Raw genomic sequence first — 257,508 nt, forward strand, 5'->3', positions numbered from 1 at the left:
TACTCACTGGGGCATTGCAAGGATAAAATCCACTAATGAGCGTGTGGTGCTCAGACACTATGAGGGCCACGCAAGCGCCTAGACAGTAAAGGGCACATTATCATATTGCTCAGCACACAAGAAGAGTACACCTGCTAATTTCAGAAGAAACCACATAGCCTGCAAAACTAGAACCAGTATGCTTGGGACTTGAATCTTCACAAAACTCAAGGTAAGGAACTCCTTTGCTGTGACATGAGGTCACCTCTTTCAAACTGTGGCGTAGCTCATATTTCATCTGCATGTAATATACTCTTCCCCCGATGCACCAGTGCTTACTAGACTGCACCGCAAGGTTTTTGCAAAGAATTTATTTTTAAAAAAGGAGCGTATAAATGCTGTGTCCAAGGTCTTTCACAAAACTTGATGTAGTGATCAAAGAATTCAATGAACAGGGGGTTTGAAGGTTCACCTTTGTGTGTTCCATTTAAAACCCATCGCTATTTGGTCTCACCTGCCACTCTATCCAGTAAAGATCCCTTCCCACCCACACCTATACCACCAGAGGCCTGGAAATGAAGGCTCTTACTCATCACATTTTGATTAAGATGGCTTAAAACTGGAGCTTTAATTGAAATGGGAAACACATTCCAAGAGGATTTTTTGTTTTTTAGATTTAACCAAGCTATCAATTTTGTTTTCATTGGACATCATTATTGCTAACATTAAACTGTACACCCCCGAATAGAGAGAATTCATAAAAAAGAGAATACATTCAAACCATATCTGAATGGATCTGATCAAATCCTGGTGTAGGCAGCTACATTCATGTCTGCATGGTGGACCAGCATGTCAGCTCACCGAAAGTAAAAAAAAAAAAAAAAAAAAAAAAAAAAAAAAAAAAGTCTCTGGATTGGTCTGAAAGATTCTCATTTTCCAAGGCTTGATTATACCAGTGCTTTCCTGTCAAATGTCTTCCCAGCCAGCAACAAACCTCAACTCAATACACATGTCTAAATGCAGATACATTACAATATTTTTAATAGTATTAAGTTATCTTAAATTATTTGAACAAAATTTTAAATTCCACATTTGATATCAATCTAAAAGGGACCAACATAAATCAAGAGAGAGAAAGAACACCACTGCAATATCAATTCCAAATTGTTACTTTTTTTTTTTTTTAAACAGATCTGTACAGCAAAGGAGTCAGTGATCACAAATCATACCATACAGCAATCTAGAGCAATGCTAATCCTGTACACAGCAGAGCAGAAACACTCCCACATTCGGATGCACCAAGTACGTCAGCTGTACTGACTGATTCCAAACCGTTTCTACTTACAGAGGACATTTTGGTGTGGAAAAAAATTCTTTTTAAGTTCCCTTTGTGATTTCCAGTGTTTCTCTTTTACAAAATATTACAATGATTTTATATATATTTACATAGACTTGCACAGCTAGAAAATGGTTACAAATTACAATCGGGTTTGGCAATCTTTTTTTTTTTTTTAAAAAATACATGATCTATAGTTGTAGTGGTAATTCATCCTACGTTTCAAAGGTCTGCACAGATGAAGTTTTCTTCCCATGCAGCTCAAGCCTAAAACATTTCTACCAGGAGACATGTGCCAGGGTAAGTGCCATGAATGCAATTCATTTGTCTCCCAGCATCAGTAACGGATCAGACGAACAAAGCTTGTGCAAGTTGGTGGCACAACATGGAAAAGTCAATAGACAACTGAACTTTAAATCCCTTACGTATTTGATGTTGGCTTTCTAGGCAGCAAACCTATTTCTAAGAAACAGCCAACATCACTTTCAGAAAAAGCAGCCACTGAACCTCTGGGGCATCTGTGCAATAGACCTGCAGCCACAGTAAACACATGGTAGGGGTGTTTTGTTAGCTTCAAGCAAACCCCACTTTTTTTTTTTAAATAACTCTTAGAACTAGGCCAGGGACAGGTTTTGTTTTAAAGCTACAGTATCTTTTTTATGGCTTTTAGGAACTCCCTGCCTTTCACTGAAATGAGGTATGTATTTCAAGTGAAATGGTAACAGTCAAGCAAACAAGTCTCAATGGACCACAGGGTTTTGCGCAGTGGTGTAAACAGACACGTTTTCCCTACAGGATTGCCAAACCCAATTCTAATACAGTGCAAAAAAAGGATTTTATTTTATTTTAATTTTTTTTTTTTTTAGAAAAAAAAGGGTCGCTTGGGGCCTCTCAGAGAGTTTACTAGTAACTGTCAATCCACTGAGCAAATCCTCTTTCCACCAAAGCTCTGTTTATTGACACCACCTAAGGAAAAATGAGAGAGAGACAGATGAAGGAAATACCAGCCTAAAAGCAACAGTAAAAGAAATCCCCATAACTCAAAGCAGAGGTTTTTAAACCCACGTCTGGAGTCTATAGAAACCAGAGCACTACATTTCTGCAAGTGTACGCACCTCATCTCCCATCATACTCCACAGCTGGATAAGAGGCAGGCCCGTTGCACTGTCATAGTTTGTGACCTGGAAACAGACATATGTGTTAGTATATAGCACAGCAGACAAGCTGGTGCGTCAGTGAGCTGAGACACAGCTTTGCTGCTGTTAAGCTCTCACTTCTTGGGGCTGAAAAGGAGAACAGTGGCACAGTCTCCCCATCTATAAAATAAAGATAGTTGCCTCTCCTTTGACCATTGCTTTAAGAACTACAGATCAAGAGCAGCATGAGAGAGCTCGGTGTTATTACTCAAGAGAACACTTGGTCCGTGCTTGGGAGATAAGATTTCACTAGCATCAGTCCTAGTAGCAGGTAAGAGCTGAGTGTTTCCCATCTCCAGAGCGTTTCACTTAACTTTTGATTTATCATAGTACTATGGAAGTACTGTTACTTTAGGATAAGAGAATCCTGCCCAAGCATAAGCAGCACTGACCGTTTTCTAGACATTTCATATATTCCAGCATTATAATCTATGAAATACAAGAAAGGCTATTGTGATCATCTGGTTGGTCCTCATGTATATCACAGAGCCTAGAACTTCCCTGAATTCATTCCAATTTGAACCAGAGCATATCTTTTAGAAAAACGGCCAATCCTGATCTAACAATTGCCAGTGATGGAGAATCTACCACAACCATTAGTAAACTGGTTCAATGCTTTACTACCCTCACCATTAAAAAAAAAAAGGAGTACTTGTGGCACCTTAGAGACTAACCAATTTATTTGAGCATAAGCTTTCGTGAGCTACAGCTCACTTCATCGGATGCATAGCATATCGTGGAAACTGCAGAAGACATTATATACACACAGAGACCATGAAACAAAACTTCCTCCAAAACTTCAAATCCAGACTCCAGCGAGAAACTGCTGAATTGGAATTCATTTGCAAATTGGATACTATTAATTTGGGCTTGAATAGAGACTGGGAGTGGCTAAGTCATTATGCAAGGTAGCCTATCTCCCCTTGTTTTTTTTCCTACAAACCCCCCCCCCCCCCCCAAGACGTTCTGGTTAAACTTGGATTATTGCTGTGCACATTGTAAGATGAGCTATTGCCAGCAGGAGAGTGAGTTTGTGTGTGTGGTTTTTGGAGGGGGGTGTGTGTGTGTGTGGGGGGGGGGGGTGGTGAGAAAACCTGGATTAGTGCTGGAAATGACCCACCTTGATTATCATGCGCATTATAAAGAGAGGTTTCAAAGAGGGATGGGCTATTACCAGCAGGAGAGTGAGTTTATATGTGTGTCTGTGTGTGTGGGGGGGGGGGGGGGGGGGAAGAGTGAGAAAACCTTGATTTGTGCTGGAAATGGCCTTCCTTGATGATCACTTTAGATAAGCTGTTAGCAGCAGGACAGTGGGGTGGGAGGAAGTTTTGTTTCATGGTCTCTGTGTGTATATAATGTCTTCTGCAGTTTCCACGATATGCTATGCATCCGATGAAGTGAGCTGTAGCTCACGAAAGCTCATGCTCAAATAAACTGGTTAGTCTCTAAGGTGCCACAAGTACTCCTTTTCTTTACTCTGAAACCTGTCATTAAAAAAAAGTAAGCCTTATTTCTAGGCTGAATTTGTCTAGCTTCAACTTCCAGCCATTGGATCTTGTTATACCTTTGTCTGCTAGATCAAAGAGCCTGCTATCAAATCTCTGTTCCCCCATCTAGGTACTTACAGACCATGATCAAGTCACCCCTTACCCATCTCTTTGATGGGCAAAATAGATTGAGTTCCTTGAGTCTGTCACTTTAAGGCATGGTTTCCAATCCTTTAATTATTCTCATGGCTCGTCTCTGAGCCCTCTCTGATTTATCAACATCCTTCTTGAATTACTGACACCAGCACTGGACACACTATTCCAGCAGCCATTGCACTAGTGCCAAATGAAGAATAATATACAAACCTGTGCAAGCAGAGGTGTACCTCTGGTCATTTCACTAACGGATGAGTCCGCTTCTGATGAAAAGTGATCCTCATCTTTGGAAAGAAAAGGAGAAAACAAGTCAGACATTCACAGGCTCATAGGTTTTAAGGCCAGAAGAGACTATTACAATAATCTAGGCTGACCTCCTGCATAACACAGACCAAAGAACCTCTCACTCACTCATCATTGCTTCGGGCATCTACAGTATATGAAGCCGAACGAGATCACACTGAAATGCGTATTACAGAGGGGAGATGATGAACACTTCTCTTTTTAAAAGGATCCTAGCTCAGTAGCCACATGTGCATAAATGGATTCAAAGTAATTGCTAAGGACATTTGGTGTCTTCACATGTGGTAGTTTACATTAACGTTTCAGTTTCCAATGTGGCACTCTTGAGCCAAGGAAGCTCAGGACCTCCCTTGTCCTGCAGGGAGTTTAGTGAACAGGAACTCGGCACTATTCAATGGAATTTAATCAACAGGATAAGAAGTCCCTTGCAGGATGGGTGGAATTTTAACATTGCAAGCTGCACTCTTCGTTAATACTGTCTGCGTACTCTTCAATGACACTCCCTATGCTGCTGCAGATGTTGCAAGAGGTGCCTTATTGCAGAGCGCATGCCAACAGTGAACTCTGCTGCTGGTAGCTTGGGATGGAATGACTTTCGACCTTAGCCATCCATCCACAGCCTCGCCAGAGGCAAACCCTGTGCCTACCGCCCGTGCAGGATTTCCTCTCCTGATACTCAGAGTCCTGACATCAAAGGGTGCTATCAGTGGGTCGGGCTAACATCCTTCAATATTGAGAACTGAAAAGCCTTTTAGGCACCTGCAAAACATGGCTGGATTTCTATCGGCAACAACATAGGAAACGTTCGTAGACACCATGAATTTCCCCTCCTCTTTGAGCACTGAGGCAGTTTTTAAGAACACTCAGAATGGTACATACCATCAATTTCAGTACGGGAATGTCAGAGGTTTGTCTAGTAGATCTGGGAATTAATCTGCATGTGTTTATTTAGTTACCTTAAAGGGACAATACACTTGCTATCTATCTAGTCCATTGGCAAAGAGGGGTTTAAAGAGTAGTTCTAGGTCCTCCAGCTGCCCTCTGCTAGTTCTGCCAATTTATGGTTTTAAGTTATATTCTTATTTTTCCCCTAACTCTCTTTCTCTTTCCATCCACAGCCGTGTGAAAAACCTGCACACTGAATAGACAGGAAAGATAATGGAACTAGTTCCACAGTGCTGGCAAAGGCAAAAACCAAGCAAGAAAAAAATAATTTTCTCATCCACTTTCTAGTCACCTCAGATATTGTACACAAAATGGTATGGAGAAAGTCTAGACAACTCTGGCTTCTAAACGGATGCCATCCTGTTTAACCAAGCACCATGAGCACCTATCATTAGTTTCTCTCCAGTGATTTATGTTACCTGAAAGCGGCACCACATTGTCTAATAAAACTTCTGCTCCTTGGAAGGGTAGTGTTACAAAATCAGACCTTAAAAAAAAGAGAAGAGAATCAACTTGAATAAAAGAACACACCTCTGCCCTAATTCCTTATTACTCTTTAAACTGATGATGGCTGATATAGCAGGAATTCATTTGCTTCAGATTAGTTACAGCTAAAATAGACACAGTACGCATAACAAAGGTTTGAGCAAAATTCATACGACGACAGGAGTGATCATCTTGTGGCTAAGACATGGGAATGAGAGATTTAGGTTCAAGCTCTGGGCTCTTCCACCTAGTCTCAGTTCTCCACGTGCAAAATGAAGATGGAGTACTCCTTTTCTCCCGTCCTTCGTCAACTCTGATGAAGGGACATCGCTTACTATGTGCTTGTTACACAGAGTGCCTAGCACACTGGGGCCCTGACCTCACCCGGGTCCTCCAGGCACCACTACAATCATGAGATTGCTTCCTCATCTCGCCCACCACTCCATCTGTACAACGCCAGAGCTTCCTCATACTTCCCACCACTCATTCAAGCTTCTCCACTGGGAGCAGGCGTACAGACCAGGCCAGCGGCAGGCACCCATGTTTCAAGCACTGTAAGTGTTAACAGTCTCTGGTACCGTGTCTACCAGCAGCAAAGCAATGGCAGGAAATTTTAGAAGAACCTACAGCATGCCGAGGTAGAAAGCTGGAAGTTAGACCCACGTGCAGGGATTACGAGTACTTCTCCATTTGTTCTCCTCCCAAGTTGTCTTCCCCTGCCCTGGCTCTGCACAATCTCATTATTCCATACCACAACGCAGCCGTGCAAATGGTGCACCACTGGGACTGGGGGAACCCGCTCTGAAAGGGCAACATCTCTCCCTGGTCCAGCTGGGCACGTGCTACGTATGCAGTGCCTCATCGCTTCCCACCAGGAAGAGAACAAGTGCGTCATTCCCCAAACACACCCAGCACGTCACTACACAGGGACACAGTTTTCGTGACGCAGCCCAGCCCAGCGGATGGGGTATTGGATGCAGCACGTAGGCCGAAGGTCTATTCCTGGTTTTGCTGCTGGGTGCCCTTAGGTACGTCACTTTTTTGTTCCTCAGTTTACCCACTACTTAAATGAGGATTACATTTGCCCTCCTCTGTGGAGCGCTTAGACATCTATGGATGAAAGCACAATGTAAGAGGCAGGGGAGTCGGTGAGGAAGCCAGGTGTCCAACATGGTTGTACGTTACTGAGAGAACCACTCCCCCCAATGCTTTCATCATACTGCACCTATCAAGCCATTACACTCAGTTATGAAAGTTCTTTTTTTTTTTTCCAGTCAAGGGAGGAAAAACATAGTTCCTGACCTGATTTGCCTGAGTGTGTTGATTTTAACTCTCTCGTATCCTCCGTAGTCCACATATCTGATCTCCACTTCATTGTTATCTTTGAAGTAGTCGACAACCTGAGCCCGCCACCAAGCGCCATCCAAGCCTGGAGCAGCACAGATCACACCAACTGCAAAGCAAAATAGGGCGGAGCAGGAAGATTCAGCATTAGTGCCTGTTTATAGAAGTCCCATTGGAACAGGCTCCTGTGTCTGCTGAGGAAGAAGAGCAGCGTAGGGGAGGACACGCGGCTACCTACCCACGCTGCTTTCAGACGAGACACCTAGCGCCCTGCAGCAGGAAGCCAGCAGGATCCAGCAGACACAGCACTGGATCAGGATTTAGGACTCCCGGGTTCTATTGCTGACTCTGCCAATGACCTCCTGGATGACCTTGGGCAAGTCAATGCGCCTCTTTGTGCCTCAGTTTCCCCTCCCACCTTTTGTCTTGATTATTCTGATCACAAGCTCTTCAGGGAAGGGCTGTTTCTTGCTGTATGAACGTACAGCGCCAAGCACAAGTATGGTCGGCGCCACTAGCAGCTGCAGTAACAGTACACTTTTATCTCTGCCTTGCCCTGTACAGTGATATTAAGTCGATGTAGGACTAACCCCACCTGAAGTAATAAGAGGCTTTTAAACTCTCTAAACGTACTTAGCATGTTCAATTTTGCACTTTTGTTTGTTTTAAAGTAGCAGCTCAACATGAGTAACTTGAGCAAGGGAAGTATTCAGAGCGTTCGCGACCAACTGAATAGTCCTCTACGGGGGCATGGTGAGTCTGAGTGACGCTGTATAAAGTGAACAAATATCTGTTCTCCGGAAGGTACCTTGAAAAGAAAAGATTCAGTTGAGCTGCGACCTTTCTGAACCACCAAGGAACAGCCACACACAGACCCACCCCCTGCTCAATTAAACACCCCCTTGTTTAAAAATGGGTACATCATGCTGGCCCCATACACCATGCTCAACTGCTTTAGTGAGAGAGACACACATACAGCAGAAACAGCCATGTCGGGAACGCTTCTCCCCCACCCTACAGTGCACACCAGCAATCTGGAGGCATTGCCAGAAATTATACCTCTATAAAGGAGAAAATGACAGTGTTTGATAGCAAAGAAAATAATCCTGATGTTATAATTAGGGTGCTGGCAGCAAACATCTTCAGGAATGCGCAGCAATGCTGCTCCCTGACTGACAAGGCTAGAGAGATAGATGAAAACACCAGCTATGGGAAAGGCAAATAAAAAACGCCCCTCCGCCCCCACCGAGAAACTGGTAACACATGCTTCTTGTAGCAATACTGCTCATAAGAACAGCCATACTAGGTAAGACCAAAGGTCCATCTAGCCCAGTATCCTGTCTTCCGACAGTGCCAGGTCCCTCAGAGGGAATGAACAGAACAGGTAGGTAATCATGAAGTGATCCATCCTGTTGCCCATTCCCAGCTTCTGGCAAACAGAGGCTAGGGACACCATCCCTGCCCATCTTGACTAATAGCCATTGATGGACCTATCTTCCATCAGTTTATCTAGTTCTTTTTTGAACCCTGTTATAGTCTTGGCCTGCACAACATCCTCTGGCAAGGAGTTCCATAGGTTGACTGTGCGTTGTATGAAAAAAAAATACTCAAGTTCATGCTTATATTCATGCTAGCTCATGCTGTGGCAAGATTTACATTCAAAGCTTTTGGAGTAGTTTATAACTGGCCAGAGTAGATCTCGTTTGAATTTACCTTGGTAGGAAGATAGGAATTGCCAGACTGGATCAGAACCAAGCCCCGTCTAGTTCAATATCCCATCTCTGACACTGGCCTGCAGCAGAGGCTTCAAAGGAAAATGGAAGAACTCTGCAATAGCCAGACGTGGAGTAGTCTGCCGCCCACATTAGGGCTCATCCTGACCTCTAATGCTTTGACCTTTGCTGAAGACCTGAAGCGTGAGCTTTAATACCCCTTCCACAAAGTCTATTACAGGGGGCTTGCTAGTAGTTTTAAACACAGCTTTTACATTCATCTTCCACAGCGCCCTGCCCAATGTTTAGGAGCTACAAACACCCATTTATTTTACACGTTATTTTCCCAAGTTAAGTCTCCTTAGAGGAAACTCACATAGCTTAATTAATTTATAAATAATGTTATGTGAAGAATGATTGCGTCTCATTTTTACATAGGTTTTCTATGGTCTGACCCATGACAAATTCTGTCAGAGCCTCATCTCTGGAGGGCAGGGCAAACTTGAGAACATGGAAAGCTTGTAGTTTGATTTCTCAGGGAGTGCAGGGGAAAGACACTGAAAAAATACCTTTCAGTGAACTCTAGACTCAAGTTACTCTGAAGAGCAGAGGAGAAAGTCTGCTAGATGCTACTAGGACAGACCAGGGACAGATCCCAGGAGGAGACTTTCTGCTTGACAATTCACGAGGAACAAAATGACTTGCCTTCTACTGGAGTTGGCAGAGTTGGAATTCCAGGCTGAGAATAGCAGACATACATCTGCTGGTCCAGACTGCGCAGCACATGGAACGTGGGGTGCGTGTGCTGCTGTACAAACATGTGTCCTGCGTCGATTTGGTTAACAACAATTACTTCTACGGTGACTCCATCCGGTAGCATGAGCTGCCACAGAGAGAGTTAGCATTACGTTTCCATTAATGTACTATTGCAACGTGAGCTTCACTCATTCCAAAGGTTAGTAATAAACTCAGTTTCACTGATACCTTATCTACTCTACTACAAAAAAAAAAAAAAAAAAAAAAAAGGGCCTAAGTGATTCAGGAATTTAGAAGTGGGCTCTTTAGATCTTCACCTCTAGGAGACTAGTTTGAACCTAGGACTAGCTGACGGAGTGTGACTGTTCACATATGGTCTCATGAAGGGGGATCAGATTAGTGTAAATTCTTTGGGGAAGCAATTGTGTGTGCTGTGCAGCAGCACACACAATGACAACACTAAAGGATGCTATTTATCAGTAGGGCAGGGAGACTATAGGCAACAACATTGCAGGCTCATTTTGTGCCATCGTGCCAAAATTCCCCAACTCTGATCTGGTAGAATCACTTGTTGGAGAAAGTAGTTTAAATCCATGCTCATCTGAGCTCCTGGCCTCTCTCCTGAGACTGCCAAATAAGTAGTAGTTTGTGATGGTGGTTTCGGAGATGAAGACACTTTCACAGATTTCCCTACCAAGTCATTTCACATAGGCCATTGCGCAGCCATCAGACTTTTGATGGTATGCTGTAACTTAGCAGAACCTAAAGGCACCTACCACAACCTGAGCTGTATTGGAGTTTCCCTTTAAGGTTATAAACAGAAACCTAAAGGAGAAGGCTCAAAGAATTAGAAACATGCAGCCCCCTTTCTGCCTGTGGATGCAGATATAGGTATATATTCCTAAGCTATATTCAGCTATTTAACAGGTATTGGAGTCCATGGTGTAACCAGTAGGATCTGTTACCAAATGGACTGTCAGTTATAGACAACATCTGGAAAGGGAAACATGTGAAATATTGTGTGGACAGAGCGGAGGTTGATTACAATGCCAGATCTGAATAAGACGCTTAAAGGGAATGTGATGCTACTGGAAAGTAACAATTCAGTATGATTCTACCAGTCATATGACAACCAATATATACAGAAACTGATTGTCTCAGTCTTTGACCATGTGGCAAATGGACTGTAAGAACGGAACCAGAATATCTCCTCACTCACAAACCAAAAACCCAAAGAGTTATTTCCTTGAGCAAACATGTCTAGACTGTAGGCAAAAGCCCATTATGTCAGACGTGTAACTGCCAGAGATTAAGCATGTTTGGGTTGAAGGTTTGGGTACATTTTCTGAGTGCATTCCGGGAAATTAAACACAGGGCAGCATGACGACAGATGGAAACAGTCTGACATGTAACAACCGCATCTGTGCTGATCAAGAAAAGCAAAAGGACATTCTTGAAGGAATCTTTGTGGGGCGGCTTGCTTGTACAGTGGCTGCTATGGAACAAGAAGTGGTCTTTGTTCTCAGGCAAGGAGCACGTTTACTCCGTACATGCCCGGTCTTTCCAGCACACCCATCTATGGAACTGATGATGCCTAGTCATTGTACGATAGGCCTACTCAATAAGGCCATCCTTGATATTGGACAGTCAAAATGAAGGGAGAATGCAATGTGGCTTTATGGATACATCTCCTACGCATGTCCATGGAGTCTGTCTATATAAACACAGCTGGCATGCTGCCTTGGGGCTTACCCAGGAAGTCATAGGGAGGGAATGAAGCATCAGTGATGGGGCTGGAGGAGCGTAAATGTTGGTGAGGCTCAGTTCCTTGAACTTCTTACCAATCAGACTCAGCGCTTTGTCCACATGATGCTGAGAGCCTGGAAGACAAAAAGACCGAGTCAAATCGCATGGATATGTTGGGCACACACTTGCGCCCCAGGTGCTGGAACGAGGGGTGCTGCCACTCTCCCCCTGGCTTGAAGTGCTTTCTATCATATACACAGGGTTTACGGTTTGGTTCAAGGACTCTCAGCACCTCCTGCGACTGTACAAATTGTCCCAGCGCCCCTGACCGGCAGTACCTTTTAACTCCTCCTGAGTGATACGATTACATACAGATCTTTCCTGTCTATACCAGCACAGCTGTAAATAAAACTGGGCCAAGATATCTCCTGCCATGCAATCACTGTGTGCTGGTTTCTGCTTCACCGAAGAGGGCTATTCAATGAGTGCTAAACCCCACATTAGATAGCTAAAACAAAATCCCCAGTGTGGCGGCGTTGTGTGTGTGTTTAAGTTTCAGTGACAGAGTCTTGACAGCTGATATTTTCAAAGCCATGCAGAAGATCCAGCTACGTCCCTGCTATTAACTTTAGTGAAAGATGCATGGTTATATCCTGCTTTGAAAGTCTCAACCACACTCCGTGACCCAAAACGGTCTTGTTTTAGTGCAAGGAACATCCCTTAAACTGAGGAAACAACCAACCAGCACAGCATCTGTCCATGATGAGCCAAGCACAGAGATTAATATAAGAATGGCCATACTGGGTCAGACCAAATGTCCATCTAGCCCAGTATTTTGTCTTCCGACAGTGGCCAATGACAGGTGCCCCAGAGGGAATGAACAGAACAGATAATCATCAAGTGATCCATCCTATTGCCCATTCCCAGCTTCTGGCAAACAGAGGCTAGGGACACATCCCTGCCCATCCTGGCTAATAGCCATTGATGGACCTATCCTCCATCAATTTATCTAGTTCTTTTTTGAACCCTGTTATGTTCTTGGCCTTCACAACGTCCTCTGGCAAGGAGTTCCACAGGTTGGCTGTGCATTATGTGAAGCATAAATGGCAACACGTACCTTTAAAACAATTCAGTTTTAATACAGTGTCTATAGTGTCTGAGTAACCAAGATAAAGATTTTTTTTAAGTGATATTTCTTTGTACAGTGGCTCTTTAAAGATTCTGGCAAATGGAATATTTTCCCAGCTCCCCACCTCATTTACAAAAATATTTTAGCACAAGTTTATTTTCAGTGATTTCTCTTATCAAAATCTACAGCAACTTATTTATGTTGATTACAGCGGTGACGAGGTTACAGCCAAGAATGGGTTCCATTGTGCTGGAACAGGCACAGCATAAGGGTATGCCTCCACTACAGAGACTATGCCAGCACAGCGGGGCCCTGGAGAGTAGACACAGGAACACCACATCCCTGAACAAATTAACTATGGGCATGTCTACACTTACCGGGGATCAACGCTGCGGCAACTGATGCACTGGAGGGTCAATTTAGCAGGTATAGTGAAGACCCACTAAATCGACCGCAGATCGCTCTCCCACCAACACCTACACTGGGGTTTTTTGTCAGCATGAATGTGTCCTTCAGGGGCGTGGTGGTTTTTGTTTTTAAATACATGCCTGACTGACGCAGCTTTGCCAGTATAACCCTCCAGCGTAGGCCAAGCCTGAGAGAGTCCCTGCCCTATAGAGCTTACAGTTTAAGCCTACGAGGCAAAAGGGATCTAAAATCCAATGGCTGCAAACATGTTAGTTCCACTTTTCTTTGTTTTTGTTTTTACCTAAATCCGATCAGCGGGGTTGTTAGCAGGGGATTAGCTAGAGGCTACCACATTATAGGCTACATACCTGCGCTAGCCACGCTCTAGCTAGCTTGCTGAAAACAGCAGTGAGCCCATGGTGCCATGGCACGCAGCACAAGACGGTATGTATCCGGGGGGCGGGGGGAGTCAGGCAGGCTCATGCAGCCGGCGCTGAAGCCCGCACCTTGGTGTCCTCGCTGCTATTTCTTAGCGAACTAGCTAGCGTACAGCTAGCACGGGTATGCCTACGTGCACTGCAAATCACAACCCCAGCTGCAGTGTAGACGTAGCCTCAGAGGAACTCTTGGTGTCTCCATATCACTGTATGTGCAGACATATGGTTAGGGAAACAGATACAGAACAACCTCTCTCTCACATCTCTGTAAGGCGAGTTTGGGAAAATGGTACCCCATAAACCTCGTCCAAACTAGGGAAATATGGACATTTTAAAATCCTAGTGTGGACAAGACAGTTGTGTGTTAACACCCATGAGCTGGTTGAGGTAAGCCATAAACTCGATAAGTTTATGGAGGAGATGGTATGATGGGATAACATGGTTTTGGTAATTAAATATTCATGGTAAATAGGCCCAATGGCCTGTGATGGGCTATTAGATGGGGTGAGATCCGAGTTACCCAGGAAAGAATTTTCTGTAGTATCTGGCTGATGAATCTTGCCCATATGCTCAGGGTTTAGCTGATCGCCATATTTGGGGTCGGGAAGGAATTTTCCTCCAGGGCAGACTGGAAGAGGCCCTGGAGGTTTTTCGCCTTCCTCTGTAGTACGGGGCACGGGTAACTTGCTGGAGGATTCTCTGCTCCTTGAAGTCTTTAAACTACAATTTGAGGACTTCAATAGCACAGATATAGGTGTGAGGTTTTTTTTTTTGTAGGAGTGGTGGGTGAAATTCTGTGGCCTGCGTTGTGCAGGAGGTCAGACTAGATGATCATAATGGTCCCTTCTGACCTAAATATCTATTAATCTATGAATCATATGCTCTCCCCCACGATTTTACTGCAATAAAAAAATCACCTGCCTTCCTAGCATAGACATGGCCTACCACTGATGCTATCTGAAGCACCCGTGGTAGCATTTTGAGCACAGGACTCCAAGTTAAGTATCCAAACTGCAGTCAGGTCTTCATCCCTTTATCTAAGCACCCAGAGATTAGATTTCAGACAACACAGACTAAAAAAACTCCACAACTGGGAATCATCTCACTCACCTTCTATGTGACAAATCTGGACATCTTGGGTGTAAGGTAGCGTTGAAATATAAATTTTGGCACCAGAAGTTTGCTTCAGAAAACTCACATACCTCCCCTGCTTGCCAATCAGCCGGCCAACCAAGTGCTTGATGGAAAGATGGAGAAGTCACAGTTAGGAGCGAGAACAGCACCTTGGATCTTTAATTTTTAAATGATTAATTTCACCTACAAGAAATGCCACAGGGTCTGACTGGGCGCTGGGGACCAATCGGAACTCAGCACAGACTGGGCTTCTACCAAACGTAAACTGACACCGGCCCAGCAGAGTTTAGGGAGATTCTGTTTAGAAGCCCAAGGCAGTTTCTGATTTACTCACATTTTGTTAAGTCCATCTTTCTAGTCTGCAGAAACAGCAAGTGCAGCACAGACATGAAGGCCTGATGTAGGTTAGCGTGATTTCTGAAATCAACGGAATTGCCCCATCTCTGAATCTGGCCCCATTTCTTTTTATGCTATTGTGCTTTTCACTGAAAAGAACCCTATGTTCTAGCTCTTTAATTACAAGTTTCTCTGGAGAAATACTAATAGCCTGTCCTCATTGGCCAGTGATATGGATTCTTCTACCGCAGGGCTGATTCCCTGTGCCTAGGTTACACTATCCCAGAAAAAGAAGCTTCTCACGTAGTTTAATGGGGCCCCACCGCATGGCATTGTGCGGTGGAAGTTTATCACTTAAAACCAAAAATTGGCAGCCCTACAAGGATTCTTTGCATTTGGAGTCCTTCAGCGAATATTTCAAGGAGTGTTAAGCCCCAACACCCTGAAGGGGTAGGAAAGCATAGCACCCCTTTTATAGACAGAGGGAGATACAGAAGGGCCATGTGCAGAGCCCGGACTAGAACCCAGAAGTTGACTCCCAGTCCCCCTTTAACCATTAACCAACACTCCCCAAGGTCAATGCAGGGAATTACGGATGCCGAGTATTTGGCTCATTACCTTTGGCACCTCTATCTCCCAGATAGTGAGCTCAGACTTATTGGATTCTACTCCTGGCTTGGAGTTCTGGCAACTCTCCGTCTTCCCAAGGGCACAGCCGCTGTCCACAGAATCCATGCTATTTACATCTGAACCTACAAAAAAAAAAAAAAAAAACCCACACCACCACCACACCACGACATTCAGACAGTCCACATAATCCAAGCTCTTAGACACCGCATGAAGGCTGACAAAACTCCCATTTCACATACATCCTTGATTGTAGGCCCTACTGTACATTCCCACTTTAGGCTCTAGATTGTGAGTCTGCTATTCAATTCTCAGCTCCTCTAGGAAAAACGTGTGTCAAGGGCTGCTCTGTGGTACTTATGGGAACAGGCCACTCGAAACAGACTTCTGTCCCCTAAAACCTCCTGAAGAATTCCACACCCGTGATATAAATCTGAACCTAATTAGGAACTGCTGTGTTCACAAGCATAATGTGTAATGCAATGGGCAGCATGTAAGACACCCAGAGTTTGTGCAGGGTTAAACACAGAAGCCAGGTGCTATTACTAGTGGAATGCAAACTCCGTACAGTCACAGGATCAGAATTATGTCCCCTTGGATTAAATAGGACTGGCAGTGAAATACTAGCCGTGAGAAGGCTTCTTCATACTTGAGACTCCAAACCTAGCTATGGGTTATTGGGGAAAAGGGAGATGGAGTCTTTTCCATTGGAAGCCTCCTGTCATCAGATTACTGCTGCCCTGGACCAAGGTAGAAGCAGTGGGAGGGATAAGCCACCGCCAAAGATCTATGGCTTTGCAGCAGACCACGTGCCATATTGAGAAGCACCCACACATCACTGGCCCCTCCGTTCAGCAGGAGGGGCCCAGCTACTTCAATGAGAGAGGCCCTGCAAACATCAATAGAAGATAGATTGAAAGCTCTTTATGGAAGGTTGTGGCTGCTTCAGTGCAAAGCACAGACCCTTCCCACAATTTGAATGGGAAGTGCCATTGTTGTGATGCTCCTGACTCCTCCCACCCGTGGCTGGAAGGGGGAGGAAATCTTTGGAGCAATTGAAGGGACCTCCTTCAAAGACTCATGGAACATTCCAGCTGCAAAAAACCCCCACCTTAAAAGGACTTCAGGATACTACGAACCAGACATCTCCCAAGCAACTCAACGAGGCAGAGTCCTGCTGAGGCTAACGTACGCTGTTCCCCATTCCAGTTATTAGGCTTGAAGAAGCCTCTGAGGGGCAAGGTGATATTAAAGATCTTAGTCATTTTGGGATGGGATGTGGGAAAGCCCAAGGAACTTAGAGACACATGGCGAGCCAAAGATCACACGCCCGGGCTCTTGGCAAGAGATGCATCTTGACACATGTGATTTGATAAAAGCAAGTTTCCAAGTGTGAAAAACAGGGGCCCTTTGTTAAGGAATTCTGTTTAGTTTCACTGAAAACTGGAAGGGATCACTTCAAGCTGAAGTTCAGAGGAGCTGTTCCTTTCATGGGAATCAGATTCATACCACTGGAGTGTGAGTAAGCAGATCTTTCCCTATTACTCCTCAGTTGAGCACACAACACAGCATTTAGGGAGATTCTGTTTAGTAGCCCAAGGCAGTTTCTGATTTACTCACTCACTTACTTAGAATGCAAACTCTCTGGGCCAGGGACTTAGTGTCTAGCACAAAAGGGCCCCTGACCTTTGAATGGGGAATCCAGATGTATCCGATGCTTAACACCCAATAATTAAGCCCAAATACTTCTCAAAAGCTGCTTGTGGTAGGGGGGTTGAGATTTGGGGTTATGATTCCCCATGGTTAGCTAGCTTTGGGTCTCTGGGAAGCAAGGCTAAGACAACATCTTCTGCTTGGGAAGGGTATGAGAGATACAAGGTATATCAAGTAGTAATGTAAGAAACCTACAGGCCCAAGCCTCTAAGATATTAGCTTAAGCACTTTGCATGAGCTATGCGGCCTACAAGCCTTTGCGTAAGTGAGGTCACTGCTGTCTAACTTAAGTCACAAGATATCATAAGACTTTGTTCTGGTGAAAAATATACCGACACCTAACCACAAGAACGCAGTTGATGTCAGTCTGGATATTTTAGGATAGGAACATCAGCAGATGTTCAACCGCATGATTGTTACTGCAGCCAACTAATGTATATGTTTACAAGTCTGAGAGAATTAGTATACCTAACCTATAGCATAAGGACACCCCAACGTTATTAGGGTGAGGAATTTCGTTTTGGACAAAGGAGGCCGAACATTCTTATGAATATTTACAACAGCCACGAGACCCTATAGCAGGGCTAACCACAGCCTAGACTGTTGAGACCTCGACCATTGGACCGTTTTGGTGCGCTAGAGATCACCCTCCTGAATCACAGCCTGTCTCGTCAGCCCTAGGTCTCCACAAGGATGGTGTGACTGTACGTACGACAGGACTCCGGACATGAAGTTAATACTGTATTATTGCTGCCTACCTGGTTGGGTTGGATTGTTTGTGTTTATTAACCATGTTAGCAAAACCACTGCAAATTCAGAAGCTTTTTCCTCAAGTATGAGTGTTGCGACCCTGCACATGGGAGTTCCCAAATTAACAGTACCGCTAATGACTCTGGGCCTAATCTGAGGACCAGAATTTACCAAACCTCAGAATGTTAACTGGGAATACATATCAATAGATCAGGCAATGGAAGGGTGAGAATCTGTTCGTCCCAGTTATGGGAAGCCACCGATTTCTTAAATAGCATCTCAACACTTCAAATATGGTTGGGGAACGGTGTGAGGGAGAGGCCCAGGAGATCATTAAAAGGATGAGAAAGGTGATAAGCTTCCAGCAATCTGCCTGTTAGCACATTACTGGGATGTGGATCCAACAGTCCTCGCTTGCTCTTCTGTATTCTGGCCACCTGGCTCCACTACACCAAAAACTCAAGGGACCCTAGCAGCTGCTTTGTTTCTGCCACTTCCTGAGTCGGGCCAGAGCTCTGATACAATTGGGTCCGCTGTCTGCCTGGCGGGTCTCGATTTAGACTTTCTGATCAAGATGCAGCTGTGACACGTGGGGATTTCAGCGAGGTGACAAGGATGCAGGAGGTGGCTTTTCCTGCTACACCCCCTTTCTTCCCTTTCAGCATTCAACTCGCACATGCCAAGTAACCTACATCACCCTCTACACCAGTGGTTCTCCACCAGGGGTCCGGGGTCCAAGGCCCCCGGGGGCGGGGGGGGGGGGGGGGCGCCGCAAGCAGGTTTTGAGGGGGCCACCGAGCAGGGCCAGCATTAGACTTCGTGCAGCCCGGGGCAGAAAGCAGAAGCACTGCTGCATGGGGTTGAAGCCCGGGGCCCTGAGCCCTACCACCTGGGACAGAAGCCGAAGCCGGAGCAATGTAGCTGTGGGGGGGGGGCCTGTGCCATAAGGCCCCAGGCAGTTCCCCTGCTTGCTACCCCCTAACACCTGCCCCTGGCTTGTATATGCAGAAAGCCAGTTATTGTGGCACTGGTGGGCAGTGGAGTTTTTACAGCATGTTGGGGGGCCTCGGAAAGAAAAAGGTTCAGAATCCCTGCTCTACATCACCTCAGAGTTCATCCTGGCGCGAGAGTTTTGTCGCTTTCCTGTGTGGTCTCGGTCCAGCCCCTGCATTAGAGCTTTTGTTCTTTCCGCTAGTCATTCCGAGAAGCGTATGCGGCAGGGTAAGAGCAATTCCTTCCTTTAGTAAGGAGCGTTTCTTACAGAGGGGACATCTAGAAAATGGTTAATCCAGGTCTCCTATTAAAAGCTGCAGAGCCTGCTAGCTAGCAGCAGGCAGCTCTCCTGTTACTCTGTAGTGACTCTAGAGTGCAGCCTGTCTTTAGGAGCTGTTTGCACTGGAGGGTTGTATGAAGAATGTTTACATACAGCTTTTAAGGCTGAAGTTTGTGTTTAGCCTAATATAAAGCCGCTAGGGAAACAATCCCCGGCTTTCACACTACCCACCCGCTAGAGAGAGGCTACAGCAAAGAAATGGAGGAACTCTCACAAGCCAAACACATTACACGTGGGCACAGGCTGCTGAGATCTCTCGTCATGCACCCACATCGTGTTAGTGCCGACACGGATGACGCTGTCTTAGGACCTCAAGCAATGGCCCTGCTCCATCTGTCCGCACATCCATGCGTCTCAGAAACCGGCATGAGCGCAGCCCTTCGGTGAATGGTCCACACCGAAGGCAAGAGCCTAATGTTTACAGCCGAACAGATGCCGCCTGAACTCAAGCGGGAACAAGCTTGCGCTTTTGGGGCTCATGCTTGAAAGGTGCTGAGCTTCCTGGCCCCGATCCAACAAACACTGATTCCAATGGGACGGCTCACGTGATTTAAGTTAATCATGCACTTAAATGCTTTGCTGGATGGGGGCCAGCATGCTGAGTTTCCTGGACACCATGTAGCTAGCTACGGTTTTTCCTAGAGCTCCCATCACTGTGGGATGCAGGAGCTGGCAGCCTAGGGTGGGATCATTCTGTCCATCTGAGCATAAGACACATCTACTAACAACTTGGGTAGGATTTTTACCCATGAGCAGGCCCTCTGAATTGTGATGAGGGTTGGGGTTATGTCTGCTGAGCAGGACTTTTCAGTGCTGTACTAATGTACCTTCCCCCATGTGTCTCGTGTGCGGCTCTCAAAGAGATGTGAACCCTTACCTCCTGAGTGATCTGCATCTGTCTCCGCTGTCCAGTGCTTCTCATGTCTCAGATCTGCACCATCCCCTTTCAGCACCCCATTGCTGTATGGCACTTTGTCTTCCCCTAATATAGGGGTCTGAGGTTTCTCACTCTGTGCCACGTTCTGCTCTGCAGAAGTGTCCTGGATCACAGACATGCTCAGCAAGTCTGAATGCTGGCCTGATAGGAGAGAGAGTGACGTGCTTTGCAAGGGATCCTCAACATTTGTCCCATCTTCAGACGTACATGCGCTGCACCCAGAATCCTCTGTTACCGCATGAGATTCTTCCAATGATTCTCCATTGTTCGTAACCAGAGTCCGGTTATCTCCTTGGGTTTCACTCTGCACAGGTTTCTTTGGCCGATGGTCTTTTGGGTCCACCTGCACTGGGTTAGATAAGCGCCCGTATTTCAAACAGCTGGAATACGACATGTAACGATGGAGTTTCTCTTCCGATAGGGGAACAGGTATTGTTGCAACATTCTCTGTGGTAACTGCTTCATTCCCCCTGCTAGATTCCACTGCAAGCATCTCATCGGATGAAATGCTCACTCTCTCCAGCGGTCTATCAACCCGGCTGACCGCAACTTGACAGATCCTACTGGACACATCACTTACTGAACTAGACAGCACTTCCTCAGTAGCTGCCAAGATGACTTTGGAAATAATCTGTATGGCTGCTTGCTCAATTTTCTCAACTTCATCTTTGTCCAAACTCACTCCTCCAATTCTCTCTCTTTCCAAACCATCTCCTTTTGACTGCATATCCCTGTAGCACTTCTCTTCCCTTCCATGACATTTAGGCACAGTACTGACGGTCATCTCAGACACCTCCTCTTCCCCGGACAGGTCTGACCCAGCAGACTCTACACAATTATTCAGTAGCTTCCCAACTACAGACTCTCTCTTCCAAGGGACAGTGCTCTCAACTTCCTTACCATCATCTTCATCTATAATGGCAGACTGGGCAGTGGCTGAATCCTCTGGTTCAGAGCCAAGGGCCGGCAGGCAGCCAGTGTTTGAGGACGTAGCCACTGGGCACTGGATTTCCTTAGATGGATTCTCCAACGAATCATGTGTCATATCTGCTTTACCACTTTCCCCAATCTTTCCCAAAGACTCTTGTACTGACACTACCCCGGAACACGCCAATGGCTGCTGGTCTGGGGTTCCACCGAAAGCTGACTCCTGCTTGGTAACAAGCACAGCATTGTCACAGCACTCTGCACTCCTCGGGGCTGAAGGGGGAGACACTTGTGCAAGGGACCCGGTTTCATCGCGAGACGCTGCTCTTTCCAGTTTTTCACTGTCGTCCTCAAACGTGCCCAATGCGACGGTCGTTATTGTGGTGGCAGGATGGTCCCTGGAGGAATCTAATCTCTGTTGAGCGTCACATGCCAGAGAGGGTGTCATTAACCCTACAGACAGCTGGGAAGTTAAGGTTTCATTCTCTGGGCAGTCCTCTTCAGAGGGCACAGGCAGTTCTTTAGTAGCATTTACTGCTTCTCTGGACAGAGGTTCCTTTATGGGAGGTCCAATCCTCTGATCTTCCACGCCAGCTAATGCTTGCCAGTCGCAATTGCTTGTACGCTCCTTTTTACGAGAAAAAAACCACCACCAACCAATAAGTGCCAGCACTCCAGGTAAGGCGTACGGGAAGAAAGTGCGGAAGCGTAAAGCCATTTTAATGAGCCTCAGCAATTATACCTAGAGAGGGGAAAGAGAGAGAGATGTAACTAGCATTAAAAAAATAATATGATTCCTAAGAAAAAGAGAGAAGTTATATAGCGGAATTGTAATGGGATGGGAAAGGATAAGGGAGGGGTCAAGGTTCTGCAGATTCCTTGAATATTTATTTTGGGACAAATCTAGCTAGTTGTACTGACTGCTTTCAGTGTAGCTTAAACCTCTCTCTCTTCCCAAATCACTGGCTACTTTGATTAAAAGCAAAGCACTTCTGTCTAGCTAAAGGAACACCTCTGCTATGTCAGCACGGTCCAGCGCAGAGGGCCCTAGACTTGCAGTCAAGAGATCTGGACTCTATTTCAGCTTCTGCCACTGTGGGGCTTCATTACCTTGAACAAATCACTTCACCCCTTTGGGCCTGTGCCTCCCCTCCCACGCTTCACCTGTCTTGTCTATTTAAACCACAAGCCCGGCAGGGCAGGGACTGTCTTACTATGAGCATCCACTGCACTTAGCACAACGAGGTCTAATCTCAGACTGGGCCCCAGGAACAGCTGTAATGCAAATAAAAACAAGAAGGTAGGACAGCTCAAGTGGGTGCCAGCTATTTAATACCAAAAGCCAGTATGTACTAGATTCTGCCCTTGCCTCGTCCAGTATGTTTTCCCACTCTGCCTTCCCTTGGCTCCATTTCCCGCTCCCCCCCAAGCACATCTCGGGTTTCCATCTGCTTAGGAGCTGCTGTCAAAAAGGAGCAGAGTGCTGAAATTTTGAAGCCACAATGTCTGAGTTGTTTCACAATGAATATGCCCATCCATAAACATACCACTGAAATGTTAACTCAAGGAACCATGGGTACACAGGTGAATATTCTCATTTGTACCATCGAAACACCCAGCTGCTTTGACACACAAGATTTAGTTCTGCAGTTCAGCAAGAAGAAAGAACGGGACATTTAAGAAAACTGTTTCTCTCTCAATTAAAAATGGCAGAAAGAGTGTCTGTGCTTAACAGATCCCAAGTGCGCGGCCCAATCAGAAGTCACATCTAGATATTCCTCTGAAAAGCTTGTTCTCTGAAGTGAAAGCCAGCTGGCCTAAAAAACACAACACAGCTATTAAGAGCAGGCAACCCAGCCCCTCACCTAGGACCTTACTGCCATTACTTATGACACAGTTAGATTCATTGGAGGTGGAAGTACTACGCTTGCTCACATACCCGAATCTACAAATGCTTTAAGACCCAACTCCCTAACAGGTCACAGTATGCAGGATATCACAACACATGGGATAGGGACACCTGGCATTCCGCACACCGAGCATTTCCAGAAACTTATGAGTCCTTCTACCCCTTGTGCTAATCAGCTGATTTGCAAGTTAAGCAAGACATATGTTGACACCCCTCCTTCCCTACTCTTCTCGGTCTATAGCTGGGTCTTTGCCTGAAGGATGCAGCTACATAATGCAAGAACTGAAACAAGTCAATCAGCTCACCGTTTTAATCATGGCAAATTGGTTTTAGAGAAACCAACCCACAAGAGAATGAGTAGGACCTACAATATTAGATGAGCATGACTATGGGAGGATGGTTGAGTGGTCTACATGGCCAGGGCACGTTACACTGCCTTGTAGCTGAAGGATGTCAGAGATATCATTAGTCATGGGCTGCAGGGGATTGGCTCCAAACATGCAAGAGTCATTTGGGCTTAGAAATCCAACCTTAATGTTTGACTGGCTTAGACAGAAGGAAGGAACAGGTTTAAGTTTTGCAGATATGTGCACTAGAGGATTACAGCCTGCAGATAACCCCCCCCCCCCCCCCCAGAGATTTGTGTTACAGAGACTACAGCATGCCCTGGGGGAGGGGGAGGAATACTGGAGATAGTTTTACTGGTTCTAGAAACCAGTTTCCAGAATGCCATTCAATTAAAGTGATTGGTATTCAGGCAGCCCACTGGAAGCAAAGAGTTTCAGGAATATTGGGCTTCTTGAAGGAGATGGAGTCATACAGATTCCCCGGCTGGTTAATTTAACACTGCCATATTGTAGATATTCAGTCAACAAGCCTTTCTAAACCACTGGATTTCAAAATGTGGAAGCAAAGGCTGCTAACAAAGTCCATGCTGTCAGAGGAGAAGCCCTGCTTTATCACTGAGGCCAAGAGCTGGGTCCTACCAGAAGATCAGCATGGCTAACAGGAACCTCTAGAGGTCTGGTAGCAAGGGTTAAAGCCACAGTTTAAAACAAAACAAGAGTTCCACAAAGGATATAAACTCTCATGCTTTAAGACTTGAGCCAATCTCTAATGGAGTTCAGGGTTTCCTAAGGGCAGGTTATTTCCTAACCTGGGTTTCACGCACCTTTGTCTAGAGCGTCGGGTACTGGGCACTGTCAGAGACAGGATAGCTAAGTAGAGCATTGGTCTGATCCAGCATGGAAATTCTTAAGTATTTTCCCCAGGAAGTGAACATCTACTTAACATTTTCAGACTGGTAGTTCACTGACATTCGAACACAAAGCAGGTTATTTAACTGGAGAAGGGAAAAAACCCTTACACCCTCGAATAGCTTTATTTTAGTTATACGTATCTTTCCTCCCATCTCCCATCAGACTGTAGGAATAAATCCCTTTAGGAATAAATGTAGAGCAGGAATCCGAATCTCTCTGACTGGGTTCTCCTTGCTGACATCTTAAAAAAAACCCCAAACACAATGCCCTAGGGCTCCTGTGAGGCTGGCCTGCTTGGTGATGAGTCAGCGCTCAGATAAGACTGAAAAAGCCAAAGGAGATTTCCTTTGTGTCACAAGGAAACGCTCCTCTGGAAGTCTGGTTACAGCTTGGTTTATGAATAAATTAGCAGGAAATATAGTATCACTCCATGCCCCTGAAGGAGAATTGATGCTTTGGAGGTTAACATTTGAAGACAGTGTTTTGGGTGGAGGGAGGAGCATAAAAGTTTCATTATCCTGTCTCAACAGGGACTGAGATTAGGCTGGGGACAGTACAGCTTTTTCTTTTTTTAAAATTACCTGCTATATTTAGTTACATTAGTGACATGAGACTGATTTAAAGGGACAAAAATCAAGGCAACTCCAAGCATCCCTAATTCACCTCCTGAGCCTAAGAGCAGGCATAAGCCACCTACACCTCCTGGAAGCATGGATTTCTTGCCACAGCCAAGTGGACTGAGGCCAAAGCAATAATAAGCTCTCCGTGCATCCTGACTTTTATCTAAGTTACAGCCTTTCTATCATTAAGAAGGGGGTCAGGAAGGAGAAACAAATTTAGTTGGGATGTCACCAGCAAGAGACACGCCTCCTCAAGACCTCCACTCTGCAAACTGGCTGGCTCCGAGTTTTGGCAATGGGATACAGAGTCTCTTGCCTCTGGGTCACTGGTTTAAACCAGTAGCAGCCAAGAGCTGTTGCTAGCTGATAGCCGTTCGGTGGCTCCAAGTGTCATGCATTGGTGGCCTCAGCCTGCTTCCAGAAGACAAGCGTCCGCCCCACCAACAAAGACACCCCGGTCACTGAAGCGTCAGTGACAAGGCCAGTATGCGGGAAAGCAGCTCCCCTCTAGCCTTAGAGGTAGTGCCTCCAGGTCAAGTTTAAAGCACCATGTGGGCAGGAGGGAAAGTCACTCTGCTCTTTCTGAGGAGGGACCCGGGACATCAGCCTCCTGGGCTACAGACCATCTTTTACTAGCACTGCATTCAGCTATTTCCGTAGCGCATTGTTTGGATGTTGTGCGCACACCCCATGGCAGGAATCCAGGAAACGTTTTCTGCTGAGCTAGATACAGCATCGGTTAATTACAGTATTTTTTTATTTTTTTTAAAGGGTTACTTTTGAGAGTAGGAGAGGCTTAGGAGTGTGCTTTCATGTCTATAAAGAGAAACCGGTAAGCAAGAAGGCATGGGGAGGGTTGCCTCCTATTCCCCGCATCAGAATGCTACTTGGAGAAAGGCAGACTCCGCTCTGGATTCATTTCAGCACATTAACAAATTTCAAGGTCATGGCGTTTCCCCCGCCCCTGCTTGCTGTTAAGGCAGAGAGGCTACTGAGCTGGGATCACAACATGGGTATCTAGGGAGACGCTGAATGGCCCTTTCAGCCAGTCAGTCCCTCAGCTGTGGTGCTGCAAAGCCCTGCCAGATATTCTCGCTAAAGGAGTGCCCTTCCTTGGAAGTTCTACGCTGAACCACTCCCTCCAGCACCATGATTTACCTTAATCCGTGCAGCAAATTTAAGTTGACATAAACAGCTTTGACATTCCAAGCAACTCACCACCTCAGGCCTGCAAAAAAAACCAAAACCCCCACAAGTCCCTGCCCTCTCCCTACAGGTTGCTCAGTTATAAAAGGATACTACAGAGATTAGGGCAATTCTTCCTGGCCTGAGCAGGATGCAGTTTGTTTTTTGTTTTTTACCATCCCTTCTCTCTTCAATTCCTTTAGCAGCTTGGACAGGGAGCCAGCTTCCTCCCACTGTAATACTGCGGGGTGGCCTGCCAACCAGGGACACTGGACAACGATTCAGACAATGTGCTCCCTTTCTAGCTACTTTACACTGCCAGGGTCTGGTGAGCCAGACCTGGACTTGAACTTAAGTCCCCAGGGGGAAGCCTGTGATGCTTCCTAACTCCTCCTTCCAAACACCCCTCTGTAATGCACCTATATTACTTGAGGTGTGTGCTTAACTCAAGTAAATGAAGACAAGGTGGCTTGTAGTTTTCACACAAGTTAGCACATCAAGTTAAAGACCGCAGGGGAGCCAAGGGTTTGCTAATTCAAGTGAAAGTTACCAACTGCCTTTTCTTAGCTAACAGGATAAAACCCTAGGGAACCCCTTTCCCCCATCCCCAGTGAAGACAAGGCTTTAGGGTTTCAAACTGGACAGCAGTCTTGCTATAAAACTATCTTAACTTTCCCTAAGAAGATCTCTTTAAAAAGCTTTCAGCCCATGGCGATCCTGCTGCTTTGGGTGTAGCCAAGTAGTGCCTCTTATTCTTCTGACTTCTTGCAGAGCTGAGCCGCCGCTTTCTCCTTTGCTCCACTTTCTGATTCGAGGCCTCGTGACTTCATGCCAGACACTTACAGTCCAAAGAGAGACTCATGCCACATGCTTCGACTGTCACACTGTTCCTTTGCCAATGTTGTTTGAGTTATAAAAAGGCAGGGCGGACATGCCTTTCCTTAACAGACAAAAAATCTACACAGCTGGAAGGTGGGGCTGGCTAAATCATTGTCCATTACAACAATACTGCCTAGCTGCAGAGCGTTCTCACACTGTACCCTTGCATGGAGCAGGATTTAAAGCGTGACAAGGTCTCTTTGGCTACATTAAGAACTTTTATCTAGACAGACCCCAGAAGTCTCTGCCAATGAAAGACAGAAGTAAACACTTTTTACAGGGACTGTAAAGTTCATTACAGTGGGAATGGCTCGCGTTGCTTAATAACTGGCGTTTTACCTCCTTTTTAGAAGCACATACTTTCTTGAACTAGAGAAGAGGAAAACACCATGGCAGTCTCTACTGGCCATGTTCATTCTCACTCTGAACTGGAAAAGAGTTGGGTGTTAATGTAAGCACAAGGAACAGATTATTCAAAAGCGACTAGTGATTTGGGGAGTTAGACGCTTTAAAGGGGCCCGGTTTTTAAAAAACACAGAGCACCTCACAGTGATGCTAAGAAGGTAAATACATTAAAGTTGTAAGGTCCTCAGATACTCTGATAATCAGGCCCTTTTGAAGTAGCAAGTTAGACAAAATCACCAGCCACTTCAAAAAAAAAAAAAAAAAAAAATCCGGTCCAGGATTTCCAAGGCACTTTCCATGCCATGAAGTTATACTGAGAACTTCTTTATCCAAGCTCACAACTGGAGACTGGTTAGGATTTCAGTTGGATTTTCCTACTGTAAAATCCCTGCCTTTGCCTCCGCAGTTAGGACACTATTATCATCACGAAGTGACACTCAGGAGACCGAGACAATGAACCCTACAATGCCTTTTTTTTTATTCCAAACCACTGAAGCACAAGTGACTACAGACATCAATTAAGCAGCACAGTAACATCTCCACTATGTCGAGCCGCTGTGGTAAGTGCTTCCTTCAGTTACATAAGAGATTCTTTTGTAGAACTAGCTGCACGCATTGTACCTGCCTGATTTAAGCTACAAACCTCATGGGCGGGGGGAGAAAGAGAAACCACAGTGGCTCCCGGGTTGCCCAGCACAGCTTGATTAGCAGGACTTACTCTGCTGAAGATAAGATGTTCCAGCTAACCAGCCAACATCACATCTTTTCAAGGCTGTAGATTCACATTCTGCAGGCTCAAATATTTTTTTAATGATTTTTTTTTTTAAAAAAAAGGTTAAGTTTCAGGCTTTTAGTTTTTCCATGCACTTTTTAAGTGGAAAGGATAAAGACTCCATACTCTTCGGAAGAAAAGTTCAAGCTTCCACTGTACAGCACAATAGTGCATGGTCATCAGTCCGTGAAATTCATTTGCTGTGTGCTTAAGTTATGTATCATAATTAAATGTAGAACCACCACACAAGCTGCCTCTGGGGTGCACCACAAGCCTAAATTAAAGCGCTGTTACATATTCTTGCATAAGTACGTCCCCAGTGAGCCTTCCTGATTAAACCGACTGCCCTATTAGCCCGTTCCCTATGAAGTGGGCCCAACTGCACAAGCACAAAACAGTGCCCTGCAATTCTGCACTGCTTTGTGACAGCAGCAACAGCTGCAGGGAAAACATCCTGCGCACAAGGCCTCGTAAATCAGACTCCTAAAAATACAAGTGTTGTGGTAGAGCACGTTGATATTTTCGTCATTTCAGTGACTCGGAAGCTTAACTGGTCAGTGATTTTTCATTCACAGTGGGACTACTGCTTTAGCAAACGTTCCCTGCGAAGATGTGCACTTTCATTGTCATGCCGTTAGTTTCAGTGAGAGCCGTCTGCTGGCCCTCGGGTTAAACCAGAGTAACGAGGGACCCAAGTTTTCCTAGTCTAGAGAATTCTATAAAAGACACTGGCTCCACACAAAATAGAAACAGGCATTTAAACACCGAGTTGGCCAGGTGACAGTAACACCAACAGATGTCACCTTAAATAGACAGTGAAGGAAGAATTTGGTGCCCTGAGTCTTGTTTGCCAGCTGTGATGCACAAGCAATCCACTTTTAACTCCTCAGCAGAAGAGTGGGTTTGCTGGACCATGGGGGCTGGGCATGGCATTTGTAAACAAACATTGTCCTATCTTAAAGAATAAGTCGAGGACCAAAAACTCATTCCACTTGCTTATGTCAGGGTCTCAGACATGATTAATGTTTTAAGTTGCGCTGCTCCCTAGCCAGAACAAACAATCTTTCGTATACACATCCTTATATGGCTTGAAATGTTAACAGTACAAGGTTTACGGGCAGGCCAGAGAATTCAGTCTTAAGGTTTGAGAAGGAGAAACCCAGCAAAAGTTTACTCCAGCTGATTTTCAAAGCTTCCCTTAACCAGCCTCCTTCAAACTTTACAAATCGTTTGTTTTCAAATGGGTCACCCAAGAGACTCAATAGCTGCAGACTTCAGAATAAGGTTCTGGAGAACTGCTACTGTGTTCATTCTCTGCCTCGCAACACTTAGTACTCAGAGCTCTTTCCATCACAGCATTTTATGGACATTAATGTTCCATAACGCGGGGGCAAGGAAACTGAGGCACAGACAGATTAAGCGACTGGCCTCGGTCACAAAGCAAGTTAGCCACAGGGGTGGAAACAGAACCCAGATCTCCTGAATGAGTCCCATGCTTCATTGGCAAGGTGACACGCCTCCCTATAAAATGAATAATTAATTATTGCCTAGTGCTGCAGTGTTGGAGATGCGGAATACACCACTGAAGAAATAGTATTGTCCGGGTGAAGGAGTGCTGGACAGGACTGGCACAGTTACACTAAACTGGCTCACATGGGCTCTTGAAATTTTCCACACTAAAAATAGCCAATAGCACATGCTCTGCCTTATAAGCCACACAGGAACAGCAGATGACAAAATCTGATGGAGGGGCCTTCAGTCCTCACAGTTGCTAAGAGTAAATTAAGACAACAAGATTGACTAATACAAAGAAGTAGCCATCAGAAAAACTTCAGCCCAGCCCCACTTCAGTGTCAGGGAGTCATAGTTCCCCTAGAAGATCAAAGCATGAGATGGATCTAGGCATTTGTACCAACCCTTTCTCTGGGTACCCAGGATAGATGTATGGCTTACAGCAGGGGTAATCAATAGGCGGATCCCAGGCCAAATCCGGACCGCCAGATGCTTCTGAACGGACTGTGAAGTCTTTTTATTTACTTATTATCATTACTGTTATTATTTGTGTATTATTTTTTCCGGAGTATGGACCTTGACCAAAAATAACTTATTACTCCTGGCTTACAGGGACCATCTGTATATTCAGATTCTCACAGGAAGTACTGCCTAACCTCTGCTTTCAGAGGCACATAACCACAACATTGCTAAGCAGGCTAAACACTGAGGGGCAAGCAATCCCATGCAGGCAGGCATCACAAGAAACTGGCCAGAGGACAATCAAGGGAAGGACGAGGTGCTAACACAGGCATCTGTAGCATCCCTGGATTCAGGTTGCAACATCACCTTGAATTATGCCTTCCCTCTGAACCCCAAACTACAGAGTCAGTTGAGAATGCCCACCCTCTTCAGGACTCGTCTCCCGATCCCGCCTGCCCCTATTGTTCTAGTACGTCCTCCTACATACAGTTAAAGCGAAAAGACATCCCGAGTTGTCAGCTCATAAAACACGAGTTGACAATCTAACAAAATTCAGGGGGAGGAAAGGCCAGGGCAGATAAGACCTCAGACTAGGGGATTTAAAAAAGAAAATAAATTGCACTCAGATGAACCTCTCAATTTTACCTGAATGTAAAAGAGTTAGAATCAGAATTCAAATCTCTGTGGAGCACCAAAGATTGCTGCTTCACATACACTTTAATCCCCAAATCTTAGTACAAGCAGAACAGGGCCGCAAGAGACATTCCCTCACCACTCCTTTGCCAAAACCTTGTTAACATGAAGTGTGTGGCAAAGCCAACAAGAGTGTTCAGATTGTGAAGAACAATCAACACATCACAGCACCTTCCATCCAACAATCAGCATGCTCTGTGAAGGAGAAACCTCCAAACCCTTGAAGTAGGCAAGAATTATCAAACCTATTTTTCAGAGGAAGAAACTGAGGCACAGAGAAGTGAAGGGACTTGGCCTAGTGTAACACACTAAACCAGCATCTCGGAGCTGGAATTGGACCCTACAGGTACCAGCGCAGTCCTGTATTTAGCAATAAAGCTGGTCCACCTAAAAGCCCTTCTTATCTCATTCGATGCCGCATGCCCCAGGGGCTGAGCATATTACATCCCGCGCCCTTCATCTGCATTTAAATCTGCTACACTGGTATATATGGCTGTATTAAAATGCAATTTCACAGTCGTAGTCATGTTTCAGGAGGATCTCTCCCCATTTGGGAGTTCAGCCTGGTCTACACGTAAGTTAGATCAACATCGGTAGGTGCTCAGGAATGTGAAAAATTCACACCACTGAGAGCCACAGTTACGCCAACCTAACCCGCAGCGTAGACACAGGTGTGTTGATGGGAGAATGCTTCTGTCGACCTAGCTACCGCCGCACAGAGAGGTGGATTAACCGCAGTGATGGGAAAACCCTTTCCATCACTGTAGGCAGTGTCTACGCTACAGCGGCATAGCTGCCAGACAGTAGCAGGGGTGCTGTAGCACCCATAGTGTAGACATGGCCCCAGCTGTCAGAGCATCAGCACTTCTGAATTAGGACTGTGCGCACCACTTTCAGGCCAGAGCAGAGGGGCTCAGAGCAGTTTCTTTAAAGACATCTGAAAAAAGTGAGGGTTTAAAGCAGGGGAGGGCAAACTTTTTGGGCCGAGGGCCACATCTGGGCGGGGAAATTGTATGCAGGGCCGGGGCACGGGGTTGGAGTGCGGGAGGGAGTGTGTGTGTGTGTGGGGGGGTGCGGTGTGGAGGAACGGGCTCAGGGCAAGGGACTGGGGCAGAGGAGGGGTGCAGGGTGTAGGAGGGGGCTCAGGGCAAGGAGTTGGGGTGCAGGAGAGGTGCGAGGTGGAGGCAGGGGGCTCAGGGCAGGGAGTTGGGGGGCGGGGTGCAGGAGGGGTTCGTGCTCCAGCCCAGTGCTGCTTACCTAAAGTGGCTCCGGGGTGGCAACAGCGTGCACCAGGGCCAGAGCAGGCTCCCTGCATGCCTGCCCTGGCCCCACGCTGTGCCGCACCAGGAAGCGGCCAGCACCACGTCCCTGCGCGGCCCCTGGAGGCTGGGCTGGGGGGTGGGGGGGAGGGCAGGAGAGGCTCCGCACACTGCCCTTGCCACACCTCCAGGTACCTCCCCCAAAGTTCCCATTGGCTGCGGTTCCCCATTCCCAGCCAATGGGAGCTGCGGTGGCGGTGCCTAGAGGCAAGGGCAATGCAGAGAGCCCTCTGTCCCCCCCTTTCTCTCCCTCCCCCCCCCCCGGGCCGCAGGGACGTGGTGCCGGCCGCTTCTGAGAGTGGCGTGGGGCCCGCGGCACCATGGGGGACAGTCCTGCAGGCCGGATCCAAAGCCCTGAGGGGCTGGATCCGGCCCGTAGTTTGCCCACCCCGGTTTAAAGTGAAGTGTCAGCATAGCCCAAATGCAGCTTTGCGGCAAGTGTCTTTACCAGCCACAAAGCTTACACATATGCAAATGGCACCCCATGAACATTAACCCTTTCACCACTTACTTGCTACAGCATGCCCTGCTCGCGTGTGGATGCAACCACATCAGTGAGTGGACTCCTCCAACTATGCAATAACTTCATAATTCACACACTCGTTAACATTAACCCCATCATAGCACCAGGCTCCCTCCTGCTCTACCGATTGTATTACCTTCCTACCCCTTTATCGAGGTCCCTATTTCATCCGATCTCATCAGATTGCTTCATTATTTACAACTCCCTCATTCGCTCAACTCAGCTGGTGACTCAGAGCCACTCTGGTCGTTACATGAAAGGGCAATATAGATAATTCCTCAGTGCTTTAGCCAGAGCTATTGTGGCAGGTGTTTTTAGGATCACGAGCTCCTTTAACAGGAGTGAATCTGAAAGACACACACCCCTCCATGACTCCCAACATGTGTGGCCATTAATTTCCCAGCTACTTTGTTTAGAACCTATGTGGAACACACCTAAAACAAAAGCGCTGCAGTGGGTCAGCCGGAATTTTCTCCAGTTTCCAGGTGACGAAGCCCAGGTCTACTCTACACACTTGCTTTGATATAAGGACGTCGCTCAGGGGTGTGAAAAATCCACACCCCTAGACGACGGTTATACTGATCTTAAACCCCGTGTAGACAGCGCTATGTCTGCAGGAGAACTTCTCCCGTTAATATAGCTACCGCCTCTCAGAGGTGGAGTAACTAAGCCAATGGGTCCGTCAGCTGAGAGCGTCTTCATCAAAGCACTACAGCCGGGAAGATGCTGCATTTGTAGGGTAGACTTGCCCTAAGCAAGCTGAGCCCAGACATACGCAAACCATTTTATCTTTGGAGTTCTGCATTCTCTGTAACTTCATTAGGGGGAAAACCTCGAAGAAACTGCTTGATTCCAGAGTACTCCAGTTTTAGGCAGGTGCCTTAACTGGGGAATGAAAGTCCCCCCTCAGACTGGAGGGGGCTAGCCTAGCACTGCACCCTCCAACGGCCTTACTTAGCCTGTGAGCTGGTGCCACCCCTCTGCACAGATTCTTGACCAGCGGATCCAAGTCCAAAGGGCTTCCTCCCTCTTCTATACCAGCTTAGCTTTGGAACAAAGCCATTGCAGAGGCTCCAGACATGGCTGTTCCACCTATGTCCCTACTCAAGACTACTGCGGGCCTTCTGCTGCCTGAAGGGCCTCGGGCTTCTTTAGGAGGATGAACACCAGACTACATCACAGCAGTGACAGCTAGCTACAGTTTGGTAAGAGATCCCTGCTTGGGACTGGACGCCATGACCACCGCAATCAATGACCGACGAAGAGAGACATTAGATCACTCGGGTTAGCAAGATGTCCCATATTTGGGGGCACAGGCCTAACTGTTAAAGCCAAGTGGACATTGCAGAGGATTTGAGCAAAGCTAGCTCCTGATGCTGGGCTGGGGTGAGGGCAATGAGAAAGACCAAGATTGTTGGAGTGACATTAAATACACATTTCCATACTTTACAAGTTTAAAAAAACCACCACCAAATCACAGCAAGACAGAATTTCCTGGCGAGTATGTTTTGTAACCGCAGTCTCCATCCCACAGCCTCTAACAGATAAGGCTGTAATCAGGAACTTGTCTTCACATACAGTGCTTCTCCGGTCGGCATAGTTAATCCATCTCCCCAAGAGGCAGTACTTGTGTCCTGTCAACATAGCGCGGTCTACACAGATTTTCCACACTCCTGAGCCACGTAGTTATACCGATATAAGTCTCTAGCGTAGACATGACCTACAGATCACAATTTAACTCCATGTTAAAGTGCTTTGCAAGAGATTAAGGCGATGGCATTGTGCTTGGCACCTAGCAGCTTACACAGGTTAAAAACCATTGCTTTACCAGTACTGCTAACAACTCTTTAAGACAAACTATTTCTAAAACCCACCACTCACGCCGTTTCTTTTGGTGCTTCCATTCCGCCTGGAGAAGAGTAGTCAGTTTCCAGTACTGATGCACTTGGCTTGCTCCTTGCCCCACCTAAGCTCTGCCATTGACTTTGATGGATGTTGGTTCAGGCAGGCACTCAAGGTACTACAATGTTTGGTTTACAAACAGGAGAATGGTTTAAACAAATAACTTCTCAAGGAAGTCAAACACCTGTCTATTGTATCAGCTTCCACATCCAATGAAGTGAGCTGTAGCTCACGAAAGCTTATGCTCAAATAAATTGGTTAGTCTCTAAGGTGCCACAAGTCCTCCTTTTCTTTTTGCGAATACAGACCAACACGGCTGTTACTCTGCAACCTGTCACAAACAGAATGTGGGTCTGCATGGGTACGTACACACTACACCCAACTTTGGAGAGCATTCTGTCTCTGCAGTGCACTTTGCCCCTACTGTGCAAATAAAGCCTGAAGAATAAAAGCAAAATAGGAAGAGGAAAGCATACTGCACAACATTCAGGGAGCAGAACACCAGCACAAGATGCTCCCTCACCCCGCACTCAAATGTTGGGAAGGGATGCCGCAGGAGGCCTTGATCACAAGTGGCAGCCTTGCTAGGCAAACAGGTATCTGCAAAGAGCAACATCAACGTCAAGAGCTACTTAGCATACGCACTGCACAGCAACAAGTCCTTGACAAACAGCTATGTGAAAAAACACTCAACTAAGCCCCTTCAGAAGAGAAAAGGCTAAAAGCGGCACTTTGCTCTCTGAAAGCTGCACTGCAGGAAAGTGGGAAGAGGACATCAACGATGTCAAGTGCTTGTGGAAACGCAAGCGTGCTGTATTCGTGCAGGCTATGAAGAGGAAGCAAACGTCACAGTATCTAACAAAGAGACTGAACAATGGAGAGGATGACAACTTGTAGAGAGAACAGGTTCCTTGCAAGAAGTAACATTCCACGCTTCAGAGATCTAATTAGCAAGGGATGGGCTCTGCTGTTATTACTTGTATTATGGTAGCACTACAGGCCTCACCCCAGACTGGGGTCCCGCTGTACTAGGTGCTGTACAGACACATAGTAAGACACTGCCTACCCTGAGATGCTTGCAATCTACATGAGTAAGATGAAGGCAAGGAGAAAAAGTATTATCACACCCATTTTACAGACAGGGAAGTTGAGGCACGAAGCAATTACGCAACTGCCTACAGTCACACAGGAAGTCTGTGGAAGCGCCAGATCTCTTGAATCCCAGGCCCACATGTTAGCCATAAGGCCATCCTTTCACCCTGCAGAGTGCTGGACACCCTCACCTCCTGCGAAAGATTACTAGTTATGTTCCAACAAAAAACCAACATCTCAGTGGACAAAGTGCTAGGGAGGGTTGAAAGCCGCAGTGAAGTCCATAGCACAACTCCCATTTACTTCAATGGGGTCCAGAATTCCAAAGCAAGTATATCACATTTAAAAATGTTGTCCCTTTAAGAGAAGGTTTCACAGACACAGTACTGATGGGAATACATTTTCAACTCTTTTTAAGAGGTTCCGGGGACATACCAAGTTGCTAATTCACAAACAGCACCTATGGAACACAAGGGACACGCATAAGCAACCCATGTGGATCACAAGACTACTGCTATTTAGCAACTGGAAATCACATTCATTTCTACTAGATGTTACGTTTCTCAGCTGTACAGCCAGGAAGGGCAGCTCAGCACTGGTGGTAGCAGAGGTTAAAGGTAGTCTCATGTCCCACCTGTTCAGATCTGTTCTTTGAGGAACGGTTTGGATCAGTCACCAAAAGGCAAGTTCAAACCTTGCTAATGGTGACGCATGGCCCCCTAAAGGAGTACCCATCTTCTGTGCACAGCAGGAAATTTTGCTGTGGCAGTGAAAAATTAAACAGAACCAATATAATGGAACGTAATAAGGCCTAGGGTTTTGGTTTGGTTTTTTTAAATCATTGTCAAAAAACACATATGAAAAATAGCATAAGTTTTCAGAAGCAACTAGTGATTTCGGGCATCTCAATTTCCAGGCTCCCTGCATGAGACAAGTTAAAAGGGCCTCATTCGTGGTAAGTGCTGAGCACCCACACTGAAAATCTGGATCCTGTCTCAAGATGGGCACCTCACATCACTAGTCACTTTTGAAATTTTAATTGGCTGTATTACTGAGAAGTGTCATAGAATGATTACAGGTAGACCAGCAGTTATTAATAGAAGGTCTAGAAGGTAGTGTTTCAAGTCTAATTATTTCATTACTAGTGGCAATTGTTAAGAGTCCTTCAGGATACACACTACAAACCTGTTTATCTGTTTTAGAGATGTCAAAAATACCTTGATAAGTAAATTGTCTCAAGTAAATAGGATGAAATTCCATAAAGACAAATGCAAATTACTCCACTTAGGAAAGAACAATCAGTTGCACACATCCAAAATGGGAAATGATTGCCTAGGAAGGAGTACTGCGGAAAGAGGTCTGGGGGTCATAGTGGACCACAAGCTAAATATGAGTCAACAGTGTAACACTCTTGGAAAAAAAAAAAAAAGAGAACATCATTCTGGGATGTATTGGCAGAAGTGTTGTAAGCAAGACACAAGAAGTAATTTTTCCGCTCTACTCCGCGCCAATTAGGTCTCAACCCGAGTATTGTGTCCAGTTCTGGGCGCCACATTTCAGGAAAGATGTGGACAAACTGGAGAAAGTCCAGAGAAGAGCAACAAAAATTATTAAAGGTCTAGAAAACATGACCTATGAGGGAAGACTGAAAAAACTGGGTTTTAGTCTGGAGAAGAGAAGACTGAGAAGAGACATGATAACAGTTTTCAAGTACATGAAAGGTTGCTACAAGGAGGAGGGAGAAAAATTGTTCTCCTTAACATCCGAGGATAGGACAAGAAGCAATGGGCTTACATTGCAGCAAGAGAGATTTAAGTTGGACATTAGTAGAAACTTCCTAACTGTCAGGGTGGTTAAGCACTGGAATAAATTGCCTAGGTAGGTTGCAGAATCTCCATCATTGGAGATTTTTAAGAACAGGTTAGACAAACATCTGTCAGGCATGGTCTAGAAGATCAGTGGTTCTCAACCTACTTATCATTGTGGGCCGCAGTGTCTCGCTAAACCCCGTGACAAACCTCTGTGTCCAGCAACCCCTGCCCAGAGACCCCTCCAAAGAGTGGGGCCAGGAGCAGAACCCCAAGCACGGGACCAGGATCCTGCCACGCACAGGGCTGGGCAGCCAGGACCCAGACATTTTTTTTTTTTTTTTTTAAAAGCTGGGCCGCATCTGTGTGCTAATTGGGCCACATGTGGCCCACGGGTTGAGAAGCACTGGTCTAGATCATCCTGCCTTGAGTGCAGGGGGCTGGACTAGAAGACCTCTCGAGGTCCCGTCCAGTCCTATGATTCCATAAGAAGAAACCATTACAGAGTTGAAATCTTTGTGATGCACCAAATACCTACAGAATCAAAATGTTAAAGGGAAAAAGGGTGTCCAGAAAGGCTTGGGACTGACTCTTTTATATCTTTGCTCAGAACCCAGCACAATGGAGCTCTGGGTTTTCATTGGGACAATAGCTATATTGTAGTAGAGCCAACAGGCCAAGGTCTTATTGTGCCACATGCTGTACAAACACAGTAAATAGTCCCAGCCCCCAGAAGCTTATCCAATCAAACTGGCCACCTGGAGCCAACACCAGAAACAGAACGGACATGGAGTCCGAGATCTCCTTCAACTCATCAAAGCCAAGAGAGAGGCATAGCCCTGGCAATAGTGATTGGTTGGGAGGAAGCCTGCCCCGATGCTGCCTGTGCTAAGATTACAGATGTCAGTCTCCAGGGCTGCCGTCTTGACCCATTCATGAGCTTCAGAACCATGTGAGAGTTTTTAAAAGCATGACAAAGAAATGCATCAATAGTGCTCAACAACACAACACAGGAAATGAAAACTGTTCTTCACCTATCTGGAGACCGAGAGGGTTGGTGCCGGGATAGGAAGTGGTATCTTGAAATCTGTAGACTCGAGTAGATGATAGTGAGGAGATGCAGCAATTTCCTGCAATATCTTTGGGAGATCTTGCTGTGATACGGTTAGGCATCATTGTGGGCCAGGGCCTCTATGGAATTCCCTGGGGGAGGGTGACCAGAACCCTCCAGGAACTAAGAACAGAGCGGGGTGATTAGGCAAATTCACTCAGGTTGTAACACCTCCAGAGAAGCACCACCCACTGGAAAGGCTCACATACGCTAGGGTCAAACTAGATTCTCCAGAGACAGGACTTTTGGATAAAGAGCCTAAATTTAATCTGCTTCAGGGCCTCTCTCCTGATCCAGCCAACAAGCAGAACCTTCTGCAGGGTGGCCCCCCCCAATCCGTAGGGAAGGGGTGGAAGGACCAATGCCTGCCAGAGGTTGGAACTGGGGTGACAAGGATCATAGTAACCTAGTCGCAGAACCATGGACAGAACTAAGTGCTGGTCTACACTTAAAAGTTAAGTCAACACAGCAACGGCACTCAGGGGTGTGAAAAATTCACAATCCTGAGTGCTGTAGCTATGCCAACCTCACCCCAGATGATGCAGACCAATGGTTCTCAAACTGTGGGCCAGGACCCCAAAGTGGGTTGCGACCCTGTTTTAATGGGGTCACCAGGGCTGACAAACTGCTGGGGCCCGGGGCCAGAACCAATGTCTGAGCCCCACCGCCCAGGGCCAAAACCCAAGCCCTGCCATTCCAGGTCAAAGCCAAGGCCCAAGGGCTTCAGCCCTGGGTTACAGGCCCCCCGCCTGGGGCAGAAGCCATTGGGCTTCAGTTCTGGCCCTACCAGGCTTTGGAATAACCCCCCACCGCCATCCCCGAGGCAGCAGGGCTTGGGTAGGCTCAGGCTTCAGTCCCCCCTCCTGGGGTCGTGTAGTAATTTTTGTTGTCAGAAGGGGGTCGCGGTGCAATAAAGTTTGAAAACCCCTGAAGCAGATGCAGCTAGGTCGATTCCATAGCCACTCGGAGAGGTGGATTACCTGCAGCGCTGGAAAACCCCTTTCTGTTGCAATAGGAAACATACATTACGGGCACTACAGAGACATAGCTGCAGCATCCATCATGTAGACATGTCCTTGGAACTCCCAGCTCTTAATCCCTTGCTTTAACTGCCCAAACGCATTCTCTACTGAGGAAAAGGCAGACTGTCCTCCTGGAGCAACCCTGCCATGCCCCAGCAGGTCATATGCTTTCTTTCCCATTTCACTCTGCAAGCTTGCATGGCTGTAACTCTGTAGATCATTCACAGACGCAAAACAAACAGGAGAAATGTGAAGTTAGCATCTTTGCTACCACCTTCCTCAGCAACAAGTCCTTTCCTTTCTCCGAGACAAAGTTCACAGCATTCTGATAACACCTAGCAGGTGTTAGAACGGCAGCATAAAGTCAGCCGAGCCCAAGAAACATTGAAAGTCAAAGCATGTAAGTTACTTTCATTTGGCTGTCCTTGACTCTTCCTTAACAATATGGCCTATGGTGCAGCACACCTATCCTTTGCGATTTCATATCACTATGGATTGGTTGGTGTGAAGATTTCCTGTGGAGGGAAGGGTGGGAAGAGACTCCCCAATTACACATGCTACAGATAACGTGTCTTCTCTACTGAGAAGGGCAGCGGCTTCCGACACTTTGCAAAACTGCCATGAACGTTTACCATTCCAGGCACAAGTCTACTTGTTCAAAGCTCATGACGACACTGGAAAAAACTCCAGTTCATATTTTTACTTGTGAGTTGAAGGAAACATGCCAAGCAGGCTAATAAAATAGTCTGCTTGACTGTGCTACAATATAATTCCTCTCTTTCTCACTGCATCCTCTAGCTACATATTGGCCTTATAAGCAGGTAAAGGTTGTACCAGTGTGAGAAGAGTTAGGTAATTATAGTTCGTTTACCCTCTGGTAGTGCCTAGAGGGCCCCATTATGCTGGGTGCTGTACAAACAAATGAGACAGGCTAGTCTGCACTAGTAAATCCACACCTAACACTTCTGTCAACCCTCACTTTCATTTTCAAGTTGTTGCAACAGGGCTCCCAACCGACATGAAATCACATCCAGCCCTGACTCTCACAGGACTCTTGGTCTGTACAACAATGTGTTTCTGAGAGTCTACAGCTAGTATTTCCTCAACAAAACATAAAGAGCTAGGACTTCAGTGGAATTAACTACTGTCTTTAACTGGCTTAACACGCAGACACTGAGAAATTAAAGATTCCCTCTGTATATTACAGAAATAGATCTACACAGTGGCAGAAAACTCTGAATCCAGCATCTAAGACAGCTATGGCATGTTGCAGCTCAACTGATTTTCATCTACCTACCCACCAGTTTTACAGATCAGAGACTAATGTAGTTTACACCACAGCATTCCAGCTGCCTTTTAACAAATTACTGTAGCTCTGCAATGATTTAAAACAAAAACCCACACTATTATTTAGTCACATATGAATCAGTTCTCAAGGAGACCAGAGGGTAAATCCTGACTAATGAATCCAATGGGAATTTTACCACTGACTTCAATGGGGTCAGGATTTCACCCCCGATTTCTTTTGGCCATGCTCAGTTTAAAGGAGGTTGTTTTTTGGCTTTCAGTGGGAAGTATCTCCATGTGCTCTGGCCTAGTGCACGTCTCATTTCATTTGTGCACACTGCAAGTCTGAGCAGGGAAGACTTGCTTCTTTTTCTTAAAAATAAAAGGAGTGCTTGTGGCACTTTAGAAACTAGCCAATTTGAGCATAAGCTTTCGTGAGCTACAGCTCACTTCATCGGATGCACCGATGAAGTGAGCTGTAGCTCACGACAGCTTATGCTCAAATAAATTGGCTAGTCTCTAAGGTGCCACAAGTACTCCTTTTCTTTTTGCGAATACAGACTAACACGGCTGTTACTCTGAAACCTTCTTTTTCTTAAAGGAGCAAACCCAAAAACTGTTGGTCAACAGCCATCGATGAAGCCACGCTAAGCAAGACCTCACTGGAATTGCACACTGATTCCTTCGCCTAATTTAAGCATCAACAAGCCAGACGGCGGCGTGGGTTAGAAAGCTGGGTCACATCTACAAGAGCAGCAGGTACATGCCTGCCCAGTCACTCATCCTGCCTAAATAAGGCTGCACCAGGAGACCCAGAAGCACTCCTTTTCAGGTTGAAACAAGTACAGGGAGCTGATCTGGCACCAAAGGAGCCCGAGCCAAGTGCACAGACTTGGCAAGGAGAAGACGAGTGACGTTCCTAAAGTTACCATTTAACACCAGCCCCTGCTCAGGAGCAGGAGAAGGGTGACCTACAGCAGTTGTTCAGAACAAGGGAACAAACTACTAAGCCGTCTGCTAGCTAGGCCTGCTGTGGCGCTCAGGTTGCTTGCAGCGCACTACCTGGTCCAGTCTGGGTATACATGACCTTTGAAAGAGTAAATCTATAGGAGGGTGAGTGACCTTGGGAAAAAGGAGTTCAGGCCATTTCTCTGCAAATCCCAACAGGTGAGGGGTCAAGAAAGCATCTTGATGCCCTCTAGCTCCCAGAGATCAAGGCAGGGACTGTAAGGGGAGGCTCTCTCATCCTAACCTTTTAAAGAGGCATTGCCAGCCCCTTTCATGGTCACAGGTATGTGATCCCACATAGAAGGCGCATAAATAGCCAGGTTCAGGGGGTCACTATACACACAGCCTGTTAGGGGGTGGGGGTTTCAAACCTGACACCAACCTCACCCTCTTAGAGTGAAATAAAGACAGTTAATAATACACCCTCGGTATAACAATGCCAGACTCACTGACAACCCAGCTGCCTGGGTGGGAAACTTGCACCATGCAATTAACTCTCAGCACCAGTACACCATGCAATCATGCTACCTCCTGCCCCATTTACAGTGGAAAAGCCAAACCTGCTGCAAATAGTCCAGAAAAGGAAAAGCCAAGCAACCCCCACACGGACAGAGGGGAATGGGAACAACCAGGCATCACCCATTCCCCTCCCTGTCAATATGTATGTGGGGGAGATTAGGAACAGGGGTGCCATGGGGAAAAAGAGCTATTTAATGCCCCTTATAGGCACCATGCTGGCCAGTAAGGGCTGATCAGCTGGGGGAAAAGTTGCCAAAACCAACAGGGGACACATTAGCAACAAGCCAGAGACCCTGGAGCTCTAGGGGGCTGCACTCCCAAGAGTGGGGAGACATACAGCAGAATCGGACGGTATATCAGGGGGAGAGGTCCCAAGTCGGCAGTGGGGAAGGGGTGACCCTGGGCGGGGTGGAGGGGACTGACTGGCAGCACACGGAGCAGCAGGGAAGGGGTGACCCCGGGCAGGGGGGACTGACTGGCAGCACATGGGGAAGGGGTGACCCCAGGCCTTGGGGGGGGGGAACTGACTGGCAGCACACGGGGAAGGGGTGACCCCAGGCCTGGGGGAGAGGGGGGCTGACTCGCAGCACACGGAGCAGCAGGGAAGGGGTGACCCCAGGCAGGGGGGACTGACTGGCAGCACACGGGGCAGTGGGGAAGGGGTGACCCCGGGGGGGGTGGAACTGACTGGCAGCACATGGGGAAGGGGTGACCCCAGGCCTGGGGGGGGGGGGGGAACTGACTCGCAGCACACGGGGCAGTGGGGAAGGAGTGACCCCAGGGGGGGCTCCCTCTCGAGAGCTGACAGCTGCCCTCCCACGCCGGCGTCTGCCCATCACCGCTCGGCGGCTGAGCCCCCGCAGCTCCCAGCCCGGCCCGCTGCACGGACGGGGAACCCGGCCCGGCCCGGCCCGGCCCGGCCCGGCCCGGCCCACTCCCCCCCACCATCGCCCGGAGAACGCGGCGGCGCGGCCCGGCCCGGCCCGGCCCGATACTCACGATCCGTCCGGTGCTCGCCGCCCCCGGTGCAGAGCCCTAGTGCGCACCGTGCCCAGCCCCCCCCCGGCCGCTCCCCGCGCGCCGCGCTGTCCCCACGTGCTGCCCGACCGGGCCCCCTGCGAACACTGAGACATTCAACCGATACACGACGGCCCGCACGCCCCGCCCCCTGCGCGAGAGAGCCACAGCTCGCGAGACCTGCCCGCCGGCGATCGCCTCGCCTGCCCCGACGCCACGGGCCGGGGAGGCAGCGGCGCATGCGCCTTTCGAACCCACCTCGCCCGCCCCAAGGGTACAGCGGAGAGGAGAGAGAGAGAGCACGTGGAGGAAGCCTAAGATCCTGCCCCTCCGGCCCCCCCCCGGCCCCGATCCTGCCCCCTCGTCCCCCCCCGGCCCCGGATCCTGCCCCCCGGCCCCGATCCTGCCCAGGATCCTGCCCCTCCGCCCCCCCCACCAGCCCCGGATCCTGCCCCCTCGTCCCCCCACCAGCCCGGGATCCTGCCCCTCCTCCCCCCCGGCCCCGATCCTGCCCCCTCTTCCCAGCCCCGGATCCTGCCCCCTCCGTCCCCCCACCAGCCCCGGATCCTGCCCCTCCTCCCCCCCGGCCCCGATCCTGTCCCTCCGCCCCTCCCCAGCCCTGGATCCTGCCCCCCCTTTCCCCCCAGCCCCGGATCCTGCCCCCTCTTACGCCCCCCAGCCCCGGATCCCGCCCCCCCCAGCCCCGATCCTGTCCCCTCTTCCACCCCCCAGATCCTGCCCCTCCGCCCCCCCCAGCCCCGGATTCTGCGACCCAGATCCTGCTCCTCCACCCCCCCCAGGCCCGATCCTGCCCCCCTTCCCGCTCCGCCCTCCCAGCCCCGGATCCTTCCCGCTCCGCCCCCCCAGCCCCAGATCCTGCCCCTCTGCCCCCCCCCCCAGCCCTGGATTCTGCTACCCAGATCCTGCCCCTCCGCCCCCCCAGCCCCGATCTGCCCCCCCAGCCCCGGATCCTGCCCCTCCGCCCCCCCCCCAGCCCCGGATTCTGCGACCCAGATCCTGCCCCTCCGCCCCCCTTCCCCCCCCAGATCCTTCCCGCTCCACCCCCCCCAGCCCCGGATCCTGCCCCCTCTTCCCCCCCAGCCCCAGATCCTGCCCCTCCACCGGCCCCAGCCCGATTCTGTCCATCAGCTCCCTCTGCCCCTCCACAGCCCCTGCTCCTGCCCCCCATCGCCCCTCCCTAGCCCTGATCACCCCCTGCCCCCCACCCCAGGGGTGATGGAATAATTTGTACAGTGGGGGTGCTGAGAGCCATTGAACCAAACTGTAAACCCTGGATACGCTGGAAACCAAGCCAGGGGTGCAACAGCACCCTGAGTTCCATTATCTATGACCCACCCCTGGCACCCAATCCTGGCCCTGTACACTGGCCCACCCCCACCCTAAACTCCCAATCCTGGGCCTGTGCGCGCGCGCACACACACACACACACACACTGCGTCGCTCACCCTGGGCCCCTGGGCTGAGCTCCTGAGTCTGCCTCACACATGGGCCCATTGGAGACCCAACCCGTCCCACAGCTCATGCTGCCAAGGGCAAGGCTACCTTCTATTTTTAGTGCATTAGCTGGATGACAACACCACTGTGTCTCCTTGAGCTGGGAATTACACCCCCAGCTTGAAGTCTAGACACACACAGAGTGTGCGCTCTGACACTGCGGAGTTGGAGAGGTTACTGTAATAACTCACTTCACCCTATTGCATTTGACACCCTGGATAACGGGGGTATTCAAAGAAAGAAGCTCCCATCTCCTCTCCCTGGCTCGGGGGGAATGCTCCCCTGCATGTCCTCTTTGTGGCTGGTGCATGGGCTGTTTCAATCTGCTTTTAACAACTGGGCATATGCTGCTTGTTCTAGATCTTTATGCCAGAGGCACCTCGTAATAGTAGAAATTTCTGTGCAAGCCCCAATGTCACCTTCTTTAACAGCCACTGGTATCTGAATCACTTCCTTGGAGGAGCTAAAAATGGCTCTGTCGTTGTGTTTCCCTTCATGTTAATTTATTTGTTTGTTTATCTGTAGTCTGTATTCTAACTAAATACACTAATCTACATAGACTACACGACTCAATCACCTACAGAACTCAAACAATGACTGTGCTCTTCAAACAAGCCATCGCTGGCAACTCGAGGCTGTTCTACAAAACTTTCAACAAGCACTGTAAAAGTAAAGAAACTTGAACAGACAAATATGTTAGCCAACAACTACAGCCACTGAAGCTGGGCAAGTCACTTCACCTGTCCGTACTTCAGTTTCCTTAATTGTAAAAGAGGGAAAGGGATCCCACTCTGAGATCTATGGCTGAAAAGTGCTACATATGAATTATTATTAATGTTGTCACGTGTTTATTTGGTAAATCTGACAGTAAGTTTCCATTGGTTCATATCAGTGACAAATATAAAAGAAAAAGAGGACTTGTGGCACCATAGAGACTAACAAATTTATTTGAGCATAAGCTTTTGTGAGCTACAGCTCACTTCATCAGCTGCATGCAGTGGAAAATACAATGGGGAGATTTATATACACAGAAAACAATGGGTGTTACCATACACACTGTAACCACAGTGATCACTTAAGGTGAGCTATTACCAGTGGGGGGGGGGAAGGAGTGAGGGAACCTTTTGTAGTGATAATCAAGGTGGCCCATTTCCAGCAGTTGACAAGAACGTGTGAGGAACGCTGTGGGGGGAGGGGGGAATAAACATGGGGAAATAGTTTTACTTTGTGTAATGACACATCCACTCCCAGTCTTTATTCAAGACTCATTTAATGGTGTCCAGTTTGCAAATTAATTCCAATTCAGCAGTCTCTCGGAGTCCGTTTTTGAAGTTTTTTTGTTGAAGAATTGCCACTTTTAGGTCTGTAATCGAGTGACCAGAAAGACTGAAGTGTTCTCCAACTGGTTTTTGAATGTTATAATTCTTGACGTCTGATTTGTGTCCATTTATTCTTTTATGTAGAGACTGTCCGGTTTGGCCAATGTACATGGCAGAGGGGCATTGCTGGCACATATAACAATGGTAGATGTGCAAGTGAACGAGCCTCTGATAGTGTGGCTGATGTGATTAGGCCCTATGATGGTGTCCCCTGAATAGATACGTGGACACAGTTGGCAACAGGCTTTGTTGCACGGATAGGTTCCTGGGTTAGTGGTTCTGTTGTGTGGTTGCTGGTGAGTATTTGCTTCAGGTTGGGGGGCTGTCCGTAAGCAGGGTCTGGCCTGTCTCCCAAGATCTGTGAGAGTGATGGGTCATCCTTCAGGATAGGTTGTAGATCCTTGATGATGCGTTGGAGAGGTTTTAGTTGGGGGCTGAAGGTGACGGCTAGTGGCGTTCTGTTATTATCTTTGTTGGGCCTGTCCTGTAGTAGGTGACTTCTGGGTACTCCCCTGGCTCTGTCAATCTGTTTCTTCACTTCAGCAGGTGGGTATTGTAGTTGTAAGAATGCTTGATAGAGATCTTGTAGGTTTTTGTCTCTGTCTGAGGGGTTGGAGCAAATGCGGTTGTATCGTAGAGCTTGACTGTAGACAATGGATCGTATGATGTGGTCTGGATGAAAGCTGGAGGCATGTAGGTAGGAATAGGGGTCAGTAGGTTTCCGGTATAGGATGGTGTTTATGTGACCATCGCTTATTAGCACTGTAGTGTCCAGGAAGTGGATCTCTTGTGTGGACTGGTCCAGGCTGAGGTTGATGGTGGGATGGAACTGTATGAACTGTATGTTGGATTGCTGTTTATTCCTCTATTCATAAAACTGTATACGAGGCCGGGGACGAGTTTGCACTCAACCCAGTGCGTGGCCTGTGTTTGAGGAGCGGGTTGGGAATGACATGTGCTCATACACCTCTCCAGATAATACAGGAAGTGGGAATGGGAACAGCAATGACCGTCACTCTTTCAGAGGCAAGCAGTTTAAGGTGCAGCCTCGCAGTCTAGTCTCCGCTACTGCACACGAGCACAGGTCTGGGAGCCAGGAAGAACAGTGACAGGGGGGAATGGGAGTTAATTGAGCGATGGGAACGACGGTAAAGTCAAATGGAATCATTCTATGACACAGAGGGTCGGTCTCCAGCTGGGAACGAACAGCACTGGGCTTGTCAACACGAGCATTTTTTTCTCACGTTTCCCAGCATTGCACAAACATCGATGATGTGGAAGAACTAGTGTAAGGTGCCCACTTGGCAACCAATGGCATTTTAACTGCCATGTTCCCTCTCTACAGGCTCTGAACAGGGAGAGAGGACTTGGTAGCTAGTCCTCGCTCAGCTCCCGATGCCGACACAGCAACTGTGTTTGCCGTGAGACTTTTCCTGCTTTGCTTTCTCTGTTTCAACATTCGCTGCTACCTTGTGAGCAATGGACGGGGAAATACTTGTAGCCTGTCATTGGGCCTCTCTGCCCGATCAAAGAGATTGGCTGCAGACTTTCAAAGAAAGCTACTTAGACAACTCCCGGCTTGTTCTGGTGCCCAGAGGGAGGAAAGAAATAGGAAGGGCAGGGTGGGGCAATGTTGCAGTTGAGGGCAGAGTTTAATGGGGAGGAAAATGGGAGAGAGTGCATGGATAGCACATGAGGCTCAGCAGGACTGAGCTGCCTAGAGAGAGAAATGAAACCTGAAACTTTCAGATGGAGCAGGGGAGCTTCACAGCTAAAGTAGATGAGCAGTGTCAGGATCAGGTTTGACAGGCTTAGGTAGCCTGGGGCTACAGGTCTGAATTCCAGCATGGTTGCTTTATCCTGCCAAGGTAGAGAAGCATCAGTTCAGTGCATTTTTCCCGGTGTGGCTCTTTCAGCCGAGACCTGAACAACCTTGATCTTGTCTGCTGGATGTTACAGAGGCTGAAGCACTTTTTAATAAGATTAGGGGCTTGTGCTGGTATCTTGGTCAAAATGTCCACGGCCTTTCACTTCTCATGCAACAGGTTGTGTGCTGATTACCACTCTCTAGCCACGAGGTAGCAGAATTGCAAGAGGTAATTAGGGTAAAGTACTTTAAGACAAAGAGTACCATGAAGGAAGAGAATATGGACTCCAGAGCCTAAGGACTCATGGGATACTAAACCAAGTGCCAGATTTTCAATACTATTTAGGCATCTAAAAATGCAGATAGACAAGTAGTGGGATTAACAAAATCCAGGCGGGTTAGATACCTAACTCCCACTAAGAGTTCAGCATTCTGTAAATCACACAAGGCCCCTATCTGCAGCTTTAGGCATCCAAATACCTTTAAAAATCTGGCCCAAATCTCCATTAATTAGCAACCAGGATCTCCCAACTGAGCTCCCTTACTCAAACTTAAAAACTGTGTTGTTAAGCTACAGGGTTGACATAAAACATAGGGTGAAACCAGCTGTAGTTCATCACCAGGCTAGACCCCTGAATCCTTTATTCTATGTGCAAGTTATAAAGTTATATACTAACGGGTCTTTCATTCGCCACTAGACTTCCTTCCAATTGACAATTCTTTTATACCTGCAGTGTTTCTTAAATGCAGCCACCGTGGCCACATGGGGCCGCCAGGGGCTTTTCTTGCAGTCACAGCCTCCTGGGTGGTTATTGATGTGAGGGAGGGGGGAAACAGTGGCCCCTCTCTGGAGTAACAAAAGCTGGAGGAGCAGGCAGCCAGTGAGTTCCCCACCTTCCCAGGGGTGGTGGGGTTGGGCGTCAGCCCTGGGGTAGCAGGTGGCAGGCTCCAGCCACAGGGCTTTGGGCTCTGTTTCCTGAGCTCACCACCCTTCCCATTACCTCTGGCCCCCGCTGCCTCTCCTAGTAGCCCATTGCCCCCGGGTCCCCCTGCCTCCCTACCCACCACCCCATCCAGAGCTCAGTATGTCCCAGGATTGACAGGGCTGAGTAAGTCTGCTGTGAAAAGTGATAGTTGTTTGTTTGTTAGTATCACTTTTCACTGCAGACTTAGTAGCTAGCAAGTCTAAAAAAAAAAAAAAAAGGCAAAAGAAACACTAAGAAAAAAGACAAGAATGTGCAAAGCACCTTCTTTGTGTTTCTATTTTGTTTAGGTCCAGTAAAGAATAGACAACTGTACATTATTTTTATGATTGAGTCTGCAAAAAAAAATCCTACATAAATAAAGTACTATGATTTGGACATGCATATGTGCATATTCATTTGGTTTTCCTAAAGTTAATTAAGTATTTTAGGAAAAATTGTCAGAGCGGCCACCAAGAGCTGGTGGCCGCACTCTGAGGCCACCAAAAAATTTGTGAGAAACCCTACCTTAGAGGTTTCAGAATAACAGCCGTGTTAGTCTGTATTCGCAAAAAGAAAAGGAGTACTTGTGGCACCTTAGAGACTAACCAATTTATTTGAGCATGAGCTTTCGTGAGCTACAGCGCACTTCCGATGAAGTGAGCTGTAGCTCATGAAAGCTCCTACCTTAGAGAGAATTCCCAGTCTGCCTAGCTCTTAAAGGCATAGCACCCGAGAACAAGTCCTATTCAAAGGGTGTAAGACATGTTTCGTTGTAAAGGCAATACCACACGTTAGATCTAATTCAAGATTTGGTTCTTGCAGTTTTTCACTATGCAACTATTTTTTAAGTAACACATTTCTACGGCTGTAACACAGCCAACATGAATTGTGTTGGTCAGTGTAAATGAGTAGTATGGAAGATGCACAGTACCGTGTCTGAGTAGGATTGCTTGTCCTGATCTCACACATATTGGGAGGGTGGAAGACTACGCTCTTGTTAGGTCAGCCAGACTGAATTTATTTTGCCCGCTTGCTTAAGTGTTTTTCTATTTTTTGTTAATGTGAGTAAAAAAGGGGCAGGATTCAAAATGCACAGTTTTGTCTCAGTCCTGGTGTTTTGCCCACAGTACCTAGAGAGGCATCGTGAGAATTCAGGCAACTGGATCACATTTCTTTAATATTTTAAGGCTACAAAACACATAATACATTTATGCTGCATATACTGGAAAATACAACAATGCTAATACTTTCCCGTTCCAGCATCTTTCACCTGAAGATCTCAGAGAGCTTTAAAAAGCATTAAGCAAACCTGACAATACTCCAGATGTAACATCTCATGTTCTTTGAAACCTCCAGTGACCGGGATTCCCACAACCTCCCTTGGAAGCCCTTTATAGTACTTAACTATCCTTATAGTTAGAAAGTTCCTAATATCTAACCTAAATCTCCCTTGCTGCAGATTAAGTCAATTACTTCCTGTCCTACCTTCGGTGGACATGGAGAACAATTGATCACTGTCCTCTTTACAACAGCCCTTTGAAAACTGTTGTCAGGTTTCCCCTCAGTCTTTTCTCAAGACTAAACATGCCCCGTTTTTTTAACCTTTCCTCACAGGTCAGGTTTTCTAAACCTTATATCATTGTTGTTCTCCTCAAATCAAATAATGCTAATAAAATGAATAACTGCATCCCTGCCTGGCAAATGACATTTTTCTCACAGAACAAATGCATGCCTCTGAGATCTTGCGAGAGTGAGGGAAAAGGGCCTCTGATTGCTAGTTCAATTATAGTAATGATTTACAAAGCAAGCACAGATTCCTGGGTAAAACAAGCCAGCATGGTACTAAAGAACTGGATAATCAAAAACAAACAGTGATAGATTAACTCCTGTCAGTACCCTGAGACCAATTAATTATTGATTTCACATGCCTTTGTGAAAAAGCACAGATTTCTCTATTAACATCTCAAAAAAAAAAAAAAGCATCAGATCAATAATTTCTGGAGTTGCCTTGCAGAGCACATGATTCAAATCTGGAGCTGACACAGTAAATTCCCTTCTTTCAGTGTGAGATTGGTTTCATCTGCCTGCAGGTACTGCTCTCTGCAGCTCTTCAGATGGGTCTGGGCAGGTCATTACTCAGAATGCTGAAGGATATCTTCTAACTTCAGCAAGGGCTCCTGTCTCAGAATACTTAATGGTACCTAGGGAATAGCCATGGCTGGAATGAGATCAGATGGGACGATTGTGTCACTTCCAACAGCTGTATCTGCAGCTGGGAGGATTTTCTTTATAGCTGCACAGTTCTTTGTGTGCTACGGTTGCAGGAGAGCCAGCAGATCACATGGTGCTGGCTCTCCTTGTTTCAGGAAGCTAAGGAGACCATGTGGCTGGCAGACACGTGCTGCAGGCCAGAGAGAGGGGAAGGGAAGGTAGAGCAAAGACACAGCGTCAGATGGTGGCCCCTTTACTCATATTGGTGGGCAGTTGCTCACATGAGCAATCCCATTGACTTACTTGTACGAGTAACCGCTCAGTAGCGTGAATAAGGAGTCCACAATTTGGCCGAGACGTTAAATACACTTCACTGAAGCTGAGGTTGGCCCAGGGATGTGAGTGACATCAAATGGCTAGGGAGATGACCCATGAGATGAGCCGTCTGCTAAGATGCGGCACCCACGACCAAAGAGTCTGAGAACTGGTGCTTTTTAGAATATGAGAGAACCCGGGGGCAGCTGCGCTAACCCTTAGAACATACGTACTGAGCGTACCTACATGCTGCACTGGACAGCTAGCACCTGGCAGCAGGGATCATAGCTCTGTTTGCACATATTGGGCAAACAAATACTCCTGTGCAGAGCAGAGCTGGTCACAAATCTGCATCCAACACGATACTGAAAAAAAGAGACAGCCTTCTGTGAACATTGCTTGCACCTTTTCCAAGGAGATCTGCTCTCGAGTCCTTTATTTATGGCTTTCCACAGGGCACTTGGCATAGAACAATTCAACCTCCCTCTACAGAGGCAATACTTCCCCTCTTTGAGAGAGAGAGAGAGAGAGAGAGAGAGAGAGCGCACCACTGATGCACCAAAGCACTAGGGCCCACATTTTTCAGTGTGATCTCTAATTTGGCCATCTCCCAAGTGGCTGTTTTGCAGAGGGTTCGAGTGCCCCCCCTGGGGCTTCAGATGGAGTCACAGCTGCTCAGCACCTCCGAAAAGCAACATCTAGCCGTCTCAAATCACACACTCAAAGTTAGTGGATACTTTTGAAAATGTCGCCCATGTGGGTCCCGCTGGTGGCAAAGCTAAGTATTGATCCTAACAGTCCTAGCGCCCAGTGCCCTCCTTGCTCATCCTACTTAATCCTTCTTTCCTGCAATTGCTCTCTCCCCACTGCCAAGCATGCTTCTCTTCTTCCCAATGTTGGGGTGAACATGCAACCCCTAGGATGGCCTCTATTGTGTGAATATGGCTAAATAGGGACCACGTTACCTGATTGGGCCTTGATTCTGCAGTGTGTTTTCTGTGGTTGCAGGGGTCCAACCAGGCAGGTGCACTTGCAGAATTGGAGTCTTAGAAATTAAGTTTCTCCAGGTCAATCCAATACATGTGTTTTAATTTTCTGTCCCAGTTTTGCTGATCTACTCCTACTGCCTTCAGGGGCCTAGCTCTATGTAGACAGCATTTTGGCTACCCTCTGTACAGAGATGACTTTGGGGGCCGTTAGTATTTTTTTATTGCTACAGAACACTGAACTAGTGTCCTCTTTTGATACAATGCTGCTGCTCCTGACCCATCTTCTTTCCGTGTGCCATCGTAGACGCTTATCTAAGGGTGGGTGGGTCTCTCTTACATGTACAACCAAGAGCTCTTCACACAGGCTTTCCTTGCACACACATCCCTATGTGAGAACTTAAAAACCCCTCCCCTTGCTGTCTACTGCTGCATGAAGCTCTGCATCTTCCTATCCATGCCTCAGCAGACCTGTTACTTAGCACAGCGAGCTTCACAATGGGGAGTCCCACTGGCTTTAAGAGGACAGGCAAGGGAATGCTAGTGCAGAGCTCATTGCAGGATTGGGTCACGGCTCGAGTTATCATCCTCTATCGTCCTTTTGTTATTTGTATTGCAGCAGCACCCAAAGACTCCTGGGCAGAGGTAGACACGGTCCCCGCTCAGAGGAGCTTACAAGCTTAAATACACAAGGGAGAAGGGGTTGGCAAAAACAGAGAGGAGGATGAAGACTTGATGGCTTTTTAGTGTCCTTTATTTAACTTATGTGGGCAGCCATTGGCTCAGGAATGGCAGGAGGCAGCAAGTAACAAGGGGGGTGAGCAGGGGAGCAGCACAGAAAAGGGGAAGGGGGATGAGGGAAACACATGGATGGGAGCAAGAAAGGCTGCAAGAGGGAGACAGGTCACAGCAAACAGCCAGCCCACAGGCAGAGGACGATGCCCATCGTTAAATGGGACAAGGCAGTCCTACTCCCGTCTCTAGCATCTGGAGCTGTTACTGTTGCCATTACTGGGATTACCTAGGTTTCTGGTACCCCTCAAAGATGAGGGTCCTTGAGAGAGGGTTATGCCCCAGACATATCCTGGGAGAGGGAGCCCCAGCTGAGCCTTGCCCTGCCTTGCCTCTTCTGCACTTGGCTGTTATACTGATATGGGGTTTCCGAAGCCCTCGAGGGGATTGGGATGCTCAATTCCTATTAATTTGAATCAGTCAGTTATAGTGGGCATCCACATTCCTTAGACAGACTTAACCCTCTGCAGACTGTAAAGCACTTTAACAAAGGGGGTGAAGTAGCACCCTTCCTCATTTTATAGATGAGGAAACTGAGACCCAGCAAAGTTAAATGACTTGAGCTCATGCAGCGATCGATGGAACCAAGGTCCCCGGGGAGCCAGCCTGGGGAGAACATTCACAGGCGTTAGTTAGGGCGATAGGAGGAAAAGGTGGACATTAAGGAGAACTACTGACTCTAGAGCTCAGGAAAAGAACACGCTGCTCAGGAGCTCACTTACACTCATGGCCTGTGGCAAGGACAATTGTTTGAGACATTTAAAACCAGGCTGCACAAAGCCAGAAGGAAGCACTTAGTATTGGCCTAACTGTGCTCCCACTGAAGTTGGTGGCAAAGTTAGACTAACCGTGAGTGATTATGAAAATCTCACCCTTATTGTTATACGGAAAAAATTTTCCAGTGGCTCTTCCCCCAACCTGACCAGTCTCCCTTGTTTCTCTGATGCTTTTTTTTTGGACTGTATCTAAGACAGCTACTTAAAATGCAATTTTATATTTCAGATGAGGTGCACACAGAGTTACTCTTGGCCATTTATTGCCCATTCCATTTCAATATCCCTAAGGTTGCAGTCGTGAGACGTCTTTCTCCCTTACAGCTTTGAAGCACAAACCTTTATTTGTTCTAACAAGTCTCATAAAAAGAAACACTATTCTAAACTCTCCAAACCGCCCGGTTTCCCTGGGCTTTATTTTCATTGGTGAGCCTCTGAAACGTACTGACAGCCAGCTGAAGAAACAAATCTTGCAACACTTATGGGACGCACCACCTATAAATCAGGAACTTTAGCTGGGGAAAGAAACACAATTGCTTTGAAATAGAGCTGTCACTACCACTCCCCATAGTATCAGAGTACTGATGGGCTGTAGCTTTTCTGAAAGCCTAATTGTGAATAAAAACACACACTATATTCCTATCTATGTACTTTACGGCTCTCATCACGGTAGTATCTGAGCAACTCAGAACCATTAATGGATTTATCCTCAGCACACCTGCGTGCTGGGGAAGTATAACCCCCCACTCTTCAGATGGAGACTATGACAGTGCAGATTAGGTGACTTGGCCTCGGTCTCACAGAGTCTGTGGCTGAGGCAGGATTTGAACCCAGGTGTCCTGAATCCATTACACCAGTGGTTTCCAAATTTTGGTGGTTCACATAACACCTTCTTACAAAAATGATGTTTGATGTTCCACATACAAATGTCTCCTTTTCGTGCACATTTCAGGCCTTAATAGGCTTGATTTAAGTATTGCCAGATGCTCTAGTAATATAAATGCCTAAGGAAACCTAAGATGTCGATTATAACGCACATATTTAAACACAGCAGGTTTTTAGACAGCACATCAAAAAGAAACCCGGTGAAGCAGCCATTAGTATGATTGTCTTTCAAACTGTGTGTACACAAGGGCAAGGGGCTGCGGTGGTGGGGAGCTGTGTGTACAGGGGCGGGGGGGGCTCCATGTACAGGGAAAGAGGGTGTGTGTGTGTATATACACACAGGGGAAGGGAGTCTCCAGTGATGGGGTGCATATGTACAGGTCCCGGGGGGCTCTGGTGATGGGAGACGTGTACACGGAAAGGGATGCATGTGTAAGGGGGCTCCCACGATGGGGGATCGTGTACAGGAGCAGGGGGCTCCGGTGAGGCAACTGTACACAGAAAGGGAGGCTCTGGTAAGGGAGACGTGTACACGGGGCGGGGGGGCCCTTGTTGGGGGGCTGGGCAGGGGGCGCTGGTGGAGGAGTGCTGTGTGTGCAGGGGCAGGGGGTGCTGGTAAAGGGGCTGTACCAGGGCAGGGGTGCTAGTAGGGTGGGCTGTACAGGGGGAAGTGTGTGTATAGGGGCAGGGTTCTCTGGTGTGGGAGCTGTGTTCACAGGGGGGCTGTGGTGGGCAGGAGCTGTGTTCACAGGGGCAGGGGGGCTGTGTGTATGGGGCATGGCAGGGGGCTGAGGTCAGGGAGGGCTGGGCACAGGGGCAGTGAGGAGCTATGTGTATAGAGGCAGGGCGGGGAGCTGCAGTAGGGGGGCTGGGCAGGGGCTCAGGTCAGGGGGGCTGGGCACAGGGGGGCTGTGTGTATAGGGGCAGGGAGAGGGGCTGAGGTCGGGGAGGGCTATATGTATAGGGGCAGGGCGGGGGGCTGGGCACAGGGGCAGGGAGGAGCTGTGTGTATAGGGGCAGGGCGGGGGTCTGCAGTGGGGGGGCTGAGCACAGGGGCAGGGAGGAGCTGTGTGTATAGAGGCAGGGCGGGGGGCTGCAATGGGGGGGCTGGGCACAGGGGCAGGGGGGCTGTGTGTATAGGGGCAGGGCGGGGGGCTGCAAGGGGGGGGCTGGGCACAGGGGCAGGGGGGCTGTGTGTATAGGGGCAGGGCGGGGGGCTGAGGTCAGGGAGGGCTATGTATATAGGGGCAGGGAGGAGCTGTGTGTATAGGGGCAGGGGGCCTGTGGTGGGGGGGTCTGGGCACAGGGGCAGGGTCCCAGAGGCGAGGGACAGACACAGGGGAGCCTTGCCTGGCAGTGGGGACTTTACCTGGGCACCAAGCTGCTCCAAGAGGCCCCTTTTGCTCCTCAGCAGCTCCAGACCCTCCTCAGCAGGGCCCTGAGATGCTGGATAAACTGCTCAGGGTCTCCCCCTGCTGGGGAAAGCTCAGGTCGCAGCCAGCCAGCCGCTCCGAGGCCGAAGAGCCCGGCGGTACCATCCAAGCCGACCCGTCACCCCCACGTGGCCCTGGCGCTGCAGAGGCAGGAGGGAATTGCCCCTGCACGCCAGAGCCAGGCCGCAGCCTGGGCAGCACCGGGGGCCCCTGCTTTGCAGCGGCTTCCTTGCGGGAGGTTTGGATCTGGCAGCTCCGAGCGGCTGGAGCTTTTGCAGCAGCTGTGACCCAGGCACGGCGGCTCTTTGGGATGAGAGCTCTGGTGCTGCTAGATGGGGCCCCCACATTCCCCTCCAGCTGCATGGCTCGGCGACGCCCGTGCGGAGGGCTCGGCCTAGCAGAAAGGCAGGCACAGCTGCGTGCCCCATGTCCAGCTGCATAGCCCCAGCACCCGCCCGCCCACTGAATAAAACCACTCTGCCGGCATGCCCGGCAACTCTCCTTCGCCACTCTGACTGAACGAGCCCAAGAGGGCATTGTGCGTCTCACCGATTTCCTAGCGGGCCGCGGCTTTGAAACTGGGGTGGGGGAGAACCCCTCCTCCTCCCAAACCTAAGTGTCTTTGACCTACCACTTCCAAGAAGCTTGTCTTCCACCACCGGCACCTGTACCACCGTTTGGGGCCCCTTTCCCTAGAGCCTACTGGCTGCGATGCATGGATAGCTAGACAGAGAACATGAAAGCGATTTAAGTGCAAGGAAACCAAGCTAGCACGACATCCGCAAGTGTGAACTAAAGTAGCAGCTACAAAAGAACAGGAATTCCTGGTGTGGTGCCTTTGTACAAAGTAATTGGTGAGCAGTTCATTCTGGGACTGAATATAAAATCCTATCTTTAAAAAAATGGGGCTTGAGCGTCCCCAGCTCTTTGACTTTCTCGTCTTTAATGACGGCTTCGCAACGAGCCCATTCTAGAGCGCCTTTGAATGGCTTGAACGGCGGAAATTCACATTTCACCAGGGATAGTCTTTCAGTGCTTTGAAGAATACGGACCAAAAAATGGCTGCTGAGCTGAATTAATAGCCTGAGTGAAGCTGAGGAGTTGGAGGTTTTTCCAAAGCAGTTTCTTGCAGGTAAAGAGGGGACTATTTTACAGCAAATCATAAGAAAAAATTCTGCCCCATGAGGGTCTGAAGGCATTGCTGCTTCCTCCAACTTCCCAGGGACATCACCTGAAGGGACATGGCTAGGATTGATCCATGAGCATGGAAAGGGAGCCAAAAAAGGACTATAGTCATTGCACATGGATGGGTCTTAAGTGGAAAAGGAATGCAACTGGACACAGCAGGTTGAATTCTCCCGTACAATGTGCATATCCCCACACACACTCCAGGGGGAGTTGTGCGCACACACATCTGAAGGCAGAATTTAATCCAGTGCCAAAGGCTCCAGGACAAATTTGGAGAGGTGGAAGGTTAAATATTAGACTGAGCCTGTGACTGGCAGAGATGCTTCTGTTGCATGAGGATTTTTATACCGGACTTCACTAACTAGAGGGAAAGTTATCCATACGTTTCTGAACAGCTCATCCCAGCAATTGAATCTGTACCTGGGAAGAGCTCCAGACAAGACCAAGGCAACAGAGATTTGTTTGTCCAAATATTTCTACCTTGTGGAGTGTAGGCTGATGCTTTGAATCTGAATATGCCCACTGAGAAGTTTATATTGGGTCCATGATAACATTGGGCACATTTACAAGATGTTTAAAAATCAATCACAATTGCCAGCCAACTGCTACAAGAAACGGATCATTCTCCCTTATTATCATGTAGTAACACAAATGACTTTGAAAAGCCTCACTTCCCTGCACAGACAGGATTCTTCCCTTGTCACCTGAAATATTTCCCTTGTTATCCAGTCACTTAGTGTGGTGAAGTAGTTGGAGATAAGTCTAGTCTTAGCTGTGACAATGACAGCCTCTGGTTTTGAATGAGTCACAATTTGTTTCCACTATTTGTGGAGTGACGATATTTACCCAGCTCAGAGGGACTGTGTGAATTTTAATGTGGGTGTTTATGGAGCACTTTGAAGATACAAAGAACTATCAACATGTTAGATCTTATTACAGTCATCAATGGTATCTGCAGGTTTAACATGCAATACCTGGAATGGCTGAGGCTGTATGAAAAGAAGAGTTATTTAGAGATGTGGCAATTTGGATACGTTTATACAAACACGTCTGAGGGTTTCAGAATAATCAATTTCACATTATGGGCTTCTGTGGATTAAAGGAGTACCGCAGGAATTGTGTTCAGCTCCCATTCGTGGTCTTGATAAAACTTCCTGCTCAGAGCATCTGCTGTGTTGTTCTGGAAGCAAGGTAGGTACGAAGATATAACATGCACATTGGCGATGGTGCAACACAAAGACTCATGGCTTCCATACATAGGGAGCGTGACCAGGCTTTTCCTTGCGTGTTTATGTAGAACATGGTGGCTACATTGTCTGTCAGGATCTGTACCATTTTGTTTTGGATTAGTAGTAGGAAATGAAAACAAGCATTTCAAAATGCTCACAGTTCCAGCAGGTTGATATGAAGCTGGGACTCTGCTGGAGGCCAGCGGGCCCGTACAGAATGTGCCTGGAGATGCACCCCCCAGCCTAGGAAGGATGCATCCGTGGTGATGGTGAGCACTGATGGATACTGCAGAAACGGCACGCCCCTGCAGACGTCGTCCATATTGGTCCACCATAGCAGGGAGTCCTTGACTGCATTCGGCATTGTGAGGAGTTTGTTTATGCTGTGCTTGTGGGGAGCATAATTTGTTCGTAACCAGGCTTGAAGGCACCACATGTGTAGCCTTGCATGTTGGATGGTGAAGGGTGTGGCGGCCATGTGGCTTGGAGTTGTAGGTAAGTTCGGGCAGATGCATGCGGGCTGTTGCGCACTGTTAAGATTAAGGCGGTTAGAGTCAGAAAGCGTTTTGTTGGGAGGGAGGCAGTTGCTTGGAGGGAATTGAGGTCCGCTCCAATGAATTCCAGGAGTTGGACAGGTGTTAAGGTGGACTTTTGTAAGTTTATTTGAAGTCCTAAGGATTTGAAGAGATATATCATATATTGGGTGGAATCTATGGCTGCCTGCAGTGTTGCTGCTTTCAGCAGGCAGTCGTCCAAGTATGGGACTATCATTATTCCCTCTCTGCATAGGTAGGCCGCTACCATGGCGAGTACTTTGGAAAATATCTGCAGTGCAGTGGAAAGGCCAAAGGGCAGAACTTTGTCCTGAAAGTGGTCCTGTGCTATTGTGAAGTGCAGGAATTTCCGATGTGAAGGATGGATAGATATATGAAAATATGCGTCCTGTAGGTTGAAGGCTTAGAACCAGTCCACCCTCTCTAATGCTGGGATTATGGTGCCTAGTGAAACCATTTTGAATCTTTGTGTTTTTACAAACTTGTTGAGTTGCTGTAGATCAAGAATAGGTCTCCAATGTCCTTTTTTTTCTGGGTGAGAAATTAGTGGGAATAGAACCCCCTCCCTCTGTACATGATTGGTACAGGTTCTGCTGCTCCCAGGGATAGGAGATGGTTCAACTCTTCCCGCAGTAGATGGTTGTGAGTGGGGTCCCTGAAGAGGGTGGGACAAGGGGCGGGTGGGTAAGGAGTTTGCAGGTAAGGGGGATGGAGTAACCGGTTTTGATGATTTCTGATACCCATCTGTCCATGTTGATGGACTGCCAGATGGGGTAGAATAGAAGTAGGCAATCTCCAAAAATTTTGCCATTGACAGATGGTGCCAGCAGTGAGAGAGATGGGATTCTCAAACCCTCGACCAGGGCTTCAAATCCGTTGTCTAGAGGTTGACGACTGAGCGGTAGTAGTCGAGGGAGCAGATTGTCTTCTCCTTGAAGTTTTCTGTTTCTGCCCCTGCTGTCGTAATACCTATTCCGTTGAGTATACGGAGGAGGTTGGAACGATTGAGGAGTTTGGTAAGTGGTATGTCATCTCTTGTTCCTAGGCGTGTGGCTGCCCAGAGACTGCAAGGTGGCCCTCGAGTCTTTCAGGGTATGCAATGACTCGTCTGTCTTGTCCGCTAAGAGTTTGGCACCTTTGAATCATAGAATAAACAGAGCTGGAAGGGACCTCTGGAGGCCATCTAGTCCAACCCCCTGCCCAGAGCAGGACCAATCCCAACTAAATCATCCCAGCCAGGGCTTTGTCAAGCCTGACCTTAAAAACTTCTAAGGAAGGAGATTCCACCACCTCCCTAGGTAACGCATTCCAGTGTTTCACCACCCTCCTAGTGAAAAAGTTTTTCCTAATATCCAACCTAAACCTCCCCCACTGCAACTTGGGACCATTACTCCTTGTCCTGTCATCTGCTATCACTGAGAATAGTCTAGATCCATCCTCTTTGGATCCACCTTTCAGGTAGTTAAAAGCAGCTATCAAATCCCCCCTCATTCTTCTCTTCCATAGACTAAACAATCCCAGTTCCCTCAGCCTCTCCTCATAACTCATGTGTTCCAGTCCCCTAATCATTTTTGTTGCCCTCCGCTGGACGTTTTCCAATTTTTTCACATCCTTCTTGTAGTGTGGGGCCCAAAACTGGACACAGTACTCCAGATGAGGCCTCACCAATGTCGAATAGAGGGGAACGATCACGTCCCTCGATCTGCTGGCAATGCCCCTACCATTGGCCTTCTTGGCAACTGCCATTGGCCTTCTTGGCAACAAGGGCACACTGTTGACTCATATCCAGCTTCTCGTCCAGTGTCACCCCTAGGTCCTTCTCTGCAGAACTGCTGCCTAGCCATTCGGTCCCTAGTCTGTAGCGGTGCACTGGATTCTTCCATCCTAAGTGCAGGACTCTGCACTTGTCCTTGTTGAACCTCATCAGATTTCTTTTGGCCCAATCCTCCAATTTGTCTAGGTCCCTCTGTATCCTATCCCTACCCTCCAGCGTATCTACCACTCCTCCCAGTTTAGTGTCATCCGCAAACTTGCTGAGGGTGCAATCCACACCATCCTCCAGATCATTAATGAAGATATTGAACAAAACCGGCCCCAGGACTGACCCTTGGGGCACTCCGCTAGATACCGGCTGCCAACTAGACATGGAGCCATTGATCACTACCCGTTGAGCCCGACAATCTAGCCAACTTTCTACCCACCTTGTAGTGCATCCATCCAGCCCATACTACTTTAACTTGCTGACAAGAATACTGTGGGAGACCATGTCAAAAGCTTTGCTAAAGTCGAGGAATAACAAGTCCACTGCTTTCCCTTCATCCACAGAACCAGTTATCTCATCATAGAAGGCGACTAGATTAGTCAGGCATGACTTTCCCTTGGTGAATCCATGCTGACTGTTCCTGATCACTTTCCTCTCGTCTAAGTGCTTCAGAGTTGATTCCTTGAGGACATGCTCCATGATTTTTCTGGGGACTGAGGTGAGGCTGACCGGCCTGTAGTTCCCAGGATCATCCTTCTTCCCTTTTTTAAAGATGGGCACTACATTAGCCTTTTTCCAATCTTCCGGGACTTCCCCCGATCGCCATGAGTTTTCAAAGATAATGGCCAATGGCTCTGCAAGCACATCCACCAATTCCTTTAGCACTCTCAGATGCAACACATCCGGCCCCATGGACTTGTGCACGTCCAGTTTTTCTAAATAGTCCTGAACCACTTCTTCCTTCAGAGAGGGCTGGCCACCTCCTCGCCATGCTGTGCTGCCCAGTGCAGTAGTCTGGGAGCTGACCTTGTTCGTGAAGACAGAGGCAAAAAAAGCATTGAGTACGTTAGCTTTTTCCACATCCTCTGTCACTAGGTTGCCTCCCTCATTTAGTAAGGGGCCCACACTTTCCTTGGCTTTCTTCTTATTGCCAACATACCTGAAGAAACCTTTCTTGTTACTCTTAACATCCCTTGCTAGCTGCAACTCCAGGTGTGATTTAGCCTTCCTGATTCCATTCCTACATGCCCAAGCAATATTTATATACTCATCCCTGGTCATTTGTCCAATCTTCCACTTCTTGTAAGCCTCTTTTTTGTGCTTAAGATCAGCAAGGATTTCACTGTTAAGCCAAGCTGGTCGCCTGCCATATTTACTATTCTTTCTACACATCGGGATGGTTTGTCCCTGTAACCTCAATAAGGATTCTTTAAAATACAGCCAGCTCTCCTGGACTCCTTTCCCCCTCATGTTATTCTCCCAGGGGATCTTGCCCATCAGTTCCCTGAGGGAGTCAAAGTCTGCTTTTCTGAAGTCCAGGGTCCGTATTCTGCTGCTTTCCTTTCTTCCTTGCGTCAGGATCCTGAACTCGACCATCTCATGGTCACTGCCTCCCAGGTTCCCATCCACTTTTGCTTCCCCTACTAATTCTTCCCAGTTTGTGAGCAGCAGGTCAAGAAGAGCGCCACCCCTAGTTGGTTCCTCCAGCACTTGCACCAGGAAATTGTCCCCTACAGTTTCCAAAAACTTCCTGGATTGTCTGTGCACCGCTGTATTGCTCTCCCAGCAGATATCAGGATGTTGAAGTCGCCCATGAGAACCAGGGCGTGCGATCTAGTAGCTTCTGCGACTTGCCGGAAGAAAGCCTCGTCCACCTCATCCCCCTGGTCCGGTGGTCTATAGCAGACTCCCACCACGATATCACCCTTGTTGCTCAGGCTTCTAAACTTAATTCAGAGACTCTCAGGTTTTTCTGGAGTTTCATACTTGAGCTCTGAGCAGTCATACTGCTCCCTTACATACAGTGCAACTCCCCCACCTTTTCTGGCCTCCCTGTCCTTCCTGAACAGTTTATACCCATCCATGACAGTACTCCAATCATGCGAGTTATCCCACCAAGTCTTTGAAATGTAAGTCTTCTATGGTGGACTGCACTGGCTTTGGGAAACCGGACAGATGAAGCCAGGAGGCTCTCCTCATAACAACTGCTGTTGCCATGGATCTTCCTGTGGAATCAGCAGAGTCAAGGGCAGCTTGGAGAGCTGTTCTGGTGATAGGTTGGTCCTCTGTGATGAATGCTTTGTATTGATCATTTTTGTCATCTGGAATAAAGTTTATAAATTCCAAGAGACTTGTGTAATTATTGTGATCGTATTCTGGCATATTAGGGCTTCATAGCTGGCAATTCTCAATTGTAATGTCACAGCAAAGTATGCTTTACAGCTCAATAGGTCGAGACGTTTCCAGTCTTTATCATACAGGGTGTTTCTATAGTATTGTTGTTTACCCTGTTCATTCAACGCGTCGATAACGAGTGAGTTCAGCATTGGAAGTGAGAAAAGGAATTCAGTGTCCTTGGCTGGCACGTAACACTTCTTATCAGACCTTTTACAGGTAGGTGGAATCGAATCAACTTCACAGGGTCCATAATTGCATCATTCATGGGAAGGGCGATTTTGGATGAAGTGGACGTGTTTAGTATGTCCACTAGCTTGTGGCGAGATTCCTGGACCTCTTCCAGAGAGATGTCTAGGGAAGTGGCCACTCTCTTGTAAAGTTCCTGAAACTGCTTGATATCATCTGCAGTGGTGGGAGGTGGAGGCATAATCGTGTCATCTGGTGAGGAAGATGACAATTGAATGTCAGCTGGGTTGTCGGGGTCCGAGAATTGCTCCTGTTCTTCAGCCCTATGTTCTGAGACAGCAGAAGATGCCTTTGATGGCCATATGGGTGGTTGAGGTGCCCCAGTTGTGGGCAGAGTGGTGGGTACTCCCTGTTGTGGGTATGGAGCTCATGGCTGCCAGAATGGCCATTGCAGTTGGAAGGGCATGGTGGGCATCCAGGGTTGGCCATACCAGGGTTGATTTGTAAAGTTTACAGGGAAGCCCATGCTTGGTAGGGCCTGTGTAGTGGGTGTAGACACAGGAGAGGAAAGGTGGGGCGAGTGCCGTATATCCTCCTCTGCATCGTCCTCCCCCCTAAAGAACTACAGTGAAAGCTGTGGAGAGCTGGGCTGGCTAAGTACTGCGGTACCGTCGGTGCAGAGGAGAGGAGACTGCAGTACCGATGAGACAGGTAAGTCTGTATGACAGAGGAACTGCTGTGACGTGCCCGGTCTCAGTGCCGGTGGAGCTCAGTACAGTGTGCTGGAGTGAGCTGATCGGCACAGGTGTGTGGCTGGCGTGCATAGTACCAGCAGAAGTTGGCAGCATTAGCACAGGTATGCTTGCTACCGATGGCCTTTGCTGTTGTCAGTGCCGCAGCATGGGGTTTCACTTTCCCCTTAGCACCTGTGACAGAGCTCAACTGCTTAGGAGCTCTGGGTTTCTCAGTACCGTCGGTACCAGAGGGATCTGGTCTGTTGATATGGCCGGTGTGGTTAGGGTGACCAGACAGCAAGTGTGAAAAATTGGGATAGGGTGGGGGGTAATAGGCACCTATACAAGTATCAAATATCCCCCCAAATATCAGGACTGTCCCTATAGAATCGGGACATCTGGTCAACCTAGGTGTGGTCGATACTGGGAGCATTTGGCCTCTATCGGAGTGCTTTTTCTTGGTTGACTCCAAAGCCGGGGACATGGTGCCGTTTCTTTGCTACCTTCTTGGCAGGCTGTTCAGGATCTTTTCCCCTGAAAGAGGAGCCTTTCTCTGAGGCAGGAGTCAGCGATTTCTGGGCAAGAGAGGTTCGTACCTCAGGCTCAGATGCTGGGCAAAGAGATTTCTCCATGAGAAGTTTTACTTGTAAATCCCTTGCCTTTCTCGTGCGGGCTTTCCAGTTTTGACAGTACGAGCACTTTCGCAGTATATGTCTCTCACTGAGACAGTGGACGCACTGAATGTCCATCTGAGAGGGGTATTGAAAGCTGGCAGTTAGTCTAGCGTTTAAAGCCTGGGGAGCCAGGCATGCCCCTGGGGGAGCTTATTCTCTCAGTGATGTGGCAAGATAGAAGAGGAAAGTGCCACTGCGATCAGGAAAAACTCAAAAACTTACGGTCCTATGAGGAATTTTTAATTTTTTTTTAAGACAGGGATAAGGTAGGAAGGGAAAATAGTCTATCGTATTCTAACTAAGAACTAAGAACTACTGCTAAAGGGACAGGAAAAAGATTATTTCTAGCTGTGAGGCGCTGCAGAGTGCTCCGAGTCAAGCCAATGGTGGTAGAGAAGGAACTGGGGGCAAGAGAGAGGGTGCGAAGTGTTGGTCGCACAGCGCTAGTTAACCGCCTGAAGCAGTGCGAGACGGAGACTGCTCATGTGCGGCCCAACCGGGGCACTGCTAACTTAAATCTCTGGCTACGAGCACAGGGGTGCAACGACACCAAAAGTGGAGCACCCACAGAGACACCACTCAAAGAAGAACTTGCTCCTATCTTTTGGCCCCTGAAGAGCACAATTTTCACTATCACTAGCCAGAGGTAGCTTGCTTTGCCCTGCACCATAGCAGTTTTACATGGGGGGGGGAAGAGGGGGAAAATACAGCAAGTACACGTCTATAATTAACCAGACTAATAACGATGCTAGTTTAAAAAGGGACTGGAAAATATGGCATTACTGCTCTCTCATTTTGGATACCAAATTAGGGAAACCCAACCCCCTACAAAAACATCTTCAGAAACTGCTACTCTTACTTTCACGCAGTCCCACCTGTTGGCGAGGGCAGCACTCTGCATTACAAAAATCAGTAGATCTATATTGTGTGCGCACATGCATGTACGTGTGGTAGAGTGTATAAATATATTTTTCACTGATCTAGGGTCAAATGACGTAATGTTTAGTTTGCAGCAACTATGAAGTGTGTGAATATGTTCTCTGACATCTTTTACCAATTCAGAAAAAAGGCCGAATATAAGCATTTATACATTTTAAACAGGAAAGTAATATTTTCACATGGAAGAAAACAGACTCAATTATAATTAAGCTGCTGCCATAAAAGTTGCCTTTAATTGATACTTAATTCATAGTTGAAATTCCAGGCTTCTAAAATAAGCTTGAATAGACAGACTATACTGTAAGATTTTTTTTTAGAAAGACTAAGCAGCCACCTTTAGTTATTAAAAAACTAAATTTACATTTAAAAATGAATGGGTTTGAAATACTGAGCTATTTAAATGATGATAAACTGATTTTGACTGATGTGAGGTGACATGAAATTGCTCTGCTACTAGATATTAGCCATCTTTTAAGTCAATAGGAGTTGCCCACGCTTAACAGAGGGCAGAATTTAGAACAATTTGTTTAACCATGATCTAGAAATAAACAATTATGGAGAAAAGCATTCAGCAATATTCACAGCCACAAATCCACATCACCAGCTTTAAACACGATTGTGGACTACCCCACTGAAGTCAGCAGAAGAATCCTTCTGACCTTGATGAGCTTTGGATTAGGTTCTTGGTTCACACCCACCTCTAGCTTCCAAAAGAATAAAACAAATCCCAGTACCCTGAGGGACAAGAAAATGATGAGAGAATAAAAAGGTCAGCCGTGAACCCTAGCAGCCAATGACCCCCAAACAACTCAAAGCAGGTTGAATTTACATTTTACTTCAAAAAAAGGGAAGTACATACATGAGGGGAAAATAGGGTGAACAACAATTATTTGAAACCATGATTTCTACAGTTTTTACCTACAAGTTACCAACTGTGTTCGAGTCAGCAGGATTCTCACTGGCTGCTGCACGCTTGCTTACAATAGTAACAGGATTGTAAATCAAGGAAACATTTTCGAAGTTGAGGCCCAAATGGAAATAGTAAGTTATCGTACACCGTGTACGTTTATCGTACACAGCATTTTTTCTTCTTTAAATGACAACGCACCAGCAGGAAGGAGAAGTAGTAGTTAACAATTACTAACACTAGAATAATCAAATTTGTATGTTATACATATACAGCAACTAACTGCTTTACAAAAAAGCAAAATAATACAATATATTGTCACATGTATTTACAGTGTAGTAAATATACTTTGTCAAATTTTACACAAAATCTATTTACAGGTGAATATACTGCATTAAAAAAAAGTGTGGCCAACACTAAAAGTGACTGTCTGTGGTAAGTCTGTTGCATAACATTAAGACGTGCTTCATTACATCTGAAAAATATTAACCTTAGAATGAAACAGAAAAAGCCCTAAAAGCTACAAACCAATTAGGAATAGAGCACTGGCACTTTCCCAAATGCTCAGTCCACAAAATACTTATTTGAAATGTTTCCTTTTCATGGAAAATAAATTGCATGCACATTAAAGCAGAAGCGTTGGTATAATTAACAGGTAGGTTATGCACTATTAAAATACTACCAAGTTAACTTTAAGTCAGGGAAAATACAAACACAAACAATAAAATGTCAATCGTCTTTACAGTACTTAATGTGGTTAATGCATAATGGATAAACATGCTCTAAAACAGGGGTGTCAAACGTACGGTCCCCGTGATGTATTTATGTGGTCTGCATGTCAGATTCAGAGTCTCCAAAATCTAAGCTTTCCCGTAAATCAAAGTGTCTAGGCCCCATGGCTACAGAGATCACCTTAAAATGTGAACAGAGTGTAACCAACGCAGTGATGGCTGATGAGTCTGCAGCTGTCTGAAACAATGACTCAGAGGTGTGAACTCCTCTGTTCCCTGTTAATCAGACTGGAATATCAAAGGCCCAGTGATTATACTTCAGGCTCATCATTAACAATTTAATCACTAAAAGAAAAGGAGGAGTACTTGTGGCACCTTCAGACTAACCAATTTATTTGAGCATAAGCTTTCGTGAGCTACAGCTCACTTCATCACTGACCATTTTAGTAAAAGGAATGGGTGCCAGGGGGAAGGAATGAAGCACGCTGTGTTAGGAAGTGGCAGTTGCCCCAAGGAACGAAATGCAGAGAGAAGGGCAGAAGACCAAAGACGGGGGGGGGGAGGGGGAAGAGAAAGAAAGGAGAATAAGGAATTAAGAAAGAACATGAGAAAGAAAAAGACAAATAGCAGTGGGGAGCAGATTTTACTGGGGAGCAGATTTTCTGAGTGAAGAATGTGACAATAAGGCACTGAACAAATAACTTATCACTAGATAGTCACTATATAAAGACCATGTTCTTCCCTTGATCTCTTTGCAACCCTCCGACCAACATTGGTGGCTGTTCCACTGTACAATGTGGGGGAGTATATGGTCCTGAATGTATACGCTGGCCCACAAACTAGAATAAACCATAGAATACAGCTTTCTCCTCCAAATGAGTTTGGCACCCCTGCTCTAGAAGGTTCAGATCTTCTGACCCAACTCAATGGTAGAAATGGTAGAAAGACAATCCCTCCCACCCAATGACATTTACTAAGGTGAGTTACTTATTGCCTATCTTACATGAAATCAGTTTTGGTCAAGTGGGTACTGAGACACTCCTGCGGTTCTCACATGAAAGATAATTTTGATCACTGTATTTTGATTTCACAACATACACATTTGAAATGCACAGTTTTTATGAATTCCAATTTTGTCAGGCAATCTCAAAACATTGGAAAAGGTAGTTTTAAATACACTCAACCCAATCCAAACTGATTTGGTAATAAACACGAAAAATGCAGTATTTTTGAAAATTAGCTCACCAGGGAAACTGAAAGAGCAAAAAGCTTCTATTTTGTAACAGCATATTACCTTTAAAAGATTTCCCAACCTTATGGTGAGAAAAAATATATTAGTGAGTTTTCTTTAGGATTCATAATCTTTAACAAAACTGAACACTTAGAAAACTGACAGGGCTAGAATGAGCTTGATTCAATATGATCAAGGTTTTAAACGGACAGAGATTTTGAAACTGACTACTACACAATTGGATGTACTAGATGGAAGAGATTTTATCTGTGATATCCAAGGTTATGAATGCATAGCAGCTTAGTACCTGGCATTGGTCATTGCTCTATTCCTAAATTCAGTTCTATCCTCATAATCCATTTCATACATAGCTTTTGTAGAATTTTAATAATTAAGTTTCTACTGCAGCTCCTACATGATCAAGAATAAAAAAAGTTTGGTTAATTGCACAAGTCTTCAATATTTTCCAACATATCTAGTTCAAGATAACTACTAATTCTAAGTTTTCCTCTTATTTTGGCAAACTATTTGCATATTAAGTTTGTGTTCATAGTTTTTCCAGGACTGTAAACAAATTAAAAAAATTAAATTGTTATTTTCTGAATCAATACAATAAAGGCAAATTTTTATTTACATAAACATGTTACACTGTTACTGTGTGAATAAATGTGAATAATGTGCTATATCAATAAAATCTGAACACTTAATTGTACCATTCTCTATTAATTTAGCTGTGGAGTTTGATTTACTGAAAGCCACTATTGAAATCGCACTATGGGAGGTGTTTTTGTTTTTTAATATGATATACTTTTTTCTTTAAAGCCATTCATAAATTGCTAAATCCTAACATACAACAGGGACCACCTGGCATTAACAGTACATATATTTAGCCCTAAAATGAGCACCCAGATGACATGCCCTCCTTTGTCAGAATTTATATTTACCTCTGAGATCAAAATGTTCCGCACGTTTTTAGTCCATAAAGATAGTATTTGTAGCACTTTGTGCTGCTTCATTACATATCATTCAACATAGCAGCATATTATCACAGTCATCCATTGTTAATATACTACTGTAAGTTGATGAATCTTTCACAGTGATAGAAAGCAATTTCAGGTTACTTCTTATAAACCCCAAACATAATTTTTGCAAATTAAAAAAAAAAATTGAAAATTCTTCTAGAAAAATTTGAGAGAAATGTCTATGCTGATAGCAGAAATTGCATTGCAAACATTCATACAAAACCTGTCTGACAAAGATGTCAGTTATTTTTAAATTCATGTACCATTTTGCACTGAAGTGAACATTAATGATTTTGTATCATTGCTTGGGCAGCACACAAGCAGCTTTGCCAAACACAATTCTGAGGGAGTTGAAAGTTACTTCAGACAACTTTCCCAAATAGTTATTCTGCCAGGAATTTCTTGAAGGTGCATAAAATTGGTGGAAAGGGCAAAAGTAACATATAGGATATGTGGTAACATAAAAAGTAATACATTTTCCAAGCAGCTACTAAGAGAGCATAATTAATAGTCAGTTCTTGTTGATTTGCTTTTCTCTATACATCCATTTCTTTTAGTGCAGTCAAAGTTCAGCAAAAAATAAATGTACTTTGGAAAAAGTCAGTTTGTCCAGTCTGGTCCATATACAGTCCTAAATATATGAAGCTACGTTCTGGCAAATGAAGAGACACAAGTGGCCTCCTCGTCCTCTTAAATTTATTGCTAATTACTAAAGATTTAATTTATCAACCACCTCTGGTTAGGTTTACTGCACTGTGGCTAATTTCAAGGTTACTTTTAAGTATGGTAAAAAAAAGTCCACAGCTAAAAATCTGAAGGGTTTGAATTAACAAGGATTATAGTACTTCCCCGGCTCATGAAGCCATTAACTTGAAAAGTGTGCAAAACAGGATTAAACATTAACACTTTTCTTTAAAGAAGAAACTAACAAGGCATATAACAAAAGCAAGGTAAAACGGTCTATGAGAAATGGCTTTCATATTTGGACAGCGACTGTACTGCACTGTAAAGAATTCCATACTTCATTCATCTACGAAGTTCTTCAGGATCTACAAATGGTTCCGTTGAATGGTTCTGAAATACTGGCTTAAACCAAAAAAAAAAAGAAGAAAAGAAGGCATTAAAATTCAGGCAATGTTTTAAGAGTTGATCATCTGGCAACATGGCTGGTGGGATGGGAACGTTAAGAATTAAGTGCAGCATCACAACTGGTGGAGGGCCACTAGTGAAGCCCAGGTACATAAGTCAGTTAAAAAAAAAAAAGCTTCACACTATCTTTTTAGAGCTGTGACGTTTGAAACTGCCAGCGCTTCGCTGCTTTTGCACTTGACTTGCGGACCCATGGCGTGTCCTCCCGCTGTTGGAGTGTCCTGTGGTGGGGGAGAGTTCGACGTTCTCCTTGTCAATTCCTGATGGGAAATAAAGGGGACACAACATTACTTTCCTGAGGCTACGATTCTCAGTTCCATTTATCTTGTAATTTAATATTTTAAAGGCAGGTTTGTCCTCAGTTAAATTGGTCACCAAGAAGTCATTTAAGAATTTTAATGGCAGAAAAAATGAGATTCTGTATACTTGAAATAACAAAGTTGCAGAAAAAGAAGATAAGAGAAATAAGAATTACTGCAGGTGAAGCTAGAAGCAGGCAGGCCTTAACTGAATGGTAATTACCACAGAAGAGAGCATCTTCAACACAAACCTTACCATAACTCTCCAGCAGAGGTCACCTTCCATCATCTACAATTGCTCACATCTCTCCATACACTCTAATCACGCTGAACTGAGCAAAATTAACATTGCAAATACCAAGCCAATAAAATTGCACTAGCAGGGCCACAGGCTTGTTAGATATATGAGACAGTCAAGAGGAGTCTACTATTTCAATCTTAGCTCCATTTCATAACAGCCTCCTTCTCTCCACTTCTGGTTTTCTGTGTAAAATGCCAAACACTTCAACAGAAAGCAAAGCACTATTTACATTACAGTCTTTTAGTATTGCCATCATATAATGAGTTCATTTGTATTCCACCTGCACAGCTGAGTCATATCTCCCAGTCAAAAGCCCCTTAATATAAATATTATAAGGGGGAGAAGGAGGATGGGAATCAAAGAGTTCTAAAAAGCTTAATTAAGCAGTAAAAACAGAAAAAAATTAATGGCAATTTTACATGTATACAGTTCTGGCAACTTAAAATTCCATATGACCTGCAGGGTGAACTCTAATGAATAACACTGCGTTAGTTTATAAAAAAAACCCTGCAGGAGAGGTGAAATTCTGAACTTCCAAGACAGATTATAGGGGCGTTTTAACACTTATTATAGGTAGCGTTCAGAAATACAGCATCTCACAGAACCACCATCTTTAGCTGTGAGTATTCTGCAGTAAAAGTTTAAACACTTCATTTCTAGTAAGGAATCTGCAGGAAATTACTTATTTAAAAAATATTGATAACATTCGCAAAAAGAAAAGGAGTACTTGTGGCACCTTAGAGACTAACCAATTTATCTGAGCATAAGCTTTCGTGAGCTACAGCTCACTTCATCGGATGCATACTGTATGCATACTGTAAAGCTTATGCTCAAATAAACTGGTTAGTCTCTAAGGTGCCACAAGTACTCCTTTTCTTTTTGCGAATACAGACTAACACGGCTGTTACTCTGAAACCTACCGTTGATAACATTGCTTTCGTAAAAGATGTATATAAATCTTACTGTTCTCAGATGTCTCAAACTCTAGATAGACGACTATCTAGAGATAGACGACTATCTAGATAGACTTGATACAGTTGTATGAAATATGAAAAAAAATGACAGGATCAGCATCTGATCTTTTCATTAAGAACCGAGAAGAGGATGCATAAAGAATGTATCCAGGTACTGCACTGTCATGCTGTACTATATATATGTAAAAACATACACAAACTGCATATACTAAATTACCAAAATCAAATACAAAAATTGTGACTTGTGAAACTATTGTTTAACACAAAAATAATTCCCTGTATTTGGTGTGTGTTTGTTAACTTACTCCAATCTTAAAAGAGAAGAAATCAGCTAATCAGGCCTCTGGAAACTTGCTGGAATGTTTTATTCTATTATGCTTTCACCACACCCTAAAGGTGATATGTAGGCATATAAACCATTCACAGAATCCAATAAATCCTTGTTTTCTAAACAGGAAGATGTTTTTGAATACAGATGTAGGAATGCACATCTGCACTTGTTATCTTAAGTATCCACAGATTTTCAATTAAAAAATAAAAACTGTATGGCCAGTGTGATCTAAACAGTGCACACACAAGTAAGTATCCTAATCCCTGCATGTGAGGCTCACGTCTTATGAATTTTGGAGAGGAATGCAAATATCTAAGTGCTGTTTCAGATCTATCTATATTAGTGAGTATGTATTCAGAGCTATCAATATCCATGCATGGTAGTACCATGCTCTTCTGCCCTTAGCTGAAGCCATATCCAGCCTCTTGTCGTTCAATCATTTAAAGTTACTTCCTCTTTCAAACTTCCCTGGTGTATGAACTGAATCACAATGCCTTAAAAACTGTTTGCCCCTGAATCAGCCTCTACATTTTGATGGGTTACAGTGGAAACGTAATTTCACTGTAGTACGAAATGAACATTTTTTGGGTTGGGTTTTAATAAAAGGATATTTTAGTGGAATAAGGACGGTCTTCAGGTTAAGCCACTGGACTAACACTCAGAAGATCTGGGTTCAGTGTCTGGCTTTGCTGGGAAAGTCAATCAATTTGTTTGTGCCTCAGTTCCCCATCTGTCAAATGGGGACAGTACTTCATAGAATCATAGAATCATAGAATATCAGGGTTGGAAGGGACCCCAGAAGGTCATCTAGTCCAACCCCCTGCTCGAAGCAGGACCAATTCCCAGTTAAATCATCCCAGCCAGGGCTTTGTCAAGCCTGACCTTAAAAACCTCTAAGGAAGGAGATTCTACCACCTCCCTAGGTAACGCATTCCAGTGTTTCACCACCCTCTTAGTGAAAAAGTTTTTCCTAATATCCAATCTAAACCTCCCCCATTGCAACTTGAGACCATTACTCCTCGTTCTGTCATCTGCTACCATTGAGAACAGTCTAGAGCCATCCTCTTTGGAACCCCCTTTCAGGTAGTTGAAAGCAGCTATCAAATCCCCCCTCATTCTTCTCTTCTGCAGACTAAACAATCCCAGCTCCCTCAGCCTCTCCTCATAAGTCATGTGCTCTAGACCCCTAATCATTTTTGTTGCCCTTCGCTGGACTCTCTCCAATTTATCCACATCCTTCTTGTAGTGTGGGGCCCAAAACTGGACACAGTACTCCAGATGAGGCCTCACCAGTGTCGAATAGAGGGGAACGATCACATCCCTCGATCTGCTGGCTATGCCCCTACTTATACATCCCAAAATGCCATTGGCCTTCTTGGCAACAAGGGCACACTGTTGACTCATATCCAGCTTCTCGTCCACTGTCACCCCTAGGTCCTTTTCCGCAGAACTGCTGCCTAGCCATTCGGTCCCTAGTCTGTAGCGGTGCATTGGATTCTTCCATCCTAAGTGCAGGACCCTGCACTTATCCTTATTGAACCTCATCAGATTTCTTTTTAACTCTGTCTAGTCCATTTCGATTGTAAACTTTTCAGGAACTGTCTCCTTCCATGTGAAGGTAGCACACTGGAGCTTCTAGATGGTACTGGAATATACATAGAGGTCTTTTGAACACAAAACAGGTTTTATTTAGGCCGAAGGTCTGTCATACTTTGAGAAATACCATCCTCCCCTTAATTACACTATTTCTTTCTCTAATTCAGCCTTCAGAATACTCGTTGTTTTTAGTAATTTTACTGATACCAGGAGTATGACAGAGATTGGCTGTAGAACTGTGGAATGTTGCTCAGTTTTAGTGCCCTGGCTAGAAAATGGGGTTTGGACAGTAAGACTAGGACCATTAGGCATATAGGTGGGTGCTACATAGGACAGTGAACAACTGGTGCAAATTGAAGTTTAATCAAATGATTCAGTCATGATTTGATATGGAAACTAAGGATTACACTCTCCTGTCATGGGCCAGAAATTTTCCTGGAAAAGAAGAACAGGTGTGTATGTGTACAAATTCTAAGTCTGAGCAGTAGGTCTGGGGTATGAGAGACACTAGGCTGTATTAAGTCTTTCTTACAGTGCTAGTCAGATAGTATTGCCCAAGTTAAGGGATTTCTGATATTTTTATTATAGACATCATACAGGGAGCCAAAGCTTGGCAGCTTTAAATCACGTTGTACTGAGATTTGGCCTACAACTTGGCAGCAGAAACAGAAAATACTTTTCAAAATTTTCAGATGCTTCTGATCTGAACTTTGCTGAAGAATGTTGAGTTGACTGATTCATATGGTTTATTTAGCGTACTAATCATGTCAATTAAAAAAACAGCTGAATTATTTAAAAAATACCTGCTAACCACAGGTAGACTTACTTTTTATAACGTGTCATCTGCATCATGTTACCTATCATGTACTGGGTAGTAAAAACAGTATGCAAACCCACAGAAAATTCAACTGTGTGATTAGATATGAACTTTAATAGTCTTGTTTACTGCCAACAGGATATACCTGTTGTATATTCATATAATTTGTAGTATTAAATGTACATCTACTACACATCTAGTAGAAATGGTAATGAAAATTCCCTTGGATAAAAATGAGGTTTGCATAGTAACACTAGGATCATGGGGGTTCAAGGGATTGGTAATGGAAGAGAGCTTTTTCAGTGCTTTTTCAGGTTGCTGGCTTGACTCCTGCGCCCTGGTTGGTAGCCAATGTGAAATGACTGGCTTCAGTCCAATTCCCTGTGGACAGATATCCCCTTCACACACACTACATGCACTGAAGGGCTTGTTGCAGTGTCAGCAGAGACCACGGGTCTTGGCGGGGAAGTACTTCCTTACCCCTGAAAGTTGGCCCTCCAGGTTAGGAATAAGGCACCATGGTAGTGTAACTGGAATGTAACTTGCATTGCCACTGGCTACATTGCACTGTTGAACAGCCATACGATTTCACCCTAGGGCAGCCAATTCAGCACCTTTCACGAATTCTAATTTCCCCACAAAAGACAAACAAAAATATTGGACTCAAAAAAACGGTTCTATCTATTGGGCAGAAATAACCTCAGACTTTATACATAGTTATTAGAGGTGTGTCAAATAGTAACAAGTGTACTGAAATAGTTTTAACACTATCAAGTCCGTATGACAGAGAAGCAGAAGGATGTAAACAGATGCTGCTACTTTACAAAATGAAAGCGCCCCTTACGTTTAAATGGCTATAAACCAGATAGCAACACTACAAAAGCAGTTCAAATGTAATTCAATCAAGGAATATTTTTTCAATTTTTAAAAAGCTGGTATAAAATTCAAACAAATATCAATGGATGAGTGCCACTAGGAGGTAAATTCAGAATGATGGTGGCAGTGGTTTGCCGCACTATACTCCCATTGTACAGCTCCTACAATCACAGACCTCTGCTATAAATGGGAACAATTATTTCTAATGCTCCATTTTTTGCTTCTCTGTTGATGCACGCCATTTAATCATACACTGTCAGTGTAATATAAAAACAACTCGTTTTACCCTCCTTTCAAACCTCAGGGTTTAACTCAACTTGAATCAGAGTTGTTAGGAAACTGGATACAATTAAAAAACCCAGTTACTTATCTTACTGTAACTGTGGCTCTGCAAGATGTATTGTCCACATGGATTCCCCTTCTTGTGCACGTGTCCATGCACGCAAGATTGGATTCTTTTAGCCAGAAGTGCCAGTTCGGCTGTGCCTGTGCCCTGGATGACCTATGCTCTGACACTCAAGGACCTAACAGGCAGAGACAGCTCAGCTGTCCGTCAGCTCCTTTGCCAATACACTATCCAGGTGGCATAGGGCTCCAGGGAAGCAGGGAGGGTCATGAAACCCATGTAGCCAACACATTTTAAAGTAACTGATCTTTGATTGATTGTCCACAAATTCCACTTGCTGGTGGCCACCAAGCAGTGACATCTGATGTTTGTGGGTGAGCCTGCAGCTGACTCTCGAGATCTATTAAGGTCTTGAAACTCTCCTGTGGCAGATAAGCTCTTGATGTGGAATCTAGCACTGCCCTAATGAACACTATTCTCTGTGTTGGTAATAGCAATGACTTTTCTTTGTTGATCCTGAGACCCAGTGTGGTGAAAAGTTGCAGGATTAGGGAATGGAATTGTTCACCTGCTACCGTGATCAGCCTTGAATGAGCCAACTGTCAAGGTATGGCTATACCTGGATCCCTTGTCTCCTTAGGTAAGCTGCTATGACTGCCAAACAATACTCTTGGTGCTGTTCAAAGACTAAAGGCCAAGACTCTGTACTGGTAGTGAGATGCTCCCACCTGGAATCTGAACGATTTTCTGTGCGCTAGCTGAACTGATATGTGAAAGTAATTGGACCGAGGTACCACGGTTTACTGAGAAACTCCCTAGCAGAGACCCACAAATGACTCTCAAGAGATGAGGATCTGGAAAAAAAAAATCAGATTTATTATGCAGGAAAATTATTAATCAAGTCTGCAAATGTTGGTCTCCCTGAGGTCCCAAAGGTTTATACATACAGTGATGGCTCCCTGTCAAGCAAGTAGGAGTCACATGAATGGGACCAAATTGATTGGGTGGGTGATACCTCCTGACTGTGCTCAGAAGGGGAGCTGAAGGGGAGACTAGTACTGTAATAGAATCATAGAATATCAGGGTTGGAAGGGACCTCAGGACATCATCTAGTCCAACCCCCTGCTCAAAGGAGGACCAATCCCCAATTTTTTTGCCCCAGATCCCTAAATGGCCCCCTCAAGGACTGAACTCACAACACTGGGTTTAGCAGGCCAATGCTCAAACCACTGAGCTATCCCTCCCCCATAGTACTAGTAGGTGATACTGTACTGGGCATTCTCACAAGCTGAGGATAGTAATGACGTCTTAAGCTGTGTGGTCAGCACAAGATAAGCTGGTACTGAAAATAACTTCAGTACTAAAGAAATCTGTGCTGGGAGTTTCTGTACTGCAGGGGTTGGCACCAGGGTCACCAGCACCACATGCACAAATATCCGTACCGGGCGAGGCACAGACTGTTGCTGTATGTGCTGGGAGACCAGAAGGACCTGATTTAGGCTGTGAACCACCATAGGCTAAGTTGTTTTAGGACAGCTATGCCTCCTTTAACTTAGGTCCCCTAAGAGGGGCTTTTCTCACCTTCTGCATCCTCTTGCGGAACGAGTGAGACTGAGGATTTACCAGGGATACTTATGCTCAAATAAATTGTTAGTCTCTAAGGTGCCACAAGTACTCCTTTTCTTTTTGCGAATACAGACTAACACGGCTACTACTCTGAAACCAGGGATACATATGGCTCTCCAAGACAAAAAAGGCGTCTTGAGTGCCAGTCATTAACAAAGTGGAATATCTATGTTAAAGCAGGGATGGTTGGAACCTCAGGGACTTTGTTTCAGTCATGCAAGCTAAATCCCAGTACCGGGGAAGTCCTTAACACTAGTAATTTTTTTCTTAAATATATATAGCCAAGGTGGTAAAAAATTACTATACTAATGTTTTAACGTATATGTATATGTGTGTATATACATATACACACACACACACACAGAGCAGATCAGTAAAGTAGCACAGTGTGCAGAGATCTGAACACTGCAGGGGTTCTGTCCTTGCAGCTATGGTTGATAAGAAGGAGCTGACAGATGGTTGGGCTCACTCTGCCCTTTATGCCCTCAGTGGGGATATGTGGCAGGGAATCGAAGGTTCAGGTACGACCCCAATGGCACGGCTGGCCAAAAGAATCCGATCTTGTGCACGTGGAGCACACATGCATTAGAAGTGGACCATGTGGACAATCACCTGAAGAGCTCTTTAAGTGATGAAAGACACCAGTTGAAGTGTTATTTAAATATTTGCAAACCAGGCATTTTTTGAGCACCAATATATTTTCCACAGCGAGCACCACAGAAGATAGAGGTCATAAAATGGGCCTAACAGGAAACTTCACTCTGTGTCAAATGGCTGTGCTGACTACCTGCTGACAGGAAACCTTTATCAGAACTGTGGCTAAACTACTGCACCTCTATATGGTAAAGGTTGAATGAAGCTTACAGTACAGAATATCAGGATGAAAGCACTAAATGGGATTTATGTTCAAATGCACAGACATTTCTAAACAGCTTTAACCCTTATTCTCTCAATGTTGGACTAGTTATAATAAGTTAATTGTAAATAACTTAGTGTGTAAAAGATTCATGTCAGAACAAAGCAAACAGAAGTTCTAACTATTTTAGTCTGAACTTCACACAAAACTTACTACACTGCAAATGTGAAAAGTCACTCCACACAGGAGGGACTCTGGGTCCAGAGCAATCGTCACTAACATCCTAAAACAGAATAATTAATTTGAGGCAATGAAGCTGAAACCTCACTTTAATCCAAACCTGCTTCCAAATAACAGTTATCAATTTTATACTGCAATTGTGTATTGAGTGAAAATTATTCCTGCACTAATACACTGGTGCACCTAAGGCCTTTGTCTCATTATTTCTGCAGCAAAATGAATGTGTTGGGTGTGTTATGTTCAGAAATATTCAAGAGCAATTGTGTTAATGTTCAGCAATAGAATGAGCACTGTACACAGAAAATTATTTTAATGGTAGCAGTTAAAATGCAGCGTAGAGCAAAAATCAGTGACAGTGAAAAAAATGTTAATGGAATTTCAGATAATTTTTACCCTAATTATGGAAGGAGGAAGCAAGTGACGGTTTATTGAATGAATAAACTTTCCATGCCATTTTAATAAACTGCCTCCAACGGTCTTCTGTCTCATATAGATGAGAATCAGCCTCTCATTTGGTCAGTCACTAGATTCTCCTTTCATTTACACTACTGAGTGTGGAGAATCGGGCCCACTATTTTACAGGCATAAGGATTATTTTCTAAATTAAAAACACAATTACATTCTGACTCCTGCTGTCAGTGGTGGCTAATTTCATCCTTTCGCTCCCCACACACAGGTGCAGACAACCTGGAGCTCAGGCCAACTACAGGATAAAGGAAAACAGGAAGCAGTCTATAAGGGTGAGCACATAACACATTCTCTGCAACTCTTTCTGTATCTTCCTACATGAACCGAAACCTCAAAATGACATTGTCTCAATAAAAGCAGCATGTGCCCTTCAATAATTAATCCAGCAAAGTTGGTTCCAAACAACTCCTCTTGTGCATAAGTGCTGGTGGTATACAACTGATGTTTAAGCTGATTTCCTATTAATCAAAAGAACTCAAATGAAACATTTTGGCCTCTCTCTTATTCTTTGCTAATATTTGCAGTAGATTATCTTCATTGGGTGCCCATCACTGGAGTATCTAGGTGCCAATTCTCTTCTCAAACCTGCCTTATTCCTGTGGATGGGGCTTGCATTCCCACCTGCTGTGTTTTAAGTATCAAGTAAGGAGCTAAGGATAATACAAGAAATGCAACAGCTTTGTGCTTACTTACAAGTACTGTGTCTGGAGTCATTCCTGTGTTTAAAGAGCTTAGTAAATTACTTCTCATGCCTTAAGCCCAACTCTAATGCAGATCAAGCAGTATCTCGTGCAAATATGATGAAAATAGAGGGTACCTTGATGAGGAAGCGGCATGAAAACTGCTGATTTAGAGCAAGGCAGAGAAGCTTCACGGACACAGAATGAAAGAAAAAACATAAGTGAATAATGTCCATGATAAGAAAAAAGAATAAGACACAAAACATTTATAGACAATGATTTTGCCTAGTTCTCTTGTTTCCAAAGGCAGGAAATGGAAAAACGTTAATATTTGCAAATCTCTTAATAGATTTAATTAAAATAATAATAACCTGTTTGTATAAATCAATGGCTCTCTCTAAATTAATTCGATGTGATAAGATGGACATCATCAAAACAGCTGATTCTTTTGGTTGAATGGTTCTCAGTCCACGGGTATGCGGATCACTATGAAATTCTTGAGCATCCTAGAGCTTCCGTGGCTACCTCACCTCTTTCTAGAGACCATGTGTAGTGGTCAGCTCTATCTCCGACCCTGGTGTGCTTGGGTTACTGATTTCATTCTGGGGAGAACATTTCTTTCACCTCTTGCTTCCTTTCACCTCTCGTGAGAGGACAGCAGATGGGGAGAGAGATACATAGCAATGATCTGACTTCCCCAACAAGCTGAGCCTCTAATACGGCACAGTTAATTTGAACGCAAGACTTAGGCTACATCCACACTTGCATATAGACGTGGTAGGGTGGGCGGATTAATTGGTCAACAGGACTGAACAGTTTGAAAACCAAGGTCTGATCTATGTACAAAGTTGTACCAGTTTAACATCACACCTTTAGCTAAACGGGTACGAATCTGTGCAGCTCAGGCCCAAGCAGTGGAAGATTTGGGGGTTGAGGTACAACATGAAGGGCTCGGACTTACAAACTGGTCCACAGAATGAGAAAGTTGGAGAACCACTGCTCGAATTCTAAGTCTCCCTTCCACCCAATTGCCAGAATGGGGTGAGTACATTCAGGTACAGGCAAAACACTAATAAGAAATAAAGGTGAAGAGAAGAGACAAAGTAACATTTCAGTTAAGAGTTGGGGTAAGATATTCTTAGTTATTAGGGTTTTCAGGTGCTTTAGTTTTTAAGTGACAAACTTGAAATATCTTTAAGGGGTGATTTTCAGAGGTTTTGAGCATCTCTGAACACCAGCCATTCAAGATATCTGAAAAATTGGGTACCCAAAATTCAATCACTGGTAAATTACTAAAGTATTGGCTTATATTAAGTTGTAATGTATATCTATGTTCTGAATAGATGACTTGATGTGTCCTTCTGTATTCCTCTCATTTACTGTGTATATTTGAAAAGTTCTGAAAATAAGTTTAAAAAAATTAAAATGCATCATAGAATCTTAGGACTGAAAGGGATCTTGAGAGGTCATCCAATCCAGTCCCCTCCCCTGCACTCATGGCAGGACTAAGTATTATCTAGACCATCCCTGATCATCCTCTGAATTGAGCAACACCTGCAAAAAAAAAAGCTTAAAGTTACCACTGAGCTTTCAGAGGAATGAGTTCTCCATGTGATAAATTTAAAGGAATAGCTTAGTTTCTTGGAGGAGCGAGGTCTAGTATTCACTTAAAATACTAGCCCACAATACAAAATAAAGCCAAGAAATAAAAATCAGTTTTGTAAATTTTAAAGAAATTTAAGAATCAGATATAGAATAGCTTATAGGCTGAAACTTCTCTCATTTGCTTTCTTCAACACTAGCAGAAAAATCTAAATGCTTAAACTGATAAAAAGCCAATAAGACCATTGAGAAAAATCTGCTCTCAATAGCAGTAACTCCAGGTATATCATATCTTTTAGCTCCTACAGCACTAAACCACTCTTGATAGCTAAGCTATTGGATGAAGCAGTCTTGTGACCACAAACCATGCTCTGACTCATCTCTAGCTCTACATTTTACGTAGTCTAATTTATTATTACAAAAAAATATAATGTAATACATTTACACATTGAACAGACACTGCCAACCCCCCCCCCCCTTTTTTTTTTTTAAAGTTAATGGGATTTTTAAAAAAATAGTTTTCTCCTAAATGGTCTCCCATTGACCAGTGTGGTTTGCAGAACACTTTCTAGTGGTTTACAGGGAACTGACTTGTTCCTTGTTTCTAATTGAGAGAAACAGAACAGATGGGAAGTAATGAAATGAAGAGCAAAAGCTTACACGGCAAACTTTTTTTTTTTTTTTCCTGAAAAGACCACAACACACAATGCAGTACAGAAGCTAAGTATACACAAATGCTTTCCCAACATCACTTTACTATGAGCAAACAACTGCTGGAGTTGTCACAGAGATGTTACATAATTGTAGGATGAAAGGTAGCCATCAGACAGGTCTTTCTATTAAGACGTTGACCAAACTTTGAAAAAGTTCGGGAACCCGTGATTTACAGAGCATGTTCTGAATTTTATTTTTAAAATGCCTTTAATTTTTTTCCTACTCCCATTTGTCTGTCAGTTTCCATCTTCCTAACTGACCATAGAGGAAAACAGTGAATTTACTAAACCTGTGTTGGCAAATACATAAATTAACCTGACAAAATTTTCCTTTAACTTTTTTTCTGTAATAGGAGCCTTATGTGCTATTTGTACCTATAGTCAGCTCAAAATTTTCAGAAAGCAATTGATTTTTAACTTAACTGTGTCCCTTTAAATACTCACAGTAATACCATTGAGACACCATCTAAGATTTTCATGTAGTTTTCTGTTTTAAAAAAAGTCAACCAACTTGACACTTTTGACTATTCATTGCTTTATAATACTTCTGCCAAAAATTTCTGTATGTTTATAAACAAAGCTAAAGCCACCTTCTTATTTAAGAAATTAAGACAGGAACATAAATTCTTGCAATGTAAAAAAATGATTTTTCCAAGGACTTCTAAAACTAACATCTACCGTAACCATTTATAACAGAAAAATAGTGTTGATAATTTTAACACCTCGTGATCATAAACCTGATTGCATCCCAATTCTTCTGTTTCTCACTGCCCAAGTCTCCTTACTTGTCCTCAGAATGAACATCTATAACAAGGACACAGCAACAAGACTGCAATGACAATAAAAGCCTCCCTAGGGCTGAGCTGTGCTATTGATAAAACAGCACAGACAGGTACAACTCTGAAAAACGAATACTCTTCTCCCATTCAGGACAAAGCTAGTTAGTGAAATAAATCACGTAGGCTTAGCCAGAACTTGGGAAATGAGCCAGTTTCTCCAGATTTTTCTACTTGCACTGGCTCAGTTTTCTCAAGACACAATCCTAGCACTCTCTCTTCAATGATTAAATCAACTAGAGTGTTTCACCTGTTCTAAAAAATTGGAGTCCACTTCTTCAAAGACACTGGACAGACTCTGCATTGAGGTCACAACTAAGTGATGAAGTGGTAGGATTTTAAATACACTTCAGTGTTACTCATTTGGTAACCAGCATTGCCTCATCTTTTGCAAACCAAATATTTATCATCATATAGACAAAGAAACATGGACAACAGCTGTGAGCGAAAAGGAGAACTGGAAGGCTTGATTTCTTGAGTGCAACTGACTCCTGGTTTTGGGCCAACAGAAGCCAGACAGAAAACAGGCAATGAACACAGCCTATTACAAGTACTGGCCCGAAAGGCAAGGAAGAGACTACCTTGCATCCAGAACAGAAAAATAAGCATGGAACCAAAACGATGATTTTTAAAAGTGTCAGAGCTGTAGTAATTTGAACACAACAGGGCAAAATTATACACCTATATTGGTATCACTAACAGAGGCAGAAAAGACATGACTCGATGTGTAAGTTAGCAATTCAAAACTACTGCCTAATGTATCAAGAAATTTTCCCCAACATCCACCCTGTGTTTTCTTTGAACACTTCATCCTACTGCCCCTCACTCATATCCTCATGTACTGCATTTAATAGTTCCTCACCTTGCTCACTGTTTATCCCCCTGCATGCAAACATCGGCAGCTTTATTTCCTCCCATTTAGTTGTCACATAGCAAAGCTATACATATTAAAGTCTTCCATTCCTCCATCATTTACTCTTTCCTAATACTTGGTTGTAGTTCTTTTTGGAACTTCTATTTACCAGTATCTTTTTAGTAATGTGGTCAGAAGTGAAACAGTATTTCAGGTGTGGGAGCACCAGTTCTTTTATTCAGTAGGACTACCACCTCTGCTCTGTGACATCATGCTGGTGCCTGTACAGTCTTATACTACACTGGTTTGGGCTTTTTTTTTTTTTTTTTAAACTATATTACATTACCAACTCATATCTATTTACCCCACTACAACCCCCAGGTCTCCTTCAGCATTACTACTTTCCAGGGCTTGCCTCCCACTGAATAATGATGTTTTGGATTTTTTTTTCCCCTGGGGCGTTAATTTGCATGTTCCTACCTTGACTTTCATACTGTTATTTCCATGATGAACTACGAAGATATCTCAACACAAATGTAAACGTTTACTTTTTAGCATCCACTGCTCTAATATTACAGACACACACTAAAACGTAGCTCTTTCTGCATGCTGCTGCACCTTGCCGTTATTCCGCAGCATGTATCACCAACAACAGGAAAATCCTGAATCCCTATGCATTTTGCAAGTTTTCCTCATTAACAAATTTAACGTCGATACTGAGATACAAGTAACATATGACAATGTTGAGAGTCCCACTCCCAGGGCCAGAAGACAATTTTCACGACAGACAAAATCAACATCAAGCCCTGCTTCAGAATGTAATGTCGCTTAATATAGTAACATCTCTGGAGTATTACTGAAAATTTTTGTTTGTGGGGCTACACAGATGTTAGTTTTAATATGTTCCCTTTATATAGGTAATATAAAAATATTTACTGACCTGGGGAATGCTGGGAAGTTGCGAGTGAGGTCATAGAATTAGAAAGGTTAAGGTTTGCAGTAATACTAAGCTGGCTCTGCACTGCAGGAGGATAAGGAGACGTAGGTGTCAGTAGGGATTCCTCACTGGTTTCCTCGTCAATTCCAGGCAAATATGTGTCAATCAAGGCATCAAGAAACTTCACTATAAGCTCAGCGTAGTCTGGGATTTGTGTTTGCTGTGGAAATAAAAATTAGATCTGTTCCTATTTCACTTCCACCAATATCAACATAAATTTTACCTCGAACTTTTACTTTGGTGTTCACTTGTTTTGTCTAGGTCTTTAAGCATTTTATGTGGGCATCTGCAATCTAGGCTCATATTCAGATTAATTTTAATATACACTAAAGGCAATCTGTAGTTATAATATGCACATATCACTTGATAGCAGCAGCATCAAGTAATGAAGTGGTAGCACCAATGCTGAAATTTCCTTTAGAAGGTGAACTGCCGGGTCTAGCTCTGAACGTGGCGATTTATAAACATCATTATCTGTGCTCCTTTAAATCTAATATCCAACCACTGCCCATCTCTGCCCATTTGGTCCTTGTTACATCAGTTTGACAGAACAAATTGCAGTACAGATGGTCAATACTTAAGATGACATTAGGTTCAGTGTAAAATGTGAAATTTATCATTGTGAATTTACTCCTGTATTGATTTCCACATTTCTGTAAGCTACAAAATACATTTAATAAAGACCTAAAGATGTGCTGAATGACAACGTATGTCAAGTGCCTCTTAACAATGACAATGGGAGCATTGCAAAGGGTTATTTACCAACTTGATTGCTCTTACCTGATAGCTTAACAGTAGGTACCATTATCTGTTTTTATACCCGCTTATCAAATCTATCAAGATTTGTGAGGTCTGCCAGAGAGCTAGTTACTGCCTTACACATAAAAAGTTTGCCTGTTTTATCAATGTTGTTTTTTAATATTTATATATAGTGCCATAAGGGCATCCTGGTGCTCCATATAGGCAATAAAGACAAGATTCTGAAGAACTTACATTTTTCATACTATTCTTACCTTAGAGAATGGCCCAGCAAACCTCCACAATCCATTAAATCCAAAACCTATAACAACAAATTGAATATTACCACCCTATAACAAACAATTTTCTCATACAATTTTGATAGGAAACCAAACTAATTAGAAGGTATACAAGATGCATCACTTGGATTTGCTTACATATTGAAAAAAATGTTATGTAAGGATCTCACAGTGACAAACTGTGAAATTTTTTGATGCCTAAAAATAGGCTCAATTGTGTTTAACATGTAAAAAGTACAATTACTGAGATTTGTTTTTTATATATAATATACATCTTAAGCATAATAAATGAATTCAAAAGCCCAAAATTGAAAAGGGATGCTGTCAGGTTAAGCATTTAAGTATGGGTAAAATTTCCAAAAGGGCAAATGACTTAGGAGCCCTAAGTCACATTTTCAAAAGTGACTTAGGAGCCTAAATTGCATGGACTTTCAGTCACTTTGAAAACCAGATTTAGGTGCTTTTAAAATTTTACCTCGTGCAATTTATTTACCAGCTAGACACTTGATTGTTAAATCTAAGAGAATTTTACAAATCTAATTTATTATTTGCAACTTTTGACCAATATTTTCATTTTGTACTTCACATGCTGTTGTCAGTGGAAACATCACTGAGTTTTCATTTCTAGCCTATTTCACTTACTGTTTTCTTACGTAGCTGGCAATCTGCAGTCACAGCAAGGAATTTTACATTAACATTAAAACAGGTAATTTATTACAAATGAATACATTCTTACATTAAGATTTGTGAAATTAAGAAAAAACCCACACAACAAATTCTGGGCAGCAGCAATCTTGATGGAAACATTTTTATTTATTTATTTTTACAGTAGAACAGTTTAAAAAAAGCAGAAAGATATTTACTTTGTAGGTAAGAAGTTTGGTACTGGGGTGGAGATTCTTCATGGTAGACAACACTCTGAACAATCCCATGAATTGGATTCAACAAATTTGGGTCTTGGCACAGTGACAAAAGGGTATTGATCTTGGAATCCAATAAATTGTGCCTAAACAATACAAAAGTAAGTGTCGTCTTTTTGTTCATATAGTTACTTAAAGTTAGATATGAACTGCAGGTTCATTTATCAAACAAAACTATTGGGATGGGATTTTCAGAAGTGTCCAAGTGATTTAGGAGCACAAACCCTATTCCCTTTCAATGGGACATGTGCCCTTAAGTTACCTCAGTGCTTTTGAAAACCCCAGACACAGAAAATGTAACGTATCAACACTTTTCTTTAATTAGCAATTAACAAAATACTCAAACATGCACAATCAAATATTTTAATTATTTACAAGGAAATAATTAACTGGTAAAATGAATCTCTGGATTTACTCAATCCTCGGTATTACTCCTTATACTGTCATAAAGGATGCCAATTACTGCCAGTTTGATTTCAGTGATGTGTGAAATTCCTTTGAATCTGACCATCATTTTATAACAGGAGGATGTGATATTCTTTCTACAACATGCACAACTGAAAAGTTAAACTACAATAGCTGGATTTTCCTGAACTGTATTGATTGCACATAGACAATAATACAGTGATAAACTAAGCAAACAAGTTGTATGCGGAATCATATTGAAGGACTATGCTTGGGCTACACTTTAAATAACTTGTTTTGACAGGTCACTTGGACACCAGTAAAAAAACAACCCTGTTTATTTGCTGGAGGAAAAAAAAAAAAATCTAAAAGGTAACATGTATCCCCTTGTTTTGCAACAACACACTAATGCACTGTAAACAAACTCTTAAGTTTTTATTTTTATTTCAACTCTTTTTTATAGTGTCAAACACTGATAAACCATGACTGAACTGCTGGACTAATGGCTGCAATGAGCATGGGAAGGTTTTGCTGTTAAGTTTGGAAGCAGCACAGCATGGGTAACAGCAGTGCAAGATTCTCCAGAGCCAGGCGAAAGCACCCAAACTCTGACTTGGAAGGATTATGGCAGAGCATAATTCAGTCTCCATGGCCTTTGGCCTCTCTGTGGAAACTGTCAATAAGGGTACTTATTAGCACCAATTGTGGGAGTGGTTTCTGTATTGAGGATACCGCTACCACCAAAAACACCAAACGCATTTCACATAGGCCACTAGATAGCCTCCAATGGGAACAGCCTTCAGTCCTTACAAGTCTAAGTTAAATTTGAACTAGCAACCTAGGGGCAAAAAAAGTCTTGTAACCCCCTGCCATCCAGTTCCCGAAGTCATTTTATGCAAGTGTAAAGCAGCAAGCTTAATACAAAAAATATTATATAAACTGAGTTTTAATTACTTACACAACAGGAAAGACCTTTGGGAAGACAACGCTGGCTTCTGCTAAATATTCATAAAGAATTCGTTGGTCAAACTCATCTGTAGTGTACTTTACTAATGTTGCCTGGCATAATGCAAACAAAAAAAATCAGTATCTCTCTGATTTGGGAGGTGAATATTTGTGCTTCATTTTTTTTTTTTTTTTTAACAACAGGGATCTCAAACATTGAGGCATAACACTAGTTCATCACAAACAGCACCTGATTGCCCAAAACAGAGCACTAGCAAGATAGATAATCACATTAAGGGACTTTTTAAGGACACAGTTTTTATTTCAAGTATTTCATGTGTACACAGGAGACTGACAATGAACGGAGTTGGTCAAAATTTAAAAAATTGGCAAAAATGTTGGTCAATAGATTTCTTTTGGTGAGAAATGTTTTCAACAAAGATTGCCCCACCGGTTTTCAAAAAATGAAAGTTTAGAAACATATTCAAACTTCAAAGAGTTTCAGAAAGAACAAAGAAATTCAGATTAAACATTCTTGAATGTCTTTTCAGAGGATGGCACTGATGGGAACTGCATTGGAGCAGGCTGGGAGAACAAGTAATTTATACTGTAACCCTCCACTACTGGGCTCAGATAAGTTTAAAACTCAAAGTAATCTAGTTCCAGCAATTTAAGATTTTCTTTTTTTAAAAATGTAATGCACACATTGTAGCATCATTTGTTTTGTGATTCTCATCACCCGTGAAAAAGTGAGATAGTAATTTGATGTACTCTGCAAAAAGGTGCATAAATGTGAACATTAAACATTTGCCCATTTATGGATATTAAATATGCATTTTAAAAAGGAATTCTCTTGGACATCCTAGACATTAGTGGGCAAAACAGAATGCCTTTTACACAAGAGGGACAGACCAATCAAGCCCTATTAGCATTGCACTGAAACATACATGCTGGTTTTAAAGATATAGTGCATTAAAAAATACGGCATAATATGGGGAAAGTGTGCTTACAAGGACAGTAAGCAGCAGGGCTTGAATTTTTGGATCAGTAAGGACCTCTTCATCCAGGAGGACATTAGACTCAGACACAGAAACTTTCCGAAGGTGTGGGTGTTGTTGGGGTGATATTCTCTGGGTTTCTGCCAGAAAAAAAAAAAAAAAAAAAAGTACTCAGCCAGAGCACAATAATTAAAAAACAAAGAATTATATACCATCCCATCAAATTCAGCCACCTACAATTCCCATGAAACAGCTTTGTGTTATCCACAATTCAATGACTTGTATGTTATGAAAAAGCATGTTTATTGTAATAATAATAATACCACCAAGCTCATGTGTAATACTTTTCATCAGCAGATAAACAATATCCCATTTCACAGAAGGGGAAACTGAGGGACAGGGAGGTGAAGTGACTTGCTCAAGGTCACCCAACAGACAAGTGGCAGAGCCAGGAACAGAACCCAGGCGTTCTGAGTGCCAGCCCAGTGCTCTATCCATAAGGCTACTGGTTCCTTTTTAAAAACCCTGCATTCAGTGCTCATAAACATATAAAGGGCATAATCTGGTTCATCTGATTTCATTCTGCAATGCAATGTTTTTTTTGGCTGTCTTTTACTGTAGGTCTCCATATTAACTTTGTTCAACTGTAGTGATTTGAGATTCAATTGCCAGTGTTACAAAATGTTGGAGACTTTCTAGGTGGCTTGTTTTGTTAAGACAAATGCATATCTATTGCCTTGTTGTACCCTAAACAAATGAACACTGAATTTAGTAATAAATCTTTTCATGTGCATGCACTGCATTTAACACTAGGAATAGTCTAAAAGTGTTAGTCTTTCTTCTCACCCATGTCATAGTCATTTTCAGCTACTCTCCTCATTTTGGGGGGTGTGGTAATCCCAGATTCGATTTCCTGCCTTTTAGGAGCCTTTGTGTCTGATATCAAGTGGTCAAAACTTTTCCTTGTACCTAAAAAAAAACCCATCAAGAAATTAAATCAGTAAACCACAGTGGATATTCTGTGTATCTGAATAGTAAGGTACTGAATGTTTTTTTGCTGTGAAGGTACTACACTACCGAGGACATATGGACAAGAACACTGGGAGAGGTGGTCTCACCATCCTCTGTGATACGGACATCTTTTGTATGCAACAGCAAAGCACATCCCTACAAGAGCAGGACCTCTGTCGGTCTTTGTCCTGCTGGTGTTCTAGAACAATCTTCACTTGTGGCTACAGTAGCTCTAGATATGGTCACACAAGTACCTGGGATATTAAGGTCACATCTTTTGAAACGCTTGGCTAACACAATATACATCAGTTTAGCAGCCAATTTTAAAAAATGTTATTTAAGGCTCAGGTGCCAAGTGTGTGCTGCTCCTTTCCCAAAATCTACTGCAGTGGGAAACCACAGGGAAATGGTCAGCATACTACAGGGTCTCCCATTTAGTAAATATTCTAATGCCTTATTACTGGAAAGTGAGTCACTATCAGGGTCACGACTCCTCCTCACTTAGTGTGTATATTTTAGCGCTTATGAAAGGTGAGAGGTTGAACAGCACTGGGTTTGAGATAAACAAGGTGTGAGTGGGTATTGTGCAGACCCCCATAAAGCTCTAAAAAGCAATATAATCCTAAGTGACATGGTCAGTATGGTTATTCCAAGTCCTTGATCCACTCTTGAGAAGGAAACAGAAGCAAGCAGCTCACTGTAGTCGTCTAGCTGGCCAAGGCAGGAAGCTTGGACCACAGCAGGTCCTCTCCAATACTCTGATATCATCATTAAGGCTACAATTTTGTCATGGATATTTTTAGTAAAAATCATGGACTCGTTATGGGCACTAAACAAAAAAATCTTAGAAGCTGTGACCTGTCCCTGACTTTTACTAAAAATATCCTTGACAAAATGGGGAAGGAGAGTCCAGCACCCTGGCCCTCCCTCCCTCATCCCCCCAGCAGCCACCTGGGAGCTGCAGGGACCCCATTGCCCAGGGGCTGGGAGGGGTCCCCCGCTGTTCTGCAGGGCTGGGAGATGCGGGGAGGGCCCTGCCAATGGTGGAGTCTGGGGAGCTGCGGGGGGGGGGGGGAGAGAAGAGGGGCCCTGTCCCCAGCCACTGAGCAACTTTGGGGTGTCTCTGCTGCTGCCGGTGGCTGGGGGGCGGGGGGATGGAGGGTGCGGCTGCTTGCAGCAACCGAGCAGCTGCGGGGGGGGGGGGGGGGCCCTACCAGCAGTGGCTGGGGAGATGAGGGGGGCCCCCAACACCTGTGGCCGCTAAGAACTCTGGGATTCCTCTGCTGCTGCTGGTAGTTAGGAGCTGCGGGGAGGCCCCGGCTGCTCGTGGCAGCTAAGCCACTGCAGGGGGGGGGATCCCTGCCACAAGCGGCGGCTGGGCAGCTCTGGGGCCCCATGGAGACTGGGCTGTTGCAGGGTCTTCAGTGTCACAGAGGTCGCTGGAAAAGGGACAGGTAGCAGCCCTACACAATCTCAGAATACAGGAAGGGTAAAGATGGCTTAAAGAACTGCTCAGGTGAGAGGTAATAGGCTATGGACTTGTAGATTGCCAATTCAAATCCAACATTCGTTGGCAGTAATTGAAAGTTGTTACTATCTGATGATTGCTTGGTGGCCTTTATATTAAATGAGTCTTGCGGTCTCAAATAAGTTTCCACTGGTGCTGTGCTCACACTACCAACTGCTTAACCACTGCTACTAACTGGAGCCCTTATCAGAAGGTTCAAAGGGGAGACCAAAGATTTAGTGGCCCTGGTCACTGAGCTATCCTCTCTCCCCTTGGGGCTGAGAGCCTCTAGGTCAGGGTTGAAGCATTGTGGGGCAAGGCACCAAACAAGCCCTGCTCAGATACCCCAGTTTCACCCTCCAAGGAAATTAAGAGGCAACTTTTGCTGCAAAGCAAGGAGAGGCAGATATAAGTCATGTAACGTAAGAGGACTGATGCAATATGCCGGGAAACTTTTTTCATTCTTGTTTATTCCTGTGCAGTTAAGACTTCTCCACCCATAAACCTAATAAGTTAAGGAGCTGTAAATGTAACATGCAGCTGGCAACGAACCAAAATTTTTCATCTTCTCTCACTAGGAGGGTAATTCTTACACATTTTAATTATGTCCTGAAGATCTGCCTTTTCCCAAGCAAATACTAGTAAGTATTCCTTCTGAAATGTAAAGAGGACATGGACAAAATCAGCAAGATTGAAAACTGCTTTTTCTTCCATTTGTTTTCAAAGGCAATGAAATTTGTAATATATGTTTCAGTACTTCAATAAAAAAATAAGCAACAACTGCCAAAAGCTCTTAATGTTTTGGGACTGCCTCGTTTCTGGTGTTAACCACAGACACGGAGATCAGGAGAAGTGGTGAAGTTAGTAGCCTCTAAGTTTTGATGGAGAGGGCTGGAAGCAGCAAGTGATTCTTAAGTCTGGAATACGCTTTCTTTTTGGCCCTGCATTGCTTGAATTTGATGACCATTATGTTTCACTGCAAAGCTTTATTTTTTTTTAAAAAGACTTCCTATTGGGAGGGTGGATGCAGGGAAGGGGCGAGAGCCTTAGTTTGGAGGGACTTTAATTGTGGAGGTTGGTCCAATTTGTACTGAGTAGGTGTTATGTATGTTACTAGAAGAAAGGATGGGCACATTTTAAAAACATCAAATAAATAGGTTATATTCACCCAAAAACATTCGCTGCTTTAGCTTTTTAAAGACTGATGTAACAAACTAGTAAAACCTCGTTTTTTACTTACCTAGTAGCTTTTTAGTGTTGGCTTGTGAAGGCTGTCCCATATCCAAGCTCATGGATTTTCGTGTTCGTGGGCTAATCTGTCCCACTGTGGGGTAACTGGCAGCAAGATGTCTGTCTGACCCCTTTGGAGAGGACCACGGTTGGTTTTCCTTTAGTGTCCTGAAAGTGTGGAGGAATTTAATTTTTACAAACCAAAAATGCACATATTTGGTTATAATCCTCCAACTATTTGAACTTTCCCCTTTGTAACAGTAATAGTTAAAGCTGTCAGCTGGAATTGTTTATGTAGTAACCACTTCGGTTGCAAAATTGTGTAAAATTATCAGTGAAATGCAGACCCCTGTGTGATTATATTACTGAAACGGTAAAAACAAATAAGAAAATTACCCAATGTAAGGAAGCCAACTTATAAGGAAAGGGGAAGGCCCTAATTAATAATCAGCTGATCTATAAGGTTTTTAGATCTTGTTTTTATAAACAAACATTCTAATAATTCTAGAAATATACTCAGGATTTCATAAAACCAGGCTTGCTCTTCCACTTACATGCAGACCTCCTATACTATGATTTCACTGCCCATAAGCAATACTGATGTTACCAGCTTCTGCGTGCTGGAATCTCAGCTAAAGAAGGAAGTAGGGGATCACTAGGTAGCAATTTTACGGCGCTACTAAAGGAGAAAAATAAAGATGATTATGTTTTTAAAATTGTTGAAACAAGATTTAGGGTAAACTTCAGCCCTATGCAGAGAGGCTAGTATAAGCCCAAGACACCACTTATGTCTCACTTAAGCACATAGTGCTTAAGTAGTGCATAAGCCTTGAACCCTTAACGCACAGTTGATCTTTAAGCAGCCCTTCTTAATGCTGGTTCTAGTTTTTAACACATTATAGGTTACCTTTAAATAACCTGCAAAAGGTACAGCTTTCCTCCCAAAATAGTCACTGAGGTTTACACAACTGCTGTAGTTTAAATAAAGTGAGAGACACACTGACCTACAGCTGGTGTCACTGTGATGCATGGGATATGTATCCATAGGAACATTTTCCATTGAAACCTCTGTCAGCAAGAGAGACTTCCTATGTTTTAGGCTGCAGCGACTTCGAACTTCCTCAGACACGGTCAGCAAAGCTAAAAATCCAAAGGAAGCGAACGAGTTTTCAAAGACATCAACATTTTCAGAAGCCTACGCGGTACTCCATGGATTTTAATTTTTTTCTCAGCACACGCACACATCCTTTGGAAGCTGCAATTATTTCTCACTAAAATGCCTGAAGTCAATTCAAGGACAAGGAAGGTTTTTGAAATAATTTTCAAGTAGTTGAATTATTTTTCATAACCGTCCCCTATAAGTTTACAACTAAAATTTTATTTAAATATTTTCCCTCCACACTGTTCACTCTTGCTAGGCTGCTAGAACTCTTGATTGCTTTATTTTTTTTAACATAAGCATTTAATATTTACATTTTAGAAACTCTCTCCAACCCCTGGGAGAATTTTGAAACAGATACCCCACATGCTGAGTTTATCAACTTTTGTTAGCATTTCCTTCACTGATTTAACCTTTGACTGATTTTCTGAACAGCCCCATCATTCTCTGACAAAGTTTTCTTTAAATAGCTTTTTAATATTTTATCTACCTAAGGTCAAGAATGGCCACACCCTGTTCCTTTTGATTAGGCAGAAGGTTAGGAGTTCTTTTTTACCTGCCAGATAAGCCACGCTCTGGGTATTCACCTCGAACTTATCACAATTCCTATGTTTGTTAACCAGAGCTAGTAGTGTGTGTAAAATCCTTACTGTCCTTGCTACGATGGTAGGAGAGGGATGCCTATATCCTAGGAAACAAGGTTATGAAGAAATCAAGGATTGAACATTCAGTTTTTAATGCATATTTATTATAATGCTTTTACCAATATTTTTCTGATACATTTCTCAGAACTCTTCATATATACAGAGTGAGAAAGCACAAAATTAGTGAATGATGAACACATACTAAAACTATTATTTTTTCTGCCCTTTCCCAAAGACCAGAACACTGCAAGTGTCTAGGCAGATATTCTACATTTTTAAATTCTTGTCCCATTATGATCACCTATATAATATGCAGTAAGCCTGAAGTGAAGTCAAGCCTAACTCATAAAGAGAAAGCACTTTTACAGAAAGTACCACAAAGGAAGAAAGAGAAATAAAGCCACACCTCCAGTGACAGTTCACACCGCACAACATGAAATCTGGATTCCATTTAAGTGAATGAGCGTTTTGCTTATGCTTCTAAACTAAACTTAGAATATGACATGAAAAGCAAGCACAACAAATTTTCTATTCCTACCTTTTAGAAGATGTCCTACTAATGCAAAATTAAAGTTAGAGTTAAAGTTGAGTCCAACAAAATGATCCATCTGTTTGCAGTGCCATTCCAAAGGTCTCCTGATTTCCATAAATACTTCTTCTGGGCTCTGTTAACGAAAAACAGTGTCTGCTGCAGATTATTCATGCTTATTATTCATACCACTAATGTTTTGGTAAAAAATTACAGAAGTCAAAATAAGTTGGAAACTTGCAATAAAATACGTAAATAAAATCCTTAAGTGTAATTTTGACATGTCTGTGCTCTGTGTCAGTCTGGGTAGATTCCAAGCTATATTACAGGTTACAAATTTGGACTTTTTTCCTTTTCTTTCTGGAAGTGGGAGAATGAATTTGCTGTGATTGTGCTCTCTCTACATGTCAAAGATTAGGTTAAACATTTAAGGAGAAGTGGGAGAAGAGCCCAAATGTATTCAGCTTAATTCAGTATCTTTTTACCTTGCAGGGGAATTTCAGGTTCAACAGGAATCAACAACAACAAGCGTTTTTCTATGCAGGTTTACATGAGGACCCTTAAATGTTGGAATATTGATTTCCTTGCAAGTCAGAGTACGATACACCAGTTCTCTTCACTCAACTATTTTGTTCAACAAGGAAGCATATACACAGATTTGTTTGCTTTCAAAGGTAAGAATGCACAGTACATTAAGGGTTGCTTACACAGTTTACTAGTGGGTGGATCACTTACCTTGTCATTGAAAACCCGAAGACTATCTAAGGTATGTAGATTTTGTTCAAGTAGTGCTGTACCTGCTGAATAAAGGTTAACTTCATCTAGCTGCAGCACTGCCATTGCTACCCAAAAGAGGGCCTTGTGCATAGGAGAGTCCTAGGTGAAAAAGATGCAATGATTTTAATTTCAAAACAGTTTCTGGGAATGAATAAAACAGGACAAAAAGTATCCTGGTAATCTTGTTTATGTCACGCATTCTTAAGCTATCCTTGATTGGTGGTGGTCTGTTATCCGCATATGGGGTTCTCTCCTCAACCACATTCAAGACAAAACTGACAGTCCACATAAGCACCATCTATATTCCTCAAGCAGTTGTATTCTTCAAGGTGGATGTCTAAGTACCACAGAAGAACTAGTCACAAGGATCACTCTTTGTGATTGCTGCCTCTCCATTCATTCCATTCTTTCAAATCACACACATTTCAAAATCAGTATTGCACCTGCATTCCACCAATCTGGGAACTGATGTTTGCGTTCAATACCAAGTCTAGATTCCAAAAGATGTGATCATAACGCTGTGGCCAAACTAGTCAGGCCATTACATGCCCAATCAGATTGGCATGCTGGGCACGTGAGCATTCAACTAATCCGGGACTCCCAAATCAGCAGTTTTTATTGACATGATGTCTTCCTTATAGATGACAGACATATTGGGGATTCATTTCTGATCCTCTGCGCATGACATTACCAGAGATATACACCAGACAGACTTGCAGGATCAGGGTCCAAAGTTAGGTTTCAGAGTAGCAGCCGTGTTAGTCTGTATTCGCAAAAAGAAAAGGAGTACTATTGGCACCTTAGAGACTAACCAATTTATTTGAGCATAAGCTTTCGTGAGCTACAGCTTGCTTATGCTCAAATAAATTGGTTAGTCTCTAAGGTGCCAATAGTACTCCTTTTCTTTTTGGTCCAAAGTTACTAGCTTTATATTTTACTGAGGTAGAGTCAAACTATTAGACTTTAAGTGAAATGAAGCAGAACTTCCAAAGGCTACGTGGCCTTCATTGTCTTTACAATAAATACTCAAATTAAACTTCTGTACTAAAGTGTAAGTTCATGACATATCAACATAAAACTGAACCTGAAAATACTAAGGCACTACTAATTCCTACAACCCATTGTCAGTTCTAAACCCTATATAATGCCATCCAGTTGGCTCAGCAGACAACGCTGCTAATACAAAATAAAGGTATCAAGATAAGGATGAAATATCAAATGGTAAAATCACCAGAAGATCCTTCAGACAGATCACTAATGTTTGCTTAAATTCTTTGATGTGTATGGAAGAACATTACATTAACATGCCTTCCAAATGCATATATCAAGAAAATTTCTGGAAGTTAATTTCTCTTTAGAACATATTTACAAGATCAGTTGCAAGCGGAAGAGACTTTACGGCGCTAGCCACCCTCTTCCAGTAATGCCCAGATTCGAGCGCTTCACCCCATTTTCAAATGTACTGTGACCCTTTGAGAGTGTGTGCAGTACAACTCTGCAAGGAAATTTTACAGAGATTCATAACTGTATGCAAACTGCTGGGCTGACAAAGTCATGAACATGATGACTGGAACATTTCAAGTCAAATGAGACTAGCTTTTATGACAAACCATGATCCAGAAGACCTGTGCCAGCCGTCACAGACTGGAATGCCAAAAAAGCTGAAGAGCTCAGGAGAGCAGATCATGAAATAACCTCTTTCAAACCTTGCTGTGGCTCATGTTCTTTTTGCCCATAATTCTGCTTTACCAGACAATCCCATGCAAGCTCAGCTTTTCCAAAGTTTTTGCAGAGAGGGTCTCAAATACAAAGCAGTGACATTTTTGATTTCCCTTTGAGCAGGAATTACTTTTAGAGTAAAAGAACAGGAATATTGCCAGAGATGAAGTTCATAATTTGTATTAATATTTTTGAGGTTAAACATGTTTATAGTTTTCATTTACAGAACAGATTCATAGTTTTATCAGTGTTATTTACCTTATTAAGAAGTGGCTGCAGCTTGGTTAGTGCGATAACTGTGGCTTCTATAAGAACTTGGCTGTTGTAATTATCAGGCCCTTTTAAACAGCTCTCAAGTCCCTTTTTGGAAAAACGGAAAAAACATTTAATTTTTATTAAAAAACGGGATCTAAAGACCAAAGTTCTAACCAGTAATTAGCAGCAGTTTTGATTTAGTTTTGTTTTAAAAGGATTCTGAAGTATTATCAGTGAGGATGACAAACCTAGAAAACGTTTCATGGTGCACATAAAAAAGTTAAGGTGCTGTACTGTTATTTTAAGGATCAGTGGAGCTACTATATTAGAGGGATTGAGTAGTCCTGATATTTCAGATACTGTTCACCTAAATTTTATGTCTACGAAACTTGAGTAGAATAATAAAATGCTCAAGGGCAATTAATCTTTTTGGTATACCGGTCACCCACAATTAAACACAGCTTTATGATCTTGTTTGGCATCATGGACACCATTACTAAGCTAACTGCATAGTTTTAAAATATTTCACTTGCATAAATGGTAGGGACTTTATTCAAATTCTCTTTAAGTTACTTTATTTGCTTTTCACAGCTATTAAATTTATAACTTCCTTCACAGTGATGCAGATGCAGCTAAGTACTGAGCTTTTAGACTCAGCCTCAATGCAATACTCCAAATTCAGTCCGAGATAAATATCTAGCCGTTCTATTTTCTAGTATGAGCAGCAACACTGGGTAAAATTACTAAAGAGGAATCAAATTCAGTCCCACCACATTTATTCTGGTCAGAAACAGTTTGGCTACAAAAACTAGATTTTCATTTATGCAGCAATTCCTTATTCTGCATAAAAATTCACGCTAAAATGTGTCAGTCAATAAATTCTCCTGAATCCAAAATTTAATTGAGACACAAAATTATTTGGCTGTTAAAGGAGCTATTCTATGAGTTACATCAAGAAAAACAAAGAACTATATACCTTGCTAAGAATTCGGATTATTTGTTTTATTTGCCCATGTGACACTCGTTTACTGATACAGCCAAAGACGACAAGTGCTCTTGGTTGCAGAGATGGATTATATTGGAAAGCAAACCTGTGAGAAACAGAAGTGAGTTGTATTAAACAAGTTTGTTTCCAAAAGCCTGTGTAGTGAAAAAAATCAAGAGATGCACATCTACTACACATGCAGTTATAGGTTATGTTTCTGTGAATCACAACATACTTTTGTGCTAGGTCTGTCCACTGGTCCAGCCACTTGCATGTTGGAATATCTCTCATACAAGCCTAAAAAAAGATATTGAATACATGTAACCTTAAGGAAAAGCACCTACTCAAAATACGTATCTGCTTTTAATTCTTAGTGAGCTATTCCTTATTTAAGCACTTAGTGCTAAGCTAAGTCAGGAAGCCGATGTCCTCTTATGCTGCTTGCCTGCAGGATAGTATATGCAATACTACTATGCTATAATAATTCACTGCTTTTATTAGTTTCTCATGGTCTTACAAATCGTACCTCCATGATCTCCAGCAGAGCTTCAGTAACTGTTTCCAGGGAAGTCAGTGCAAAAGTCTCCCTCTCGTAGGAACCAGGAGAGAATGACCTATCCCGATAACTGGATCGGAATGCTATGACAGCTGCTGATTTCACTTTGCTGATTCCAAACAGCAAATAAAACTTGGGCAGCGAGAACTCTGTCAAGCTGAGTCTCAAAACTTGCTTCGTCTCCTCTGTTAATTAAGAATTTACAAGTTACATTTAATATATTGAATCCCATCCCACATTTCAAAAAGTACCTTCAAGACCAAGAGTCCATTTTTAAGGTGTAAGCATGTATTCTAGGAAGTGGATGACCTTCGGGGGGGGGGGGGAGGGGGGCAGGGAGAAGAAGAGATATCGTGTACTGTTCTGCCTGTTTTAAAACTGTTTTACATGCTATTGGCGTGCATTTATGCCACTGTGTGTGGCCCAGTGTACTGATTCTCAAAATGTGGTCAGGAGAATTAAATAGTTTGAAAAAACAAGCAGTAGGGAATTTGGTCAGGGGAGGTGGTTCCACAAACTCTCTCTCTGAGGTGGGCCACAGAATGAAAAGGGTAGAGAACACAGTTAACAGCTGGTATTGGGAGGTAGTGCTGCTGAGTTCTAGTCTGGTCATTTAGGCCCCGATTTTCTGAATGGGAGCTGGAAGGTTCTGACCATTTTGGAAAATCTGGCCACTTCATTTTAAAGCCTAAATGGAAGCTGAACTCTTTTGAAATCACTGTTGTGGGTGCTCAACACTTTTGTAAATCTGGCCTTTAACTTCACTATGCCTCAGTTCACCCATCAGTAAACTAGAGATACCTACCTATAACTCCGGGCTGTTGTGAGGCTTAATTCTTAGTATATACAACGCGCTTTCAGATTCTTGGATAATGGCACTATATATATATATATATATATATATATATATATATATATATATGCGCAAAATATTATAAGTGTTAAGGTTCCTTTAACATGCTTTCATGCCTCCACTTTTGTGATAAGACGCTATGAAGACATACTTGCTAGTGGGTTTTAACTCTATTGGTTCTCACCAGTAAGTTTTATCTTTGGATCATTGAAAAACGGCAAAAATATAACAGCATGTAAGGTATCCTCTTTTAGTTTCACAATCGTCTTACACAAGTGACATTTTGGTTACCTGGTATTCTATACATCTATTCAACAGAAGAATTTCAGCCAATTAGAGCACAGACACAGTTTCCTCTTCATCTACATCATGAAAATCCTTGTCGATAATGTGTCCACCTCACCCCTTTTCCAAACAAGCCACTCCCTTTAGTCTTTATTTACATTAAAGATCTGCCCTAAATCAGCTAATCCGTTTTTAGCCCAGTCCTCATTCATTCTAGCCATACACCCGTGCGGCAATCTCTCGCAAAGCTGAACAGCAACACAACACTTTCAAAACCCCAGAAGAGAAACAAAACTTGAGTGTTCTAGAAGATTGCTGTTTGTGAGCGATAAAGATTAAAGATTGATTAAATGACTCACTTTTGTTTCAACTATCCATCTCAGCCACCCTATTGTTATCCTATAATTAACTATTGTTAAATGAGTTGGAAATATTGTCTCTTATTGTAAGTTCTCTGAATTTATGACCATCACAGGTGATAAATTTCTACCACTCCACTGTAGCCATTGGCCTTACTGGATCAAGCACAAGAAAGCTCTGGCCTCAGCCACGATCTAGTACTGAACTAGAGTTCATCTTTACTAGTGGTGTGAAAATACATCACCGCAGTGCCACCTGTGGTCTCAGGGCTTGTTTCCACTTACTGTGGATCTAGGATGTGGTGATCAATCCACTGGGAGTCAATTTAGTGGGTCTATTAAAGACTCGCTAAATCAACCGCTGATCGCTCTCCCATCAACTCTGGTACTCCACCAGAACGAGAAGCATAAGGTAAGTTGATGGGAGAGTTTCTCCCATCGACCCAGCACGGTGTAGACAACGCAATAAGTCGACCTAAGTTAAGTCGATTCCAGCTACGTTATTCACATAGCTGAAGTTGCGTAACTTAGGTCGACTTAACCCCGTAGTGTAGACCTGCCCTCAGATACAGTAGCTTCATTGAAATGAGGCTGGGGGAGAATGGGATGGGAACAGGTCAGGGAGACATTTGCTAAAGCAAAGTAAACTAATGAGTGATCAACTTAATATAGTATTTCGTAAGAACTTACCGCTAAAGTGAAGTTGTGAACAAGTGCACAGAGAATGAATGATGTTGATGACCAGGCCATGGGTGGAAGCTCTAAGGGAAAGAGGACCAGTGGCCACCAACAAAGTAACTACATGGAAGAGGTAGGGAAGATGTGCTGCCACATCAAGAGAATTGTTAAAGGAGAGCATCAGCATGTAACGTGCTAGAATGGCAATATCATCCCACATCAGGTGTTGCTCTAATGTCGGAGTTGGAGACAGACAAGTCTTGTCGATTATTTTGCACATCCTCCCTATTACCTGAAAGGGAGCAAACATTTTCTTTTAGTTAAAGCAAAAATAGGGCTCAAAGTTTCACTCAAACACTATTACAATTAAACTTTAAAATGTTTCCATTAAGAACACATTTTAAAATACTATCGTACCACTGTTTAGAGCTGGTACCAAAGAGCAGTGTCAAATTACTGACTGACTTAAAGGTAAGTTAAGGAACGAAAACACTCACTTTGCTTGAAACCAATTTCACATTTCCAGAAGCCAATGCTACAGCTGTGTCTGCCATAACCTCAGCTTTTATGGATCCCAAGCCCCCTGTGGCACTGGTTTTGATGAAACTGTCCAGCACTACATCAAGTAGATCTGTTATCTATTGGAGAAAATAAGTAATAATTTGCTTGTTAACATCAGTTAAATGAAATTCAGGTGTAACAATCTGAATTAAGCAGCCTGCTAGACAAGTAACCTCTTAGTTTTATTACTTGAATATATGTATGTGGTGTAAATTACAGCACCAGTTTCAGTGATTTTTCAGCAAAGATAACCATGCTTAATTTAACATCATGTTTACATTGTTACATCTGAATTAAGATGAACCCCTCCAAGTTTTATTATGAATGTAAATTTTAAGTGTGTGCGCTTCACAACTGTGGAGTTAGATTGTGAGGACTTAGTTTGCATCGCTTTCTAGTTGCCATTTGAATCTAAGATGTTAGATAAGTATTATTTAGAGCAACAATTTGGAAACTACGCACTGGGGTTTTTAAGGTTTCAGAGTAGCAGCCGTGTTAGTCTGTATTCGCAAAAAGAAAAGGAGTACTTGTGGCACCTTAGAGACTAACAAATTTATTTGACCATAAGCTTTCGTGAGCTACAGCTCACTTCATCAGATGCTTTGGGATTTTTAAGGTATAGTAAATCTGTTTTCTTTTTAAAAAGCAAGAAGAGATCTTATTGTTTATGTAAGGTATTGCCTAAAGTATTAACCAGATGTGACCTTAGCTATCAATAAAACCGCACTGACAGCTTGCAAGATTTTTTAGGCTGTGAGAAAGCTATGTATTTAATACAGATATACCAGTCAGCAATGCAGAGAATGTTTCTCCTTAACTATCCAGACAAAATGGTACAAACGATTGAATTAGGCCACATACAGTGTTTGACTGCTGGTTTCAATCCACTGTAGTTTTCACCATTTAAGAACTTGGATAAAATCTTGGCTCCATAGAATGGCAAAACTCCCACTGTCTTCAAAGAAGCCAAGATTTCACCCTGTAATTCCGCATTCTCTATGTCTGCCTGATAATTGACTTTCATATTGGCAATGGCATAATATAAATGACACTCTTACTGATATGGTCCAGGGTTGCAAACTATACTGTTTTTTAGTGACTGAAGTCGATCAAACAGGAGAGGCAGCTCACCAATTTTGGTGGCAGTTACAATGTGTCTCAAAGAAATTTGGTTGCAACTGTGTTGCAACTTCATGTGGTGACAGGACTAAAAAAGAGCATGAGAAGGGGAAAAAGGGAAGGAGTGTAACTAAAAGGAGTTCACATCAGCCAGCAGGTAGTCAATAGTCAGTCAAGCAAACAAGCAGACATCCTCACAGCGAGTGAAGCTGTTTTTTTAATTGAAACTTTCCTTATTAATGGCATACCTCTGAAAGCCATTTTTCCTCTCCTCCAACTTCTCTCTTCTGGGAACAGACTTTTGAGCTTAATTCATAATTAGGTTAGAGGCCACTGGGGAGAGGGGCTGTCATACTATTTGCCCATATTAACGTATTATGGAACGTGTTCAATTTTGTTGGTTTAAACAAGGAGCTTTTATGCCCGCTCTTGAAGTATCCATGCAACTATTATGGTTATAACAGGAATGCCAAAGATATTTCCTAGACAAGGTGGATGAGAGTATCTTTTATTGGACCAACTTCTGTTGGTGAGAGAGAGAGAGAGAGAGAGAGAGACAGGTTTTCAAGCTTATCCAGAGCTCTTCTTCAGGTCTGGGCTACAACAACACTGCATACAAAGATACTTCCTGAATTTTCAGGTTTCTGCAGAAGCCAGGAATGTGTTATTAAAAGCCAGAGCTCAATATTTAATGTTAATAGGAAACTTTATGAGAAGTTGTGTGTGCTGCGATCAACATACAGTTAATATACTGAAGTGCTGTTAAAAGAAGAAAACTGTTTTGGCACTAATATTAAATGACTGTAGAATGCCTGTTTGCAGTGTTATTGTAGCCATGTTGGTCCCATGATATTAAAAAAACAAGGTGGGTGAGGTAATATCTTTATTGGACGAACTTCTGTTGGTGAAAGAAACTTTCAAGCTACCCAAAGCTCTTCTGCTGGTCTGGTAAAGGTACTCAGAGGCCACATCTAGCTACAAAATTACCTTGACCTAACTTACACTGGCTACAGTGTAAATACAAGTGTAAATACAGCTACCGCAGTAATTACATCACTTGTGCGTGTCTACACTTTGCTCCTTGTGTCGGCAGTGCACACCCTCATCAGGATCGCTTATATCAATTGCATTGTTAGTGTGGGGCATTATGGGATGGCTCTTGAAAGCCAGTAACAGTCGACATAAGCAATACAGCGTCTACCCTGACATTGCGTCAGCCCAACTACATTGAACTTGATTTTATGCTGCGCGCGGAGGTGGAGTTATTAAGTCGGCATAATGGGGCAGTTAAATTGCAGGGAGCAAAATTTAAGTGTAGACACTTCAGGCAAGTCTACACTACAAAGTTAAGTTATGCTGACCTACAGCCACTGCAGTCTGGCACGTCCACACTAGCGCCTTCTATCGGTGGTGAGCGTCCTCATTAGGAGCGCTTGCACCAATTTAATTATCAGTATGTGGCATTGTGATGCACTGACAGCGGGAGGTCCAGGCGGTGGAGCTCTGGCTGTCACCCACCGGGGCTGACAGCTGGAACAGTTGACGCAGTATCTACACTCACACTGCATTGACCTAACTACATCAACCTAAGTGCTACACCTCTCGTGGAAATGGAGTTATTAGGTCGGTGTAGTGAGTGACTTACATTGGCGGGAGCAACACTGTAGTGCAGGCAGCTTACATTGACCTAACTCTAAAGTGTAGACCAGACCAGTGTGTCACAGCTAAATACAAGGCGGAAGAGATTGTTAAGCAAAGCAGTTAACACATATTCAAAGGACCATTCAAGGCAAGTGGTCCATTGATACCCATGCAATCATAGGACAAAAAAGAAGGGAGTGTGTGTGCGCGCGCGCATGCGGATTATAACCCATATCTCATTTACACTTTGCTGTTAAAGGCGATAATGAATTTATGCAGTCAGTACCTGTCCAAGACTTCCCCATATCTTTGCTTGAATGGAAGGATACATCTGTTTCTCATTTATTGTCATTGTTATAAGTTTATCAAGAATAGCTGTGACTCGCTGGCGTTTAGCATCATCATTGTGCTTACAGAATCGGACCAGATTCGACAACCAGGGAGTCATATATTCCAGGCAAAGGTGTTTCAGTTCAATACCTGAAATCAAAAATTAATGTTATTGTAACAGAAGGCCATTGATGGTCTCTTCTCTTTACATGTGCAGAATTATTTGCAAGCACTTTTCTTTACAATTTTATTGTCCAAAAATAAAGTCTAGGTACCTAGACCAAAAAAATTGTAAAAGATCAGAAGTAGGATTATTGTGTAAAAGGTAAAGCTTTAAAAAGAAACATACTGTTCTAGCGACATCCACAACATACATCTTTAGGAAGCTGGAAAGAAGAGTGACATCTTAATTCATGCTGAAGAGATGTAAGAGAAAGGGGCTCAAAGCTCGTAAACACATTAATATTTAGAATTTACATAGTACTTTTCATCTGCAATGTGCTTTCAAAACGTTAATCTTCAACACCCTCATGAAGTAGGTATAATCCCTATTTTACACATGAGGAAAGAAAGGCAGCTATGTTCCAAGACACAGCCAAGGTTAGAGAGAGAATCAGACCCTGGATTAGAATTCAAATTCTTTGTGTCTCTTTTAGATTATTAACAATGTGTGTAGAGGAAAGATCCTACATATCTTTTGGGCATATATTTTCTAGACTTCAGAGTTTATCACCAACATGGAACTCCGATTGTGATCTGTGTTTATTTCTGGTGAATTTGTGACACTAAAGTAACCCTCACCAAAGTAATCATTGTACACAACTTTCAGAAGTGATGTGGAAGAGCTAATATACAGTAAGATGTTACCTAAGAAGCATTATCATTGTAAACCACTGAAACCACTTGTACAATTTGTCTTATGTTAATATCAAAAAGTCTAAAGAATGTTTTAGACATTGATTCTATAAAAAAAGAGGGCACTGTTCAAACAGTTCTGTGAATGAGGTCATCTTGTCTTTACTACGTTCTCCATATGAGCAGATTCCAGTCTGTATCTTGACACCGCTTCATTCCAGAGCATTTCACCACTTGCTGATTAGGTCACAGATATAATGGCTAAACTTGAAAAGCACCTGCAGATGCTTTAGGCTGCATTTCTAATTGAAGCCTACTGTGCTAATGGACTGACTCAATAACATGAGAACATTTATTAGCTCTATAACAGGACTGAAAAGCTTGAACTGTTTCAAACTCAGTGTTAGCATTAGAGAAAATGAATGCTACTTACTAGATTTGCTAAATCCAGAAATACACTCTTCCAAAAACTCTAAGGTAAGGTGTGGCTCATTAGCTGCCAGAGTCTTGCTAATTGACACAATAAAAAGGGTGTTGTTGGCAGGGATACACAGACCTGAAGTCTCCAGTAACTGGCCCTCAATCTTTAAATTAAAGGTACAGGTTAAGGCACACAGAAGATTATAGGCAGCAGACCTGCAACAAAAAATAAGTGATGCAATTTAAATTTTTTTCCTATGCATCTAAAAAAATGTGTACACAATAAATAATTCCATTAAAAACAGTACAAGAGTGGTATTAATGTCTCTTAAAATTCAGTCTAGTGTTGCCATGCCAACAGGGGCAGCAGGTTTGTATAATTTTGATGGTGCCCAGAACAGGTCCAAGTCCTCCTCCCACTCCCCCCATCCCCCGCCCACACACCTGCCTGGTAAGCTGATACATATTTTTTTAAATAATGTACAAATGGACGGGATACAGTAAGTGTTTAACAGTTTCCCTATATTGCACCATGTAGGGGGGGGGGGGGGGGTGAGGGCTCTGGGGTGGGGCTGGGGATGAGGGGTTTGGGAGGGGCTCAGGGGTAGGGCAGAGGGTTGGGGTGTGGGGGGCTGAGGGCTCTGGCTGTGGATGAGGGGTTTTGGGTGCAGGGATTCATGGTGCAGGAGGGGGCTCAGGGCTGAAGCAGAGGATTGGGGGGCTGAGGGGTGTTGGGTGCAGGGGTTCATGGTACAGGAGGAGGCTCAGGGCTGGGGCAGAGGATTGCGGGGGGATGAGGGCTCTGGGGTGGGGTTGAGCTGGGGATGAGGAGTTTGGGGTGTGGGAGGGGGCTCAGGGCTAGGGCCTAAGCTCCTTCTCCCAATAACCCTCTCTGACAAACTGAAAGAGCATCACTGAAGGGCTCCATGTCTAGTTACTCTTGGATGAAACAGATTAGAATGATACGTAGCGGGGAGGGAGGAAGGAAGAGAAGAGGGCTACCAAAGGGCTACCATGCAAAAACCTGATCCTTGGTTTTTCAGACCCATATAAAATCAATTTGTACATTTGAATTTAGGTATTTTTGAGATTGTGACTAAAACCAGTTCATCCTCGGAAAATCTCTCCTTAAATATTGCACATGTAACATTGAAGTGCTGATGTCTTACACAGGTACATTTTACACAGTAATGGCAATAAGGCAACTCTAGAATTCTCCTATGCATTAAAATGAATGCAGGAAATATTGCCACCTTATTCCCACAGAGAACAACATAACCTATAAAAATTAAATGACACATGTCTGTATATTATACTGTGTCTATATAGGTACATACACATATACAAAGCTGCCTAGGAACTGGAATTCCCATTATAAATTCTGAAATTTCAAAAAAATATTCTTTCCAAAACTGAAAAACTAAAATTTTTTAATTTCTCACAGAACAGGAATTCCAAATTCACAGACCTTTTTGAAATGTTTGAGGTCCCCCCGAAAATCCTGCACTCTGGGGAGCCTGGAAGCTGGGGATTCCAAGCAGCTGGGAGCGTGAAAGCCCCGCTTCTGAGGCAGTCCACCTTACAGGTTGGAGCCAGGGACCCTGGAGGCCTCGGCTTTGAGGCAGCTTTTCTGGAGGGCTGCCAGAGATCTAGGGCTTCTAGGCTCCCTGTCAGCAGATTGCAGAGACGCTGGGGAGCTTGGAAGCCAGGCCTTGTGGGCTGCTGAGAGCCCAGGAAGCTCCCAGACTCTCAGCGCCTTGTCAGCCTGCCAGGTGACTAACCTGGCAAGAAACCAGGTAGGCTTGTGACAGAAACCTGCCCAGCAAGCAGGGTTCCATAGCAAACCTACCTGGTTTCTCTCAGACAGGGATGTTTCCATAGAACATTTTGATTTAGATGAACCTGCCTCTTCCACTGGAAGAATGCTCAGTTGGAAAGTTTCCAGCCAGCTCTAATATGTATCTTCCTATTGTTTATTCTGCTTTCTAGCTGCAAAACAGCCACTAATGCCCCAAGACTGAATTCTAGTTTATGTTTTTAAAAACAAAGCCAGGAGAAAGATGTGAAGAGTTTTAGGATGAGATGAGTAAAGTGAACTGACATGCAAACAACCACATGATATTTTGTTACGCAATCTCATCCTTCAAAATTGACTTCTTTTTACAACGATAAAGAGATTTTTCAGAATAAGAATTAAGACTTCCAAAACTTTTACAGTTAACCTAGTATAATTTATGCTTCATTTTCCCACCATGGAGTAGTTGATCTTTCTTTGGGAAATATCAATGTTACTCCTAGATACATTTCAAGTTTGTGAAACTTTGGTGAAAGAATAATTATGTTTGCTGTAAAACACTTACTAATGGGGCAACCTTAGAAATAAATTAGCACACATTTTGGTCAAGGTAAGAGTTAAGAGATCTCTACCGTAAACTAGGGTCTGAGCTTCCCAGGTTAAGCAATGCTATATTCAGTAGTGTTCCAGGGACATCCTTTGGACGGATTTTAGTATGTTGTGGGATGGAGTCTGGTTGTGACAGCTCCCATCGAGTCCGTATGTGAATGATGGACTGCACGATGGCTTCGCACTCCTGATGCATGAAGGTGAGTGGTGTGCCTTGGTTGGCAATGGTTAAGGTGAACTGATTCTCATCAACTAGACATATCTCCTCAATCTCAGAGGCATAGTAAATGTCATTTAGAAATACTGTCTGTCCGAGGACTCTTGTTCGATCTGCTGATGTTACCTGCACAGCGGTAGACCCAACCTTAGAAAGGAAAGAAAAAGTATAACTTAGTAGCTGTAGCTAAGAATATGAAGAATGAACAAGATCTGTTATCAGCAGTGTTATGCATGAACTATATTGGTCATGATTTCTCCCTAAGACTTCATGACAGTAAAATAGCATGCAGGTCTATAATGCCAAATTATACATAGCAATTCGGTAGGAAGGGTGTTAAATGAGACTTACTTTAATAGAAACTTTGGTGTCTTTGTGGGCCAGTTTGAGAGCATTGTGGAATACTTTCAAGTCTTCTTCCAAAGCCAAGGTAGCAGCTGGAAGTTTCTGCTGATCATGTTCAATGTGTTCTGCCAATTTCCCAGGAGAGTCTATGAAAATAAGCCTTTTGCTGCCTTTCAGGCCTGTCAGAAGCCTCTCGTGGTATTTGGTGTATTCCCTTACCCAAGAGTTGCAATTGTAAATATAAACTGCTGAGACATTTTCATAAGCGAAGCCTGGAAAAACTACAAACCACTTGGAAAGGAAGTCTGTTTTAAAGCGATTGCTGGGCCCGGCGTGAGTGAGGTCCACTACAATCTCATATGGCTTAGCATAGTATGGCTTCAAAGTTAGAAGAACATGGTATATCAATAAATCACCATTGATCTGACCTGTTTTGAACCTAAGAAAAATAAGAAAAAACATTTCACATGTTGTTCCATGATTTCTCTTGGTTACAGTAGGGGAAAAAAAAAATAGATTTAGCTTGCATGTAATCCTATACCAACTCCAGATATTCCAAAACAATTGTACTGGATCTGCAGAGACCATGTAGGCAATAGGCAAATAGCATCTGTTACCATTAAGCTGTAGCTCATCCATCATATTGGATAACGCAGTTTAGATTCTCTCTCTACAAAGTAAAGGGGCAAACATTATCTCAGCAAGGATTCCTCATCAAACTCCAATGTATACACTTTTCCACACTTGCAAATTACACCCATGTTGAAACATAAAAAAGGTAATTTAGGATAGTGACGCTGCCCTAATTAAGCATCTTCAGGCACTTCCATTACAAATCCTCCTTTGAAGGGTTTGTAACTCACACACTGCATTTGCTGTAGGTTGAAACTTGGCATCCGACTGCCTAATTGGATGTCAGAGTGGCCAAATGACTAGTATAAATGTGCTTGTTAGATTTTCTGAAAACAACTAAATCTTTCAGATAATTTAAGGCAGTTTCTCATTTGTGTAGTTTTTAAGTAAAGCTGCTCTGCATCTTGAGAAGGACAGTCACCTTCCAAAATTAATCTAGAAGATTTTTAACATGGCAGGTATAATTTTACTAGGTACCATTAACCCAAATTATAGTCAAACTCCACAGTAGCGTGTGGAAATCTGAGACACTTCTATCTGCCTCCAGCTTCTCTGTGCTACCATTACCTGGACTCTTCTAGCAAAGCTGGAGATTCTATAAAGACAGAATTCACACAAATACATGCAATAAAAATAAAAGTTAAACAAATATTGATTGCACTGGAGACACCATTTTTATATAACACGTAGGAGATATAATCTGGCATAAAGGTAAAACATATATGGTGCAGCAAGTAGAGAGTCTCTGCCCTAAGGACAGAAATTTTTTTTCTATTGCACTTCCTGTCATTTTGAGAGCTAATTTGAGCAAATTGGTGCTTTCCTCCCCCCCCAACCATGTCACGGTAGACTTGCAGTGGAAAGGAAGTGTGTCATCTCTGTGGTTTAGTTTTTTGAGTGAGGAAATACAACTACATATTTTAGTTAGATTCACTTAAAAAAAATAAATCACCATCTTCTAAGTCCATTTGTTTTATATTGCTGGTCGGTTGCATCCCAAGAAAAAGATCAAGAAACTGCGTGGTTAAGTAATAGAATAATCTGAAATTCAACTCTGAATTTGACCATACTTCTGGCAAGGTAGGTCCATATTTGCTTTCTTACACTTTGCTTTTGAGTTTGTTAGAATTTGTAATGCAAAAAATGTTTTTACACAACTTCACACAAGCCACTACAATACCCCTGACAACTGCGATCAAGAAGTGAAATACTATCTTTTCCCAACCAGTCTATTTAGCTTGAATACAGGAAACTTACTAAAAATACAGATGTTATACTATGTTAAAGGGACTTTATATTTCAGAATCTGAAGAAAGCATTAAGAGTGTCAGTCACTAGTTAGCCCCGTTGTGCCTATGTATTGTAGATCTTACTATATACTAACAGAAGATCCTATCTATACCTAAGCATGAAGGGGTAAATTAAAGAGAAAGATAACCTTTAATGATCAATTCCTTTGCTTTTGTGACTTTAAATAAAACCATTAACATTTTGTCAACAAAGTTTGTTTATTTTTAACAGTACATCTGGTCTGGAACACTACAATTAACAGTGGGCTCATTGTACTGTCAGTGGAAGTATGCAGAAGCACTGTTGCAATTGTGTAATGGAAACATTAGGTGTCTGAGATTCTTCCATTACAATATTGAATGGAACAGTACGGGGCAGACCCATCTCAAATGACTCAAAATACCTAAAAAGGGTAGTTCATTCTACTAGGGAATAATTTACATGTTTTACTTCAGCTTTCTCCTTCTACTTTTTTGCCACGTTACAAGGCATCTTCTACAAACAATTGGAACCATTTTGAGATAAAAACCTCACCCCGCCTGCAGCTTATATGACAAGCTAGTTTTCAGCTCAGTTTGAAAAGGAGGAACTTTACCTTACCTCAGAACTACAGTCTAATTTTAACTTAAATATGAACTGCAGAGAAAAAAAAACATTTGTGCCCTTTACCACTTCTTTATGATGCATGAAGCCAAAATCCAACTCAATCTGTTTTTTTGTGTGTGTGGGGTTTTTTGTTTTTTGTTTTTTTTTTTTACAGTAGACATACCAGGAATATTAAGTCCTTACTTCCCTCCCTTTCTGGAGGACCCTGGCATCTCTAAAGGACATCACTATTCGGCTTCTGCAAAGATGCCAAAAATCCTTTAGCAAGTTCACTTTTCTACACATTTGTGATTCAATGCATTAGGTACTATGGTAGTTATGTTACAACTTTTGACTATAATTAAAAAGTAAACAGATCTTTTCTAAAATGCTTTGTTTGAGTGGAAGAAAAGGTATTCTGTTCAGCAGAATAATCTTTAAAGCAGTAGTTTAAATACACATTTGTGAGAACAGTCATAATATTTAGTCATTCCAATTTAAACAGAACATACTATATAATACTGGAATAAAATTGTGCAATTTGAAATATTCACAAGTAAAACCAGGTAAACTAGGTAATAATAAGGATGATCACCTCTAATTTCAGATATCTTTCCCAAGTATGCAATCTGGAGGAAATTACATCACTGACACAAAATCAGCAGTGTATCTGAGGGTTGCAAATGCTGCAATCCAAAAAAAAATCACGTTAATTTTCATACACTCATTATTATTTTTGTATGTTGGTAGAATTTAAGTATTCCAATCAAGACTGGGTGGATCCCATTTTGCTAGGGACTGTAGAACCACATATTGTAAAGTCCCTGCATGCCCCAAACGATTTATAATGTAAGGCCTTTAGTCTTGCAAAGAGCTCTATACAAGGTCAGAAGCCTGCTGGAGATCAGCTTCTTGAAGAATAAGGACCCAGGTTACAACAGATAGACCAAACCCCCCCCCCCCCCCCCAAAGCCTACATATGGGGAAAAAGAATGGAAAGACCATACCAGAGCACACTAAGCATTAGGCATAGTGCATCACCTGCTTATTTTGTTAGTATTAATTTTTTAAGTCACAGTCTTTATAGCAGGTATACTTGGAGGTGAGCAGTCTGTCTTCTTGCCAAATTCTATGGCTGAAGATGATGCACAAATTTGAATACTGTGCAATTGTAGAATGGAAACATGCAGTTGGTAACAATGTGATTTGCACAATCTCTCATATTTCAGTGAAAACATTTTTCGCATTTTAGTGACGCTATTACTACTTATATCTTGTGTAAGAAATTCCAGACCACTTTTCCTTATTCATCCCTATTTCAATCCCCAAAAGAAATAGACTATACTTAAAATACTTTGTTTGGCACTACCATAGACATTTCTTTTATCTATGTAACGGATATGAAAGCAACTGGGACACTGTCAAGCTGGACTTTTGCACTGTCTGCGTTACAAACTCAATCCCCTTCCGGCAGCATGACCACCTCCAGTGCGTGGTTCAAATTTGTCAACTGTAATTAAGAATTAAAATAAATGCAGCTTATATTCAAGCTAATACGAATGCTTCCTGCACTGCTAACATCCATACATCTAGATTACAGAAAAAGGGCACAATTCTTTTTTAAAAAGCCCATAGAATCATCAGTAAATCAATAAAAATACTGTAAACTCAAAAAAGAGACATCAGTTTGCTGAAAAATTACTAAAAAAGATGCTTGGCAGCTGCATTCAGTCTTTAATGGATTAATATGAGCGGATACAGTAACTTACTGCTGTCATCTTTAAGATTGTGTAAAATTAATATCTTCTTTTTTGTTTTTAAACATGGCAACATTTCCTCCCCTTTAAAATTACTTCATTACTCATTCAGGAGAGTAGGTGGTGGGAACAGGCTATAAATATTCCTTAGATCAGAGGTTCTCAAACTGTGGTCCACGCATCACTGGTGGCCTGCGAGCTCCATTCAGGTGGTCTGCGGATAGTTCCCTCTAAGGTGTGCACCTGGGCGGCTGCACACGAGAGAATGAAGGGCCACCCACCTAATTAGTGGAGCCGTGCAGGCGGGACGCTACTAATTAGGTGCCTGGACCCTGGAAAACACACACATGTAAGGTGAGGTGGTGGCCTTCGGGGGAATAGGGGTAGGTGGGAGGGGGCAGTGGGCTGAGAAGAAGGGATGGGGGGAATTTGGGATGTGCAGGGCTGCGGCAGCCAGAGGAAGAGGTGACTTTCCCCAGCTCCAGGGCTGCGGCTGCTGGGGAGAGAGAGCCCTCCTTCCCAGCTCCAGCTCGGAGGGCTGCTGCGGTGCGGGAGAAAGGACACATCAATCGCATTAGAAAGGTAACAGCATGGATATAAAAATATGAGTTGTGTGCTTTTATTTGTAGAAAAACCTAATTAAGGTTTTTTATATAGCGCTTTTATCGAAAGTGCTTTATAATAGTTAGCTAACGGTACAAACATCTGGAAAGATCATTAAGTGGTCCAACGAGATCCTCAGCAATTTTCAACGTGGAAAAAAAAAGTTTGGCAACTACTGCCTTAGATTGTTTTCTCTTGTATTTCTAAAAGCAGAAGTGATTGATTCAAAGATGCAACTTGCTCAGCTGTAAAGAGAAGGAGCTATGACAGTATTCACTCATTTGCACGCATAGAATCATAGAATATCAGGGTTGGAAGAGAGCTCAGGAGGTCATCTAGTCCAACCCTCTGCTCAAAGCAGGACCAACACCAACTAAATCATCCCAGCCAGGGCTTTGTCAAGCCAGGCCTTAAAAACCTCTGAGGATGGAGATTCCACCACCTCCCTAGGTAACCTATTCCAGTGCTTCACCACCCTCCTAGTGAAATAGTGTTTCCTAATATCCAACCTAGACCAGCCACACTGCAACTTGAGACCATTGCTCCTTGTTCGGTCATCTGCCACCACTGAGAACAGCCGAGCTCCATCCTCTTTGGAACCCCCCTGCAGGTAGTTGAAGGCTGCTATCAGATCTCCCCCCTTCTCTTCTGCAGACTAAACAAGCCCAGTTCCCTCAGCCTCTCCTCGTATGTCATATGCACCAGCCCATGAAACATCACTCAATAATTTGAAATGTCCTTCCTCCCCTGAACTTTTCTTCATTTTCTTTTTTTCCCCTTAAGTCTGTAGAAATCTGTTCAATAATACTGAAGACCAAACACAGGAACACCTACTCTTCTGGAATTTAAGTAGCTACACTCTTCATAACATGCCCAAAATGCATGAAGTCAAGTTACTGCAAAGAGAGAGTTGTCTAACTGTAGATATAGCATCTGCCTAACATTTCAACGGAGCTCCAATTCAAACCTTCAACATCAATACAGGCATAGAATTACTAAGCTAATACTATATTTTTATATTTTTACAGGTAGCTACCGGATATGAACATGAAATTGACAAGGCGCTGTAATTTTGCTGTCATTGTTGCGATCATCTTTTTATTGTGCTTGCAAATCAGAGCCAACGACACTGACCGTCCCCGGTTTACAAATGAGAGCTATTTGGGTACCATTCCCCAAAACATAAGTGAAAACCAGAGTACCACTGAAGCCAGTACAAATTTTATTACGCAAAACACAGATTACAATGGCAAGTCAACTACTACTTTTGAAACGCAGACAGCCGCCTTTCAATCATCAACATTTGGTCAGGAACTGTCAACATTTTCCCCTAGCTTTCATCTTACCGCTGCAGTTCAAGACCCTTTGACCACCACCAAGACCCAGATTACAACAAAAACTGAACATTGTGAAGAAAAGAATAAATCTCTGATACTAATTTGTTTTATTATAATAGCAGTGCTTGTTCTTGCTTGCACATTTCTATTTCTGTCAACTGTGGTAATGGCAAACAAAGTATCGTATCTCAAAAGATCTAAAGAAGGAAAGCGCATGCCCAGAAGTAATGGTGATTTTCTGGTTAGTAGCAGTTTATGGCCAGCTGGATCAAATACATGGCAGAGGAAGTCTAAAGAGCTAACAGGGACTGACTTGATGATGCAAGACCTGATATCAGAGACAGCTAACACAGTTCAAAAGAAAAATGCAGCTGAAACAACTGAGAAACTCACTAGGGGAAGAGCTAATGATCAGAAAAATGAACAAGCCCCAAAACCATGTGACAGCATCGTAACCAATTTTATAGTTGAGATTTAAATAAAGCTCAGATTCCTAACAGAGACGACATTGTAGCCTTGAAGTAACATAGTGCCACGCAGGAGAACCAGGTTCACATCCTGGATTTGGTTTTCCACTGCGTAACAATGGGAACTCTAGGCAGTAGCACACAGCTCCATAGGAAGGAGCACCCCAACTCGTGTGCAATCAACCTTTCAGTCATTTGAAACAGTACCCTGCATTGTTTTAAAGGGAGACCTCTCCATTAGTGCTTTGAAAGAAACTGGTGGGCAATGGAGCTGAGTGGGGATAAAGCAACAAAATATTTAGGATATTAGGGCTGCAAAAGGAACCCCACAAAGGCCATGGGGATGGACCAATAGCCTAGTAGGTATAGAATCCGCAGAGTGCTATTTATGGGTATACGATTACTTTTTTATTTTAAATGAAGCTCGTTTCTCTCTGATGTAATCAGTGACCCACAAACCAGTAGGTTAGAAGACCACTCTGATACTGCAAACAGAATTCTCAAGAGCTCCTTAGCATATTTTTGTAGATCAGAGGTTCTCAAATTGTGGTCTGTTGATCACTGAAGGTATGCGGAGAGCTGGCTGATCACATGGTGCTATCTCCTCCTCGTTGCCATCTGCTTAATTATATTAAGAAACAGTTAAAAATAACTAACATGCAGGCAACTGCTGTAGTTGTTAGAGAGATGCTGCATGATGAAAAATGGGAGGAGAGGGCCACGAATGGGGAAGTGTTCCCTCAGACTAACTCTATACTAAGATATGCTCTGGATTGTGAAGAAGTTTGAGCACCCATATAACTAAGTGTTGTGTGAGTCAACCTCTAAAAAACTAGCATTTTCAGTTACTTGTGCTGGCATTTGTTTGGTTGCAACTAACTTTAAAGCAAATATATTGTACGGTCAAAATACGATTTCTGCTCTTGTTCTTTCAAAAACCATAATACAAGCCTACCTTGCTTTTGAACTAATTTAAAGTCAACTGTATTTGCTGAGCTTTAAGTTTGTGCAAAAATATATAAATCTTGTTTTATACGTAACATGGTTGCAGAAAAACTCTTTCACTTGGTAACCCCAATAAAAACGTACAATAGATTTTGAAACAATCTGACTCATTCATAATTATGGTATATAATAGATTGAGGTTTCTATTGTAAGGAAACAACTTCTGGAACATTAATTCTCCAGAATGTTTACTAAGGGAAAAATTACATCACTCTGGAGAGTGAAAAAGAAATGCACTTAAGTAGTTTTTTTGTTGTGGATTTGCTTGTTTATAAGAATGAAGATGAAATTTTATTACTTTCATCTAGCTTACTTTATCCAGAAGATTAATACAATGAAACCCGCACTAAGGACCACCTATCAAGAACTACTCTAACATAAGACCATTACTATGAAGTATCCCTAAAGATTTCTTTGAGTACCACTTCAACTTTTAGCTCCTCTAAGCTGGTCTTTTGAATGAATGTTTGTAACAGGTTTCACTATACTAAAGATTCACTACCCTGAGGAAACTGGAGAGACTTCTTATTTGTGCACATTATTTCTATACCTAAGCACAGATGAACTGCTTCACAAATATGTCAGTTAATTCTTGGGATCTTGAAAAAAACAAACTAGCAATTTCAACATTTTCTTTGTTGCTCTGCAGATTAAGCTAAAACAGTCTACAATTGTGTCAGCAGGGCACTTCAACTTGTAAAATGGAAGTTAGTCACTGGGCACAATAATGCAACATTTGTATATATATCAAGATACTCATAACTTCACTAATCATACTTGCATATAGATATGTGATAAAACATTTAAGTCACACTTCTTCAAAATATGTACTCCCAACTGATTAATATTTGTATTGCCACAAGAGAAGAGATATTGCTGAGGAAATTTTTCCTCTTTCCAGAAATATGGATGGACATAGCAATTAAACATCTGTATTGGGACAGGACACAGAGGCCTCACCCAGGTTACTTAGCCATTGTGCTAGGCACTGTAGAAACACAGCAAATAATTATCGCTGCCCCCAGACACCTTGGAATCAAAATACCTGTAATATTCGGTTAGAGACACTCTAAAGTAGTTAGAAAAAACATGAGGATTTCCTGGGTGGCACAGTGATTCAGGTACATTAGTAGATTGCTTACAGGTACGTTATCGTATTTTTCCTGTGTGTTTAAAACAAAATTCTGAGACAATACGAAGTCTTGTAAAAATCATTTATGAGACAGATATTAAAAGATGCTTTAGAGGAGCTACCTAAAAAGTTATTTTCAACAAGGACAAATTCTCCAGTTCTGAAAATGAACTGATATGCAGGCTTGACCTTTAGTCTAAGAAGCAGCATATAACTAGGTCTGTTGAACTGGTTTGGCAAGTGTTAAAAAAACTACACACTGATGGTATCTCCTGAAAACTAATGGTTTGGCCTTTCCAAACTCCCCATACATTTCCTATCTATAATGTATATCTTTTGATGCAAGAAAGTGTTGATTTTTAAAGCTCGGGAAAATAAAGACATGTAACCTATTTAAGCACCGAATTGATCCTCCTTCACTGAAAGTGAATTCCATCAAGGAACCCAACTTGGAAGGAATATATATAAACCCTATTACATATATTAATATTTCTACCTTGCTGCCTCTGTTCAGCCAGAAGTGAGGGTCAGGGGCGCAAGCATGCAACAGCAGACACTGAAGTTTTATGCACTGGGATTGGCTGTTGCTCCTCCGGCTAGGATGGTGGAAGGAGTGGACTGTGGTGCTTCCCTTGGTTTCAGGGAATTGAAATATTCCACTGCTATTTGTTCCCTGGGTCCCTTGGGGAGCAAACATCACTGTAGCTTGTTGCCTTATCCCCTCTGCTCCCCCAGACCCAGAGCACTTAACTTTCTGTAGGAGTTAAGCAGCAGCAACAGAGATCAAGGGCCTTATTCAACTCCCACTGAAGTCAGGGGAAGTCTTTCCATTGGCTTCTAAGGGCATTGGATCATGACATCATTGCTGGATTCCATTACAGCGCCCCTGGAGAGCAAAGATGTGGTCCCAGTCCCCTCTACCAGCAGAAAACGTGAAGAGAGAAGTCACCAAAAGTGTTCAGCTCCAGTTATAGCAGAACACTGTTTACTGTGAGAGTCTCATTTAAAAAGTGATTTTACTGTACGCCAGTTCCTTCATATGCATGTAAGTGTCATACACTGCACATTCCTTTTTCAAAAAGCCCCTTGAGTCAGCGATGTCTAAATTGCTATGAAACAATATTTAAGTAGCAGTTCCCTCCCTGCTCTGCACATAAAATATAAAATGCACATAGTCAAAACTTATTTCTATGATTTGACTATTGTACACCCAAATACAGTACTCTTCTGCACATTTGCTCCTAATCCCCTCTATTTCTCAGAGGCACTCCAACTTCTGTTAATCTACAAGGATACAGTAGCTACTATCCTGCATTTTTTGCAGGATTCAAGCACCTGACAGTGATCAAAAGGAGCCCTGCGGATTTCACAGCGCACAACCCCTCCCATTTACAGTCACACACAGTGTGGCAACTACAAAAGTGGCCTATTTGGAACAGTAATATTAAGCAATTTTTTAGCTGCCTTTTATTGCAATTTAGGAAATGAAAATACGGAAGGGAACTAGCACCATGTGATCAGCCAGCTCTCCACAAACCACCATTTGAGAACTTCTGATCTAAATCATCTTCATTTGAGCCTCTTTGAACAGTAATAATTGTTGCACTTCACCAGAAAAGCACAGAAAGTAGGAAGAAGATTGTATTCAGCTTAATCCACTTCTACTTAATATATAAAATTACCATTGCTCATGTTTTCTCTATAGACACAGGCATATAAACATTAATACTACTACGAATATCTTATGCAAAAATTGCAAACATGACTATTTACACTTTTTTTTTTTTTAAACACAACAACATATCCCAAATTTGGTCTTCAAGTAGGCAACTTTTGAACATTAATTCTTAGTCATCTCCCTAATCTTGACACTTCCTGCAGCAAGTGTTGATAAACTTCCTCTTTGTATGCAAAAAAATTTCATTGTGAGAACAGTGGACCCTTTTAGAGCTCTTTAATGTGCAACACCCATTCTGACTGCTTTAGCTTTGAAACAGCAAAATGTTAACTTAGTATGTGAAGACTGTTTACTACAGGAGACATTGTACAGGTAAGGAACGGTTTTCATATGCTAAGATTTAACTGCTTGGCTAACTAGTTGTTGATGTGACATTAAACAACTTGTATTTTGCAACTTGATGCTGCAGAATATTTTGTAATTAATTTATGACTTGTGTACGGTATTCTGTTTTAGAAAATGGTCTTCCTCTGTGTGTTAGTGTTCTGAAGACATCTCCCTACTATTCAAATATTGCTATTAGAACCAATAATTCTCAAAATCAAGTTCAAACTCTAATCAACAGTGAACATTTTTAGATTACCTGGAATTTCCCCTGTGAATTATGTTAACAGCACCTTACTGAGCTCTGATGAAGTACACATGTACAGAAGGAGAGCAGAGTAAGCACAAATGAGTGAAATATTTTTACCTGTTGCAAGTCTAAACATGAATACAGAAATCTGACATGTTCCCAGAAGTTTTAACTTACTGTCTGGATGTGTTTACGCTCTGGTAAACACTCTCATAACAGGTACGTGAAAACAACTGTGCTTTTATTAATAATATGCACCATGAACTGAGTTCTCAACGTTAATTTACCAATAAATGTATCTCTATGTGCAATTTAAATACGGAAGGCACATCAAAAGAAGCAGGCATACCGAATATGTGCTTTATTAATCTCATTTAGACTGATGCTCTAATACTTGAACTTTAAACAGTAATAGCAAAAAACTCCACTCCATTACTGCAAGTGAATTTACATTAACATTCTTCCTCTCACTCCAAAAACCATTATGTATTCAGGAGTCCATTTATAACAATGATCTACTGTTGAAATTCTAGTTCCATTCCAGTAACTGTAGCAGAAAAACATAATTTAAAACGGATATGCTCCAAGTATTAATTTATAAAGAGAACTCAGAATGCAAGATAAAGGTTAAAAGTATTGAAAAGAAAGTACATTACATTTAGGGACGCTGCTTGTAACTAACAAATGTTAAACAATGCAAAATCACCTGTTGTAATGAGCAGTTTAATTTGCATTTAATTTCCTGTTTACAAGTGAGGATCTGAACTTTTCAAGGAAATCTGACAATCCATACAGATCACCATTTTGACCTTTTTTTACAGTCTTCTCTCCTATGTCCTTTTTTGGCAACTTGGAAAGGACATTGTGGCTGTTCTCTTTTTAAACAAAACCACACAAGAGGAAATTTAGGATCAATGATGTTAGAAGTGCCCCTGCTCTTACTCAAGTCAGTCAAAACCTGACATTCATTTCAACGGAAGCAGACATGGTGTTTTAAAAGAATAGTAGGTCTATCATTTACATAGCTTTACATCAGACTTACTGTTGGTAGTCAAAAGCAAATTAATGAAGATAAACAAGATTTTAATTATAAAACAGAAATCTATAGTACAGCTCTGAAGTTAAAGCTAACTGTATTTTATTCTCTTTTTACTGTAGAAGATAACCACACACTGCGTGTGGTCAGCAGAAGAGAAGGACACAAACCATATAATCCTAATTTTCTTCTATGGACAATTGTGGAGATCACTAACCCATCGTCAACTGTTTTTCTGACACAATCAAGAAATACATCTATCAGTCTTGACAAAAAATAAAGGAAATACAGCTCCCAAGTTCCTATACCAATCAAATGAACTTGCTGTCTTACACCAAATTGAAAAGCCATCAGCAGCTATCATGACACCTCATACCACTGCAACAGAAGAAAGTGAATCCAGTGATGGGAGCTGGATAGCTGCACTGTTAATTGGCATAATTTTGTCTGGTATGATGATAGTTATTATTATAATTCTACTGTGGAAATGCTCAAAAAAGCCAGCTCAGGCTGATCCAAACTGGGCAGGTCGCTCTCCATTTGCAGATGGAGACATACCTGATATCTTTGTGGAGAGTATTAAAGCAACGGAGCTGGCTACAAAACGTACATCAGTTCTCTCTATCTTGCCATGGAAATTTAACAAAAACGGATCCCTGGATAATTCTAAAAGCTCTGAATCAAAAGAAAGACCTGAGAAGCCACCCAGCTGCAACACAAAGGAGAAGAGCAATCAATCTACCCCTACACTAAAGGGAGACCCAGGCCCATTAGCCGCCAACATTTCGGTTTCCTCTTCAAATATTATCAATGTGCCCCCACCTCCTGTTTCAGATGGACCGAGTGACGTATGCGACCCTCCGCTCAACCCAATCCTTCCCCCACCCGAGTCACTTGATCTGCCACCTCCACCTGACTGGCTTAACGAAGTCCAGCAGAATCACTGTCCCGAAATCAGCAAATCTCTTGAATTTCAATCAGAAGCACAGAGCGAGTTTCCCCCTCCTCCTGACTTAACCCATCAAGATGTAAATTAACCACTGCTGTCAGCATGGCCAGACCCTGGATAAATTGAAGGAGCCTGCTTTGCAACATACTTCACACTGTTCTTAAAAGTGTTTTGAAGCAAATGATTACATGAGAAGTTGAGATAAACAAGAACTATATGAAGTTACAGCTTTTATTAAACATTAGCTTTTCACAAATGGGAACCACCTACTGATCTGCTTGAAACTAATGACTTCAATACAGAGTATGGATGGTAGCTAAAGAAAAAAACGGGACTAAGTACGTAAATGGAGGTCTAGTATTTACAGATTTTAAAAGCTACAGAAACAAAGGTTTCCATATATATAGTTTTCAAAATGCAATGAGTCCAGCTTTATAGAAAGACCGCTTCTAACTTTTATGTTTGTTTTTCCAGGCTGTATAACTTGAATTAACAGTCACTTTAGCAGCATACTTCACATTTACTTAATTTTAATAAAATGTTTGAATACAAAGGCATCTCGGTGACTTCTACTGAAATTAAAATTCACTAAATTTTCACTTGATTAAACACAAAACCACTGATTAAAAGCAAAAGTCCAGTGCCTTGATACACTTACAAACTTACATGTTTTCCATATAAAATTTAGGTCTATTTACTGTATACTACTTGGCACTTCTATAGCACATAACTGAAGCATCTCAAAGCACTTCAACAACTAGCCCTCATAACATCCATCCAAAAGGGAGAGGAACCCTTTTAATGTTTTCTCTCTCTCTCTCTCTCTTTTTTTTTTAAACTGACCAATGATTTGAAAACAACTTATTTCCAATAGGTGTTTAGCTGCCAGCATCTCTTCAGTCTTTTTATACTATCAGGGTTTTTTGCAGCCTTGAGGTCCATTACAAACATTGCCATCTGTAAGAGAGTTAACCCTTGGAAAGGTATTTAAAGTAAAAAGACTGAGACCCTATTGGGGGGGAGGAATAGCTCAGTGGTTTGAGCATTGGCCTGCTAAACCCAGGGTTGTGAGTTCAATCCTTGAGGGGGCCATTTAGGGATCGGGGGGAGGGAATTGGTCCTGCTTTGAGCAGGGGGTTGGACTAGATGACCTCCTGAGGTCCATTCCAACCCTGATATTCTATGATTCGCTCAAAACCCAAGCAAGCACCCTAACCTGCATGTTATTCTATCAATGCTAATCTTGGATCCACCATGCTGGACTAATTCAAAAGGAGTCTAGTGGTCTTCTCTCTCTCACCCACTTGAAAGAAAAACCTCTCATGTATGGACTCTTAATTTTTTGCTAGAACAGTAAGAAATGTTAACTTTGACTAAAGATTGTGTTCAGAAAAAGGAAGCAGCTTTATATTTGTAGCTTAGCAGAGCAGAGAGTTAGGTGATTGTAGGTTTCCTAAAAAAAAGTTCAGCCAATCCTAAATACTTGTCACTGGGGCATGCGCCTACTGCAGCATTTATGGTTATTAAGACATTTTATAAATGTTCGTTCAGAGAAAATTGATTTACGCTCAATTCAACTTTTAAAGATCAAGACATACAATGAAGGTCTATTCCTCCATCCACTCATTTCAGAGGAGTACAAAGGCCTCATAATGTGGTTATATGTTAGCATGTGTAACAGGAAGATAAAGTGCATCAGGAGTAATTATGAGCCATGTGGTACAAAAAGAGGGGAAGAGGAGAATGAGGAAGTCTATGATTAAGTCTATTACTGGTACATAAAAAGAAACGGAAAGAATTAGACTTCAGATAAATTTTAAACTGAGAGCCACAAAAGTCACTGAGCAGAAGTTCTCAAAGGAATAGGGTAAAAGTGTAATAATATTAAAGAGAACCAAATCCTATGATTTTCGCTGGAGTCAAATGGAATTTTACATGTAAAGATTGCAGAATTAGGCCCAGAGTTTGCAAAACAACTTAGTGAAAAGCTCTGAGCACAATACCAATTTTTTAGCTGTAACATGCAAGTCTTAACAAAAATTTGATACTTTCACAAGAGTTAAATTAATACAACATGCCATGAGCCTCAGAGTTAACTCTCATGTACTGTATGTTTGGACAAAGAATATTGATTGACAAATACATTTACAATGCCGTAAACTTCAAGTGAAATAATGGTTTCTGCAAAGATGAGACTTTGTGGAATTTTATAACATTTCTTGCCCAAGAGAATTCTTCTGTGTGCTATATAGCAAAACCATATGTGACAGAATATAACTTATTTATATGTAAGCAGATCTGGAGAACTGCATCTTTAAAATGATTGCAAATGTCAAGAATCTGAACCAAGAAACAAATTCTAACAGGACTCCTGAATATTGGATTAGCATGAAAAGTCCATATTTAAGATCAATCAAAAAGAGACTCAAAATAGAAGCAGTCTGTATTATGAAGCCAGATTTTCCATAAAGTGGATTCTTCAAAGATTCTAGGAAGAAATTATACAACATTTAAATAAAAGCTACTTTAGTTTGGAAAAAAAAAAGTCAGTCAGAGAAGGGAGTCCGTTCTTTAAAAAGTAGCTCTACTCTGAAAAGGGGGTTCCTACAAAATATGGTGCCTTGGGATTCAAAGTTTATTGTCCCATAACAACGTAAATATGTAATTCACTCAGTTTAAAAGTAAAGATGTTTTTCTAACTCCCAGCTCTGAAAAGTCAAGCTGAAATTCAATTCAACTGTATTCTTTCTGGCTCACGGATCAACATCAGCAATAAAGATTCTGCTGGCCAATTCTGCCTTAAGTTTCACCTGAGCAGCCCTTTTATCAATAATGGGGTAGCAGAACATGGCCCTGTATTTGGATCTTCATTAACTATTTTGATGAGGACATATGATCCAGAAAAGAATTTAGCACACTGAATATTTCGTTTCATAGGGATAAGCTGCCAGATGCTGAAACCAGCTGCCCAGAACATTTCAGCAAAGAAGGGAACAGTTTATAATTCTAAGATTGCAGGCTCTTTGGAGCAAGGAGTGTGCATCTGTATGTGCCGCACAGAGCGCATCGTTAGCACATAATACAAAAATAGATAAAAGACTGCAAAGCATTTTTTAAAATTTTCATTGACAATAAAAAACATTAAGTTTTACATCTACATTTTGTTCACTGACAGAGGAAAAACTAAGATAAAAATAGCTACATAAGATGCCAGAAACAATGTGTCAGAAGGAAAAGCTTTATAAAAATTACGGATTTTAAAAGGCATGTATTCTATAATCAAATTAAAAACTAATAGCATAAAGCTATACATTGATTGTTTGAGGGAAATTTAAATAAAGTCTCACTGAGGATATTTGTATAAATCCCGAACAGTACTATTCTGTAGCTGATAGGATATACTGACAATCTCATCTTACAAGTGGAAAATTAATTTTTATATATATTTCCAATTTTAAAGTATTATGAAAGACTTTGGCTGTGTAGTTTAAGAAGGCTGAAGCAGAGGAAGCTAGAGTTAAACTGTAAAGTCATTATTACAAAAGTGTAGATTAAAATGAAGGTGCCAAGAACACAGCAGATATGAACAGCAGTTGTAAATAGGCTTTTAGGGGGAATCAGCAATTAAGCAAAACTGAGCTATAGAAATTCTACTGGATGTTTTTTATGTAGTCAGACTTACAGGTTTTATTTTGATGGAGCCACATCTTGAAAAATATGCATATAGAGAAGTTTAGTAACTCAATTAAAAACCTATTTTGTGGAGCATGCACCCCTTGCAATAAATTTGAGTCAGCACCAACAGCAGCTCTGCAGTCCTCCGATGTAGTGCTGATCAGGTGGTTGCAGAGCCCCTGCTAACAGCAATATGATGCAGCTGAAGAGGAAAGCACAATCCACAGAGAGGAACTGTAGCTATTCTCTAGAACAAGGCGACCTTTAAGCATAAATCTTTCAGAGAAATGATGCACTGATACTCCAGAAGGAACTGTGGTAAGTGTGGGGTTTTTTGGTTTGTTTTTAATGGCAAAAACCTACTGCAAAATTAAAGATTGGGAAATAAGACTGAAAATACCGGTCTAACAATTGCATGCACCAGAAATTTGCTGCAGTGACAGTTGAGATTTCATTCCAACATTAATTCAGGTTTCAAATATACATGTTGGCTAGCTTTAGAGAATGGGAGTAAAGTTGTATAAAGGAAGAACATTACTAATGTCTATTTTGGAATAGAGATGTGGAATCCGGAATTCAGGTTTCAAATGAGTTTGTAACAAATTATCTAGAGGCACTTCAACAAATCTTATTAAAACAAATACAATGTGCATGTGTGTGTGTGTGGAATTGCTATATTACTGCAGAGGTTTTTAAGGCAGATCCATTTGACAGCCATTTTTTCATCCATCTGTGTAAAAGAACACATTATTCCTAAGATAATATAGGCTTGAAATCACTAAAAAACAAAGCAGACATTGTCTAACATTTGGAATAGACTTGCATTTTAGGAAGAAAGCCCTCAATTGAGCTCAAGGGGGAAAGGGAGATGAAAAAATGAGTCTCATTCTGCTAGACACATGCCTGTAAATGGAGGGATGCTTTGTAAACAATTATAAAAAGGACTGTACCACAAAGGGTATTTTTAGTAGTAGTTTTTTTTAACGCAATTTCTCCAGCAAGTCATCAGTGCAAAGATGATCCTTACAAATGCATTAAGTATATTATCTTTATTATAAGGGTGTCACTTTGGTATATTTAATTTCAGGCAAAATGGAATACCAGATATTGAAAACACGTCCTTGTCTACTGGTCCTTCTGATTTTTATTCCCACTGTTCTGTGCATTTGCCCTTCTAAGTGTACGTGCTCAGGAAACAACAGAAATGTGGACTGTTCTGGCAGAAACTTGACTACGCTGCCACATGAATTTCAAGACAACATTACATATTTAAATCTGTCTTTTAACCACTTTGTTAATCTTGACCATCAGCTGACCCGGTTCACCAATTTGAGGACCCTGGATATTTCAAATAATTGGCTCAAGAACATTCCTGCTCATCTGCCCAAGTCTCTATGGGAAATATACGCCATGGGTAACAATATTAAAGTTCTTCAGAAACTTGATACAGCTTACCAGTGGAATCTTAAAGTGCTTGACGTTTCCAGGAATATGGTAGAAAGAGCGGTACTTATCAACAATACATTGAGTAGTCTCAAATTTCTCAATCTCAGTAGCAACAAACTTTGGACAGTTCCAACAAATATGCCCTACAACATAGAGACGGTGGATCTATCAAACAACTTCTTAACACAAATACTTCCAGGAACACTGGTGAGGCTGCTACACCTTACAAACATTTACCTGCACAACAACAAGTTCACATATATTCCTGACAAAGCTTTTGATCGGCTCTTTCAACTACAAGTCATAACACTTTATAACAACCCATGGTCATGCAACGATAAGCAAAATATCCCTTACTTGCTGAAGTGGGTAAAGGAAACAGCAGCCATTGTGATAGGGGCTCCATGCCCCAATCAAACTCTGTCTTGGATTAATGCCACACCACTTTTGGCTGCTCCCACAGTTACAGACACTAACTTCATAGGTAAAGGAACAAAGGCAGCAGACACGAATGGCTCTCCAATGGCAAATGACCCAATCCAAGTGACAAAAATACGTGAACAATTTCGAGCAAATGAAGTTACATTAAGTGCTAACTTAAGCCAAACTGTATTATTTACAAGCACAGATAGACCATTACTCCTCTATCCAGAAGATCCGACTCCTCGAAAAATTAGTTCGCATGAAGCAGCAGCGACACACACTATCTACATTAAAAATTCAACTGATGTGAACTCAAGCATGATAAGTTCAACAGGATCATCCACTACTCCCATGACCCTAAGTATTACCAGCAAAATGCTAACAAACTACTCTAAAATGCCTCAACAAAGCACAACCATTACCTTAAGGAAAGAGGAGTCCACCACAAATATTTTTAACACTCATGCGCCCTCCAAAGCAAGCATTTGTGAGGTGTATTCATTCTATGTTGTAATGCTTAATGCAGTGGCAATTCTGATTGGCTAAGGGCTTGCATTTTCTTCTGAAAATTAACACATTTACTCCAGCAATAAATAGTTGGAGCAAAACCACTCAAGTCTAAGAGTGAATCAAATACAAGAAAGTCAGTTTTGAAATTTTGACTCTGCTCTAAAGAAAGTAACCATTTTAAAAGAAAAAAGTGCACAATTAAAGTCTTGATACTAAGCTGCTACTTATTTTAATGTCGTATTGAGTAAAACTAACCTATCAAATGCTTTGTTTTTATGAAATGTGCTTATTTTGTATTTACATTTTTAATTTTCCTTGCACAAAAATAAAACATCGGAGTTTTATGTACTGGTTTTATGTATGTTTTTGTCATTAAACATCTGGAAAAAATAAAAGGCCTGTAACATATCTGCTTTTTCTTGCTTGATTTGCCAATCAGCAATTCTTGTCATACAGCTGTGCTGATCCTTTGTAAGTTAAAATGAATTGCAAAAGAGGGTGATGGGGAATAAAGTAAACAAAATCTGTTTCACTTATCAAAAGTTATTATTTGTGGAAATATGGTTGGCATGTATATGTCTATGTTTACTTCATAAGTATGAAAGATGTTTTAATATGAATGAAGAGTCACAGTTTTAAAGTCAGGAATTAAAAATAAATTATTTTGGTATCTACTGGATTGGAAAAAACCAAGGAAGGCAGCATGGTCTAGTTTTTTGAAAGGAGAAATGAGCGTCAAAGGAATGGTTTCTCTTCCTGGCTCTTCCACTGACAGATCTTGGGCAACTCGCTTCACATCTCTGTCTCTAAAGTTCCCCAGATTGTAGAAAGGGGATAATATACACCTACTATGAAATTCTTGGATAACAAGTACTGTAAATAAAAAAGTGATTGGGAAATGTAATTCTTTTAAATTTATTTCAAGCATGTCTCTAACAAACTAAAGCAACTTACTCCATTATATTTAAAAGGGAAGTCATTGCATGACTGGGTCACAATGCACCTTCATACTAATTTTGATCTGCAAAATGAACTGCAAGCAAATTTACCTATGCAAGATTACACAGCATATGTCAATTACAATAATTATATGATGATCAACTAATTAAATAGTAGAATGTACTTATTTGTCATTGAGACAAACCCTTGTGTTTTGAGAGCCATCAAGGCCTAGAAGGCATGAAATTTGAGAGGAACTCTCTAACCAATTTTGTTTTATGTGCCCACTTCCTTGTCTCAAGAGAATGAGCTCATAATTTAGCATGAGCATTGTATTCTGCACACTACTGAGCTGAGCTATACTTACGTGCATGGTTCCATGTACTCTGCTGCAGAGTAGCGCTAAATTGTGCAGCAAAGGTACTTGATATATGCTACTGAAGTTCTGCAGCAATGTGAAATACAGAGAAAAACTACTGGAAAAAGAGTTTTACTGAATTTATAACTAAGGCTATGATTTTTTCACGGAGGTCACGGAAGTCATGGAATCCGTGACTTCCAGCAACCTTCGTGAATTCAGCCCCAGAGGCTGGGAGCTGCAGTGTCCCCCCGCCACCTGCAGAGCGCCCTCACCGCCAAGTGGGGTACCCAGCAGCACCCGGCCGCCCCCCTCCCGCAGAGCTCTGAGCCGCCACGGGGGGGGGGGGGGCAGGAGCAGAGTTCCTAGTGGTCCCACAGCTGCCCAGCCACTACAGGCGATGTGGGGATTCCGCAGCTAAGCTCCCCATTTTGTCATGGATATTATTAGTAAACATCAGGGACAGGTCATGGGCTTCCGTGAATTTTCCTTTATTGCCCCGGACCTGTCGTGACTTTTACTAAAAATATCCATGACAAAATCTTAGCTTTATTTATAAAAATCACTCACTTAATATTTCATTATTACAGGCCTTTGTTAATGTTTTCCCAAGCATTTCAGCAAGTTGCTTAATTTCCAGCATGCCACAGGATCCAGCATGAGGGTGCAGCAAAAGCCAGGGGACCCCACTAAAATTTAAGTTCAGCACGCTATACTCCCTTTGGCTGTCAGGCGAGGGATATAGAACATTTACAACCCTCCTTTTAGCTATCTAAGAAGTGGAAGGAGTCAATGAAGAGGGGCACTGTGGGAACGAAGTGGGAATTAAAACCCAGGCACTTGGGAACAGGGAGTAGCTGGAAGGAGCTTTCAGACGTGCTGCGGGAGGCATATTCCAGTTCCTTGAATTGAGGATACTATTGGAAGCCACTGGTCTGCAGTGCCTTTGTCAGAGAAGCTGGTCAGGGGAACTCCACATCAAAATTGAAGCACAGCATTGAGGTGGGGCACGCACACTGAAAACAGAACTGCCTCTGTTTCCTTTGTACAAGAGGAAGAGGCTGGCAGGAAGCATTATTCTATCTGCTGTGAATGTGCATGCTCCAGGCCAGTTGCTAAAGCAACAGATAGAGGGCTGCAAAATTTTCATGAATAACCATCTCTGCCTTGGAGCTGCCCCTAAAGGTAAATTCTAAATCCAATTCCATGGCCACTGGAATCATAATTCACAAGACTTCTCTATGTGAACAATATTTCTATGATCAAAAAACGGTCAGAAAAGGATGAGCAAGCAAACTGCTCATATTTTAACATCTACCTGCAAAGTATATGTTGAACGATGAGACTAAAAAACTCAGGTATTTTACGGACATCCAATTGCACAGTTTTTAAAACTGCAGTCTATTGAGTTATTGGTAGTGCTCCTTTGACAAAATAAATATTCACCATAACCATTACATATCCTTCAAACGCCTCATTGCTATATCCTTAAGGATAGGTTAAGACCATACCATCACATCTCTCAATAGTCTTGGCTTTCCTATGCAAATAGGTCATCCCTTTCTGAATGTGGTACCCAGTTCAAAATTAAAACTTCTGGTGTCAAGGAGGAAAATTGGGGCAGTGACCAAATGAGAGCAAACCTAAAATGTTACCTTGACACTTTTTGTGTGTGTCCTTTTCAGTCATTAAGCTAATTTACAATTAGATTGTGCCATTAATCTGAAAGCCCACAGAAATTTGCAGATAGCTAAAATAGATATGTCCACCAACTACCGAAAAGCAGCTACTTCTTGGGTGAAACTAAGCAACTAGGCAGCTGTTTAGCATCTAAGAGTACGTAACAGTTGGAACAAGAGAAGAAAACTTACAAAAGATCAGGAAGACTGTATGGAGAATTTAGGTAAACAGAATGTAATTACTCAAGTTGAAATGTAAACAATCCTAGCCCTTAAGAACTTACCAGGTAACTTCAATGACTGTATAAAATCAGGGCCAACAGAAGCATCTGATGATAGGCAAAGCCAACCCTTCCTGTCTGCCATTGAGTCTGATGAAACAGATGAATCCACTGGTGTCAATAGGCTTTGACCAAAATTTTATCTCAAGTCTACTCACACATCAGGTGTATTCCATGCCACTGGCCAGGACATTTAATAGATGGCTCTGCCAGCAGCACAGCGACCCCAAACATGCTGATGCATTAGCTTAGTACCAATTGGGGAGGGCAGGGGGGGAGGGGGAGAGGAGGAAGAAGGGAAATGACACCAACCATCCACCACTTCCTGAATCAGATATTTCTTGGAAATCTCCCCTTCACAAAAAATGGTCAAAACCTGCTTAACTTGTGAGATATGACCGAGGTCACAGAACAAGACGAAATGACTGGACACACCTCAGGTGCAATCAGAAGCATTCTCCTACACTACATGGACACTAAACTCGCTCTTGCTGCACAATTCATTTAATCATGTCAAGTTCTGTTGGGTGTGACAGAATGAATCATGGAAGCAACTCTGAAATGCTCTGAGTGTGTGTGCAATGAACACTTAGTTCATGTTCAGTAAATGCTAAATGCAGTCTAGGAAAAATCCTCTTGTCCAGCAGGTCCAGGACAACCAAAAACTTGGTTAGGGCAGGTAATTACTGCATACCAGCTGCTACCTGGTTACCATATCCGACATAAGGCTGGAGATGGAAATTGGCCTCCTGTGTTTTCTTCTGGCATTTTGTGGTTTCCTCTTAATGCAGAGGGACAGGGGCTGAGGCAGGTGAGGAGTGGGTGGCAACAATATTAGCAAGTAGTCAGAGCGAAGAGGTCATCTGAAGCAGTCAAGAATATGTGGCAGTAGAGAATCATCTCACAGGTGGAAAGGGAACAGTATGCAGTTCCCTTCACATTACCGCAAAAAAACAAAAAACAAAAAAAAAGCACCCTCCCCAAATCTTAGGACCAGCCCTCTGTCTTAAACTGACCTACACTAGGGATAAGTTAAGAGGTCCTCTGGTCAATAGGCTGCTTGCAGTAAAGCAGGCTGAAATCATAAGGCTCTGCCTGTACTGTTGCTGAGCAACTAGAACTCATAATGGGTAACTCATTTGCCTACTTACTCACTGCTCTAACAGCAAGTCATTTGCATTCAAGATAAATGTGAAGAAAATAAAGAAATCAATTAACATGAATGCAAATACACAGGATTACCAGACACATACACTAGCTTCAGATTTTGTTCAGTACTATATTTGCTTTAATTCCATTCCTTGATTACAAATACATTTTCACAATTTTTTTTTAAGCATTTGTTGCCATGGTTGCACACAAACATCACAAAGCCCTCACAAAAGCAATGTTTCAATTTGACTCTTCTGGGTGCGGACACAATGGAATCAGTTTTTGCTTTTTTAAAATGGTAAAATCATTCCACCCAAATCACCCCTAAGAAAATGTTCTTCATCAGGTGTAAATTTTTTTCAAAATACTTATAAAAACACAATACACCATCATCCCCGTGTGCATAAAATGTTTTAATATTAGTTTATTCCATGCATATGCTAACAATTTTGGATTTTTTTAACTTAATTTCATTTCAGTACTTAAACACTATGTCACTTTGTGCATATTAATGGCTCATCTTTAGCAGCAACTCTTTTCATTGTTACTCAGTAGTTACAGCTTGCAACTACAGTAACTCCTCACTTAACGTCCTCCTGCTTAACGCTGTTTCACAGTTACATCACTGCTCAATTAGGGAACATGCTCATTTAAAGTTGTGCAATGCTCCCTTATAATGTTGTTTGGCTGCCTGCTCTGTACACTGCATGTAAGATTTTGTGGAAGAGCAGCGACTTTACAAGGGAGCATTGCACAAGTTCCTCTTCTCTGCCTCCTCCTGCTCCCTCCCATCGCTTCCTCTGCCGCCAAACAACTGTTTGGCGGCGCTCAGGACTTTCTGGGAAGGAAGGGCAGGAGTGGGGATGCAGCGTGCTCCAGAGAGGAGGTGGAGTGAGGGTGGGAAGAGGTGGGCCTGGAGTGGAGCGGACATGGGAAGAGGCAGGCCTGGAGCATCCCCCAGCAAAGTCGGTGCCTGTTCTTCTCTGGGTAAGCTGCCACTGCTGCTGTGAAGGTGCTTCCTAGCATCCTACAATGCAGCGGGCTGTGCCTGTGTGGGGTAAGCCAGGGGCACTTCCCAACCACAGTACAGTACAGTGTATATAATGCCTTTTGTCTGCCCCCCAAAAATTTCCTTGGAACCTAACCCGCCGCATTTACATTAAATCTTATGGGAAAATTGGATTCGTTTAACATCGTTTCACTTAAAGTTGCATTTTTCAGGAACATAACTACAACGTTAAGTGAGGAGTTACTGTATACCTGCTAGTATTGCCAGGCTGACACTTTAGACAAAAATGGCTGAAAGTTAGCAATTGTAATAGACAAAGGATTAAAAATTGTAAATGTTACTTAGGAGACCAAATTCTACTGAAGGACAACAGGATATAAGCTCCTAAATCACTTTTGAGAACAGTGCTTTGGAAAATGTTACCAAAATTTATGACAAATAATTATTGCCTCGAAGACATTTAAAATGAAAAGAAAAAAGACCTCTGCAAAAATCTCTCTCCATAGTGCAGGAGAGTTAAACACGTGGACTGCAAGCTGGGTTTGGCCTGCACCACAATTTCAGATTTTCTGGAATCTAAGATTAAATTTCAAAAGCTTCTAGCCCTCAGAGCTGCAGAGATAACCTTCTAAAGGCTAACACAGTATAATCAATGCAGTAATCACAGCCTGAGTCCATGGACTGTCTGACTCATAGGTATGAACTCCCACGTCCCCAATTAATCCATTTAGAGTGTCACTCCATTTAGAGTGTCAGCTTTTAAGAACAATGTTAACACTTCAGAGTCAGTATTCAGGGGGTTGTTAAACACACACACACACACACACACACACACACACACCCCGAACAACAAAAGTTTTGCAGGAGAAAAGCACCAGTGTGAACAGCGCTTTGTCGACAGGAGCACTCTCCTGCTCACAAAGCCGCTCCTGCTTGTGGGGGGCGTGGAAGCTCAGCACAGCTGTGTTGCTAAAAGCTCTGTAGTGTAGCCACAGCCAAAAAAGGCAGAAAGGGTTGAGTCTAAAGGGGAGCAGATTTTCTCAGTGAGTGATGCATGCAAGAAGGCACTGAACAAATTAACAACCCATTTATTACATACAGCCCATGCTCTCCCCTCAACTTCTGTGCAAACCTCTTCTTGACATTCATGTGCATACCGCAGTGCAACATGGGGAGTATGCCATTTGAATGTAAACCTCACCGCCTAATTACCCACAGAATTTGGCTGCCTCTTCCAAATAGGTTTGGTAGCCTTTGTTGGGGGAGGATGGGGGTGGGGGGACTTGGCCTAACATAAATACCTTTATATCACGAGACAGGGCTTAGATAAGGAGCTAAAAGTCACAACCAGGACTATAACACTAGATAGGTCACCAATCAAGTTTAAGTTTTTTTAGTACAACTATACAACGAAAAAATCGGTATAGTACCAGACATTAGACAGTGCTCTCAAGCATTAACTTTCATGAGGAAAAAAATGCTCTCAGTCTGTATTAATTCCTCAATCCAAGCACTGCAAAAAGGAAATTAAGAAAAATTAAGCTGTCATCTGCAAAAGGCTTCCACTCACCCCTGCCTATCTGTAGCACATTCATCTTTAATATTTCTAATATTTGAATCTTAGCTTTTCAACACTTTAATGCAGTTTTACAGGAATGACAAAGTGAAACCTTGCATTCAAGTGTGGACAGAGCAGATCCCATATTTCTTCTAGAGCCATTATAATCCCGCAGGTATGTAGGTAAATATTTATTTAGATTGTTCTACAGAACGTTCACACACTTGGCCTCATTCTTTCTAAATCACATTTCTTCAGCCATGTCCGATACACTTAGGCCAAGTTCTGATCTTCTGTATCCATGCTGCTCATTGACCCCCAAAGGATATGCAAAGCTGTAACAGTTGAATTTAGTGCTTAATCAAGTCATGGGCTTAACCCCTTGTCAAGATGGAACTCAAAAATTACTACGAGTTTACAAAAGTTCAGCAATGACTGAGGAGAAAAACACTGTCATGGATCATACACATCCAAACTTGGGAGAAAAATTCACCTTTGGGCTGAAAAGCAATGTAAATAAGATCAGCATATTTCTCCCCACTCCGCCAGAAAGTTACATGCCTGTAAAATTTGTTAGCAATTTAGCAGGAACTCCGAGAACAGAGGTTTTTCCCCAATTTTTTCCTGACACAGCTAAGAGTAAGAAACAGATTTGTTGTATATTTGCAACATAATGTGAGCCTCATTCAAAAATTAATTTATCTAATCCCTTACCATCATTAAACACACTATATGTAAAGAGACACTATACCACCAAAAATGTACCTTAATTGCATGCTTGGTTTTCCAAAATTCCTTTCCTATACCAAACTCTGGGCTGGTTATGCCCTCTTGCTTGACCTAAACAAACAAGGAGCATCCCATATTTCTACATAATAGTCCACCATATCCTGAAGCTTCAGAGAACTCCTTGAATGCTGCTGATTTGATCAAGGCATAAGCACATTCTTGGAAATTTTGAAGGGTTAAAATGCTTTCAGGGAATTATTTTACTTCCTTTAATCAATGCTAATTAGAATTTTTAAAAGAAGTTATTTACCTTGGGAAACAGAAATCTAATCAGACATAGGTAAACAAGGAAACCAAGCCAGCTATTTGTTGGCTTTTTGATTACATCATTATGAAGTGATACTTAAATAGTAGGAAAGAAATTTAGAATTAGAGACAGCACTTTCAGAGTCCAAGGATATCTAGCAACTGAATTCATTTCTCCCTAAAGAGGATCTGAAACAATAAAAAGGTATGAAACTATATGATTTGCTAAAACTGTCTCAGCCTTCAATAAATGGTATTAATTGCTTAATTTTTACCTGGCTTGTGAACTTTACCTTAAGTATTTTGAGCTTGGAAACAGACAGCTCAAAGCCTGATGGCTTGATATTTTATAAGGAATCATACTTTAGGCTGGCTAGTCGTATCTATGTTTTATGTAAATTTTGCTTACAGATTGAGAACTTTCTGTGCTGATCTCAGAACCTTTTGTTAAAATATAAAATAATTATACTCCTTATTGAATAAGTACATGTGAAGCTTATGTTATTCTGCATTTTTTGACTGGACAATGTTATACTAATTGATCTCATGCCTTTTTAGAAAATACTTCTTTAAAAATTTGCCCCAAAAGGAAGTAAATTGTACAAAAAGTAATAAACTGAGTAAATGGGAGTCAAGTTTTCCAAAAGGCTAAAATTTTTGCACTGTCTTCTTTATGTGATTAAGGAATCATGGCTGGTATGTTCAAGCAAGTTTATTGCTCCCTTTGCTTTATTCAGACCTGACAAGAATCATATTCCCATTGTGATTTTTTTTTAATCCTTATGTGCTACAAAAAAGGCCATACAATGCAATGTGTTCAGGTAGGAAGGAGGGACTCTGCTAGCAGTTGCAAATAGGATTCTCTTTACAGGCCAGTGGTTTTGCTTTTCCTCCCACGTTTATATGTACAGAAAGCAGAACTGGAAGATGACCACTTGAGTTTTACTATATGAGTACAGTGTATCAGGAGAGCAACAAGCTAAATCATTCTGCTGTTTACCAGAAAAACAAAAAGTTTTAAACTTGTGATATTGATTCCACCCCACCCCCCCAAAATAGAAGGAAGATGCCATTCAAATCATACCTGGCTGTCCTTGTTCTCATGCTATGTGAGCTCCATTTAATTGGCAGTGTAAACGATTACAAGATTGTTGGTCTGGATAGTGTGGGCAATGCTGACAATAAGACAACCCAGCCTGCCAACAAGGACAAGACCGCCCCCCCGACAGCCAGCTCACCTCCACCACCCACCCCACCAGCAATGACAAGGACAAGACTGCCGCCGACAGCCAGCTCACCTCCACCACCCACCCCACCAGCAAGGACAAAGACAAGGCAGTCTCCACCACCCGGCACAACAAGGACAATGCTCTACCAACCAGAGAATCTCTAAAGAATTCGACATTGAGAAGTGATACAACTCATCACCATGGAGGCTCAGCTGCTACAATCCCTTCAATGTTTACTATTGCATCACTGATGTCAACTCTTCCCAGCACCACTTTACCAAGTGGGGTGCATTTTCATCCTTTCAGTGGGCTCTGCAAACTTTTCAGATTAATTCTTAAATTATGTGATATTATGCCATATGCAACTCTTCGTTAAGACGTTTTCCTAGCCACTGCAGTTCTGTTGTCACCCCACTGTCAGCTCCATTACCCACCGGTGTTTAGTTCATCACTACCTCCAGCATGTTATGTAGGTACCAAGATTTTCCTAGACTATGACTATTAAAACTGTGGGATTCTCAGGGAGTTGGGTTATGGGGTATTTGCTCCTTATATGTGGTTTTCTGCTTTTAACCCAAGCCATGTGGAGTGTGCTGTGATAATAGGGTGATGGGTTCTGTATACATACCTGATGCTCTTATTGGTATCAAGTCTGAAAGATGGTTCACCTAAAACTATTTAACTTCTGTATATACAATAGTGCAGATTTAGTATTTTATTGCTCACATGGCCTTATCTAGTTTTTAAACAAATATTCTAAATAGTTTTATGTTATTCACAGCAATTAAAAATAAGTTGAGGTTGTCCAATTAGAAGCAAAAATTCCACTATTACCCATGTTATTTTAAAACAAGTGGGGGGGGGGACCCCTCAAAATTCTTTAAAAGCTACTACAAATTCTTCAAAATTTGATAGGCGTTAAATACCATAACGGACGGAAGCATGATAGTAAAAGTAACATCTACATAGAGCGGAGAGCTACTTGTTCCATTACTTTTGTTTCAAGGAAATTTAACACCACCATAATAAATAAGGCAGCATTTAAATGATAGGTACTAATTCTACAAATGAACAAACAAGACAAAGGAGAGGAAAGGTAAATTATTTTCTTGGATTCATGCTCAGGTACTGCCTGGAGTGTGCCAGCATTCAGCATGCTTTCTTGGCAAACAAGAGGAGAAAAACCGGTCTCTCTCCTGAAAGGTTTTTCACATCCAACAAGTCAGTTTATTTACTTGTATTAAACATGACCATTCAAAGTTAATCTGGTCACATCTGTACTCAAATATTCAGGACTGAGTAATTAAGACACTCTAAAATGAAGCCTTAATGAAAAAGCAGTACAACAAACACTACCTATGTTTTGTAAAAGTGTTAACATTCTTGTATTAAGGAAAGACATGCCAATTTAAAATCCCTTGCAGTTCTATTTAGCGGTCAAGCCTTTAAAAATATTCTTTAATGTTTTAGGTACCATTTTTTAAGTTGTTAGTCATATTGCTATGCCACAATTACAATATGCCTCTATTCTGCAGTTAAAATAAAAGTTTTTTCATATAATCAAACAGCCAAAAACCTACATAGCTGGTCTCTGTACAATTTTTGGTTTTAAACTTTACAATATTGAAAATTACAATTACATATTTTCTGAAAAGTTTGTTCTCCCATATTAGCTCTCCCAACCATCAATCATGGTTCCAGCAACACTTTGGTCATCAATATCCTCTCATTTTCTTACCAAGCTCACCTTTTTTCCATTCCTGTCTAGAGAGGATACAATTGTACACGCTTCCACTTAATCATGTATAGCTTTCTTTGTAACCCATGGATAGGTTCATCCTCCTTCATTGCTGCTTAGCAAGAAGTGGGGGGTGTGGGTGGGAGAGGGGGGAAAACCATGTAATCCAACCTAAGGAGGCTCAAAATTCCAACCTAAGGAGGCTCAAAATGCGCAGCTTTCTAAGTGTCACCCTTTAATAGTCCTGTTCTCTTAGTTTTTGAAAATTCTCCTCATTCGTGGAACTGTTCACACAAGACAACTTCCACAGCCAAACAGGACAAAACCTGGTCCAAAGTCAGGAAAGAGGATCAACAATGTCAATGCCAGACCTCACACAAAACCAGTTCCCACGAACACGATGCCAACTCTCAAACATGGAGCCAAGCTCCAACCAAGGCAGCCTTTTAGGACTCTATAGTTGTGAAAAAAAAAAAAAAAAAAAACAAAACCTCTAGCTCAGACACACAGATGGAGAACCCACGGTAAGTCTCTCAGCTGAATCTCTTGTTGCCAACAGGAAGGGCACATATTGCTCAGAGAATAAAAGATGTCTATTTATTGGGTTGTGGGAAAGGAGGTAGCACACTTGGAGTCTTTCGAGGAAGAGAGGTCAGAAATGGAGGCAAGTCCTGGGGAGGAAGAAACTTATTCTTAAGCAAGTGAGGGTACACAAAAAGGGTCAGTTAAACAACAAAAGCTGTGTCTCAGCCCAGAACCATTTTATCGGAGCACACCACAGAATTCGCACACAGAAAGGTCTCTCTTTCCTCTAGTCTACAGGGACTAGATTTGTGCATTTGATTTTTATTGGTGTTACTGTGGGAAGGCTGGGCTGAAGGAATGGGTTTTGCATAGTCCTCTGAAGGAACCGAGGTTTGTGATCATCCTGACATCTCGACATAGAATGTGTGACCTAGAAACACATCAAATCACAAACAAATCACAAGGGGCTGACAGTTCCACTATACTTGTGCAAGGGAGTGGTCACAGGAAGTCATGACCATGAGAGATCAGGTGGTTCCTCAGATAACTTGGGTCAGTCTTGTATACAACTTTAGAGAGATCAACTGACACTTTCAATATGACCTCGTATTCAATATCAGAGCTCTCCTCCAGTACTTTACCCCTTCCTATTTGTACCTTGATCCTTGGCTCCCATTAGCATCCTTAGAGAAAAGCAGCATAATATAAGAAAAGATCATTGTCCATTTTTGCAATCTCACTATAGAGCAAACAAAACAAAATCTAGATAATTACAGAGTTATTTCTTGATTTTCAATCTACTGCCCAAAGGAAGGACAGCAAGCCAGTTTTAGAAAAACGAGTCGAAGCTTTCACTTAAACTCTGACCCACGTTTCAGCTGACCAGTTCTGAAAAGGATCCAGTCAGGACAGTGACTGTCCTTTCAATCCCTTCCCAATAGGCTCTATCCCTCCCTGAGATATGCCTCAGTGAACATTTTAAGAGTCATCCAAAACTACATGTAAGGTCACAATATTTCATCCTTCCCCTCCAACTTTACAAGCTTTCTATTTTTATTTATAAAATGTCCCTTCTGGAAGTACATTTGATACAGTACACAAACAGGGATAGTACAAATCTGGAGGAAAAGGTATCTTACAACTTCTCCTCTCCCCTTACTCTCTCCTTCCATTAGACATATTCTTAAGATACTTAGGGCTTGTCTACACTAACATTTTATAGCACTCTAACGTGCAGGCCAGGGGTGTGAAAAATCACCCCCCTGAGCACAACAAGTCTGAACGCTAGTGTAGACAGGCTCCGAGCACTGGGAGCCACCCTTCCAGCACTTGGAGCTAATCCTCTCGTGGAGGTGGATCACCACACTCGCACTTCAAAGCGCTGCCATGTTTCCAGTGTGGCCATGCCCTTAGAGAGCTCATAGTGCAGTTTATGAACATAGCAAGCTAAATAGACAGGCCTTGCACTTAGCCAGGAAGGCAAGTACTCATTCTCAAGTTAAAGCCACAGAGTGAGTCAGAACTGAGCACCCCAAACAATAATGCCCTTCTACAAGCCCCCTTGTGTTTAAATCTAGAAATTATTAGCTCATGCACCTCAGCTGCCACGGTGGGGTCAAGGGTTCTCAGATAACCAGAGCCTCGGCCATATATTATTGACTCTCAAAACCAACATCCTACTGAGCAAAGAAAATACTTTTCACCAATAATTTCATCTCTCAGGCTTTTGATGATAGTATCCAAAAAAATATTCTCAACCATCTCTAAAATAGACAGCAAATAAACATTAGTGGTAGCGAGGCATGAGGGAGCTTCATGTTGCCCTTTACTTGCCACTCCTCATGGTTTTCTCTCATATATAGTGGAAGACTTCAGAGATATGGCTTCGAGGGCAGAGCTCCTAGCTATTAAGCAATAAAGGCTGTAGGCCTTGCTAGAGCCCTAGGCATAGCTGCTAGGGTGAACCAAAGTAGGCCTGAGTTTGGCAGAATAGTAACATGCCAGGTATTAGCTAACCAAGTAAGCACATTCCTGGCCTGAGAGGATGGAACAAAAACACCCAGAGCTCTCAGAATACTACATACAGATACATACCAACAGATTGTATAGGAACACATTGACGCCCCCGTAAGAGAAGGATGGAATGACAGGATAATGGATGAGGATGTTTTGTTCAAACTAGCAAGTTCAAAGTACAGGATATTAATGAACAGCATATAAAATGTAATACGTAACTTATTTGTATCAATGGATAAAAGGAAAGTGGAGGGAGGGGTTTCTTTGTACTGGCCTAGGGGATAAGATTATGTTATGTTAGCTGAGCTGGTACCTTATTGCGGGCATACATGCGTTAGGGTACACGTAGTGCCTATGAGTTAAATAATTCTGTGCTTTGATGCCAATGAACCTGGCCGAGCGCCTTCGCCACTGAACTGAGCCTGTGGTCTTTTTGTAGGAGTAACGTGACGTCTGCTGAATCAACACACGGCGCTCCAAGAACAGCAGCACAAGCAGCATTAACAACATTTTGCAGCACTAGCACAAAACCAAAAAAGAGACAAAACTAAAATCCAAACCTGATATTTCTATTTTGCTAAAGCTTAATTAAAAGATCACCAGAGAGCCTATGAATAAAGAGAGCATACAAAGTCAAATTGAAATGGAGATTACTAAAGTAATAGATTGGTAAAAGAAAATATAACAATACACAGAAAAAGAGATAACGGGGATGGTGGGTTATCAATATTATCTTTGAGTACTGGGCATTAAAAAAGGAACAGCGACCTTAGTGATGGGTGCAGAAAGACAACGACAAGTAAAGAACTGAAGTGCTAGCCACAGAGTGTTTCAACAGTTGTCACTTTGGATGCTTGATTTAATTAGAGGAACTAGTGGTCATCCCAACTCCCTGGAGGAAGAGAACTTGTGGCCAGAAGCAGAGAAAGCTCTGTCTCTTACAAGTAGAAAGCCAGTCTCGAGGCTGACAATTTCACTGATCCAGTGGAATGGAGCTGTAACAGGAAGTTGTGATCATGAGAGGCGAGTGGTTCCTCAGATAACATGGGCGAGTCCCACGTACCGTTTTTGAAGAGATGGCTTAAGGACAGTGGAACCAGTTTGCTGTGTGACGCAGGAACCCAGATGAACAGTTGTCACTTCCCCCAGTTAGTTGTATGCCATGGAAAGTGTCGAAGACTAATCTGTTACTAACAAAGCTTGGGACTGAGACCTCCTACAACTGAAAAGTATAAGAGGTGAGATGTGGAAAAGAATACTGTGCTAAAAATGATAAATAGCTAGAACAGCAAGTATGGATTATTAGGAAGAGAATGAGCACTCACTCTGGTGAGGAGGTGGGTACATTGCTCAAAGTTTGGGAGGGATGGGTTAAGCTATTTTACACAGTATTTTCTGGGAAAATAAACTTAAGGTCAATAAAACTCTACAGGGCAAAGTGATAGTGTTTAAAACCATATGCCAAAATGTTTTTTCCTGTTTGATGGATGTTGGACTCTGCCATCAACAATTCCACAGACAGAGGAATCTCCTCATCAGCCACCTAGTAATATAATATTTGGATGCTAAAATTTTGTACCCAGCAAGAAATGCTAGAAAATCTTCACCCAAAAACATGGCATTATTGTACAAGGAGTCTGATTCTGGTTCAGTTAGATAGGAATAACTTATTGCAATCACTGTATCGTAAGACAGCCAATCAGCTTCTGCAAGATGTTACATATCAGTGATGCGATAAGCTCACCAGGGACAAAACCTTGTCTTTCCACTGTGTGTCTATTGCTATAGAGAGAAGCCTGTCCATGGTGCAATCCAAGAGGCTGGGGGTCTCCACCTGGACCAGAAAGCACAGGATTTTTGTTGCAAAACGGTTATTCAGGATTGTTATGCTGATGGAACAGAACCATGGAAATGGGAGTTAAATAATTCTGTCTTTATTTTTTTCTTCTAGAGTTGCCCTAGTTCAACTTCTAGTAAACTTCCAATTAAAAAAATCCTGACTGTTGTGTCTCCTACTTGGCTTTATGAGTTCACCTTTTTCAACTTTTATGTAGGAATATATGAAGATTCAAGTTTATACACCTGATCTTAGGATCTGTTAGTTAAAAATTTGTTGACGGCCTGACAGGCAAATACTCCCCCCCTGTGGGCATGTTATGAAACCCAGTTTATACCTTCATTCAGCAGAGCATAAAACAATGACAATAAAACTGTGCAACTATTGCTGCCCTTCAAATGGCTGTGGGTACACATGACACAAACAGCTCCCTGCGCTCCCTTGGCCTTTTCTTGGCTCATCACTGACTTGTCCAGACTTGATGGTGCTTCAGATTTGTGGTAAGTGACAGCTTCAGATTTCTAGTAAAGTCACAATGGAACAGAGGTGGCATAGCTGCAGGACTACATTCACTGCCACCTAAGGGGAGCTGCACAGATAAATCACTATGATTCATAATGTTCCATAGCAACTTTCATCCAATGATTACTAAGTGCTTTACAAAAGTGCACGTTATCCCTAATTTTCAGATAGGGAAGCACAATAGGTTGAATGACTTTCAAGTCAGAAATAAAATCCAGGCCTTCTGACAGTTTCTCACACTATCCACTGGACAACACTTATTTTACATTTCAAATAATTAACTTATTACTCTTTCTGGTAATCTGTCCAAGTCAATATGGCAAATGCATTTCAAATGGTATTAAGTTTGTTCACTTCGCAGTGAAATCTTGATAGTCAACGTGCAAGGGCACAGGGTGCAATCTTTGAGACATGCAGTAATGCATTAAAGAAATATCCTCTACTCCTTCTGAAGTTTGGGATCCTCCAAATATTCCACTAAGTGTTCTACACCTTGCAGGATTGAGCCCCGTAATGAATATCTATTAGGACACTGAATGACTTGAAATTTCTCAGTTGCAATACTGACAAACTTTGTAAAGTTCAACAAATGGAAACCACAGTTACCAAACAAACAACTAAACTCAAGTGTTTCCTGGTACACCACAAATCAGCCTTTTACTTCGACAACAAGTTTGCATGCAGCCCCCGGACTGCGACCATCTCTTTCAACTTCAGATATTTGTTCACCCAAAACAAATGCTGAAAAGCAAAAATGGGACTTAATTGTTAAAAGCGAATGATGAGAACAATTTTCTGGTACAGTAGCTGGTTTTAGTGACAGACTGCATACTTCACTTAAGCTTTCAGTACTCTTGGATGCATACCATGAAGTCCAGGTGCCCTGCTGATCAATTTGCTCAGACCCTTTTTTTTGGGGTGGGGTGGGGTGGGAAGAGGAATACCTCAAGTCTGACAATATCCCAGTTTTATTACCAGAAAAAAAACACAGTACATATGGGATCGGTATCTCTCCAACAGAAAGTTAACCCAAGAAGCATTTGCTAAGGATGCCTTACAAATACAGATTTAAACGAGTATTTGGGGTCCCCAGTGAACAAGAGATTAACATTTTAAAACAACTATTTAACTCTTAAATTCTTCCCTTCCTCCTCCTTTCTGTAGAGATGCCCATGAGATTTATTTTTGCTTTAAGGAAGTGACACTTTGGGCCTAAACATGCTGATGGTATCCCTTCAGCACCATACCTCAAAATGCACACAGAAGAGTGCATCACATACTGATTAGTTTCCCTCGAACTGCCAGCATTCCAACGGAACACTGATGAGGAACGGGCAGCTGTCAGCCAGGAAAGGGTTAAGATGATTTTAATTGCTGCACTAAGTAAAACCACTAGGTTGCTTAAGTGTCCAATAGCTGTCTATTCAAAAAAGTTCAAACATCTCAGCATCTATGTCCCTAGACAACTTCTACCATGAAGGCACTTTTAAGCCTGAATGGTTATGCTATTTATTCTTTTCCCAGAATTATAACATTACTTTTATGTAATGAATTAATTGTAGACACCTTTGCTTCAGTGCTTTCAGAGTATACCACAAGATAAAGTGCTGGTAAATGTTATGCATATGTAAACACTCCCCCATTATTTCCAGGAATTAAAGAACTCTTCTCTTCAAACGATAAGGCTTTTTCATACATTACTAATGAGGAATATACAAAACAACGTGTCAAATCATTTTACAGAAGACGTACTGTATACGCTGGAGCTGGATCTGTTCCTTTACACAGTTATAGCCCAGACAGCATGAACTTTGTTAGATGGATTATCTATCCATGGCATTTGCACGCCCAATTTCCTGCTTGAAGTAGATGAGCAGCTAACTTATGAATTTTATGTTCCTTGACATGAAATGAGGCAGTTTGTGCTGGGGAAAAAAACTGGAGAGAAAGATATGGCAAACAAACAGCCTTTTATTGTTGGCTGAAATCAGGTGTTTAATAAGACACCAGAGATATGAACTTAAGAACAGTCCCTGTCTTCTGATGTAAATGGAGGGGTCTGAAACACAATGGCTCTCACATCGAAGGAAAAGGTAAAAGAAGAAATGGAGGAAACTGACTGCAACGTTTTTTTCCTCTAGCCCTGTTCCCATTCCCTGTAAGCTCCTCTCTCCTCTGAATTGTTCTGTCTGTTTGAGGAGCCTGTCTGAAATCTTATTCTGCCAAAAGCAGAAAAGATTAAAAATATCTGGCAGTTCTACTATGAATGAAGAGAGATGTTCTATTGAGAAGCTTTCCTACTATCCTAGTAGTGCTGGACCATTTATGAACACGATATTTCACTTGAACCCCACAGCTTCTGGAGTTACATCCTGGGCAATTAGCTACACTTCAAAAACGTTCTCATCATTGTTTTTATCCACCTCACTGGCCATCTCTCTTTAGAGTTAGGGTAAAATACTCTTCACTGCCATCAAAACATCTTTCCTTTACTGTACCTTATAAGTTGGGCTAGGTTTATCAGAAAACGTGAAAAAGTTTAGTGCAGACGCTACAGCTGAGCTCTTCGGATGAAATGTCACACTGAGGCTCCTATCGCCAGTTTTTAAAGGCTATCCATTCAGGTAAGAATTAAGAATTCCAGTGCATTTTTCGAAAGAAAAACTGATATCTGCAGTCCTAGCCAATATTCCCTTTGTCACAAAGATTCCAGCAACCAAGGTGCACCTGTCACATTTATATACACAACCACTAATTCCAGCATTCTATTTAAATTACATCGGCCAGTGTGCTGTGCCTCCCAAATATATACCCCCATGGGGCTAAAGGACACGTGTGCTACCAGAAGAGAGAGAAAACAGATTAAAGAAACACATTCAATTTGTTTTCCTGCATTTTCTCATAGGCCTCCCTCCCACGGTCACAATTACAATGAGAAAGTCCCTACGTTTTTTCTCTTGCCCCATTCCCAGCCCCATTCTGCATAGACACACCTTCATTGTAAGTGTGAACATGGCAGGGAAGCTGCACCACCTGGTAAAAACACTTATGTTAAATGTATTCCTCTGCAATGCTTACATGCTGTTTCTGAAAAATATATCGGGTATAGTAATAGCCCTGTACTGTGTCCAGCCTGAGTAATTTGAAACACGGAAGGTAGAAAACCACCACAGAACAGAACCAGAAATATCCTCTACTTCTGTAACTAGGGTTGCCAAATTTCTAACCCCACAAAACTGAACACTCAAGCCCCGCCCTGTCCCCAAGGCCCTGCCCCCTGTCCCGAGGCCCTGCCCACTGCTCACTACATTCCCCCTCCCTCACTCACTTTCACTGGGCTGGGGCAGGTGGTCAGAAATGAGGGGTTCAGGGTGCGCGAGGGGGCTCTGGCGTGGGGCTGAGGAGTTTGGGTGCTGGAGGGGGCTCCAGGCTGGGGGGGGGGAGCAGAGGGGTTTGGGGTGCAGGAGGGGGCTCTGGGTTGGGGCGGGGGGGTGAGGGCTCCGGCTGGGGATGAGGGGTTTGGGGTGCAGGAGGGGGTTCTGGGTTTGGGGGGGCTCATGGCTGGGGCAGGGGATTGGGGTGCGGACTTACCTCCGGTGGCTCCCAGGCAGCAGGGGGGACTAAGGCAGGCTTCCTGCCTGTCCTGGCACCGTGGACTGTGCTGCGCCCCAGAAGCAGCTGGCAGGTCCGGCTCCTAGGCAGAGGCGCAGCAGGTGGCTCTGCGCACTGCTCTCACCCGCAGGCACTGCCCCCCGCAGCTTCCATTGGCTGCGGTTCCCAGCCAATGGGAATGCAGAGCCGGTGCTCGGGGCAGGGTGCGAAGCCCCATGCGTCCCCGTCCCGTCCCCCCCAGGAGCCGGACCTGCTAGCCAGGTAGGGACTAGCCTGCCTTAGACCCGCAGCACCCCTGACTGGACTTTTAACAGCCCGGTCAGCGGTGCTGACTGGAGCCGCCAGGGTCCCTTTTCAAGCAGGTGTTCCGATCGAAAATCGGACACTGGGTCACCCTTCCTCTAACCTGGAAGTGTTCCTGCAAACATTTTGTTTAAATTCTGATTAATTCTGAAGGAAAAAGTATGTTCTAAAATATATTTGTATAAACGCCAGGGATAAGTCCTTTCTGGCAGGGATGAATGGGTATCACTCATAGAGGAGGGAAAACTATCAGAGGAAAAAAGTGACTCAGCTCACCCTTCAAAATGGTGGTGGAACTCTAACATGGAATCCTAAGAGTACGTTCCAACATATCACTGACTATTCCTCTTTTCACAGGACAAACAAGACATTTTTTTCAAATAGGCACCAAAATTAAGCAGATTTAAGTCTCATATTGGACTGCCAAATTACTAGTTGTTCTGGGAATCATGTATTAACATTTTGGGGAGAATTTTGAGGTCTGTGGCAGACTCTACCCAAAACGTTGGTATTAAGAACATCCTTGAACAAATGGTAACCAGAAGAACTCACCAGCATGACAGATTCATTTCCATGCCTAACTTGTATGCAATGGTCTCTCCCATTGAAGATGCTGCAGCTTGTTTGGTAAGACAATAAACTGGCAAATTCTTTAAAACTCCACTGAATTTAGCACTACATACGTATTTTAACATCTTGTCTTCACACAATGTTTCACTGATTTAGCTACAAGTAAGTTTAATAGATCTATCTGGTTGAAATGGATGCAAAACCCTGTACGGACATTCTTAATTCTATTTATTCCTGGCTTATATCAATTTAGCTTAAATCTGCCTGGAATCAAAGTAAGCTAAATCAATCTAAACCAGGCATAAACTGAATTAAGAATGTCCACACAGAATTTTGCATCTGTTTAACTAAATTAGTTAGTTAACTCATAACTGGAGTTCAAGATGTGTGGTCCCTATCTGTATTCCATTGTGGGTACACCATGCACTCCATGTGCCTAAGAATCGAGCTTTCTAGCAAGTAACATCCATTAGTCTGCTCTCATGAAGTTGCTTTCCTTGAATGTGTACCAAAGTTCCACCTCTTACCCAAAATCAAGAAAAATCTGAAGCAGAGGAGAAGGAAGGTGGGACGTGGAATACAAATAGGAACCACACATCTCGAAGAACTCCAATTAAAAAGGGTAAGTACATCTCTTTCCTCTTTGAGTGACGGTCCCTATGTGTATTCCACTGTGGATGGCTGAAAAGCAGTCGTCAGAGAAGAGGAAGGTGTAAGGATGTAGATGGTATGGCTGCTTGTAGAGCTGCCATCAAAAAGTCAAAGTGGACTTCTAGTATCTCTAGGAGTCTCCGTGAATATGGAGGAGATGGAGCAGCAATGAGGCCAATGTTATAATTTCTGCACATGTACCTGTGAGAAACCAGTTCTCTTGACAGAGGAAGACAGTGGAATTGTCCCATCCGTGGTGTGCTGTTACTATGGAAAATACTTTTATGAAGTCTTTGGGTGCAGTTGCAAGGCTGAATGGGAGTACTCTGTATGGCTAGTGGTCATAGCCTGCCACAAATCTGAGAAAACTTCTGTGGGAAGGCCGAATATTGATGTAAAAGGAATCATCTTTCATATTGAGAGCTGTTAACCATATGTCTTTTTCTAGGGATGGTATTTATCAATGCCAATGTAACCAGGTGGAATTTTATCTTGCAGGTAAAGACGCAGTCGTCACAGGCTGAGGATGGGTCTCAATCCTCCTGTCTTTCTGGGGACTACAAAATATATGGAGTAAAACTCTTTTCCTTGATGTTGAAGGGATACATTCTCTATTATTCCCTGTTGTAGGAGGGATTTCATCTTCTGAAGGAAAATCTCCTCATGAAAGTGTCCCCGAAGACAGACAAGGAAGGGGTTTCTGGAGAGGGTGGGGAGATGAAATCTATGGTGTATTTGGAACGGATGACATCCGACATCCATCTGTCTCTTTTTGCCCTCCAGTTGTGGGGGAATCGTGCTACATGTCCATCAAAGCAGATTTCAGGTGAAGGTGACATCAATACTGGTTCGCAGCTCTTGAGCATCCCATCAGAAGTATCTTTTGGTTGGGGGAGAGGTTGGGTAGCTGTGGTAGGGGCGGATGGGGCAGTGTGTCTCTATTTTTACACCCTCTACCGTTTGCTTCGGGGTTGGTCTATATATGCCCAGGGAGTGGAGAGCTGCCTTTGAGTCAGTCACTGAATGCAAAGACTGGTCTGTCTTCTGGTGGAAAAGATTGTTTTCATCAACAGGAAAGTCCTGCACAGCGCTCTGTACCTCCCTGGGGAGTCCTGAAGGGTAGCCTAGATTCCTGGCATGTCATTATAGTTGTCACCATGGATCTCAAAGCAGTATCAACAGAGTCGACTGCAGCTTGTAGCAAGGTTCTTGCCACTAATCTGCCTTCATCAATAGGGCTTGAAATTGGGCCCTATCCTCCTGAGGTAATTTATCTTTGAAGTCAGAACTTAGAGTAATTTAAAAAAAAAAAACACTTTGCCAGGAGGGCTTGATAGTTGGAGAAAGTAAATCTCTTCCCCCCACGCCGAGGTCTAAACACTTGGACTCTGCCAGCAGAGGGGGCCCTTGGTTTTGCATCTTTTGTGGCTGCTTAGATGACTAGGGAATTCAGGTCAGGGTGGGAGGGAAAAAAGCCTTCTGCTCCCTTAACCAGGACAAAGGGGATAGGGGCTTTCTTAGCTGTACTCTTAGGGGTAGAGGCACAAGTGGCTGGCATGTGCTATACCATTCTTGCCAGTTCCAATATGGTGTTGACTGGGAATACTAGTCTGCTAGCTCCCATAGGCTTTAGGATGTCTCAGAGATTGTGGTGTAAGTCCTGCACCTCCTTTAACGGGATCTAGAGCTCTTCTACTACTCTCTGAAGTAACTCTTGGTACTGTATGTGGCCATCGGGTGGAGAAGCTGAGGCTAGAGCAATCATCTCATTAGGCAACGAAGATGAACTACGAGTTGGTACCAGTTAGTCTTTCTCCTCCTCCATAGATCAGGTGGCTTCGATTGGTCTCTTGGGGAAGAAGGGTGGGTAGGATTCCCTGTGGGATCAATGGACTCTAAGGTCTCATGGTCCCCAATAAGGCTGATCCAATACGAAGGATCAAAAAGAAGTTGTGGTGGTCCCCAAGGCATTGGGTACAATTGATCCTGAGTGCGCGAATCCCCCCCACACACTTGAATGGCTGAGGCTGGAAGCAGGAGACTCTCAAACTTCTGTCTGGACTGAACTCCCTCAGTGGAGGAGGAGATGACCCCACTGAAATGTCTGACTCGCAGGAAAGTGAGAAGGTCAGGGTCAGATCTGGTTCCATTAGTGGTGCAAGTCAGTACCAGTGTCAGGAAACCACGGTTAGTGGATGGAATGGGAGATGAGCTTCTCCTTGGTATTAGATTCTCCCTGATTAGGCTTGATCCCAACAACAGGGGGGACTGCAAGATCAGGAGGATGAAGATATGCCGTGGTGTGGTGTAGGATGCTGAAGCCTTAGAAGGCTGTCTCTCTTTGCTATGTGCCACTGGAGTTGGTGTAAAACAAAACTTGGTAGTCGGTGGTTCCTTCTGGGCTTGCCACAGTACCACCCCCAGTGATGGAGCCTCCAACCCCCTGGTTATTGTCAATACCATGGTTCACGACCCTTTAACTCTCTGTGCTTTGTTTTAGTTAGTACCGAGGTCAGTGCTGTAGGAGCCTTCCTCTTATGTGCCTTTTGATCATGGTCATGAGGCTTGGAAGGACCCACGTCCTTGTATCCTGGATGCAAAGATTTGCTCAGCCTGGACAGGATCTCTTCTCTTAGACGATATAGAGGGGATCAGCTCTTGCTTAGGGCATCAGCTCAATACTTTCGTAAGAAGGCCCAGATGAAGAGTCCTTCGCTCTAGTCGCTCTCACTCCTGTGTCATAATTGAGCTAGGAAGCATGCTCTTCAATGTCTCAGGCAGATGTGCAGGGGGGTTTCCTGGATCCAACTGAGGTTTCATGGCACGTTCCATGGAACTTCTGAAGCCAGCGTGCCCATACCTGCTGCGTTCGGATGGGAAAGGAGCAGTGAATATTGCATGTGGCAGAGATATGAGCTTCTCTAAGGCAGCAGAGGCAGCACTGGTGGCTGTCGCTGACCAAAAAGGAGCAGGGGCAAGAGAGAGAATTCTTAAAGCCCAGGAGCCTGGGTATAATTTACGTCCCGAGGAAGGAATCAGAAGATACCCCAGAGTGGAGATTCTAACTAACTACTAATCTAACTATGAAAACTATTAACAATAACATAGAACTTGCAAATATTTATAGGAAAGAATGTCAAAGAGGATCAGCTCCTGACACTGGAGGATTTCAACTCAGGCCATGTAGCGGTAAGAAGAAACTGGAGTGGCGTCAGTCTGCACCACCCCTTGTATAGCTCAGTATGGAACACAAGGAGAACAACTGCAGAGGTGCAGACCAATGGACAATATTTGCTAGAATTCTCCAGTCTCCGCTGCATGCAGTGCATATGAACCCACAGGGGAATATACATAGGGACCAGCATGCAAAAAAGAACATGTCTTTAACAAAACTGCTGCAACTTTTGGTGTCGACAGGGCCTAAGGATTCTGTCGAAATAAATGAAAGTGAAATAATTGTAAGTAAATGGCATACTGTGTTAAGACTTGTAGGCTCGTTTCACAATCTAAGTGCTGTGCTCACTTTACATCAATTTACCTTAATTACTTTAAGCTTTTAAGGAAGAGTTGTTTTTCCAGTTACCAGTGTAACCACAATGCTTAGACAAACCTGAGATTCAATTTGACTACTCCTAGTATAGAATTAATCATTAAATAGTAAAGCACTCTAGCAAAGCCACATTACGTACAATGAAGCTGCACGGTGTTCCTAAGGAAACTAAACATTAGTTGCACAAGCGATAATCTTCAGTGGAACAATATTATTTTAATATTAGTTCAATAATATTTGAATAAAAATCAATAAAGCTCAAAAATGGCCATGTATGCATATGCCACCCATTTTAAATAACTTGAAATTTAATCTCATGTCTCCATTATGAAATACGTGAAACACACCAACTATGCTGAACTATTTAATGCAAGCTAGTTACCATAAGACATACACTGTTTATTAGTTGCTCATTTTCACAACTGATTTTTTACAAGGTTACTCAATAGTCTCACTTCGTACACAGCCATTCAAACTGCTAGCTGACTTTTCAATTCAGAAACTGAAAAGGCTTATTTCAGCCATTCTGTCAGCCGAAATGATGGCCATTCATTAGTCCTCAAAGAGCTAGATTGTCTCTCAAAAAAAATATCTTAAAAATTGTGGCATTTCTGCTAAAAGGGGTAAGCGGGGTGGAGACTCAATAGCACGATTCATCCTGTTCCCTCCAACTCCATGGAAATCCCTTGTATGGTAGTGAGGAGTATAGCTGGGCTGAGGGCGGGTGGAGTGATGGGAAGGCAATTCTCCACAGTATCACCCCCTTCAAGCCTCGGGTTTCCCTGCATAAGCTAACGCTGACCTTTTTTTAGCATTTTCTCGTGTGGTTTCCCTCTCAGTACTATAGGCCTCACACGAGGAGGAAGATGAGGAGCCCAATTTCACGAGAGGCTCTCTATGCTGCTTAGGCAGCATTCCCTAGCTCAGGTCATGCCAAGAGGATCCCTAAACATACAACTGGCCTACAGGATAGCCACTTCAAACTCATTTCTACACAATTATAAACCATGGGTGTAATCTAAGTCCCAAGGCAAGGAATCAGAAGATTCCCCAGAGTGGAGATTCTAACTAACTAGTTGTACCAAATGGCCTGTGTGAAGTGATTTTAAAATGTGAAATGCAACAGAAGTGCAAAGTGTTATTAAAATAATGGTGACTTCTTAATCATGCAGTTGTAACAGGTCACACATTTTCATTTCTCAAGTGGCCACACCAATGGATTTCTTGCACTGAAAAAGTCTTCCTAAATCTACAAAAACAATGAGGAGTCCGGTGGCACCTTAAAGACTAATAGATTTATTTGGGCATGCATCTGAAGAAGTGGGGTTTTTTACCCACAAAAGCTTATGCCTAAATAAATCTGTTAGTCTTTAAGGTGCCACTGGGCTCCTTGCTGTTTTTGTGGATACAGACTAACACAGCTACCCCTCAAATACTTCCTAAATCTAGCAGCCTTTTCACTATGAAAGTAATTTAGCTTTAAGTTTTCAGCCATTTAGTACTTCACAGAGGTTTTAATAGTATGTAGCATGCATTTCCCCTGAAGTGATTGAGAAAGGGTTGTGTTTATTTACAAACTCTAATACTGTAGAGTATTCCGGAATGAGGAAAAAAACCTCAAAATTTATTTTACTTCCTTCATTGATGTTGGGTTGAATTTTCGTTAGGTTTATGTTTGTTGCTCTGGAAATTAGAGACTCAAATGCAAATATTGGAGCCAACCACTTTTAGCTCTTATGATGACATCTTTGGGAATTTATATATAAATGCAGAAACCAGTTGTAAATGTAGAGGCTGCGCTCAGATGGGTTCTTCAGAAGCTGTTATCTACTTTCACCATAAGAAACTGAGATTGGAATAAGGTATGGATTATTATCTTGTGGTAAAATTAAGTAAACATCTACAACAGGTAGGTAGCTTACTGTTGGAATTTTACACTGGTACCTACAGGTTGAGAGTCAATAATTTTATCTTGGAAACAGACAAAAAATATTGTCATTGTACAACAGGTGTTATAGATTCGGTTTCTTGGTAAAATACTTCATTCTACTTTGCATCACTGCATGTTTAATGCAAGGAAAATTATAAGAATTTAAGTTAAGAATGATGAAAAATGATAAAACAAAGAAGTAACTTAGGGATATTAACTGATTCAACTGAAAAATAATCTAATAGTTAGCATGACAGAACAGTTCTTCCTTTAAAAACATCTACTTCATATTAGCAAAGCTCGAGAATGCCAGACAACGTGAAAATACTAACTATGTGAAATGTTTAATACAGACAGAAGATGCTGTTGAAATTGTGCTGTGTAGTCATGCCTCATGTTTTTAAATGAGGCTCGTTTAGTCACCCCAGCAAATACAACAACAGTGACGACCATGACTCCTAGCTCCTCTGCAGCAAAGATGACTGCCAACACTAAACCTATGAATGGAACCAGCATTAAACCAAATAATCGAAGAGTCACTAACAGAGCAAGCACAACGCAGCATGGAGGCTCAGTAGCTATGGCCTTAACTCTCATGACTATTGCATCTTTTACCGTGTCCATCATTTGAATGTAACTGCTTGCTTAATTGTTATAAAAATAGTATTCATTACTTCCTAATCACTGGTAGTACAATCAAGTTCTGGAGTCCAAATTCTCTAAGAATCACCGTTCTGACGTCAATTAACCTCTATCATTTCAACACGTTCTTCACTATTGTGAGAGTTTTAATATTGTGGAGCAGTAGCGGTACTATACTTATGGTTGCTAAATTAATGACCATGTTCGAATCAGTACTTTCCATTCGTAAAGTTATTAAATTACTCAAAATAGTATCAAAGTGTCCATGCATTTTATATAAAAAAAATTTAGAAAAAACCGTATGACTTTTTCCACTGTAAGAAATTGTAGCAAGCTGATTGTCAAATAAAGCTCATACTCCCAATGTATTACAAATATTGGTAAGCTATGGAAATTAGTCTTATTACACTTGTTTTACCAAGCTACATTTTATGTATTAAAATAAGTATATGTATCCCCCCTCAAAAGCCAAATTATGCAAATATGACCCTATTTCCTACATATCTATTCTCATGTGCCCAATGTGCACAATTCTAATAGAGTAACCAAAAGTTTTGGCCTAATAAACTCAGATAACCATAAAAAGAGGTCATGTTCCCTTTGCAAAAGTCCGATTGTTCTCCTGCAAGAGACACTGATATCTCAAATCCTTATACGTTCCACTTGTCATTCACACTATGGTTTGTCTGTCAAGATCTAGACTGCAACTTTATTAGGTTTGCATTTTTGTTGATGTTTAGCTTAAAGCGTAATCCTTTGTCAACAATAAATAATACTACTTAGTTACGCATAACTTTGTTAAACTGCAATCATTTCACTAATATTAGTAAAACTGATGTAAAAATTAAAAGATTACAGTGAAATACTTGCCTTGGTGATCTGAAAAGAATAATCCTGTGTCATATATTTCTTGAAACTTTCGACATTAGTGTAGTAAAAATTATCAAATATTTTAGTGAATTGTTCGAGTATGGTGAAAGATCAAAGTTAAAATATGCACAGTCCTGGGTTCTAATATTAAATATTTTGCAAAACTTGTAGTCTATTCTTCACTACTTAAACTGATTTTCTCTCCATTTCTTTAATCAGACTTCTGCATACATCATATGCACCACTCCATATCGTACTAAATCCTTTCCTTATAGGAAGGAAGCAACTCAACACTAACGATCATGGATAAAATTTTCAAAAGTACTTAAGTGACTTATAAGCACAAGTTCCATTTTCAAAAACAACTTAAGCATCTGGGAGCATAAGTCCCAGGGACTTTCAATGAGTCTTAGGTCCTACATGCCTCAATCACTATTTAAAATAGGATTTAAGTATTTTTCAAAATTTTATTCCATGACATGTTTTGCCACCTCATTTTGCATTTAAATTCCCAATTTTTCTGCTGCAATAAATTCTGAACAGAAGGAAGTTATTGATATGACTTATTAGTACCATCCATACGCAATGTGGGGGCAATTTAATATTTATTGACCTTGAATTTTTCACCTCCTAAAGTAAAATGTAACCCTTTCACAATGAACTTTAAATACATTTCACAGGCACTCAGACACTATGGGATGGATGCCCATACAATATATATTGATAAATTTCTGATCCAGGAAATTGGATGGCCACAAGAGTATATTCTCACCTCAAATCTCAGATATATTCACAAATTCCTGGTTGGTGAGAAGCACATATCTTCCTTATATGCACTTGCTGCTTTTGGTATTACAATGGTTATTATAAGACAAGGGAAAGACAGAAGTTTTCTTACCGCCGAGCAATGTAGTAGAAAACAGGATTGCCAGCTTTTGATGTCCCAGCTTGATAGAAAATATTTAACGTTTTCAATGCCTTGAACTCCTCTTTTTCATGTACCTGGTGCCTAGAAATCAGCACAATTACTACTTTACATTGACATCATTTGTTCATAGATGTCTAGGGGAAAAACGGCCCATTTGCACTTTAAAAATTGTCTGAACATTTCATTAAATATTGTTAAGCAAATTTTTAACCACCACCACATCTGTTTTCTTAGAGTTTTCCATTTTACCAATGAGCCGACATTTGTGAGGGAAAAAAAATCATCACACCGCATGGAGTTTATTTCTCTATTTTTGAGTGGAAAAGAACTCAAACGTTTTAAATTTGGTTCTACCTCCCCCCCACCCAATCTCTCCCTCCGAAAGACCTCATTAGGTATGAAAGTATACGCATATACAGTAACTCCTTGCTTAACGCTGTAGTTATGTTCCTGAAAAATGCTACTTGTAAGCGAAATGTTAAGTGAATCCCATTTCCCCATAAGAATTAATGTAAATAGGTGGGGTTAGGTTCCAGGGAAATTTTTTTTGCCAGACAAAAGACTATTGTGAAGCTTGGCTGAGGTGGTGGAGTCACAGGGTGGAAGGCGGTGGGATATTTCCCAGGAAATGCCTTACTGCTAAATGATGAACTAGCACTCAGCTGAGCCCTCAAGCTGTAGCTCACGAAAGCTTATGCTCAAATAAATTTGTTAGTCTCTAAGGTGCCACAAGTCCTCCTGTTCTTTTTGAGGATTCAGATTAACACGGCTGCTACTCTGAAACACGTTGTTAATGTAGCCTCAAACTATAAAAGGGAGCACGAATGGAGGGGGGGGTGCACTGCCCCTTTAAGTACGCTGCCTTTTTAAGTAGATCAGCAAGATGAGACAGCAGCTGCTGCCAGCAAGCTCCCTCGCTCCTCAGCCCTGTTGTGTCCCACTCCCACTCTGTGGAGATGGAGAGCAGGAGCGGGGAGAGCGGGATGCCCTGACATTAGCACCTCTCTTCCCCCCACCTCCTGCACAGCAAGCAGGAGGCTCCCGGGAGCAGCTCCAAAGCAGAGGGCAGGAGCAGCACACAGCAGTGGGGGGGAGGGACAGCTGAACTGCCCGGCAGTTGATAGCCTGCTGAGTGACTGCCACACAGGGAATTTAGGGGAGCTGATAGGGGGACTGCCGGTCCACCCTGGTTCCAAGCCCCCACCAGCTAGCTCAAACGGGCTGCTTTTTCTGAAAGAAGTGGACAAAGCAGGCGGCTGCCAAACAACATTATAAGGGAGCATTGCACAACTTTAAATGAACATGTTCTCTAACTGATCAGCAACAAAACGACGTTAACCGGGACGACGTTAAGAGAGGAGTTACTGTACATGCTACATTAAAATTACAAGACTGATAGCTTAAAGTTTAAAAAAGCCAATTTTTCCAATGTCGAGTAGCTCCATTACCTAGTCATAAATTCTTCAAATTTGGAACTGGTGAGATTTAGACTGGACCAGTGTGTGTCCGCCACAGGCTTGTGCTCCGGTGGACCCAGATAGGCAAGAAGAGTAGCCATTTTGTCGAAAGGTCGCCTTCCAACAGCTTTGTGATCCCTAGAAACAATACATTACTTACAAGAGACAACAAATCCTACTTAGCCCTCAGGACCCCTCCTGATTTTGGTCCAGTAACTTCTCTTTACCACGAATGAGCTGGTTGCGCGTCCCAAGTATTTTTAGGCAAGTGAAGAATGTTAAATTTTTTATTGCAGTGTTTAGTGAACAACTATAAGAAATCTGTTCACAGTAGAAAGCATAATTCATGCACAGGTCTCAATATGAATGAGACATAGGCAAACAAGTAGATTACTGTAAGTGGCTTACAGTAATATGAAGAACTGCAATGGAAAGTTATGGATATTGCAAACTAAAGGTCTCCTCAGACAAAAAAATTCATAAAAGAAGTAGGTTAGTACAATGTTCTTTTAAGTAATAGCTAATGAATGAAAGTCAACCTGCCCATGCCAATCCCCAGGATGTGAATTAATTGATTTGTCATCTTGAACTGTAATTGCATTGATAACTCCCTCCCACATTCAGATCTTTTACCTGTTGCTGGAAAGATACTGGCCAATCTTCTCCTGATTATTCCAAAGTAAACGGTGTAAGGCAAGTACGTTGCCATCACTAATGAAGGAGAGACTGTGATTGACAGTGTCACTAGCAGGACAATCAGATGCAATATCAAGAAAAAACCTAAAGGGAGACAGAAAACCAATTGCTCCGATTAGCAGGGAAAAATCAGTCCAGCAGGCTGACAACAGGTCACAGAGCCATGAGAAAGCATTTTTCTGTTTGCTTTCTATATTTTTACATAAGATGTGTGGTAAAAATTCCTCAGGTAAACTACCAGTGGGATTACCTTCGTGCTGCATCAAAGTTGCTTTTTACAAAGTCATTAAAAGGCCGCATATGTTCTTCTTTCGTAAACAAGACATGGTTGGCAATACTTTGAAGTATCTAAACAGTAAAATAGAAAATAGAATTGTTAAAGACACACAGAGGTTTTACACATTACACTTAATGCAGCTGTGCCAATGAAACATCTCTTCTCACTTTGGCAGATTCAACCACTTCTATTTATCTATGAAAATCCACAGGGGACACACAAAAAGGCTGTTGAACAACCCAATTAATTTCAATTTAGTAGACTGTGCCCACTGCAGCCTTTATGCAAATGAATCTTTGTCCAGTTGGCTGGAAGAAAAGGGGTGTTTGCACCTTTAAAGGCTCCCTTTAGTAGTGAGAAGGGGGAAATTTTACAGGAATGGACAGAAAGGGCAGGGAGCATGGGGCCAAGTCAGAACAAGCTCACTCCATTGCCTTTCATGTAGGCTTGAAGAATGAGGGGGTATTTATTCCTCTTGCAGCCATGGAATGGTGTTTTCTTCCCCCAAACTCTCAGTACTCGCATAACTACACTGATTAGTGGTCACTAGTTGAATCAAGTGTACAGGAAGAGAGTTTTTCAGCTACAAAATTCACTTACTAAGTGAATGCACTTTGAGGTACTGCTATTTCAAACAGCCCAACTTGCTGTGCAGTAAGGGTATGTCTACCCCGCACTTAAAATCCCATGACTAGCTTGAGCCAGCTGACGTAGACTTGCAGGGCTCAAGCTAAGCGGCTGTTTAACTGCAGTAAAGATATCTGGGCTGACTACAGGCCACAGGCCCACGAGAAAGTCTGGTTTCTATATTTTTATCTAAGATGTGTGGCAAAGATTTCTCAGGTAAACTACCAGTGGAATTACCTTTGTACTTCATCAAACTTGCTTTTTACAAAGTCATTAAAAAGGCGCAGTCAGCCTTACTGGCTTTTCAACAACCTCCTATGTAGGTATATTTAGAGGCATCGGAGGCGTACTCAACATTAAAATATTTATATGACAGTAAGACACATACATGTCAAGTTTTCTGATACACGTACATCCACTGAAATTCAAAATCTTCATGAGGCTTTGAAAATAATTTTCAAGAAGTGAGGAACAGAAACTTAACAGGAACAAAAGGTTGAGTCGTACTACCTTTTAGACAGCAGTTATCAGCGTGTCCTGCTTAATTTCTTGTGCCCTCACTTCTGAGCTATTAATTTTCAGTCAGAACTCTGCAGCCCAAAGCTTGAATTTTGCACAACTGTGCAAACAAGTGTTAATATTCTGACACAGAATTTTCAGAATTAAAAAACAGCAATGCAGGTCTGGGAGGCCAAACAGTATAGGGCTCTTTTATACTCAGGTTACTGGGAAACATCAAAATATTTGTTTTTTATACAAATCTTTCCCCTCAAGAACTAGACTGAGATAAAGCCTGCACATCAGAATTATGATATATACCCAAGCATAGTTCAGAAACTGCAATTCAAATTAGCTGTAAAATTAATAGAAAATGTATACATTTAAACACTGAAGTCCTGGCTAGAGTAAACTTAAAGCTGAGCTAAGTCTCCTTATAGTTTTTTAAACAGAGAATTAAAGCCAAATTAAAATCACCTAGAAAACACAGTAAGTCCAAATAAAAATACAGAATCAAGCAAATTCAATCCTTCACCTTTGACATTAACTTCAAGCCCCTTTCAATTCTAGGTGGAGGCTTTTTATCTAAAATCCCTGCCTCATAAGGGGAGACAATTGCAGGATTGATGAACCTTAGGAACATGGCACTTCCAACTGCTCCAATGCTGTTCTGAGGAAACCGCTGGCTGACAACCTAAAAAGTAAAGTTGAGAATTATAAAGCTACAGTTTGAATTAAAGTAAAAGAGGAAGGAAAGCTGAAAAAAGTGTTCCGCTGTAGTCCCATTTTAAGTATTTATCAATCACTCCAGACCATAAATAGGACTATACAGGATTGATACATTTGAGTAGGATTATGCTGATTTGAGAATATTGTTTAAATCCGGAGTTATAATGGCTTAATAACCTAGAGGAAGAACAACACCTTCATGATAATTAAGTGCAAGAGGAAGCGGGATTTTTAAAGCAGACGTACATAATTTTACTGCAAGTTTCATACAACCATCCCTATGTGGGTGAAATTATTTAGTAGAGGGTCAAATTGGTACAAATCCAAGAAGTAGTTTAAAAATAACTAGTCACTAAGAAAGTAATAATGTGGACAATTATTCCAAAATATTCAATTCAAGTATATATTATGTCCCAGTCAAAAACATGGGAAGTGTGTTTCTAATTTGTCAGATTTTTAAGATTACTCACAGAAGCCCCTTCACCATTAAAATTTACATTATAATGATTCTTGGGTACTTTTAACCTTGTAGGAAAGACTTCATTGGAACCTGAAAGAAAACCTGAAGAGGAGAAATAACTCACCATTTCAACAGTTTTGCCAAATGAAATGATACGATCAAGAACAGATCAGTTATATTGGTAAAGAGGAATTCTGCTATTCAACATTATTCTTAACTTGCACACATATACCCTTCCTTCTTATTCACTTCAGTGCCCAGCAAAATCATATAAAGATGGGGACAGAATTTGCTGAAAAACTGTAGATTTAAGTACTACTTTTGGAGACCCAATCCAAAATAGTTGGAGTATTTTGTAGAATGAACAGAATGAAATATATGGAAAGAAAAACTAAGTCTTCTCAGTTATTACCTAAAGAATCTTTGTATTTTAATAAAAGGGTTATGAACTCAGGGGCTGAAAAGAAAAACTTGTTACCACTTAGAGTGCTAAACTGACTGGAAGCTAGTTCATCTGAAAAATCTTTGGAATGAGGTTTCTGAGAAATGCAGAGGTCTGAGGAGAACCTTCTAGACTGTTAAATGGAGTACATGTACTACGTAGACTCTGAAATGCCATCTGAAGAACATCAGTAAGAATTATGCTATGGAATTTTAGAAAAATCTCTTGTGGGGAATATGGTGAAAGCTACTTCTGTAGATATGAAAGTTCATGCCCTTCAAACCTGACACTAGTTCTTTAAAGCACCTTTCCATAAAACTGCAGGAGGCTAGACATTAAAACAGGTTGATTTACTCATCTGGTCATCACATATACCATTATGGTTTTTTACTCTTCACAGGGCTTTTAATACAGTCCCAGAGTTCCCCAGCTTGATCTATCTTCTCAATTTTAAAATGAATGAAACTGAGGATAGACAATCCATGGAGAAATTGTACTGATAAATACGGATTACATGTAAATTACTGGCAGGCTACTAGAATAAATTCATTGCAAAAAAATCAATGGTGTCAAGGATAAATTACAAATAAATATTTATGACTATATATTTAGGATGGCTCCTTTATCAAGTTCTACTTAAGGTCCCAAGAAGCAAACAGGGAATGCGATGGACCCAAGAGCATGTGTTTTTTCCAAATAGCCTGTGGACAGTATGTATTGTTCTACAGCTTATTGTTTAGAAGGGAAGTGAAAAGAGAAATGCAGCAATAATGTTATTTTAATACAAATAAAGGTATCTTGTCACTGTGAATGTAGGTCTCCAGGATTCATGAGGACTTAAGCTGTCATGAATTCAGCTGAAACAACCATGGTGTGACCCCACAGCCTAAATTTTGCTATGAGTTTTTGTAGTATTATGTTCTTTGGTCCTTTAATTTACTTGTTCTTGGTTTCTGAAACAGCAGAAGACACTGCAGAAAATCCCTTCGGGGTAGTTCAGAGGTCTCATTACCTTTCATCCATGAAATGTTATTGATGCTTAGTCTTAACAAGTATATTGAAGAAATGGAGTGGGGAGAAAGCACAAAAGAGTTGTTAGTGTGGAAAGAGTACCTTCAAAAGGTAATTGACAGCACAGATTGAACAGGATCAGTGTGTGTATTCTCATTTGCTTGTAGAAGAAGGCTGATAGAGATCTCTGAGAACACCATGAAGTTCAATAAGCTCACCAGGGAATATTCTAAACAACTAATGATGAAAAAGCAAGCAATAGCTCAGGGACACCTCTGCCTACAAGAACTTTAAACGTCAATAGAAGTGTCTAATGAATGAGAAAGGTGGGTATCAAGGTTTAGGATTCCCAGGGGTGGTAGTGAACCTGCATCATTACAAGTAACAGGTGTACAGGCTCTCCAGGCCTCAGAATTCATTTTCAAAGGGTAAAAGAACCTAGAATTCTTCAACATGTAAATTTTGCTGATGAAGAAGCGTGATGAACAACACATGAAAACTTAACAGATTATAGTTTATTTTAAATATTTGAGTAATAGTTCCCAGTTTAATTTATATTTAAACAGACTACTTATCCTGTTTAAAATAGCTTTTAGTTATCGAACCACAACTACTTTTACAAATATCACAAGTACCAAGAACCTTAAAACTTGAAGAACCCCCACCAAGAACAAGGATAGAATAAATGTACACTATGTCAAAATAAATGAATACTGTTTTCAGAGGCAGTGCTTTTAAAAAAGTCCGTTAAGTCAAGAGTTTTTTTAGTACTACAACCCATTAAAACATCACAAGTTCTGTACTAAAGTTTAAACTTCGATCAAAACCAGACTACTTTATCAGTAAACAGCAACAAAATTTGATTTCTATTAACCACTATTGACCAAAAAGTCTTAAAGTATGAAATTTTACAATATTTTAAATAGCTTAAATTTTAATAGTCTCAAATCTCAGTAATTCATGTTCCTATAAATACACTGCTTTGCTTCAGACATCAAGTATTTATTAGCAGTGTAGCAATGCATACATCATTGAAAATCCATCAGTGTGGCTCCGAATAATTTAGGTTAGATAAATACTGCTCAAGAGCCAGCAGGAGAAAGCATGTTTTCATGGATCAAAAAGAGAACAGATTTTTAACAATAATTTCTCAATGGCAATGTTGTAGTAGTTTAAAAGAAAAAAAAGAAAAGAAAAAAATGTTAGGACCAGAATAATTCTCCATCAGATAAAATTAAGAAAGGTCAACTTTCCTCTGAAAAGTTTCAAATGTGCCTTTAGCCTTGCAATGTAAAGTTTAAAGACAATCCTATACAGACTCAGTACAAAGAGTACTGTTCTATTTTTCAAAAATAGGAGGAAATAAATGACACTGTTTAATGTAAACTGCATCTTTTGCAAGAATAAATCTCCAAGAGTAAAATTTAGAATATTTAAACCCGTTTTCTTCCTAGACTCTATTTCAAAAGGATTTTTAAATTTAAATCCTTAAAAAAGAGTTTCAGGATAAAATCTAATCCTATTAAAGATGTTCTTAACCCAGAATGACTGTCATGTAACTTCTAGTTCACCTGAAATGCCATGGAAAACATATCATTAACACATAGCACATATTAAAGACTTTTTTCCTTCACTTACAAACCCACCCACAATTCTCAAGATTTCATCAAACACTGATTACCTTTTTCCAGAATAATGCCGTGCAGATAGCACTTTTTGCATACAAACATGATTAACACTCTGCTCAATTAATGCAAAAAAAAAAAAAAAATGGGTGAGAATTATCAAAATGCTCAACTTGCATTTTTCCTTTATGCATCTTATTCTCCACAGCATTCACATACTGTAGGCAGAGATCACTCTCAAGACACAATAAATCTTAACTTCCAATGACATCACTATATCAACACACATTTTCTTGTAAGGAAAGCAAAAGCATAATACTCAATTGTCAATTTAAAATCTATTTTCTTTAACCCAGTACTGGCTTACCTTAGGAGATTTGCTCATTTTGTATAAGTACAAATGCTAAATTTTATTTGTTACTCACAAGGCAAAACTTAAGGGAAAAAAAATAAACAATTCACACGACAATGAAGTGAAACTACTTTTCAGTGCACTATTTGTGTTAAGCTGAGTTTTCCCACTTCCAGGAAAAGAACATCTACAAACCAAGATGTTGAAATAAAGCAGACCTGGATTTTCCTAAAGTCTAGAAGTCATTTTCTTTTAACGTTTATTTATAATTGCAAATGGTGGCAAGGACAGAAGATCAGAATATTGAACATCAAGCAGTAAGGTTAAAAATGCCTTTTTGTTGACTCAAATAGGCACACAGAGAATATTTAATATATAAACTTAATTCCAGTGTTAATTGAAATGAAAGCTATTTTTGTGCCAGAATTAGTAGAATGATTTTATAGTGAAGGTCAAATAGGCTAAGGTGAAGATGTTCTGAACAAACAGCAAAAGACTTTTGTTTTGCTTTGAAAGAAATGGCTAATAAAAAGTTCTCCAAACTTACTGATTTTTTGTTTTCCTTTTTTTCTTTTACGGTAGCTTTATTCAGTAGAGAGTGGCAAGTTGCCTACAGAACAGAGATGAGCACAAACAAGTCACAGCACCAACTACATACAGCAACAAAAAACAATGTTGACTTGTACATAAAATTACACAATAAAATGTAACAAACATAACAAAAAATGAAATATATAAACTAAAGTTTGATGGAGTTTTTATTCCACATACTTATTTTACTACATCTTATTCACAAAGCACTAAATACAATGCAAGCAAATGTTTGGTTTCAATCATTTCTACTATTTCTGGCTAGGTTAAAAGTCAAACTGCTTAAATTTGCTTATGATAAACAATATCAGGCATAAATTATTATATTCAGCTTTCAAAACATGTTTTGCCATACCCCCAAATATTTTTTTAAATAGCATATTTCAAAAGTTTAACTTTTAGAAGGTCTAACTCATTTTTTAAAATAATTTTTAGATTTAAATCTTCTCAAGTTTCTCTGTGTGTCCTTCAAATTTAGTTTAATGTATGATTCATATTCATAATTTTCTCATCTTAACGTAATTGGACCACAATCATGGTTTAAATTATTTTCATGGGTGCACAATATGGCACAAAGTTTCTGTAAATAAAGACTGAGAAAACCAGCAGGTCTTTGCAGAAACTGCTACAGATTTAAAATTCAAGAGCTTTGACTAGACTATGTATTTTTGAAATTCATCCCTGGTCAAAAGGGCCAGCCCAAGGCCTGTGCACCACCTCACACTGTGATTTAAGTCAGACAGTGGAACGCAGACCTTCTGTGCTGTTCCCTCTGCACAGAGGTGAACTTCACCCGTGAGGATAAAAGCCATGTCCTCCACATTAGCCGAAAATAACTATTTTGAATAAAGCAGCAGTAACCATCAATACACATTACAATAAAATAGCATTAAGGAGGAAACAGGTGCCACACTAAAATTTGGCATTTTGTTACAAGGAAGCTTACAAGACACTCTTTTTAAAAAAAAACAAAAACAAAAAAAACCCACAAATCAGAATTCGGGTAGATACAAGAGCCCTGCATGGGATTATTTTTAATACCGCTCCCGGCCTGCCCCACAATACCCATTCCCACCTATTATAGCAGCTGGTCCTGCAGGATCCCATCCCACAATACAGACTCCCACTCCTTCCCGCTATTATGGTGGTAGGTCCTGTAGGATCCCAGTCCCACTGCAGGGCTCTACACTAGTTCCGTGCAGGGCTCTGGCAGATACCATAAAGTCTGTGTAACAGCCTACAAAATAAAAATGGTGGAAATTTACAGAAAAGTTTTCGTCTCCAATCCACTTCACATTTACCTTCTAGCACAGTGGTTCAACCCATGGGCCACTCGCTATCCAACCAGCACACAGCTGCGGCCCATGTGACATCCTCAGGGCCATACAGGTAGTATACATATCTTATGTGGATGTAGCCCACAAAACAGAGCTCCATACGTGGCCCACAATGGTAAATAGGTTGAGAACCACTGTTCTAGCATGTACGATCAGTTCCGCACAAAATCCACCTACTAATAAAACTAGTTTCACACTGCTGAATCTGGTATAACGGCAATTCACAACAAAAAAGCTGTGACAAGATCAGCTGAAATTTCTATGCTATTTACTAAAAAGAAATTTTAATGCTAATCTCAGAAATAGATACTGCCAGACACACTGTGCATTAGGGAATAAATTTCTGTAGCAAATCAGAATCCCATCCTCATGTTAAGAAAAAACACAGGTCTCTTTATACAAACCAAACAGTGCTTTTTGGTAATGGTAGGTTGACTGAGTTTGTTCTTGGCTTCCTATCTTGCACAACATACGGAATAAGTTACCTGAAAATGAGTGAGCATGTGTACTAACCATTGCAATAACCAGAGGCTTAACTATTAGTTACATGTTGGTGATTTACACAAGGAAATACCTCTTATCATGAATTCTATTCGCACTACTCGAAGTGCTGTTCAGTGTGGTCCTGACTATCCAAATTAAATCTGTTTTAATGAGATTGTTGCATTAACTGAAAGCAATTCATTTTCAGAATCAATTCTGATTAGTATTTCCTTCACATCCATTTATAAGCCCCCCCCAAAATACTGCAAAATTAGTCCCATTTGCAAGATTGAATACACTTCATGCTGGGAGATGGCAGATTCCCTTAGGGATTTTTATGAGGTTGCTTAAAAGAACTGTTTTACTCTTTCCCAGCCAAAATTATTGTATATGGGGGCTGTCTGTTATATATGAACCATAGCGTTCTAAAAGTAGAGTTATATAATGCAAAATAAAGAATGACAATTCAGACATAATTCTCATTTCTTTAGTCTTGGCCACCATCTTCAAATTTCTCTAGTACTTGAATGTAGGGGAATAAGCTAATGAATGTTTTGATAAACCAAACGTGGCGTAAAGAGGAGAAAGTAGGAGACAACGGGCAAAGAAATGCAAATAAAAGGCTATTCACAACAAATTCAAAATCAAGCCTTATTTACAGCAGGCTGAAGATAGCAGACTGTTCAAAGACCTCAAGTACTCCTCAATTGCCAGATGAAAACTAGTTTATTTTAGCATTGTATTTTTCCAATTAATCTCATTTGTACTTTTTTGGCAAAGTCCAGTGAGACACTTGGTTCCAAGAGCAACCTAGTTGGTACATAAATGCTTCAAAAGGTGAGAAGTAAAAATGTATCTTAGCAGTCCTCTGTAGGATTTTCTTTGGCAATATCTCAATGTATATGTTCCAGTAGCCATGGAATTGAACTAAAAAACTTCTGTACACAAATAAATGTAACTGTTAGAAATAGGTTTGAAAATATTCTCTCTCAACAAATTTTGCTAAGTAATAGTATATAAGAAACTAGCTCAGACAAAGAGACAGAACCTAGACCAGAGGAAATAACATCAAGTAACTGAAGCAATACTCAAGGTTTTATCTAAAGTTGTCAGTCAATAATGTTAAAAACACCCCCGCACATCATCCATGAAGCAGTATTTGTTTCATCTTGAAAGGAAACCTGCCTGTCATCCCCTCAAGCCCACTGGATGCAACTTCCTAAAACCACCCCTAGGTGGAGAGAAAATGAACGATCAGACTATTTTATATCACAGGCACAGGCTATTTTTATAGATCTAGACCCATGTAAAAGAGAGTTGATTAGAGGTATCTTTCAATGACTTGAATGTGAAATTGATGTATTTCTCTTTATTCCCCTTATTTGGCATTTTGTACTTGAAGACCTGTGATTAAAAAGTTAAAAAATAATCTCTGCTCAATTTGTTTTGGATATCTAATCTTCAGGAATTTGAGAGGAGTCCTATATTTTCAATCAGCACCAAAAACAATGCATTGTTTGTAGAGTACTCACCTTAAAAGCCAAAAAAGTTACATTTATAGAAGGAATATTTAGTGGGTAGAAAACAACGATGCAGTAGTTCTGGTCTACCCCAGTATGGGTAATTCTTTTACAACACACAAAGAGCTCAGGAAAGTGTGTTCTCCCAGAACTTAAGACAGGATTATTTACTATGGAAAAGTATCTTTTTCTCTTTTCCATACTGAAATGCATGCTGCCAAGCAGGATTGATTCTTTGCTGTATTGGCTTTAACACAAAAGTAATTGCAGATGGGGTCTCTGTTTTTGCATCTTATTCCTTACTTGCACCTGGATTTTTTGCATCCCACCTTTAAAATTAAACTTGGATACCACTCAGATGTGGTACCACTCAGGGGTCACCAAATGAAATTAATAGGTAGCACCTTTAAAAACAAACAAAAGGAAGTATTTCTTCACACAATGCACAGTCAACCTGTGGAACTCTTTGCCAGAGGATGTTGTGAAGGTCAAGACTGTAACAGCGTTCGAAAAAACAACTAGATAAATTCATGGAGGATAGGTCCATCAATGGCTATTAGCCAGGATGGGCAGGGATGGTGTCCTAGCCTCGGATTGCCAGAAGCTGGGAATGAGCAACAGGCGATGGATCACTTGATAATTACTGTTCATTCCCTCTGGGGCACATGGCATTGGCCACTGTTGGAAGACCGGATACTGGGCAAGATGGACCTTTGGTCTGACCCAGTATGGCCGTTCTTAGGTGCAGAACATATGCTGCACCACCCCCATTTTAAGGTTACCAGTGTCCTACCTGCCAACAGATGAACTTAAAACTTTCCCTCCTTTTACAATATATAGCTTCATAATAGAGAATGCTTTTATATGATTAAGTATAAGAGCTTAGAGAAATCTTTCAGAAAGTGCTCTATGAGAGAGCACAGTACATGTGGGACAAAGGAATAAAGACTGAATGTTGCATTGGCTTGGCTCTCTCTATGCTCACAGACACAACACTTCCTGAGTCCGCATGTTTTACTAGCTTCAAGAGTAAGTCCTAAGACAACTCTCTACTAACATATTGCCATTAACATTTCGGGATATATGCTGCTTGAGACAATCTAAATTTAAACTTACTGATGCAACATCAACTTGGAATTTAGAAGTTATTTTAAAATGACAGGAGTCAACTAAGAGCTTCTACTAAAATCAACAGAAAATTTGCATAAAATAGAGTTATATATCACAGTTTGAGAAACCCTCAAACTGTGAAGCTTGTATGATATTTTCCATTTTAACCAGCTTCACAATAAAGTGAGCTGAAGAACATTTTAAACCGTTAGTTCTGTTCATTCGTATCTGATGAATAATATTTCTGCAGAACTAACGTGGATAATAGTTTTTATACGTTTTTTACTGAAACAGAAAAACAGTTACGTTTTACTTCAAAGAGAACAGTTTGTGCACTTACTGTACTTAAAGTAGAGGACTGAAGACAACTATTTAAATTCAGGGACTTTTTAATAGCTTTTGTATTTATGCAGCTAACACATATGTAGCTAATACCTATGATCTTTTTAAAGATCGATGGATGGATAATTATACTATTATGTAGAGCAAACCATTATTAGTTGAATGGATTTTATACAGTGGAAGTCACTCCAGGTACAGAAAGTAAATGCGCATATTGCCATTAAATTCAAAACACTTGTTTAATCTTCCTCCACACTTGCCAGACTTTCCCTCTTTGCTGCCCTCACCCTCAAAGGCTCCACACTGTACACTTCTGGCAAGAACAGCTGCCCTCTTACCTCCGCAGCTAACCAATGCTGTGCCTTCAGTCTCCTAGTAGAGGTGTTAGAGCAAGACAAGATGACCCCACCCTTATTAGCTCAGGGTGCTCAGCTGTGAATTCAAAGTGGCATTACCACAGGACTGCCAGGCCAGCCCCATAAACACAGTTCATTCCCTAGGCTAAGATTATGTATGCTGAATTTCAGCTTGGAGGATTAATTACATAAATCCTATAAAACAGTTTTAAGAAAGAAATGGTCATAGCACTTTATTATTGGCCCATGGCATGAAATAACAGTTTTAAACCAGAAATTCTGACCTTTACAATCTCTACAACAAAACTTAGGGTTTAAAGATTTAAACCCTAACTGTGGGCATACCTGGTACAGACAATGGCACACGCTGCGAAGCTGGGGTGGAAACTCAGAAGAGGAATTAATGATTGCATGGAAGAATTTCTCGGTCATCTGCAGGAGACTCCGTTGGTTGGCTTCAAGACTTTCTGTATGCTCCAATCTGCAACAGACCCATACATATGACAATCTTTCAAAATGTTACCATTCAAAAAACATACAAGTTGCTCTTATATGTTCGATAGCAGCCATGTTTCTGTGTAACATTACTAGCAACCTTGTTGACTAACGACCTACCAATAGAGACATCTGCACAACAGATTTTACCTAAGAGGCAGAATGAGTTGAACAAAGTAGTTCACAAATATCAGGCCATTTTACAGCTTTGTAAAATAAATCATGATAATGGAATTCTCATCCATCACTACCCTTAACAGCCATGCACACAGTTTAGGGTCTCACATACCCATGGAGGATGAGAAGTCCAGCAACTGTATAATAAAGTTGAGAACATCTCCAACAAGACAGGTATTGTTTGTGCCTTAAGATCCGCATACGTAACAGGTTTTGTCAGGGTCATGGTTTTATTGAAAGTTCAAGCAGTTACTGAGGTAGCCATAGATAGGTATATTTCATGCAGGTAAAAGGGGTATTTATAAATGTGGCCATTTATCACTTCCCAAAGTCAAACATATGGATACAAGCACAGAAAAGGAAGCTTATGTTTTGGGAAAGCTATTTTAGCTAGTGTAAAATAAAAAAAAGGGAGAGACTTGCAGAACAGAGTTAGAAAAAAAGGAACTACAAAATAATCTAACCATTTAGTATACATTCTGAGGAGATATGGGAGTAATCAGGACAAAGTAGGCCATATAAAAAGAAAAACTTTCGTAGCTGAACAACTGGTTTACTGGCTTAGAGCAAATGATCTGCAGAGCTATGGGCAAGAGTCACATAGCAGGCCAGATTCGTATGGTCCATATTCAGGTACGGCATTGGCCAATGGCCATGCTGCCAAGGTGGCACTGTAGAAGTCGACGCAGCATCCAGTGACCAATCGCGCTGGTGATGCCTCGGCAAGGGGCTAACCTACCCTTCCGTGCCAGAGGAATCCCCTTGCGGTGACCACGGTGGAGCCATCAACGCCTGCGTTTGTCATCTGACCGACGCCACTGGAGACCAGCGCTTCGAATGGTACCGGTGCTGGGGGGACCGGTACTGCAATGGAGATCACTCCCGCGGTGCGGGTGATGGGGACCTACGCCGAGAAGACGACCAGCGGGAGGGTGAACAGTGCTGGTAATACAGAGACCAGCAACTCCTCCAGGCGACCTGCGTTAAGAGGGCAGAGTCCGCGAACGCGGTGCCGGTGCTTTAGGGTGAGCCCCTGAGGGCCTGGACTGCGAAGCCGTAGATCTGTGGCATGGAGTCGGAGAGTATTGCCTCGGTTCAGGAGACAGGCGGTGCTCACCTGCCTCTGGGGGGTCTTGGCGACTAGCCTGCACTTGTAGGGAGCCTTTGCCACTCCCTGGGGCACGCGCGGTGCCAGCAGCGCTGGTAGAGGCCTCTGCTCTCTATGCGCCGGGAGAGCCTGGGAAGGCACTGATCCCACCACAAGTCTGCGTCCCCAACTGCTCCTTGGAGTTGGCAGTGGATCCTTTGGGGGACTAAGGGCCCTGACTGGGGAGACACGTCCATGTGCCTCCAATGTGGGCGGGCGGCCCGAACTGGCTCCTTTGCCCGATGGCCTTTCTTCCCTGGTGCCGGAGAGCCTTGTTTCTTGGTCTTCTTCCTGGGCACGGCGACAGAGAGCAGTGCCGGGGGTGTGCTACGCACTGAGACAGAGGTACTAGCAGTGAAGTCCAGCTGGGATGGCTCGGAAGCTGGTCGGAGGGCAGCTTCCATGAGGGGAGCCCTCAAACGGATGTTGTGCTCCATCTGAGTCCTGGGTCGAAAATGTTTACAGATACAACCCCTGTCCTTCACACGTGATTCCCCTAAGCACTTGAGGCAACTGCTGTGGGGGTCACTAACAGGCATAGGCCTGTTGCATTCTGAGCAGGGCTTAAACCCCAAAGGACCAGGGCATGCCCCGCCTGGGGCTAAATCCTCAATGGGACTCTAACTTTAACTACATTTAACAATTACTTAACACTAACTTCTATAAACAAGCTATTTACAAGGCCCTAAGGCTCAAAGTAGAAGAGACGAAACCGCTAGCCCTTGCTATGAAAGGGAAGGTGCTCCGACTAACCACCATGGGCGGTAAGAAGGAACCGAGTGGGCATAGGGCTGGCAGTGCCCGATATACCGACACATGTGCGTGGCACTCAAGGGGGTGCCAGAGCCGACCCTACGGATACCACTAGGGCAAAAATCTCTGACGACTACGCAAGGGGCACACACACACCTAGAATGGAGTCGACATGAGCAAGCACTCAAAGGAAAAAAAATCAATCCTGTCAAATTAGTGTGAATGGCAAACAGGCTTATAAATAATGATAATTTTTTTCACATTTCAAACCTTGTAGGATCCACCTCAAAGCTGACATGTTGCCATTCAGAGGATGTGATCACAGTCCTCAATAAAGGTTCCAGGAGCTTCTGCAGATATGTAGCACCATATACCTATGGAGAAAATACATCAGAATGTGTGGCCAGGCCAGCATAACTCAAAGCACAAGAATATTTTCAAATACTGAGTATGTCAAGCTTTATACACTAATTCTATTTTGTCCTACATCTGATTATGTTTGTACAAGCAATGAATCTTAAAATATATTCTCTAAGATTATATAGTTCTCCTAGCCAGAATGCTACACACACAAGCAAACATATGCTTAAGAAATGTGAAAAGTACTTAGAATTATCACTTTCCTGTCTGAGAAGTTTATGCACAAATGCTATTAAGTACTATATTAAACTTTTGAAGTATATCAAATTAAAGTAAACAAGCTTTCAAAATAGTACAATAAGAAAAACATGCGAATACAAGTCACTACCTCTCTCATTTATAACAGGTTTTTTTAAAGACTGCATACTCCTAACTTAAAAGCTATTGACTACCTACCCAAAAAGATACCAAGTTCATCATCACTGCTTTATTTGTAGAAGTATCTATGCAATTTGGGTTCCAAATGCTTATTTTCTTATGAATTGAATGCACAGAAGGAGGAAATATTTCTTGAACAAGTTAAGGACAGAGACTGTTCCACAGTTTTTTAAATAAGATGGCTGATAAAACAGCTACCAGTTAAAATAACTTTTTCGCATCATCTTTGACTTGATAAACAGGTCTTAAATTGATCGGATTAGGGCATAGGACAGAATCATGTAAAGTTAATATTTGTACTTCATAGGATCATTTCTGGAATGCAAAGTTATAACTGAGTTCTACAATTATTTTCATAAACGATTCCTCCTAAATAACTAATTAAAGCAGAAGTTATCAAATGTTGTAAGCCTCTTTAAAAACAGATGGGACTCCTGCTTAGCCTACATCAATTCAATGCCCCCATCTCAGTTTACCTAGTTCCTAACAAGGCCTTAAACTGGAATTCAGTTTATTTGAAGAAAGGCCAGACTTTGTTTCCCATCTCTGTGAGGACAGGGAGAAAGACACCTTCTGCAAAAAGGAGTACTTGTGGCACCTTAGAGATGAACACATTTATTTGAGCATAAGCTTTCGTGAGCTGCAGCTCACTTCATCGGAAATTAGCCTCTTGGGAGCAGCCTTCCAATTCTTCAGTAAGCTAGATCTGCATTCTAGAATCACCCATCTGATTGCCTGGGCAGACTTCAACTAAACCAACTTAAAATACATTTGAATATTCTGACTAGGACTGAAGACTGCAGCGACTGCCTAACAGATCCTAAAATATTAGAAGATGGGTAAAAAGAGCGTTAGCTAGTCCCACCACTTGCATCAAATAGGAAACAATTATACTCTACCTGCATTTAACGAACATTGACTTGAATGTGTCTACTAAGTCTGCTATAAATACTTCTATTATGCAAACTTTTCCATTACGGTATTTAACTTCCACCCTGGTAGCTCTGAAACAGATGAACCCTGCAGAATGAACACTGGGCTCCCTGGAAACTTTCAAGGCAGCCTCCAGATTAAAGTGTGAACTAAAGAGGGTGTGTCATGAAGTCACCAAAAAAGTTTTGCCCCACCACCCCATCCCAAATCAGGCCTCGGCATGGAAGGTCTCCAAGGATTAGACACCATAAGTGTTTATAAAAAAAGAACTGCATGGCATCTTCATGAACTTTCAAGAATTGTCTGTGACTGTGTAGACAAATACAGCCATCAAGTTATAGTTTGCACTCTCCAGTCATCAGAACTATCTAATTTTCAATTATCTATTTCAAGTACTCAGAGTTTAATGTAATCCAACTGCAGTTTCACATTTCTGAGTTAATACATTTTTTCCTGTTAGTCTGTCACTCTTCAAAAGAGTTTTATAAACAGGAACCTAAGCTCATACAACTTACCTTAAAACAGAAAGTCATTATTTTACTGGCCAAGCTATTTCCCCTGAACAGAGTCTGCATGGAATCTGCCAGTTCCACTTCCTTAGAAAACATGTTCCAAAGCAGCTGGTAGAGCAAGTGCCGGGAGTCAAAGAGGGTGACCAGGACACGAGCTAGTTCATCCTTAAGGAACAGAAATAAAGAGGTTAGTGTGTCACAGCAGTAAAGAGGCTGGATTGTGAAAACCTCCCCAAACATGTCTAATGTAAATTGTGCTAGAAAAAGATGTCAGTGACAACTTGCCTCTCAAGTATTCTAGCTTACGCTAAATATTTTCTTCTATTTAGTAGTTTGTCCTGTTTTGAAATATTTGACCACATTAAAATTTGTATAGCACAGGCTGAAACATGGTCTAGAATGTTTCAGCCTGTGCTACACCAATTTTAATGTGGTCAAATATTTCAAAACAGGACAAACTACTAAATAGAAGAAAATATTTAGCGCAAGCTAGAATACTTGAGAGGCAAACTGTCCCGTTAAGTCTTGCAAGTAAACCTTAAAGTGTGCTCATCCCACTCCCCCACTTCTAATTTTATTTCTAAATCTCTCCTCGAGTACCCCACCAGATCATGTTATACTGGTAGGTTCTTTAATATGTTCCTAAAACCATCTCACTTGTGAGCCTATGATGAACCATGGTGGAAGTCTAATTGATTCACCCACTGTATAAACAGACCACAGACAGATCAGGGAAAAAGCACATTAGGTTACCAAAACACAGGCCTACTCTGGTATTACAGTACATATACCCAACAGTCCCCACACCGAGCAACATTAAAAGGACAAGAAAGAACTATTTTACCATAACAGGCTAACAATTACTGTTTCAACTATAATTTTAAAATATACCACAATATCTTAGTTTAGACTAAAGCTCTCAGCAAAGTAGACCCAATCACAGTTGTAGAATCCTCTGAGAAAAAGGTCATGTATTACAACACAGTCCCTAACAGGGTAGCCTCAACTCTTCGTTTCTTTAGTCAACTTTTGTTTCAACATTATCATTAAATTGGAAGAGCAGTAAATTTAATTCCAAGTCTTATGTAAGACTTTTTAAAGGAGTTAAGCAGGTTACATCTTACGAAACAAAATGCACTCGGTTAACAAATATCGTGTAACTGGATGTGTGAATCAACTTACCCACTGCGAACAAGGCACCACATTGGCCAATGCCATAGCAATAGGTAGCTCTCCTTGGTCACCCATCATAGTGACCAATTCCACCAATCTCTCAAACCGATCTGCTAGTACAGTTTCTGCTAGCGTATCAAACTCTGTACCCTGCTGTAGAATTTTGGTGAGGACTTCCATAAATGTAGCTCTTGTTTGGAGATCTTTATGATAACCTAAGCCTAACAAGATAGTAACAAAATAAAGACTTGAGTCACAAAGTCATGTACTTCTTAATTAAGGCTCAAGCCTTCGTATGTGAATCATAAACAGTTGTTTCTAACTACTTTACCTATTGAGTGCATAAGGCCACTGTCCACATTAGCATTGAGTAAGTTTGACATAGCAAGAACAGTGCAGTGTCGCAACGAAGCCAGTCTTCGAGACATTCCACGTTTCCTGCCACCTGTTTGTGCACTTTCATCTTCAACTTCACTACAGTCATTTAGAAGGTTCATAAATAGAGTGAAATATCTAAAACAAAAACAACATTTGTAGATCTGGATAAGTGAGACTTTGTTTTAAAAAAAAAAAAAAGAGTCAATCTTCCAGCAGAATGGTCTAGGATGTAAAAAATAGAATGACTCTGTTGTACACCTCCCAGAAATATAAGTTAGACTTGCTCTGGGTATTTTTCTCTTTTTTTGTTTTCTTTTGTGTTTTACTGTGATTATTATCATCATCTACAGCTTCTAAAGAATGTATGGTGAGAGTGGGAAGGCAGTATCACAAAGCCTGCATGGAGAATTCCTCAGACCCGGCAACTGAATTTCATGGGATTGCTTTTCTAAAAGATTGCATATTCTTCCATTCATAAAATTAAAATTGAAACAAGATAATTCTGTGAAATAAGCATATACACACGCTTGGAGAAAACAAAGTTACATTTAATGACTGCTTTCCAAATATTTTTACGTTTACAAACTGAAGTGTTTGCTTAAACCTCTGAGGGAGATTCGCAAATTCAGAGGATATACTGAGGCAACTCCCTGAATAAAATTAACCCTTGCAAGATTAAGAATTTGCTTCATAATAAACACAGAATAATGTATCTGCCTTAAATTATAGTAGAATTGAAATTGTTTGAAAATGACTATTTACTTAAGAAATAATTGGGATTTGGCTTCCATCAGTTCAACACCATCTCCTTCTTCAGGCTGTAGTGGAAGCCCAGCAAGAAGAGAGACCACTGCTTCCATACTTGCTTGGTCTAGATCTCTGAATCAAAAATGAAACAGAGTTAAATTAAACAGGGCCAGCGTCTTAGTCTAAAAACTTACTATGCCTACTAAAAATCTAAGTCTAATTTATAAGATACTTATGGATCATATTATAAGCATGATCACTCTTTCTGCAGTTCTCAGAATGACATTAGCTTTGGTCATAGTTCATGGCAAGTCAAAATGAAATGATTCTCATTCATAATGTTAAAGGTGAACTGAATTTTTTTTTTTTAAATCTTCAACCATTTGTTTAAAAAAATGTAGGTTTAATCTTAAAAATGACATAGTTTAAACAAACTGTTAATTCCTCTTACTTGCCAAAACTGAAGTTTAGAGCTCTGCATTTTCCTTTAGGTTGTAAGACATGCAGCCTATGTTCTGTTTCAAGGTGTACAGTCATCAAGTAACAAGAGAAACAGAACCTGAACTTGGGTCTTGATAAGCAAAAACCCTTGAACAATACAATGAAGTTTTCTTTTCAAAGGAAGCCTTGAACATGTATTGCCTTTATACTAAAATAGTCAAAAGAAGTTTAAACATTTTATCATATTACATATCACCTTTAGCAGATGAGGGTTTCTCTATAAAAATGTTTAAGGCTGGATCTGCAAAAGGATTTAGGTGCATAACTTCCACTTTAGGTGTCTAACTCCCAGAATCTGGCTGCATTCGGATTCACAAAGCACCTCTCCCAGGAAGGGGGGTGGAGCTTAGTACACACCCCTGTGGCTGGCATCTCCAATTAGCTCCTTGGGCAAGGAGCTGCCTCCCGTATTGTTTTTTGTGAATCCCATTCTCAGGCACCTCTCTCTCCCTATTCACAGAAAAGAGAGCCTAGATGCTGACACTCAGGTTCTGAATGCAAGTGATTTTCTTAGGCACCTAAATTGATTGTGAATCTAGCCCCAGCGTGACTCTACTCTGCACTAGTCTGCATGGACCCTGCTGATTCGCGGTAACAGTTCGTTGATGTGCTCTCATCTACTACCACTTGAAAGAGGGCTAGATGAAAGCCCATTAACTAATTGTTAATATGTCAGCAGTGTCCACACAGTTAGTCCACGGAAGGCTTGTGAGGGGCAGGTTCACACCCCAGTTTTGCCATGAACTAAATGGTCACGTACACAAGCCCTGAGACCCTTTAGAAGTGCGATGCCTAGCTTGTATCTATTTCTGAATGAGCATGCTAAAAAGAGTAGTGCAGCTGTGGTAGCATGGCCAGCAGCGCTACCGTGCCAGCTTATGCGAGCTGGGAATCACACCCCCGAGCATGCAGTGTAGAGACAGCCTCAGAAAGAGTATTCTGTCAACCTCTCTCTCACCTTGTCAGGCATTTTACATCTTCATCTGTTGCCTGGTTGGATGTGCCCATAACCCAGTCTGTCAGATATTCCACCATTTTGTTCCTATAAGAAATATTACAGTACAGAAAACTGAAAATATACTGTCTGAAGTGGTATTTTTAATTATTAACTTTATATTTTACAAACACATTTAAACTGCAAACCTTAACGATTAACTCGGTTTAGTAACTGTAGGGTACTGATTAAGGCTCTGATCCTGCACTGACTTCCAATAGAACCCTGCACCCATGTAGAGTCCCTACTGTCAGACTTCAAGAGGACTCTGCACAGGCATAGAGGTCCATGGTAGCAAACCCTGATGCAGGATTGAGGCCTAAATTAAATACAAAGAAACAAGAAAATGTTTTGCATGTTAGTAAGAAAGTGTCACCCCCACACCCACCTGCCCACTATACTCCACAAGAACACACTACCCCAAATAGAACCACTATAATTATTATTATGAATTATCGTTATTGGAATTACTGTTTATTTTAGTACTCACCTAAATTTCATCTCTTGGCAAAATGAAAGGTCATCTCGCCTCTCCATCATTACCTCCACTAGTTGACAGAGTTTAGTTTTTATTTGAATTGCATGTACCAAATTTCCAAGCACACGTACGTATCTGTGAAGGTCAGAATAAGTAAAACACTAAATAAATTAACTTCAAAGCATTCGGGGGGGATGACACATTTGAGGAATTTCTTCTGGTTGTCTAGAATTACACTTGTATAACCAGTCATTGCAGACCTTGAGTGAGATTTTCCAATCTGTGACCAGTGGCTTTTAAAGCAGCTTGAGATAGCCAGTGAAGAATTTCCTCTGTGCTGGGCAAGCTGACTGAGATGGCTCTGTACCATCCTACACTGGTCCCCACTTACCCCACAGATGAAGTGAGAGGGAGACGTGTCATGAATGTTTTGGAGATAGGAAGTGAGAGAAAAGGGAGGAGACGGGGAATGGCAGAACTGATAGTTTGACTGTCTACTGGAGGACCTTACATCATGGCAAAAATCAGAGCTGCTCCCCTATAGCTTTAACTTCTGCCAGTGTCTGGGGGCTGAGAATCAGAACATTAACCAGCTTCCTACATCTCTGCTATTGCACCCAAGCAGAGCATGAAGTGGGGTGGAGACACTGCGTGATTATCTAAAAACTTACTCTGCAGAGGGGAAACAGTCAAGATTTCTTACCTGACTAGATTTAGCATCATGGTCTCTATACTAGCTTGCCCCAGATGTTCTGAGCTCCCTTCAGTATGATTATCAAGCAGGTTTTTCATTATAGCAATAGTCTGCTCTACAAATTGTGTGTTGGTCTCAGTTAACAAAACCTATAGGAAGAAGACATCGAGTCGTAATTCTTAGAAGTGATGCCCAAAAATAAATGAATTAAATGTATATAATATTAGAAAATATTTATATTACTGTAGCACTCGGCAGCTATCTAATGGACAAATACTGTTCTGATTTACCTACTCAGAAGAATTCCAACACTTAACAGAGCTAAGGTCTCAAAAAGTTTATCTAATAAAGACAGCATTTTCCCAGAATATAAATCCTATTAAGTAGGAAGATAGTTAAAAGTTAAAAAAAAAAAATTTAAGCATGCTAGACTAATATAGTCTGGAATCTCAAATGCAAATTAAGAATTGTATGGTCTATTCACACAATCATCATCATCATGATGCCTTCCATCATGTAATAAATAGTTCTCTGGCTCTTTGTGTAAAAACACAAACAAAGAGGTAGGTATCAATTTTAAACATCTATGTGAAGGGTAAGATAGCTGATATTTTCAATATGATAAAAACATGAAAACATATCCAAACATTTTACCTGTCCTTGAGAGTCAAAAAATTTGCTGATGGTATTCTTCATTTTGTTAAACAGCATTGGATAAAGTGCTGGACTCAGTTCCAGACCCACCAGATCTTTAATATTAGTCCGTATCTGAAGTCCCACTTTCTCATGGTTACAGACCATTAGAGATAGTAATCTATCTATGAATTTGCTAACAGGAGTCTCTGCATTTCCCTCGGTGGATACCATAGATATCATGGAGCCTTTACGCTCATTGATTGGACCCATGGGTGGACTGTAAGTTGCTAATCCTGCATTGCTGCGATGCTGGAGACACACTCCTCCAAGAGCACACAAGAACCCTGTCATGTTGATCCATTCCTGCAGAGAATCTGTGTCAGACAAGTCTATGGAGCCTCCCCCACTAACATGAGACATTCGTCGCCTGACAATTGTCTTGTGAAGGCTATCAGTAACCTGGAAAAGAGTTGTTCAAAATGAGATCTCTCTCGAATTACAAGCAATCATCAGCTAAAGAAAACAGACCTTTTAAGTGTCATTCAGTAAAGAAATCCAATAATTTATAAATTTAAAACAATGTCAATAAAAAACTATTCAATTCTCAGGAGATTTTGCAAATCGTTACATCAAAGGCAAGTAGGTAGGAGAGTATAAACTGAAATGTGTCCTTAAGTCGCATTCTCTGTCAATCACTTCAAAAAAGAAGTCTATACTAGCTTATGATTGGTACCAATGATACATTTTTAATTCTTATTTTCATAGTAAATGTAAGGGAGACGTGAAAATTTTTGACTTCACGTAAGCTTGAGAAACACTGATTCTGATCATGATTACTCTGTTTCCAACTATACTGTGTACTCAGTGAAGTGGGCAGAAAGGGTGAACCCACTAGTATACTCCAGAGGTAATGCCCAACTCAGTGTATCACTGCAGAGCGCACAGGAACAACTCATCAGCTATGGAATGATTTCAGAAGTAACTCAAGTCACCCATATGAGGGATTGATTGAAAAGAGTGTTAAATTAAAAGTTTAAAAAATTAAAGTTAGATATAAATTAATATGGTAAACTTAAATGACTAGAAAATACAAGATTTCTGTCAGCACTTCTGATAACTGAATAGATAGGAAGCTTCAGAATACCTGGCCATCTTCCATTTTGGTCTTTGGATAGTTGAGGATTAGTTTTGTAGCTTGTTCCCACTTTGTATATGTATCTTCCCACGCCTAAAATACATCACATCAAGAATTTCAGGTATTTACCTCAGATTACTTCCTACAACAACACTACTGATTGCTTTCCACACAACGTATTTTCAGCTACCAATAAGAAACATTTTCATAAAGAGAACTTACTTCAGTGTTGCCTGCCGTTGGATGTTCAATGCGCCTTAATAATGCCATCACTCTTTTCTGAAGAGCTGCTCTCCCTAAGCAAGGAGTATACAGTACAATAAAATTAATCTAACAGCCATTTTTATTTTAAAATAAATCTTTATTAGAAACGAAAGCTTGCATAAATAAAAATGAATATTCTTAAAAAAAACCCAGAAGACTTGTAAGACTTAATCACAAGCACACCAGTATTATAAAAAAAAATGTTTTTGGGGAAACTCTCCCCTTCACTTAAACTATCAGGTCTAGGTGTTCAAAAATTCAGTCAGTGTCCCCCTACAATACTTGATCTTACTATTACATAAGCATTGCAGGGAGGAAGCAATCTTCAAATAAGAAAGATTTTTAGTCTTTCTACATGTAACTTCATTCATGGAAACTGCCATGAAATCACATGATTGAGACAGCCTAGAGATAAGTATTACAGCATTTCACTTATACCAGGACTAGCTTTAACATTTTGAAGTATACTTTAAAGAACATAAATAATACTCAGGTAGACAAAAAGTTTGTTTGGTCTCTCCCTTCTTACCTGTAGACATCATATTGCTGACAGACGCAAACTCCATGAAGGTGTTGTAGTTTGGCAAAAAATTATGTACCGAGACTTCATCTACTCCACACCTGATATCTGCTTCCTCACAGAGATGACGGAAACAGGACATCGCAACAAGAACTGCCTCAATGTCAGGGCTCCACAGAAACATGTACAGGGCAACCTCTAATTTTGTTTGGGCTTGGCGACATATTGGAGTTCCACTGCATCCTGCTGTACTTTCCTTGGGGGGAAATACATTTGCATATCTGGTAATATTACTTAACAGGCAATTTTCTCAAAATAGGTCTTTATCCCATTCCTCCTCCTGCAAATTATTTGTATTCCAGCAGCACCCAACAGCCTCATCTGAGATCAGGGCTCTGTTTTAGCGTGTATTTGTACAGCACCCAGGATGAGACAGTCCCAGCGGATACAGGACTGGACTCAAAGGACCTGTGTTCTATTCCTGGCTCTGCCACTGGTCTGCTTGGTGACCCTGGGCATGTGCTTTAACCCTCTGTGCCCCAGTTTCACTGCTGTAAAATGGGAATGATACATACCTCCTACATAAAGCACATTGAGATCTACTGAAGAAAAAAGGGTTATATAAGAGCTAGGTATTATAAATGGACAAGATATCTTAAGTTTGGGAGGATGGAAGTATTATCAAATGCAGGTATGTGTAACAACTTGTTTCTCCACTAATGTGTTTTTCACCAAAGTAATGCAAAAAAAACTAAACCCCCATAAAACCATCGACATTTCCTTAAACAGAAAATTTCATTAGTTTGATATCTGACGTGTGACTAGAATGTTTATATTTTCTTCATTCAGCAGTAGACTTTAGGTGGACTCTAGTGGCCTCAGCACAGGACTGGGAGCCAAGTATTTAATCCCATCTCTAACCCGTTGTGTTCTTGAAGAAGTCATTATTTCTACCTTAAGTTACCCCCATAAATAAAAATGGGGATACTACTTATCTACCTCTCAGCAGAGTGAAAAACCAATTTATGCTTATAAACTGCTTCAAAGATTAAAATGTTTTAAGAGTTATGTACATTGTTACAGATTACCAAAAAAAGGTCATTTAGAAAAGGCAAGTTAGAAATCTTGGCTCACGACAGATTCAGTTACAACATTCTGCTCAACTTTTTCCATAACTAATTCATGGTGTAGGTGAAGAGCTGAAAACATTAGCGTATAAAAGGAGCCCCTTTATTCAAACAAGGATGAAGATTTTCCTTGCCTTGTGCTTTTTTATTTAGCATGCGTTCAGATAGCATGGAGATTTAGAAATCTGGAGTCTGAGATTTAATAAACGCAGACAAATGTGTAAACAGATTATGGTTTAGGCTCTATGAAGATGACACACCAAAATTTTAGTTTCAGACTCTTAAAAATATTGCATTTACTCTAGCCATCTTAGCATAGTGACCTTGAGCAAACATTAACACCTAGCTCATGAGACATTTATGTTTAAATTCTCCTATACCCTTCGCCCCACCCACATAACAATGTTTAAAATACCTGAAAAGAATCTCAATATAGTAATACAAATGTAACTGATTTTGAGGGTGGCAATGGAGTTTATTTTAAAGTATTAAGAATACAAAATGTTAATTACCATGGAAGAGTTGCCTTTCCCTTTCCTGAGGGTAGCTCCTGGAGCACAGCGCATCTCTTCATGGTCAAGAGAAAGTTGACTAGCTCCACCGCCAGAGACATCACATCCTACCCCATAAAGGAAGAGAAAATGACAGGAACTCCTATCTGATTGCTATAAAGAGAGGTAAGAAAAATAGTCAATCACCCTACTTTTATAAGGGAGAAAGGATGGGTTACAGCAGCTACACTCACGAAAGGAAAACAGCACCTCTTCCATCTTTCACCCTGAAGGCTCCCAAAGAGCTTACAAAAATTACTCATCGTAATTGTGTCACTCACCTCTGAAATGCAGCTACCTCTGGGGTGGAATGCAGCACCTGTAATAACGCACACAGCCATACTACACAGCAGACAGGAAGTGAATACCACACCCAAGTCAAATGCAGAGGGTACTCAAGCTGAAATTTGGCCTGGAGAACGGGTCAATGCCCATACGTTTTCTAATACTGCTATTTATTTTGTCTGCTCAAGGTGGCAGAGAGTTTATTAAACTGCTTGTAAAAGCAATATAGAGGAAAGTATTAAGAGAACTATGTTGTACATATTAGAAACAGAGGAACAAACACTGATTTGTAAATGCCGATGAGAAACTGACAATGGAACTTTGTAAGATCAAATATGTCACATTAAGGATAGCTTGAAAATGCTTTTTAGCACTATATAAGATATATCTTGATAGAAATCCAGCAAAGGCACCTTCCCCAGCTCAGGAAGACGCTACGTATTTTCTCCACATACTTCCTTCCCTCTGGGCATCTTCATTATTTAGAATGCCTGTAGATCTTGCATAGAATGACAAAAGCAGACAGGTTTGACCTACAAGAACAATCCTTATGCCAAGCTTAAAGGCTGATGCTTTAGGTAGCAAAATTTCACACAATAGCCCACGTGAACAGGGAAGAAGACACTTCCCTAAACTTCACGTGAGGAGAAACAGTGGGGCAAAAATGGAAGACTGCAGAGGGCCGCAAGAGCACAAGAATAGTTCATGCCCATCTGAAATGGACATGTTTGTACCAGAACACATCTCTTGAAGCTCCTTGAAGGCATTTCCTAAAAAGAGAAAATTAGAGTTCAATTCTTAAAAATAGGGACTATGGGATGTGAAAATCATCAGTGGAATCAGTACAATTATACTCTGTGAGGACTTTTTTACATTGGAGGGAAGCAGAGAAAAAATTCTCTCAATCCCAAGAGAAAGTTAACCCACATTTGCTGAATAAAGAAGTGGAAGCTGTTTATTGAAGTTGCAAGTCAAGAAAGTGAAGAAATTAAAGCTCTAATAAATGTTATTTCTGTTGTGTTGTATATTTTATTGTGTATATTTCAGGTTTAACTGGATAAAACAGGAACAGAAATTACTGGTTGTGAAATGGAGCAGAGTTAAAGTTGCTCTAAAAAACAAACGTTACTTTTTCCTAACTGATTTTAACTAGTAAATGAAGTCCATTATTCATGTCTGAATACTGGTGACAGTAGAATTTTCAGAACATTTCTCAATTCATCACTAACTTCGTACACTCAGCAGCTGGTCTCCCAGTAATCTGCACAAACTATCTATCCTTCCCCTTGCTGGTCATCCTCTACTGCAATGACCCACCACCATTCCTTTCATGATAACTTTTAAAGTTATTTCCAGCTCTAAGCCTGATGTGACCAAAGTATATACATTTGCACCTGTTGATTTCTAAGAGCAGAGTTCATTTTGCTCCAACAATATTTCTATCGTAAGCATTCATCTTCTTTTCTGACCAGTAAGGAGACAAGTAAGGATCTTCACCAGCACCGCATCTCAAAGGCTTCAATTTTCATTTTGTCTGCAGCATTGGTTTTCCAGGTTTTACATCAGTAAATCGCGATAGCAAAATATTGAGCTTTTCACCAGTCAACCTTCGTACATTTCAAGATGCCACAGTTTTCAACACTTTTGGAAGGAAAGCCATGGCCAAGTAGGATGCCTCTGTTCTGCCATGATAGCTCTTGTTGGAGAAAATAGAGGGTGGTTTTCTGTTGCCTTCCCTCCAGTTTATGGCTGCCATGGGTTAAATCATGGTTCACCTCTTCCACCATTTGATGGCATTTCTTGCATCAGGGGTCCCATTATCTCCCCATGCCCTCATCTCTCTGAAGCCACTGACACTTTTTGAGGCTTCAGCCAGTCGCAGATGGTACTGCCATTTTGGTAGCAGCCAATAATACAGCCTGACCTGGTTGATTTTAGCTATCACAGTCTAAATGTTTAGGAGAAAACAATTTGAGACAACTTTGTTAAAAGACCCATTTCTCAGAACCATAACTAGTACAAGTTTTACCTTAACTTCTCTTCCAAGAAATGAAACAATAAATATTAAGATGATTCTTAACTTGAATAGCTGATTCTGACTTAAAAGCCTTGGAAAATCTCTGATGGTATACTGCATACAGTTTAAAGATCTGAATTAATTTGTACTCTGAATACCTGAGCTCTAGGGATAAGGACTTGAGGACAAATTGTCTTGAGAATTGACTTGATGTTTTGTTATGAGGAGGTTTTTTTTAAATGTATGTATCAGAAAATGGAAAAAAAAACTTACTACCTTGGATCAGCTGCATCCAAGATGTCAGAGTGTTGTTTGGGTTAGTGTAATCTTTGTGAGAAAAGTCCACATACTTGGAATGTTACCACCTGACTTTCCTTTCCTCAGCTTATGCCCAAACTTATTTCTATAGGGAAATGGGCATAATGTGGAAGCATTATGGACCAAATTCACTGGTGCACCTAGTCAAGGGAACAAGGGAAATGATTTTGGGAACATGTTTTAAAAAAAATAAGACCATAAGAACTCTTGACATTTTCTTTATGTTTGTGTATTGCTTTCTGTCGGAGACTGTAAGCTCTGTGGGACAAATCCTGTCTCTTCAGGTGTGTTTGGAAAGCTTATAATAATAAATATCAAGCTCCAGATAAAAGTGATTCTACAAATTTCAGGGATGGGCATATTATGTAAAAGACACATATCTATGCCATAATCAAATGTGCATCAGGCTACCTGGACTTGTGAACAGCAGGACTGAAAACACAAGTCACTGTATTTGCGAAGACTGGGCACTGAAATAGATCAACCCTTAAAATTCGCTGTAAAGGTTACAGACTTGGCGACTTGCAGAAAAGTCCTTGTTTTATCAAGGTATTCAAGTCCCCTTCACATCCAACTCATGGAGATCAAACTCCCCAGGTGAGCCATGGAGGAAAAGTAACAACAGAAGTTGAAAGTTCGAAACAGTTTTTAGTAAGAACCTCAGGCAAAGGGGTGAAGTATCATCTTGTTCTCGTGGAAAATGGTGAATGGAGGATGAATCGAGAGCCTAGAGTACAATGACATATTAAGTAGAGGTGATAACCAAAAAAGCTGCCCAAAGATCAAAATCACAAGAAGAGCTGGCCAAAATCAAGTCCCTCTGCATCTACAAGCACAACTGGAGGAGACTCTTGAGTTTCTTAATGTGTAAAACAAGATGGATAGCCCAGTTGCGGGAGTGAGATTTGCACAAACAGTGGCAAGCTAAGCCTCCAGAAAAGTAAAGAAACTGGACTTCAGAGAAACCAGGAATCCCACTTGAGATACTAAAAATACAGTGAGCAATAGTGCTTTTGGAATCCTGGGTACCAGATACACTAAAATGGAAGTTGTGGGGGAACTTTAATTTTTTTTCCTCACATTTTATAAATATTGAATAGGAGATACCCAAGGAACAGGCCTATTTGGTAGTCAGCATAAGAAAGAATGAGAAAAAAAGTTCATGTAGTAACAAAGCTAATAATAGCAATAGAAGTGGCAAACAAGTCACACACACTAATCCTTGCTCTAAAATGGACATCCTCTCTTATTTAAGAAACATTGTATATGTGAAGAAGTCCAGAAATAAAGACAGAATGTCCTTTAATCACTGGTATTTTAAGTTATCTGGAACTGAAGTTTGAGAACACTACTCCCTCTTCTCTACCCTGATTAGGCCTTCTTTACTGCTGAGTATGTAACAGGTTTGGTTTTCCATCTAGCTACTGATTTTCTCAGAGGTGATCTTGCAATAGCTAGAGAGAGTCTGGGCTTGTACTTTGACAGAGTCAGACGATCAGAAAGAGAAGTAGGACAGAATTTTGGAAGTCATTCTACCATGTCAGAAGAAAGGGTATCTTATTGTGTCTGAAGATGTACACATTATCCTCATCATCTTTCTTGCACTGACAGAAATTTCTTACAATTTTCATATATAAAGCAACAGTGATCAACAAGTCTTTAGTTCCGCAAAGAACATTTTTCAAACCTTTTGGAAGACATGCATTTCCTATGCAGAAACAGAAAAAAGAAAAATTCTACGCAGTTTTAGCTATGTATTTAAAAAGACCTAACCAAATATAGACCATTCGAGACCATGATATATATCTATATCACATTCTGCTCTGTAAAGAAAGAAAGTGCATTAACACAACTAAAGGTGGAGCTAGTAAAATTTCTTTCAATCACAAAGAAATTACCCAATATACAGAGGTAATAAAGTAAAAAAGAAAAACCTGATTTAATAGATTAACATTAACATTTACTTACTTTATTTTTCAGAAGAAATTTGTTCCTACAGATCAGAATCTCACGCAACCACTTGAGGATTTCTGTGCTGCTGAGCATCTGATGACCAGTTAGTTTCTTGCAGATATAGAAAAGCATTTGTGAACTGCAGCAAAATGAAATTCAGTATTAGCTATATTATCTAATAATCCAAATACAATTTCTTGATAAAGACATAGCATCATAGAACTGAAAGGGACCTCGAGAAGTCATCTAGTCAAGTCCCCTGGCAGTAATAAGTATTATCTAGACCATCCCTGACAGGTGTTTGTACAACCTGCTCTTAAAAATCCCCAATGATGGAGATTCCACAACCTGCCTAGGCAATTTATTCCAGTGCTTGACCACTCTGACAGTTAGGAAGTTTTTCTTAATGTCCAACCTCAACCACCCTTGCTACAATTTAAGCCCATTGCTTCTTGTCCTATCCTCAGAGTTTAAGAACAACAATTTTTCTCCCTCCTCCTTGTAACAACCTTTTATGTACTTGAAAACCATTATGTCCCCCCTCAGTCTTCTCTTCTCCAGACTAAACAACCCCAATTTTTTCAATCTTCCCTCTTAGGTCAGGTTTTCTAGACCTTTCATCATTTTTGTTTCTATTCGCTAGACTTTCTCCAATTTGTCCACATCTTTCCTGAAAAGTGGCACCCAGAACTGGACACAATACTCCAGTTGAGGCCTAATCAGCGCGGAGTAGAGCAGAAGAATTACTTCTCATGTCTCGCTTACAATACTCCTGCTAATACATCCCGGAATTGCGTTTGGTTTTTTTGCAACAGGGTTACACTGTTGACTCATTTAGCTTGTGATCCACTATGACCCCCAGATCCTTTTCCGCAGTACTCCTTCCTAGGCAGTCATTCCCCATTTTGTTTGTGTGCATATATCCATATATCATTACATGGCATCAAGGAATCAGTAGGAATATCCTATATGACATAATAGTCCATTTAAAATATAAAGAGTATATTTTAAACAACAAAGCTGTCCCTTTCCACCTCCCAACAGGCCATTTTTTATTCCCTAGAGGAAATTAAGTGATTTTGGTACTTCTCAGATGTCCAGTCTTCAGGGCTGTTGATTCAGAAGACCTCCATTTATCACAGAACTGATCCAGCTCAGACAGTGGCAGTAAATGTTTACCTACATTGCCCTGATGTGTCTCAACTCTGTTAGTAAGGAACACACATCTAGGAGTGTTTGTTCAAATCCATTCAGTACTCTGTTAAAACTGCCAAAGAGTCCCGATTAGTGTCAGTTTTTATGGGTTTTTTGCCCCCAGCCTGAACAGACAAACTCATTATAGCTATATAATATAGTTTCAATTACTGCTAGCCTAGGCAGGACTCAAGCCAAAAATGTAAAGGTGAAAGCCTATCCCCATTACCAATCCCTGAAGCCATATAATGCACCAATGAAGACTAATTTATTGATGTGGAGAGCAATGTGTTCTGGAAACGTATACTAAATTCCTTTCTCCTACCAAAAAAAAAAAAAACTGTGTACTGATACACATCCTATGACAAAGCATGAAATATTTTAAGTTTATTTTCATGATTCACAATTTCAGGTTCATGCAGGGTCACATTTAATGTCCATTTTTGCCTTCTTGTGAGTGCTGAAATACCTTTTCCCTAATAGTCTCATCTATCGAGTCAATTGCTGCAATTGCTATATTATAAGTTATAAAATAAAATGCAAGATTATCTTAGTCAATAGAATTCTTTATTAAAAAACCCTTTAGGACAAGGCAGGTGACTTGCACCAGTGAAATGAACTTCCACATAAAGTGAGCTTTAGTTTCAGAAATAATATTAAGTAATTCCAGAAGGGTGGGTTTGCTGGATTTATCCTGCCTTAGTGCATAAATACAATTTTTTAAAAAGCAAATAGTAAGCATTTCAATCAGATAAGATAAAAATTATAAACATATTTTTAATTAACAGCCACAGTTACAACTGAATACTGGATTAAAAACCTCTGACAAAGCTAGCAAGATATCTGTGACATGCAATTTCTGTAAAAGTTAACTAGTAAAATGGAAAAAGATTTCTGTGAAACTAAACAAGATAGCGTATACATGAATAGTTTTGGTTTTAGAGACATATTGAAACTACTTGGCTTTTTTCAGACAAGTATAAACCACAGCTACTTCAAAAGAAAAGACATCTCAGACAGGGCTATTTATCTGATTTATAAAAGCTCATTTACCTACCTAATTTCCCAAAATGTTTCTATGGGTGCATCTGGATTCCATAAATCAATGCTGTCTAACTGATGAAGAACTAGCAAGGCCTGAATTCAAAACAGAGTAGCTTTTCACTTGAGAAAATAATTTGCAAAGTACTTCAGCATATGCAGCAAAGTAGATTAAATATATACGAATCCAAGTATTAATTATATTTACATTTAAAATAGTAAATCTAATGGAAAACAAAAATATGCAATCTTTTTTTATGGAAAAGCAGAAGTTCATTATTAAGCAAGCTTCCATAATCATCTTTTAGCTTTTATTAAATATTTACAACCCAAACTTGATACATTATCTTGTATTACTTGCATGTGAATCTCCAAAATGAACCAAGGACATGTCAAGTCTTTTAAAAAGCTAACTTTTTACTTTAGTGTTTACTTCAGTGACCCATCTGGAAAAATGTAATGAAACAGCAATCCTGCTGGTATAAAACTAGAATAGCAACAATAGAGCATCTGTAGTTGAAGAATTCTCTCTGTTATAAGAGAAGAGGGGCAATTTCTTTCTTTTCAACTTGCAAAAAGTTAATTAAAATAACAGTACGTTCTGACCAGAACTGGGAGAGTATTAGCAAGCATATTTCAAAAATATTCATTTTCATTTTTAAAAATTATGTTTGGACCTCTTTGGGGTTTATTTTCTTCAATTATTCTCTTGGACAAGTTTATTGGTTTAAGGAAACAGCAAGGTTTAAACAACTATTGAAAAATGTTTGCAGAAAAGTAATTATGAATTTTAAATATGCATAGTCACACCAGAAACTTGAAAGAATAGAAATGGACTATGTGACCTATGTGCCCAATCAAAAGTGACAGCTCATATAGCAAATACTCACAAATGAGCTCAACACCAATAATTTCTTCGGGAAAATATTTGGCAAATAAATGTGAGAAAAATCACAAAGTCACGGACAATTAGCAAGCAGAAAAAGTAAAACTGCTGGTTACAAGTTATTCACCAAAATATAGTTATGGCAAGCTCTCAAGAGCAAGGGAAATTTAAATTAAAAGCTGCCATGTCATCCGTAACTATCCTTGGGTATTGTGACAAATGAGATGCTTCACGTAAGATCACCTACTGTTTGAAGACCCCTGCTAAAATGTCCACAGAAATTTAATACTCTGGTGTTTATAAAAAAAATTAAATAAAAAATAAATAAATAAAAAATCAACGATAGAATAAGCAGCTCTACCTCAAATTCCTAACTTTATCAATCTAACAAATTCCATGAAAGCAGAGATTGTAAGAGCTGTGGTGGCAAAATAATACCATTGAAAGTGACATTTCCATCAGCTAGGGCAGATCCCCACACACTTGTGTAGCAACTTTTAATGATTTTCAGAATAGTTCGTAACAGGAACCACTTTGAAATAACTAAGCTAGAAGAAAAAAAGATGGTAAGTGGGTTAAAGATTGAGGACATAAAACACACCAGATTCTCAGCTAGTGTAAATTGCTGGTACTCCATTCAAAACAGAGCTACCTCGGCTTACTCCAGATCAAAGTCTGGCCCAGCATGCCTAAACTAAGTAACATAACTAACGGAAAATCAAATCCTTCATCTAATACAATACTATACATTAGAGGATGGGTTTGGCAGAGTTTGTCATATTTAAAATTGTCCAAAACACTTTCAAGCCAATCACAGTACACTTATTTAAAAAGACACCACTGTATTCTGGGCCAAAACAACATACCCAGAATACGGATACTATAACATTTGGAGTGATTATCATTGATGGAAATGCCGCAATGCAAGCCGCAGAATTTAGCTACAAAGATTGAGTGAAGCAGTAAAAGCAACACCCTGAAGAATGTTTTAGATATCCTTTCCGTCAATATTTGAAAGTTTTCCCCCTAGAAGTGTGGAAGATGGAAGTCTTAGACACAGTGCTCCTGATGACATGTGAGAGCCTCAAATCACAGTAATCCAGGACAATTTAATAACTTGTAATTTAACTGGGACATAGAATCTTTCCTTCTCACACGCCAAAAGAAATTGACATCTCTAGTTTCAATATATTTTAAATCTGTTATACATTTCTACCACCAAGAAAACGCATGAACATACCAACTGAACGGCAACTTACTCAGCAGCCTTACATTAGCAATATGGCATGGACGGCTTAGAAATCAATCAATCTTGGTGTTTTGCCTGCTGGACTACTGAAGCTCATTTACCTCAAGTGTGGTGCACTTTAATTACAGAGCAAGCAGGAAAAGGATTTTAACAGCCTTAGGGTTAGAAGTACTTGCCTGCTTATATGCCCCCTCCACACTTGCTGATTCAGAAAGTAACCATCATTGGCCCTGGTCCCAGAGGTAAAAATGAATGTTTATCTCAGCCAGTCAGGAAGAACTGGGGCGGACAGGCAGGCTGTTAGTGGAGGGATTTTAACAGTGCTCTCTACAATGTAGTGGAAGATCCATAAAACCCCTTCTGAAATAGATCTTGGTTAAGGCCAGCTTCAGTGAAGAACAAATCTCTCAGTGACATGGGAGGACCACAGAAGACAATTCCCTATCATACCTTTGAAATCTTTCCTTAAATAGGCCTTTGCTGTATTGTATTGCAAACTTTCAATTGAACATACTTTTAGAAAAATGCATCAATACAGACCAAACACTAAAGGCTCATCTACACACCAAGTTACTGAGGACATTGCTACAGTGCAGTCAAAGTCCCCGAGTGCTGTACCAATGTCCACACAGCCATGCTGCAAGCTGGTGCGCTGCAAATTCACACCCTCGCTTGCAGAGTGGTAGCTTGCCATTTAGACAAGCTCTAACACTCAACTTTGGAAACAAACTGATCAATACTTAAAAGTTTTTACACAAAAAGCCTGATATGCTCGGCACAATTTGCAAGCTAATCACCCTGCGTGGGGAAGAACACTTCCCTTACCTCCATGGCTTCTTGGGCTATTTCTGGCATGTTGGACTGTGGAACAAGTTGTACAAGTCCAGTAATTAATTCAGCAGTGCTACTCTGTGTCTCAGGCCCTTGCTTCCTTGGATTCTAAACAGTAAAGGGAAAAAATGGTTTAAAAAGCAACGTTGTTCAGAAATGGGCCATGTTTTATCTGCTCTGAAAATGCAAACCCTTTCAATACCCTGGCCAACAGCATTCACAGAACTAAATTAACCGCAGGCAGACTTAAGGTGACTACTTTCACAGATCCTCATACAAGTAAAGAGGGATTGGTGAGTTTGTTTTTTTTGTTTGTTTTTTGAGATAGTCCTTGAATGTCATACTTTTTTGGGGCAATCTAGAAAAAAAATTCAAACTGAAGAGTAAACAAAACAGACAAAATAAAATTTCACAACCCTCACTATAAGATTCAGATTTTAATAAAATGATTATGATTATTTGGCAATATTGTACATCCAATGTTATTTTCAAGATGTACATTTAACATAATTGGAACTAATTTCTGATGCTTGGGTTAGAGTTGATCTCCATATTATGATTTGCAGAATCCCAGAAAAATTATCTGAAAGGAACCTTACGGAATACCCATTATGACATCAATTTACAAACTAAGCATATCTTAGTAAGTTTACTGTCCTCTCTTTTTCATGTCTCCCTTATGATTCTTTGGTGACTTTCCGTCAGTCTTTCCACAGTGTTACCCGTAACATCTCTTCTATCATATTTTTACAAGTTGAGTTCATTAATTTCTCTCTAGTATTCTTTTTTGTTTTTCTGCTCGAGATTTTTACCCTAATTCTTTTTCCTGATCGTATTTTCTTCCCCAATCCATTTCCCCTCTATTCAGGTTTACAGGTTTTATACTCTGTCACTTTAATCTGGCGCTCTCTAGAACCAAAAGAACTTCATGCCCTGCAGTCTCGCTATCTTGTCGTCTCATTCTTGACAAAATGATCAGCAACTAGGATGACTGTCTGGGATCTGTCCTAATGCACTGCCCAGGTTCACCACATTACTGATAAGCAGAAGAAATACAGTGGGATGGGCCTGGTGTTTATATAATGGACATTAGGAAAGCTGCCTTCATAAATTGTCTTGATTGGATGACGGAAAGAGAAAAAAGTATCATCCTAGAGCTAAACCTTTGGGTTTGAATTTTTATTTTTTTACCAATTTTATTACTTTGTTTTTGGTATTTATACTTTAGTGACTTTATTTCCTAGGTTTATTTATATGATGACTTCATATTTAACAAAAAGCTAAAATGCTTTTTCAATATTTCTTTTAACATCAAGATTTCACTAATTCAACAGTAACATTTACTTACATACAGCAAGAGCTTTGGATCAGCATGTAACAGTTTTACCATGGATAACAGCAAAAACTTATAACTTCTCGTTTCCAAGTCTGTAGGTTTTTCTTTAAATTTAAGGCTTGTCATTTTCTCTTTAAATGTAAGACTCTAAGGAAAAAATATTACAGCATTTGTCAATGAAGTACTACATATAGCGGGGTTGATAATTTAACATTTTTAAAAGCTTATTTTTATAATCAATAATGCATGAAAGGGAACAGGTATCATATGGCTAACAATTGTATATGCAATTCAGTAAAGTATAAATATAACTTTTGTACTTTACCCTTTTATGTATTCACTTTAACCTTTTACGTATTAAAAATATAGTTTGTTTAAAAATAAGCTATCATTTTAATTAAAACTATATGTAAGTGAAAAAGAATTTCATCTGTTAATAAGTTGCCCACAAAAGGTTTTCTGAAATTGGGGAAAAACCTATGAAAATAATTATTCCAATACTAAGAAAATCAGATATACCTACTAATAAAATATTGTAATGTTTTTTTAATCCCTCAAACAACAACAAAAATCAAAATACTTATGCTGGCACAGCAATCGATGGTTTTAATTTAACTTCAACATCTTGGGGTTTTGTTTTTTTTTTTTTAATAATTTTAGATTTTTAAAACAGAATTAGTTTAAATCACAGTAATGTTAACATGCTGTTTTTCGGTATTAACGTAAATGACAATACTTTAAGGCAGGTTTCAGAGTAACAGCTGTGTTAGTCTGTATTCGTAAAAAGAAAAGGAGTACTTGTGGCACCTTAGAGACGAACCCATTTATTTGAGCATAAGCTTTCGTGAGCTCACGAAAGCTTATGCTCAAATAAATCGGTTCGTCTCTAAGGTGCCACAAGTACTCCTTTTGTTTTTACTTTAAGGCAAGAACTCACTCTTCTCACATTTTAAGCAGCAGCAGCTGTTACTCTATTTTAATGCAATGGATCTCTGAAAAACGTGTCTTGCAGTTTTCAGATGGTGCTGAATCATTAGTAAAATACAGAGGCCCGGTCTACACTACACAGTTAGGTCAACATATGGCAGCTTACGTTGACCTAATTAGGTCAGTGTACACACTGCAGCCTTGTCCCAATGATGCAAGTGCCCTACTACACTGACATAACTCTACCTCCATGAGAGGCTTATGTCGAAGCAGTTAGGGCAACGCAGTGTCTGTGTAGACAGTGTATTCCTTACATCAGCTGTTGAGTGTCTTATCAATTTCACGGCTCTCCTGGAGCTGGAGCCATTAAATTGCCAAGGAAGCCTGGCTCCAGGCTCCCCAACCGGGCTGCTGCCAAGTCTCTGCTCCAAGCTGGGCTGCCACCCGGGCTCCCAGATCTCTGCTGTGCCCCCTGAGTTTTGGCTCTACACTCCCTGCTGGGAGCCCGGCTGCACTGAGGCTCTCCACTGGGAGCCCAGCTGCTGCCCGTGCTCTCACTTCCCTGCCAGGAGCATGGCCGCTGACTGGGCTCCGGGTACATATCTCCCCACTGGAGGTGAGAAGCCCTAGGAGCAGCTGGGCTCCTGGCTGGGAACTGCGCACAGCTGAGAGCCTTAGCTCCCAGTCGCCCACACTACCCCCTTCAGTTGGTGGAAGCGCTCTGGTGAGGAGGAGACAGAAGGAAAGTAGACAGAAGGAGAGTAGCGTGATCATAGGTTGACTTAACACTGTAGTATAGAAATGCCCGTACAGTACTCTAACGTAGGCTAAAGTCAGAGGAAGTTAGCTTCATTTGAAGAGGAATGGTGAAATACTACTCATACAATATTCAACTTCCTCATCTGCACGGGAGGAGATTCTAATGCCTCTGTTCATCCTAGCTCACCATGGAAACCATTATGCAATTCAGATATGAAAAAAATCTGAACTAGGTGAGAGTCTACCACCTTTATAAGTAAGTGTGACAATCTGTCCCGAGATATGGCCTATGCACCTTCACACAAATGGACACACAGAGAATTACAGTTAACTATGTAAAGTTACACTACTGGACAGAGGAAGCTCTCAGGAGTTATTTGATATCTGCAAAGGAGTTACTTCAGTACAACTAAGAAATATGTTAATCCTTGTTCAGTGTCCTTGATCAAAGGGGGAATTACCCTCCACATCTGACAAATATCTGGATGTTGCTAATTATGAGAGCTTAAAAGTTAGTCTAATTTACAAATGTATGCCCTCATCTTGCAAAACTTACAAATATGCGTAATTTTAAGCATATGAATGGCTCCCATTGCATATTGGCCGTGTTTTTTCAATCTCATTATAAACAATATTTTGACTAAACTATAAATTGTTTGGGACAGAGACCTTTTTGTTCTGTGCTTGTATAGAGCCTAGCACAATGAAATGCCAGGGTTCCTAGGTGCTACCACAATGCTATTTTTTGTCCAAACTGTATAATCTTTAATTAGCATCTAATTTTGCTTACTTTTTAAGTCTGTGAAAATAGGAATATTTAAAATGATAGTATTTCAAGTTTTACAATTTATTTTATTGAGTTTCATATGCATGAGGGACTCAACAATAGCAGTGAACACAGTATTCTTTAAAAACTTAAATAAATTCATCCCTGGGAAGATACCTTTCAAGCAGTAACACTGAAGTTGCAAGCTTTTTATTTTAACTTTTTGATCTACAGATTTACACCCTGGAACAAAAAAGTAGTCTCAAAGATTACAAGCCTGTTCTTGAATTCTTTTCAAGTATGGCTTTGTGTAATTACAAATTTGAGACTTTATAATCCCAAACTATTTTGCTAAAAAAAATTCGATTTCACTCTTAAAGATGCACAATAAAATCTCATACTCAAAGCATCTGACAAAAAGTGACAACTGTACTGCCAAACTGCTACTGTATATGATCAGTTTGTCACAATTAAGGGAACTCTGAAAAGAAAAGCATGGCAGAAAGGAAGCTGTATGGTTTATCTGATCTGTGAAATGATTTATTTACTTCATACAACCTATAAGTGAAGACATGCTACATATTCCATCTGAAATGAAGTGATGTGACTACAATGGTAACTATACACAGAAAAGTCAAAGAAATTGAAGGCTTTTCTGCGGTAGTTACAATGGGTCATACTTACAGCAACAGAGGCCCACTGCCATGCAAAACAGTGACTGGTTGGCATCTGATCATGTGAGCGACAGCAGCCAATAAGAACAGAAAATAAGAAGCAGAAGACAAAGCACCACCAATCAATCTCAGAGTTGCCAAGTACAATACCCTTGCTATATTCTCAACAGATGAATGTACAGATATAAAAACTGAGTTAAACAATTCTACAACGTTCAACTAAATCTGCCCAATCATTTTCTTTTAAACAAAATACTGAATTATTAGGAATATTTCAGCTGCATGTATAGCTTTAGGCCTTCTGCTACAGTAAACATCTGGGACACTGAAAGCTATATCTTTTCAAAAAACAAACAAGTTAACTTCACACAATATAGAAAGTCCTAAACTGAAAGTTCAAAATGAGCAGAACTACTTCAAAAGGCATTTGGATAGCATACTACAGACTAATCCATGATTTACTGAAGATTTTTATAAAGATGATCAAAGCAGTTTTCATTTCATAATGCTTGCAAATCTTTACAATTTCTGTGCTGTCACTAAGACCAAACAGCCAACATCTTAAGACAGAGTAAGAAAAACAAACAAAAAGCATTTCAAATCAAAAACTCCTGCTCATCATCAATGTAGAAATGCAGCAGATACTGAAATTTATTCTGCTGTATGCAGCAGAGGGTAGAATTATTCTGATTATGAAAAAAAAAGGCCAAGTATTGCCTTCACTAAATAGGCCTGGATATAGCAAGACACCTTAAAAGAACAGTCAGACTGTATTACAGAAAGTAGATTATTTCTATCTTGTCGGTCTGAGAGCAGCGTAAAAGCTAAGAAACAAGATCACTAATTAACTTAGTAGGAATACTTTGTGAATACACAGAATACTGCAAGGTTTACAGAGCATGTAAGGCTCTCTGTTGCTTTAGGGATTGCTACATTTTTACTCTATCTTCCAGACTAACATTGATGAATAAAACAGCAGGAATGGAATGGAGACAGAAAATGCAATGGACAGTAATTGTTACATCACAGCCCCAAGGCTTACCGGTGTCATACGAATTGCTGGATGGGCCCCACAACCCTGCACAGCTTTCTGAAGTGTTTCACTGAACATGCTGCGGAGTTCCACGGCGTGACAGTACACAGCATCAATCTTGGGCCACCAGTCCACTTCAGACTAGGAAGAAAATACACTGGTACTTAAAAAGTAGCAGGTCATACAAATCACAATCTATTTAAAACAAAAACCCAAAACTGACTACTTGCTGTCATAATTGGTTTTTCAGTCAGTAAGTACTTCAAGATCAGTGTCAGATTGACATTGGAGAAGTTAGTAGCAGATTACAAAAGCAAGCCAAATTAAAGAAGTTGCTACTTAAAGTCCAGTTTAATACATGAATATTCGAAATGGGCTATGCATTACTATTCAAAGAGCAAATAGTTTTCACAACAAAGATTTCATTAGCTTGGAATCAGTTTTTTTTCTACTCCAAGTTTTCTGTTTTCTTTTGCCAGAAGGGGTTAAATTAAGACCCTTTTCCCTAATGGCTTCGTGCTTCATCAAAAACTACTTCCATACTCGCAGTATCAGGAAACACGCAGTCACTTTTATCGAAGACAAGTGGGCACGGAGAGTTGTGCTTTAGCATTAAAGACCAAAAAAGGCTCAAACTCAGCCTGAGAGCAGTGCAAAGTCCATGTATGAACTGTACATTCTATTAGACAACAAAAATTAAGCAGAAATTATTATAGAACAGAACCATTTAAAGGCCAAAAGTTAATTTTATAAATGTTTTAAAACGAAAATCAAATTTCACGTTTCAGTGAAAGCCACTAGTTACAAGAGCTTTCGGTTCAAAGCTCTTCCCGTAGCTAGTGCAAAACTACTACAAGAGCAGCCCTCGGGAGAGCCCACCGGATCTGGGGCAGGCTACTGCTTTAGCAAAACCCTGCGATGCTCCAAGTTACACAGTGCAGTGTGGTTTAAATATTTTTAAATCTCTCTGGATTATGGGTTTAACTCTGTTCTAGGAATTTTTACTTTTTTAAAATAAATGCGTGTCCTGTCTTTTTACCCCACACCAAATGGAGATAATAGGGGTAAGCCTCGCCCATCTGTTCATTGCATCTACCTATTGTCTCTCATTTTAAACTTGGATTATAAACTCTTTTGGGCAGGGACCACCTACTTTGTATGAGTGTACAGCGCTTGCCCTAATGGGGCCCTTTTCCATGACTAGGACCCCTTTTCCATGACTGGCATAATACCACCAATACCACCTAGCACGTACGTAGCATTTTACAAAGGAGGTACACATCATTACCACCATTTTATGGATGAGAAAACTGAAGCACAGAGAAGTGAAGTGACTTGCCCCAGGTCACCCAGTAGCTGAGCTGGGAACGGAACCCAGATCTGTCGAGTCCCAGTCCATTGCTCCATCCACTAGGCAATACTGCCTCCCATAATACAAATAATGATTCTGAGGTCCTCCTCCCTTAAATGATCAATGTCAATACACTGGAAAGAGCAAGAGGGGTTGAAGCAGTGAAGGAACTGCTGCCATGCAACTATGGTGATTAGAATCTCAGCCTATTTTGAAACCTGATAAGTGGATAATGAGGAAGCTTGTTATGCAACAGGAAAATAGCACTTTATATTAAAAACGATACAATAAACATGCTTTTTCATCCTCACATTTCAGCACATTAAATTTGTACTGAGATGCAGACCTGTAACTCAGTGAGCCCAAGGTCGAAGAGACCTAAATCCATTGTCCATAAATGGGCAAATCTTGATGATTGTGCTAGAACTAGTAGAATGAACACAGTGCGCAAGATTTAGTCTACTGCCAATATTCTATTCAAATGAATATTTCAATTCCTAAATAAAATCAACCACCTCTAGGCTTACTAAATACTTTTAAAACTTACATTTGTGATTATTCGCTGGAGTGAGTTTACCAGCACATAATGAAACGTTGATGGGGAATTCTGTGCCAAGCAGATCTAGAAGGAAAACATTAATATAAAAGCTATTTAGGAAAACTGTTCTTTAACATCTCTCAAGATCAGAATGAACAAAGCACCAAAGCCCTTTTAGTAAATTTTAATAATTTCAATACAAGTAGCATCAGAACAGCAGACAGATTGATACAAAATACTCAACACAAAGAATTTGACAAATATTAATAAGTTTGAAATTATTTATGAATTTCTGGCTGCCACTAGCACACCCTTGATATCTGACAAGTCATAAATAGCATCAGGAGACACTACTTGTCCATAAAATCATGGCCTCACCTTAAGGTATGGGTTCTTCTGAGGGTTTATGCGAAAGCAGGAAACTAAGCAGTCTATCATAAGGTCTACATCTGCATTCTGATTGCCTCTTGAGAAAGGTTTACTTGGATTAAACAGCAAGGTCTACACAAAAATTCAGGATAAAAATGTTATTCCAGTCTGCTTGTAATATATCACTAATTTGTTAAAAAAAATCAGAGTAGGTCACTCTAAACGTTACAATTTTAAAAATCTGCTAACATTCATTATTTCTGAAACCTCTTAAATAATATTTAATCTTTAAAAAAGTCAACTTTTATAGATTTAATAGAGACAAAAAAGAAAATTCAGAACCTATCCCTTGCTTTTTAATTCACCCATATAATCTCAGAAGCTTGGTTGATTACATGTTGCAATACCCAGAGCTAAAGATGTATTTGGAAAAGCAAGAAGTGGTTTGGGCATTACATATGGGATGTAAGTGGGTAAATGTTGCATGAAGAGAATATAAAATTCCTTAGTGCTATTTAAGCCAAAAGGCATTCAGCAGAAACAAAATGCAGGAAGTCAAGAGACAATGCGGGATTTGAGAGAAGGAAAGTAAGGAGTGAATGAAGAATCCTAGAGCTGCAATACTGGTGTAATTATAAAATACTAGAACATGCACAGCTTGCTTACAAAAATGCTACCAAAGATACTCCAAGACATTGGGCTCATTCGTAAAAGACAAACGAATCAATTTTCTCATCAGATCTAGAAAATGACAAAATGATTTCCAGGCTCCTCTCTCTTCCTCTTTACCTTAAGATCATCAACCATGGACTGCACGAGAAGGAAAATGACAGAATTATCTTCCCAGTTGATGTAGGTGGATGCTTTGCACAGTTTAACACAAGCAATAGCAGCACTTTCAGTCAGCTGTCTGCTCCCACTATGGCTTGCAAGTGCTTTCCTGAGGTTGTCCAGAAACAGTTTCTGCAGAATTCAAACATAAAAACCAAAAAAGAAAAGAACAGAAATAGTTATAACCAATGTTTTAGGAGCTGTGGACAGAGCTTTTACATTTTTAACTATCAAAAAAAAAATGGAAATACTGGTGTATCAGTTTAGAAAAGTATATTTTATTTTTTACACACTCACTTTGGACCATTCACATTTGTGTGAAGATACCATAATATATTCAGCTTGGCAGTGGCCAACTTGGATGCTCCAAGGATTGCTTATTTTTAGTTGTAGCCAAGTCAAATTCTATCTGTGTTACAGAACTTCATTTGCACACCAAACTTTTCGGGTACAAAATATATCAGAAGGACAGAAGAAGGTCGTGTTGGTGGGGGAGTGGCACTATATGTGAAAGAAAGTGTAGAATCAAATGAAGTAAGAATCTTAAATGAACCAAACTGTACCACAGAATCTCTACGGATAGTAATTCCATGCTCGAATTAGAAGAATATAGCAGTAGGGATATATTACAGACCACCTGACCAGGATGGCGATAGTGACTGTGAAATGCTCAGGGAGATGAGAGAGGCTATTAAAGTAAAAAACTCAGTAATAAGTGGGGGGATTTCAACTATCCCCATATTCACTGGATACATATCACCTCAGGACAGGATGCAGAGATAAAGTTTCTTAACACCTTAAATGACTGTTTCTTGGAGCAGCTAGTCCTGGATCCCACAAGAGGAGAGGCAATTCTTGATTTAGTCGTAATTGGAGCACAGGATCAGGTCCAAGAGGTGCATATAGTTGGACCGCTTGGTAACAGTGACCATAATATAATTAAATTTAACTCTCTGTGGTGGGGAAAACACCACAGCGGCCCAACACTATAGCATTTAATTTCAGAAAGGGGAACTACACAAAGATGAGGAGGTTAGTTAAACGGAAATTAAAAGGTACAGCATCAAAAGCAAAATCCCTGCAAGCTGCATGGAAACTTTTTAAAGACACCATAATAGAGGCTCAACTGAAATGTATACCCCAAATTAAAAAAAAAAAAATAGTAAGAGAACCAAAAAAAGAGCCACCATGGCTAAACAACAAAGTAAGAGAAGCAGTGAGAGGCAAAAAGGCATCCTTTGAAAAGTGGAGGTTAAACCCTAGTGAGGAAAACAGAAAGGAGCATAAACTCTGGCAAATGAAGTGTAAAAATATAATTAGGAAGGCCAAAAAAGAATTTGAAGAACAGCTAGCCAAAGACTCAACAAGTAATAGCAAAAAAAATTAAGTACATCAGAAGCAGGCAGCCTGCTAAACAACCGGTGAGGCCACTGGACGATGAGATGCTAAAGGTGCACTCCAGGATGATAAGGCCATTGTGGAGAAACTAAATCAATTCTTTGCATCGGTCTTCAAGGTTGAGGATGTGAGGGAGATTCCCAAACCTGAGCCATTCTTTTTAGGTGACAAATCTGAGGAACTGTCCCAGATTGAGGTGTCATTAAAAGAGGTTTTGGAACAAATTGATAAACTAAACAGTAATAAGTCACCAGGACCAGATGGTATTCACCCAAGAGTTCTGAAGGAACTCAAATTATCGTCTGTAACCTACCATTTAAAACAGCTTCTGTACCAAATCACTGGAGGATAGCTATTGTGATGCTAATTTTTAAAAAGGGCTCCAAAGGTGACCCCGGAAATTACAGGCCTGTAAGCCTGACTTCAGTACTGAGCAAACTGGTTGAAACAATAGTAAAGAACAAAATTGTCAGACACAGACGAAAATAATTTGGGCTTTTGTTTTTTTTTTTTTTTTTTTGGGGGGGGGGGGTCCAATATGGTTTTTGTAAAGGGAAATCATGCCTCACAAATCTACTAGAATTCTTTGCGGGGGTCAACAAAGATTTGGACAAGGGGGATCCAATGGATATAGTGTATTTAGATTTTCAGAAAGCCTTTGACAAGGTCCCTCACCAAAGGCTCTTAAGCAAAGTAAGCAGTCATGGGATAAGAGGAAAGGTCCTCTCATGGACTGGTAACTGGTTAAAAGATAGGAAACAAAGGGTAGGAATAAACGGTCAGTTCTCAGAATGGAGAGAGGTAAATAGTGGTGTCCCCCAGGAGCCTGTACTGGACCCAGTCCTATTCAACATATTCATAAATGATCTAGAAAGAGGGGTAAACAGTGAGATGGAAATATTTGCAGATGATACAAAACTACTCAAGATAGTTAAGTCCCAGGCAGACTGCAAAGAGCTACAAAAGGATCTTTCAAAACTGGGCAATTGGGCAACAAAATTGCTGACGAAATTCAATGTTGATAAATGCAAAATAATACACATTGGAAAACAATCCAAACCATACATATAAAATGATGGGGTCTAAATTAGCTGTTACCATTCAAGAAAGATCTTGGTGTCACTGTGACTAGTTCTCTCAAAACATCCACTCAATGTGCAGCGGCAGTCAAAAAAGCAAACAGTATGTTGCGAATCATTAAGAAAGGGATAGATTATAAAACAGAAAATATCATACTGCCTCTATATAAATCCATGGTACGCCCACATCTTGAATACCGCATGCAGATGTGGTCACCCTATCTCAAAAAAGATATATTGGAATTGGAAAAGGTTCAAAAAAGGGCAACAAAAATGATTAGGGTATGGAACGGCTGCCGTATGAGGAGAGATTAATAAGACTGCGACTTTTCAGCTTGGAAAAGAGATGACTAAGGGGGGATATGATAGAGGTCTATAAAATCATGACTGGTGTGGAGAAAGTAAATAAGGAAGTGTTATTTACTCCTTCTCATAACACAAGAACTAGGGGTCACCAAATGAAATTAATAGGCAGCAGGTTTAACACACACAAAAGGAAGCATTTTTTCCACACAATGCACAGTCAACATGTGGAACGCCTTGCCAGAGGATGTTGTGAAGACCAAGACTATAACAGGGTTCAAAAAAGAACTAGATAAATTCATGGAGGATAGGTCCATCAATGGCTATTAGCCAGGACGGGCAGGGATGGTGTCCCTAGCCTCTGTTTGCCAGAAGCTAGGAATGGGCGACAAGGAATGGATCATATGATGATTACCTGTTCTATTCATTCCCTCTGTAGCACCTGGCATTGGTCACTTCTGGAAGATAGGATACTGGACTAGATGGACCTTTGGTCTGACCCAGCATGGCCATTATGTTCTTATTTCCACACATTGCAAAAAAACCAACCAAACAAAACAAAACAAAAAAAAAAACCACCACCCACAAAGTTCAGTTCAGATTAGCAGTAATGTAAAACTTGATTAAGGGACTTGGGGAGGAATAGCAGGATTCAAAACTCTAGGCGTTCTTTACTCTCAAGCCCAGCAGGGACTGTAAGTGCTAAGGTGGCAGTTAGTTCTGCACAAACCCTTTTTTTAGTTCCAGGAATTGAATTGTCACGAGTAGCTATACAACCCTCATCAAGCAGGATATATGCCATTACACAAAGCTGACTGTAGGGAAAGTAAAGGGCTAGGTGAGAGCACCAAGAAGCCTGACTAGTAGGAGAAAGTAGGGATTTAATAGGGGGGTTTAATGTGGGTTTAAAAAAAAAAAAAAACAGAGGCAGAATAGGCTTATATCAGAGAGTATAGAGTTTTTAAACAATATAGGACATGCCAAGACACAAACCCTAGTGAATTCAGACTTGTTTTCACTACGACATTTTAGCTTTCTTCACCTTGTTTATTTTGGTTTCCTCCACCACATCCTTGGCTATATCTTGGATGATTTCTGGACACAGGACAAGAAGAATGATTTGCAGTGGCCAAACTGCTGCTTTACGTTTCGTGCTTTCGGCAAAGCCATCCACCAAGTCAAACAACTTCTCTGCACAATCTACATCATAAAACAACCAAATGACTACGGAAGAAACACTGAGGGGAAAAGTGTTTAAATATCCTGTTATGTTTAGCTCATAATCCTAGTTTGCAAAGAACATTACTCAAAAGAAAAAGCACGAAAAATCTTTGGACTTTGGTTCAATAAAGAACAAAAGAAATATGAGCAAGACAGTCACAAACGTAATTTATTCACTAGACATGACTACTATAGAGCATTCCATAAATACATATGATCTGTGGATGAAGACTTATGTCAGAGCTAGGTATAATTGTCTGCAGAAAGAAATAGGAAATAAAAAAGGGGATTTCAAACATCTAAGGGGGAAAAAACATTGATCAAAAATATTATTCTATGAAATACTGTAAGTGACGTGTACAAATGCCAAAATTTGCTTTCACTATTTTCCATAATTTTTAAAATCAATTATATTCATTCTTTTTCCAGCTAACCAACTCACTAAATAGTAGCTGAAGATTTAAACTGTGAAAAACTTTCCAGAATTCTGGTTTGCAGACACTAAAATATGCATGTACAAGTAACAGACATTTCAGCCTGTTTTCAGAGTTCAGATACAGGTCCTATTATGACACAAATGGAAACTGGAAGGCTGCGTCTTGAGTACTGGGAAGCAAAAGAAGTTTAGCACCACTTTTGAAAGGAAGATAAAGGGGGAATAGAACATAAGAGGAAAAGTATGGCTCCTTCTACAAAAATAAAATAATTGTGTTTTACAACCATGCTTAGGCATGCAATTGTGGCTGAACTGGGCTTTAAACAGCATCAAAACAATGCTTCATAAAATAACTTTAAAATGTGCTTATGTCCTTCCCTAATTAGAAAGGCTAAAGCATATGTAGAGCCTTGTGTCAATACAAAATTTGTATTCGCATCCGATCCGCAAACGGTCCGTGAATATATGCAGATTTGCAGGACTCTAGATATAAAATTTGGATCCGCATTCATCTGCGATCTGAAACATGGTCTGCAGATATAAAGCGGATAGCTACAGATCTGCAGAGCTTAAGTATATGCTTACGTGCCCTTCCTGAACAGGAATGCTTTCCTGAATCAGAGGCTAAAATGTGTATTTGTAAATTTACTTTTATTTGTATGTAAGATAGTTTATGTTTGTGCGTTTTGTTTACTTGTTATGTGTACCAAAATAGAGCTCTATAAACCAGGCCAGTTCCCACCATTACCCCCTTCCTCTCCATTTCCATTTGTTGAGTGAAGGGAGATAAAGAGTATATCCCAGGCTGCTCTGGCAAAGGATGACAGAAAGATGCTTCTTTTATGCGAGCTGCCTGAGAAGCAAGAAGTGTACAAAATGTCAGTGAAGTTGGTGATCTCTGACATAAAACTTTGTGAAAGTCACAACCAATGGACTTAGCCTGATAAATCCATATTTTAAGAGATACACATCAAAATGATTTGTTATGTCTTACCCGCCATATCAGTCTGTGGTGTCTGGTAAAGCTTTGTGAATTCATCAGGATAGTTTTCCACCCAGTTCCAAAATGCCTACAGATAATTCAACATGTCTTTACACATATGCAACAATCAGTTTAGGAAATAAACTCAGCTTAGGAAATAAACTTTCAATGGAAAAGATGACGTTTTTTGTCCTTCAGAGTCTCAGCATGCAGTGCTTTTACAGCAAAACTCTCATACATGTGTGTTTACAGTGAAAAGTGACCTGTCCAAAAGAGACTAGTGTTTTCCAGTTCCTAAATTCAAACAGGGGCATGAGACTGCAAATCAGTGACTGAGGAACAGCAAGAAAATTCCACTTAGAATATATCAATGGTAACATACTTGCCTTTTCAAGACTGTTTATAACGGCCAGTTGAGCTACTTTCTTTAGGGCTTTAAACTTAAATACTGTCTCTGCAAAAATAAAAAATTTTGACATTTGAAAGAAAAACTCATTTCTAACAAAATAGGTATATAATAATTCAACCCAATAAGACAGCTCAGGGGTTCTAAGCACTAGTTATTTTAAAATCAGACGCTAATTATAATTTGAAGTAAGTAAAATTATATTGTTTCTAAATTAATATACAGGAATATGTTATACCAGCGTAACTGTGTCTATGCTAGGGGGTCATACCACTAACTATAGATTTCTAAACAGATAGTTATGGCAGCACAAAACTAGTCTGATGATCAGCCCTAAGATATACAGTTTCACAGCCTACCTTGCAATATTCGTTTCAGTTTTATGCAGTCCACACTAATATACTGTAAAAGTTCAATATCATGAACATCAGCATTATCTTCCGAACACACAGTCAGTTCCTGTAATCTAAAGAGATGCAAAGTAAAGTAAATAACTCAAAACAGTAAACGGTATTAACTTCTCAAAACAGAGAATGTCAGCCATGGCTGACATGTTTATACTTATGAAAAACACCTCCTATTATACAGGTGAAAGGAAAACAAACAGTAAACATTTGAATATTAAAGGACCATCATCATCCCTTCCAGAGACTTACAGTTAGAACTTTGACAGATCCAAGAATTAAAAACAAACTTTGGATGACCACTAAGAGTTAATTTTACAGAATATTTTCATTTTATCATCATATAGAAAAGTTTCAGAGGAAAATTTCTCAACATTTCAAGATGTCAGCTACAAATGCCATCAGTTTATATTTATGTTAACACCAAGTTTTTACCCTATATCCTCTTTTTCTTTACAACGCTGTAGAAGTAATCTATATTACATTTCACTTGAGCATTGACCTCTCTGGCTCATGCTGGGGTGCCTTTGGGCCACGCCCCTGGGAATGGGTGCCTTGCTTTGCACTTGAGCTATACCATCTGGTCAACAATCAGGAGTATTCACAGTCTGCCTGAGGGCTGACTGCAGTTCCCTTAAGAAAGAGGAACCTTTTTTTTTTTGGGTCCCTAACGAAACTCAATGAGTTTTAATCACATCAGTTTAAGAACTGTGGAAAATTTTTTCCCTCCTTTTTCGAGGGTAACTTACTAAACACCATATCAGATCACAAGCCACTAATAACAATCATATGCGCCTGCAAGCTATGAGATTGTGTTGACTCCTTCCAAAGCTACAGATGTGTACTTGACATGATATGTGATTTCTAGCACTACACACAAAAGCAGCTCTTCATTTCATCAATGGAGGGAAAACTTAACAGCCCACGCTGAGAACGGGAAGGTCCCTGATGCTGTGCTTTACATGCCAAAAATCCCCCAGCTGCTGTACAGAGCCTAGAAATATGCCTAAACAGGAAGCATGGGTCAAAAGATCAGCAATGCTAACTGTCGGCAGGCTGACCTCTGTGGATATTAGCAACAGCCAGCCAAATGTTTAACCACTTCTATACCAATGAAAAACAGAATTGTGTGGAAACAAATCAACTCCAGCCTTGAAACAGCCTAGAATTTCAAAATTAAGTTTGAGAAAAAAAGATCTATACTGAAAAACTATACTGCAGATGTATAAACAAATACACATTAAAGAACTATCTACAAGAATAAGTTCTAGTGTAACTCCCTATAACAGAAGTGCATGGAATTATTTCCTACCCTGTAAGCAACTAAACCTAATCAATTTATTTAGCAAAAACCACATCCTCCATCCTAGCTACTAAGTCCAGGTCCTTGAAAGAGAGATTATTAAAGCCCTTTAAAGTTTAAAGAATAGTTGAGATTTCAGCTAATTAGATGTTTAACAAGTTTCATATTTAAAATTTGAATGCACTTCCATACTAATGTTCTTAAAGCTCTTTTAATTGTATAAGTTACACAAGCCCTAGTTTTAATTAGACTGGTGTACTAAGAACAACTCAAACTGGCATACTCACTGCTGCCCGACCCTAATAAAGGAGCATCGGATTCAATGCCAACAAATTATCCACTCAATTATCCATTGTTGGTTATAACCACACTACTCTGATAAGAGTTAAGCCTTTTCAAGCAACTTTCAAAGGACATAAAAGCATTTCCTTAATAAAAGTTTCCCATGCAAGCTTGGTGGGCTGGCCAAAGACATTAGCACCAAAGAGATGCATGCAACGTGGGAAGTAAAGAGGGATAGCATACCTTGGCCCTGATTCACCTCTCATTTAGAGTGGTGTAAATCAGGAGTAATTCCATTATAATCAGTGGCGATACACTGATATAAAACTCACGTGAGAGGACAAGTTAAGTGTGTCTGTCAATCTTTAGAAATCTCTCACTAGCAAGCACCCACCCTACATTTCAACTTGGTTTTATCATTAGTTCTGTTCTATAGCAGGTTTTGTTCATATAAAAGCCAGTCTAAAAATATAAGTAAGTCTAGTACCCAGAAAATATGCTGTAAAAAACACAGACTGGAGACAGAATCTGACTAATTTTATCAACTGATGCTTAAGCAGAGTTTTGAAATGTAGAGGGATTTTCATCAGAAAAGATTTTAAACAAACAACTTATTATGATACGAACACCCCATCAGCATTTTCACGTTAATATTTTTCAGATCAGAAAGGTCTGTCATGAATTTTAGCCTTTGTTTTAATCTATACTGATTAGAGCCAGACAACATTCACAGTGTTTGAGAAGACATCTGATACACTGGATAAGCTCTGCCATTCATGCACTCACCTGGTGGAAATGCGGCTGAAGACTGCATTAAAATTATTGCAACTCAGAGAAAAGAGAACCCCAGAGGCAGAATTGCGAAGTTCAGCTGCATGTTGGTTTCCTTCACGGTACGTATGGATAAAATGGCAGATTTCTGGCAGCAACTGTTTGACCAGCATCGTCTCATCTAGTCGCATCGTGTCCTTTGGTTGCTAAAATGTAAACATTTCACTTATTTCCTGAAATTCTCTTTCACAGCTTTACAGGCAAAAATAGTATTTCTAGTTACTATTATCCCAGGAAAAGATCTTCTACTACTTACTCTCTACACAGACTAAACTCTCGTTGACTTCAACGCAAAAAAGCTCTCACCACCCCTCCCCCACTGCTGCTAACAGTAATTTCCTATAATTTCACATAAAGTAGTATTTTACATCTTTGAATATGTTTCCATCCCTGACCTGTGAGACAATGTTAGTAGGTCAATATCATCAAGCGCTGAATGGGCTATCAAAATACTTTTTTCGAGCAAGAGGTTTGAAGACTTAAGGGACACACCCTGCCAACCTGTCAAAGTATTGGTTTGAGAGCATTTGAGTCAGTTGTTTGCCTTAGAAGAACCTACAGTAAACTCAGACTCTTAATTCTCTCAAATGGTTTTCTGACCGTTTTTCTCCAGTAGGGATTTAAAAGACATGATGAAGGAGAGGGTGCTTCTTTATTGACTCAGTGTGATTCCAGACAAGAACAAAAAAAAGCTACACTTTCCTGTAGAATTCTACTTTTTCCAATTTGCACAGTATGAGGCATAAGGAAACTATTTAACAAAGAATTTGAAGAGCAACTTTACTAAGAATCTTAACAGACGGTCAGGTCAGCATTTAAACTTTTAAAATCCTATCAATGAAATTACTATGGGCAATTCAGAAGTTGCAGTGATCCTACTTAGTTGACCTGAGTCTTGTTGCCATGAGAACTTGGTGAAACATTAAGAAGCAATAGTAAGCATGAAGTATGTCTGACCATATCACAGAACACAACTCTCTTTGTATACAGCTTTGGCTCAAGTCTTACTAAACATACTGGCTCAACTTGCTTTCATCTAAACTGACAAGACATACAATTTTAAGCTGCTAGAGGTTTCATTATGTATCTGAAACACACTGAGGTTTTGATCAATATAAATTGTGGCTTTTAAAAAAGGAAGATATGGATTTATGAAATTAGACAAGTCTAAGTTACTGGTATAATTTACTTTTTTTTAAAATTGAAATCTAGTCTGCATTACGTAGATACCTACATTCTTTTCTTACGTATTTAAAATAGCACGATTACTTAGATCAGCATCTTTACTATATTAAAAGATGTTCTACCTTGATAAACCAAACTCTATTGTATTTATTACACTGTAGAGAAATATCTTTTACAACCAGTACTAAGGAATTGCACACATCTTTGATGATTTCATTACATTCTTCCTGGAACAAAGCTAAAAGAAATCTTTAGGAATAAACCTGAGACTCAGAGTTTTTACATAAGATGAAGTTTGGCTTTGCAATTATACAACTGTTTTCATCCCAAAGGTAAAAGCAAACTGCCTCTCAGCAAAGATCTGAATGGAATAGGAAAGTTTGTGTGGAAACTTCAGAATTGGACTCCCACTGGAAGTTTGGATATGGTTAAATAATGTAAACTAGGAAATACCTGCAAAAGTAATCTTAATATGGCAATAGCGAAGGATTCTGTCTGGGTATATAATTATAGAAAACAGAAACAGAACTATGTCAACAAGAAATCTCTGCTTCATTTAAGAAACACTAGCTAGGACTTCCACAAACTTCACTAATTTTAATATATTTTATGCATTTATATTTTAATTTTTACTATTTTCCACTTTTAAAATGATTGTAAAATTATCCTTTAATTTTGTATTAAATTGTGAAATGAAACCATTTTTATTCTTTCGTTTGTATTCCTGCTTAGAATCTCCCCATCCACCCACAGTTTATACAAATGCAATGAAAGCTTAACACTGAAACCCATTACTTTACTTAAATTTGTTTTCCATGCACACAATGGTTTATTCTTTTTATATGAATTGTTGTAGAGAAACATATAATATTAGACCTTTGCAAGTGAAGTAGAGGAAAGATTAGATCTGAAACCTTCCTTTGTCCACTTAGTTAACAAGTCAAGGCATTTTTGATCATTGTTAATGGGGGGGGGGAGGGAGAGGATGGACATTCTACACATTGTTATTTTATCAGTTACATTAACTACTTCATAGAAGTTTTTCTAAAATTAGCATTAATTCTATGTGAAATAAATCAAGTGATTCTTAGTTTATTCGTACCTAGTATACACAGGCACACATTTATAGAACTTCTGTTCACTTTTCTACATCTGATTCAGAAACTCAGCAATTATAAATTAGACTACTTACCCCAGCAAGACATTTTTCCAGTGTATCCAATATAATCAGCTGAGAGAGATATAAATTCTTTTCAGCAGCTTCTCCAAATATCCTCTACAAGAAAAGATACAGATTTAGCTCCAGTGCAAAAATCTGACTGGTAGCCCATTACAGCATTTAGGTGATACAGAAAATCTGCTGGGGATTAAGCAGCACATTAGGTTAATGCTCTAGCCTTTCCACCTTTGGAGTTCTGGTTCAAATTTAGAAACAGGACCAGTGAAAATGACACTGATGGTTCCTTCCTAGTTCCTAGGATGAAGTGAGTAAACTGTTTTGGTGTGAATGACATAAATTCAACAAAGATAACAAGGGACAGGACAGGCCGGCCAATTGGTATTGGAGATGCACTAGCAGACCAACTAGAGAGTCTAGCAAGTCCTTCACTTTCATGACCCCAAAATTCATTCAAAAGAATGACGGTTACACTTCTTTTAGAAGCTATTTTAGTAGCTATTACTGTTTGTCTAAAGTATCTGATTTCTTTTGAGCTGTATTTTATTGCCAACACAACACTTAACAGAACTGAGGTTTTCCACAAACCCATGGATATAAACTTAGTTTGACTGCTGCAAAATTTAGCATAGACCACAGGAAGAAACACAAATACACTACCGGATCTTCAAAGCGGAGGCTGCATTTTAAATCTAGGATGCAAGAGTTTATCACATATTTAAAATGGCATACAATTTCACTACCAGCACCAATGACTAAGTATATCAATATTCACATTGGAACAACAAAACAAAGCAGAGAAGGGTTAGACAAAAAATTTGTTTAGTTCCACTGAGTGTTGATAGAACACAGTAAGAAGCTTCTAAAAATGATGCGATAATTAAAACTGCTTGAAAGATTAGTTCAAATATCTGTAGGCTTTAGCTGAGCAGGAGGCCTCTTGAAGCTCTCTTTTCTAAACATGGAGTAGACTAATGGCACACAGTCTACTGGTGTGTCTGGTCTCCATTCTGAAGGAATGCTTGAAAAATACTGATAGCTAGTTGGAGCATCTCATCCATTCTCTCTTCCTCAACCGTAGGAAAAGTTAAGTCTTGCTATTGGGTACAGAACATTGATATGAAAAGACTCATTCTTCTATTTTTGCCCTTTATGGAGGAATTCATTGGGAAGTACCAAGTCAGACTAATAATTTTTGTGCCATTTTCCATGAAAAGTGGTACTAAAAGTGGTACATGGCTGGTATTCCCTCAGAGACCTTTCCCACTCGGCTTACCCAGAACATCTTGTCCAGTTCTCTGGAATCCAAAACACTCAATTGAACTCTAGATTTCACTACTCAGGTCCTTTGATTTGGCATAGAGCAAAGCTATGCTGAGTTGATAAGACTCAAGTGAATGGGGTGGGTATAGGGCATGTCACACATCCAAAGTTACACACTTTATATACATGTACAAATTACACTGTATTTACTATACATTGAATCACATGTTTTTAGATTGGTTTGGTCACTTTGCAGGAACTAATACCCGTGCAGCACGTTCTCTCCATGTGCTGTTCACAAAGAACCTGCACTTTAATATTCCAGGTTCATCTTTGTCCATTGTTAGAAAACGGTTCCCTGGGTGTTCTTCCTCATATCTTAGATGGCTCAGACATTCTGCCTTTTTCAAGCTTATAATCTGTTTACCTCCCTAATTTTATCTTCCAAGAAATGAAGCCTCCTTCCAGGTATTAATTGCTCATGTCAGGCCAGGCCTCAGCTACATACATCAGATAAAATACAGAATTTTTGTTTCTATTTGTATAGCTTACACTCTTATTTATCAAGACTCCTTACAACTGATCTCTATAGAGTGGCTGATTTATTTTTGGGTTGGCACTATTAATTTTTATGTCCATTAGTGTAAGTATAGGCTACTCATTCTCTTGTTCTGGTGAGGACATATGTTCACATACTATTGGCCCTTTAGGGAGCCCACCCTGAGTGCTGTCATGATGGATCTGATGGTTTGGAAGTTGATCGCCCATGAAATGTGCTTCATTTCTTCTCCCTCCACTTTTTCAAAGTAACTACAATTTCTCATCTTGCCTGCCCCATGGTAATTTTTATTTTTCCTAGCACACACACTTAGGATCCTATTTAATAATTTTCCTGTGTTCCTCCCCACCCCCCTTTGTGTATAGCACCCTATCAAATTAGTTGTCAATGTTAATTTTATGAAAGTGAGGTTTCAATAATGTTTTAGTATATTTCTGAAAGTGTTTCTATGTGCTGCCTTGCTGCATTTCACAAATAAACAGTGTAGAGGGAGACTGTTCATTTAATGTTACAAATTTGAGTTTGAAAGGGTCTTTTTGAAATTTGGTGGGAAGGTCTTCTTGAACCTTTTTCTGTCCCTTGACTTTAACCTGCTGCCCTCAAGAACTCAGTGTTAAGGAGGTCCTTGATCCACCCAAGAAACACTGCAAGCTACATCAAGCGTCAGTCAGAGGGAGGAAATGTCAGGGGAACACTCCACTCAAGCTAAGCATCCCTTACTGGCCTCTAAGGCATGTGCTCAGGAGATTAACTCTGTAGGACTACCACTAGACCAAAGAGCCTTTTTCAAGCCTTTTCCTTCATGGTTCTCAGCTGATAATCTTGTATGGCTCCTGGATTTTTCTTTTTGTTTTTAAATGTAATTTATGAGATGGCAACTTGCAAATGACTGCACCATGCACTAATGTAGAATGTCTGAACAGATCCTGAAAAGAATCTAATGCCATAGGTTTGTTTTAAATACTTGTTCGTTTTTCCCCTCTTCCAATATTGCTCTTCCTGGCAGAACACATTCTAGCAGAAAGGATTAGAACAGCTCCCATCGCTCTGGATGATGTTCACTGGATACTTCTGCCCAAATGCCCTCTTCCTTCTCCCTCAAGGCCGCAAAATAGTGTGTCATTAGTTAAATGGCATGATTATGCAGCTGTACAGAGAGAACCCATTTCCCAGTGATCAAGTGCACCACTTACAAAATATATTCCACTTGGTTTGGAGAGCAGATATCCAAGGATTGCTTACAAACCCAGGTCTAAGAGGGCATGTGTTGAGTTGTACCCCATCCTAGCCATATGCACTTTTCCACTCTGTCCATTCCCTCAGTGACTGACACCTTCTGGGTTATCCAATGCAGCATTACTAACAGTCTTCCTTTTAGACCTTGTTGCCCACGTTTCCCATAACCCTCACATGCAATGTGGATGCTCATTTCAATTTTGTTTGTAAACTTTACTGCATTTGAAGTTAAAAAAATAAAAAATCAGTAAGTTAAATGCACAAAACGAAGCAGCAATCTGAGTCAGACTAGACATTCTACAAAGTTTCTGTAAATAAAAATTCATAACCATTTTCAAAAGCATCCAATAAACCAAACCTAGAAAACTTACCATATTGTTAACATTTTTTAAGATATTAGTGAGACCGCTTATGACCAGGGAAAACTTGTACTTGGAAATGTTTATGAGACATTCCTTATTATGTTCTGTGCTGACTTTGGTGTGGGTATTCTGCTGGCCAGCTTTTATGGGAAGCTGCAAAAAAAAAAAAAGTAGCATTACTTAGCATTTGTACATTAAGTTAGAGATTTACAGTTTTACAGGAAGGTTAAAGATACCTTGAGGCTTTATAGATTATGTTGTAAAACATTCTATTAAAGACAATCTTACAGTAACATTTTATTATATTTTTCATCTTTTCCTGCTAGAGACATTTGCAGGAAGCAAAATCCAGATTCACCTGTTTTTACTGCTTATTTCTCAACTAAAGCCAAACATCTGTTCTGTGACAATTTCCAAACAAACCAAATTCAGTGTCAGAGAAGTATTATTACAAGTGAAAAGAAAAGGAGGACTTGTGGCACCTCAGAGACTAGAAATTTATTTGAGCATAAGCTTTCGTGAGCTACAGCTCACTTCAGCGGATGCATCTGATGAAGTGAGCTGTAGCTCTCAAAAGCTTATGCTCAAATAAATTTGCTAGTCTCTAAGGTGCCACAAGCACTCTTTCTTTTTGCGAATACAGACTAACACAGCTGCTACTCTGAAACCTATTACAAGTGACTAAGCAATGAAACTGTAGACCTGTTTTCACAAAAATCTTCGCAAAAAAAGTATGTCTTTTGTATTTATGCAGCTAAACATAGACTTCAAAGCCTCCACTGAAACTTCTGTTAGGATAAAAAGTATGACAATAGGATAAGAGAAATTCAGAGATCTATCCTGGGTGACAAACTCATTCAGGTCTAAGAAGCATTCCAATATTCACTGCAATTCCATCTAACTGTTCCAGAAAGTTATCCGACAGATCCACATCCATCAACAAGCAGCACAGCAGCATTGTGTGAAAGTACAAAGTCAGGCATCAGGCAATATCATAGCCACTTGGACGACAGCAATAAATTTTTAACGCCTCAGCACGTTTTAGTATACATTAAATCTATCCCCTTCTGAGACAGGAAAATTCCTCGAATCACACTGATGTGTTTAGTCTTAACACACTTCTTGAAAAGTGTTTCAACCCAATCTTTCCAAGCTCCATATCTTTATGTAATAACAAATGATGAGAAAGGAACTGAGTGTTTCAGCGAAGAAAGGAAATCTCAGACATATCCTAAGGCTAAGATTGTTTTCATAATCTAGAAGACTGTCATAAAACGTGTTAAATATGTTTTAACTAACGTACTAGCAAACATATTTTAGAAAAAACCTATTTTGAGTATAAACCTCAGTGTGACTTAGTGAATTTTCCTGTCTCAGACAGGGATAGATTTAAAACATGCTACAGCATTCTGAGGAGCCAAGGGGTGACCATGACCAGCTAACATTTTTTAAACACAATTTGCCTTGTCTAATTAGGTGCAAAGTCACATTTAAAGTTATGTTTAACTTTATTTTAAAATGCTCTCACTTTTTTCATCTAGACATGCTCTCGTGGCTTCAAACGAAGACTGCAAAACCAATTCCTACCTTTGCATCCTCCATCTTTCAAAGAAAGCTATTTTTAAAACCATCCATTTTACACAAAAAGAAAAAAGAAAAGGAGTACTTGTGGCACCTTAGAGACTAACCAGTTTATCTGAGCATGAGCTTTCGTGAGCTACAGCTCACTGCCACAAGTACTTCTTTTCTTTTTACGAATATAGACTAACACGGCTGTTACTCTGAAACCTGCCATTTTACACACTATGTTACAGCAGATTACATTGTGAAAAACTGACCCTATAGAGCTGGTACCGTGCTATGATAGAAGTATAACGGCATTAACTAACTGCACAACACTAGGAACACAATATTAGCTACCGGTTTAAAGCTGTTCCATTAGGAAATCCTGATTGTCAGACTGAGAAAAAAAAAGTACCCGCTGAAGGCACATTCCACGCTAACGTATACTACCACCTTTTACTAGATTTTAAATAAGACCTAGATTTTCTTCACATTGCCCAAGTATATCAGCAAAAGTCTTAGGTCATGACTATACTAGAGGCCTTTCAGCGGCACAGCTGTACCGATACTTCCTAAAAAGGCAAAAAATCCACCTTGCAAAACACATCTTCCTTGGTCAGTCTAATAGGTGCAAGAGAACCCAGGTGGCTGAGGGGCACCTCTTTATTTTATAAAATAGTAAAAGTCAGCTAAATAAGTGAAATTGGAACACTATAAAATATTATGACTTCATCTATACCTGTAAAACCCAGCGGAGGAAAAAGAAACACAAAAGCAATTGCCCATAAAGACATACCCATGTATTCATAAATGGATAAATAATCTCAACCCTTAACACATTACCCTGCATGTTCAAATCAAATTTAAGTTAATATTAACAGATAATTGATAGTCACTGAAATGTTTGGTATTAATAGTCACAAGTTAAGGCTCTTTAATCCTCACTGTTAGGATAATGAAAGATAATGGAAAAACAGATGCACTTTTGCATAGCACCTAGCACAAAGACTGATTCTTGATTGGGTCCTTTGGTGCTACTGAAATACATAATAATAAAAGGAAGTAACGGGTGAACTCTCAAAAATATGGTGATAAAAGACGCCAAAATATGAGGGATGATTACAAGCATAGGAGGACAGTTCTCATGTCCAAAAGTTTCAGCAGTGTCACTAAAATAATGCCATTGCAATCAAATTCTGTAACTTTTGGATTGGAAAGGCCATTCTTTAGATGTTCATTTGGGGAAATGTCAGGCCACCTCTCTTCGCTAAAAACTAAATACTACAAGATCACTCAAGTCAAAAGGTGAGCATCCCTCAAGTGCTTAAAGAACTCTTAGAGAAATGTTGATAGTTTTAAAGTACAACAATTCCCTAACGAAGAAGGAATCGGTTGCAGTGTTGCCAGTTATATGCGCTCTAGATGTCCAGGCGTGAGCTAAAGCATGCGCTCTAGGACCCTGCAAGACAGGAGGGTCTCAGAGCCCAGGCTCCAGCCTAAGCCCGGACATCTACACCTCAATTCAACAGCCCCTTTACCTCAGCCTGTGTCAGCTGGCACAGACCAGCCGTGGGTTGCTAACTGCAGTGTGGACAAACCTTGCGAGATATTACCTCACCCAACTTGCCTAATAACTTAGAGGACATTTTAGTTGTATACAAGTCATTGATATTTAAACTTTTGGTATGTCTAAACTTTTCTGACTGACTCAAGTCAGGTACTCAGTTGGCAAGATAAATGTTTCCTCCCATCTTTTCCATAAATCAGACATATAGATTAATGCAAGTAAAATTTTGGGATCATAGATTTAACAAAAATGAAATGTTACGAATTCCAAAACAGTGAAAGGTAAAATTTCTTTCAACTTTATTCAGAAAAGTGACTTCCAAAGAGGATCTTCTACATCAAATAGTAAAAGTTAGACTTGAGCTGCAACTAGTCCAGCACAGATAACAGAAAACTCAATAACTCAACAGATTTTAATCCTATTCTGAACACTAGACACTTTGTTTCAAGCTGTACTCAGTAAATTCTTCAAAGGTCACAGACCAATCATGTCCCTTGCGTGCAGTTTACCAGAGTCAGTTAAAAAATTATCAGACCACATTAAAATGTAGGAAGAAGTACTTTGTTGAAATTCACTTTATGGAAGCTTTATATTTAAAAAAAAGACAACAGATTAGGGAAACAAGAATGCAATCAACGCATATATGTTTCCGAATTATACACACACACTTTGGATTTAGTGCAGGCGCTAAGTATCTCAATTTCAATGATAAAATATCAAATATTTAAAATGTTTTTTTCTGGTTTTTTAACTGGATTCCACAAGAACATTCCGTAAACTCATTCTGAGATTCTGAAAAACATAGATGTTCAAAGATGTTTCATGGCTTGAAAAAGGATGTGAACTGGAAACCCAGTCTCTCAAAATGCCACAGAACTTAAGAACTAAAGGAAAAATGCCAGGCAGTTAATATGTCTAAAAAATAACTATCAAGTGCTTAAAGGTTTTTGGTCATCACTGAATAAAGTTGCAGTATCTTAACCCTTCATTTATCATATTAAAATGTATAAACTTCCTTTTAACACAAAAACAGTAAGAAAAAAAGTTGCATTTGGTCTGGGTATCTAAACTCTGGAACAACTGATCTAGCCATCAAAGAATGTCTTTAAGCTCAGAGAATTTTTATGTCATGAAAATTATGACTATCCTGCCCATGTATCTTAACATGAAAGTCTGCAATTTAATTCTATACGGAATAACTGTTTAACAGCTGTACCATAGCCTGACTTGATAGTAGAGGTCATTGTACCTGCTCAGTGCCTGAATGCCAGCAGGGGACAAGTGGGGGTACAGAGGAAAATGAGGCACAATGCTGTAACCGCCCAGTACAGAAAAATTGCTCATCTTTCTGCAATTGTGCTTGTTTCCCCCACCCAACCACTCTTCCAAATCTATTCTAGAAAGCTAGTGAGATCAGGTTCCAATGCTGGTTAAAAACACATTTATTTCTGTTTCTGTAGTTCAGAATTAAATCCCACCTGTATGGGAATTTGGTATGTGCATATTTTCTAATGTTAATCCTGCTTGTGCTGGGCTGTTGTTTTTTTAAACTTGTGTGGCACTGTACACAGAACACACACTTCGTTTTACCGGCTAAAATAGCAATAAATTATGCTATTTTATAGAAGCATTTACAAGATTGAGAAAATATTGAACATTAAAAATGTATTTAATCTCTTCCCCCCCTCCCCGCCCCAAGTTGGAGGTGGCAATGACATTTAATTTTTCAGATCAATGTTTTGTTTGATGCTACATTTTAAAATTGTATGGTTTTGGTCGACTTGAAAAATTAATCACCATTAGTTTTGCGAGTTTCTTGGGAGAATGTCAGCACTTTGCGCTAGATTGTTTTAATGTCATGCTGACTTAAACTTGCGAGATGGCTTAAAAATGGGAATTTTTATCATGGTCTAAAAAGCTTGAAGTTGTTTCTTTCATTGCTAAACTTATTGGAGTTGAATACAACACCAAAAGATGTTGATAAACTAACACTACTTCACAAAACACTGAGCACAGGAATGTCAAACTAATTAAATCAGTAATGGTCAAGGCTGGGTCTACACTTAAAACACTGCAGTGGTACAGCTGTTCGCGCTTCAGTGAAGATGCCAGGAGAGCTCCTCCCATGAATATAGTTAAATCCACTTCCATGAGAGGTGGTAGCTATGTTGATAGAAGCCCTCCTGTTGACATAGTTGATTGGAAGTTAGGTCAGTATAACTGTCACTAAAGGGTGTTGATTTTTCACACTCCTGAATGACTTAGTTATACTAATGTAAGTTTATAGTGTAGACCTGGCTCAAGTGTCATTTATTTAATAACCCTCTTCTCAGTGTAGATCATTCTTAAAACATTAAGAAACTAAGAGCTAAGAAAAATTAAGGGGAAAAAATTGGTTGGCACCAATCTTTCCTGAACCCCCTCTTCTGGCCTTTAAACAACTCCCCAGTCTCAACAAGCTCATCATCAGAAACAAGCCCCCCACAGACCAGGATACACCAAACTCAATGCAGCACCAGACCTGCCAGAACAGATGCAAAATCTGCAGATATATCTCCACTGCTACAATGATCAGCAGGGATCCTAGAAATCAGCTGACCATGGAAAAACGTAGAATTTGTATTTATTTCTTTAAACAGAGAATCTTTAGTTTTTACATTTTGTGAAAAAATTAAAACATACACAGTAGAACCCTGTTTATCTGAGTCTCCATTATCTGGCTCACCATATTAATTGAACCAGAGCTGACGGCCCGAGCCCTGGGCAGTGAGCCTCCGGGCTCTCTATTGTGGCTAGGGGAAACTGAATTTCAGCATTTCATTTTAATCACTGAAAAACACACATTTTTATAGAGTTTTTTAATCACGGAAAACTAGGATCCCTGATGATCAATACCCCTGCGACACACCTGTCAAGATCCATGGGTCCCACACATGCCTATCACAACATGTGGTGTACCTCATCCAGTGCTCCAAATGACTGAAGTGAAATCTGACAATCACTATGCTCTCAAGTCAACTCACACAGAAAAAAGATAAAAGACCAAAAACAGCCTATCACCCCTGGGCAAGTACTTTTGACAAAACAATCACTTCATATCTGACCTCTCAGTCTTCATCCTCAGAGGAAACCTGTATAAAAGGCGAGCCTGGGAACTTAAATTCATAACTCTGCTGGATTCTTAAAAACCATGGACTTAACAGACACACTGATTTTATGGCGCAGTATAACAATATAAACAATTGCCCTCTTCATTTTAAATGGTCTCCTACAGCATGTCCCACCTTGCATTTAGCTCAAGACAATTTGGTCACCTTCTCCAGACCTGAAGGGCTCTGTGTAGCTCGAAAGCTTGTCTCTTTCACCAACAGAAGTTGATCCACTAAAAGACATTACCCCAACTATCTTGGGACTCATATCCTGGAACCAACATAGCTATAACATTGCAAATAAGTGTATTAATGTCATTACAGGAGTAAGTGAAACCAAAATGCTTATAGTTAAATATATTTATTATACAAAAAGTATAGCCTGAGGGTTAAAGGAAGAGGCTTCCTACAACGCTTTTATTTTCATTATTATAAGGAAAATAAGGAAAAAGGGAAAAACAGAACATGAAGGATACGTCGTCAGACTGAATCCTGAAACTAACAAGTTGCACATTACTACCTACCCAATCCAAGCTACATAGTGGACATATTTAAGCCCAAACATAACAGAATGGCAAAGGTTAGGAGAGTCACAAATTTAAAGGAAGACTGATCTAAGCAAATGCAGCAGTTGCCCTCACTGATCTGAAGAGGAGAGCAGTAGCACTCTGGAAGAAGCACAATTCCTATGCTCTGTAAGTTATTGTATCAATTTAACTATATTGGTAAATAAATAAATATCAATATAATCACCTTTGTAAAACTATAACCGCATCCACAGTAGGGGCGTGCGCTGATTTAATCAGATCTGTTTCTAAACAGATGGCTAAAATCAGTACAAAAATGGAGTATAGACAAGCCCCAAGAGAACTAGAAGAATATTGAACTGCTCACTATAAAAGGAACGACGTTGCTGGTAGTTCAGTATTTTGTCCTGTTCCATGGAGAAGTGGAGATGAGGGTTATGACAGAAAATATAGGAAGATGACACTAGCTGGGTCACACCTGTAGTTTTCCTTCTATTCAAACTTTCAAGTTCTTAACCTTATAGGACCTCATTGCAGGAGGCAACCAAAAGAAAAAGCCATAAAGTAGTTTTGTAAAGAAGTCTCAACAATAAAATGCCAGGTTGTGTTGACAACCATGTTAGAACAACAGAAATGCAAGACGAGAAGGGACCTCAAGATGTCATCAAGTCCAGCCTGCTGCGCTGAAGGCAGGACCAAGTAAACCTAGACCATCCCTGACAGGTGTTTGTCCAACCTGTTCTTACACACCTCCAATGATGGGGATTTCACATATTCTCTTGGAAGCCTGTACCAGTGCTTAACTACCCTTATAGTTAGAAAGTTTTTTCCCCAGTATCTAACCTAAATTTCCCTTGCTGAGGATTAAGCCTATTACTTCTTATTCTACCTTCAGTGGATATGGGTAACAATTGATCACCATCTTCTTTATAACAGCCCTTAGCATATCTGAAGACTTATCAAGTCCCCCCCCCCCCCCCCGTCAGCCTTCTTTTTCAAGACTATACATGCCCAGTTTTGTTTTGTTTTTTTAAACCTTTCCTCATAGGTCAGGTTTTCCAAACCTTTTATCACTTTTATTGCTCTTCTGGACTCCCTCCTATTTGTCTACATCATTCCTAAAGTGTGGTGCCCAGAACTGGACACAGTACTACAGCTGAGGCCTCACTAGTGCCGAACAGAGCGGGACAATTACATCCCATGTCTTACATACGACACTCCTGTTATATACCCCAGATTAGCAGCTTTTTTTGCATCTCCAACACATTGTTGACTCATTCAGTTTGTGATCCACTATAACCCCCAGATCCTTTTCTGCAGTATTAATACTGCTGAGTCAGTTATTCCCCATTTTGTAGTTGACCATTTGATTTTTCCTTCCTAAGTGCATTTCTTTGCATTTCTCTTTATGGAATATCATCCTGTTGAATTCAAAATGACCCTGGAAAATTATAATTCTGTCTCCCAAGTGTTTGCAACCCCTCCCAGCTTCATATAATGTAGGCACACTCTCCAGTCCATTACTCAAGTCCTTAATGAAAATATTGAGTACAACTGGAACCAGGACTGATCCATAAGGGACCTCACTAGATACACCCTCCCAGTTTGATAGCAAACCATGGATAACTAGTCCGAGTACAGTCTTTCAATTAGGGATGTAAATATCGTTTACAGCACCACCCGCCCCCTCAGCCTGCCACACTCGACAGCAGCAGCCAGCAGCGGCCTGGGCCCTGACCGTGTCCAGGGGCCCAGTGGAGTCTCCCGGGGGGGACGAGGGGTCTTGCAGGGGTGGCGGGGCAGGGAAGCAGGAGCAGGGGGCCCGTGTCTGTAGGGGAGGGGATGTGCCCACCCAGGGTCCCTGTGCTGGTTCCTGGCAGGGAGCGAGGCACCCAACCCTGGAAGCCAGCACTGATAGCCCGAGAGTACAACGCGTTCTGACCGCTCCTGGTCCACGCGTTCTGGGCTCCCAAGCCACCGCCATGCAAGGTCAGCTCGGTTTGTCCTGACCTGGGCACTGCCACTGAGTGGGGAGAGGGAAAAGGATAGGGAAGAGGCAGATTTGTTAATGCACATGGTGTGCTCAGATGTGGAGGTAGGGAGTGCAGCTGGGTTGAGGGAACGACAGCGCAAGTAGGGATGTAAAATGTCACAAAATTATTTTATCAATCTGCTTTAAACATTAACAGCAATATATTAATAAGACTAATATTTATCTGTTAATTGGTTAACCATTTGATATTTTACATCCTACTTTCAACCAGTATATTTTATTCTAATATACCAATGTACAACATAGAAAGCACAACAACGTATAGTAAATACACAAGTCTCTTGCAGGCTTCATTGGTAGAAGCTGAAGAATCTTTATATAGACTTACTTGTTAACGCAACCTCTCCGATGATCAAAACTTATACTCTGACCATGTAGACAACTTAAGTAAATCTAATGTAAACAGTACACAAATGAATTTCCATACCTAACTTCTAAAATGCTTTCTACTTATTTAAGATTTCTTCTGACTTTGCTATGATTATTTTATCATTATCAAATCTGTCCAAGAATCTAACAATTCTTAAGAGATAACAATAGAAATTTGCTATTGGCGGGGGAAAATGTACAGTCTACGCTGGGTCACTAGACTTTCAGCTTTCTATTTTACACTTCCAAAAGACAAACAAAATATATAAATCTTGAAAAGCGCTGGAGTTGGAAACCAAGTCGCAAGAAAATAGAAGCATGCAAACAAAGTCAACCCACTTATTCTCCACTTTCAAACTAAGTTTTCAACAGATTTTGTTTCTTATTTTAATTATGCAGGAGATGCACATTCCCCTTGCAAACTGCAAAAGGAAAGCGATATGAGGTTCTTCCAACTTTGGCTTTATAAAAAATAAAAGTTCAAAACCCCTTCACAGAAATATGTTATTTAAAGAATAAAGTTAGTCAGATTCACAGATGCTTAGCAGTATAAACTGCCTACTACTGGTATCTTAGAAAATACTCCTAGAATGCCATTTCAATACCTTTTTCCACGTCCCCACAGAATGTCACATGGTAGTTTACTGAAGGCTTTAAGTATTAATGTGCTATAAATTAACAACTGTTCCACAAGGGTGCCTGGTAGCCTCAGATCATCTGGCCTATTTTGTATCTACAATGGTATATACCACATGGTCTGCCATGTTGCTCTAGAGGATGATCACAACTTTCTCTGTGCCTTTGACCCTGTCCACATGCACTCACTTTTTTACCTGTCTCCTCTAGCAAGGGCAGCACTTCATTCCTTTCAAAAGTGCCAGGCAGTAACTTCTCAGATTTAATAGTGAAAAACCAATTTAAAGTGTTTATTGGCAATTTACAGAAGAGAAAGTAAACAGATATAAAAAGGCATTTAAAAACATACTTAATAGGATCTCTACAGTTAGATCCTGAAAGATGGCTTTAAGACTTAAAAGCAGATTCTACTAAATAACTTACATAGCTGTTGCACTGGGCAGAGCAGTGTGGTCTCTGACAACATACAAGACTAATATTTTGGGGAGTGGCATCCCATTAGAGGAAGAAGTGCCTATATCCTCAGACACCTTAGCTAAGGGTCTCTCCTCTGCTATGCAGATGTCAAGTTATTAAGAAAATAAATATCTTTTGTAAGTGTGCCAAAGAAACATTTGCATTAGTTCCACATACTCTTGTTTAAACACACAAAAATATAAAATCCTTTTCCTAAAACGTGGACATTGATAGCAACTGTATCCAATTAGAAATTGATAGCATTGATTGTCTTGATCACGCATTTCCAAGATATTCCATTCTACCAGTTTTAGACAGGTAAACAAAGAACCATGAAAGTTTCTTTATTAACTGATATTTGGAATAAAGACAAGGTTTAATTATTTCATTTTAGCAAAAGTTTACCTTTAACACCTTTACTTTCAGTGTTCCTGAGACATGCATAAAGTCCATTAACACTTTAAATGGAAAAAGTGACCATTTCAGCTTTTGCATGAACGCCAGCATACACTTCACAGAAATTCAAGGATTAAAAAGTGGACATACTAAATGCAGCCTGGTAAAAGCTCTGAACTATAAACCAGTAAATTCACAAACACTAATTTTTTTTTTTTTAATGAAAGTAATCACAAAGTTCACTATTGCTAGGCCCATGACACAATAGTCAAATAGAATGGATATTATAAGTAGGATCTTCTGAAAACAAGTTTTTCAGCAGAAAACTTTTTGAAAATAAACAAATTCAAGTGTGTTCAAGATTCAACTCCAAGCCCCTCTTCAAGTATAAGCTGGCTGCAGTCTCTCTCCTCCCCCTTCAAATAAAGGTACTGACATCTGGAAAGAAAATTTCTAGTGGAAATGCAGTAATGACAATCCTTAACAGCACGCATACATACATTTGAAAACATCTGCTTATTCCCCTTCTACAGAAGGATCTACACAAACAGATTTTATGGCAACAAATGGGTGTTTTGGACTCAGAGGGGAAGAGATAAAAAGCACTCTCCTTCAGTCAGTATCAGTGTTGTCTGGGACTGATTGAAAGCCCATAATGTCAATGGGTGTCTTTCCACCAACTATAAATGGACAGAGGATCAGGTCCTGAGAGCTCATGGTTCAGTAAAATAATCTTGCAAGGTAGTACGTGGCAAAAAACAATGGACTTCAGAAAATACCACTTTGTTCTACTTATTAGTAAGGATTTTAATAAAAGCGACAACTTAAAGTCTTATGCTGTAAACAAATGTTATCTTTAGCTATATATACTAACACAAACTTATTCTATTCTACGTAGGTTCTTACATTGCCATGATCACTGTAGCATCTAAGGACTTTCCAGCAGCACATTAAGTGACGTGACTAACACAAGTCTATCATGTGTGGAACAGTCTCTCCTATCTTCTCCCCAGGGGGAGACTTGTGTGTGTGAAGTGAAGCATTTTGGGTTGGGGCTCGTTTTTAAATGTCCATGCTGCTCTGTGTTTATGTTAGAGAAAACAGGTTGAAGAAGTGCGCCTTGCGGTTGGTATAAAAAGTGAGGGTTTGTGATGGTCCTTAGCTCCTAGACGCGTTCGTTCCAGTCTGAGAACAACCTCCAAGAAAGTTCTGCATTCGACACAGACAAGCTTTACCTTTATGGTAGAAAGTTCCATTGTGCCTGAGGAGCTGAGTTTTCTTGGAATGTTTTCACATGTCGTTTGTTACTATTTGTGGTCACTTTGCTGAGATGCAAAAAATAATGAAAAATTAATCCATGAAATCAGGTTCGCTTTCATATTCTTGGTGCTGTGACGGATTTCAAAAACAACAAGATGATATTTATTTGCTTTAAAACAACTCTTAATTCTGTTAGTTCTGAGTTTCATAAAAGCTCATTTTTAAACACTAGAAATGTGGGACTATAGTTGACAGTGTCCATTTAACTATAATCCATTTAATAAAGGGTTTCTTTCTTTAATTTATATTACAGAGAGAAAAGTTGCTTAATTCTTCTAACCCATCCTACTGCCAGGATTGTGCCCGTACTTATACTTGGTAGGGCTTAATAGTCTAGTTTTAAATGCCTCAAGTAATGGGGCTGCCATTATTCTGTTTGGGGAGACCTATTTGACCTAATAGGTTTTCCCTCTATCTACCTAAAATGTGATATGCTCTAAAAAAAACGCTATGAAAATATTTTAAAAAATTAAAATTCAAAAGTAGACTGACTTTTCTATAGGAAAGTCCTAAAATTCATTTATTTTAGGGAGGCCTTATTATGTTTTGGAATATTTTTGCTTGTTTATTAATGGTTATTGCACCTGTAGTGATTAGAGGTGCTTTAAGTTACAAAAACATGGAAGATACAAATGATATACTCCACCCTAAAACTGCTGGCCAGTCACCAGTAGGCCTTAGGAGACCAAATCTTAAAAATATACCAAACACAAACTAGAAAGATACCCAAATAAGATGCAAAACAAAACAATCCAAAATGAATGAGCCTTACATCAGGGCCTGAAGCTTGCCCAACTTGGGCTCTGGCAGACCACCAAGAGGAGAAAATTACAAAGGCAGAGATGCTTGACATGAAAGCGCTGCTGTCAAACCTGGATAGTTTTACCACAGCATTCCAGCCGATCTCAATTACTGCAATGGAGAATTGAGAGAGAGTCATCTCATATCTGAGTCCTAGACCACTCAGGTAATAAAAATTTCTAACAAATCAGAAGTCAGCATACTCCTGAAATCTCAGCACTATATACTCTGCTATGTCCTGGCCCCACTCATGTGATGAGAAGTTGCTTTCTGCACCAGCTGAAGCCTCCAGGTGGTCTTCAAGGGTATCTTGAAGTAGACCACATTACAGTATCTGAAAATCAAAGATGATTGGGGGTGGGAGAATGCAGCACATAGCTCTGAAAAATGTATTCAGCAGCCAGATGTTGACTGACCTACAATGCCAACCCACACTTGCCAGTCATTTTAATCATACAGAATCATACCCACAACAGGTGTTCTGGTTAGCAAAACATTTATGAAAATAAACAAGAGCTGACAAGTTTGCTCTGATTTTTTGTTTTGTTTCTTTAATATAAATTAGTCCTGATTGCTCAATAAAATACTGTTTTAGTCACTTTGAAATAATAATACCGGACTTTTTACAAATGAATGGAAACACTGTCTGGGTAACTACATCTATCTTTCACTGAAATCCTATTTTGTAAATTTTTAAAACAAAACCTGAGCAAACAACATTTTGCTGTTTCTGAAAACAGCAAACAAGAGTTTTCCTTTTTAGTCAGTAACAGAAACATACTCCTGGTACAATATGCAATGTTAGTTCACCTCCTTCAATGAGGATATCAAAACTTCCTGCACACAGAAGTAAAGAAACCTGAAAATACATTACTAGCACTGTAAAAAAGGAAGTGAGGATTGTATGCATTGGACTACAGGCACTGTACTTCACTGAAGAGTAATTCGAACTGGCTTCTCAAATTAGCAGCTGCTGGGCAGTCAAAGATGCAACCAGGGGATCAGTGTTCACTGTTGTACCATTATTGGCTGGTCATTCACATAGCTGTTTTAGTAGCAGTTCAGGGACTGGCTTATTATCCATCCACAATTCATAAGTAATACCTAAAAGAAAGTTAAGGAGTAAGAATACCCTAACAGGTTTACTCTGATCTGCATTCCAAAGTCACCTTTCCAACATGAAGATCACTCTCAGAATGGGCAAAGCAAATGAGAAGAAATCTCAGAACTTGAAAACCTCAACATGAAATAAAGTAAGGTGGAAAGGGGAAATATTTTTCAGCATATTTCAAAAAGTTTCAGAGTATTAGTGTATCATCGAGGCCTCTTTGCTTTATTCCTAAGTGTCTTATCAAATTTGTGAAAAAATAATAACTATAAGCGTCTTAAAACAGATGGGAATTATGCAATGAATTGATTTCAATAGTCCTGTAAGGCATACCTATCATGCAAACTGGAAGACAATTGCAATCAACATTCTCTTTAGTATTTTTTCAACAGAACTGTAACTCCAGTATTCCAGCTAACTCACAGTTGAAGGGCTTTGTTTCTAAGGAAGTAGGAAAGGATTCCTCTTGTATACCTACCCTTAATTATTCCATAAAGTGTATGAGAAAATACTTGTTTAAAAAGATCAAGTCCTTAACTCCTAACAGATGTTGGCAAGCCCAATTCCACAATGTATATAACAAAACAAACGATAAAGCCTAAGGCCTTTTAACACCAGTACACAAAGAAATGTTTTCTTGCATTACTGGGAGCATAATTAGTACCATTCCTTTTAAACTTACTGAAAATAAAAGCTCTGTGATTCAAGGTAATCCAAAAAGGAGTTTACTGTGCAAAATAACAGGCTCCAAAGCATGCTACATTATAGTTATAAAAAATCCTCATCATATTGACTGCTCAAAAAAAATTAAAGAGAAGCACAAAGATTTTCTTGCAAAGAAACTATATTCATATCTGTTTTTAAAAGAAAGATAAAAGCGAAAGTCTTATCTTTACAGGCCACCAAACTTTTCTGCAGGTTATCAACACTAGACAATACTGCTAAGAAATATTTAGAGCCAAGGCAGATGAACAGAATTCAACCTCCATAATCAGCTTCATGTTTACTATGGATAAGTATACACAGTGGGGTATCTTATACTCTCCCCCCAATCACAGGAAGGATCTATTCAAGTACAGCAAAAGGAGAAAACAAAAAAACAAATGAGTCAACCTAAACCAAGTCCTGGCTTACATGTCAGAAAGGCATTTGGGGGAAGAGAAAGGAATGTGCAGTCTAAGAACTAACACTGAGATCAACTGGGAATGTCTGTGCAGCCATGTAGTCCCAATGAGCAGTCTCGCCATGTGGATCAGAGAAATACATACAGTCACAAGCCCCAGACCAAGAAATTGCTCTTCCTTCCACCCACAAAACCTTCAGTGAAAATCCCTTCCAAAGGCATTGACTCTTATAACGAAGGAGAAAAGCCTAACACTGAAACAATATATACACCCGGGACCCTCCCCCAACCCAGTTGCCTTTGTTTGCTGTTTCCAATTGATTGGGATGCAGTTTCATATAAACATTCACTTTATCCCTCCCCAAACTCCTCACTTTTGAAGCTTTAATCCCCACTCTCTCTCAATGACAATGAGACAAGTTAAATAAATAAAAATTAACGCTGAGCAAAAACTTTAGGTGATTTTTCAGAGGGTCTGGGGATGGAACTGACAAGGAAAAGAACAAATGAGATAGCCACCCCCGCCCCCCTTTGTATTTAGAGGAAACTAACAATGAAAATGACCACATAACCCAGGGGAGCCACCCCACCATCGGGGCTGGGATCATCCATCCGGAAATGAGTGGGAGGCAATTTCACCAGTAAGGGGATAAGATGATTTGGAGACTGGGATGGACAAGCAAGAAGTACCCAGGCCCCACCCTCCCGTAAACACTCTGCCGATCATAGTGGCCGTATCTAACCACTGGGGAGAGGAGGGGGAATCACTGCTGCCCGTCCCCCCAATCTGTGAAGGGGAAGAAAGCAGCAGCCCCTCATACCGTCTCCCACGGAGCCTAAACTAGGTAGGAACAGCCCCCACTAAATATTGCCCCCCCCGCCCCAGGTCTATGCCCAGTGCAATGTGGAGCAGCCCCCCAGATCCCCTCCACCCTAGAAGAGAGGCACCCTATAGCGCCTCCTTCCCACTCCCCACGCTTGGTCACCCCAGCCCGGGCGGTGGGGGAGGAAAGGGGGGGGGGGAAGAGCAAGGAAACGAAAACCCCATCCCCCTCCACAGCGCTGAGAAGCGGGGAAGGAAGCCGGAAGCAGCCCCCCGCCCCAGTCCATAGAGAGAGCAGGCCCCTGCCCCAAGAGGGGAGCGGCGCCCCCAGCCCACGGAGCGGGCACGGCCCTCGCCCCCAGCCTTCCCCTGGGGAGGCCGCTCCCCCCTCCCAGGCCCCCATCCTCCCACGGCCCCCTCAGCCCACGTCGGGAGCAGGCCCCCGCCCCCCGGCGGCCCCCTCCTTCCTTCCTTCCCTCCCTCCCGTTACCTGCTCGTCGAAGCGGTTCACCACGGCCTGCACCCACTCCACCGGCTTGTGGGCCGCCATGTCCCGCCGCCTGCCGGGGCGGGGAGGGTCTCTGGGTCCCGGGCTAGGTCTCGGCTCCTCAGCTCCCCGCAGCCATCAGAGCTCCGAGGCCGCCATGACACCCCACCGGAAGCAGGAGCCCAGTCCGCCCCCACCGCCAGCCCAGGCAGCAGCCGAACGCGCGGCCGGGGACTGGGGGGGGGGGGGGGGCGTTTGGAAAGCGCATGAGCAGGGCCTGCACGCCTGCGCTGCGAGAGCGGGAGCCAACCCTCAGCGCGCATGCGGGAAAGGGGAAGTTGCGCGTGCGCCGTGGACCGGCAAGGGGGGGGCATGCGTGGGATAACGGAAAGGACAGTGCGCATGCGTCTAAATGGGGACGAGGGAGAAATAAGCTAGGATTGTGTCCCCCTGCCCCGTCACTGACCCTGGGAGGGAGCTCTGCTTTCCTCACACGCACACACACACACACACCCTGTCACTGAGTGGGGGGGGGGGGCTCTGATTCTCTCCTGGAGCCCCGTCACCAACTGTGGGGGGAGGCTCTGATTTCTTAACACCCCCCCGCTGCCCTGTCACTGAGCCTGGGGGGGAGTTCTGCTTTCCTGACACCCCCACCCTGAGCCTGGAGGGGGGGCTCTGATCCCCCCCAGCCGTGTCTGAGCCTGTGGGGGGGTAGAGGGATGAGGCTCTAATCCTGTCACCCCCAGCCCTGTCACTGAGCCTGGGGGGGAGCTCTGCTTTCCTGACACCCCCACCCTGAGTCTAGAGGGGGGGCTCTGATCCCCCCCCAGCCGTGTCTGAGCCTGTGGGGGGCTAGGGGGATGAGGCTCTAATCCTGTCACCCCCAGCCCCTGTCACTGAGCCTGGGGGGAGCTCTGATCCCCTCCCAGAGCCCTGTCACCTAGTAGGGCTGGTCTGATCTCCTCCCACCCTAGCCCTATTACTGACCCTGTGGGGGGGGGGGAAGGACTCTGATCCCTTCCCCCCTAGGCCTGTCACACTGATCCTCCTCTACTGATCACTCCCTCCCCTTTTTCCCTCCACCTCTAACTTTCTCCTTGACACTGAGCCAGCTAAGGGTATAAGCAGCACCCACCAAAGGAAATGGACTAGTAGTTCTTTTGCAGCTGGTGCCACATGGAAAGAACTGGCTGAAGGAATGAAATTAACTAATCCCAGGCACTCATTCTGCCAAACCTTCTGTATCCAACACTAGAGGAGCATCTTACTGTGACAAGCAAATTAGTACATGGCTACTGACTAATCTCCAGGTAGAGAGGCAAGGTGGGTGAGGTAATATCTTTTATTGGATCAACTTCTGTTGGTGAGAGAGACGATTTTGAGTCACACAGAGCTCTTCTTCAGGTCTGGGAAAGCTACTCTGAGCATCGCAGCTAAATGCAAGGTGGAACAGATTGTTTAGCATAAGTAGTTAGCACAGGAGTGGGCAAACTTTTTGGCTGGAGGGCCACATCTGGGTATGGAAATTGTATGGTGGGCCATGAATGCTCACAAAACTGGGGACTGGGGTGCAGGAGGGGGTGTGGGCTGTGACTGGGGGTGGGGCCTGGGGTGGGGCCAGAAATGAGGAGTCCAGGGTATGGGAGGGGGCTTTGGGATGGGGCAGAGGGTTGTGGGGGCACGAGGGCTTGGGCTGGGGGTGCGGGTTCTGGGGTGGGGCTAGGGATGCGGGGTTTGGGGTGCAGGAGAATGCTCTGGGCTGAGACCAAGGGGTTCAGAGAGCGGGAGGGGGATCATGGTTAGGGGAGGAGGTTGAGGTGCGGGGGGGGGGGGTCAGGGGTGCAGTTGGTGCTTACCTCAAGCAGCTCCCAGAAGCAGCAACATGTCCCACCTCTGGCTCCTACACGGAGGAGCAGCCAGGCGGCTCGGTGCACTGCCCCATCTGCAGATGCCACCCCCACAGCTCCCGGAAGCAGTGGCATGTCCCCCACTCTGACTCCTACGTGGACGTGGCCAGTAGGAGCTGCGGGGGGCTGCCCTTGGGGCATGGACAACATACGTGCAGAGCCCCCAGGCCGGCTGCCCCTACGCATAGGAGCTGGAGGGGGGACACGCCGCTGCTTCTGGGAGGCACATGGAAAGACGCCCCCACCCCACTCCCTGGCTGGAGTGCTGGAGCAGGGCAAGCCCCTGAGCCCGCTCCCTAGCAGGAGCTCGAGGCCCAGATTAAGAGGTCTGACGGTCCAGAAGCGGCCCGCAGGCCGTAGTTTGCCCACCCCTGAGTTAGCACATATTCCCTGTAGTCAGTTTCTCTTCACAGACACCTCCTTTATAAGGCCAGAAGGAACCTGACTAACTTCGATCACTTTCCTTCTGCAGCAAAAGTAGAAACTTTTATACATGGAGATTATGGAGAGAGAAACTAGCTCCCTGGTCAATTTACCTCTGCAGCCTTCCCATGTATAAATTATTGCTGCTATTCACCCTGCAGAGACCAAGAAGAAAAATGGAGAGAGGGGAAAATAAAAAAACAAGAATAAAAAAAGGGCAGACATACCATGAATCACTGTTCAAGGTGGAAGGATATCTATTAAATGGTTTAATTTTAAATTTTTCATTCATATATGAAAACACGTTATTAACCAAAGTTTTTATTATCTTAATATCTTCTGACCATAAACTATGGGGAAATTGTTCACATCTCCAAATCTAAGTGACACCTTGAGTCTAACATGCAACAGGATTTTACACAATGATGTATGCCCTATTTATCTATCTTAGGTATTTATATGGACCCTTTACTGTCGTATCTGAGAGCCTCACGTTTTACTGACAATGGAGTTTAGAGAAATATTACCCCTTTTGTCATTCTCTAATATCCCTGCATTTTATGTGGCTCATTAAGGTGAGTAAAGAACCCACATTCATCACAAATATTTTGTTTGACTAATGTCACGCTGTCTGAAGTAGCTCACTATTGAGAGTGCCAATCTGAGGTCAGACTGTCAGAAAACAGGGCAGAAACCCCAAACTAGTGGTATATTCTGTAATTAGATTTCACCAAGCCAGTAACAAATGTGTACTTCTGGGTTACTATATTAGTCTCACCGTGGAGTCACAAACAGTCTTCTTGGGCTCTCCAGCGCATCTTGCCACCCAGACAAACTGGACTTTGGGTGATAATGGTCCCTTATACCAAATATCACATTACATTAGGTAACTCCCAACCCTAAAGGGTTGGTCACTTACCCCAGGTCAATGGATACTCTCCATCTCACACCAAAAGCAATAATGACAGACAATTTCTCTAGTAAACTAACTAAAGGTTTATTAGCTAAGAAAATAAATGAGAGTTATTGAGAGGTTAAAGCAGGTACAGTACCTTAACACGTGAGTCAAAGTTTGTAAGTCCATAGATCTCTCAAAGTTACTCAAAATAATCTGGAGATCTCTGTCCAGTTGTTCAGTATTCCACCCTGTTAGAATCCAAAACAATTCAGAGATACAGGATTGATCCCTGGATCCATTCTTATAGCTGTGTACTCTGGAAAGCAATCTGGCAAGTGTCTCCATCACAACATGGGCTTTTCCTCTGTTCACTAAACAGAGATTGGGTCTGTGGATTTCCCATTATTGAACACAATGACCAATGCTGAGAAGTTAGCACGTTTCTTCGTTTACAGTTCCAAGGCTCCAGTCCCGTTTGATGGGCAATCCAATCACAGAGATATACGCAATGCATTTAGTTACAGCAATCCAAACAATCTTTCATTAGTTTTCATGTAGTTTACACATCAAGTATATTCTTACTAACATACACTTTTGATCTAAAGTTAATTAACTCTTGGGATATATAATGTAAGGCAATAATAACCAACAGTTAAATTTAGTGTAAATATAATTACTGGGGCATATGTCACCTAAATGTAATGTGATAACATCCCCTTTGTTCTATTCTAACAAGTGAACTTGCCTATGCCTACTAGCCCACTTCACATTTCTTTGATATTCACAAACAAGTGAATTGGCCTATGGCTTTGATTTGAGCTGGTTTGTCAGAGTCACAACTAGTAAGGAAATTTGTCTACCTAAGCTAAGTCTCTGTAGTAGAAGAGAGCAGCACTTTTGAAGGAAAATGATCCAGGATATTACAGCAAAAAGTCTATTTGCTATATCACAGGTAAATAATAAATCACCCTAGACTTAAACTTGGAAGCTTCAAGGTTTTCATCTCCCAAAGGATGCTAAATTCATTTGTAAATTTTCCTATATGGCAAACTAGTGGTTAACAGCTATATCACTTAGGTTGTGGTTCTAAACCATAAAATGTCCAGCAGTTTCCCCTACCTTTACAGGACATTCAAAACTCAGAACTTCACTCTTCCCCTATATTGCCAGTGCACTGAATACAATATGGCCCTGGAACTGAGAGCAAAATGAAATCCTTCGTTTAGAAGTGATATAGGACCAAATTCATCCTGGGTATACTCAGGTGAAATTCCATTGTTGAACTGCACCTCTGTGCATCAGGGTTGAATTCTGCCCCTGAATTTCAGAAACTTAGATCAGAGGGAGGAAAAGAAAAGGTACCTCACCATTCCTCTGGCAAAACAATTCTTCTCATGTTACTAACTACCCAGGCTCCTGTAGGCACATACACTTATGGAACAGAGATCTGACTGAAAACAAAGACAGGAAGTAATGGAGTCGAATTGGTAAGAAAATAAGCAAATCCACTCTGGGTATCAGATTGAAACTAATCCAGTAGAAAAGTCAGTTCAGAATTTATTGGATAAAGCGCCATGAGCTGAAGCCTGGGAAAGATAAAATAATAGTTATTGGAAAAGTGTTCATCAGATCTTTTACAGGGGTATTCATACTATAAAGAGGTTACCAGAAAAATAAATATGATACGGGGAAAGACTTACATCTGAGATCCTCATCATGGGAAGATTTGGATTCCATATTCACAGCTCAAGAAAATGTATTTTGTGTAGTGTAGAGGTGCTCTTTCATAATTATTAATACTGCATCTGGATCTGTCTCCTTCATGGGGTTTCTGTACTGTGGTGTGAATTTTTTCACCCTAGGTGTCTGTCTGGGTAGCAGAACGAAGGGTCAGAAGGGGGCACTTTCTAATAGTCACTCAACAGTTTACACTTAAGTGTTTTTAAGAGACAGTGCCAGAGCAAGTAACCTTATAGCTCTAGTTCTCTCTCATGAGCAGCACCACAACCAGATTGAACAAGGTGGGTCAGACAGAACAAGAGAGAGACCCATAGGCCTTGTCTTCACTTCTTAAAAAAAGGTGGGTTTGTTGTTGTTTGTTTTTCTACTTCAGGGTAACTAACGTGAGTGAGCTATCCTGAGGTAAAACATAATGAAGACCAGGCACTTTAGTATTGCCACGGGGTAGACTAGGTGGGGTCAACCCCAGGCGGACGCATAGTGCTGACCTCACCTAATTTACCACATGATACCACTGAAGTGCCTGGTCTTCCTTGTGTTTTTACCTCAAAATAGCTCATGCACATTACTTACCCCAAAGTAAGAAAACAGCCCTTTTTTTACTAGTGAAGACAAGGACATAGACACACAGAGATCTTGGCTGTCTAAGAGAGTGGGAGTTGGCTCTGTGACTTCTTGTCACTTAAGAGGAAAGCCTATCTAATTTATCTTATAGTGAAGCATAAGATTAGATAAAACTAAATATGCATGTAAGCTGCTCATTGTTTTAAAATGCTGTTTTCTCTAATGCTTTATTCTGACTGCTAAAAAAACCCCACTTTGGTTAAGAAGGCAATTGGTCAATATCACTGATTACCATTTCCTGAAGGGAAGAAACACAAGTTCCCAAAACCTAATCAGACCTGCAGGGTGATGAGGGGTTGGCCTACACTTGAGAGGAAGAATCATGAGATTCCACCACAACACAGATAAAGGCAAGAGGCCTAACTATGAAAGTGGGTGCACTCAGAGAGACCAAAAAAGGAGGCAGATATGCAGCTAGTCCCATAACCATGTCAGTATTTTATTTGTAAAAAGGTATTAAATAGCAAAATTGTTCTCACTTTGTTATTCTTCTGAGACATTGAAAGCATTTTATACACACACACACTCCCACTCACCCACCCACCATATTTAAAGTAGGTTCCTGGATCACAGAATGCTATCTCATTGGGGCATCTCTTTTCTGTCACATTGGAAGTCAATGGAATTGCACCAGTGTAGCAAAAGTAAATATGATCTAGTGCAATATAGACTTTAAGGTCAGAAGGGACCATTATGATCATCCAGTCCGACCTCCTGCACAATGCAGACCACAGAATCTCATCCACCCACTCCTGTAACAAACCCCTAACCTATATATGGACCTAATATAAAATGTAGCAATACAGATCAGTCTTAAGTGCCATGACTTTTTGAAGATTATCTCTGTGCATACAAATATTCAATTATGTACCTTATTATGGAATTAATGTGAGCTTTCTTGAGATGGGGTTGTTTTAATGGGTCAACTGCACCTGAGAAAGAGAGAAATAGGTGGGGAGAACACATTACTAAACTCCCATTACTTATAGAAAAAATAGAATGGAGGTTTAGTGATCACTTAGAAACTACTAAGCCTGTTTCCTTTCTGTAATTAATTACAAAACAAACCACAACATCTAATATAGATACAGGAATTTACTGTATACTAGTCTCTCTTGTCCACTTGCTATTATTTTAAAAATAACTAAATTATTTTAATTGAACATTTGCTAAAACCTTCCCTGCAGAACTCTAGTAAACTGAAAACATGTCATGCAACGTATACAAATTCTTTCCCAAACCCAGTTATTACAGTAGCCGGCCAATTGTTTACTCTTTCTGACTCAGGAAAGTAGGCTCTACAGATAACCAGACAAACATCCACTTTCAGTTTCCTTCTTGTGCATGTTAATTTGTTTTGCTTCTAAAACAGACAGAGGCCCACAATAATGTACTTTCATACAAGAGCCAAGTTAAAATTCTCGTGAAATAAAGATACAAACTGATGCACAACTGTTCCTTGAATGTAAGTTTTAAAGTTGATGAGTGTGCAGTGAAGAACTAGAGAGTGTAACAGACTTTATTTCTTTTTTTAAAACATGGCCAGATTTCTATGATCAATGCCCATAAACCATTTATTTTCTGGGACAGGCTGCAGAATTAGATGGACTGCCATAAGGCAGGTTTTTAGAATGTTTCAAATGTAAATACACCAAACCTTGCTAATTCTCATTTCTGTAACCACAAACCTGCTAATTCTCATGGTGGAGGAAAGTGAGGAGGGAATCTAACTCCACTTCTCACTGAAGACAGAATCACTCTGGCGCCAAGAGGCCACATATTACTGCTCTTTTTTTTCCCAAAAGTGTGTATTTAGAGCCTGATCCAGCTCCATGAAAGCCAATGGGAATTTGATCAGGCCATTACACTACGATACATTTAATATACTGTGAAATATTATAAGAAAAATGAAACTGCACTTGTCAAAATAATTGAACAGGTCATTTTGGGATGCTTTGCCCTTAGCTTCTTTCTAATCCTGTTTGTTCACTTACTTGCTAATTTGCAACATTTGTTAATCTGCAATAGATCTCTGTCATTAATGCGAATTACTGAGGTTCTACAGAACACAGTTTGAAAGAAGTGTTGCCAAGCAAGGGAAAGCTTTTTCCTCATTTATGTAGCATTAAACAAGTTATTATTCTCTACTCTGCATGAACATGAAATACCATTTTTTCACATGCATCATTAGATTAAATATTTAGAGACAAATGAATCAAGTTTGAGATCTATTGACCAGATTCAGCTCTGAGTTTCACCCTGTAAATCTGCAGTAACACTGGGTTGACACTATGTAAACTCTATTGAGAGTAGAAGCTGGCCCACACTGTGCATGAGATTAATCAAACAGAATGGGGGATGAGCAATTCAATCAGCTAAATGGGGCCATGTCTTAATTTGCCAATGCCCAAATGTGGAACAAAAACTCAAATGGGGAAGCACTGGAAAAACAATAGTAAATACATTCTGTAGAATAAATAATTGTATAGATTTCATTATTCTGTGTCTGTGATATAAATAACAGATAATAATAACATGGAGAAACCAGGTTTGTGTGTAACAAAGGTACATTTAGGTCTAAAATAAGGCACCATTGAAAGGTATGACAAAGATTATGAATAAAGATATAGGGGTTCAATTAATATACTTCCTTTCTCCCACCCTTCATCTGTCTTTTTTAGTTAGGTGGTAAATTGTCTGGGGCAGGGCCTGTCTCATCTGTAATGCTCAGTGGGGCTATGATCTAACCTCTAGGTGCTACGGTAATACATAATAATAATTAATAATGTAGTTTTACATGTAAGTGATTGGACATCAAGGTATATGTCCAAAAACTCTTGTAATCCAGATTTAGAAAATGAAGGATTATACTGTATATGGGGAACTGATTCAGTAACCGTGTGCTACAGTTTCAGGCTAATGTTGCAAGAAGCAAATGTTTTATAAAAAGTGGAAAATCAATAAACTGAGTTTTGTAAAAAAATAATGATTTACATGGTTTAAGAATAAAACAGTTATCACCTGTGCAGTTGGTTGTGCTGTCCTTCAAGAAATGCAGTAAGCATTCTGATTTACACAAATTGTGAAGCTTAATATTGGTCTTGTAAGTGCACTACTTTGTGTATTATTTATTTGTTTATGTGTAAGAAGGTAGCTGTGGTGTGAAGCCTATTGATTCCTTTGCATTAGAGTGCATTACATTTGCTCAGAGTACGTGTTGAAAAAAAAAGATTTGGGGGAAACAAATATAGACCATTGTGTTGAGTTCTCATTTTGATCCATTAACCGCAGAGATGCCCTCTAATGTCTGGGTTTTTTAAATTACACATATATGGTATGTATATTTGTTTTCTTATGGATCTTCTTAAGTGGCTTGATAGTGCATCATATGATACCCAAAGAACAGTCAGTGACTGGGCACTGGGGGAACCGTATCTAATTGTTTATCTGAATATGAGCTTATATGGAGTTTTGCACTTTAAAAGGTTCACTTTACACACAGGGCACAAGAAGCAGTCTATGCCAAGAATAAAATAATAATAATTAATTAATAATAAAACAATAATAAAACAAATGAGAAATGTTCATATCTAAAGCATTTTACAAGCATGAATTAACCTTTGCAGCGTTCCTGTGGGATAGGTGAGTAAGTACCCTATTAAGATTCCCATTTTGAATATGGGAAGCTGAAGAGGATGGAGATCTGATTTTCAGAGGTACTGAGCCCTCACAACTCCTACTGATTTTTACTGAAGTCATAGGTGGTTAGCACCTCTGAAAATCAGGCCCTACGTGACTTCTCTGAGATCACAGGGACAGAGCCTGGCTCAGATCACAGCTGTCTCACCACTGGTTAATGCTCAGGAACTGCTTGGACTCATGGGAAATTGATATCTCATGCAGCCTCTAAAGAAGAGAACACAAAACTCCCGTTGATTCAGTGGGGCCCAGATTTCAGCCAGGATTGTTTGTTAAAAAGTTAAAAAAAAACTCTTGTAGGGCTATGCATAATGACAGGTTTCAGAGTAGCAGCCGTGTTAGTCTGTATCTGCAAAAAGAAAAGGAGTACTTGTGGCACCTTAGAGACTAACAAATTTATCTGAGCATAAGCTGTAGCTCACGAAAGCTTGTGCTCAAATAAATTTGTTAGTCTCTAAGGTGCCACAAGTACTCCTTTTCTTCTTGTAGGGCTAGTTACTGATACCCTTCCTCAAGTTCAGTAATGCAGGACCTCACTCCTTGGGCAGTCCCGCTGAAGTCACTTTGAAGCCTTGTGGAGCAAGGCACTATTCAGTATGTGTATGGTGGCAGAATTTGGCTCAGAGGTGTTCTAAAAGTTTAGTTTGGCCCTGAATTTAAACTGTTTAAAATTTAAATTGAGAGAGACCCTTCAACTATAATACAAAAATGAAGGATCTCTTCCCTTAATTTTGAACATAGAATTAAAGAGATACAAAAATCTCCGTGGCCATCTAGTCCATTCCACTGCAATTATGGTATTACTCCATACAGTATGCTCAGTTCTGTTTGGTTTTAAATGTCCCAAATGATAGATCTCTGTAGTAGCAGTATAGCCTAATGGATAGAGGACTGTACTTGAGAGATCTGGGTTCTGTTCCCAGCTCTGCCACTGGCTGGGTGACCTGGGGCGAGTCACTTTGCCTCTCTGTGCCTCAGTTTGCCCACCAGTAAAATGGGAATAATGATCCTGACCTCTTTTGTAAAGCGCTTTAAGATTGACTGATGAAAAGTGCTAAATAAGAGCTAGGTATTATTATCAATGGGGTATTAAAAAGGAAACCGCAAGTTGAAGATCTGGCCCAAGAGAGTGAGTGTGTATGTTTCTTTCTCCCCTTTTCACTCCTGTATTTCTCTTTCCTTGCTCATGTTTCTCTGTCTTTCTTCGTCTTCATTCTCTAGGTTTTCCTCCTTTTTGCCAAAAAACAACGCCCTGTCGCCTCCAAAGAGGAAACAACTACCTGAATCTAAACCCATGACCTAGTACTGTGGGCTGCTAGAAGCAGAAGGATTTTATACACCTATTAATATTGTTTTAGACAGACGACTGTGTCTTTGCAGGGATTTGTTTTTGCTCTAACAATGGACAAACCACAAAAGGTTCAGATTTTGGTTTAGCTGCTTATCTGAGCTTTACATGAACCTCTCGAGTCTGACAGATTGAGCTGGAAAAACTATCTATGGGAACAGGCTCTCATGAAATATTCAGGCCTTGCTGCTTTCAGTCAAACCAGAAAAGCCACCTGAATAACTATTCTCGAGATATTCCAGTACTTTTGCTCTTGGTCTGGGCAAGAAGAGAACCAACCAGGTGAGGAAATTGAGGCACAGAGGGGGAAAATGATTTGGGGAGAAAATCTATAGCAGAACCCACCCTGACTTTTGACTCTCCAGCTCTGTGCTTTATTTTGGAATAAGAGCGTCCACTTGGGGTGTTATACTGTTATAACTATTGACATAATTAGGACAGTAAAATTCTCCATGTAGACAAGCCATTAAGCAGGAGGCAATTCCTTCCTTTCTGATTTCCTTTTGTCCTTTTACTTTCAATTTCTTTCTCTACTTTTCCTACATTAGGCTCAGAAATCTGGGCCTCTGCTTTCCCTCCTGCTCTTTCTAATTCCTGAGTCAGCTCTTCCGGAGGCAGCACTTTCCTAGGCTTGTTTCCAGAGGATGTGGGTTTTCTCCACAGCTATTCATTTCCTTTTTCTGTACCTTTTATTTGCAACTCAATTATCTGCCTCCCATTCTCTCTTTTTCTCCTGTTCTCTCTCTTCCTCCCACAAAGGTACCTGTTCTTTTCTCCAGCATCTCTTCTTCCTATTCCCTGCATTGCCTCTTTCTTACCAATTAGTTTTCACAAATCCCTGCAAAGGTTCAAACCGGCCAACTGACTCCTTAATGGTTCCTGTTTATCTGCTAATGAAACAGAAATGTGATCTCTCTAGCATGCATGAGTCGCGCCTGGATTTCTTTGACTGGAGGCCCTACAGTGTGGGACATTTGTCAGATCTGCCAAATGGCATAAATATTTCCCTGATCTTCCCTAAGTGAAACCAAACTTCAATGGAATGATGTTAAAATAAAAACAGAAATAGAGAAAGATATAAAATGCTCTTGTTTTAGAGACTTTTCTGCCAAGTTCCGGTAAGAGGTGAATTAATACCTCTGGGTTACAAACTCCTTAAAAATGGAGTTTCATGGAAATGCTGACTAACTCTCAATGAAAGATATGTAGTCTGCCTGGCAATATTAGAGCACCTTCTTCTACATTAATATACTTCTGATGCTCTTATACCATTTTGCTCCACGTATTTCTGCTGAGGACATTGCTCTAACAGATATGTCCAGTAGAGGGCATTATAGGCCACTAAAATCTGGTTTGAATTAACCAGAGGAAAGGAAAACGCTCAGCATTTATTTTCCTTTATTTGATAAAAGAATTGTGTTGTTGCATTCTTTCCATGCCATTTACATTATTTATCTAGCTGAAATGTGCTGGATAGATTTCAAAATGAACTTTCTCCAAAAGATTAAACCAGGGATTTGCTACTTTATTGTTTGCCTCTCAATTTGCCACTGGCTGAAATAGGATCTATCAAATATGAACAAAGCAAGCAAAATGAACAACCTGCATTAACAGCAACCACATAATGACGGATTATGCCTTAGGGAAGTTACAGGATCATGGGCTAAATATTCACACTATAACTTTTTATCCCATAAAGTCTGATCAGGAAAGGATTTAGAGGGCTAATTAAAGTTATAACAACAAGTGATTTCACACAGTCAAATTATAAATGCTGTAGTTTAAAAGCATTTCCTTTGCTGTTGAAAGCTCATTTGGATACAAAGCAAGCCCTTTTCACAGAGGCACTACCGCTGGGTTAATGATATTTTAAAGAAGCAGTGCATTATCAATACACTTCGTATGAGCACGAATGTAATAAAAGGAGGCTATTGGAGTAGAATTCTTGTTCAATGTGGAGTTGATTTGTACATCACTTATTGTACATGGAAATACATTAATTAGTTTTGAGTGTGTCATTTTGTTTTACTGGTATAAAATATAAAATCTTCATCAGAGCTTGATTATAATTCATTTGACCACCATGACTGCTAGCATAAGTGTCTGTCAATACTGCATAGGAATGAGGTCATTCTATCTATCTACATTTTTAGCATGCAGTGGCTTTCACAGATATTACGGTCACTTGCAATGCAGGGTTTGTGCTGCAGTGCTAAATGGATGCCATTTATCATGAACATCAGAAGTAATGTACAGTCTAAGTGACTTAAACACCATAAAATAATACTTGAACTGTTCTGGATGACGAATCTGCCATGTCCTGGCTCTCACAAGTATCATTCAAAGTCATCCTTCCTTTCCTTGAGATGCTGTTTCCTTGCTTGTTTACAGTACAACTGGGGCCAATTAGAGGAAAGATTTTAAGGGAGAGAAAGACCAGCTGGACCTTGTGACTTTAGTACTGACTGATATGTTCTAGCTTCTTCTCTGGGTGAGCTCATAGGAAGGGGCAGGGCTGTTAGTGCTTAGAGAGAAAGCTGGAGGTCTGAAATTTCAGCTGGATGAGACAAGGAGTGAAAAAAAGCTGACAGAGAGCTGCAGGCCAATATCTAAATCCACTGCACCCTCACTGTGAGGCTCTCTTGTTACAGAATCATAGAATCGTAGGACTGGAAGGGACCTCGAGAGGTCATCTAGTCCAGTCCCCCACACTCATGGCAGGACTATTAGTCTTAGACAAAGCTACTGTGCCTTGACTTGTAACTACACTGAACCCCTACGTAAACAGCTATCCTCCCTCTTCATAGCATTCAAGAAGCTGGCTTCTAAAGGTGTATTATAAGGACTTCCCAGGGGTAGCTGATGAAAAGCACTCCCCCCCCCCCCGTTTGTTTGGGTTTTTTTTAAACAATATTCCCATTGTGAATAATACAAACTAATGCTTATTTCTGTCTCTCGGTATGTTCATGGTTTAGCACTTATTTTTAAAGTGCTTTACACCACTGTGAAGTAGGCAGGGAGCAGCTTCACTTTAGAAAGTGGAATGAGGTTGAAGGTGGTTTTTCTACCGCTTGCTAGCTACTAACATGAAAGGACTCCATACTTTTAAAACAAAATTGGCTCTCTATTTAGAGAACTATTTACAGAGATGCTGCAACTGCAGCTAACGTTCTAGACATGTGCACACAGACTGACTTCCTGGTGACTCCTTCAAATTTTTCCCTCCTGCAGCTTATGCTCCTCCCTCCAAGTTCCAGGGCGGTTGCTACAGAAGGGGCATTTTAATTCATTCCCCACAATTTAGAATGTTTTGTTTTACTTTATACTTTCCTCTCAGCTTGGACAATAAAACAGACACCTCATTCTCGCTGCTGTTATAGCAAATATCTAGTTAATTTCACGTCCATTACAAATCCTTCAATTTTGACCAGACAGTGTCTCATTATGGCCCCTCTCATCTGCTTGTCATGGAACTGAAGGGTCAAGACAAACACCTTGCACAGCTCCAGGAATGTGGCTTTCCTCATGAAGAACTTCTGGGCCTACTGCTGGTTATACTAGGACTTCGTGACCATATAGTCTCACCCCCCTGTGCTTGTTCTGTTCCAGCATAGAGGGATTCCACAGCTATTAAAACCTGCATCAGCTATCTCCATTCTGCTGTAACTGCATGATCTCTTTAGCCATGCACACTGCTGTTTTCTCATGGTGACAAGGGACTGCCAAAATGCCCTTCATTGCGTCTTGTGCCCTTTATTTGCCTACTCTTCCCCAAATAAGAGTTGCCCTAATGCCAACATTTGGTACAGTTCATCATTCTGAGTTGATCCATGCCTTAACTGTGGTTAGAACAAAGGCCATGGACAGGAATCTAGAACAGGCCAAGCTAGAAGAGGTTTTCTTTAATTAACTGGCGGGCTAAGACCATTTCTGTACAAGTGCCCAGCAAGGACAGACAAATTCTCCCACAATACACTGCATTATAATTCACAGAGTGACCCACCCAGAATAATGCAGCGCATGGGATACGCCCCCAGAAGTCCTAGCGCCTCACATGATTAAGTGCGGTGCCAGTGTGGATGCAGTAACTCAAGTATGGCGATGTGGCATGGCTGCTCTTAGCTGAGTTAGGCTAACTCAACTGCTAGCATGTGATAGCCAACCATTTGGGTAAACTGTGCTGTGAAGGCAAGAATTGATGTCTTCAAAAGCACAGGAAAAGCCTGGGCCTGATCTTTCTGTCATTCACAGTAGGTGTAATGCCACTGACTTCAATGGAATGATTCCAGATTTACATCAGTCTATCTGAGATTGAAATCACACAGCGTCAGTCTGAGAGCCTGTATCAGAACCTACAACTCCCGGCTTGCAATTCTGCATGCAGACCACTATACCATGGCCTTCTCTACACAACTGGATTGTTTCCTGGAACTAAATGCTGCTGGCATTACAGCATTCATGGAACCCTGCCAATGAATTCAACAGTGCTAACAGGATTGGTCCCGGAAGCATGTTATTTAATTCTGGAGGTAAGAGCAGAGCTATATGTAACATCATAGTAGGGCTATGTCTTGCATTGTACACAGCCATATACCTGTAATAGAATGCAAGAGCACTACCTGGTCACCCACTACACAAGGGGTTCATTCCAGCTTCCCTTTCTCCTCCCTTTATCCAAATGCCCAGGCTATAAGAACCAGGGCGTCTGCTGTGAGAGAGAGAAGGAAAGCTGCCTGCTGGAAAGCAGGGCTCTGACCGCTGGGCTGATGCCAAGGTGGGGATTTAGTTTATCTTCTTGCTAATCTTTTTTCTCCTGGTGTTAGCTTGTTGCAACTTATGAATATAAGGATTCTCTCTTGCTGAAAAAAACCTTATTGACTGCTGCTCTGTTCTCCTTCTGTTGAATCACCCCCCTACTCAATGCTGCCCTATTTAATTTCTGATGCTGTCTATGCCCCCTGTTAGCACTTGTCAAGGGGAAAAAACACACGTTTATTTTAAATGCACATCAGCTTGTTTGGATTGCCTGCCTATCCCACTGCCCTGTGCATGCAGCACAGCCTTGACTGCTGGGCTTCTAAATGATGCTGGCAGCGTGGAATGCTCAGACACGGCGTTTCAGAGGTACCAGTAAATGGGGCTGAAAATTGAGATGAGGTTTACCGTAAATTGCCTTCAGGGCAGGAGAGTATCAGTGTCACCTGCCAACATTTGAAAACTGCAAAGTGAAAAATAGGGAGGCACCTTTTAATTCCATTGAAATTAACTTGCCTGTGAGGACATCAGCAGGACAAGATGAAAAAATGACAGAGATTAGGCTTAGAAAACAGGAATTACACCTTAGGTTATGATCTCTTTGTGGGGAAGGGCTGCCTTTTTTGCCACCTGTTTGTACAATGCCTACCTCAATGGAGCCTCAATGCCTGATTGGAGCCGGTAGGCCCGGCCACAATACAAATAATAAATGATAATAATATTTGCTGCTCCACAGTAAGGACCTTCAGTCTTCTTCAGCGGTTTGTAACAAGAAAAGTCTTGATAGCCAAATCTCAGGCACCGTGTTCCCTTCCCAACCTCTTTCTCTTTTTTGCTTAGAGAAACTGGAATTAAAGTGATGGAGAGGAGGGATCTATTAAAGTTGTTTTCAGAGTAGCGGCCGTGTTAGTCGGTATTCGCAAAAAGAAAAGGAGTACTTGTGGCACCTTAGAGACTGACCAATTGTGGTGACTGTTTCCAGTTTTGGAGAACAAGGTGCATTGAATTATTATATCTAGCCCTTAAAATAACAACACGCTTGACACTGTGAAAGACCCAAAGCCACAATCCAGTTACCACTGCTAATACTTGATTTGCAGGTGTTTTTCCCAGCAAAGTATTGACTGCAATGATAGCTAATCTTATCTATCCAAACATCTTTCTAACTGCCTGGCTGCAGGCAGGGACAATAGAAATCAGTGGAGAAACAAAAACTTCACAATTTCAGTTGCGATTGATGCCCTAAATCTGCAAATGAGTCTTTAAGGAGCAGGTCACTTATTAATCTATTTTGCAAGTGTACTTTTTAAGTGAGGGCAATCTGTGTGTGACATTGCAAGTCCACAGCCTCATTAACATCACATGACTTATAGCAACAGTTAAAGGAAAGGCCCATCCCCGGCATGAAATCACTACAGGGGAGGAGAGATTGGGAAACAGGAAGAAAAACATTCCAGGTATGCATAGGGTAGGGAAAACCTCCACACTCTTTCCAAGCTATGTAGTGGGACAGGAAATTCCTGCTTTGGAGAACAAGGGGAAAGAACACATCCCAGGGGGGAGGGAGAGGAGAAAGACAATAAGCCAAATTCCTCCTCCCATGAGACCACATTCAATGAATGGGGTTGCATCAGTTTAACCCTGTAACTCATGGAAGAATTTGTCCCAGTATTTTAGTTAAAGTGGCAAAACTTGCGTAGTATAGATGCATTATACTGGTATTCCGGTTCTGGGAAGTGAAATAAGCTATACTGGCATAAACATTTTTATATTGGTATAACTGCATCTATGTTAGGCATACGTTACTTCATAGCTATGTCCACCCAAAACCAATCTCCTTACCGACCTAGCTATGTTGGCAAAACTTTTAAGTGTAAACCAGACCAAAGGGTCCAGCTGTGTCTTTGGTGGATTACTGTCCATCATGACTTTAGCACTTAAACTGGAGTTTAAAGCTCAGAAGACTCACTGATATGAGTAAGGCACAGGTTATGTTGTGTTTTCACATCTCCCAATTCACCTGCTTTCCAGGTTCCCTGCTTGTATGGTCTCTTGTATTGATGGATGGTACTAAGGTGGTATTGAAGGCCAGAAGGGAATCCTCTAGCCTGAAATTCAGCAGACACAGACAGCCCCACTTTTTACAGGTCTGCACTATATCCCGAGAGCCCTGAATTTGAGTTAGGCCTTTACAACACAGTGATGTTGCATCAACGCATGGTGAAGCCGCATGATGTTATGGCATAACATCTGCAACTTCATGACATGATGATTTGCCCTGCAAAACAAATACAGCCTTGCTGGTCCACCTGCTTTCTCTTTCCAGTCAGCAGGTGGTAAAGCTGGTTAACCCTCTCCTGCTACAGGGAGCTAGTGTCCTGAATGTGGTTTGTGAGTATGTAAGTCTGTGAGATTGACGTAGGGTTTTTTTTTTTTTTAATTTAAACTCTGTAGTAATATTTATAAACAGAAGGCTGGTGCAACTAGGAGAGGAAGGATGGTGTTGTGATTAAAACACTAGACTGTGACTCACAAGCTCTTGATTCAATTCCCAGCTATGCCACAGGCTTCCTGTGTGACCTTGGGCAAGTCATTTAACCTCTCTGTAGCTCAGATCCCCATTTATAAACTGAGGATAACGATACTTTCCTAGCTCACAGCCATGTTGTGAGGATAAATGTGTCAATGTCTGTGTGGAGTTCAGATATTATGGTGATAGGGGCTATAAAAATGCTTAGAGAACAGATGAAATCCTGGCCCTACTTAAGTCAATGGTAAAATTCCCACTGATGTCAACAGAGCAAGGATTTCACAAGCCATCCAGCAATGGTGTAACGTACATTGCAACAGCAATTATAAATAATGAAATGCTTTCCATGTTATGTAACTATGGTAAATGGCTCACAAAGATGCTTTTAGTTTCACTCCGGTGGCAAAGAATGAACAGGAATATATTCCATATATGCACAGTGTCCTGTACTTTGGGTCACCTAATCTTAGGCTACGTCTACGCTACGCACCTTTTAGTGACACAGCTGTGCCACTACAACCAACAAAAAACTTCTACCCCCATGGAGCGGCAGTAGCTTTGTCGGCAGGAGAGCTCTCCCACTGATAAAGCGCTGTTCATCCCGGTGCTTTTCGTCAGTAAAACTTTTGTCGTTCGGGGGGGGGGGGTGGGTTTCACACCCCTGAACGACAAAAGTTTTACCGATGAAAGTCCAGTGTAGGCAAAGCCTTAGTTGCCATTTGCAGCTGCTTCTGTGATACACACAAGAAATGATGAAATATTTTCAAAATAATATAACAAACATCTAAAATACTGGGCTAACTCCTTAGGTGGCAGGTCTTCACCGGAACCAAGGATACAGTGGGAGCCAACTTACAGCAAACGCCAATGTGGTGCAGAGCTGGGCTCACACCACAACATTTTAGGTGATTTTTGAACACCACAAAGTTCAGAAGTGTTAGGATCAAGAGTTTTGATTAACTCTGTTATAAACACTGACACCCTCTTCTACCCCTAAACCCTGTAGCAACCTGCATGAAACTTGGAAGGAGGAACACAGGTTGCAAGAGGGAGGAGTTTGGAGGAGGCACCAGGAATCCAGTCTGTGTGCATATGAATACTAGTTGCAGTTGCAGCCTCTTTGAAAATAGTTCTCTTAATAAAGAGCCAGGTTAGTTTTAGAAACATGGAGTTCTCTCATGTTTTATCCAGTGTAGGGCACAGGTAACAAACCCCTGCCAACTGCTCCCCCCACAAGCCCCAAAAGAGGAAATTAATAAAAACCAACAACCAACATGCCCCAGACAGATTTTGCCCCTGAGAAGAAAGAAGTGCCAGAGTCTGCATGACATCCACTATGGACTCTCCTATTGGTACTGCGTTTATGTAGAAAGTGCGTTTATGTAGAAAGTATGTAGTACGGTGATGGGTGGCAGTATAAAATAGACTGATTTTAAAATATTTGGATCCAGATGTTTCCATCTGGGGGATTTGCTTCAACTTTAATATTGTGATGCTCTGTTGATAATGGAGTAGGAAGGGCATTTTTAAATTGTTTCAGTGCACTTACAATGAATCTGTTCTGTGGAAATAAAGATTTCAGCCAGCGTGAAGTTCACCCCTGTGTACAGGGCCAGCACTCACCACTTCAGATAATCTTTTAAATCATGGGGTGCATAATGAAGTTTGCTTTTCATGAAAATCCCAGGGAGTGGACAGCCAAAAGGGCATGAATATAAAGTTTTGGAATATTTTTGAATTGTTCACCCATGTCTACGCTTAACACTGAAGTTAACTTGTGGTGGATGAAAGACGTGCTGGGGCCGGAGAAGGGGCACTTATCCTGCAGCCCCAGCCCCGCCGCGGCGGGGAGAGGTGCCTCTCCTCCCCAGCCCAGGTGCTGCTGCGGGGAGAGAGATCTGGGGGGAGTCCTCTCTCCCCGCCATAGCCCTGGGGCAGTCTGAACCCCAAACCCTTCATCCCTGGGCCCACCCCAGAGCCCTCCCCCCGAGCCGGAACCCTCACACCCCTGCCCCAGCCCTGAGCCCCCTCCCACACACTGAACCCCTCGGCCCCACCCCCACCACATGAATTTTGATATGTGCACCAATGTGGAGGTAATGTACATCACCACCATATTGGGGCACATAACAAAGTTCATTCTGCACATGGGTGGGAAAAACTGGAGGGAACACTGGAGGTAATTGAGTTTTGTCCACAAGTTCTGTGGCTGAGTCATCGTTCCACTGACGTATCCTCTGCTGGAGTGGCATGTGCCATACATAGAGTTAAGAATTATAAACACTTCTGTTCCCTTATCATTAGAAGCATTCTTGATGGGCTTTGAGAATGAGAATCAGGAGTCTGCAGCTTCATTAATGGCTTTGAGTCAAAATGCTGGTCATAGCCAAGTAATGGCCTATATCCCCCCCCCCCCATGTGACTAACGAATATTACTTTTAACGAAGGAATTGCAACACAGTATCATCGCTTTGATGTTGAATTGTTACTTTTTCTTGATGACCCCCTGAAAGCATGGTGTCAAAGTCATAATGTTCACCTGATAGAGCTCTTGGGATGCTTAATTCATTAATGTAAATCACTTTGGGATCCTTGGGTCAGAGTACAAAGTGTTGTTATTATCACAGTGTGTGACAAGCAGGAACATATCCCTGATTCAGCAAACCCTTGGGGGTTTTCACCTTCCTCTGCAGTATTGGGTACGGGTCACTTGCAGATTTAAACTAGTGCCAATGGTGGATTCTCTGTAACTTGAAGTCTTTAAATCATGATTTGAGGACTTCAGTAACTCAGCCAGAGGTTATGGGTCTATTACAGGAGTGGGAGGGTGAAGTTCTGTGGCCTGCAGTGTGCAAGAGGTCAGACTAGATGATCATGATGGACCCTTCTGAACTTATAGTCTTTGTGTCTATAAAGCACATTGTTAACTTTAAGAACATGGTTAAGTATTTTGGTGGATTGGAGCCTATGTGTTTCCTGTTCACATCTGAATGTTAATTGGCCTCAATTTTGAGTCTTCCCCTGAATATTCATCAAAATGACTATTGGATTCAGTTTGAATTTGAATGCGAATATTTCATGAACAGCGCACGATAATACCATCTTCCATCCACTCAGAATTTGCACAATTACATAGCCTGAACCATTTCTATGTCAATCATTATTCCTCAGTAATAGGAAGTTATTTCCATTGCAAGATCCATAAATTCTGCAAAGTTCATCAATCCCATATATTTTTCTGGCAAAAATATTCCCATGTCATGTGGAAAATGGGAGCTCTTTTTCATCTGCAAATCTATATGACCTTCAAGGCAAATTTACTAGGACACCCAGCTAGTCAGTTAGGGCACTACAGTTTTATGAACTTCTCTCTCTGAAAATATTGCCTCATCTCATCATCCATTAGTGAGACCTGGTTCTAACAGTGTGGGGAATTCTGATGTGGCCTGAAATTTCCTTCTGAGAACATTACTATACTTCCTTTTTAGCAATTCCATTCAAGATGTACAGTGAATGATCATTTCCAGCGGAACTGCTTATGTTGCTCATTACGTCATAGATTTAAGATGTTTGGCTACTGGATATTGTGTAAATAACTGGTACTATTAAGACTTGCCAGTATATTATGTTTTGCACACTAACAGGTTTCAGCGTAGATATGTCAAGCTTTAGTGACATCTATTATAACAGATTATTAGAATCAATTTAAGTTTGTGCATCTTTTTGTATACCTGTAAATCTTTACTATGACAGCTCTTTCTTTTTCTTGTTGCTTTGTCTTGTGAATGGATGATGGAGTCAGGAACACTTACTGTAACCGTGGCTGTCACTCCCTCAGCAGGAGGCCTTGAGGAAGCCACTTTGCTTCTCTCTGCCTCGTTTTCCCCATCTGTACAATGTCAGGAAACTGGCAGGATTTGGAGGCCAGGGTGGGCGAG

At 41.4% G+C, this 257,508-nt stretch overlaps 4 protein-coding genes across 5 annotated transcripts; 2 read left to right on the plus strand and 2 right to left on the minus strand.

Moving 5' to 3' along the window:
- Window positions 1–623: 623 nt before the first annotated feature.
- On the minus strand, window positions 624–43,590 carry AKAP1 (A-kinase anchoring protein 1). Its single transcript, XM_074974926.1, has 11 exons — window positions 43,464–43,590; window positions 20,191–21,919; window positions 15,509–15,642; window positions 14,531–14,657; window positions 11,453–11,580; window positions 9,650–9,827; window positions 7,191–7,341; window positions 5,822–5,889; window positions 4,365–4,438; window positions 2,431–2,496; window positions 624–2,281 (listed from the first exon to the last, which is right to left on the minus strand). The coding sequence occupies exons 2-11, from the start codon at window positions 21,893–21,895 to the stop codon at window positions 2,219–2,221; spliced, it is 2,694 nt and encodes an 897-aa protein (XP_074831027.1). The 5' UTR covers window positions 21,896–21,919; window positions 43,464–43,590; the 3' UTR covers window positions 624–2,218.
- Window positions 43,591–66,644: 23,054 nt separating this feature from the next.
- Window positions 66,645–235,841, minus strand: NF1 (neurofibromin 1). Of its 2 annotated transcripts, XM_074974898.1 has the most exons (58): window positions 235,647–235,841; window positions 219,275–219,418; window positions 215,861–215,944; window positions 213,439–213,629; window positions 211,023–211,129; window positions 210,644–210,711; window positions 210,270–210,345; window positions 208,661–208,818; window positions 204,797–204,970; window positions 204,017–204,139; window positions 203,648–203,722; window positions 201,759–201,890; window positions 197,603–197,737; window positions 196,249–196,362; window positions 193,305–193,384; window positions 191,069–191,192; window positions 186,442–186,594; window positions 184,812–185,058; window positions 184,241–184,314; window positions 184,028–184,111; window positions 182,902–183,342; window positions 182,257–182,396; window positions 181,566–181,688; window positions 181,040–181,123; window positions 179,596–179,712; window positions 178,787–178,968; window positions 178,465–178,676; window positions 177,286–177,447; window positions 175,310–175,413; window positions 172,813–172,948; window positions 167,276–167,338; window positions 162,645–162,803; window positions 160,958–161,055; window positions 160,645–160,791; window positions 160,003–160,149; window positions 158,525–158,635; window positions 110,467–110,899; window positions 109,922–110,262; window positions 107,508–107,710; window positions 106,176–106,369; window positions 103,066–103,206; window positions 102,581–102,860; window positions 100,364–100,578; window positions 100,073–100,134; window positions 99,829–99,943; window positions 98,856–98,957; window positions 96,837–96,977; window positions 96,111–96,237; window positions 95,485–95,616; window positions 94,774–94,909; window positions 93,780–93,937; window positions 90,868–90,990; window positions 90,034–90,161; window positions 89,037–89,137; window positions 87,617–87,759; window positions 86,730–86,776; window positions 85,660–85,876; window positions 66,645–71,565 (listed from the first exon to the last, which is right to left on the minus strand). In XM_074974898.1, exons 1-58 carry the CDS (start codon window positions 235,704–235,706, stop codon window positions 71,423–71,425), a joined length of 8,511 nt encoding a protein of 2,836 aa, XP_074830999.1. In that variant the 5' UTR covers window positions 235,707–235,841; the 3' UTR covers window positions 66,645–71,422. The 2 variants fall into 2 exon arrangements, with proteins under 2 accessions (XP_074830999.1, XP_074831000.1); XM_074974899.1 differs by lacking the exon at window positions 167,276–167,338.
- Window positions 112,028–118,032, plus strand: EVI2A (ecotropic viral integration site 2A). The gene is made up of 2 exons (XM_074974619.1): window positions 112,028–112,173; window positions 116,357–118,032. The coding sequence occupies exon 2, from the start codon at window positions 116,370–116,372 to the stop codon at window positions 117,141–117,143; it is 774 nt and encodes a 257-aa protein (XP_074830720.1). The 5' UTR covers window positions 112,028–112,173; window positions 116,357–116,369; the 3' UTR covers window positions 117,144–118,032.
- OMG (oligodendrocyte myelin glycoprotein) lies at window positions 127,361–130,511 on the plus strand. Its single transcript, XM_074974308.1, has 2 exons — window positions 127,361–127,559; window positions 128,329–130,511. The coding sequence occupies exon 2, from the start codon at window positions 128,334–128,336 to the stop codon at window positions 129,654–129,656; it is 1,323 nt and encodes a 440-aa protein (XP_074830409.1). The 5' UTR covers window positions 127,361–127,559; window positions 128,329–128,333; the 3' UTR covers window positions 129,657–130,511.
- Window positions 235,842–257,508: the final 21,667 nt, after the last annotated feature.

Source organism: Natator depressus, chromosome 17, assembly GCF_965152275.1.
Source record: "Natator depressus isolate rNatDep1 chromosome 17, rNatDep2.hap1, whole genome shotgun sequence".
Lineage (NCBI taxonomy): Eukaryota > Metazoa > Chordata > Testudines > Cheloniidae > Natator > Natator depressus.

What these genes read in the sequence shown, in the direction of transcription:
- OMG (XM_074974308.1), top strand. Translation starts at nt 128,334, where the DNA reads ATGGAATACCAGATATTGAAAACACGTCCTTGTCTACTGGTCCTTCTG.
- AKAP1 (XM_074974926.1), bottom strand. Translation starts at nt 21,895, where the DNA reads ATGGCTTTACGCTTCCGCACTTTCTTCCCGTACGCCTTACCTGGAGTG. An exon ending in AGATGCAGATCACTCAGGAG is followed by an intron (nt 15,643 to 20,190) that starts GTAAGGGTTCAC and finishes TTTTTTTTGTAG; the next exon opens with GTTCAGATGTAAATAGCATG. An exon ending in CAATGTGGTGCCGCTTTCAG is followed by an intron (nt 4,439 to 5,821) that starts GTAACATAAATC and finishes TTCTTTCCAAAG; the next exon opens with ATGAGGATCACTTTTCATCA.
- NF1 (XM_074974898.1), bottom strand. Translation starts at nt 235,706, where the DNA reads ATGGCGGCCCACAAGCCGGTGGAGTGGGTGCAGGCCGTGGTGAACCGC. An exon ending in CAACGGCAGGCAACACTGAA is followed by an intron (nt 184,112 to 184,240) that starts GTAAGTTCTCTT and finishes GATGTATTTTAG; the next exon opens with GCGTGGGAAGATACATATAC. An exon ending in TTTTTGACTCTCAAGGACAG is followed by an intron (nt 182,397 to 182,901) that starts GTAAAATGTTTG and finishes TTCTTCCTATAG; the next exon opens with GTTTTGTTAACTGAGACCAA.
- EVI2A (XM_074974619.1), top strand. Translation starts at nt 116,370, where the DNA reads ATGAACATGAAATTGACAAGGCGCTGTAATTTTGCTGTCATTGTTGCG.